Here is a 271,938-nt window from a genome sequence, read left to right on the forward strand (position 1 = left end):
AGACCACAAGAACATGAGTGATTTTTATGTGGACTGGTGCTAGATGCACACAATTACACAGTGAGAACCTTCACAGATCCCAACCGCCGTACCCCAAGCTTTTCCTCACAGCCCATCTTTATAGTGATTTCTCAGAAGGATCAAAACCACAGTGGATCAAAGCACAGGACTGTCACTGTCACTTTGGAAGGAAACAAGAGTTCACACACAGAAAGTAGGGGTTTAGGGTACAAACTCATCTTTGTAGTTAAAACTGTAAGAAGTCCAAGATGCATACTACAGCACTGGTTGGACTGGCGGATACTGGTATTCCCTCTTTATTGACTTGGAGATGATTTATGGACGTGCTTTTTTCAGTGCTACGAAACCAGTGTATTAAACAAACCAATTTGCTACATACCTTAGACTCAGATTATGTATAAAGATGAAAACATTTAACCAGCTGAATCCCTCTCATACGTGAGCCTCCATGGCATCCCAGGAACAAAAGACTTCAAAGAGAAGCGCCTTCATCCAGGAGCAACATGGGGTTTGCGATCCTGAGGGCAGTTGCCAATGGCAACTTTGTAAACATCACATTTTAAAACCGTTCATTAGCATGAATTCACATCACGCAAAGAGTCACCAAAACAATTTTATTTCCAGTGTTTAAGTGGGTATGCACACAGGCATGATACAGGTTTGGATTCATTAGGTCTTCATGCAGAATTATATTCTTGGTAAAAGAAACCAGTTCCATCCAGTATCCACTATCTACACGCCTATGTTACAACATTTATATCAAATCTGGTATCTGAAGAAAAGATACACATGTAATATATACATTTAAGTTACTTATTTTACAGAAAGATTAAAAATTCAAGTCACATAAAACTCAAAATCTGTATTAAAATTGGAAATATAAAACTCCAATATTTACTGGAATGCCTAAGGAATGGAAGCTCTGTAGCCACCTGTGTTAACATTTGTAAAATGTAATGAAACTCGTTAACAGTAAAATGCATTCATTTGTTTGTAATAAGTTTCTCTAATTTAACAATATGGCACCCTAACAAACCAAATGAATTTATGATGAGGCACTTGTTAGTGACTAAACCAAAAGAACAATTTTTCTGCATACTAATGCCAGGCCAACTCTCAGTCAGAAAACCATGTATACACTACACAGCATGTTGCATCAGATGCTTTGTTCAACATTTGTATGCAGCCATCAAATATACTTTTTCTTAAAATATATATATATATACTTTAACTTTAGTGTTCTTCTGGCTGTGGTAATGCACTGTGAAGACGTTCCACAGAGCATATTGATGAAACCAGCCCAAATGAAGGCTGCATAACAACAACAGTACAGGAAAATATATATATATATGTACACACACACACACACACACAGAGTTACTGGGAAGTGTAACAGTAAGTTAATGAATTGCTGTAGTGGACATATCTCCCCATTTCAAAGATACTGATAGAATCGAGATCTAACCACTTGGGTCCCAGACAGTTTATGAGGATGGGCATCAACTGCTGGGCTGAAGTTGTTTTTGTTCATATTCTGACAATTTTCACCATTTACCTGGTCTGGTGGCTGAAATGGTCCCAAAGGTGGTGTTCTATTAATTAAAGTCAAGCTGCTGGAAGAACTGCCTTCATCTGCCTGCATCTCTGCAGACAAAGGCAGATCTACCTTTGATACATCTGCTAAGCTAGTGTTCTCAAGTCTGGGCCTTCCAGTTTCACCCGTATTAAGGTCAGTTGTGCTAGTACGTAAACGTTCTCGTGCAAGCCAGTCTGAGATTGAGAGGTCCTGCGCCGGACACTTTGGCTTCAACCGATTCACAGCTGAAAGCTCAGATTCTCTCTCTCTACTTTGACTGGGCTCTTGAGCTTTCCAAGCATTCAGGACACTTATGTCAGCAAAATCCCTCTGTCCTCCAAGCGTATGCCTTCGTCTGATATTTTTTCTCTTTGTAGTCTCAGCAGAGTTCGCTTTTTGATTACCAACTCCAAACATGTCATCCGCAGATGATTTGAGACGCAGCTTTAACCTATCTGTAATTTTAAGTCTCCAGGTAGGTTCTTGCTTGTCAGCCTCACTTCTGGCTGATGTAGCTAAACTGCTTGTCGATCTTCCTTTTTTCATTATGTCAAACATTTTGGTCACAGTAGGCAAGTCCTTCTCACTCTTCGCATCCCCTGAACCCTCACTGTCCGTTTTGTGCCGCGCAGACTTTCTCCTAGACAGCGTATCACATTCAATGAGTTTGTGTGAGCTAAAAAGTCTGCGACTCTCTAACTTTGGTGTTGAACTTCCCTCAGTACAACTTACTTCGCTTTCTTCAGAGTTCCTCCGACTAGTCTTCACCACTTCTGAAACCTTCCCCTTGGACAGCCTTTCAGCAGCAGCACTGGTGGCAAAGACAGGGAAGTCACTTTCGCTGTCCGTCTCCATAGGACGCCCTTCGCTGATCAATTCACTTCTTTCATCGTCAGCATCTTCTCCCTTGCTTTCTGTCACTGACTGCACCTCAGGGCTCAGCATACTGGCATCTAAACCAGTTAGATATATAGTAGATGAAGTAGTGGAATAATCTGAGGTGATGGAACTGACATCAGCTGCTAAAAACTCATTGTGTTTAGTTTCAGGACTGGCTACTTTTTTGCATGAGTATCTGTGCTGGGAAGCCTGGGAGGAAGTGCTAAGCATAGTGCCGGAGTCAGACACTGTCTCCTCAACCTGGGAAGAAGATTGTGAAATAGGCATTTTTGGGTTATTCTTCTGCATGGTTTGCAGACAGCTGAGATTCGGTAATTTTGTACATTTTTCATGGTAAGGCAGTGAAGGTTCCTCTGACAGGATACTTTCTTTCTTTAATAACTTCTTTTCATCCTTTACAACATTCACATCTTTTTTACTGCTGTTCTCTTTTTCCTTCAGGACAAACATCCTCTGTTTTCTCCCTATGTCTCTCTCTCTCTCATATTCCCCTTTAGCTATGTCCTCTTTTGTTGTGTCACCACGAGATTGTTCTGCAAGCTCCTTCTTGAAAAACACATTATCCAACTCATCCTCTGAGCTGCTTGGTTGTGGTTTCTCTTTTGTTTTTTTCCGCTTGCGACTAGCTGCTGCAAAAATGGAGGACACAAGCAGTTCCTTGCTATACTGATCCTTTCCAGAACCCCAAGAACCCTGTTAAAAAAAGGAAAAGGGAGAGGGCACAATTAGAAAACGCAAAGAAACATTTGTTAGCCTAAGACTTTTTAAAAACACATCCTGAGCTTCACAGCACAAAGTCTGCCTTTACTCAGGAAATATTTCCGTGCTCTTTCTGTAGTCTACATGGCATTGCCAAGTAGTCAATTTTCATCCTGAGAATTCTACTTTGTCTGAATCCCTTCAACTTGAGAAAGACTAGTTTATATATACAGCTATTTAGTTTTTGATTGGCTAATAAAGGAAGCTCCATTACAGCCAGACGATCTTTTCAAGACTGCTTTGCAACAGAAACCGCTTCACAGATGAGGTCCCAAGGGTGTAGTTTCAATCTCTCCTTTCAATCTCTTACCTATGTGAAAAGGCTAATTTCTCAAACTATTTTGAGTTGATCTTTCACCTTTCAGGCTGAGTGTGTAAATTGTACCAATTCATTAGCTCCAATAAAATGAAAGCTATACAAAACCCTAGTTTAGGCACAAGTATAGAAAATTGACAGAAAAAGTTCTTCCTGATTTTTGAAGAATCTACCTTTAGAATTGCACAGATGTAATAAAGGGACAAGCCCAATTATTCCATTTTATAAAATTAATTAAAAGCTGTTTTCACTACACTGACAGCATTCCCACCTGGCTACTTCAAAGCTATGTACCTGTCCTACTTACTGCCCCACTACCACCTGTAAAAGAAGGGGGAGGTCTGCGGCAGGTACCACCCTGTCTTTAACTGCTGACCAGTGCAGTTTGCACACTGCGGACATTTGAGAAAATAATACAGCAATGGTATCTACCAAAAAGGGCAGTTGCTCACATCGGAGGCCTTTAACATAGTGGGACTGAAATTTGACATCTATCTAGGGCTCAACAGAAGCAGCTTAGGCGCCAGCTACCTAAGTCCATGTTCGGATATCTAGCCTCTCTGACCCAAGGGAAGGAAGACTCAGACCAGCAGTGATGGCCTATGCTCGAAAAGTCTTCAAAATCCCGATCATTTGTTACCAGGCAGCACTGCAGAGAGGGAGAAAAAAAGTGGGGGGAAGAGCTATCATCATGGTAACAGTTTTCACAAAAACACTTGGACCATCTAGCGATTGCAGATGCCTAGTTAAGAGAATAAGCTTAAAGACAAAGGGAAAGCTAATGCACACTGGTAATCATCTATCTGCTTGGCTGTTGTCCAACGTGGTACTTCCCTGCTCCACAAGCACAGAATCACAGCCCCAACGTGACAGTGAACTCTGTCACAGGATGCCTATTACTGTAGCATAAATGCACTGACCAAAGCAAAGCACTGAACAGACACAGGACATTTAATATTTTTGCTCAAACAACTTTTTCTTGGTGCAAATTTCATTGCTATTCACTATCTCCTCAGAAATTAAAGAGGTGCTGGCAATGGTGAAAACTGCCACTATACAACTTCACAAGCCAAGGTCAAACAACCATACAGTAATACAGTGGCTATATTGACCACGACAGCCTCAGTGAAAGTATACTGATTTGTTTACCTGAGCATGGACAGGAAGCAGTTGGGAGAAACTTCTACTCAACCAACAGCAACAAAAAATCATGGTTATCCAGAACCTCCTCCTGCATGACAGAGACTATCCCATGCTCCTGATGCAGAGCTCAGAGATCAGGGCAGAGTGAACAGAAGATACGCATTAAGTCTTGCTGACAGCCTGTGTTGGGTTTGCATGGCAAGGTTTTAGTAGCGGATAGGGCGGGGGGGGCAGGGGGAGGGCTACAGGGGTGACTTCTGTGAGAAGCTGCTAGAAGCTTCCCCGGTGTCTGATAGAGCCAATGCCAGCCGGCTCCAAGACAGACCCGCTGCTGGCCAAGGCCAAGCCAATCAGCGCCTCTGTGATAACATATTTAAGAAGGAAAAAAACTAGAGCTTTTGCAGCCGAAGAGAGGAGTGAGAAGATGTAAGAAACTCTGCAGACACCAAGGTCAGTGAAGAAGGAGGGGCAGGAGGTGCTCCAGGCGCCGGAGCAGAGATCCCCCTGCAGCCCGTGGTGAAGACCATGGTGAGGCAGGCTGTCCCCCTGCAGCCCATGGAGGGAGGATGAGGGGGTGTAGAGATTCCACCTGCAGCCCGTGGAGGACCCCACTCTGGAGCAGGTGGAGGCACCCAAAGGAGGCTGTGACTGCGTGGGAAGCCCGCGCTGGAGCAAGCTCCTGGCAGGACCTGTGGACCCCTGGAGAGAGGAGCCCAGGCCAGAGCAGGTTTGCTGGCAGGACTCGTGACCCTGTGGGGGAACCACGCTGGAGCAGTCTGGTCCTGAAGGTCTGCACCCCGTGGGAGAGACTCACATTAGAGAAGTTCATGAAGGACTGTCTCCTGTGGGAGGGACTCCATGTTGGAGCAGGGGAACGATGAGAGGAGTCCTACCCCTGAGGACAAAAAAGCAGCAGAAACACCGTGTGATGAACTGACTGTAACCCCCATTCCCCGTCCCCCTGTGCCACTGAGGGGAGAAGAGGTTGAAGCCAGGAGTGAAGTTGAGCCTGGAAAGATGGGAGGGGTGGGGAGAGGTGCTTTAAAATTTGATTTTATTTCTCATTCCTCTACTCTGTTTTGCTTAGTAATAAATTAGATGAATTTCCTCTTTAACTTCAGTCTGTTTTGCTCATGATGATAATTAGTGAGTGATCTCTCCCTGTCCTTATCTCAACGCATAAGCTTTTCGTTGTACTTTTTCTCTCCTGTGTAGTGAAGGAGGGGGAGTGATAAAACAGCTTTGGTGGGCACCTGGCCCCCAGCCAGGGTCAACCCACACAGAGCCCCTACAGAAACAAGCATCTGAGAAGCCTGCACAATGACTGCCTACAGGCAGTGTGGACAAAGAACCTTCCGGACAGCAGACATCATCTCTGAATCACTGTGCCGTCAGACAAGTGCCAAACCAAGTCTGACTGGCAATGGACCGCTGGGTGTTGGGGTCTACCATTTTCCAAGTGACCCCAGCAACTCTCACTACTCAGACAGCACTCTTGCATTAGCTACTGTCCCCATAAAGTATGGGTGAGCTCTGCACATTTTTTTCCACAGGTTGGGAACAGGTACGTGTCCTTCTCACCAAGAAGTGTACCAAGCAAGGCAGCCAGCTGGAGCTCCACTTGGGACGTGCCTTGCTGCCAGTAGGGCTGGCTGAGCAGTAAGCAGGCCGCTGGCCCGGGCAATATGCATGTGTCCGCACTGCTGCTCACCGGCCCGTGACCATGGCCTGACCAATGCTGTTGCTCTGTGCCGCTCACAGGCGGTGGTCAGCAAGAGGCCACCTCCAAACAGTGCAGCATCCTGGCACAGGCAGTTTGACACAGCGTCCTGGAAGTTGGGTGTTTTGGAGGCAGTGGCTGAGCCACCAACCATCCTCACAAAGCAGCTGGGCTGGCATCTCAACAATGAACTAGGAGGATGCATTAATTCCTGCTCTCAGCTCGGAGCGGGGCATCAGTGATACACCTAAAATACAGGCCAGCACAAAGCTGTATCACGTGCTCACAGCAGACTGAGGTCAGCTGCATACTGCCGTATCAGTCAGTGCTACAGACATCCAGCGTTAGCAACTACTGAACAGCCTAAGAGACTGAAAGATTTGCCCATGGGTCAAATGAGAACTCTGTCATTAAATTAGCCTGAACTATTGCCCATGTTCCAGTCTTATTCCCCCCCATCTACAAGGCTGTCCTCCCAAGCACAGCGATACTTCCTAGGGAGATTTTGCTTAGCAACCTTTAACCACAACCTTTGGCTTCCTAGAAGCAGAAGAGCTATTACCTTCTGAGGAAGAAAAGGCTAAATTCTACATATACTTTTCGCAGTGAAAAAGGTAAACACAAATACTCTCTGAGAGTAAGTAGTATGACAGAGAACATACTATATACATTTACTTCTACTAAATGAGAGGTAAGTGCTCACATTTACAAGACTTTGGAACAAAGCTGTTTATGTGTGCAGCTGACTGCATTGGCAGATGCAGCTAACTGCAAACAAGTGACACTGTCCCAATGTAACACTTCAAAATTATATGATGAGAAAACAGTATTACCACTTACTCAAAAAAATCTACATAAGCTCTGTAGTACATCTACATATAAGCATTTCAATAAAGCAAGCAAGTATCTAACATTTCAGAAGCTACACCATTTCACGAAATGATTTACCTTAGATTTTGCTGAGTCACTAGTAGCGGAATCTGTGGAAAAATTAAAAAAAATTCTGCTCAGTTCTGTGCAATTTTTTCATTGTTGCTACAGACAATGCTGGACTTATGGAAAAAGACAAGCACAGAACAAAATGTGAAGCAAATAAAAACCAGAACAGTGAATAGTCAGAGCTCACAAAGATGCAAGCTGCACCACAGAAAGCCACCGCCATGAAAGGATGCTGTGAATTGTAGGCAGAACCAGCTCAATGATAGGAATGGCAAAGGAGCCCTGTTCTTCTAAATAAAAAACAGAAATACTAATGTTTATTTGATGTTTTAAGTATACAGCCCCTGCAAAACCGCAGCTGAGAGACCTTTTCAGGATCATACTGTGTACTCTCCTGAGATTCAGGATGCACAAAGCAAAATTGAATGTCTTAGTACTGTTGGCTGCCCTATAGGTACAAATCATGGTTCATGTAGTCATATTCTTTTTGTGAGGTTACAAAGGAATTAAGTCGTATTTTGTGTGTAAAACCCCAATTATTCATCTCTCTCCACCTCCGACTACGTATAGGTAAAATTTTGTTTTTACATCGGCTAGATTTCAGCAGCTACCAGTTTTGTACTTTGCTATAACAAGCGCTATTATGAAATGAAAAATGGACACCATAGTTTTACTGTCTCGCAAAACCCAAGATTATACAATTATAAAGGGGGTAGGAAGGGGCTAGCACAACGACTGAAAAATATTAACTTGGATGTGTTCCAGCTTTAGGGACTTTCTCCCTAGGAAGAAAGAGCTGAGCCCCCTGCCACACCCCTTTTTGACACATGGCTAATGCTTTATGACTAGAAAGACTGGTAGACCATACCATGCTATTTCTCCTCAGGGTCTGCTTCAGAGATAACAAGAAACAGCAGAAAAACTTTTAAAAAGTAGCATTGATCTGTTTAAAATACTCTTAAAAGAAAATTTACAGCACAGATCAACTTTTTTTTTTTTTCTCCATTTACAAGAAACGGGGGTTTCTGCAGACAAGGCAGCTACAGTGTGGGCAACAGTCCTCCTTCTTCCTACAGTTCCAGCTGTCCATCAGTGACATCACAGAATCCACTAATGACATCACCGTGTGATAGACTCCTCCCACTTCGCCTGTTACAACATCAGTATAAAGTGACTGTTTCAGTAAGTGCTGAACAACCCTTTGAAAACTGAAACGAAAGCTGGAGACGAAGGGATAACATTTGTGGGATACAACATGCTGGGTTAGTGCAATAGTATAGTGAAGGAAGGGGGGGAAAAAGTCACCAAAAAAGAGCCTGCAATGCTTGTCCTTAGCCACAAAAGAGGATGGCATTTATAAACAGAAGGAAATCAGCTTTAGTATAGACATACTGCAACATACTTATTAGAATGCCCATCACTTGACAAGAAAACATAACTCAATTTTTTGCATTCCTAATGTTAGGAAGGAGCAATATTAGAACACCACTAAGAACAGTCTTTCTGCCATCACAACAAACCACTTTACAGCAGCGTATCTGCTTCACCTCACGATGATGATTGCATGGGTTACTGTGAATAAATAAAATAGTATGTGCAAGCCTCATCTTTTAATGATTATATTCCTGTTAGACAACAAAGTTTTCCAAATTATATCATGCATGATTATCAACAATTCAAATCTTTAAGAAGTGTAATGATCTTTTGGAAAAGAGAAAAAGAGTTTATTAGTAAAAGAAAATAGGAAGAGAGAGTTAGAGTGAGTTAACAGAGTAGGTTATTCTAGCCTACGGACTAACGCTGTCCGGGCAAGAGTTACCTGATACGTCTCCAGGAGATACTCCCGTTCTTCCAATGTTGGTGAGTAAATGATCTATGTTTGGCACTGGCTGAGATTCTACAGTGTTTTCCTCCTGAACTGTTGTCTATAGTTAATAAACAAAGATCTCTTCATCATCGTTTCATAAATAGTTCATTATGATTCAATAGCATTTAGAAAATTGCATTATTCACCTGAGGACACGCTTTCCTCACATGTTCTTATTTTCCCATTTTGCTTTATGCTTTTATAACAAATGCATGGCTTTTTTTAAAAAAAAAAATCATTACTGCAAGGCCAGAGAGCTAAAAAGGTGCTTCTGAAGAGCAAACCATACAGTGATGTAATAAGAAATATATAGACATTCTAGAGGCAGCAGAAGCAGATTCTAAACTAAGATAATTATAACACAAATATTCATGACACAATACTTACAAGAGGTTCGTCAGCATCATCTTCTGTGAAAAACCAGTCATGCTACAATTTAAAATAAAAAAGGTGAAAACCCCACAGGAAACACAAAACCCAAAAGGTGGAACAAAAAACATGGACATTACTAAAAATTATATCCTGGAGTTCAAAGGATAAATACCAGACCCAAACTGGCCTAATAAGAGAACAGCTGGTCGATCTGTGTACGATCTTATTTTTTAATAATGAAATGCATCCACTTACTTTTTGGATGAGTGTTTCTACAATTTTATATTGGTCTGGCATGTGCGTAACCATGTGTGTCATGTTATCATCAGATGTCCTCACGAGCGTTGGACCAAATACTATTGCCAGGTTTCTTGGTTCCATCTAAGAAATGAAGTATTTCCACATCATACATTTATAATGAGAAAATATGATAATATGGGCTAAGTACGTTAATCTAACACTGTTAATATCTGAGAACCATTTTAAATAACAACAAAGAAAAGGCTTTTAAAAAACACATTACTGACTCAGGAAGGATGTTACACTATACTAAAACTCTCCTATACACAGCTGCAATAAATGCATCCAACATTTCTGCCATTAAGAATTCAACCCTCCTTAACCCATTGCAAGTAAAAAGCTCCACAAGCACAGAAAACTCAAGAACTCAGATATATTCTTTACACTTTCAGTTTGGAGGTTTTTTACTTCCCATAAAGCCTTTTGTTTAGACACATTCATGTTTTAAGAATTTATTTTTTTTTTTATAAGGCGGCATTGGTAGTTCCCTGGGGTTTTTTTCCTGAAAATGTTTACATGACACATGAAAAAATTAAGCTGGTAATCAAATACTGTATTATGTCTGCTCACAAAGAGCTCATTCAATCTGCAACTACTTTGGAGGAGGCGGCAGCAACCAGCATCACAGACCCAACACATCTATTCATGAGACAGACTCAGAGTTATCTGATCATGTCACAACATGAGTTGTCCACTTACTTTACTTTGTTGTTACATCTCTGACTTGTAATTCCAAGAAAGCAGCAGCAGAATACTTACCTTCTATTTTTGCTTACTTCTCTGACTTAGACTGTTGTGACATAGAATAGACCAATAATATATAGGAGGCAAAGTCCTTGTGCTTACCAGAAGAAAGTTGCAAACATGACACAAGCCCCTAATGCTCACTTTGACTTCAATTGTGGCCTTTGACAAGTCATACAACTATAGTATCACCTCACTCATCTAGCCTTACGTATTCTATAACATTAACATCATTTAAACAACATTTATATGGCATGCCTAAACCATACAGTGATAAATAAAGGTTTACTTTGCACTTAAAAAATTACATTTACTATTATTTCCTTATAGTGTAGCTGTAATTCCACTAAAGGTTATAATTTGTTAAATATTTTTATATACACATGCACACGTATTTTTCTTTCATATTTAACTATAAAGTATTATTTGCAGAACTGATGTTGGAACCTACCATATTCATTTGAATTGAGTAATTTTCTGATCTTTTAGAGGATTTAAGATTGGCCATAGATTCCTCTATATAGCATCAATCACATCAATTTTTTTCCTGTACCCTGCACATTGGTAGCCAAGTAACAAGGCAGCATGTTACCTGCCCTGAGGCAAGCATCCATAAGCACACCTGTATTGTGCACAGCTTTGCATTCAGCTACCCCTCCCTGAGAGGTAAAAAGAGGGGACACTATTATTTGCATTTACTGTAGGATTATAGCATACACAGAAGCACTTAATGCAAACTAACTCTTCCCCACCCCATGGAAATGACAAAAAGATATTCTTAGTGGTGGACTAAGACCCTATAGTGGTGAACTACCACCCTTTACATCATCAATTTTCTTTCTTAAAACCAGCCAAACCAGCATCTCCGGGGTCAAACATTCAAGTAATTACATCAAGCCCTAGTCTTAAAAATTACTCAAGTGTCCAGGAAGCCAAGCTTCACACAAGGCTGGTGTGACAACCTCTGGCAACAGGTTCATTCAGGTCACAGACATTTACCTGTGTCCTGTCCAGGCACACTCTTACTTGTGTCTAGATGGGATTATATGAAATTTACAGACTTGTGATAGATTTAGTATGTAAGCAGTTATTCCCACAAGAATTAATACTACTTTGAATAAATTTATTTCACACTAAACAGGTGCATATTTTGCAGGAGTCCTTAGTGTAATCCAAAAATCTTTTGAGATAGCAAAGGTCTTAATTTTATCTACTATAATAAATTATCACCTTAATAGAAATAATCCTGTATTTAATGAATGAAACAAACCAAAATACATTATACTTTTGTTTCTGATACCTTGTTCTTTTCTGAGTTCTCTGCTACTGTCTTCAGGTGTGCAGAAAGAAACTTGAGAGTCTCATAATGATGTTCAGGTAAATCATGAATCTGAAACAAACAATCACTATTCAGAACATCAAACATTTAATGCTAATTTTGTAGTGCTCCTACAACACACCTGATTTCAGCTTACCAGTCTCTTCAGTGTTTTCAGACGTTCAACAGGATCTTCTTTTCTATTGGCATCTATAAAATCTGCATATTTGTCTGTTAAAAAAAGCAGAAATTAATCATACATTATATATAAGTTTTTATATATACATATATATATGTACGTATATACTATGTATATTTACACCCCAACCCCCCACTCCCTGTGAATACTGGTAACATACATATATGAATGACCTTTGGAAGTTAAATTAGCCCATTATATTGTATACAATTTAGTAAGATGGCAATGGGGGAAAAAAACAGCTGTCAGAATATTGAAAACAGAATTGCAAATTATACTCAGTTTTTTTGCACATTCATAATTCCTTCACCATCAGAGAAATTCTATTTACAGCTCTCATTTTTAAGCTCTATGATCACCATGACTCCCTGCTCTTTAAGGAACAAAGAGGGCATTTATTAGTTAGGATGATTCCACTGGATTTTCTCTCAAATCATCTGAAAGATGCAAGATAACTGTTCAACAATAATTCCTAAAGACAAAATCGTAACGTAAACAACTTACCATTGGTAAAAAGAGGTTCTGGGAGCTTTCTGAAGAAGGATTTCAACAAACTGCTTATCACATTCAAGTCTCGCCATTTCTACACATTTAGAAGAAAAGGACAGACATGCTTTATATTTCTATAATCACAACACAACCAGAAGTTTTTGGGAGTTCAACCTGGAAATAGTGTGATCAAAGACTTACATCATCATGGACATCAATGTCAGTCATTCCTTTGTTGAGCTCTTCTTGCATACTTGAGATGGCAGCATTATTTCCAGGAACTCTGTAAATACCTGTGTACTCGAGACCTCTTTCTTCAACCAGTTTGCAGCATATGTCAACAATCAGTGGAATATACTGAAGAAAAAGAAAAGTTATATATACATTTTAAAGTAATTCACACAAAAAGTATTTTAAAATCACAATGGAAAGAAAAATTGTCCTTCCATACTTTGTTGGTATGAGCTGGGGGGCAGTCATCTAGTCTAACACCAAATGTTCCTACAGCAGACGGCTTCTTTTCAAATGTCTTCCTCATAATGCTTGGAATGCCTTTTCTCCACGTCCCCTTGTCTTTTGGTGGGCTTGTCTCATCTTTTTGTGTTAGTATAATGCAAACAAGGAAATAAAGAAAAATAAGAGCATTTAAGTCACAAAAACTACTGTGAATACGGGTAACAGATCTGCAGAGCTCAAGTGACACCTACTGAATTTCTACCTCTTTTACTGGCCCAGGTTCCTACAATAACTCACTAAATATTAGTCTGTCTTAGACACACCTTCTTTACTCTTCTGTGATTCAAAAGATACATTTGAACATACTCACATCCCAAATTTGAAAAGCAAGTAGCTGGGTGATACTGTGGAATTTCATCATTCTAAGACTAAAGGTACATAAATTAATTTAAAAAAAAAGAAAATCTACATTTAGTAAAACAAGATTAAGTCTCTACTGAATCACAGTGCTGCACAAAATACCTATGAAACTGTACAGCCATGCTCACACTTGTGCAGGTCTACTCACTCTTTCAAAAATTACCAGGTTTTAGTCACTACTGAATCATTCCAAACAGGACTCAAGCACTTAAAAGTATTATCTATCAAAAAATCAGATAAAAAGTTCACTTGCTCTGTTTATATCTTCTATACAGTTCACGTAGCCAATTACAATTCCCATTTATCCGGTACTGCAAGATGCCTAATACAATAGTACTTCCTTCTTATTCAAGTATTTCTGGAAATATTCTTTCAGCAGATTTGACATTTACTTAACATCTGCTATTTAGTTGCATCATCTGTATCACAGCAGGAGCAAAAGGATATTTGTTAGTAAAATAAAACAGAATTCACTCACAGCTTAAATTCAAGACCGAATTGTTCAAAAGTGGTTGATCAAAAGTGATTGCTCAGCCAGTTGCCTGAATTTGTATGCAACAACCTTACACGCACAGTCTGATCAGAAATACCATACATTTACACATTCTTTGGGGAAAAAAAAAAAAGTAGCTTGTGACATTATTTGATGGAGATCAGTTGCTCATTTAAGTTTGCAGTGCCAGCTCATTGGATTCTTTTAAAACTCAGCAGGCAGTAATTTTGTTCTGGAAAAGATAGTGTAGTTCCTCTCCCATATTTTACAGATTAAGAAAAAAATAATGTTATTCTCTACTTCTAAAACACTTGAATGGAAAACTCTGGTTTCTTAACAGCATATTTAAAATATTAATTTACATTGTTATTTCCAAGTCAGCCGGAGACAAAAGTATGAATTACACACAAGATTATTTCCAAAGCTTACGAAATTTTGGTCACAAGTAAGCACAAGACCTGTATTTTAATACTGCTAACACTACATGGAGCTGTAGGAAAAACCAAAACCAAAACAAACCCTTTTGAGAGAGGATTGGAATAAAAAGCTTCATGGATCTGAGAAGACCTGAAGTGTATCTAAGATAACATCTAAACGAAGTAGTTAGGAGAAATGGGTGATTATAGCTGGAACTTAAAAAACCAAACCTGATTAATACTTGGTTTGCATGAGCTCGAAAAGCATGAGAAAGGAACCTTGGTCGCCCCACAGTGGAGCTATAAGGAACTAAAGAAATACACAACACATGCAGACCTTTAGTGAGAAGCTTTCTTTCAGACTCATCCTTAGGAGAATGTGGACTCTGGGTCCTTTGTTCTGCTTTAGTTCCAAGCAGAGTCTGTCTGATACTTAGACTCTGGCGAGGTGTTTTGGGAGATGGCTCTGTTTTGCTGCTTGAAGAACTGAAACAAGACATATTACTTCAGTAAAAAGTAGTTCTACAGGAAGTCTACAAGAACTACCGGCAGCATATAATTCACCTACCTCATCATTGTACTGTATTCTTTAATCCTTCGACTAATTAGATCTCTACTAGTGACACCAGTATCCTATAAAACAAAAGGAGATCTACTTTACAATCTTACAAAATGTAACAAGTGTTGTTTACTTTCAGAATACAACTAACTCTTCCTGTCAACAGACCACATATGAAAATTAACATTTCAGTACAGTCAAAAAAAATAAATCTAACAGCTAGTCCTTGAGAACAATAAGGACAGAACATTTAAAAAACATGAGAAAAACTAAAGAGTAATTACAAATTAAGTGCTGCTGTTTAGATTTTTTTCCAAAGCAATACAATCTGATTAAATCCTGTTCAATTGAAAGTAACTTTAAATAGGAAACATGCAAGTCAACACACCCTACTACTCTGAAAAATCCAATCCTATGTGCGCACAGTACTTATATAACTAATTACTACTATACATACAGCTGGAACAGCCATGAATTCAAACGTGCTTTTATCCATCTGTCTAATAATGTTTATTAATCCATTTTCTTTTGGATAATTATTTCAAATCTGAGCAGATGTGCATGACCACAGACATGAAAATTGCCTCTGTTGCTCATCACTGAAATGAAAATGCACTGAGGGCAATATGGGGACAGATACTGGTATGTTATGTACAACAGTATATGTTTGCCTTCCATAATTAGCACGAACATTTAATTCACAGAAACATCGCCATTTAATCAGAGAATCAGGCATCCCTCCAAGCTTCACTTTTTAACTACTGAGAAAGTCATCACTTTGTGCCATTGTACACACCACTTTGCAATGCAAGTCTGAAGACAGAACACACTGGTTCTAATACTGCAATTATCTTTTAAAAAAGATATTAAACATCTGTCAAAAATCTCTAAAGTGTATCTTTAGTCAAATCAGCAACAACATTAATTCATTTTTCAAAAGTCTACTCTCTCTCATTATTAGTATGTCAGGCTTTTTTAAACTCTATTTATTTACTCAGTTACCTTGTCTTTCACCTCGTTTTCTTGCATGTTCCTGTACACATTTTTGTCTATTGCTTAATAGCAAATGATTTCTTTTGTTGAAGTATTACTTACAAGAAAATACAATCAATTTTTAATTAAAAGACAAGAACTGTGGCTTCTGCATTATATATGATACGATTACCTCATCATTTAAGTTGCTGTTGTCTTGTATTGCTTTAATCCATGCTAACATATTATCTCTGTCCTCAGCTTGAAACAGATACTCGCAGTCTGATGTGGTGAGTCTAAATACATTTTTCCTCTTGGTTTCACAGTATGAGATGTCTATCAAACAAGCATTGATGCTTATAGGTTGTTCTTCTTCAGACGGGGTCACTAGTTCCTTTTTATCCTTGTATAAATAAAGTGAATGACCTCGAAGAACAACATACAATTGCTTCCATGGCCGAATGCTCCCACCAACTCGCTGAAAAACATCAACTGATATGTTAGTTTGCTTATTTGTTATAATTAATGTTTTGGGTTTAAAAAAAACTACCTCCAGAAGTTTTAAAAAGAAAGACTAACCACCTACCTATACCATTCTTAACAATGACCTATGAAAAACTACACCAAAGCACACAAATTTCTCTTCATTAGAGGAGTGAACTGCTCGATAGCCTGCCCTCCCAGATCATCCATTGGGTCTGTGTTCACACACGACAGTAGCAAGAAACAGAATGTGACTAGAATTTCACAGTGGCATTAATACAAATATAGTAAAAAATTTTTATAGTGGACTCTTGCACATGCCTTTTAAACTTCATTCAAGTCAGACTCACATTTATACACCACTGCAATTCCAGACTCCCAATTTTCCTTGTCTTAATCTATACTTGTGCAGAAGGTTAATTTGAACTCAACTCCACAACATTCACAAAAATCAGAGCTTTTTTCAAACTACAATCATCAAGGGACTGATTCTTACCACTTAATAAGTCATTGGAAATGAGTTTACTTCACAGATGCTTTGAAATGTAAAATTAGAATCACAGAATCATAGAATCATTTAGGTTGGAAAAGACTCTTAAAAAATCGAGTCCAACCATAAACCTAACACTGCCAACTCCATCATTAAACCATGTTCCAAAGTGCCACATCTACGCTTCTTTTCAATACCTCCAGAGATGGTGACTCAACCACTTCCCTGGGCAGTCTGTTCCAGTTCATCATAACCCTTTCAGTGAAGAAATTTTTCCTAATATCCCATCTAAACATCCCTTGGCACAACTTGAGGCCATTTCCTCTTGTCCTATCAGTTCAGAAGACAGTTCAGAAAGCACTCTGTCAAAGAAGCTGAGGAATTCACTGAAGTCAACATTCTAATAGGTCTAAAATTCTGTCAGTCTTATTGCTGCTTACATCCCAAAAATTTTAATAAAAAAACCAAAAAGGCTTTACGTTTCTTATCTTAGGTTTCCACCAGCTTAGTATTTGTGCCAGGTTAAAACAACAAACATGACAGGTACCTTTCCCTTGTCTGTAACAAGCTGACGAAAATGGAGCCATCCTTCCTTGGAGGCATCACCAAAGACCTCTGAAGAAGAATCTTTTCGGGAACCAGAGTCTTCTGAAGATTTCTGGCTGTCTGGGACCTAAAGAAAACATCACAGAAAGAACCCCACAGGGTACTAGGGTACTTCTAAAGACATTTCTCTACAATCCCTACATTCAAAATGTTTCTCTCTTTAAAAGCTGACACCTCATTCAGCAAAAAGCCCCTAAAAAATATCCCCCTGGGAAAATATAACTTCTGAAGTTTCCACACAACGATAGTACCTTATACATCCCAAGAATAATTTGAGAAACTGCAGGAGTCTTAGGCTTTCATTAGTAAATTTTTACAAAAGCATGCCATAGATATGCTTTGTTTACAGAGGCTGAGGAAAACAAAAAAAAAAATCAAGGACCATGTGGTGAGCCTAGAAAAAAGAGACCATGTTTACTTATGCAATGCATACCGTACCAATTGAGGAAAAACAATAGAATCAATTTAAATATCAAAATCAATCAAAATTAAGAACAATTTTATGAGTAGCAATTCCAATAAACTTCATGTCTGCGTTTAACACATCACTTTGTAAAATTCATACAACTTGGCACACTGGTATGTGTAATTCTTAGGAGTTGTTATACACATATATACCTACCTTAATCCCCTTTAAACTAGATACATGCTTAATGGATCTGTTGGGAGAAAAACAAATGTTAAAATGAGATTTTATACACTTTAAAAAACAAACCTCCAAATTAACTGATATTTTTCATGAACTTACGATTTTCCCTCTTCTCTGTAGTCATCCAGTCCTTCATCATATGACTTTGATCTCTCAGTTTTTGTGGCAGGCTGGCTATCCAGGACACTAGGCCGGATGGATTCTACAACCAAATAGAAATTTTCGAGTACGTAAGAACCTGAATCACATTTTTGCAATTTATTTCACGCACTAGTTTAAAATTTTCACTCCTGTTCTCCAGAGTTTAAAAGCAAAAGGTTGCATGAGAAAAAGAAAAAGAAATCAACACTCACCATGATCATGTGAAAGCTGTCGCCGAATTAAAGGGATTGGAGATGTAGGACTGGGAGGAACAGTTGTTATAGCAGGTGCTTGAGAAGCAGATGCAGAAATAACAGCAGAAGCAGGAATGTGTGCAATATCATGGTCAATACTAGGACTAGTCGGTTCATCTACAAAGGTAATATGTCATATATTAACATATTAAATGCATTAATCAAATGCTCAAACTAAATAGCTGTTTGAACTTCTCATTGTTGGGATATCAGGTTAAGTATCTTAAACACAAAGTCTTTCAAACATAGGGGTCCAACTAATTCACACTGCCAAATGTACTTTCTTGTTGTTTTAAGAACCTGTTTCATTTTGTAATAATGTTAATTGTACATTAGAGATAAGAGTAAAGAACATCACACTTGATTTTAGATTTTGCTGTGAGTGACTGAAACAGGAATTATTTGCTAAACTCTTGTAATATTATTTTCAAGCAGACTATTTTTGTTTATGTGCGCAAGTGAAAAACACACATTACATCAGTAAGTCTAAACTCAAGAGACAGATAAGTACAATTTCCTACAGTAAAATATGGGCATTAAGACTACCGAAAACCATTTGGTTTAAATGAGCGTTCAAATAATAAAGCCAAGTTACAAGCAAACAAAAAAAGCATTTTAAACAGATTTCCAGCATCCAAAGAACTAACCCCCTCCCATCCTCCATACATTCAAATAAAGAAGTATTGATATTTTTAAAAGATGGCACTACTACATACCAATTAGTTCTTCCACTAATTGTTCATACAAACGATTGCATGCCATACATGCCCAGCACCTCACAGTCTCAATAGCCACAAGGGTCATCATGAAAGATTCCAAAAAGCTTTAAGTATTTCTAGTATTTAACATGTTTCTTACAAGATGGAAGAAGCCAAAAGATGCATTTTCAATCATTCTGAGAAAAGAGCCGTAACATCATCTAGAACACGTTATCAGGACTAGAAAAATAATTCTACTTCCTGCTCCAGTAGAAGAGGGGATAGGGAAAAAAATAATTTAAAAAAAAATAAATCAAGTCACAAGCAGGGGCTGAACTGTACTGCTGTAATGAATATTAATGTATTCTAGGTGCTAAGAATTGTAATATGCAGAGCTACTGAAAAGCCTATTGAAATCAATGAACACTCACAGACAGAGGTTTATTCTTTGCTTTGTGCAAACACAACTGCGTGTGCTGCATTGTGCTTTTCCAACAGTCACTAACAGTTCTGTTAAGGCAGCACTTGTGCCATCAAAATTTGGCAATGTAAATTTAAAACAAGGCAACAAACAATTTAAGTACTGGAAGGTTTAGCAGTAACAGCCTGCTAAATTGTCTGGAGTGGAAAATACAATATAATTTGAAGTTATATGTTAAAAAATCATATCCCCCAAAAACCTAGCTGCAAACTAGAAACATGAATAAAAAGGGAAAGCAAAACAACTCACAGCAAACCTGTGATACTACAATTTAAAAAAAAATAAATCTCAGTTTTACTTGCATTCACAGTGGAAAATTAGTGCACCAGAGTGATAAATTAGAAGCATTTACAGCCCTGTTCTCTACAGCAACTAGGAGATAGGAAGAACCTCGGTCACAGTTCCATTTCAAAACTGTAACAGCTTACTGTTGCCTTTTCTCATTTGCTCAGCTTCCCCGCAGGAAATCCTGACAGAAGCAGCACTAATGTCCACTACGAAGTATAACCATCCACTGAACAATGAATTAGTTTATAGTATGTGAACTGGAAGTGCTCAGCTTTAAGTTACTTTGTTACAGACTTAACTCAAAATGTCACAGTCTCTACTCCCAAAAGTTACAAAAATGCTAGTGTTTGAAATAAATCTGCACAAGTTGTGAATACGGAAGTGTTGCGCATCACTACACAATTTCCCACAACACTTAAATCCAGGAATTCAGCTGAGGAGAAACAGTTTCTAAGTTCTTGAAAGCAACAATAATTATTCAAATTATTATTATTTCACAGTGGATCTAATCCCCAGATGAATCAAAATTAAAGTGGTTTTAGGAACAGGCAAGCTTTAAAGAAACTGCAAGTGACATTGGTGCAGGAGGGAAATAACTGTTCAATCCCCGAAGAGGTTGAAGGTCAGCTAATGGCAAGCTTTTACATAATGTAAAGTGATTACAGAGCAAACCCTGACATATGCCATATGAGTTACTGCCTACTAACTTAATGCACTGGTAAACTCCACTGCTGCTGTCCAATAAAAAACAAAACCTAAACAACTATTTATATCCCTTGTATTTTGACTTTTCTCTTCAGTGCTTGCAGTATTTGTCTCCCTTTTCAGCTTCCTTCATCAGTTGGTGTATCTGCACCCCAAAACTCCCCACAGAGCATGTGAAAGGATGTTTTCAGCTCACTTATCGATGAAAACTACTGTGTCCAAAACACAGTGAAGCGTACAGAACAAACAAGCCAGAGGAGAAGCCCTCTCAGTTTGTCATCTCACAGATTACCCATGTCCCTTTAAATACTTATAACAAAAAGGTCAAAAACTCCAGGACTACTTCAAGTTTTACTTTTCATTTGAGAAAAGGACACAAATACAATTTGTTCTGCACTACTGTCTATGAAGTTACCCAAGAGACCAATCATCGGAAAGAGAGCCAGCATGGTGACAGAGCATCTCTGGCAAAGGGGAAGATAGCACTTGTCACCTCTCTTTGAACATGAGCGTGCAAATTGGTCAACAGTTGCAACTAGTGATATTTCAGGAAAAGCCTTTCAGTGCAAAAACATTTATGGGGGTAAGACACTGAAAACTTGTAATAAACAGGTAACAGCCCCAACTACAGTTAACTTGCATTAACGGATTTGCTAGCTAAAGCAGAAAGAAATGAATGTACCAAAGTACATTTGTACTGCAGTGCAGCTGGAGATCAGGGACCTAAGAGAGAGGGAGCATGTGTGCACAATGTAAGCGATCTGGAAAACTATTAACTTTCTGACTCTGACAAGACACAAATTTACACTAAATAGGCTCAGAGGCAGAACTAGAGATTTCAATACTGAGGATTAAATGGGTGAGCAAGCGTGGCAAAGAGGATGGACTATCCCCACTCTGTGGATGGAAGAACTAAGGAACAATATTAACCAAGCCCAACAAGTGCCAGAGGGGAATGATCTCTTCCCTCAAAATCCTGGCTGTGCTCTTACTGACGCAGTCCAGTATGGTGTTAGTCTTCATCACCATCCAGGTGCCAGTACCACTGCAGGAGGTTAGCGTATTCCAGGAGCAAGACTTAACATTTGTGCTTGAATTTCAAGAGATTCCTATCAGAATCATCCCTCCAGACTAAGTCCTAAGTCCTACTGAATATGTCTTCACACATATTGACTGCACCCTCTAGTTTGGTGTTGTTGGCAAACTTGATGAGTGTATTCCATCTTCTCTCTAGGTCACCGATAGAGATATTACACGAGATGGACCTTGAAGAACGTCACTCTAGTCATCTCCATCATAAAAGGCAATCATGCTTGTCAAGCACTATTTACCCATGGTAAATCCACACTAGCTATTCCCAGTTACCTTCTCCTTCACATGCCCAGAAACAAGTTCAAGAGAACCAACTCCACGAGTTTCCTAACGACTGAGATAAGGCAAATTGACTGCCTTCCCAGCATTGTCTTTCTCATCCTTTTTCAAGATGGGTGCACAATTTGCTTTTTTCCAGTTAATGGAGACCTTCTCCCCAGTCCTCATGATCCTCCAAAGAGGATAGACAGTATCTCTGCAATGACATCAGCCAACTCTCTCAGAACCTTCAGATGCCTTTCATTGGGTCAGAGGGACATGTATGGGTTGAGCTGCACTGGAGCTGTCTTAAGAGTTCCCTGTTTATCCAAGCTGGTTATGATTGTGAGTTTTGTTTTTGTTGTTTGGGGTTTTTTGGGGGGAGGGTGGGGGGGTGTATTATTTTTTATTTGGAAATGGTTTAGCTAACTGAATCGTAACATACAAACATAGGGAGCAAATTCACAGCCTAACTTTAGTCCAGATAGGGTAACCATCAGGGATGCTTGGGCTACCATTAACAGAGAAAGGTGACTTCTCCCATCAACCCCCAGGGATTCAGATTTTTGAATCTTTCTTCACTGGTAATAGAAAGTGACAGAAAAAACCTCATTTCCCAAGGCTAAAGGCCATCTTTCATATTTATTCCCCTTCAGACATGACAGTCTTGCAAGCAGTATCTCAACACCTCAAAAGATTATAAGAAGGAATTGTATTATTTAGTAAGTGTACTGCAGATGACGTTACTGTTTAAAATGCTAATTAGGCATTTCAATTTAAACAGACAATGTACGTGGCTACAAACCTTAATTCAACAAGTATGTATTTTATCAAAGACTATCTGATTTAAAGATTTAAATCAAAAATGTAACAGGTGTGCCATTACATTCCTGACAGCCATTACAGTATTTTAACCACTGCCTCTCTATTTCTTCAATAATTCTCTCAAACAACAGGTTATGGATTTTTGAGGTGTAATTTAAGAATGAATCTTACATGGAAAGTTTGTTTACTTATAGCAGAAAAGAAGGCAGAAATCTATCAAGAACTCATTAGAAGAATTAAAAAAAAAATCAATCTTTTCTTTACTGAAGGACAGACAGGACATGCTGGTGACATGAACAGATTTTGCAGCAAGACTGGCTTTAGAGGCACTCCCTTCCTTCCAGCCCTTTGTCAACAACCATTTGACATCCAACAGCCTTGGCCTACACCCAAGCCCTCCACACCACACGATCTGATGACAGGCTCTGCACCATCACAACACACAACACTTGCTCCGAAGTATTCTTCTTAAATACAGTATGTGAAAGATTTAAAATCTTGTCCTATGCCCAATACCTCATCTGCGCCCCTCACGTTAGGTTTGCTCCAGCTCGCTACAAGCAACACTTCCCTTGTGGTACAGCCACGTGGACCAGATCTCCCTTCCTTTGCCTCGGTAGCAGGCAGGACACAAGGGGTCAAGTAGAGGATGCTGAGGCACAGACAAAGCAGAGCAGGGACAGCAGAGCAGGGGACGAAGCCCGCAAGGAAGAGGTCCCAGTGAGAAGAACACAGGACGAAAGGAGATAGGGTGGACAGGATACCAGAGGTAGGAAGAGGATCTTCATCCACATGCAGGCAAGGAAGTTAAAAAGAAGGTCTGTCTCAGAGGTTCCTCATCTTCAAGAAACCTCAAAGAAGCTGAATTTAAGGTAAACACATACATACTAATATAGACCATTTTTCTTAAAAACCTGACACAAAGACAATCAAATAAAAAGACCATGTATACAATTTCACCTACACAGTGAGATGGCCTGAAATAAAACAAAAATGAATTGTTCAATCGAAAATAAACTATATGGAACTAGCCCTGCTATCACACAAGACAGCACAAAGGACTAATTGACTTTTTGTTACAGATCTTGAAGTACAAGATGCAACATCTTATATGTCACTTTGCAAAGGTAAAAGCTCCAATAATTAAAGACTTCCGAGCCTAACACATATGATTTGGAAAGAAGATACACTATTGCCTGGATTCATCATGACTTGCTATCTCATTTTTCAAAAAAGAGCCTTTAAAAAGGTGGGGGTTTCTTGTTTGTTAGTTTTTAAGTAGTTCCAACACTGACAACACTGATTGTCTTTACAAAGAACTTCTTCACATGTATATTTATGTAATTATCCTCATGTAGCCAAAAGAATATAATGGAAACACATCTGCATGCTAGGCACATTCATTTCTGTAAGCCACAGAAACACAGGACTGGAACAAACCTCCTGAATCATCAAATCCAGTTCTCTGCTAACGCGTTCATGTAAATAATATGTTTATTATACCAAGTTTCACACAGACAGAAAAAAGCTTCCCAAGGTTATTCTTCATGTGAGACTATTCTGAAAACCTTATCTATGACAGTCTGTTGCTTATTTCAGTGTTAAACAAATGCAGAATTTTTATTTTTTTTTTTAACACAAAGCAATTTTAAAGGTTCCTGTTCACAGTATTACCCCACCCCTTTAAAAAAAGTGCAATTTTTTATATACTTTTTTTGGCCAAGAACCCTGATAGCATTCCTTTATTACCTGGAATTGTTATTTTAAAGTTATAATGAATAACTAAGGATGATTTATGCTTTGAAAATATTACCCATTACCAAACAAATCTGATCCTTCTACTCAGTTAGAACTCTTCTAGATGTTATGAATTATTGACTTCAAATTTTAAGTTTTAATTAAAAAAGGATTTTTGAGTTACAGAAGCATTAAACAGTATTTAAAACGCTAATTTGTAATTTTGTGTTTTGGCTGCTATACTTCAGAATACCACAATGATTTTAAAATTGTTCTTTGGACAAGAAACATTGAAATTTTCAGCCTGAAGCAATAGTGATTTGGCAGGCCACACTGTAAAACCCTGGAAAAAAAAAAAAAGACGACTGATGCTTATCTTAGAAACACTGATGACATGTTAAAAGCTGTGCCAATGCTATTGCTAAAATAATGGAAGCAATAGCCCCTCAAAAATGAACATCTGTCAGCTATAATTTCTATTGCAGTTACATTTATATTTTCATCATTTGGAAAAGCTAGGCAGTAACATAGAAAAAAAATTATCACAACCAGCGGCTGAAGATAGTCATATTCACCTTGACTGTTAACAGTTTTTGCTAAAAGTTAATATGGCATGTTTTAAAGAAACTTTAATATCTGTATTTCAGCCACCATTTGCCCTTAAGGTATCCATGTATTTTGGGCTGACAAGCCACAATTTCTGCTGAAGTTTGAGGTTTTGAATTTCTCTCTGCCTGATGCTTATCTCTTCTCACAAGGAGAAAAGAGAACAAGTACATTCTTTCAATTATTTCTTTATTCCACGTGAGAATATTTCTAGTTGTTTCCCCTAATCTTTCTCTATTCCTACCATCATATCATATATCCTTGTGCTGTTCTTACACCTTTCCTTAGGTATCAATTTCAGCCAGAGAGAGCACACTCACCTAATTTTTACAACAATTTGGTGTTATCAAAGTCTGGTCAAATATTTTTATATGGCTAATTTTCTCTCAGTTATTCACCAATTAATAGTGGAATGAAGTGACCTAAAATTTTTCTAGGGTAAGGATGTACTAGATAATTTAAAAAATGGGATCACACCTCTGAGGAAAAGTCTTTGTAGTTCTCTGATGTTGCTGCATGCCTAAAAGAAAAGCTCTATAACAGGATGACTATAAACTTGTTTGATGTTAAAAAAAAAATTAAACTTCAAGATGATATTTATTTAGGTTAAGCATTTTAAAACATATCCATTTAAAATTAATTTTCACCTGACACCCCACTGCTAAGTTGGAAAGAACATTTACCCAGTAGTAATGGCCAAAGCACTAAACTGCCCTGGCAGCCAGGCATACTGCAGTCAGGTAAAGTACTGAAGCAGTTTCTCCATTTCAGTCATATGGGTAGTTCATTCAATTCAATCTGTGAGTTGGATTATCCTTTTTAAAACTGCTTTCTACACTACATGAGAGCATCTTACACCAGAAATGGTGTAAGAAAGAAAAAAAAAATAGCTTCAAGATAGCTGCAGATCTCAGACATGCACCCTAGACATCTATGTCTAAAAAATTTATTAACACAACTATATGTATATTCTGAATCAATCTTTTCTCTTCAGCAGTTACAAAAATGTTAAGTAGCGTTCTAATTTACATCCAGGCGCAGGTTAACACATCCAAAATTACTAAGTAGGTCAGAAATTTATCATCTGCTGTTCTCTAACAGAGAAATTATGTACAAATTTTAAGTCTTAAAAAACATACATTACACCACAATTGCTAATATAGTCACCGATAGTGATGATGGTATTTTTACTAGTCTAAAGAACAGGTGAGATGGCTTCTGGGTAAAAGGGATAATCTTTCATTAGACTAACTGGCAGAGTTGGAAACAACAGCCAGCATTTCAAGAACAGAGCCTTTCTTTGGACCTGAAATAGAAACAGCAGCTTTTCAAGCTAACCACAATACCCTTCATTTAGTAGCAGGAAAGTACTGAAGCCTGTAGCACCACGATATTTTTTTCTGTAAAACTGGCAGCTTCCTCATCCCCCAAGAACATCTGCTTACCTGAAGAAGTGTTTGAGCACAATATCTTACCTAATTGTTTCAAATAAATCAGTTTTTCTTGTAAAAGATATTACATCTACCTACTAGCTTTGCTCTGAGCAGATGTCTCATTTCTATTAGCAAATACAACCCAAAATTTAACCTTCCTGCTTCAGAAGAGCATTTTGAGAAAGGACTAGTGTCAAAAGGCAGCAACCCACCATAATCTCTGCAAGAATCTGCCGTAAGCAAGCTTGATGGAAACCCTGCTTGGATTTCTGTTTGTGGTGCAAGGCACCGGTGCTACTTGCAGAGATACTCTAAAATCATCCTGATGTTGTGCTATTCTCAAGAGCACTTTTAGTCCCAAAATACTGCTGCAGAAGCCAACTGTTCCTGGCTGAATTTCTACCGAAATATGGTCTGGCCATATCTACTACTTTTAATGAGCAGAAAGTGATAACAAAAACAAACACACTACGAAGTATTTAAAATGGCAGTAATAAGTAACCTTGGAAGATATCTATTCCCCCCAAATTTACATTTTTACACTACTCCAAAGATCTACTGTACAAATAACTTTAGTAAGCGCATTTATGAAATTAACCATATCTAATAAACCTAATACTGCAAAAACCAATTATGTTGATGTAACTATAAGGGAAGCGGAGATGTTGCCAACACCAAGGCACATCTTTATTCAAAGTAACATCCTTCTCAATCATCAGACAGAAGGGGGAATACAAAAATTAAAAACCCAAAACAAAACACAAAACAGAAAAATCCAAGGGATTTTCCTTCAGAAGAGTTAAATAGCCTTTAACCGAGTTTCAAAGTAGATCTAGGGTTTTAGCTGCCTGATTAAGTATGGCTTTTAACAAGTGAAGCTGTAATTAGGCATAATGACAGTGGAACAAGCAAAGTTAGAATCATGCATATTAATTCTAACTTTGGAAGATGCCCACTCTTAATGGTATGTGATGTTTTTCCCATTCAGAGAGTGTTCTTTCATCTTCAGTGTGCTGGAGCTGTGGTGGAAATTTTCCACAGCACCTATACTGGCACAAGAATTTCTTGCTAGAAGAAAGCCACAAGTACTGCATTGGCTCAGACCATGCCCAGACTCTAGCAACACCACTTTTTAATATTTCTGAAGTATTCAGAAGGTTTCAGTCCAAGAGGTAAGGAGCTCATAAGAATTCACACAATCCCGTGTGGTGGTGTGCCAAGAGGCTGCAATGGAGTTACAACTCCGTTTCTTCTGAACTGCTCAGCAGCTACCAGAATGCAGAACAATTGCCACGTTGAAGGCCTCTCTGAACTTTAATCATGACATTTCTCTAAAATCTGGAAATAAACCGCATGAGTAAGAGTCTTGGTAAATCTTTGTCAAAATCAACATAGGAGATTGTGTAGAAAAGGTTGGGCTTGATTTTGACAATCTTGATCCAACTTTTACATGACATTTAAGTCATATAGGATTAGAAAACTCCCAGCAAGCACTCCTACGTGAAAACAAATACCGCATGTAACTTAAATCAAGTGCCTAACATTGATTTTTAGGCATAGAATTAAAAAGCCTTGCACACAGACTGGTTACATGCCTTACAAACTTGTACTAATCCTTAAAGGTTGACAGTCTAAAGAAGAATCCAAAATGACACTGGATACTGATGCATCCAGTAATAATTAAAAAAAAATTCTACACAAGTCCCATTATAAAAAGGAAAACCCAATATAAAACCCATCTGCTAGCTAAGAAAGCATTTTTATTACATCTTAACAAAATTCCATCAAAAGAACAGGATTATTATATCTTTAGTATGATTCCCATTCTTCAATGCACAAAAAGCTTCTTCACTATTTTTGGTTATTTACTTTAAACTAGTAGCAGGTATTACAGATAGTTCTAGGGAAAAAAGAAAAAGCAATCACTGCTGCAGATCCACAATAAAAGACAATTATGCTAAGACAACGTATCTGTAACTCTTAACCTAATCTGCAAAAAACCTGACGAGCATTAAGAAGAGTCGTTGTTCACATACCTGAGTTTGAGAATGAAAATTCAGTATTTTCTAAATACTTCTTATACTAAATTCAAGAACACGCAGTCAAATATAAATCAACCTGCATGGAAAATGGTCCACAGACACCTAGATTGAAAAGGATTAAACCAGCCACAACAAAAGAAAACCCAACTCAACAACAGCAAGGCAAAGACGACACAGGCACTGACTACTTGAGTAGAACAGAAATGCTCTGCCACTGAAACTGTCTCTTCAGCAGTTGACTCCAATTCCTCATGTATCCAAAACAGGATTTTAAATATTTTTTTCCTACTACTTACAATCCTTCCACAAGTTCTTCATTTCTGCCCAATTATCTCAAAAGTGCTCAGCCCCCTTCCTATAAGCTGTTGTTTCAACTCCATTTGTGTGTCAGCCCGCAGGCGAATCTTCGTGCCATCTGACATTCCGCTTCCACAAACCCTTGAATTTATATCCACATAAGCATCTTTGCCTACAAATTCACTTAATTTTATTGCTATCCCTTCACTGAAACAGCCTTCCTCTATCACATATCTGTCTCAAAGCTTTCACCTTACCTATCCAGCTGACATTTTTTCACAAATCACCCTTACATGGATTTAAATCCATATTCTCTCTTTACTGAATCTCAAACATATTTTATACTAGAGAAGTACAAGTATTTTGAAAAATGCTGCAAATGCTATTGCACATACGTAACATCAGAGCATTACATGGAGTGATAACCACACACAGTTATATAATGTAAGACTTCTCCAGAGGGTTAAGGAAAATTCTAGAAAAATATTAAATCACTGTAGACTTTTCCCCCCCCCACTAATCCTCCAGGACTCCAAACAAAACAGAACATTTTTCTCCTCCACTGAAGAATATTTTTATTTTTACCAACCTAATATTACTCTAGATGAGAAAAGAGCCCCCATGCCCCTCAACCTCGGGGTTTACAGGAACAGCAGTCAGTTACCTGGCATGGTGCTCTCCATCACCTTTAGCAGAGAAAAGCATTTGATGCACACTGGAATAGTTTAACTCACCAATAAACGGAATAGAAGCCAAGGAGTCACCAGGTGGGCTGGAACCGGATGCTTTCCTTTCTTCTATTCTTTTTATGTGGACTTCTCTCCGAGCATCATTAGGTAACCAACAGGTAGTGTCTGAGGCTGGCTCTTGGTCATTTACAGCAAGAATGTAGGACTGATGCCTCAAAGGCTGTGGAGTCTGGTGGCCAGAAGGTGATTTGTCCCGCATGACCACTGTGTCTTTGTCATTTTCCTGAACATCCGTTTGCAGAATTTCAGGCTCATGGATGTCTTCCCTTTCGAAACCATGAACCTTTTGTCTGATGGAACCATCTACGTTGTCAGAGGTAGTTGAACTCTCACTTGTTGGCTGAACAAGTTTGGTGGAAGCTGGAGACAGAGAGGAGGGTTGGATGGTTTTGCCAGTTTCTGTTTCGTGATCTGGAGCACCTTCTGCTCGGATCCTTGACTGTTGGTTTAACAGACCATTCTGATGCAAGTGATTTACTGTTCTTTGGTCTTTGCTGGCAATAGCATCCAGGCTCCGGTTAAGGGGAAACGATGGTTTTGCTGCATAGGGAGCAGAGTTCTTCAAAGAGCTACTTTTAGAACTTCTGGCTGGTGTGAGAGACAATCTCTCTTGTGAAACAGCTGTAGGTTTTGAAACTCCCCCAGGAGTTTGCAAATCGCGAGAAGGCTGCAACAGTTTTATATCTGGTGGAACTTTCTGAAAATGAGAACCAGGGAGAGAAGCTCTACTACCTGTTCTCCTGCTGTCTGAAATATAAGCACTCGGAGCCACAGAAAAATTTTGACTTCGAAGGGACATATGAAATGCATGCTGTCTAGATCTCTCATAAATACCTCGTCGATCGTCTTGTTCAGTAAACCCTGTCCACTTGTAAGTCTTTCTCCTATCTCCATTAGTATCTGTAATCAGATTCTCAGAATGAAAATTTTCTAGCACTTCACCCTGTTTGCTGAGATAATCCCATGACCGAGCCCTGTGATTCCTGGCGTTAACTGAAGGGGAAGTTAGAGTATCTTGAGAAGCACTTCGTGGCCACTCTTTCATCAACACGGGATCTTCAAGCCTTTCCTGGGATACACTTCTCTGCCGGATCTGAACAGACTGCGGCACCCTGTCGTGAGAGGTGCTCCTGCGCCGTACCTGTGAAGCAGTGCGATTTGGCACCACTTGATTATAATCAGTTGTATTCTGAGAAGCTGCTCTTAAACTATCTAACCTTTCCTGTATTGTTCGGGAGCCATACATGTGCATGCGCCTATTATCGATGTACTCTTTGTAAGTTTTATAGGTCTTCCAGTCTATATGCTGGTGGGATGTTGGAGAACTGTAATGATTAGTAGAGACTGAGGGTGAGTCCGTGGCTTGAGCAGGAGGTCTAGTGCTTGGGATTCCTTCTGGACATACTACGTAATTTGAAGCTTTACTTAGTGTTCCAGTTGGATCAACTGGCCTTGTTATTGGAGTCTGGGGAAGTACAATGGCAGTGGACACTGAAGAAGATGGTGACGTGGTCCGTGCTTTTAGACTGGTTTGATCTTTTAAGCTGTATCTTACTTCCTCTGTCCTGTGTGATGGACCAGCGTGATTATTTCTACAAGATGGCAAATCTACAGCCTTCTCAGAAGGCACAATAACAGTCCTTACAGTTTCATTGCAAACACACACAGCTGTATTTGATTTTGCAATGTCTGTTGGTGATGGAGGCACTTGTATTTCCATTCTGTAGGCTCTCTCTGGCTGTGTCAATGCCCGTACTGGTCTACTGACTTGCTGTTTCCCCAGTGGAAAGTCAGATGATAGCTTGTCACCAGCTTGTGCCATAACAGAAGCTGTGGATGTCAGGCGTGGGTAACATATTGGGGGTGGTTCAGGTATGTTGTGGGCATTACCGCTGTAGGCTTCGTTGCCTTTCAGGTAGGCATCTTGGGAATATGCCTGTGGAGAAAAGATTGAGTGTTCAGTAGTGAGGGAGATAGAAAAGTTCACCATCTAGCCTTTGCATAATCAAGCTTCAAGAAAGAGAACACAAGTACAAAATTCACACTATCTATAATTTTAGATAAAACATTAGTTGAAAAGATAATAGTCTCATCTCCTTATTGAGCAGAAACAGACTAAGCAAAATCATTACATACATGCCCTCCCTCAACAATTAAAAAAATGAACTGATGACCAATTCTAGGAAATACTGCAGGTAAGGCACTGAGGCAGGTTTCCCAAAATCCATGAGCACAAACCACAGTATTTTTCTCCCCCTTAATTTTGCTTTCTATCATGATGCTTCACACACACTTCCTGTTTAAGCTTCACGTTGCTGGAAACCACAATTTCACAGCAATCAACAGGTTAAAATGCTGCATAACACATTTAACTAGAACTAGAAAATTCTCTATTCACTTAGTGTATAAAAGAACTCTGTTTACTTAATGTAATACATATGAAAAGTACACACAAATATACATACACACACTCCTCTAAGATGTCTTCTACATAAAAGCTACTGTTCCTAAACGTAAAATGAATAAATTGCAGCAGTAACATTTTTGTTGTGAGCCAACACCCTGTAAGTCATTTTACATTTTACAGGAGACAGACACTACACAGCACACATCTTACTGCAAAAATATTAATAATATGTAAGGTATTTAACTTCAAGGTACAAACAGTATGAAAATTAATACATATCCACTACTGTCCACACACTATTAAAAACTCAAATTAATTTCCTTAGTGCATTCATTTGCCCCTTTATGTTTAAGAGCCTGACTCCTAACCAAAAAATGGTTATATTACACTCAGAATGTTTCTGTAGCCTTTTAGAAAAGCAGTATTTATCATTGTGAAATTAACAGAACATTCAAAATAATAAATCAATGAGAAGCATACAGCATACTTAAAGAATATCCTATTACTGAAAAACTTTAGCATGACTTCGTTCAGTTTAAACATAATGAAATAAAGAGCCAATGCAGAGCCTGCCAATGCAAGAAAAGATTAAAATGATTTCTTAGGGCTTTTACACATTAAAGGTGTGGTATCGTATCACAGCATTTCCTGTCCAAATCATAACATGCTCAATTCCAGAATATCAATGTGCCCTGTCTTAACACCAGACAGGTTATAAAAGCCCAAGTGCAGCCATAAAATTAACACAGAGCAAAGTACAGAGGAGGGCGAGGCATTTACAATACTGCTGCAATAAATGTTACACCAAGCATTAGTGAAATGCAAAATATTAAAGCACACCGAGAAAACCGACCAAATAACACAGGCACAAAACCACAAATTAAGAGATTAGCGTTATGAAGAAAATTCAGCTCAGACTATCTATGTCATTTCCAACAAACTTGCTGTTTCATATTCTTGCTTCTCACAAATCACTTAAGAAAAACATGCCTTACAAATGGCTACTGTATGTTTCTTACCAGTGCTGTGACATCCTTTGTAAACTGCAGCTGGCAGAAAACAGGAAAACATAGTAAAAGCTGCTTACAGATGTGAAGACAGAATTATGTTGTCATATTGATGTTGGATACAGCAAGCTAAAAATACAACTACACCGATTTCACTGGAAGGTACCAACAGAAGTAAAGGGCAGTAGAACATAAAAAAAAAAAAAAAAAACCACCTTCACCCTCCTTGTGAGCACATCCATCTCCAGCTTTTATCTGCTCCTTACATTTATCCTCTACCCTTACAGAAAGCAAAATACATTTGTGCCATTTTGCCTTGGTGCATCCCTACAGCTGCCTGCAGAGAGCTCTGGCTCTATGCAACACGACTTCCCTTCCACTACAGCAACATTACTGTCTCTCATTTCCCCTGGGCTGCTACCATCCCTGCTTCCTGGTGACGAAACAACGGTTTTATTATGCATTTAAAACTGCATGCCCCTTCCCCACATATATCTGAACATGACCACAATCTGTCAGCTGACTGCAGCTGCTTTCATGCCATACATCTGAAATTAGAGGAATGATGCTGCAAAAACACTCCACTCATGTGACTTCTATTTTTTTTTTCCTCCACTCATAGTAAAAAAAATCAAGCCAGGTTTCCACTGGCACATTTAATGGAGGAAAGAAACATACAAAGATAAAAATTCCTAAATCTTTAAATAAATGGCTATTCAAGACCTTGACAGGCTATAAGAATTAAGAAAAAAAAAAAACTGGAAAAGATGCTGAAGACCCAGAAAACAGATAGAGCAAGAGACTACTGGCATGCAAGACAAAAACAATCACCCACCCCAATCAGAAAACAATTATTAATTTATATAGCCAATAAAATAGTTCAAAACCTGGGATACACACACTCTACACCAATATAAAATATACTGTGTTTATGTTTTGTAAAACATGCCCAGGACAAACAATGCTTCATTGACTTTGACAGCAGAAAGGCTAAATTCTAAAACTGGTGTGATTTGATCATAGCTGAAGACTACAAATGAGTAGAAAAAAATCACTTCTCAGCTCTTGACAAAATTTATCACAGATATTAAAACATCTTCAGAAGACAGCATTCTCATCGGGTCCAAAATGAGATCAGCTAAGCTTTCTTCCCCCTTCCCCCAACAAAGAGTATGTTTCCATGATTGCAGGTATATCCGGACAGACAGACTGCCAGTTCTGAGTAAGGCAGAGTTACTGGAAAAAAAGGATTTGATGATGGAAAGTGTGGTTCTCCTTTCAATCTCACTTCCCAAGAAATCATGGAAAGAAAGTTGAATTTTCTTCCAAGAAAGAAAAAGTTTATAAATGGGGGCTGTGACATTTCCACAAAGAATATTAAGTATCTTTGTTTCATAATTCTGATTAAGGGCCCATAGAAAATTATTGCAACTTAAAGAAATGTACAGATCTGATGTGAATAATGTCACACAATGATGCATTATCAGCCTTTTTACTGTGAAATATTTTAATTGCTTTAACCAGAAGGTGATGGCTAAATCTTTAGAAGAGGTTTAGAGACTAAAGAACATGAAGTACACCAATATATTTATCAGCATTTGTACACTATTTTGACACTTAACATATTTTGCAACTACATATAAAATACAGCTTGAATATTACTCTTTTCCCTTTACGTCCCCAAATGATATAGTATGTGGAAATACTACCTTAACCTCTACGTGATTGCAACAGAGGATACACTTACAGCAGTTATTCAGAGGTTCCAACATGATCGAAAAAAAAAATCAGTCCTGATGTTTTATGAGTTTTTTCCCACCTCCTCAAAACGGCAGTTATGGAAAGCTTACCATACAAATACAACAATTTAGAGTGACATTAACAGCTTTGATGGATAACAGCTCTGCCACAATTACTAGAAGAAAACTGGTGTGCTTACAGTAAGAACTCTGTGTGTTTCCAGTTATTGGGTACAATTTCTTCCCCACCTCGCAACCTAGTTTTGTTTGCACCAAGTTTGCAAACTCCTAAGAATTAATTTCTTCCTGCGAATTTGTATAATCATTAGTACATGAAAGGTTTAACTGGTAAGGCAATACTTTCATGCCATATGATATGCAAAATAAATTTTAAGCAAATAAAGCATTCCACAAGATATTTTATTAACTCTCAAATTCAGCTGAAGGGTTTTGCTCGCGTTCTTTCCCAACTTGATTTTATGCCACTTGATGTTAGAATAATGACAGCCAATGTACAATGTTTCCTCTTACAAAGAATCACGGTGAAGCCCCATACTTTCACGAGCTTGGGCCAACCGTGTCCTACAGCCTATAGTCCAAATCCATAAAAGCATGTAGGCCTATGCTTCACTGAGGATTAGTATGCTTCACCGCACTTCACAAAAGGATGAACAACAACACTGATTTCAACCGAACTATTTGAAAATTGGAGATAAGCATTTTGATGAATCAGAAGCTAGTGTGCCCAGCACCTTGCAAGACTGAGCTTGAGGCATTCTTCCTTCCTTCTCCAACCAGTTTGGCTGCAGATTATGTTTCTTTACTACAAAATTCTTCTCTTCCCTGGTCCTAACTTATTCTCATATTTAGCATGAGTACAGGAACTGCACACCACAAAAGGTTTTCAGCTGCCTTAAAAGGAAACATTTTCCAGTTACAGTTTGCTCTGGCAAGAACGTTTGTAATACAGCTCAAGTGGTTTCATTTTACTCAGACACCCAGAAAACACTATGGTCACATTACACTACTTGAGAGGAAAAAACCCACAACAAACCCCAAAACACATACCCATTCTTCCCAAAGGCAGTGAAAATTTAGTGTATAAAATTTAATGCCTTAAGCCCAATAAAGTTAATTTCCACATACAAGCTAAGTAAGACACTTTCTTGTAAATATTAGCCTAAATCAAGGTGAGAAGAGTTGATGCAAATGGTATTTTCTAACATATGCAATGTTAGATAAAAAACAGTTTAAGTCTCCTCTCCTAGGTCACCATGTCTTTATACCACACCCCTCCTTCCATTGTACCTGCTGCCAGAGCTTTAATATTAACCTCTGCACACAGTAGTAACTGCGTCAGTACACAATCTGAAAGTAAAGAAATGCTCCAAGATGCTGGACTAAATACAGTTACTTACAAAAACATCTCTAGTTCATAAAAGTAAAGCAAATGAAAATATTTCAGTTTGCCAATGAAACGGCCATGTTGCTTCTTTAGGTCTGATGCAAGTGGATGGTCTCAGGAAAAAAAGAGAGAAAAGACAGTATTGTTAAAGTTGACTGTGGGCAGACCTGTAGACAGGGCCACGAGGTTACTGGGATATATAAATCTCTAGAATAAATTTCCTTATGTAAGTTATTTTTCTTTTTTCTTATTTTTAATACAGATGCATCACTGGCAATTTCAGGGCACTGCATGGCTTTGAGAGCTGCCAAATTCCAGAAAAATTTTAAGTATCTCAAATGGCAAAGCAGCAAACTCTTCTTTTCTGCCCAGATCTCCTGATATACTGAAAACTTACATACCACTTGACTAGAAAGAGAAAAAAAGAAAATATACGCTTCAGTTGACTTTCTCTTGCTTTCTTGGTCATGCCCATCTAGGATTTTTTTGTTCCCCTACTATGACAAGAGAAACATTTCTGTTCAAACATGGTCAGCTTTCAGTTATCAATATGCAGTTTCAATGGTCTGTAATTTTAAGGAATGATTAAGATGTAAATTAAAGAGATATGCTAGAGGAAACTAAACATGTCAAAACCACATAGTAGTAAGCTGCCCCTTTTTATTTCCACATTTACCATTATTCACAGAATGCCCAATAAAATCTTTCTGTAAATGAAACTACAGAGATTTTTCTGGAATGCTAAGGCAGGTTTCAACAGATTTGTAAGCTACTAAAATTTAATGGTGTCAACACCCAGGACTAGAAATAACCTGCTACCTTTTGAGGCAATTCCTATGAGGAAATGATTTTTTAAAACTTATTCAAAATGAAACTGTTGGAGGTACGATAAATGTTAGGAAAGATGAACTTTTGGTTGGGTAGTGATTGAAGTGCCAGAAAATGAAAGATGAAAAATCAGGATAACTTAACTATAGCATGTGTGTTTATACACACATACACAAAGTAGATATACATATTTACGAATTAATATTTGTATATATTGACATATAATAATCCCTATAAACATTAATATGCCACATTACAAATAACCTTCCAAATGAACAGCTCCAATATAGATCGTATGAAAGATGACATTTTAAAAGTGCTATTTTCAAGTGCCTGATACTTAAAAATGCAATGCTTTGTAAGCCATACTCTTCTTTACATACACAAGGAATTATTAGCAAACAAGCAAATTCCAACATGAACACACCTCAAAAAAAGGTCAAAAAATCCTGCATGCTAAGGACACCCCAACACATACACATTAGACACTACAAAGTCTACTGAGAAGAGTCATAATCAGGCTGACCTGTAAGCGGCCTTTGCAATTTCAATTTTCCCTCTCCCTTCTCTCTAGGGAGCACACCTTTACACTGAGTATTTTGTGTAGCACAAAAAGCTTTTGAACAACTGAAAAGTGCCACAATTTGAGCAACTTTTTAGCATTAAATTTATTCTCCAAAGGCTACAAAACAGCAACAATTCCATTAAATACACTTGAGAAAAGGAGCTATATGTAGTCGACCTAAATGTGTCTTCCCATTCATATTAAGTCAGCAGTACTAAAACCTAAAAGATGCCAAAATTCTATCCAAAAAGATTGAGAATGCTACAGAAATTGTATATAGATACATCAAATTTGAGACACTGAGGAGAGTATAATATAGTAATAATAATCATCCTCATGGTCTCAAGATTGTTACATACCTACAAACATTTCAAAATTATAAAAAGGTATTATTTTAAGTAAACTAATCTCAAATTTGAGGAGGAACAAAAAAAATATCCCAACAGATGCGTGGTTGTCAAGTTCAAGTTTTTGTCATGGATAGAGATGTTTTAAACATCCTTTCCCCCATCCCCAAAGAGACATTTCCAAGATCATGCTAGGGAATGAACACGACTGACACCGACGTCACTAATAGCATGTTTTCACATGTAATTCCCTTCTAAGGAAAGAGCATACACATGCCACAGACAGCAGTGACCTATGTTTTGGACCACTTCATTGTTACTATTGATGAATGCTATTTATAAATAGCCAACTAAGGATAGAAACAAGCAACTGTGCTCTTTATATAGTTACCCTAGCAATCAGTCATCACCACATGGAGTAGACTCCCAAGTACTATAAAACTTACCACCACCAGCATCATTCCTGAATATAATGAAACTAGTTCATCCTCATTGCATTAGATAAACCTTTCATTAGCTCCTACCACAATATCCAGTAGTGCTTTGAGCTCTTCTGGTTTTACTGGTATGTTACCAGTATTTAACATCAACACTTTACAATGAGTGATACCATCTGAAGATACTTTCAGTGAAATTTATGACATATGTCAAAGAAAACAACTAAATTCTTTAACAAAATGTAACAACTTAAATAACACAACTTCGGCAACAAAAGTGTAACTTTCTTCTCTATTCATAAGGGCACTGTACCTTACCATTTATTGTTCACTTTGCACTTATACTGACATTACGACTACAGAGATTATTGTTAAGTTTCCACTTACTTATGAGCTGTACTTCATTCAGGAATAAGCATTTGCTCTGAGGTTTATTTCATTTAAACGTAAGATTTCCACAAAAGCTAATACAGCATTAATCACAAAGATAAAAATAGAAAAACAAAACGAAAAAGTACAGTTTCTCAGCTGAAAAAAAAAAGTTACTGTCTTTTCACAGGGAGTGAAAGGAATAACATTCTATACTGTTACTCTGAAAATAGTTTAAACATGAGTGTTCAGCTTTGAGCAAAGTTCTTCACCCTATCTTGTCATGAGAACAGTAGATCCGAAGATTTAAAGACTGAAGATTAATAATCAATCTTCAGAGGAATTGCATAGATTTTTTTTCACCTGACTGAAGGTAGAGTGGTGCATTGTCTGTCAAAAACCTGCTAATTGTTATTTTAGAAGTTATAAGATTTTTTCTTCCTCTGCGGTGGCCTAAAACAGAGAAAACTATAGGCCACAACTGATGACTTCTGTTGTATGATGCATTTTTATGATTTGTGTCTTCACATGTTGCAACTCTGCCATCAAAGACTGACACCTGAAAACATACATACTAAAATACAGACCATAACAGAAGCGCGTGAACAAACTGCAGCTATCAGAAGTCTTTTCCAACAGGCCTGAGTACACTCAATGCTCAGTCTTGTAGACTACAGAAAACATCTGTCTCTTCATGGCTTTCCTCTGGCAGATGCTATGTAGAACTGAGTCCTCAAGACAAGCCTGCTTTTACCCAAACAAATGCATCATAGCATAAGGAGCATAAACTCCTCCATGTTGTATCATAATCGCATACCAACCCAACACAACAGCAAACAAACTGTCAGAACGAACTCATATAAGCTAGAGTAGCAATGCAAAGCATTTTTTGCAAAATGACTCCACCTCTTAAACCTAATCCTCTTTCTCTCTTCAAAAGAAGAGCCTGGAACACAAAATTCGCAACTCTACCACATCTTACAACTCAAAAGAAACTTTTTATTAATGATACCTGGAAATTATTCCCACACACATCTCCAGGTTTTTTTCTAGAACTCCCACAGGCAGATACTTTTTACTCTTTACTCCTCAATCTCCTCCAGGAAAATGACCTTATTTTCTTTTTACTTCTCTAGCCCAAAGGCAAGGTCTTTCTTCCTCATTATCCTGATGAGATGATGTTAATCACTAAGCAATTCCAGAAGGAGTGATCAGCTGTGAGCAGCTGCCCATGCAACTCACAACAAATACTTTTTTTTGCAGAATGTTACCTTTTTCTGTATATCAACTACTCAGAGATTTATTCCATATATAAATGGTAACTATGTCCTGGTTCCAGCTGAGATAGAGTTAATTTTCTTTCTAGTAGCTGGCATAGTGCTGTGTTCTGGATTTAATTTTCCAACTGTTAACCAGAAAATCTACCCTGTTTGTTGTCTTCTCCTTTCCTCTACTTCCAATTAAAACCAAACTAGAACACATCAATACATTAGGTGTTTCTCTAATTCTTCAAAATATGCACTTACAAATCATATTTTATTTACAGCTCTTTTGGACTTACAGACACTAAATGGCAGAGTAATTATCTCACTACGTATGCAGGACTTCAGTTCAAATTAAGAACATATAGGCACTAGTGTAACAAAATATTTACATCAATTACATTTTAAAAATTTGGTAATAACCTTCAGCACATTTATCACCTGGCTTCTTTCCTGGAAATCCACTGACGATTAGTGAGTTATTAACAAAAGCTAATTTTAAGTGCCATATGCTAGTTTTTTAATGATTCCTAACTTCTTTAGAATGAGATAACCTAGTTAAAGAAAGCAATCTAATTCATAAATTCTAACATGAGGAAACTAATCCAAAATATAATAAAACTATAAACACTGTTCTAAGATTATCTTTTTTAAAAAAATACGCTAGAAATGTCATGTGAAGAAGTTATTCTCACCTATATTTGGATTCCTCTGAAATTTCAAGCAAGTTGGAAAAATATCTAAAATTCATGGCAAACAAGTAGAAAATATCTAAGGAGTGACAGAGATATAAATGCTAACTAACTCTTTAATTATTTCCTGGTAGCACAGTTCAAAGCAAGAGCAAGACCTTTTTCTTTAATCAATGTACTGTCTGAATATAAGCTTCATAAACATACCAATTGAAGAATGTCCTCATCTTTTGGCATAACACTAAGCTCCAATATGCTGTCACTGAAAGAAATAGAAAAAAAACACCGCACATGAATTTTTGGAAAAGATTTTCAATTTTTGTTACAAAGATTAACTTCCATAGACCAACACCATTCAAAAACTCCCACACTCAGCTATTCTATCAGATTACTTTATACTACAGAAATAAATACTGATTTTCATTAGAGTCTTAGCAAATAAGAGTAGAACAGAAATCTGACTGAAGAGTACATCTGTGTTCTCAGCAAAACCAGTGTATTAAGCCAACACACTGTCTTTGCCAGTTTTGATTCTTTTTTTCCTTCTGGAGTCCTAAGGTACATTAGTTGTTAGGAGCTTCTCAGACAAAACAAGGTGGCAAAACCGTGAACAAAAGTTAAAATTTCTCTCTTTCTTCCATTTAAAACTAAAGTCTGTGGGAAAGTCATAACCATCATATCATGTGAAGAGTGGGGCAATAGCAAGGCAAGCACTGACTTACACCTTTCACTCCAATCATCTCCCAGCAAAATCAACTTAAACATATTTAATCAGCCAGACGACATCTGAAATATGGATGAAAAACACTTGCCATAAGAACTGAGTTTGTCAATCTGAATTGCTAAAACAAAAACCAGCAGCAGCATAAAGATCCATGAATCCAGATAGTTCAATCAATATAATTTAAATACAGGCAAAATCAGGACACTGAATGTATAATGTATCGGTTATCCAGAGTCAAATATTGTAAAACAGTGAAACCCACAGTTAATATCCACCACAAAAAAAAGTATTTTCACAAGAGAGAAGTATATGCTTGTAACACTGGATATAGAACATCTGAATTCATTATCTCATCTGAGAGAGAGGAATACTCTGTTCACATTCATTAAATGTAACCTGGAACAGGTACAGAGAAGGACTGTGAAAGAGACGGCTTGTGCAGACTATTTTAACTAGGCTCACAAAAAAGAAAATGAAGAGATTATGACTTACTTAGAAATCTCACGTTACATGTCACAAGGAGAAAAGGTATTTAAACAAACTGACCAATACCAGCACCAGAAAAAAAAAAGCATATAATCTAACTGGATGTATCAGACTGGAAATCTGTACTGGTCTGTATCTGTACTGGTCAGTACAACGCATTTGCTGAGAAAAGACAAAACCAGCGCAGAGATGGGCCACCAAATTCAGGGCACACAGAACAGCCCAGGACATCACCGAGAACCACCTCGGTTTCTTATTTCTGCAGAAAGGAGAGTCATCTTCTCAAACACGTAAGGTGTGATTTATTATGCTATCTTATATGAAAAATGTTTTTATTCTGTGGTTCCTTTTCCATTTGTTAGTGACCGCAGACATAAGGCTGCATTCCAAAATAGCAGGAGTAAGAGTATTTGGTTTCACAACCTTCTTAAACCATTATTCATTTTGGAAAAAAGTGTTCTCCAAGCAGCATAAATTAGTTTTAAAACCAAAGATCAGCAGTGATAGATTTAAGTTTTTCAAGTCTATGCACAGGTAGGAAAAAAATAAGTCTTCAGAAGACTTTTAAAGATTTTTCCGAATATTGAATTTTAAGAAACACAAAAGTATTGAATTATGTGCATTTACGATAGCATTTCCCATTTTGACTGAATGCATAAACAGCAAAACTATTTAAAATGATGTTTTAAAAGTGGTGTCATCAGAAATTGACGGTCACCTAAACTCCTTTGTATGGATATTAAACTATTTAGCAGTTGTAAAACAAAAAGAATATAAAAGGGATACCACGGCTTGAGGCATTTCCAATGAAGTGCTCAGATTTCATTTCTACGTGCAGGTAGCATGTATGTGTAAATTGTATTAGGCAACTTATGGTTTGAAAATAATTAATGCTTATTTGCAGGATGAAGATTTGGAAGTTAAAAATATGATAAATAGCATTGTTCCTCTTCAAGTACTTTTAATATAAAGTTTTCTACTGTTGGACAACCTGGTCTAGTGGAGGGTGCCCCTGCCCATGGCAGGACAGTTGGAACTAGAGGATCTTTGAGGTCCCTTCCAACCCAAACCATTTTATGATTCTATGACTTGTAATTAGATACAGAATAAACTATTCTCTTATACAAGTATTTTGTGTCCTTTTTTTTTAAAAAAAAAAAAAAAAAAAAAAAGAAAGGCATTAAATCCATTTACAGTTTAACACCTTTTTTAGTAGACATCCAAAAGAGGAAAGGGTTCACACATTTTGAGAGTCAAATTTAAATTTATTGACTCAAACTAAAGTACTATGATGCACTGTCATCATAAAGACTTTTGATGTATTATTTTGTATTAATGAAACAAATTCAGTAGCTAAACTCTGTACGTTTCTGAGTAATGCCAACACTTTCAAGAATTTGCAAAGAGAAACAAGTGTAATAGACTTAATCATTCACATTCCCCACAATTAAAAAGAAAAAGTTAGGAATAAGAATCTGTTTGTTGTTTTATTTAGAATCACAAATAATTTACGGAGTTTACATTAGTAATCAACACATCTCCAAGTTGGTCATGTAAACAGATGAGAATAAATTCTTAATTGACCAAACTAACAACTATTGGTAAAGCATAGGAAACCTAGACTTAAAAGTGATCTCATGACTAATCTTACAGGACCGTTATTTCTAGCAACTCTTTTGACGTGTGCCCTTCACCTTACAGAGGAAATAATCAGTGTAAGTTTACCTTTGTTATCTCCAACCAGAGTAAAATAGATAATGTTCTAGACACAGCCTGAAACTGTTCTGAGAAGAATACAAAACTTGGCTGAATTATATCCCATCCATAAGTCCCACTGGAATTTATGGAGATCATTTCATTTAAGACAGCTAAATTCTGATGTCTGCAGCATTACATAATGAGGACAAACAGCTACAATTGAACAACTTCCTAGAAAAATAATGAGCAGCTATGGGAATGGAGCTGCAGGAGTAATCTAATTCAAAAATCTGTAAATCCAAACTGAGTTTCACTGCAAAACAGCTGAATGGCGAGGGGGGGACTTTTTCTTTAGAGGTAAGAGTGGATAAAATGTGTTGTATCCTTAAAAACTGCTCTGAAGATGATCAGAAAAATAACAAAAGAATAAGCACTTACAGTCAGCAATATGTTTGAAAGGGTAATTAAAAACAGTAATTAAAAATACAGTGATTAAAATGTCTAGAAAACCATCAAACAACATACTGGGACTATAAATGAAACTGTCTTTAGTCATAAGTAAAGGAGATTTCAATTGACAAGTTACACTTTCAAAAGGCCTTTCAGCAAGCTGTGTGCACAAAGCCTACTAAAGAAACTAAGGTGTGCTGGATGACAGATTAGCTAAGACACAAAACAGAGCAAGAACTGTGTCACTGGGTATTTTTAATATGAAGAGTTTAAGTACATTCAAAAGCAAACTTGTGCAAGACCAACATATCAAGAACTATTAAATCAAGTGATGCAGATAAAACCTTTGGTTCAGCAAGTTCCTAAACCAGAGATTTCTGGAAAGTGGGCTAGTATTATCTGACCAAATCTATACTTTCAGTGTTTTCATAGTCTTCTAAGAATCTGTTACAGGATATTATCAGGCAGGATGCTGACATAAACAGACCACCCGTCTGACCCAGGATGGCTATGCTGATGCAAGAATGGCATGCCAAAGCAAGAAGCATACACCATAATGTAATTTTACTTGCCATGAAATGGCAACACAAACCGTCCTGAGCTCAAAAACACTGTTTTCAAGCAAAGAATGAGAGAAAGTTCATTCTTTAGTCCTATGAGAAGCATTGCCTGTAAGCTACAAGGAAGATACGTCTGGTCTGGAGTCCGAGTTCTCTTTATGGATCAGAATTAATATTAATCTGTTTATCTTAAGAGGTTCAGGTGAAGACTTCCTGATAGTTATACTTCCTATATAAAACACTTGAGGATACGTATGATCTTTTGTTACAATCTTCTGTAATGTACGCATTGAGGTCAAAGACAACAAATTGTTCACCTCTCCTAACTACAACCAGCATCCCTTCATCTGCACACTCATAGAAATTAGGGGGACAGATGCAGCAGAGTGCTATACCATTCCTGGTTGCACTAGATAATCACTGATAAGACCTTGTTCAGGTGTCCCTGCTTTATCCACCGTGGGCAGGGGTTGCATTCTGCTGGGACAGTTTGCTACTTACACTCACAGGGCTGAAAATAAAGCTTTATTCACAGGCAGACCTGGAGTTAAGAATCTCTGACCCCATAGGCCACTGGAAGATATGACTGGTGTCTCTCTTTTTTGGATTACGGTAAGAGATTTCATTGACTGATGTACCTGTTGGGCATGTAATGTCCTGTGTCTTTGGTATACACTATTGTATAGTATTTCTGCCTGCAAAAATACAAAATGAAAAAAAAAAAAAAGATAGATGGCTAGTGTTATCTCCAGTAAAGGTTACAAAAAAGTAAGATTCCACCTTTCCAGCTCTTGTACAGAAAATACTAATGACACAAAATGCATTTCAGTCTACCTTGCCCATCATACCTTTGAACAGAGTTTTGTTTCAGAGTTTCAAAAAAACCCCAAAAACCCTGTGATATATTTTGAATGAAATTTTGAATAAGGACTCCACTGAAATAGGAAGATCAGGATCTTATTTTTCCTACTTCTAACTGAAAGCATAACTAAGTTTTAACGCATGAAGAGTCACTAAAAATAGAATATGACATGTGAGTTGTATTTAGAAAACATGTTTCCATGCTGATCATAATATATCTTTTTTCCACATAACTCATTATTATGTTGGAAACTTGTTGCTATAGAACAGAAATTGACACTAAGAAAACTAAAAATGGAGGCAGATATGAGACATGAAAACTAGTATCTAGATTCACGTATGGACATGACTTAACAAGCCCTTGTGAATTGCAGGAGCAGCAAATACTACCATTTCCTCAACTCTGTGCAAGATTCATAACTTGCTGCAAAATAGAGGAAAGCCAAGATGTACTGCAGATGTTTTGTAGGTGGGCACTAACATAACATTATTCCTTTACCAGATATGCTGATTTCTAGTTCTCAGATCTCATAAGCAAAGCAGATTTAAAGATAATTTAAAGGTATGACAACTTCTTCAGAATGACTATAGGTGGTCATTTCCTGCTTAGTAAAAAAGTGTGGCACAATTAAATAAAATCTTACCTGTTCTGTATTAAAGCAATGACTTGAGAATATGTCTTCCCAATAACACTTTCTCCATTGACTTTTATAATTCTGTCACCTGTAAAGGGAAAAGTTATACTTTAATTTTTATAGACATTTTGAGATGATTTTTATTTTGTACTTCTGTATCTCACAATATGTTAAATTCCAGGTCAGCCGTCTTTAAAAATGAAAAAAGAAAATAAAAGATGCACAATACAGCTACATGTAACCATATACAGGATGCCAAGTTTCCACCCTCTTCTCAGCACATTTTCAGATGTGGTATCTTATTCTAAGCTTCCAAATGAATCACCTAGAAACTCACAAAAACCACAAGCAGGTGTAAGCTGTACCAGAGGCTTAACTAAGTATCCCATCTTCAAAATAAAGCTTTTTGATGCATGGTAGCACATTCTAACAACTCTACCCAATTCTTAAGTTAATGTGACATTTCATTCCAGCACTTAAAGTTTAGTTTTGTTTTGAGGTTAATTCAGAACACTGTAAGGTGTACCTGTGCAAATCTTTAACAGCAGCAAATACTGCACTTCTGTACTACTTCCTTCTGAGAAATAAAGAACAAACATTTTGAAAGGCTCCAGTTTCCTCCTTCCTCAGAATAATGTGGGTTGTTTCCAAGACATTACTGTCTCTTCAATGCATCTTGCACAGTGTAACGGGTTATTTCTTATCCACATAGATCCATCTTTAGACCTAACATCACTTTTATCAGATTTCTCCAAATAGTTTGTTGCACCTTCCTCATTAAGACCTTCATATACTCTCATAAATTAAGTGGCAAATATGTAATGTAGAGCTATTTTCAGCTTTTGATGAAAAACCCATCCCATTCCTTCACCAAAAATGGTATTTAAATCATCTCTGATCAGAAAAGCAAAAAGGTAGCTTGAATTTATTAATGAGGAGAAAATGGTCTAAAGCATTACAGGTAGGGAGCTTCGGAAAGCTGCTGGAGAAAGAACAACAGAAAGCTGGGACCTATGCAAAGTGAGCCAAAGGGAATGGCTTTTCCAACACCGCTTTAGAAAGTGAAAGCCCTTTTTATGTTTCTGGCATGAAATCAAAGCAAGGAAAAAGCTGTTCACTCTGAATACTCAGCCTGACTTGGTGGCAATAACCCTCTAAATGCTCGTGCTCTGTGGAGGTCCCCTACAGGCCACAGGGATTTCCAGACTTACCAAATCATATGGATCCGCTGACTTTTTTAATTTGGTCTGCACACACCATGTAAGATCATGCAAATAAATTGATGTGATATTTTCAAAAGTTTATATATGCCCTTTTATCAGCTGGTTATTGCCCTTTTCCTCACCTGAAAGAGTTTTGTCTCTTGCTTCCTAAGTGATGAAAGAAAGGTTGGTGGCAACATTTAATGGCTGCTAGCAACCCACATGACTGATAGGCATCTGTGATGGATAGCAAACCCTATACCACTGTTGCATACACATAGACACCTCACGCAATTAGGCTGAGAAACTGGACTTTCAAGAAAACAGAAGTTAATTGTGAAACGATTATCACACCAAAATAAATTCTTTCCAAAAGTTGCAGGAAAAACAGTATAGTTTGTGCCAAAAATATATTTACAAGCTCTGAACCCTGTCCTGCTAGGTCGCATGGCAAGACTTCCTCAGAACACACTAGATCCTTCTCTGGAACTTAAAACTGGCTTTTTTCCAGGCTGTTTCAGAACTTGCCCACAGATGTAGATCTTGACTCCGAATTCCCACTAAAATCTGTAATTAGGAGTATCTTTAAAGTCAGTCATATCATCTTATCTATTCTTGTGCAGTTTTTATTTTTCAAAGAAAAAGACTAGGTTACACATAGCAGTGAAGCAAGCCTATCTGAAGCATGCGTACAATGAACCTGCCACAAAAATCAGGCAGGACACACTGCAGAACTGGTTATATGAAGTGGGCACAGGCAACTCCACAAAATACAGCTTTGCTCAGTTTCAGGTACATATAAAGGGGAAGGCCAGTAACTGTAGTGCAAAAAAAGGGTACAGAAGCCTGAAGGCTTTATCTAATAGTGCTCTATCAATCCGGCGGCCTATTAAATACCTTTGATGAAACTAAAAATTAATCTGAATACATTTAAATTATGTCCCTTCCCACACACATTTTAGTTCTTTAAATTCTCACATATACTTAAGTGACAGCATGAAAATCAAGACATGGGAAACGTGTATCTGTTTTGGCTGCCTGTATTTCAGTATTTCTAAAATACTTATGTTTGGAACTCACAGATGCTCTTTTTTAATAAAATGCCTTTGAGTTTAAATATGGGAAGTATGATCTTTCTAACTCTAATAAAGATAATTTTACAGGAGTATTCAAAAATACTCAGAATAAATTGTCTTACATTTAAGATATTGTAACCTATTCCTCAAATTTCCAAAAGTATTCCAAGCTTTCTGGTGAGTAGCAGCCAGGTAGGCTCCTGAAACAGAGCTCATTGATTCTGGGTAACTAAGCTTTGGTTGAGACTGCCAGTATTAGAAAGGACTCTGCAGCAGTGAAATAAGAATTGACAAACATAACTACCTAAACTCATACTAGATTTTTGAGTATTTTCTTTTCATTAGTGTGACCATGAAACAAAGTCAAGTTAAATTACTAAAATAAATAAATAAAAAATACAGTTGATTCTACAAAGTAAGAAATGTATACAATGTCTGTATCAGAGGTTAAGAAATCTACCTTGCTGATCATTCCCTGAGTGTTTTATAATATAATTTCAAGATAGAGATACGGTAATATATTTCACCCTAAAGTTTTAAACAAGAAATAGTGGCATGACCTAATTAGATATCACTGCTATCAGCAGTGTGCTTAAGAAGAATATTCTGGTAATTTTAAAATGTATTTTCTCATTTATTTTCTGTTCTTTATTCTGGGCTCCTAAAAATCTCTTCTATGCCTAAAAATACAATATTCTCTACAGATTTCATCTCTTTCAATTTGGCAAACACTGAACAGAGTAGAAATTAACATGGACCTCTGTACAATTTCAACATATGCTGCTCTTTATCAAGCCAAAACATTTCTTTATATAATAGTATTAAAATAATGCCAAAGTATCCCTTCCCTGAATAACTACATAAGGAGGAGTTAAAGAAAAATGCCTTATTCTGTACAAGTAGGATCTAGTACTGTTTTTAAATTGCTGTCATCCCAGAATCTTTGCATTTCTTTAGGAAGAAACAAAAATTATTCTGTTCTAGTCAAATGCTTGTAAAAAACTGTTTTCAAAAGAAAATATCAACATCCCACTAGCAACACACAGTCCTTTCATAGAACATATGCTTTCCCACATTTGTAAGAACACAAACCTGTGTTTGTAGTGTGTCCTGGCTTCGGTGGTATCCAACTACGTAACTTACTGTTTTAACGTTTATAAGACTTCCCGTTCTAATATAGCTTTTGTTTTTTCCTTCGACACTTAAGTAAAGGTGTGACAAAGTTCCTGGCACTTCACAAAAAACATGCTTTCTCCTCTCCAGTTTGATTAAATCAAACAACTGAACAAAATTTGGTAAGAAGAGATAGATTTGGATTGTTTTCATTTAATTTAAAGGAGGTAGAATAATTTAAAGGACAAAAACCTGAATGTTTTGAGGTTTGCCACAAAGCACAAGAAACAGGAACTTACAGGTACAATTTTCCTCCCTTTTCTCTTTCTCCTCACGTATTTTATCATATACTTGTTCTTACTTTTTTGGATAATAATACAAACAGACTAAGACTTTAATGACTGAATATATTTTATATAGCACCTCCTGAGGGAAGACAGTGGTGCTTTTGAGATGAAAAACACCGGAGGACAATTTAAAAGAGAGGTTTCGAACTTCTGAAGGAAAGAACAATGTTTAAATGGAAGGTAGAACTACATGTAGAAGTTTAAATCATGTATTTTACATCATGTACACAAACATGCTATTGGTGTTATAAAAGAACAGTACCTGTGCATAGTCCAGCTTCAAAAGCAGGTCCACCCTCTTTAACTTGTTTAACGAATATCGTATCCATTGGCTCCAGTCTATTTCTTTGTTTTCCTGAGAAAGAAAGAATATTTCTTAAAAGCATCTAATTATACAGCATTACCATGCTTGTACTTTAAGAACTGTTTTGAAATGTAATCCTGCCATGTTCATCACTACATTAAATATTCAAGCTCAGTTTAGGATGAGGGAAGGGAGACTAGGAGTCCTAAAGGCAGCATTTTGTTTGGCTACGCTAAAGATCTTTTACATGTCTGAGGAATAAAAGAAAAGGGGAGGGGGGTGGAGAAAGAGATGCATCTCAAACAAACTTGCGAGTATGTCCCAGTCAGTGGTATTTTCAGGTTCATTTCATCATCTCATTGCTACTTCATCCTCATGCTGATGCCTGTACTATTCAGTAAGAATTACCCCTTCCTCTTCTAGATTGCTCTCTTGCATAAGATACAAAGCCAGACAGACAAAGTAAGAATTGGTAGTACAAACTGAAAAATAGAATTTTTAAATCTTTCCTTAGATGAAAAAAAAAGTTTATTTATAGTCCCCATGGAACGATAACTGATTTTCTAACAGTATTTTTCAGATGCTCCAAGATGAAGTCTAAAGTTTTCTTGAAAATTTATCAAAATTCAAAAAGCAATGTATAATTCAAAGTAAATTATAATGTCTGCACATACTGTATGTATCCATATATACATAACAAACACAGAAGTTAACCTATAGCAGTTAGAAACCATAACACTTGTTTCTTCTTACCTTCTCAGTACACACTTAATTTCTATGCTTCCAGAAATACAGGTACTTTGTGCTTTTACGTGCATGCCACCAAAGCTAAGTAATTCTTAGTTGAAGTAGCCACTTATTCCAAATACCAAGATGCGGGGTGGGGGAGAACGGCAGAACCTCAAAGGTTACATCCAGACAAGCTTCTGTGGTGCCCATGCTATCTTTAACAGCCTCCATCCCTCCCAACTCTATCACCAGTTACTACCCTCGTACCACACTCTCAGCTGGGGAAACACCACCCTTTGGAGGCTGTGTGATGAGCCAGCCTGGGGAACTGACGTGGATTGAAAATAAGGTGGATCAGGGTTCCAGTTTACCAGAAAACCCTGGCATATTGGAAAGGGTGGTATAAACTGCAGAAAAAGCAGGAGAGAATAAAGGGATTGCTTAAAACTGGCACTGCTGGTAAAAGAAATGCTCCTTGAAAATGGAGATTAGATTCTAATCACTTCTTTAGTGACTAATCGTTGACTTAGGCACAAATGGCACTGCTTTTGGAAGTACTTTTGCTACAGCTTTAAATATCCCACTGGGCCATGTTTACTAAGCCACAGCATTATTTATTGAATATAAAAAGGTGCCTCCCTTACCCTTTTTGGTTCAGTTTCCATATGGGAAAAGCTCATTATTTGAAGAATTTTAATAAATTACACAAAACCTGACTTCACTCTGACTCTGATTCACATTTTTCAAATAAAGTTTTAGCCCAATACCTTCACTCTGCAGACCCTCACAGTGTCCTGTCATTTTACCACAAAACACTTGAACCAAATGGTTTACTCATATGGCTCTAAATGGTTTCTCAAAATAACTCCAGATTGGTAGAATTAAAAAAAAAAGCTGATTTGATAGAATCGGATAACTACTATATACAAAGCAACTGAATTATAATTCAAGAAACTCCAGCTGGCAGCTCAGTCCCCAAGTACATTAAAATTTGATTAGCAGGACACAGCTACAAGACATACAAAATGCTCTTTGTGAACCAAAGCTATTATCTGTCATTTTTAATCTGCTGATTTAAATAGACACTGACCACATGACGGGTCTTGTCCTTTAAGAGGCAGTAATGTTTCAGCAAGTTTCTACAAGTTCCAAGAATAATTTACTCAGATGCCACGAACAAAAGGTTGCTTCAACCACTTATAAGAGCAAAGTTAAGAGTATGACCTTTGATAGGACCACCAAACATCCTTCCTAGTGTTGTCACTTCATCCTCTACTGAAGAGATTTACAATCCCAAAAGTGGAAATAAAAATAAAAATAATTGAGCTTCTATGACTCAATTTAATTTATAACGCTTAATAGCGGATACTTCCAACCCAACACCAAGGGTCTACCGCAGCTTCCTCTATAAAATGCTCATCAAAAAATGTTAGTGGCCTACTGCTAGTTCACTTAACACTCAAATGCTACCTTATGCCTTGTCCATACCTGAACACACAAAAGCAAGAGGTTAAGCAGATAAGGTTACTCCCATTCAATATCCAACACAGAATACCTTTAATAAACTTCTTCCTAAAAAAAAAAGTGAACCACCACCCTAAAGACAGAGATTGATTCAGGGACAAAAAATTATGACAAAAGGTTTGAAGTGTTGTTTACATTTGCAGGTTCATTTGACAGCTCAATAATATCCAAGTGAATCCAAAATACAAGTGAAGATGAGAAGGAAACCTAAGACTCCCAAGCTTTGGCAGATGAATACCTGCTCTTCATTGCTCCTTGGTCTTTTACATACTTGGATACAACTCAAAATTTCTTTCCATCAGTAACATATAAATGAACTTCCTTGAACAAGTAGTCTCAAAGAGTATGTTTGTATTTTGAGTTTGAAATTCAAGCAAAGCTAAACTATTTTCTGACAGTATGTGCTAATGATACTTTCTTAGACCAACAGAGGGGGAATAAATGTTGTAGATTACATCATTACAGAAATATATTCTGATTAAAATGGGTAATCTAATAACTTACCTCATGTCTCAAAATTTAACAATCACTACACTTCAATTTAATTGTGCCTAAATCTCCATTGGGTCCTGTCTGCACTCAATCATCAGGCAAAAGCAAGATGCTGTCCAAAATGTGAGCCTAAACTTCCCTCCTTTCAAAGTCCACCATCTAGAGCAGATTATCACAGTGGAACTTTTACACTAAGTTCTGCAGTCCTGCACTACATAGTGTCAGACCAAATTCACAATTTTCCTTTCTAATATTGAAATGTCTAATTTTTTTTGAGCACTCCAGCAATTCCTTACAAGGAGATACAGCAAAGAACAGTAAAGCTGCTCACGTTACTAGTCTGTCAGACATGAAGCCTTATTGCACCCTTCCCAGGCACAAGTAAAATTGGGAGAGGAGCGGCTGGAAAGCAGCCCTAAAGAAAGGGATCTGGGCATGCTGGCTCATACTGAGCCTGCAACATGCCCTGGCAGCCAAGAAGACAAATGTGTCCAGAGGAGGGCAAAGCTGATGAAAGGGCTAGAAGGAATGTCAGAAGCAGCTGAGGACTTTGAGCTTGTCTAGTTTGGTGAAGAGGAGGTTGAAGGGTGACCTCATCACGCTCTACAGCTTCCTGAGGAGGGGACGTGGAGAGGGAGGTGCTGAGCTCTTCTCCATGGGATCCAGTGATAGGACACATGGGAATGGTTCAAAGCTGTGTCAGGGGAAGTACAGACTAGACATTAGGAAGCATTTCTTTACCAAGAAGGTGGTCAGACACTGGAACAGGCTTCCTAGAGAGGTGGTCAATGCCCCAAGTCTGTCAGTGTTTAAGAGGCATCTGGGCAATGCCCTTAATGTTTTTTAACTTTTGCTCAGACCTGAATTGGTCGGCAGTTGGACTAAATGATCGTTGTACATCACCCCCAATTTCTATTCTATTTGCCAGTGCTTTTCCAGTGCTCATTACTGCATACTACTTTGCCTCCTCCCTCCACCTCTATACTTTTGTAAACAACCTTATAATTAAGCATAACATTGCAGGCTACCAGCAAATAAGACAATTTCTACCAAATCTTCCAACTGCAAGTGAAAAACAAGACATCACGTGCACACAAAGAACAGGCAACAGCGTGAGCTGCCAGGAACACACTCACACATGCAAGGAAGCAGTGCAGATGAAAAGCACAACTTCCGTGAAAAAGAATTTCATATTTACTTCATTTCTCCACAAGTGTAGCTATAAACAGAGATGCAGTCTTACATAAGGGCAATAAAAGAAACCGAAGCATATAAGGTTGCTAAGCACACAAGTTACCTGAGCAGAAACTGAAACACAGTCCCTAAGGATAACATTGTCCTTTCTTTATCAGTCTTGTAAGCACACAAAAATCTCCAGCAAGAGTAAATGGTCACCACTCAGGATAAATTAAAACTCGTACGTTATTGTCCAGGCAGTGATGTAGTTTTACTAACAGAGTGACTAAAATACTCCTTGCAGTGCAACCACTCCCCTAAGTGATGCTATTCAAATAAAAGTGTAACTTCAGAGAAGGCAAATTAGTGCCTGAACTTTCACTTCAGAGATTCGGTATCATTGGAAATAAGGAAATAAAAACGAATCACCCAGTATATAGAAGGCTCAATGCAAAAATTCACTGGCTTAAACAAGGATAGTAAGGAATCAGAGCAGTCTTTATAATGAAGTCCTTAGTCTAAACAACTGAAGTTAAGTAGTCTGAAGAACAAACACCTGTAATCAACTGCAAGACAAAACCAGAAAAGCAGTTTATTGGAAAAAGATTTTTCCTAACATACACATTTTTCATAACTGTATGCAAATCTCCTAATTAGTCAATTTTCAACCAAAAAATACTAATTGCTACCTTCAATAGCCAGTGAGATCAAAGTAGAATCTACAGAATTGTTTCAACTGTTGTTCAAATTAATGTCAAATAAAATTAAAACCTTTCTTCATAATACATATATTTATCATCATTTAGGATCTAACCTTTATACTGCTTGGATCTACGCTGAGACTACAAGCCATGATAGGGGAAAGTAAGTTTCCCACTGTAAAGTTACAAGGAAGCTTTCCTGATAGATGTTTGAGATGCCAGAAGTGGCAGAGGGGAGTATACTGCACTGGCACAGCCGCCTGATTTGCAAAATAATAAACTTCTTACGCTCTCTCTCCCTGATAAAAGGGAATATTAAAAAAAAAAAATACTGAATTAAGAGTTGCTAACATTTATAATTGACTTACATTTGGGGGGTGTACGTCTCTCAGAGCAAGCCTCCTAGCTCCCCTAAATTTGACATAGAAATTAATTTTATCCAGGTGCCAATTCTAGCTTAATCCCCTAAAATGCTGTTTTGGAATACAACTGCTACAAGGAACATAACTAGTATTATATCAAATCCAGTAAACCTGAGTTAGTTTTTAAGCTACTCTTTGCAGACCAGACAGTATTACTGTACTATTCTGCAATTCATCTAGAAAATGACATGGCAGAAATTATATTATCAGACCTACCAACACACTACAAGATAGCAACAAGCACATCACTTCTCTATAGTCATTAACCTTCTGATATAAAGCACAGTCAGATAGAAACATCTGAGTCATAAAGACTACATAAAGAACACCTCTCTGACAAAGAGCCTTTACATTTTCAAGAGGAAAAAAACCAACCCAGAAGAAACAAAACAAAAAACCCCACACCAAAGTGCTATTGCTGACATAGCTCTTCCTTTCTTTTTGACATGCAGAGCACAAACCTGCAAGTTTTTTGGGACACAGTATAATACATGCTTTCCTTACAAAGTCTCTCCTAAGAATCCACTGCTTAAAAACATGCCATTTCTCCTCTTCCTAGAGGAAAAAAAGGAAAAATGTATTTCACTCAGGGCAGCTGAACAGTGCTTCGAAATCCTCGTAACACAGGGACTGAATAAAGACTATGGAGTTTTGTTAACCTTACGCAGAATATTTTTACTCCTGGCCCTACGCTCAGCAGACAGCAAGAGTGACTCATTTTTATACTGAAGAATCACTAGCCCTGTGAAAAACCTCAAATTATTAAATTAAGACAGGCTCTTATCTACATCTTTCTCTGACTCAAAAGGAATGCTCCTCCCTCTTGAAGATCTCTACAAGTACGCTTTTGGATATCCAAGGCATTTGCACCCCGTTGGTTCAACAATACTGAGTGGCACTGATTCTAGGGACACCTTTCAGGCAAAGGGAGGAGAAATATGTACAGCTACAGTGGGACAAATGCTTCTACACGATTACTGAATCAAAAACCTGCTAATCATTTCCCAAGCTACTCAATATGAGATTGTTGAAAGTACAGCAGAACTTACATTTATTAACAGAGATTTCATTTAATTAAATATAAATCATAAAACTGTCAGGATTACATTTAACTGAGAGAGTCCAACTAAAGACAATTCTGGATTTTATAATCTGCAAACTGAATTTCATACATAGTAAGCATTTCTTCACTAGGAATGCATTGAAGAAAAGGAGCCCAAAGGTCCCAGCCCAGTCCTGCCCCAGAGCTTATTTCACCCACTATCAAACACAAATTAACTCAAATAAAAACCACTGAGCAAAACACAGTGCCAAGGAGAAGCCTCTAAAAGAGGATGATAACAAGTAAAATAGCTCTGTTGAGTCATTTAGCAGAGAAACACCTGGCATTCAACTCTGCAATACAAAAAAAATACATTCTGTTATTCTTCAAAGCATCTCTGGAATTTTGATTAGGCAACCTAAAAGATCAGAGTCATAGAATCACTTAGGCTGGAAAAGACCTTTAAGATCATCAAGTCCAACTGTTAACCTAGCACTGCCAAGTCCACCACTAAACCATGTCCCTCAGCACCACATCTACCCATCTTTTAAACACCTCCAGGGATGGTGACTCAACCACTTCCCTGGGCAGCCTGTTCCAGTGACTGACAACCCTTTCAGTGAAGAAATTTTCCCTAATATCCAGTCTAAACCTCCCCTGGTGCAACTTGAGGACATTTCCTCTTGTCATATCACTTCTTACTTGGGAGAAGAGACCAACCCCCACCTGGCTACAACCTCCTTTCAGGTAGGTGAAGAGAGCAATAAAGTCTCCCCTCAGCCTCCTTTTCTCCAGAGTAAACAACCCCAGTTCCCTCAGCCACTCCTCATAAGACTTGTGCTCTAGACCCTTCACCAGCTTCATTGCTCTTCTTTGGACACCTCAATGTCTTTCTTGTAGTGAGGGCCCCAAAACTGAACACAGTACTCGAGGTGCGGCCTCACCAGTGCCTGGTACAGGGCGACGATCACTTCCCTAATCCTGCTGGCCCTACTATTCCTGATACAAGCCAGGATGCTGCTGGCCTTCTTGGTCACCTGGGCACACTGCTGGTATTTTTTCTTCTACAAAACAGTGTTTTCCTATTGCATTATTTGCCAATATTATGACAAATTTGTTCAATTCACTCTAATATGAAAGCTTTTCAAGTTTAAAATTTAACCTATGTTTAAACAGTCTAGAGGATTTACATTAGTTCTTAGACTAGCACAGAGCTATTCAATTTGTATCGGTTGTAGTGAACCTACAAACTCTCTCATGGAAAAGAGAATTTCCATGGAAAGTACACAAGTCTTAGTGGTTTTATTAAAAGCCAAAGACGACTTGAACTCAATTGTCCTGGTTTCAGCTGACAGGGTTAATTTTCTTCATAGTAGCTAGTATGGGGATATGTTTTGGATTTGTGCTGGAAACAGCATTGATAACAGAGATGTTTTTGTTATATGGACCTATTGTTGAGCAGTGTTTACGTGGGGCCAAGGCCTTTTCTGCTTCTTGCGCTGCCCTGCCAGCGGGATGCCTGGGGGTGCACAAGAAGCTGGGAGGAAACACAGACAAGACAGGTGACCCAAACTGACCAAAGGGATATTCCATACCATATGACATCATGCTCAGTTTATAAAAGAGCTTGGGGGAAGAGGAAGAGGAGGGGAGATGGCAGCGTTCGAAGTGATGGTGTTTGTCTTCCCAAGTAACCGTTAAGCATGATGGAGCCCTGCTTTCCTGGAGATGGCTGAACACCTGCCTGCCCATGTGAAGCGGTAAATGAATTCCTGGCTTTGCTTGTGTGCACGGCTTTTGCTTTACCTATTAAACTCAACCCACGAGTTTTCTCACTTTAACTTTTCCAATTCTCTCCCCCATCCCGACAGGGGGGAGTGAGCGAGTGGATGTGTGGTGCTCAGCTGCCAGCTGGGGTAAAACCACGACATCAATAGTCACTGAGAAACATTACATTGGAAGGCCACTCCGCTGGACATTCTGGATGGTTTTAAGTGAACAAGGTAGCATCAGGCTCTGGTCTCAGTGGAAAACTAAACAGGCCCTCTTTTAGCATTCTCAGCATGCAGTGTGAAAAAACAGAGTTGGATTAAAAATCCACCAAAAAAGGACAATTTACTGTGGTGCTACTCTAAAGCAATAGTGTTATATACCTCTTGTCTCTTACTCCTATTCCACTATCACATACCTTAGACCATATCATCCCAGCAATCTATGACCTTTCCAAATACTTGCTTTCACATTTGTTCTCTTGTTCCTTATCTACCTTGTTCCCATCATCACAGGCACAATTAGTTTATTTCACAACAAACTGAGCTGATAGATGATGTTAGAAAATGTGGGATTGGATTAAATCAAATCCGGGGAGAACACAAACCACATTACAGAAATCAACAGTCTGTTTAAAGAAATAAACCATCAAAACCTCAAGGCATTATGTAAGCAGCAGTAAGGAATAAAAAGCTTTTCCTGCATTTTTTCCACCCTTCCCCTAAAGGCTTTACAACATCAAACCAGACTTGCAGAGCTGAAGGAGCTCAGGTAATAAATTGGAACTCTTTAGCTTAGACAACTGAAGGGTAGAAACTGCTAGTTGCTATAGATACTGCTACATAGAAATAGAAGATAAAGTAGGAAAAGCGAGAACATCGTATTAAAAAAATATGATACTGGATTATAATGATACTAGATTTCCAAGCAATGCATAAAACAAAGTAGCTTAGTTCTTATATGAAAGATGAAATTCCTTTCAGACTGTTTCTATATGCTTATCACTGTTCATTTTAATCATGATCCACAAGACAAACATTTTTGAAGAAAAACATGTTTTAGGACAAGATACAAAAACCAACCAACCCATTTAATATGTACTAAACTTGTACTTTGCCAATCTCAGCTTCAAGAAGTCTTTGAAGGACAACATATTCACCATATTAAGCGCACAATGAAATGGCATGGAGACAGCATGGGAATGGAGATATTATAGGTATTTTTCAGCTTGTCTCTAAATATTCCTACAATGCTCTCCTGGGAGACTTGTGCCCACGAGATATCTCTTAAATAAAATTTTGAAATAGGGCAACTCCACAAAACAGGAAGAATACTGATGGTATACCATCCTCAAAACACATGAAAGAAATACTCCAAGATAATACAGGCTAGTCAGTATAACACAAACTCTCAAGAAAACAGTACAAGCTGATACAAGTTTTCAGTCAGTGACCAAGGAATCCACTCAGAAAGATAGCATTTTCTGACAAAGTGCACCTGTTGAAAAGCATTTGAATAGCTTAGCTTAAGGTCAACAACCTGGAGCAGTAAAGTAGGAAAGAACAGAAATCTTTAAAATAATTACTACAAAATATTTAGGGTAAGTCTGCTGTGATGCCATTCCAGCAGATAACAGGGTGCTAAAGTCCCCCATAAGGACCAGGACCTGCGTATATGAGGCTTCCACCAGTTGTCTGAAGAAAGCCTCATCTATTTCCCCAATCAGGTGGTCTGTAGCAGACACCCACCAAAACATTGCCCACAGGGGTCTGTCTGCAAATCCCGACCATAAGCTCTAAGCCAGCTCCTCACCCATCCCAAGCCAGAGCTCCATGCACCCCTGCTGCTCTCTCCCAATTTGCCAACAAAGGCAACTCGACCTCCGTGCTCTCCCAACCTGTCCTTCCCAAAGTGCCTGTACTCATCCACTGCAGCTTGCAGAATTGGGCTAGAGTGCTATCTCACCACATCCCTGTGACCTAAATGAGACTGTAGCCCTGCAACTGCATGCAGACCTTCAATTCCTCCTGCTTGTTCCCTGTTGCGTGCGTGAGTGCACAAGGGCTTCAGACAGGCCCTCAAAAAGAGGCATGAGAGGTCTCCCCATCATATTGTCCTGCAGGCAATCCCTTATTTATGTGCATACACTTGAGGCGGTCCCCTTCCGTCTCAACTGTTGACCATGAGGTGTCTCTTGTCCACAGCACCCTAAACCCCTTCACTTGACAACCCGATCTGCTGCTTCCTCACTTGCTTCTTGGCCATCATCTCCCTCCTGTGTCATTCTTTATTTAGAGCTCTCCTGGACAAATATGCATCACCTTTTATTCTAAATGCTTTGAAATCTTACTGCTTACCAAAAGCAAGATTAATGCAAGCCTGGAGCACAATCTAAATAAATACCAAAAAAAGCCGCACTAAAATTCTATACCAGAACATAAAACTATATAAAAATATTTCTTTCACTGTTCAAATACATCAAACCTGGTATATGCTTTTATGTTCTGCCCTCTAGACTTAATTAGATACTCAGCTTCTTTGAAAAAAAAAAAATTAAAATGCTTTCAATAAAAGGCAATAGTAATAGAGATGCTTTGCTCCACACTCACCTACTCAAATCTGTTAATGCTGAACCTGATAAAAATCTCAAATTTTAAAGGTAAGATTAACCTGTGAAGAGGGCAAAGCAGAAAGTGCAGGTAGTTAGAAAGCTTCACTCAAAATAGATTAAAAAGAAAAAGAAAACAATTTTGCACTGGCACACACTGCTTCACAAGAAGTGAAAAGCTTGAATGCCCTTAGCTTAGTCTTTCCTTTTTAGAGAGAGGAAAGCTCAAGTGAATTATCATCTACAAACTTCAAAAGAAGGTATTTTCGTTGTTAGTTAAGACAGAGCTGAACAGCAGCAGGTTTTCCAGTGGAGTCTCACGGCGGACACACGAGATTTGCCACCAGGTGGCTCCTCCACACGAGATCCGCGCGCCGCGCCCTCGCCCAGCAGCACCGGGCTCTTCCTCAAGCTGCTGAGGCGACCAGCACTTGGCAGCAAGGGACACTTCCACACCCCACACCCCCCGCCTTTTGCCGCTCCAAAGCGGCTCGGTCTAATTTGCTGATGGTAATTACTTTAAGAATGCTCGTGATAATCCTTGGCAGAATTTCTGGCATATCTGCTTTTGCTAAATTAATGTGTTTGTGAACATGAAAAGTGAGATGCACTTTCCTTGATTTTCTCCTCACAAACTACCTATCCACCTCGTCTGGGAACAAGAACAACTTGTAGCAATGTAAATACAAACCGTTTCATCCCACCCACACCACAAGATCACACTAAATGCTGGAGAAAAATGTGTTACACACTAAGTCCCACTTTGTTATTTTTAAAGGTATAATACACAACACTGGCAGGTTACATTCCACGACACCTACATCCTCCACCTCCCAGTCATCTCTTCTCTTTCCAGAAGTACCTACAAGTCCAACCTTCTCTCTTACTGATGAGAATATTATCTTTCCAGAGCATTTTGTGCCCTTTGATCAGTATTTGAAGGCATACAATGTACTACGTTTCTATAAATAAGCAATAGTTGACCTATGATTCATCGTTTAAGCAGCTACACAAAAATTTCCAGAAAGTAATCTTGCTCCCACCTGCAAAGGTCTCATAGCAAACCAAACAGATGTTTGTTTACTGCTGTTCCTCTGCTGGAAAAAAAAAAGATCTCATAACATTTTAGATAAACAGACCCACATTTGCATCTTTAGCTGATCCAGTTCTCCCTGTGAGAACAACACTGCAGAACTTCTTTCTCTAGACTACAAGTGGGATCTTCCATGCTGGCTTGGCACAGAGGGTTGACTCCTTTTCCTTCCTAAAGGGACTTGCCTTTTCTTTTTGTACATCAAAATGGATAAAGGAGATCACAATTTTTTTTTGGGGGGTGGATGGGGCAGTGATGAGGAATAGGAAGAGATTGACTTTTCACTGTTTAACAAGCAGATGACAACAGCTGAGTAAGACTGGAAAGATGAAATGGATGAATTCATCTCCTTCCAAGAGAAAAGTGAGAAAAGTAAGCAAGTTCAAGTCACTGATATTTCCCAGAATGCTTCTCATCTATCCCAGTTACAAAAAAAAACCCTGAAACAAAAGTTCAGATGTGTTGTCTTCCAAATAAATGAGATTTTAAAAAGAACATTGAAGCCAGGTACGATTCTCTGCTACAGTGTAAAGCTCATTGTAACCCACCAGTAAAACAAGCATTCATCCCGTGCTGCCTCTGAGCAAAGGCACCCACGACCTTTGAACAGGCCTGTCCTGAAGCAGTTGCACTGTAGTACCAGATGGAGCATGGACTTACACCCTGCACGTTGCACTCGCAGCTCATCCCACCTGCTCTGGGTACCTCACCGTCATGACAGACTGGGAGAAACTGAAGGTGGGACCAGGCTCTCAACCTGAAAACTCAATTTCCTTACCTAAATCAAGACATTTTTCTCCCTTCCAAGGAAGCAAGAAAATATCAGCAAAAAGGGGAGCATGGATGAGAAAATAGCTAAATACCAAAGAGAAATTTAAATTAAGTGGGACTGAAATGTAGCACCAATTTATAAAATCTAAGTTAATTGGTGAATTAAGAAAGCAAGCAGACACAGGCAGTGTGAGAGGAAGCAAGCTATGAAAATGGAGGGGCACTGACAGGCATAACCTAGAAGTAAGTGATTTTACCATCCCTCCTGAATCAGGTGCAAGATAGTTTTATTCACACATTTTATCAGACACCACTGAAACAAGTTTCACAGATCTCTTAAAAAGTACATGAGAGTACCATAACTGATGAAATAAGTTAGATTAGTACGATTAAATACTGAAGAAAGTATCATGAAGCTAACAGGAATAACCTTTTTATCTTCTGGTTTTAGAAGAGTTGTATACCACTTCTATGGATAATTTTTTACCATCACTATCAACACTAGATTTATACACTTATGTGTTGCTTTTATTAAAGTTGCAATAAAAATCAAATTTTATACTGGCTGCTCTTAGACACACTGTACAGCATTTTTTTATATGCCTATATATAAATAATCCATGAGACCCAAACCCTTTGTAGTAGTACTTTGCACAGAAAACTGTGGGTCTTACACCAGATCAAATTAAAAGAGCGTGTTACCTTTCTAGCACCAAATTTCACAGCTGGTTTCTTGTCTTCTTGTCATTTACACGACAAGGTTATATAACACAGCATTGAAGCAATATTTTACATAGTGGCCACGCAAACACCTACACTAAATAAGCGAAGCTAAAAGACAGATACCTACTTTCTTTTGCTCCAGTGCCATGAAATTCAATGAGCTTGATGGTCACATTTAAGCGATTTTACATTTCAAACTCTTACATAGCTACTGAAGTGTCTTACACAGCTAAAGAGAAATGTTCAACATATTGGATCTGTGAAAGAATAAAAACAAGACATACCTTGTCTATTCCCATTCTCTTCATCCTAAAGAAAAAGAAAGAAAAACTCAATAAATGAAAAAATAACACAAGGCCATCTATAAGCTATGAGACTTGAACTTGTAAGATTAAGTCTGCATTCTGATATCTCGTACTTTTTCACAAATGTTCAAATTACTGAATCAAGGCTTTCATTCAGAGATTTTAGTGTAATCCTTGTTTTAAAAAAAACTAAACCAAAGCACAGTTCCGTAAAACATCCCCACAGAAACAACATTAACAGCATTATCTGAAAACAAACATAACAAAACCCTGAAATGCTGCCATGAAGTCTAATACTACACTGTGTTGTTGCAAGCATTGTTTCCACCCTGAAAGCCAGGCAGGAGAGGTTACACTTTTAATAATCTAAGGATTCAAAGCTAAATAATATGCAAGAGATACAAAATATTTTGTAAGTAAGCTCTGAATGTTCTTCCTGAAATTTGAAATACCAAGTTTGTTTTGCCTTCAGTACTACTGCCTAAAGTAAGATATCTACTCCAAACACTATTAAGTAACAACCTTGAAGATTCTCCTTCTGCTCATTGAACTATATAGACACAATCATAACTACTAGGTAGCACTGACAGTCCTTGAAGAAAAAAGAAAAAAGAAATCCCACAACTGGAATGTACTGAGGGAGAATGGCATGATTAAAATAGAAAATAATTACTTAAGTTACTACTTTGTCAATATTTTAATATGAATGAAAGGCTTTTGAAAGATCAGGGATAATCTCTCCTACAAACTTCTACCATTTGAAACGCACAATTGATTAAATACAGAAATACGTGCTTGCTTGCTGAACTGTGACTTTATGAAGTAATAAACTTTCAAGCTAAATACAGTTTTTTAGACTAGTACGTACTATTTGGGAAGAATTTCTAACAATTCACCTCAGTTGATTAAAACAGCTTCACCCTGAAGGAAAGGACCAAAGAGATGATCATAGAAATGATTTTCACCTGTATATTCATTCTTACTTTTAAACGTATTAATTCCAAATTTCTAGGTCTTTTGCATTTGAAGACAAATCACTATCTTTTTCATATTAAATATTTTCAAAGCTATTGCACACTCATCTGAGCAAACTATTCAAGAGAGGAAGACTTGAAGAAAGAGAGGGAAGAAGACCTGCATATGAACACTACATAACGATGAGGAGACAAGGGTCTCCTAGGTACAATACATTTCTTGTGAGACATACAAAAGTCCTGCTGGAGCTTTCTAAGATACTACAGAAAGATAACTTTAAGGAAGAAAAAACCAACAGAAGAAAACTCAGAAAACCAAAACACTGAGTTAACAGATCTGGTACTGATTCTACTTTTAAAAACATACATTAATTATCTTTACCACCTGAACTCTGAGAACAGCAAACAGTATATCCTTGAGCTGGACAGTCCTGTCTGCTCTATACTTTGGTAAAAAATATCACACTAGTAGAAAAGTACTGTTAAAATTTATCACTGTATGTCTTGAAGCCCTGTAACAGCCAGTTGGTTTTGAACTATGACACCCAACAGAACAGCAGCAAAGAATTAGACAAGGCTAATATATGCACGTGTCTAGTTTCCATCCAATCTGCCAAGTGAAAAAACATCTTTAGGACTTTGAATATTAGAGCTCGTACTCTGGAAAATGTGGGTCACATGTAGGCTACCTGGTTTGATGCTATTAAAAAAATAAATAAATTATGGAAAAGTTAGCTAATATAGGATTGCCGTATTTTATGAAATACTGCAGTGGCTTTATCAGTTTGTCACTGGGTATGCAAAGCTCTGATATAAAAGACAGCTGCAAAACATTAGTTTTTCATAGTATCAAGCCAATGAGCTCAGGCCTTTAAAAATGGAATGCTTTATAATGCAAATGTTTTGGAATTAGCTTTGCCTCTTACATTTACCTCTTACGCATTGCAAGACATTAGTGTATGCTGCTTCCGTATCTAAAAAGGTTTTCCTTTATCATTTACTTGCTTCTCAGACTGACTGAACTTGAAGAGTGACCTTTACATACAAATCCTAATAAACATGTAATTTAATGTCAGCTTTTTGAAATGGTAGCTTAAGAAACCTTCCCCACACTCCCTATCCTATTCACTTTCTTAAGGGAATGGAGGCATGGGAAGCAAGGAGGATACATAATGGGTTATTCCTGAATGTGCAGCTATTCCCAGTTTGGTGTGTGGCCTCGCACAAGCACAGCCAAGTACTTTTGCCAAAATGCAATGTGTTAACCGCAGTCTCAGTTTCCAAGATCATCTTTCACACCGTCTTTCACACAGGGCTGCCCCTCCCAACAGAACTACCAAACAGTACTTTCTTCCACAACCTTTCTCTATCATAACATTTATAAATTAGTTTATTAATAACAATTACAATGAGAAAGAGTCCCTTGATTTGTAGTTAATTAGCTGGTTTGTGCAGGAACCATGAAAAGATACTAGAACTTAGCACAATATCCTGACCTAGACCTGCAGTACTATGTACACACTGAATGTTAAATGAAAGAAATGAAATCCTATTAAAAATATATATTATAAAAGTAATGTAAATTAAATATACCAGTATTCAGTATTAAAATATGCAGACACTTCCCTGAATTGATTATAGCCAATCATGTTTGATCATTTCAACGAAAGCAAGTAAGGCCTATTTTCCAGTCTGATGTAAATGGAGAAAACAAAGCTTTATGGATGCCCCTCATACAGTCACCTTGTCACTAATGTATCAAGTTTTATTCTTGAAATTCACCCTGCTTGTCCAGGTGTTACACATCTAACTCAGGAGGTCCACAATGCCAGTCTCGCTATCTCACCAGGAATTGCAGTTTCACCTTGATAACTGTGGAAGTCTACAAAAGGCAGATGTCAGCTTTGTACACAGAAAGCTAGAAATACCTGCAAGTAGAGCTTACCAACACTTACAACTCTTGGTTAACATGACTCCATCTATTTTATTCAGGTTTTGAACAGATCTTTCTTTTTAGAAAAAATCAGTAGCATCATTAAAAATAAAATGAAAGTTCAGCACTGCTGGGTTTTTCTGATCAGCACTGAAACAAAAGAAACGATTGTTGAAGTTCTGCAACATTTAAGAGACATCCATGAGATGGACTAGATAGCTAAAATTTCATTCACTTGACAGTAAGCTGGACTTTGCTTCTGCATAAAAGTGACCCTCATTCTGTTAACCTGGTGCTCTGTGCTCCTGAATAACAAGAGGAAAAGCCCCACACCTCTCTCCTAACTGAACAGAAAGAATAAGGTGTGCCTCCAGTCTGAAATATTAAAGGAAGGTGCCACAAAAAAAAAAAAAAATCAGCAGAAGAACTGAAGATAACTCAAGGCAGGTACTATTAGGTGTTAATCTACTAAAAAACAAGTGTGTTTTGGGACTTCCAGTCAGCAGATCTGCCTAGACCTCTTCCTTGCAGTGAGCTCCCCAGGGCAACTGAAAAAAAGGCTTTCAACTGAACACAGGTTTTATTAGACTAACAAGTATAACACTGAACTTCTTAAAATTTAAATAAAAACCCAACATCTCAAATGCACCTAGGCAGAGAACAGATTATTAAAGATTTTTATAAAATAACACCCACTCTTCTCCACTCACACCCACTCTCCTTTGGAGTAGAGTTCTTTGCTTCTGAGAAAATTCACCTCAGTTGCAGCCTTCTCCACCCTGTAGGAAAGTTTTTCTCCCATTCCCGTGGAATATCTTTACCCACTCCCTGCAGTCTAGGAGCATTATGGTCTCTGTCCCAGACATTTCCACTGTTCCCCACATGCGAGGAGTCTTGTCCTTTTCTCCCCAGAGGATTCCACCTGACCTGGCAACAACTTTTCAAACACACGCAAACTGCAAGCAACAGGAGCAGAACTTTTAATGGAGAAATATTCACTAGGTATTTCTGAACTGGAACAAAGAGTAGGTATTAAAAAAAAACCCAGAAACTTATATATCCACAAAGAATGTGGAAAGACTGTTTGAAGGAAATCTCTTATAGATGCTTTTCTTTGTCTTTACTATCTCTACCAGTTTATGTTGACTTGCAGTAAGACTTAAGAGAAATTAGGGTAAGCCTACCTTGAAAGAAATTGAAGGAACTAGAACACAAAGCCTTCCCTGGGGTAAAGAGAGACCTCTGCACTGATCTAGAGGGAAAGTGCCAGCATCAGGCTGACACTTGAGATAACAAAAGGACTATGGCTCTGAGAAACCAGTAGGGGATTGAGTAACTCTGGCTGTTATGTTAACTTCCAGCTGCAGCCTCTATCATACAGATAGTCAGAGGTAACTGCATGCTTTCTCAGGTATGAAGGAAGGACAAGGCGAAAAATTCTGTACAGCAAAATATTTCCATATTCCGCAATAACTGCTAGTCTTACCCATGGTAAAATTCTGTACAGCGAAATATTTCCATATTCCACAATAACCGGTAGTCTTACCCATGGTAACAAATATTTTTAACTTGGATAAGCTCATACTCAGTCAATTCCATTTTCTTGGAACAGATCAGTGCATGGTTATCAAATGATGCAGTAAGTGAGCCTGCCCACCTTACACACAAGGGATCTTTCATCTGTGCAAGACACATCTATAGATACTTTCAAGCAAGCTGGATTTTTGACCCTAAAGAGTATAATAAAACTATACATAATTGTTTCATTATTAATTTCACTTACTTTAAAAGAAAACTGAACTGCAGATTCTGGAGGGTAAACTATGAAGTGTCTTAAGGTGAAGCCAAAACCCTGAGATGTCCTCCTTAGCACAACAGTTTTGGGACCAGGCCAAGAGAAAGTTTCTTCTTCCTCCAATGGTGATATAGCTTCACTCTGCTCTTTTCCATCTTTATTTTTTGATGCCTAAAATAAAAAAAGACACACAAAGAAGTCATAATTTGGATAATTTAAAAAACCGCAAACAAACATTCCGGTGCACTTGAAAATATAATTTCTCCCCCATAACCAAAATAACTTGATGATCACTAATATTTTCAAAAGAAACGTGTATTATAAAGCAGCAGCTCTTTACAGCATTACACCTCTGGTCATATCACATACAGAATTACTCTTAAATTTTAAATTAAGTTAGATATTAAGCAAGTCAACGTACAACAGTGAAAGGCTCAAATGAACCTCAAGCAATGCGTACAGCTTGCATGTTCTATTTAGTTTCTACCTTAGATACAAACATGGCTTCTGGGACCCCGTTTCTGGGTGCACATAGCTCATACATGCATGTACAAAACCAACTCCTCTTTTCCTCACTTATAATGCAGGCACTGTTTTCTCAACTAGTGTCTCCTCACTTAAAACAAGTAAAACAGAATCAAAGAACATATGGGATTGGTTAGGCTTTTCAGCAAGACACACTTTTCCTCTAGTCATATCTTTGACTTCACCTTTATTTTTTCCCCACCCTTAGCTACTTTCTCTGAACATTTCAGTATGCAGATTCTAAACATACAAGTAAAAAAGCCTTGTTTACTTTTACAGTCCTACTGCAATCCCTCCCCTCATGCAGAAAGAGGACATCTTGTGGTTTTTTTCTTAACGTAATTTTAATATACCTATGACTCGAGAAACTTCATTATAAAAGTATTTATATTCTCAGCCTTACATGAAATCTTCCATTTCAGTTTTCAGAGTGAGTGCCACACCATACATAACATTTCAAATCAAAGGCAAGAGACATACAAAGAAAGCATGCAAAACCCTATGACCCTCCTCTAAATATTCTAGTTCAACGATGCGTGAAACAAATTTAGATACCAGAGCCTATAGCCTATTCAAAGGGTATTCAAACAGAAATAATAGTCGTCTTGTCCTCCTGTAGCTCTGCTGCTGTGGCTCAGCAACTGGCTGATACGTGTCAGAATTTACTGCTTGGTTTTGTCCCTGGGCTACTCCAAAATAACCCGTTTTGCTTCAGTCTTATAGCTGGGATCTCAAACTGCAGTGCTTATCAGCAAGGTGGGCCCAGCCAACTCCAACACCTACAGAGACAACAACGCATTTCCACTCTAACCACGACAGCAACATGTATTACTGTAAGAAAAATGTTGCAGCTGCTTGGTGCGATATTTAAGCCACCAGAACAACATTCTGCATTCAGGTATGTAAAACATGATGCATTTCTACACAGATGCTATGGTTTGTCCTTGAAAACCCACGTCTTGGTACATCCAACAGGGAAGACAAGGAAATACCAAAGATCAGCCTCCCTACCTCCTACAACCCCGTTCTTCAGCAAGGAAAAACACATACAAATGGAAAAGGGTCTTGGTGCTACAGCCAAGACAAGAAATGGAACCATTTCTGAAACCAGAAAACACAGAGAATTCAGAGCAGCCCGACAGGACTCTGATCCTCTGAATAGCCTGGAAGGATTATGAGCAGATTTTGGAAAGAACAATAATAAATATCAAGGACTTGACCTCAGCATAGTCTGCCCTCAGCTATCATCTTCATTTATGTTTTAAAGTGTTAGTGTGAAACTGAAAAGACCGTGTAATTTGATGACAGAGGAATGACAAATTAGTAAGAACTGTGGAACTGTCAAGATGAGTGGCTTTAGTTCAAGCAATGCAAAGATTAAGGTAAAAGTTACATAATCCTTTAGCCTAAGGATGGGGTTTGTTATTGAGGTGTTCCCCACCAATCTGTTCAGCTTCTGAACATGACAGCATTTTTTCAGTTCTGCAAAATAAATGTCCCTTCTCAGTCTTTCAATCTCAGGACATGAGCAGAAAGTGGAGCCAGTAAGAACATTTTGATCCTAGAAAATTGGCAAAAGAAATAGCTCTTAATAAAAAAATATCACTGGCCTCTAAAAAATGACAGTGATTTCCTCCATTAAGTGATGGGCAGCAACCCATCTATTTAACATTCCCTTGCAATCTTTTTTTTCTCCTCTCAAATTTTTTATAGACAATGCTTGATGTGGAAGTTTTGAACAATCATGAACAACCACAGGACAAAAATGTAATAAACAAATACCTATGGTATAGACACGTAAATAGCAACCTTAAACATAGCACTGAAAAACAGAAATCTACAATGTACTTGCAGTTTTTTTTCTTCTAGAAAAAAAAAACCAACAAAAAACCCCAACACCCAATCCTCCCTAATAAGCCAAAAGGTAATTTTAGTATGTGTAACAACTGATCCCTGAAGTTTACATATAGAAATACTGCAACCTGAGTTCAAAATACAGTCATGCAGAGAACTTCACCAGATCTGAAAAATGTGAGATGCAGCATTTGATTGTGGTGAGAAGAGAACTTCTAATTTCCTTGTAATTTCATGTAAACTTTTAACATTCATACAAGTTGCTGAACTATCAACTATTCATAAGCAACTGTACTCCCCAGTCAAATCATTATTTCTTGAAAGAGCATGCCAGAAGTGAAAGGTTATCTTCATACCATCTGTGGACCCCCTGCAAGGTCTGCCAACAGGGCAACAGAAAAATCCAATATTAATAATAAATGTGAGACATGTTCAGCAGCAGCAACTTTCAGCCACCACTATGAACAAGAAAGAACCTGAATTGTAAAGCAGAGTCAACATCTGTTGAGTCACCCTGTGACACGTCCGATCGCAGCATATCCACCAGAATATCCCTTGCCAGAGGCGGCTTTAAAAAGGAACAAAAAAAGTTTTCGAAAAGACAACAAAATAAGGATGCAAGACAGCAAGCAAGAAACAGGTGATGTTTAGCATAGGCAAGAATATGAAGGCAGAGTTTCTACATGGTTTTCCTTCTAAACCAAAAGTGAGAGTAGTCAAGTTTCAAATACATAAGTATCTCATATCCTTGAGATGATTTGTCTTTAGGGTAGACTCAGTTGCATTTCAAGAGAATGAAAAATGAATGCTTTATTTTATTTTAATTTCATACAAAATCTAACAAACCAAAGATTATTTTGCCATATTCCTTACTGAAGGTCTGTATATTTCGTTCTCTATAGATTGCTCAAAATCAGAGTGCATACAATCAAGTTCAAGGACTGAAGAATCCCAGGCTACTAAAAATGATTCAAGCATCATTTCCCTCAGGATTTCTTCATACAAGGTTTCTGCACAGAGTATCTCACAGCATCATTTCCTGTTACATGCAATTACAAGGACATGCAACAGATGCTTAAATGCATTGTAAAATGCATACTTTGTTTTTAATAGTGTATTTAACCCTTTTTTCTGAGCAATGAAAAATCAGATGGCACCTTAAAGAACTACATGAATCACTAGAAGCTTAACACAGTAATATAATTATGTAAAATCAGTAAATAGCATTTATGTTTGTAAATTATACTATTTCAAATTAAAAGTCTCAAATCAATAATTTCCCATTATCTCAGTCTAAAAAAGAAGACACACCCAACTTGCACGCTCTCCAAGGCCTGCTTGATTTTTAATCTTATAAACAATTTACAGATAGACCTGTATTGAGCATGCTAAAAATCCTTCAGTGACAGTCATAGCTAATACAAACTATCAATAAAGAATTTTCTTGATTATCTAAACAGATAAATAGGTATACGCTGAGTTCTGAATATTATCTTAATATATAATAATTTAAATTTTATAAATATAAAATATTAAATTTATAAATTTTAAAATATAATTAAATAATTTATATACTGCACTACTGAACCTTGAAAAGTCATTTAAGCGATTTTAAAGTTGGTGCAAGTGATCAATTTTCATCTGTATTCCATCTTTGTGTTCAGTAAACAAGCGTCTTTAGAAGTAATTTTGATCTTAGGACCAAATCTTAGATTTGCTCCACACTGTTTTGGTTTTAACTGTTTGGTTTCACTTCACAAATAAATTGCGTAAATAAAGTCTAAGTGCGTTACCCAAACTACATTTTCTGGAGCCTAAATCTGTGTAAGACAGACAGAAAGAACTCACCAGACCAACTAGAGGGACCTACCTATCAATACCTCAGTAAGAGCATGGAGACAGCCTGCACTAAGCAGGGTCTGCTTCAGCTGCATTTAGTCACGTTCAACTTTTAGCTAGTCTACCAAGATATGTCATACCTGACATAGCAGTTCAGCTAGCTAGATACATGCTGAACAGAAAACGAGCTCATGTCACCTGATTTTACTATTGTAGTGATTCAACAGCCATTATATATATAAAAAATTTTTTTTTTTTTTTTTTTTTTTAGCAAAACAGAGCAAAAAGGATCTTTAATATAGTTACTAATCCCTAAAATCATCCCATGACACCAACAGGATATTCTAAACACTATACTAAATGCTGGGCTTGCTTGAAAACAGTGATATTTCTTGCATCAGGTCATTTATTTTCCCTAGTTTTTGTACCCAAGTAGCCATCACTTGGCTAACTGCCCTATTAAATCTGCAATTTCAGAGAAAAGAAGGCTCTTCTAGAACAGTTTGATCTTATTTTATGTGACAAAGTATAAGGTCCTTTAAAAAGGTAAAAGAAAAGAAAAAGGTCTTTTCTGGCTAAGACTACAGAATAGGAGAAAAAACCCTGCCCATATGGGCAAGAAAACATTACCCACAGAACAACGGCAGGTTTCACTGCAAGTCAGCCTTTGTTTCTTTAATAACCAGATTCTTCCACTGATGATTTTCAAATAAAGTTATAATAAGCCACCGACCCTTTTAGCCTTAACCACACAGAACACTCCACTTTGCTAGAAGCAATCTGATTAGAAATGATGAGGTAAAGAAATGTATTATGCCTAGAGGATAACATGTCCCCTCGATGCTTACAATTTTTTTCTCCAGTCACAGACCTGGACTCCTGCATGTAAGTGAACGTGGACAGAGTAAAAGTTCAATCCATTGAGGAGCACATGGTTCCCAGGTCCTCCAATATGACAGAAAATGAACACAAACCCTCCAAGACACAGAGCTCCTCCATGTTCTTAGAAGATGTAACACTTCCTCTAAGAAACGTCTGAGACAGTTAAGACAGCCAAAGAAAAGGTTACACAATTTTCTTCAAGATGTATGGACTCCATCCTCATCTGCAGTATAGGGAGGCAGGATATCCAGCACCCAGAGAAAGCCAGCCAGTGTTTTACCTCAGCAGCACCTCAACAGCAGGATCACTCACACAAGGTGCAAAATGAGTCTTGTCCTTTCAGTTCTCCTCAAGGTCATAAAGTAAAGATTTCAAGGGAGATAGGTCACATTTATAAAGACAAATACGACCATCACATACTGAAATGGTTTCAAGCCATAGTGAAATAAGACATTTCTAATGTCTTTAAACCAGACTGGAACATACAAATAGCATCTTAAACAGAAGTAATTTCCAGACAAAGAAAAGTAATTACTGATACAAAGGTGACACCTTGTAAATCCATCCTCCAGGTATCCAGACATAACTTTGTCTTCAAAACAAATAAATGAGTTCCATCACTTTCAGCCTCAGAAACATGTTCATCTCTTACTGAAAAGAATCCCTGCAAAGAGACCAGGAAAACGGGAGTGCAGAAAACCCAAAACCTACATAACAATCGTAGGCCTCCATGTCAAATATCCATTTGTCCAAGCTTCCGAGTCATTTTTATGCTTGACAACATCCTGTAGTCTTCCCCATAGCAGGTAGGAAGGATGTTGGGGAGCACAGAAAATCAAGTATAACCTGGCAGTATATGTACTGACAGTGTCCTTCCCTCAAAGAACTCTTCCTTCATTTTCTGTCCTTGCAAGGTAGCTAGAAGGTGTAACCATCATCTCCAAACCCACACTGACAGTCAGAAATCAGTCTGCCAAATTGGTGTGATAAAAGGAAACCTATAAAAATCCTAGATGTATGATGCTGGATGCTAGCCAACACCATAAAAAAGCCATCTAGAATTGGCAAAAAGGAAGAGAGCAAAAAAAATAATAATAATTAAAATGACAATTAAATATTTAACAGCTATACATACTAGACTTAAGAAACTTTAAGCTAAATTCCAAAGGTATCTGCAGCAGTGTGTGCATAATACCAGTCACTCAAAGAAGTTGCTAGTCCTTTACTAACACCAAAATTAGTCTGGATAGTTTATTAATAAATCATCCCAAACACCTCAGTATTTTGAGTGTCCAACTGGAGCACTCATATTTGCACACTACCCCAATGTCACCCTTCACAATAAACAAGCAACAAAGTTAAAAAAATATTATTTAGTACTGTTTAATTTAATGTCTAGATTTAAGCTTAGGGGAGAAATGTAATAAATATTAATTAGTTGCGTTGATCTGCAGGTAGTATCAACTCCACAGGACTTCTCTCTGTCCACTCCCCCGCTCCCAACAAGATGTTTGACACCTTAAGGCTGGAAAGAGTCTGTATGCAAAGCCTCTACCTTAAATATGGTTTTCTCAAAAAATAATTTTCCTTTGAGAGTCTAACTATGTAATCTCTGGTTCTCTTGTATACATACTGTCCTCTAAAACTAAATTTTAATCATGGCCAAATTTTGCCATTAAGTATTCCTGTGATTTCTAATTTAACCAGAAAAGTTCATCTTTTTCTTGTCTACCTTTCAGAAAAATGAACATTACTTGGGCATGGCTAAGTGTAATCACCTCCTGCCCATATGTCAAACAATTTTACTACATAGAAATAAGTCACTATAATGTTAAAAAGAAAAGCTTCCCTCTACCTAATAATGAGTTTGACTTAATATACAACTTACAGCAATACAGATTCACAGTACAATGTACACAACACACCAGTATATACAATATATTTATGTAATTGGTGACATTTACTATGTGCTGACATGTACTTTTTATTAACAGCACTTCACTAAAACTAGACGTCACTGTAACATAGCAGACTGGAGTGAAAGTAGTTCAGGATAAGTGAGCCTTTACCTACAGCAGTGACACCGCAAGAGCATGCCCTTAACAGAAAAATCAGGCAGCTTGAGACACAGAGACATACTGAAGCACAGAAGAGTCAAGTTTTTCCTAACTCTCAAAACATCTACTCCTCTGTTCTTTTGCAGAATTGGCCACAGGGAAATAGATCCAACCCAGACTGTGCTGGACCCAGTGACTGGTAGCAAGATCCTCAGAGCAAAAGACAGAAGATATTTGCCTCCAACCTGTCCACTTCAGTGCCATACATTTAAGAAAGCTGCACAAAGGACTCAGTTGCCCAATGCTGGCAACTGCTGAGCATGTTTTCATTAAGTAAAGAGGAGGCTCCCTTGCCACGAAGCACCTGCAACTGGAAATGAAGATGTAAACATGCCCTCAAAGCTCAAAGATCAAAGAGCTGCAGAACCACTCTCACCACAAGAGAAAGCTGAGATGTGGAGATAAACGGTGCGGGAGCCCCATACATACAACCATCAGTAGATGGCATTCACAGAGACAGATAAACTGGTCCAGTCAGGGCCTTCTCTCCGGGACCACTGCTAACAGCAGAGACAGTTTGCTTTTGGAATTGCGAAGCACAGCTCTTCTTCCATGCTGCAGCTCTTCATGAAGGCAGGAAAAAAGAAAAATCAGTCTCCAGAGGAAGACTTCAACTCCAAAACTCAGGGAAGGTGTCAGCTCTCAAAGTCACCAAAGGAGCCCATTCATCTCTTGTGGGGCAGCTGGTACACATACAGGAAGTGCAGGATATTTGCTGAGACTCCCCAGCACTAACATTTCTCTTGAGTTGCAGCTGAGGGGGATGCAGTAACTGGAAAGGATAAAGGCAAACAGAAGAACTCAACTAGCTCTCTAGAACAAGATCCAAATCCTTCGTGACTCCAGACGGAGAGAAAGTTACCACAATGAATGGTTTCAACATCAAACAACAGGAAAACAGAAACAAATTATTTGTGATTGCCATAAGACTAAGGATAGGCAATGCCACTTCTCATGTTTGCTGCTCACCTTGGCTGGCCAGACAGGCCCCAGCAGCCCCCAAGCAGCAGTGAGGCAGCCTTCGAACAGCACTCCCTCACCCAGCCCTCTAACGGGTCTTGCTGATAGCACTAACGAGTCAAGACATTTTGGGGAAGGCAGAGGCTAATGTCACTTTATGGAGTGACCACAGGTCTAGGTGTCTCCCTCACAGGAGCCTGCTTTTTATCATTTTAATGCACTGTTATGGCACTAAGCCTAGGCAGCCACAGCAACAGGTCCTTTTGGGGGGACAAACTGAACTTAAATGAGGTATTTGCTAGGAGGTGGTCCTAGCAGCAAACCTGCCACTTCAGGTGTGTGAATCCCACTCAGATGGAATACAAGCCTGGAATAGTCTTTGAACTCAATAACGAAGGCAGTGGCTGCCTGCCTGCAGCAGAGACCAGTGAGGACACCAACAGAGACTTTGAAATGCATCCCAGAACTGAATAACCCAATTCAATAAAATACATACATGATGTCCTCAAACCAAGCCCAGGTAAGGGAGAAGGCTCAAGAAAGCGATAAAGGACTACTCCAAATGTATGAAGTAAGTGGGAAATCTGCAGCCTTTCAAAAACGAAGTGTCTGTGCCAGCACGGCAGATGGCTGGGAGGCACAGGGAAGGAGACATGCATTACTGCCATGCACCATGCAGGCTACAGAGCTGGCTTGGGGGTGGAAGGAGAAGGATGGAGGGACACATATTTCTGTAAACTTTTTTAACTACTGTTGTAGTAAACACAATCATTCAAAGGAGAAACAGTATTTTCAAGATAAAGGATTTCAGTTCTCAAAGAGGTCAAGGTGCACACAGAAAATAAACAATAAAAACCTCCATACATGCAGCTTATTACACAGCTTAAACTTTCCTTACTGTTCTGTACTGTTCACGAAAGGCTGCTCTGTAAAGCATGGCAATTGGTGCTCATGTACGTCTCATCACTACTCCACAAGACCTGAAAAGCAAAGCTGAAGGCTATCTACAGCAACCTTTACTTTCCTCCCTCACCTTAAAATGCTCTCACATTATATCACATTTCCCCCCCCTGCACTCAAATATAGAAAAGCAGGAAAGGTTAGAGGAAGCCTATACCTGAAAAACTCCATCTTCCTGATTTGAAATCAAGTTCCTCCATCACAACACAAATAACTACCTTCACACTGGCAAACCACTCAAGGATTTAGTGACATGACAGTCTGAAAAAGGATGATTTTATATACATACATACAAAAAAGTATACTGTATTTTGCGTGTGTGCGCATTTATATACACATATATTTATAATAGCTTGTCCCCATCCAAAAACTGTACTACTTGACCAAGATTCTTTTCAAAGCTATTTAATTGCACTTCAGTTTAGATCATGCCTTATACTTCCCAGAGCAAGAGCAGCAAGAAACAGAGTTAGAAGTACAGGGACTTCATAGGACAGAGATGCAAACCATTTTCACCATGTGTTTTTGTTTATATCTTGCATTTAGTATTTACAATAAAAACATGCAGTTCATAGTATTAAATTTAGTCAGAAAAACATTAAAAACAAAAATAAATTGAGAGCTTCCTTGTTTTCTTATACACTCATTAGCAAAAGCCTCCCCTCTTAACAGCTACATCCTTAAACTGGAAAGAAAGGAAACATCTGCAGGGCTGGTAGCATAACAGCAAAATGTCATGTGATCTTAATTTAGCTAAATTGAAGCTTTTCCTTCTCTTCTTGTTCTGTCATTGCTTGTTAAGAATAGGAAATGCTTTGTCCTCACCTTACAGTCTAATCTGGAAATATCAGAGACAGGAGACGAAGAAAGCATGCTTCTACCGTGCAGCACTGAAGCAATGTTTGAGGTTACTCCATGCATGATAAAAGAACCTTCTCAGCAGTCTGACAGCAGTAATAGAGACTGGTTTGCACAGAGTGACCACCTGTCAAGGGCTGCCTTACACTGCTTATTTCAGCCTATGGGAACTTTTTGATAGGCCCAAGAATACAAGCCACCCCATGACCCACTCTGCTTCCTACAAACGGGGAGAGAACAATAAGAAACACCAATGTCACTAGCTAAGTACACTACTGCAAAAACAGGAATTAGTTTCAAAGTTTATACTTCTTGTTTTCTTTCTAGAATAGCATGGACTACATGAAACACACATACCACATAGCTTCCACTACACTTTCACCAGACTATTATAACTTACCTATTTACATGTGAAATAGTTTTGCAGAAGCCATTAAGAAAAACAAAATCATCACACAGCATAAAACCTGACCTGCAGAGACACCATTTCAATAACGAGATGCACCACGGCTTTAAACTAATGTCAGCTCTGAAACTGCCTGCACATTTCCTTCAGTTCAGACTGTTTTTTCTCCACTGTAGCCAGAGGCTATGTCTTGATTTAAAAAAAAATTATCAACTCTACAAGGGACAGAGCTAAAGCTGGCTAAACCACCCAGGAGAGCACCTGCTTTTCCACAGCCTCTTTATCCCTACGGCAAACCTCTGTGCTTGGACTAGGCTACTCCATGATGCAGCCACGATGCAGCTACAAAGTCAAGTAAGGGCTTTACTTTGTGGGCTCAGCAGTGGGACAGGAATACACCTTACATCTGCTCTCTATCACATTAATGTAGGTATGAGGGTGATCTTCTCTTACTGGAGCTACTGAACTTTCCAACATAAACAGAATATGCTCCATTCCTGTTATAAAAACAGGAAAATGAAATAATTTAGAGACCAGCCACACCACTTCATCTGCATAAATGCATCCTCCTACCTGCTGATAGTTCAAGCTGTTAAGACTTAAGATCATTCAATTCTGCAATACTGCAGCTTTACTTAAGATTTTATTTCATGTACAACAGAAATGTCTCTGACCTGCCCAAAGGCAAAAGGAAGCTTTTGGAAGATCAGGGAATTGACCCTCAATGTCAAAATCCAAATTGTCACAAGTTGTAACTCCGGAGTCTAACTCTGCTTGCAAAAGGGAGAGTTTTAAGAACAGCTGACTTGAGAGAAGAACTATTTGTATCAAGCCTAAACTTCTCGGAAGTTTAACACAGAGAACATGGCTTGAAACAGAAAACTTATAAGACAAATGTGTCAAGATTCTTTACTTCCTCATATACACAGCTTTCCTCCTCAAAAATAACCTCTAAATAGGCTACTTGAGCTACTCAATGTTAAAGCTTTCTAATACAGAGACTATTAATAAACCTCCTGCAGACAAACTCATCACTTAAATATAATCCTAGTCCCATGTTTCAAGACATTTAATTTGAACATACTATATAATGTGCAAATCAACACACTTTAAGTTTTAAAAGCCTTAAACTCAGAAGTGAGAAGGCTTGGATTTTGTAACAAAAAAAATATAAAGACATACTAGCATACACAGATGCAAAGCCACATATACAAACACCCAAGTTAAATTATTTCAAAACCCTAAACTTGTGATCTATTATGCATATACAACAGAGAAAGAAAAGCAGCTTTTTCTGTGAAGAAAAGTTATGTAAGTTATAATGCTTAAAAAAGGACTGTGAAGTCATTAACCCGAAAAAAAATATCTTAAATCTTTATGCCCAGAGACAAGATATCACTAAGAGGATAAGGAAGAGAAAGTTGTCCACAGGATTTTCAGTTTAGCTGCAAATCCAGAAGCTTTGGAACACTGACCTATGATGTGATCAGATGTGACCTGCGTATTTCCTCACAGTGTGCACTGAGTATGTCAGCAAGAATGGTTGATGTAGATGGCTAAATCTACATTTGTATCTCTGTCTGGAGACTGGGGTGGGGGCAGAGAAGAAATCTATTTTAACACAAATCTATTTACTTATTTAAGAACTGCTTGTCTTTGCATGTCTATTACTGTGGCTTGAGTTGCTTACGTTTGCCAAGTTATTTCCATGTACTTCTGAACATTACACAATGTTTCTCCAGCAATGTGAATTCCCACAATGAGTAAAGCCACCAGCTATTTCCGGCAATGATTTTACACCTTTTACTCAATAAAACTGAAAACATCACACCCTGCACTGCTATGAGACAAGATTTTTATCATATTCCCTCCCTCCCCGAGGCAACAGATAAACAGAAATAAGAGCACAATAAGATAACATATCACATTTCAAAACTGTTATCAGCTGGAAATATCTGAGAAAGAATGCAGCCACTTTTATTATTTCATCCTCCGAGTGACACATTTGGAAGACTGAAAAGCTATTTTAATGTTATCAGAGATTCTCTGAAGGAAGGGAAATAGCTGCAGTGCAGCAGCTGCTGCAGTACTGCTGCATTTTGGGGCTAGAAGGCAATGTGAAAGCTGGGCTTCCACTGCAACATCTCATTCTCACGTAAAATATAGCCTGCAATAACGAGCTCAAGTTAAAAAAAAAACAAAAACAACACAAAACCAGAAATAAGAGATCTTGGCTACTATAATGTCACAACATACTAACTTACTTTCATGTACATCAATACAGTCTTTGATGAGAAGGTTCCTCCAAGCCCAACAACTTCCATGGTCAGGCCCATCCTATGCAATGAAATTTGACCAACTGTATGTTTACTGAACTTTGCAGATACCTGTCTCTGGCTGAGAAACCCCAGATTTGAAGTATTTACCTGGCTGATAGAACAGTTTTATTACTTTTAGAGGTTAGGACGCAGCAATAAGATAAAAAAAATAGAGACCAGATGATGTTCAGCAAAGAACCGATGAGAAGAGCACATGAGAAGGTATGTTCTCCTCAAACTACCAAAAGCCTGGTTACACCACAGTGATGACCTACACTCTTTGCTGGTAAGCAGACAACCATTCAACTTGTGATCTACTGTTCCCTATCTTAACACTTGAAAGCAAGGTATTTTGCAATGTAAATTATCATGGTGGACAGAAGAAAATATTCCTGCCTCTCACACTTGTTTGCTTCCTGTTTTAAAAACCAAACTTTGGGAAACGTATGCCAGGTGAGGGGGCAGGCAGTAACAACAAAAGAAATCCTTAGAATGACTCTAGCCTGATTTGATAAATGATTAGTAACACAGACAATTAAGTAGGTTTGCATTTTCTTCTTGAATATGTATTTCTGATGACTCCTTAGAAGAAAAGTTGTTTTCCTATAAGGCAAGCCTTCAACTCAGAAGCAGTAGTTCATCCCCTGATGTTTTACTAGGGTCAGGATGGATAGAAATTGCCAAAAAAGCTGCATAACTTCTGCTAATTCAGGGATACCATGAGCCAAACCATAGTTGTACTTTGAGGTTACACTTTAGAAAGAGCTGTTAGTCTCAGACTTCACAGGTCATCCATCTGCTTTCTCACCAGCAGCCTGCTTGGACACTGCTAGGTGGAAAATGTGGAGAGCAACATTGCTATATGAAGCAGCGTGTATCTCTCACCAGGCCTGAACAGAATCCCCCTCTGCCACAGCATTTCAATGCAGTAGGAAGAGAGTAGCTGCACTCTAATATCCCATAAATGAACTTTCAGCTTCAATTCAAAAATATCAGCAGCAACTTATTAAAATGTATAGTGGACAGGGACTTTACTGAAGTAAAAGCCAAAAACCACAAAAAACCAAACACACACCAAAACCAAACACAGAAATTGCATATTCTACTTAAATAATAAAAACTAGCAAGATCAAACAGTTCAGCACATTTCTATCTCAAGCATGAAAGCAATCTGAAATATATTGATCTAAGGCTTGAGGGTTTTTCCAGCTTAGTAAGAGCTTTTAGGTTATGAGACCTCTGTCCTGGCTTTGGGGTTTGGTTTGTTTTGTTTGGGGTTGTTTGTTGTTTTTTCTTCTTAGTTTGGAGTTTTATTTTGTGGGTTTTTTTTTTTTTTAAACCTTTCACTTCAATCTGCTCAAAAACCAATCTCCCTTTCCCTTCCCTCTAGTTACATCAAACTCAATTTAAGACAAGACTGCCCACATCATGAGCCAAGCCTTTTCTTAATATTTCTTGATTTCTGAAGTATGGGAAGGAACTGTCATATGGAATTTGCCCATACAGGTGAATTCGTACATGTGTGTAAGCAAACAGTTAAGCATTTGCTAAAATTAAGACTCTAAAAGAATGCCTCATGTCTCCTGATTTTTCACATTCAACAGAAGAGACTTCTTTAACTTATAACATTAAGGAGATCACTCAAAACCCCCAGATATTGTGAATCAGCTTTTGCATCACTAAAAACCCCAAAACAACAAGCAAGCAAAAATACAACTCACAGCAACGTATTTTCCTGATTAAGAAGTTTCAGTACAGACATGACATACAGGGGTTGTATTTTAAATGGCATATTGTTTCAAAGGACTTCTATGTATGGTTGGAATATTTTTCAATCACCTGCCTCTAGCTACTGTACTGAAACTGCAACTTTATAAGAAGTGCTTACCTTCCCCTTATGCTACAGAAGAATACAACAAATTTTCTTCAGTGACTGACTGAATGTTGTATGAGAAATACAGGTAATACCTAGAGTACCTTGAAAGCAGTATTACAACTGCATAGTGCTATTTTAAATCCTTTAGAACGTGAATTCTATTTTAAAACATTTGCATTCAAAACCCAGGCAGGCTTGGTTTTGTTTTTTCCCCCCTAGTTCTGCAGTCAGTCAGTCAATTAGACTTAAACCTGTCCATCTTAAGAACTGAATAACATCCTGTGGAACTTTTTTTTAAACATACAGGATAGAATAAATTATGTAACAACCTCCCCTCACAGTATTTTTTTTTTTAAAATCATAGTCATGATCAAGTTATCTTGAAATAGCCAAGATGTTTGAGTCCTTTTAAAGCAGGAAACCAAATTGGTTTTGTATTTATTAAGAAAGCAGTTTATCCTGGCATATCTCCCCCTTCCTGTATGTGATATTTATCTTTTCATGCAATTCATGAACTAAAACCCATCAAAGCTTAAGAGTCTAAGAGAACAATCTAAAGCACTCAGTGTTAAAAAAACCCAACTATATAGTCAAAGGATGCCTTGTATGCTTAATAACTCTAGAAAACTGTTTAGTAAATGGCAACATTTTGAATATATCCTCAACAGGATTGGGGGTGAGGAGAAGAGATCAACCAGAGCCTTTTTTTTCCCCTTATACTAAATTAAAATATGTAAGGATAAGAAACAACAAACCTGACCACTCCATGCACAATACAGGTTACATATGAAACTCCAGTTGTGATTGATCATGCAGTCCAAAATCCTGAACTGGGCCATGTCTTGCTCTAGCGCAGACTGCTGCTGCTGTGCTCTGACTCAGCTTTTATCCAGGCGATCCTCGAGGATATGAGAGCTATGCAGTAACGACATTCAGGAACAAGGACCTTCCTTCCTGTTCAGTCTCCCTTCCCATGTGTCAACTCAACAAGATAAACTGACAGTACTGCGTAACATTCTTCAAAATAATACCTCTGAAGCTGCCAAATTATGCATTCTTGGGGAAGAAAAAAAAAAAGGAAATAACATCCTAAGAAATCTCACTAAAATAAACACAGAAAGGCACTTTCAAACTGTGCTTGTTCTGTAGTCCCATCCCCCCCCCCCATTTCTGCTGCTGCTGCAACCAGGCTGAATATCAACAATTTAGTGTAGTAATTCCTATCACACGAATCTTAAACTTGCTTAAGCACAGTTGTGATGATGGCTTCTGTGTTTTCATGAGATCCAAAAGCTAGGGCTCCTATTTTATAAACACAGCACAATATGAGCAACTTTTGAAAAGTCACAAAAACTTCACAGTTTTCTTAAAAATTACATGGGCTCATCTACTTCAGGTTCTTAAACAGCAGACTCCCCTTTAAACCTATCAGAGTACTGTTACCATTGCACAGAAACACTGTCTGCCTTTTGTAATGAAGGATGACAGCCCTATTGATAGGGAAATGGAAGATGCAATTCCAGAGGGATGCTGAGAAACTGCAGAAATACTGGAGAAGTTTCTTTCTTCCTTTATGTATTTCTTTTTTGCAATCTGCAAACAATCACCCTATTTCAGCACACACCTCATCTTCTGTGTCTTGACTGCCTACCTTGTAATCTCCCTTCCCTTTCAAAGGTAAGATGTGAAGTACAGGTAACATGTTTCCACAGAAACATACACATTTTTTCTGATTATTACATGAACTATTAGACTAGTCACAGAAACAGCTTACAATAATCTGCAGTTTAAACACCACAATTAGCTTACAAATTCTTCAGAAACAGACAGGCAAGGCTTTATCTGCCAGCTATAGCTCAAATAATTTAAAACTAGAATGTGTTATTTGTTGAAAGTGTGTTTGAGATCCCAAGCATCTCTCTACTGACAGAAAAAGAAACCCAAATCTTCTGACCTGAAGCAGAGGAACAAGCAGAGACAGCCCCACAGAAAATGGGCCTCAGGGTCCCCCCATTCCCAGGCTCAGCTGCTCCTTCACCGAGAGCAGGATAAGGATAACATGGGAGATGAGATGTGTATGAGAACGGCAGCCTTCTGTTTGCATCAGCACTCATGCTCTGCCTCAAGGAAGAACATCTGTGGGATGCAAAGAGTTTTCTATCTTGAGAAAGTATGGAGGAACGGCTACAGAACAGGCGGCCAGTCCACCCTTTGGTTCACTAACAGCCAAATGACTGAAAAGTACTTCAAATGTGAAGTAAAAGCAGCCTGGAAATAAACTAAACTTGTACATGAGGGTCAAACAAATGGTGCAGCCATATAGCAGCTTGTAACTTTGAAACAGTTATACAAATAGGACCTTGTTTGTTTTAACCAAACCAAACAGAAAAATCTTGGTTTAATTTCTCATCCCAAAGGCCCTGGAAATTAATGCCAGAGTCCAAGCCAACCCCTTCCCTTCTCAACAATGTTAGCAGTCTGCAAACTTCCAAGACACAGTTGTGTCCAACAAATCTATTCTGGTTCATTTTAAGATGTACGTAGAGATTCTCTATTATCCTTACACCACCTAATTACAAAAAAAGAACAGTAGTATCAGTGCAACATGGCACAAAATGAATGTGGCCTCAGAAAAAGCACCAAAAAGAAGAGAATGAAAGAGCTCGAGACATTAAAACATTAAAATCTCCTCGCACAAATTAAACGGTCTGCTCTGAAGCAGCCTGTGCTGACAAGGGGCTAGAAAAAATGTCCTGCTTAGCAACTATTACTAGGTGGAACAGATACACTTCCTCACAGACATCATAACTATCCAAGCTTGAGAAATCTTGGAGAGGGAGGATGTTTGGGAAGGTCTCACAGAGTGGGGGGTTACTGCAGAGATGCTGGAGCAGGATGAGGCAGCGAAGTCTCCAGGACAGCAATAGGGAAGGACCCAGGACCCCGCAGGATCGGGTGCAGGGATGCTGGCAGAATGCATGGGGCAGCCCTACACACGGCTGGAAAAGCGGTTGCTGCACACTAGTTGCACTGTGGAAAAACACTGTCATCAACTAAGTAAGGTGGAGGGAAGAAGGGAAAGGAGATTCGGAAAATTAAAAGATTGCTGTCCTGTACTAAAACCATCATCAATCAGGTTCTTCTTAAACAGTATTTTAGTACAACGCTGCAGTGACCTGTTTCATTATTAGCCACTTTAAGATCTATAAAGTATCAGTTAGTATTTATTCCTTATGAAGTATTCAAACTCCTAATAAAGTATCGCACACAGTATATTAAGTCTCCTAGTGTACAGCATGATAGATAAAAAAGTCGGTTACACCTCAGAATCAGATTTGTGCAACTCTCACTAACCTCTTACTTTCTGGAATTCATTTTCAAATCTGTTTTAAGGAAATTTTAAAACAAAATTCCCCTCCCCCCTCCGGCCAGTGCTTATGTACCACTGCAATTCATGCAAAGTGTCTAAATACTGCAGATAAAAACATAAATAACAATATAGAGCAGCAGGACAACATTTTCAGAAACAATCAGTATTGGCCTGACAGCTGCCACCAAAAATCAGTATCAAAATGCTTGTAAATTCCAATAGGCATAGAATGAGGTGAAGATAAAACTTTTTGTAAGCTTCAGTCTTTACTGAAGTCCCTTAGATAAAAGGAGCTCAGAAACTGCTGCAAGAGCAGCACCTTCAACAGCAAGTTGCAGTTATTGCTTAAACCTGACCCTCTCAAATTTTTCCTCGAAGTCAGTCTCTGTACATGTAAATTTGACTTGCCATTACAGAAAACTGTTCCTGATAATCTTCAGCCTGACAATTGCGCTCTCATTTATATAAGACAATCTCCTTCCTGGTACGAGATTAAATTCCTCTAGCTTAGCACTCCTCTGTTCTGATCTTACTTTCTTTACTGTTAATGTGTTTTTTTGAAAGACCTTATTTATTTCTCCTAAGCATGGTTAACTACACTTAGGAGATTCTGCTTAGAAGATTCTCATGCAAGTACACAAGAATCGATGGAACTTCCTTAAAGTAGACATACAATAAACAGAAGGCTTCCCTTTTTGTCTTCAACACTCAATTTACTAAAGCCTTCCTTAAAGTTTAACACAAAAACAAAATAATTTGTGTTGTAAATATTTTAAACTTTTTAAAAGTTTATAAAGTTTTGCCCAAAATTTATGCAAGGGCCCACAATGCATTTCCAATTTGAAGTATAAAAAGGCCAACCGAGCATTTAAAGATGCACTCATTGCATAACTGACAAATGACAGAGGACATACATCAGCATTAGCAGGCTCCAAAGGTCTCAATATCCAATTGCCCAAAGGGTTCCTTGTCATACACTGAGCTTTGATTGCAAATATAAAAAAAAAACAAAAAAAAACCCAACAAAGAAAAAACATGATGACATCCAGGTTTTGAAGTTCTACTGCTGGTCAGTTTTCCTTCCCCTAAAAAAAATTTTAAAGAAATGAAGAGGCCACTTGAAATTCCAAGAACACAATCAAGTTGAATCTCAGTTACACAATTTATTAACTAAAAAAAGTAAAAGGCTGTCCAAAGCACCAAGTCCTCTCAAAAGACTGTCTGTCACAAAGTCTAATGTTTTCTTCTGGTGTTAAAAACTGCAGGTTTAGGATCTCAGTATTTTGAGGTAACTAAGCTAAAAACAGGTCAGAAACATAACTTCCTCAACTTGTTGTTTCTCAGAATCTGTCAGTCTTGTATGCAAGCTCTGGAAGGTTAAAAAAAGAACAATAGAGAAGAGTCAAGATTTTCCTAAAAAATATGCCCCTCAAGTATCTAGACTTCTATCTAAAAACTGCAGTGACCTTTCTGAAACAGAAAACACAGCTCATGCTTACAGAGAGGAAGGGCTTCCATTTCCTAACACCTCTGTACCTGAGCAAATATGCAAGCCGTACACAGGGGTCAACCACATCATCAGCATGCTGAAGTGCGTCCCAAAAAGATGCCATTCAGAACTGAGAGCACCAAATTCTTTGAAAGTGTAGATCCTATACTAAAGAAAACCTTTCCCCTGCCTCCCCCTTCCATTAAGCTATTTCTAGTCAAATCATAATTAGAGAATATACCTGTGTAAGAAGGCATTGTGAATCTTTATATATGCTAATGCATAAAAAATGACTCTTTAAGGTCATCTTTTAAGAGTCAGGCATGGAAAACATACTTCAGAAAATGATGACTGGACTGAGAAATGAGTGAACTGAGAATGTCAATGAGTGAACTGAGAATGAAGTGAACTGAGAAAGTCCCATTACAAGCAAACTTAGTTATGACTTCATCTATCCAGTTAAGAAATCAGCACGCTTGGAGCCAGTAACAGGAATTTCAGTGGCACTACTGTCCAATGCAACAACAAAGGCTTTGCTGTACTCTACACCAAACAACTAATATTTTCTTCCTTGTACTGATATTTTAATGACTTCAATAATAAAACAAAGCATGCATGCACAAAAACAATAAATACCATCTTCATTGATTCCTACCATCTTCGCTGGTTCCTCCCTTCTTCCACATCAGACAAGATGTTTTTCAAATCTGGAAAGCAGTTATTTTCCACCAGAAGTTACAAGCTCCTAGGAAGGACGAGATTTTTTTTCATCCTTGTCATCTCAAATATAGAAGAGGTAGCAGCCTTTTACAGTACCTCTCAATCCCCTTTGCTACCATTAGCCACAGTTGTACACAGTGATTACTTAAAAAAAGAATTTCAAAAGCAACTGAAATATATTTCAGAGGTTACCAACAGGTGTAGACTGATAATGATGACAGTGAAGCTCCAGAGGAAATCTGATTTGTTTTAGTAAATGAAACTGAGAAGTGCACAAGAACAAAAAGGAAAAGCATGTCTGGAAAAACAGAGTATTTCCACTGCTCAGCTCACAAGATCGACAACGAGAAAAGTTCCTACAAACCAAGAGCAGGAAGAGGCTGAAATATGATTTCCATTCTGAATTCTTTCCTATTACTGGAATTGTTACAAAAAGCTATTAACATTAAAAAAGGAAAAAACAATAAATACAGAAACCATATCTCTCTCCATATTTAAAAAAAGCCACAAAAAAAGCCCTTGAAGTGTTTCCTGCCCCCTATATCAACTTCTTTTTAAGATGTGATACAGTTAATAGAACTAGAAACACAACAGATATCCTCAGGGAAAAAAAAAGTAACTCTAGAACAGCTGGCACAGTACCATTTCAGGCTCACACATTCGTATCCAGTCTTCTACAACTCTCCTAGAAGTCCAACTACCAAAAACCTAAGGATGTACACAAGACTTACCACTCTTTGATCAGAAACTAACGGCCAAAGAAAGTAACTGAGATTAGCGTAACTGCCATTTTTCTTCTGCACGAACGCAGAATATTTATATTTTTGGTCAACACATAAGCTCATTATATGAATTAAACAACATATTTTTGTGATTAATTTTGTGAATACACACACACCCCGCAAACAAATTCATAATACCTAAATCATATACAGCTGTTCTAGTAAAGTTTTTAAAGACTTAAGCAGAGTGAGTTATTCATCAGCTTGGCTTCCTAACTCTTCAAGGATCCTCTTGCATCCACACTCAGACGACTTCACCATCATCCTGTATGCCTCCAAGAAGGATAAAGGATAGCAAGACTGACCTGTCAAGAGTTAGTCTGAGTTGCGACAGAGAAAACTATTTCTCTTAAGCTACCAGTTCACCAGTCAAGCTGAAGTACTGTTCTCTTCCTTGGATTTCAGCCTCAGCCATTTTCAGTGGACTAGTCTGGTGTTTCCCTACTCTAACCAACTTCTGTTTAGGATATGATAGAAGATGCATTTTCTCTTCCCCTTTATCTGACCTATTCAGTTAAAGATTTCTTCCTTTGTTTCAGACAATGATCAGGTATCTGAATAAGAATTGACTTTTTACCAACTTCAGCTACAGGAAAGTATCATTTTGTATGCTGCTTCACAAAAATTAATATATTGGAGAAAAAACAGCATCTGAGTCCCCAAATTGAACTCTAGTAAGGCAGCAGGCAATCTTTAGAAACCAGAAGCAAGCTTCTACTTAAGAAAGGCACAGCCAAATTTGGTGAGGACTGAATAAGAAATACAAGCAATATGTACTCTTATGCAAAGTATACTTCTGTGATACCATTAAGAACTTCTGTAACATTTACGGTGTTAACGAGATCAACATCATGAGGATGCGGATGTTTTCTCAAGCCATCATCACTATTACCTACAGCTCAATGTCTCACAAGAGCAGATCACTTGCTTTCCACCAGCAAGATCCTAGATGACAAAAGAAAGATGGTATGGTCCTATGGAAATTCCTGTTTGTCCAACCCAGTGTCCACACAATTGTATCAGTTTTGTTTCAGTGTTCACTTATTCTCACTATCCTAAGAGGACAAAAAAGCAAACCCAAGAAAAACTAAAACACAAGTGTATTTGTTGACTGCATTTTAAATTACATTAGTACTATTCACCTGATTATTTTACATCCTTTCCACTTGAAGAAATACAACATGACTTAATTTTTACCTGCTCTGCATGGTAATTTTTTCATTTCCAACCAAAGCATGAAAAAAATACTGCAACACTTACTGCTACTATAATGTACCATCACCACTGAATTTGTCCTTGTGAAAACAACAAGCATAAGCTACATTACTAATTGTGTCAAATGGCATGTGCATCTCTAGAAGACATACTGTACACAGTAGTTAATAACGCAGCCATGATCAGGTTAGAGAGCAGGGAGGTTCTCCCCCCACCTCCGGTAAAAGCATCTAAATTAAATCACATCAACTTTAATGCCTTTGGTACCAACAGCACAAATATTTTCTTTCAAAAAAGGTTTTCTATTTACAGTACTAGTGATCCAATCTGAACACACACAGGTCCACAACTGGCTTGAGCCCCCACAGCAGGGGTAGTTCTGATAAGTACTTCCTGCTGTCTTCATATTCTTCACTACACTGCAGTGCCCTGTGATCAGCTCTGCTATTTTCTGATCCGAGCCCAAAGCCAGAACTAAGTGAATTACTTGCCTGCCCAAGATTGAGCTTCAGAATCATAAAACTTCCATTTTGAGATAGGAATATACATTAATGTATATAGAAATACATAGGAAAATGTAGTGCTAGCTCTGGTGATTTTAGAGCAAAATCCTTTCAAATGTACCAGGACATTTATTTACACAGCAAATCTGTTAAAATATAGTTAAGTCTTCTCAATAATCTAGAAGTCTCTAAATACAAGATTTAGATAAAGCTAATCACCAAGCGTGACCGCACTGAAGCACCTTAATTCACAGCCCAATATCCTCTTATTGAGACCAGGGGGTGCTCACAAGGCCAAACGGTTTGCGCACTGAGAACTGCCTGAGCTTCCTCCAAGATGATCCCACAAAGCAACACCTATGTCGTACTGCATAGGAAGACACTCTGCCAGCCTGATCAGGACAAAAGGTATATTCCTGCTTTCTCTGAACTAAGACTGTGAGAACCAAAATTAAAAATTACTGTTGGTAAATACAAGAACTATTCAACACTAAGACATTTTCAATGAAATATTCATATCTGAGTTAGTATAGTGGGTTCTCAAGACTTCGCTAGATGGTCTACTTCAAAATACAACTTTGACATTCCAGACGGGATAACAGCAGACTGTTCTTCAACACAAAGTACAGATTTTAAGTTAAGAAGGCCTCACTTAATAGGCGATTAGAGTAGCTGAGCTCCTCGTGAAGCCAGCTGAAATGAGGAAATAAAATCATCATTAACATAAAATTACTAGACCATGTGTGAAGCAACTCGAGTTTCTCGGCTAGCAAAGTATCATCTTCTTTGCTTCCCCTGCTTTCCTCCTCCCTCAGCTGGAAGGTAGTCTACTGGTGGAGCAAAAAAGGGACCATATAGAGCTGTCAGTCAGAAAGGTAAGCTCCAACAGAAAGCTGAAGTCTAATCTAAACTAAAATTAAGAATTTCCTAACATTTCTTTCACTTAACTAATATCCTTGCTGAACTAAAAAAAAACAACAAGAAAAACCAAACCCTGAAAATCAGTTTTGGCATGCTGGAAAACATACTACATAGTATTATTAATCTTATTTTTTCATATAACATCTTTATTTTGCTATTCTAAACATACAGGGTTTTTTTTCCATGAGTGTGCTGGAGTAACAAAAACATGTTTATGTGAAATGACAAGTTACCCTTACAGATGGTCAATCTCTATAATTTTAAACTCTGCCATCTGCACTACCAGAGCACTATTTCTAATGATCAGTTACCTATGTATTTTTGCACTATTTATCTACAGTCTTACCTTTCCCTGTATCTTTATAGTATCCTTTGTTGCTCCAAATGTAGCCACACAGAAAAAAAAAATTAATGAAAACGGCAGAAGAAGAGACTGGAATTTCAGTGCGATAATGATTAAGCATAAACCATTTTCATGTCAAGAAAGAAAAAACATTACAGGTCCACTTTGCTTCCGTTCCAACAAAGAGCAACACCTGGGTCAGAAAGACTCAAACACAAGTGCACAGCTACACACTGAGCACTAGTTCTTCAAGGTGTTAGACTTGTAAACCTAAGTTTGTTTTAGAGTAGCTCTCTTGAAAATCAAGATGATTTTCAAGATGATCGGAGTCATGGTACACACGTCCTAGATAAAAAGCTGTAAGCTAACATTACATGCAGTCGGTGGCTACCTTCCTTAACACCTCACTGGAGGTTTCCCATAGCAGCAAGAGCTCCGCACTCTTACAGCAAACTCCTTGAAGGCAGCTACCCTCAATGCGGTGAGGCCCAGGCACGCTGACCGCCCTCTGTGGCCGCTTCACCTCCCAACAAGTGAGATCTCAAAGTACTCTTCACAGGAGCCTTCCCAAATGCCCTTCTCCTGTTCCCACCTGTGGTCTCATACGTTTAAGGCTGGAGTAGAACTTGCACATTTTTAGTCTTCTGCAAATGCTACAGAAAAAGGTGCCACTTGGAAGCATTATTAGCACTGAATTAATTACTCACTGCTGTTTGAAGCCAAGCTCTTGTTAAATATTAATTACGGCAGCACCTCTTTCAAGAAAAATTTAAAAACATGACACTTAAAAATTACCACTCTCTATAGATAAGGAATACGTAAAAAAAGGGTCCTTAAGAACACCACTGACTAGAAACCTAGAGCTTGCCAAGGAGGAAACAAGAACTCTTCCTGAGCACGTTTTTTCCTGTAGATGTATGGACAGGGGACGAAGATTCTAAGACATTAGATTACCAATGAGCAGCGTTCTTCACATCTGCATTTCTACTTTTCTTTTGTAGGGGGATAAAGTGTAAATATTGTAGCTAACATATGCTACCAAATAAAGCTACTATGGTTAGATTTTCAAACCTGTCAGACAATTTGTTGTATTGATTACAGTCAACATAATGCAGCACCAAGAACTCCTATCACACTCCAGCTACAGAGCCCAGCAAAGAAACAAGTATCACCACTTGTCACTCCTAAGTGAAGAAGAGTTAAATAAAAACAGCTTGTTAACTAATACAGCCTGGTGACTGTTATGTCTAGCTTTCTCTTCTGACTACCCCCAAATTTTAGTAAGCTGCACAGTGCCAGGACTAGTCTAACAAATTCTGATGGAATTTTATCATCATAAACCCCTTCAGATGAAGCTGAGGTACCTCAAACAAACAAAAAAAATAATCAAACATTCCTGCCCCTGATAAAATTTTATTTTAGACTGTATAACCTTGCTTCCATATGCTATTTTCAGAGGTTTAAACTCTAGTCTTGACTTTTAAAAAAGAACTCAAAGATTAAGCTCTGTAACCTCTACCTATCTAGTAATCTCTTCAGGCAATTTAGACAATTGGAAGAAATTTAAAAAATCCAAATTTTGCTTCAGTTTCTCCATTTTTTCTGTGTAGGCCAAGCCCAGTTTTGCTGTAACACTGTTATGAGATCAGTCATCTGACATATTCTGAAACTAACTTTAATCACTTCCAGTATTTTTTGTTGTATAAAATACGTGCAGTTGATCAAAGCTCTTCCCCACTATTGTGCAAGTTTCTGCCCTTTCACTAAAACCTTCATTCATCCAAAGGTGGATTGACTAGGAATAAAGTACATTTTAAAAGAAGTTAACGTATTTTCCAGCAAGCTTTGGAATTCTAAGAAGGCTTTAAGTTTATTTTAGAAGCAAATTAAACATATCAAGTTGCTACACGAGTAGAACTGACTTTGGTCTCATACATCTTGTATCTCCTCCTCCTCTTCTTTCCTCCCATCGGATGCCCTAGAAAATAACGAATGGTGTTTTTGGCTAGACAGCACTCAAGCCACATGCTGACTGGCCACCAGAGCTCCCCCATCTCACCTTCAGCATGAAGCATCAACCTGGGCTCATCTTCCATCTAGCTACTGCGTTGGTCCAAAGTTCCAGGCACTTTATTATCTCCAAGACCTCTTCCTGCCTTGAAATTTGACCGAAATTGGCCAATGAGATCAAGAGCAACTGTAGAGGAACTAACACAGCTTGATGGCATGCATAAAAGAAATCCGATTCAAGAATTTTTACTTCTTCATTACATCACTTGTTTCCTGCCATGTCTTTTTATCCTTAAGAACATGGGCCCTGCATTCTCAACTGTACTGTCTTACACTCCTTCAGCATGCAGTTATTACTGCACAAGCTACATTCCATAGCGCTTTTTTTGTGGACAATAAATCAATTCTCTGCTCCATTCATACTTTTTCCATGATCCTATAGTATTACCATTCTCAAATTGTCCTACAGAAATACAGAGATGGTGATTTTTCTCATCAGAAGTAGAAAAGAAACTTGGAGAACCATAGGCTAGTGCTTTTAATACATTTCAATCCCACAGTGCTCATGTGAATTCTTTAGAAAAAAAATAGAAATTGAAGATCATGAAGTCAGAGAAGGCCTACAGCCGTATTCTCATCAAAAAATTATATGAGTACAGGTGGAACAATAAACTATTTTTTTCTGACCAACATTCATTTTCCAATAAGTTAAATTATACTTTCCCCATTTTCTATATGTCTGTAAGGAAGAACAACTAAAGAGCTGAAGAAAGCATGCTTTTCTAGAGAGCAAAAGCTCCAATTCACAAAACAGAGGCACGCCAAAGGTGGCACTGCACTTCACTATAGGGCATAGCTCCTGGAGTGGCATTGATGACGTGAGAAGCTTAGATGCCTACCTCAGCAATAGACAAATCTAAGCATTTAGTAAGGAAATTAAAAACAGCGAAGTATGGACCAGGCAGATGCTGCAAAAGCAGCAATATATTACGCTGAAGAAAGGAGTACATCCAAAATCCCACTTATTTCTAGAGTTCAGACAACTGAACATATTTTTAGAGAATGTGAAAAGCACTATGTAAAATTAAGCATTACTGTAATGTGTGTCTAAATGATCAAAAGCACCGAAGCCAGGTGTCTGAATTTGTCCGTGTGTAACAGGCAATTACTTGTGGCATGAAAGAGACTTGACATGATACTTAATTATTTCATACACTAGAATTTAAAACCTTTTTATTTCTTAACCACAGGATAAAAGAAACTTTTTATGGCAAAAACAGTATGCAAAATGCTACTGTAGCACTGGTAAAGACCTGTTTTTCCTCAACTAGAAGCATTGCCCCATTACATTTAGGGAGGAAGTCAATGGCTTCACCCTCCGGCCTCAAAATTTCAATACACTCTGAACTCAGGGTAGTTTTTAGTGGTTACCACTAAAGGGAAATACACTGATTGCAAAAAACCACAGACTCAACGCACATAGGTCCGCAGGGATGGTATCTAAGTAGATCTTAGTAATAATGTGTTGCTTAGACTTATACTTTCAAACCTCACTACGCTCGTGGCACAATTCACCCTTCCAAAATTCTTTAAAAAAACAAAAAGTGCATCCTCTGAAAGGTAAGACAAACAGAATGCTATGCTTTCCCTCAGTGCAGGAAATGTCAAAGTAGGCAGCATCTTAACAAACGGAAGTTTGCTCATATTAGCATGTTGGCATAAAAAAAAATAATCTTTTGATAAGTAAGTTTCACTTTCCAACTGATCTCTGAAGTCTACATGAAAAGCCTACATTTCTAGAAGTTAAGGGCTTGGCCAACCTAACAGCACAATAAAACACAGCCAGGCCTCAGAGGAGATGGAAGAAAAACTTCCTAGGGACTAGAGGAAACTGGTTTCTGAGTGGTAGTGATCTTTGTTTAATTCATAAAAAATGAGCAAATAAAGCACCTCACCTGAAACTAATTCTACAAACAAGGACATACTCTGTTCTCGTCAGTAAGGACTGGAGATCACTTCCTTAACTTCTAACTCAATCGAATAATTTTGTTTTCCTACCAACTTTCTCTATAGGAGGAAATTGTGCAAAAGCTCGCTTTTTTAGCTTAAAAATATTTTGGGGTGCTTACTACTATGAGAGGGTATAACCAGAGCCATACCAAAAACTCTGGCCAACAGGGTTCCACCCCACGAAGCTGAGCGCTATTCACAAGCCCATCTCCAATCCTGCACACAAATATGCATGTAGCTTTAACTTTATTTTGAAATCTCACTAATAAATGAAGGACAAGCATGGTATCTGTGGTAAGATGGCCTAAATCATAACTCCACCATTACCATCAAGATTTATCACTCTCAGAAGCACAATGATTTCAGATCCATCTTTCCTACTCCTTATTCCTGAGAACTTGACAAAAGAAAGTGATTTGCACTGAAAAGTTAAAGCATGATCAGAAAAACACAAAGGGCTTCCAAGAACTTACTTCAAAATACAATTTCTGGAACACCCCAACAAAAGGATAAGCTGAGAAAGAGACCTCTAGAAAGCAGACTTTTACCTTCACTTTACTTGAGCACCGATTCTGCAAAAAGATCACTAATACACGAACCACATGGATAAGATAGCTCCTAAGAAAGTCAACCTGATTCTACATTTCTTCTAATCTTCTTTACCAAAACTTCATCCTCTGAAGTTAGGCGATAAAGAGGAACTGTAAATTCGACCTAATCATCACCCTAGTCAAAACTCATGCTGCATGATGAAAAGCCATCTCCTCTTCAGTCATCACACTGAAGTTCTCAAGACAGACTTAAGACCAAGATGAATCATCTGTTATTTTTTCTTATTCCTGAAACACCTTCATCTCTAAAATAGACACCACCCCCACTAGTCCAAAATAGCACAGTTCTGCTGAGCTTTACATTACACTGAAAACTTAATCTTCGTGAAGTACTATAGAGGTGGGCCTCAAGAAAAAAAAAGTCAATCTGTGAGAGCGACAGAGAAGTCAGCATTTTGTAGTGAATCTAATTCCATTTTCCCAATTCTTTTTTTTAAAAGAACTCTACAGGCTCAGATACAGGTCCTTTTCCTGGCACAAATATGTTAATACCTCATTTTTATTAGAAAGCACATGCCAATAAGGTTTTTAGAATGTAACAAAACAGAAAGTTATTTAGAGGAAGAACACCACACAGCTCTAATCACTGTCACTGAAGACTACTGATAAAAAGGCTGTTGAGGTCTTTGCCCAGTAAAGTCCTGAAAGTCTCCAAAGAGGAAGGTTCCAGGACCTCCTACAACCCGTTCCAATAACCACGCTCAACGAGAATTTCTTCTCCTTGTATTCAGCTGCGGTTTCCCTTACTGCAACTGTTCCCTCTTGTCCCTTCACGTTCAGGTGGCTGAAGACCCCAGCCAGCTGCCGCCTCAGCCTTCCCTGCTTCAAGCTGAGCAAAGCAGGTGCCACTGGCCTCCTCTCCAGCCAGGCACTCCAGCCCCTGAACATCTTCCCTCTCTCCAGTTAGTTCTGTCCTGCAGGGAGGGCCAAAAACTGGGCACGGTCTTCTGGGAGGAACCTCAACAGCACCAAACAGATGGGGAATACCACAAACATGTTTTGAAGACAACAGAGTGCAAGTGTTGTGAACAGTACACACGACCAACTGTATTACTATGCTACACAGATATAGCAACAACAATTACACCATCAGCATTATTCATAGTAGTAATAAGTATTAATTTTTTTCTTAATTGAATCATTTGAACTATCCCCTCCAGAGCTGCAAAAACCATCATGTTATTCCATGGCCTTTCTCAAGTCTTTTACCCATGAAAAGAGATAGTCTTTACCATGCACTACACAATGGAAAGAAATCCCAACACCAGAGGAAGTAACTGTTCAATAGGAAGAGGACAGGACGAGTAGGGTGAGAGGGGGCATTAAGTGGTCCTCAGTTTTAGGCTGCACAGCAGAAGTGATTGACAATGTACAAAGGCACCCAAAAACTTAATAGAGCATGAATGATCAAATTTGTATTTGTCACATGTTAAAAACTCTCCCTCTGTACTGAATACAAAACACAAAGTAGGTTATGAATAACAGGTTCCCTTTCTGCAAAAGCTAGACAGAGTTAAGGGTCACCACCTGAAGCAGTATGCTACAACAAACTAAAAAGCTGTTCACTCACCAACATACTTTATGCATGTGAAGGAACACACTATGCAAAATGCTATCAAAAAGTTCTATACAGTCTACAAGAGCTATACTCAAAGCCTGAAATTAATGTGTCAGTGAAACCTAATGAAATTAGTTTCAAGAAAAACATACCATTTTAAGAAACAAGTACTAAATCAATCATGATGTATCAAGTATCAGACTTCTGTCAGTGCTCAAGGGAATACTAATATTGCAGCCAAAAAAAATCCCACAAAAACAGTTATTGAAAACTCCAACATTCAAAAAGAAATGAAAGAAAAACAAGCCTAGCTGACTGTGTGGAATGCAGGAAAAAGACGCACTAGCGGAAATCATGAAACAAGCAAGAGGTTTATTAGTAGAAGACTATGGGTTGACTATATAACAAATAGCAAGTCACATGAATTAAATTCAGGGTTGCTTATATTTCAGCAGAAAGTCTGCCTTGTATCACCACAACCTTCTTTCAGCCAACAGCAGGTCTTGATCCTTAACAAAAAATTTACTTAGTGTCATATTAAGTTCACAGTATATCTTAGACATGTCTTTTACTAGTCTTGTCCCAAGTGTGAGCACGCATACGGTGACCTATAAATCATGAAACTCTACTATGCACATACCAAGCTCTTCATTACATAAGTGACAGTAATAGGAGTGTGCAAAAACATCTGGCACTAGAGAAGTGGCTCTCTTCTGGAGGTTTTTGTATTCATTTTTTACTACATCTGTAAAAGGACAATGCATTTTCTAACCTTGTCTTTTTACAAAAATCACCGCACTGCAACTTCAGATCAAATGGCAGAAGTTCCAAGATCTAAAAAAACCATGAGGTATTAGCATAAAATATTGTATGTGCAACAATGATACGAGACATGCACACCCCTAACATGCAGCAAGCCATGAAGACAGCAAAATTTACCAAATATTTTCAATCAGATTTTGAATATGCAATGGACATAAAACAATAACTGAAAGCTACTTAATAGTAGGAATACAAGCTGTTGTTTAATAGTCTTCTACCAAGCCTTTTCACTGGTTTATCAATTTTATGCCCTAGCATTTAAATTTTGTTGTATGATGAAATAGATTAATCCTCTAATGGAAATTTCTCTTCTCTGCATTTAATTCCCCTGTAGCAGTTCCTGACCAACACCCTGTGAGAGCAATTCCTATTTTACCTTGTACAAAAACAATTCTGAAAGTATTCACAAAAAAATGTATCTAATTATGTAATAAAAATATTACTTTTAATAATTTTATTAACATCACAGCAGGACACAGGCAATCCAGTAGGTTTCTGGAACAGGCTGACAGTTAGTTCCTGACACATGTGACTAAGGATCCAAAAAGGAAGAGGCAATCTGCTGGACCTTATACTTACAGACAACAAAGAACTGTTAGGGGTGTGCAGCTCAGAGGCAACCTTGGCTATAGCGAACACGAATGGCAGAGCTTAGGAGCCTGAGAAAAGGGAACAAAGACAAATAGCAGCATTATAGCCCTGGACTTCAGGACAGAACTGTTCAGGGATCAGCTCGGAAGAATCCCACAGGAGACCGTCTTGGAAAGAGGGGTCCTAGGAGACCTGGTTGGTTTTCATGGATCTCCTCCTCCAAGCTCAAGAATGGTCCACACCAGTGTGCTGAAAATCAAGCAAAGGTGGCAGGAGGCCTGCACGGATGAACAAGAAACTTCTGACTAAACTCAAATGTAGAGAGTAAGTGTACAAGGATCAGAAGCAAGACCCAGGTGATCCAGGAGGAATACAGAGACTCTATCTGAGCGTGCAGCGATGGAGTTAGGAAAACAAAAGCCCACCTGGATTTCAGTCTGGGAAGGGACATGAACAGCAACAAGAAAGGCTTCCAAATACACAAAGAACAAGAAGGTGGATTTATGAAGAGGAAAATATGCTTAACCAACCTGATGGCCATTTGCAAGGAGTTGACTGGCTTAATGGATGAGAGAAGAGCAGCAGATGTTGTTTATCTTAGCTTCAGGAGAGCTTATGACACTGTTTCTCATCATTTCTCATCATGTCCTTATGGACAAGCCGATGAAGTATGGGCTAGATAAATGGACACTCATCTGGAAACTGTTGAATCACCAGGCTGAAAGGGTTATGACCAACAGCAAGAGGTCCAGCTGGAGGCCAGTCACTGGTGGTGTGCCCCACAGGCTAATACTGGGACCAAGACTAACCTCTTCACTGATCATCTGGACAATCAGGCAGAGTACACCCTCAGCAAGTTTGCAGATGATACAAAACTGGAAGGAATGTTTGATACACCTGACGGGCATGCTGCCATTGAGGCAGATGTTAACAGGTTGGAGAAATGGACAAACCAGAACCTCGTGAAATTCAAAGAGAAATGTCAAGTCCTGCACCTGAGGAGGAATAACCCCAAGCATCAGAACAGGCTTTGTGCCAACGGTCTGAAAAGCAGCTTTGCATAAAAGGCCCTAGGGTTCCTGTATGGACAACAGGTTGAACATGATCCACTAGCAAGGAAAGAAACATGATCTTTGCAGCGAGGAAAGCCAACAGTCTGCTGGACTCCATTAAGCAGAGTACAGCCAGCAGGTTGAGGGAGGGGACCCTTCTTTTCTACTCAGCACTGGTGAGATCACATCTGGACTGATGTCTCCAGTTCTTGGGTCCCCAGTATAGGACAGACATGGACATTTTGAAGTGAGTTCAGTAAGGGTCCACAAAGACGACTAAAGCACTGGAGCATGTCACAGGAGGAAAGGCTGAGAGAGCTGGGACTGGTTTAGCCTGGAGAGGCTGGGGCGTAGGGCAAAAACTTATCCACGTGTACAAATACGTGATGGGAGAAGCAGGAGGAGAAGCAAGGAATAAGGTGCCAGACTTTCAGCGGTGCCAAAAACGAGATGACAAGAGGCAATGGGCACAAATTGAAACAGAGGAAATCCCCTTGAAACATTAAAAAAAAAGTCCCTTCTACTATAAGTGTGATCAAACACTGGAAAAGGTTGCCCAGAGAAGCTGCTGAGTCTCCATCCTCGGAGTCAAGACCAGCCTGGACACAGTCCTAGGCAGCCTGCTCCAGCTGGTTGAACTAAATGATCTCCAGAAGCACCATCCAACCTCAATGATTCATTGACTCTGTGAAAACTGTTTTTAACTCCATGCCTTATTTTCAATGGTGAGAATGCATTATACAGCAGCTACATATATGGTAGCTGCAGACAAATCAGGTTCAGGCTGATTTTTGGCACAGTACTACACTCTAGCTCAAATCCCTAACATTCCCTAACTGTTCATGTCCATATAGTCTGGCAGTATTCTCTGCTAACATGCACATAAGCCTTTAAAGGTAACTGTAAAGGTGCATCCATTCCTTCTCTGCCATCCTTATCTAATTTTACTGAAATTGTTATTCATGCAACTGTCATCCTTTTCTCAAACTTCTGGCTTCAGCAACCACTTACTACAATTACAACATATAATCACATGTGTATAGGGAAGGGAGGAAGAAACAGAAGAACAAATTCACCTTGACATTGATCTGAGAGAGCAAGAAACTCGAGTCATAGAAAGAGCTAATATCAAAGACTAACTGCAGCAGGTATAGCAGTGGTTTCCAGGCTCCACGTGAAATCCTGTGAATACTACAGAAAAGTCTTTTATTTGTACCACAGCTAGTTACCATACATCAGCTGATCCCTGTATTCTGCTATTGTAGACAGTCTTCTTACTACCTCTTATTTCAGGTTCAGGCTATGGAAAGATCTACTTACCAAATTTATAACTATGTTCTTTAATAAGGTGTATTTTCACATTGATCTACTTCATTATCCAAAGCCCAACAGGAGGCAGGAAAAAATGCTTCAAATATTCATAGCTGACTACAAGGAGCTGCAAAAGGATCACATAGCACAAGGACAGAGAAAACTCAATTGCAATTAAAAAAACCAACGTAAGAGCAGTATTTCTTAACAGAGCATTAGTATGTTCTTACTAATTTCCCATCTCAATACTTAGGCAGTACATTTAACCATCCACTCTTATTTCCAGGTGAGATACCTATGCCCTTTGCACATAAGGCTTCTACAAGCTTTAAATCACCAAGATTAGAATCTTGGTTTCATAAAGCTGCAAAAAGAAAAAACAAAACCCACCAAAAAAAAAAACCAAACAAACAAACCAAAACACTACAGGAAGAGATAATTCTCTTAGAACAGGCAGACTTTGTTAATGCTGGAAGGAGACACTAGATGAAGTATAATTATACTTCAGTCCATGACTCGCTATGGAAAGATGCTCAAGAATATTTTTTCCACCAGATTAAATTTACAGCTTATAAATTCACAATTTGTACTATGTTTACAGCAAGCAGTCTTATTTGCCTGGTTTTGGAGAAGTATCTCATAAGTTGTAGACATTCAAAAAAGTAGTCCTTATTCTTCCCAGATTTCCTTTAAAGAGACAAGCTTTTCGCCCCGTCCTAAATTTGGCTAAGAATAGTTATAGAAAAGTATCAACTTTTCATTCCTGAAACAAATATATCTACTTCCACCGTGTGTTTAATTTCAAAATACTGGTTTTTTTACAATATTCTTCATATTTTCATGTTGTGGCTTCATATATAACAGCATGTCAGGTTATAGATACTATATATAGTTTTGCATTATAAAAATAAATAGAACTTGTATTTGTAGGCTTTTTACTCTAATACTTGAAGAAAATGTTAGTTGTTTGGGGTGTCTGTGCTTACACCTGGCATTGATTTCTCCAACAGAGAGTTTACAAAAAGTATACAATGCAAGTCATTTACTTATATCCTAGCACATAATACAAAAAGCAGTCAGCTTTAAAGAACAGTAATAGAACAGGCACAACTGGCTTTCACAAGAATTAAAGGCTTTTTTCAAAAGATCGTTTATTAGAACTGCTGATGCAAAGTCTGCTGAAGTCCATGAAAATCTCCAGCTGAAAAGACAGGTTATTTTATGAAGTAGGAACAATGTCAATTTTCTTCTCTTTCAGTATTTTAAGTTAGATTGTGAATATTTTTTTTTGCAATTATAAAAAAACTTTTATTAATGTAAGCCATCACAAAATGTCTTCCTACACATATTTTTTTTTTATAATTTCTGAAATCATCTATCCTAAATCTGCACTTCAGAATAAAAAAAAGTAGTCTGGACTGCAATAGTTTTAAGCAATAAATACGATGGAACTTCTGGGAACTGGATGGAACACAAAGTACAAAATAGCGTAATGGAACAGTAAAGCCTCTACTACCACTTTGTAATAGCAATATGTAAAATAAGGTAACAGTGAAAAAACAGGCTTGTGAAAGAAAGTGCAACTATCCCAGAAAGGCTTTATTAAGGGGTAAGAATTAATTGGAAGATCCTTCTGTAGTGAGTCATTCTAAAACACAAATAGCCCTATTCCTTTCCCAAATGAGAAGAGTCTCTAGACGGAAGAAACCAAGTTCGTCTGAAAACTGCACCATGGGATAAAGAATACAGAGAAAGAACCAGCACTGCTCCTGATGGGGTGAAAAGGCTAGTAATACTCAGTTGAGGGTATATTCTTGTAATCCCTGCTTTCTCACTTACAAAAGTAGGGAAGACTACAAGAGCCTTCCAAGGAATGAAAGCTCACGTTATCTTGGGTCCTAAGTAGCAAAGAGAAATCTGCCAGACCAGATTATCTAAGTGGGGGAAGTGACCACAGTATTAACTGAACTTAAGGTCAAGTCACTCCCACAAATCCTGTTCTTAATCTCACACATAATACCTTCCCCTCAACTCATCTGGTGGCATTAATGGCTTGAATTTAAAAAAAAAACCTAAAAAAAACCCCCAAACCCACACACAAAAAAACCACAACCAAAAGCCACCACCACACAAAAAAAACCAGCTACACACCACCACACCATAAAAAAAAAAAACCAACCCCAACCAAAAAACCCCAAACCACAAACAAAAAAACCCCCACACTGATGATTCATCCTCCTGGCACTATCCAAAATGAGACAGATTATTGTGGTGTTTGTGCCTCACCTCCATCACAGCAGACATAGAACATAATACACAGATAAAATTCTGTTTCCAAACTGCAGCTTCCCATTCTGAGACACAAGGAAGCCTACAGACAACCATTACATCACTGACTGATGTTGCATCATCCATAATTTAAGCCACTGACAACCGGCCATGAAATGGATAAGATTAACATGCTGAGGGAGTTGGGTGGGGGGGAATCTTTTCCCCAAGTAAGCTCACACCTAATAGTAGGAAAAACAGGCATCACTGAAATCTAAAATCTTAAACTGAACACAAGATTTTTTTTCCATAAGTTTAGACAACTACCCAGTTTAAATGAAATGAGGAAAAAATTATTCTCTACACACAAACTTACCAGTGAGAACTGTTTACCCTGAACACGCCTTACTGAGTAACTGTCTAATATTACCACTGTCTCACTCACCTTAAAGAATTTTGTTTCTCAGAGTCATGAATCACTGATTACAAGAGCAGAAACCATCTTAGCCACAGATGCCTTTTAACATTTTAGATCTAGCTTTAAAAATAGTTTTGGGGAGTGGGGGCTGTTAGTCTGCCCACCCACAAAAGACAAAAACCCCAACTCAACAAAACTATTTTGTGGCCACCTCATTCCACAGTTTTTTAGGTAAAAGTTTACCTTTTTTTTTTGTGGGGGGGTGGTGGTGGTATTGGGTTTTTTTAGCATTTTGATAACTGATTTTCAGGACTGGTGAAAGAGTGTTCCTTTTTTGCCAGGTAGACCTTCTCCCTCCAGTACTTTCCCTACCAGTACACCACTCAGTCCCATGCAACAGCCTTTGAAGCTACATAGCTCGTTGTGTAGCCCCTCAAAGTGTTATTTCCTTTCCCTAAGCTGGTACCACAGAACTGGAGTGGAAGACCAGTAACTATTCTACAGCAAACAAAAGACCTAGTAGCACTGTTTGCCACAGGAGGAGAAAGGAATTTTCCACTGGCTCTTAGGGATTTACTGGTTTTGCTGCTGCAGCATTTGCAAGGTTTGGAATCAAGAATGAAGTCTTGCAATGTATTGCCGTTCACTAAAAGAAGTAATGCAGAAAACAAGACAACAGACAAAAAAAAATGCTGGATTGCAAACAAGTAGAACAGAAGTGAGAACTACAACAGCATATTTAAGTTCTGCATACAAGCCACAATCACCTTGGCTTCTCCTTCAACTGGGAAGAGGGATGGAGGAAGAGACTGGGTGAACACAAAGGCAGGTAATTGTGCATTTCTTTCTAACTTACCAAAACTGGAGAACATAGATCCATGTGATGCAACATTAATAGCAACTTTTACAAAAACAAGCAAAAACAAAGACTAAGTTTGATATTTAGCCTGTGCCTTCAGGAAGAAAAAAAAAAAAAAAAAAAAGAGGTTCAAGTCCTGAACATTTGAAAAACTGCATTTCCTGCTGCTGATTGCAAACAGCTGCCTTGTTTCAACAGGCTTAGTACAGAACCTCCTGAGCACAGGAGGAATCCTAACAAGCTATCATGGAATCAGCATCATAACATATAAGAATGCCTGTAGATTAGATCAAAGGTACACCTAGCCCATCTCCAGCACTGACCAAATGCAGATAGTTGCAGATAATTAAGAAAGCACATAAGAGCAAGCATCACTAGAATGTCCTCCCAGCTTCAATTATTCACAAATCCGTAATTCACTCCACTACAAGTGCATTTGGTAACGCTAAAGTATTACTCTTCCAAAAATGCATCCGGGTTATCCTTCAGCTTACACACACATTTTAGGCTTCCAGAGTATTATGGTGCAGAGTAATAAGTTCAATTCACTTTTATGCAAAGGGCCATCTCCTTTTGCTTGATCTCATTCCACCATGCTCATTTGACACCCGCAAGTTCTTGGAGCAGATAGTACAAAGCTGATCCATAGAAATTCAAGAGAGATGGAGAAACCTACCACATCTCAAAATCACATCCCTCCATCTCTACAGTCTCCTCTCTCCCACACAGCCAAGTCCTTGCTTCCTTAGTTGTTTTTGGTACAGAAACAACTCCGTATAAGCAATTATCACAGCTGCCCTTCCTCCAAGACTTTTCTGGAGTTGTTTCTCAGATGGGGGAAAAATGAAGGGGGAAAGGACAGAACTAGACAGTTCCAAGTGCACTCCGGATTTATACACTGAGGCATGACAGAGAACATTAACTGTTCAAAATTATTAGGAAATGGATGACTGCTTTTTTGACCACCACTGAGCATTAAGCTACTGTTTAATCCTTAGAATTACCTATCACAAGTCTCACCCATGACTTCCAAGTTAATCATTACCTCTCAGTATTTTATATGCGACATATTACTTGCCATTTATGCACACTGAGTTTTCATTTTATTATCAACTAGTGCTGAACATCAAAAAGTCCTTCTGCATTTCTCCGCAGACAATTCATCTTCACTAACCTGGATAACAGCATCAGCAAGCAAAAATTCTGTACAAAGGAAGATTAAAAAAAAAGGCACTTTACCTCTCTGTTGCCATTTAACTCATGAAAACAGCAGAAAGCTATCAGACCTATTTATACAGGTGAATCACATTCTCAGTCACAGCGTAAACGGAGAGAAAATTACTCAAAACCATCTATAAAGAAGTCATGAAAAACAACACCTAAAGGGCACGGGCTATGAAATGCTACCAGTATTGGCCTACATCCATCATACAACGTCATGTTTCATAACACTTGCACACAGAAAAATCCTTTGTTCCACAAACTCAGCTACAAGGACCGTTTTGGTCAGGTATGCAGTATTTTTAAAAAACAGTAATACTACTTCTCATTTTTTAAAAAAATAAAATGCTAACAAAAGAAATGCAATTCACAAGCTTGAAAGATTACCTCCATGACATCAGGATCAGAACACCAGCTTGCCAAACTACTTACAGCTACTGAATTACTCCAGCATCTGATTCAGATGCACAGATTGCAAAAAACATTGAAGACTATTCATGCAAACTTGTTTCAGACTTTCCTATTAATGCTAATTTGGTGAGATGGGATACTTCAATAACCCAAGAGCAGGACACAAGCCATTCATTTGTCCTTCCTTAAGACAAGAAAGGACATCACGTTTAAATCCCACCTCATATGCAGCTCCAAACCAACTTCAACAATTTTTTAAAAAATAACTGAAGTGAATAGAAAATGCAAGACTGTATTCAGTCAGACCCATAAGAAAACAGCGTAAGTATACTGAATGGAGCAGAAGGCCTGTAAAATTGCCATGAAAATTGATTACTCCGGGCAGAGTTTACTTACTCACCTTTTACCATGGTGATTGAGGATAGTAAAATTTTAAAATGCATGCAAGAAGGAACAAGTAAGATTTTACAACCATTGATGAATAAGAAATGTTTGTGGCTACATATGGGAATACTTTTCACCAGAGTCACAGGCTCCCTATTAAAGTTGCATCAAAACCGAAGGGCTGAGAAAAGCACAGCAGCAACAACAAACTGTGTACTGCAATGGGACAGCTTGTTACACGAAAACTGCGGCATTCCTTTTGGAGATAACCCTAACCAGATCTTTATCTTACGAAAACAGGTCAGAACCTACAGGTAGTACGACCTACGTGCTTGAGGTGCACATTCTAGATCTGCTGCTTCTTTTGCTGGCCAAAACAAAATGTTTTGGTTCTTGATTCTTGCATCACAAGGAAATTTTGACAGCTTTGCATACCCCTGCAAGCATCGACTGAACTCTAGCCCTTTTATAGTGTTTAAAAGTGAGGACATATGAGTTTAAACACGTCTAAACTATAAAAGACTTTAAGTTTAATTAAAGAATTGTATTTAAGTATCAGTCAAGTTTCTTAGGAAATCAACCACTTCCACGTTCCATTATAACAGGGCAGTCCTTGGACAAGTTAAAATGTGTTTTCCTCAAGAATAACTGGAACTGTCTTATGGTTTTGAAATCCACATGACTTCAGCTCCATAGTTTTTTGGAAGTGTCTCTCCATGTAAAATTTTCAATACAAAAATGGAATTTAAATTGTAGATTTAGTTCTCAAAATTGAGACGTTTGCCCCAATGTCATGAACTGGGTAAAATGCATCTGTCACAAGCCAAATGATCTGGAAGCAGTTTCCGAGAACTTAAATATTTAGTAATACCCAAGACACCTATTCACTTCAAAGTGTTAAATCACATCACAAAAAAATATTTTTATTTTAGCCTTTTCTGCCCTCACACTTAGAATAAAAAAGCACACAGATATTTGAAATAGAGAACATCTATATATGCAGCACCAACATTAAAGCAGTTAAAGAAGCTTTGGGTTTTAGTGTATTTTTATTACAGAGGTGTTCATTTTCTTATGTTCTCATCAACTTCCTAACATGAAAAGGCCCACAAAACTTAGATGAAAAAGTAAAATATAAGAAATAAGAATGAAACAGTCTTAAAAAGTGATTTGTAATTAAATTTCAGTAAGAAATACTACTCCATTTGAAGCATACAAAGAAGTATACACAGATGTAAGTATACACTACCATTTCTATCAGTAAAAATACAAGATTGCCTCAGAAACAGGCTAAGGTTTCTCTTTTCAACTGATTTGTACCAACTGCAACTGTTACTCGGAAGTGTTTAAAATCTCTCTCCTCAGGAAGATTTAAAAGTTTCTATTTGATTTCTCCTCCCTGGCCTTCCAAACAAAACAAAAACCTCAAAATTAAATATAAGGAAGATTCTGTCACCCAGCCAGCCCAGTGATGCCAATGCAAGATTATTCCCTACAGTGTATTTGCTTGTGCTTAATGCAGTCCATACTGTGTGTCCTAACACATTATGCAAATGACACACACATAAAAGAAAACGTCTATCTCGAAGTGCACCCCGCCACCAACAGCCGATCTGTAATTAGCCATGTCCTCTAAGGAGGCACCTCATTGACTCTCAGCAAAGCAGCAGCTGCTGGCAAATGGAAATAAAGAAATTTAGAACAAAAATAAGCCTACTACCTACACTCCCAAAGGTATACACTCATGGTTGCAAGCCAGAGTCAGAATCTAAACAGCTGTTTGTATTTTTTTCAGAATGCCCACACAGAACCTCTGTGCTCAGTGCCAAATATTTACTAACATGATTTGTATCATGCTCTCTCAAACATCATGCTGTTTAGAGAGCTGCAACAACAGCTCCCAATGCTTCCCTCATAAATACTTTCTGAACTACATACAAGTTTTCAATGCAAAAACCAAGAACAGAAAATAGAAAGCAGCAACACTTCCTGCTGAATCCAATTCAGTGATGACATACAAAACAATAACAGGGTACACCAATCCAGAAAGATGCAGTAGTTGTTGCCCCCCCAGAATACAAATAAAGAGATTGAGAGAACAAAGCATATAGCTGTGTCTAGTTTTCACTTTCCTGTTACCGAGTGATCCAATATCTAAACTCTAGTATCATGTCCCCAGAAGAGTTGTTTTCAAACCTAACAGCAATGATAAAACAGTAAATTCAGAAAACTGTCACCATTCCGAACAAAAGACGGTAAACAACAATTCAGGGAGTAGCTAGAGTTCCCATGTAACTGGGGTAAAAGAAAAATGCATTTCACCCTGGTTTAAAAAAAGAAAAAAAAAATTCCACACAACAGAGGAAGCCTTCCCATTAAATAATCTTTACGTATTTAAGAACTGCATATATGAAACAGATTATCCCACCTTGTGACTGTAAGATTAGGCACTTTCAGGTTTACAAGATGTGTCAAGCCTCTGATATGAAAAGTCAAAGCCTGTTCGATGTCACTGTTCCCACCCATCAGCTGCAATTCTACTCTATGTACCTACTACTAGGTGATGGGGAAAAATTACCACTAAAGTGTCTTTGCAAAAATATTGACAACAACAAGACACAAGAAGGATTTGGACAGGAGAAATGCACAATATTTATATTAATCTACATTCTGTATAATAACAGGCAAAGTGTGATGTGATTATCCCCATTTATCCACCACTCTGACCAGACAGCATAACTCTCCTATCTACTATGCTTGGCACAACATATTATTTAGAATATATACATATATTATCTATTATGGTAGGCAGACAAACACTTCCTTCGTAGCAAGGCCCTTAATTCAAGGATTTGATGAGATCATAGGATCTGATGCCTTCTACAACCGTGGAGTTATACTTAACAGCTCATTAGATTGACTTCTGGAGTGCTGTCAATTCAGATTGTTTCAACACCAATTTAGAAGCTTCACCATTTATACTAGGGCCAACTCATGCTTTTTAAAAACAATGACCCCTGTTAACAACAGGAAATAAATCTGTTTTCATTTAACATCGTTTCCTAATTTTTTGTATCTGCTTCCTTTCCTATGGAATTTAATATACAAACAACTGCAAAGAAGAATAATGCACAACCTCTGAATGCTAGAAAACCTGATTTTTTTCTTCCAGTTGTTACAAGATAGACAAAACCCACCACCTACAAATCATCAGTATATATTGCTAACAGGTTAGTCTAACACTGCTACATAGACTTCCTTAGGAAGAGATACAGAAAGTTTTTCTTCTACTAAGGCTTATGGGTTGCACATGTTTATATTCTAATCATCTACACAGCAACATATGTATGTATTCACAAAATAATAATAAAAAAAAGATCAACCAGCTTTTACTCTTTTCAGAGCTCATATTGTTCTGCTGAGCTATGATTTGGTCATCCACCTACAGGAAGACGTTTTCATACATTCAAGAGGGACAAGATCACAAATGCATACAGTGCGTAAGATGAAATACCTTCTCTTCCCCAACTGTTCTCTCAATTGTTTTTTGCGTTTGCAAGTAAATACAATAGACCAGAAATAATACATCTGAAGTAGCAGGTGTTATTTTCACATTTTTGTAATAAAAATCATTAAAAATAGCTTAAACAAGGAAAAAAGTCAACTCTGTGCTTTGATGTTTGTTAAATCTGTTAAAGAAAAAATTTCACTCTTAGAGTGCACATACCACATGCAATAAATACAATTACTTTGTACTGACACAGTTTGAGATACTCGTCAGTCCGTCAGGTTTCTCTTGCAAAAATTGGGTTTTTTTCAGGCAATTATCAAAGTGGAACAATCCACAAAGGTGTATTTTTGGGAAGCAAAAAGTCACTTTAAAAACCATCAGATGCCGCTACATTTGAAGGCAGATCCATTCCTTTTTTTGAAGGAACTATATGCTGCTTTATACTGGTGCTTATGAAATACGTAACATTTTCTCATGGAAGAGGTCCATGTTCTGCCAAATTATGTTAGGCTTACTCCAACATAAATGAGAGCAGAAGTCTGTATTACACTTGCATGATTAAACGGGATTTGACTCAAGCTTTTTCAATAGTTGCAATCACAACTCCTGGTAATGCTGGTATTTAAATTGAATTTATTCTCCCTTGATGCAAGGTTTGTGCAGAATTCTCCATCGCCATAAGTAATATACACTTCTAATGACTAGTTTTAGTATTTGTGTACTATTTGACATATAAAATCTTACAAATGTATTTCTCTAACTTTGATTTTTAACATTATGGTTAAACCTTATGGCATCTAACCATCAGGCATAGAAAAAGCACTGATATCCAACAATATAGAGTTCCAGAACAGTTTACATGTTTACAGGTATAATTACATAAAGATTGAAATGCAGGATCAAAATACAGCTCTTCAGCGCTTGTGCCTCTATATTAGAGAGACATAACACCTGGGAGTCACCACTCAAACTTTACCAATGTCATCCCAACCGGGTTGTTAAAATAGTAAACAATCTATTAATTATTGTTAGTGAGAATGCCAATCATTTTCTATTTTTAGTGTCATCATTGCCCTTCTCTGGTTTCTGACCCTTCCAGCACAGGCTTCTCTGCCGTTTACACAGTTGTGCTTTGTCTGATAAGGTCTAGGAGTGAGAATATTGTAGGGTTTTTCTCTCCCTTTCTGAAGTTGAATATTTGTGGTTACAAAGCAAGTACTAAATAACCTCTGACTTTTCTTTTACAGAAATCTTTGGAAATGTATTTCCTATTCATTGCCAAATACAGAAACTCTCAGGAATCTCTCAAGACAGTCAGCTATTCCTAACAACTCAGCTGTTAAGGGGGAAAAAAAATAATTCCATAAAACTAAACACCCACACTCTTAATGCAAACTTACAGTAAAGTATTAGAAATTCGCAATAAACATCTAAATGTATGTGTGCTCTAGTGAGTTCCAACAGAAAAATATCAAACACTCAATAAAATGATTCTATAAAGTATTTTTAGTATTCATAAATTGAGGAAACAGTATTGTTTACAATAAAAATTTGGCTTTTAAAGCCACACATGCTGCCATTAATATTTGTCCATCCCACATTTAACATTTTGAATTTAATTTTAATATAGATTAAAAGTAAGCTATACCACAAACAGATTTAGCAATTCTTTTACAGTAAATGCAAAATAGTGGGAACAGAAAAGCAAAAAAGCACTTTTTGTTGTGCCTTTCTAGAGAGAGGAAGGGAGATTAAGTTTATACTTATGAAGAAGCCAGTTCCAGCCTCAAATCTGGACAAGCCTGTAGATGGGATGTTGTGACTGAAGTAGTACTGCCTGTACCTCAGCAGGGCTTAATCACTCCAGCAAAACACTGCTACAACCTGATGAAACAGAGATAGTATACGCCTATTAATCTAAAAGCCAGAAAGAACACGCTTTCACTTATCTGTCCTTATGAACATAAGCTCAGCAATTTTTGCACCCGTTTGCAAATGTGTGTCAGATTTCAAAGAGAATGGCAAACAGCCCTGAGAGTCCCTGGCCCTCTCTGCCAGCTCCCCCAAGAGCCCAGAATACGTGATCTGTCCCTTTGAACAGGCACTGTATGTTCAGAAGGCAGCCTGCAAGCCTGAATGTGCAATCTTTGTTCTCAGCAACCGTTTCAGTGAAGGGGCTCTGAAGTGAGAAAGACCACCAGGTACAGTGTCAAAAGGAAAAACAACAAAAAAAAGCAGAAATAAAAATAGAAATCATGCCAAGGCATGACCAAATGGAACATAATATCAGAGCAGACAGGCATCCAAAACAAAAAACAATTATCAACCAACAAAACAATTATCAACCAACACATGCATTACCTAAAGGAGTCAAATGGCATGTCCTCAATTCTGCCCCCTCTGTATGCAAAGATACACAGAAGCACTAGCTTCTCAGTCAGACATCCCCTTTCTTTGTCTGACCACTGATCTTGAAGACAGAGGACAAGTTTTTCAGTTCTTGCTCAAACCTTGTTAATTACAGCTGTACATTTCCGAAGCCTTTAACTGGCTGAAAATCCTGATTTCTGTTGCACCTCCCACGACCATGATGAACACAGGTTATGCTTGGAATCTTCCTTGTGACAACCTGCTGTGCATATAGATCTACAGCTAAACGTTAAATGTAGGTGAGTTAATACTGCATTACAATGCAAACACCATATCGGATAGTGTCCCAAACCCATAAATTATTTCCCAAAATTGCTAAAACCTTGCATGTCAGAATTAGCACATTATAAAACCCTGCAACTGCAGCAACTTTTTTGTAGACTTAAAATTCCTTTTTTTTATATCGTAATTGTGTTTCATTAATGTGTTTTCGGATTTTTTTCAACACAAAAACAGATCTTACTGTTCAATACAAGTAAGACTTCAGTTAAAGGAATTTGTTCACATATAGCACATCAAGTACTGTACACAACAACTGTTCCTTCAACTGAACTGAGACAGCAGATCCCAAACCACAGATCCTCACTCTCCCTTGGCATCTTACACCAATCTATGAAAACAGTTGTAAGAAAATAAGTTGAACTTTAAGCCATGCAGCAGTATGTATACTAAAGTAACTGAGAAAGCATTGCAACCTTGATTATGCATTCACAAGGGCTGTCTATGTTCAAGCAAAGATTATGCCAGGACTGCTGTAATTAAGACAATCATCAGTGTAAGTGTATGTTTTCTAGCAGTTACATTTTAACTGCAACACAGAAGCACCAGGCAAAACAACAGGCAGAGCAGTCCATTTTGCAATTCCATACCTATTAGTAGTCCCCAATTAGACAGCTTTAACGTGACGAGCTCCAAAAGTGCCACAGGCCTTGTTAGGGCTTACCACAGTAGGGATAGGTGGATTATGACAAGTGCCAGTGCCAAAAGACCAGCAGTCTCAATATGATAGAATTAGAAAGCAGATTTTCATTTTTACACTTGGACATGTGGTTCCCCCCCCCCTTCCCACACTATTTGAACAGAATTAAAGGACACATTCTCCAAAAACAGCCTTGTTTTCAGTTACATTTTTTTAAAAAGGACATCAACAAGAATAATGCATTATTAAATCTACATACAAATTAAGAATCATAATTTATCAGAGTCTTAAATCTTAACATCTTCTGTTTTCTTACTTAAGGATCCCATTTTGTCCTCACCTAACCCACCTGCTTTAAGAGACTGTGTGAATTTCTTAATTGAGGTGATAGCAGTAAAGAAAATCTTTCAATATGATATATGCCACTTTTAAATGAAGGCAAAAGGGTGAATTGAGGATAGCAGTAAATTAGAACCCAGTGTCTCAAAAAAAAAATCATCACCCAAACAAAAGAAAACCCCACCCACAATTCCTGTAAGTTTAAAATCACTCTACTGTATTTCAATTTCAGCAAACAAAAGGGGAACATCTATATAAAGGGCATCCATTTCACAGCTCTACACAGATTTAAGTCTTTGGCACAACACACCCTAACTCTGACAAATACAAAAGCAAGTTTGTAAATGAAGTTTCAGACAGATCTTAGAACAACTCCACTGAAGCTGTTATATATGTTTTGTTGGATTCGAAGTTACAGTTGTTTCACAGACGTTTATTACTATCAATAGGGAACACAGAAGGAAGCATCAGACACAGTTCTGCATCGAGAACTCCCGTGTTGCGAGTACAAACATGCAATGGTGCCACCATAGGGCATGCTATGAAGTTTTTGAACTAAACACACAGAAGACCGTTGCAGCAACAAATGCTATGGACAGAAATACGTTTAATATAAGCCACTGCATACAGCCAAGAGCATGGCAAGTACTGGCTACAAGGAGGCAGAGGCCAGGCCTGTATTTCTACTAAAAAGCACCAGAGGTTGAGGGGGACGGGAGGGGAGGACGAAGTCGTACCCCAGTACCGCCTAGTGAAGCGCTCCCGTCCCTCGGGGACCGGGTAGACAAGCGTCAGGACGACGCGGAGAGCTGAGCGTGGGGGCGACACGCCACGAACTGACGGCGGGGCTGGGGCGGGGGGGCGGGTACGTGGGGACTCCACGGAAACCAGTGCCCCCAGGGCGAGGACGGCAGCCGCTCCGCGGGGCGGGAAGCGGAGCCGCCGCCCGACCCGTGAGGCAGCGGAGGCGCCCCCGCCTCCTGGCCCAGGAGCGACGCCCCGACTGCGAGTCGAGCCCTGTGCCGGGACGGCAGTCTCTCCTCCCGCTGCCGGGGAGCCGCACGCCCGCACCGCTCCCAGCGTCCAACTCCCAACAACTCCGAGGCGGGCGGGCAGGAAGAGAGAGGGAGGGAGGGAGGAAGGGAGGGAGAGAGAGGGGGCGGCCATTAAGCCCGCTCTAGCCAAGCCGTTCCCCGCGGCGGGAGGCAGCCGCCCGGGCCGGCCCTGCCCGCCGCCGCGTACGCGCAGCCTGCGCCCCGCCCGACCCCGCCGTTCCTACCTGGCCGCCGGCGCCGTTGCCGCCGCCCGGAGGAGGCTCGTTGTCTCCATCCCCGCCGGGTGGCCCCGCTGCCCACCGGGTCGCCATTATTTCATTCCCGGTTACAAAGGAGGCGCAAATCCTCTGGAGCCCACATCGGGGAAGGGAGGGGAGGGGAGAACCAGCGCCAGAGCCACTCGCGCACACCCGACGCGACGAGGCCAGCCCCGCCGCCGGGAGAGGGGGGCTCGGCCCCTTCACGCAGCTGCCATAGAGAAGAGCGCCGGGACAGCTCTGGGCTTCAGCTGCGCTCCCCGGCTTCTGCCTTCATGGCTAGAGGAGAAGAGAGAAAGAGAGCAGATGTGTCAGTCCTGGGCGCGGGGCCGCTGCCGCCTCCTCCGCCACCCCGTCCCTTGTTAGGCTAATTGCACTCGCTCGTCATCTTCCTCTTCCTCCAGCTCCTCCTATCCAGAGCTCCAGCCGCGGGGAGGAGAGAGCAGGCGGAGGGAGGCGGGAGGCGCCCACTCCCTCCTACTTCGCTACACACAGACATTCGCGCCGTGGGAGGGAGTGGGACGGAGGAGCGCTGCCCGGGGCCGCGGAGGGAGGGGAGCCCTGGCCGGCGGCAGGCCGGTAGTTTCCCGCCTGGGCCCGACCGAACTTTGATCAACTGGGGGAGGATGGGGCAGGGAGCCGAGGGGCCGCCCGTTCACCGGGCCGGGAGGAAGCCGCCGCCTGTTCGCGGTCCTCGCCCCGGCCGATAACCAAGGGGGTGGCGGGAAACGCACAAACTCTGGTTAGGAAACGGCAACAAAAGAGCTCTCCCACCAGCAGCGAGGCCGAGCCCTTCGCTCAGCGGAGCCGGGCTTTTGTCTCTTACGCGAGCCTACCCCATGCACAGGCAGCTCCCTCCCCCCGTCTACGTAGCCGCAGCCGTTCGCGATCAGACCACCGCGCCCCACGCCCCGCCTGCCGCCCCTCCCTCGGGCCTCCCGCCTCCCTCCGCACAGACGTGCCGTTTCGCTGCGGCAGCCGGCGGCCGCTCCGGCCCGGCCCGGCCCGGCCCTGCCCCCTCCTCCCCCCGCTGCCAGCTCCACCGCCGCCGCCAATTAGGGCGTCTGGGGGCCATCGCGCCGCGCCAGCTGCGACCGCTGCGCTCCCCCGGCCACCTGGGCACCGGCCTCGCCCACCGCCGCGGGTGGGGGCCGCTCGCTGCGCTTCAGCCCGAGCCCGGCGTGAGGAGGAGCCGCGGGCGTGCCGAGGAGCTTCAGCCAGCGCCCTCCTGAAGGCGTAGGGTTTTGCGCGGCTTAACCGCCTCCCCCGCGCCGGTAACCGCGATCTCTCCCCGGGCCAGCGCGGCACCTCCTCGTTGTCCGCGGCGTCCGAGCACGGCCCCCCTTTTCCTCCCTCCCGTTACCCTCCCCTTGCCCCGGGAAGGCCCTGCGTCTGCCCCAGTGCCTCACGACGGCCCCCGCCCTGACAGGCACAGGGGCGGCAACCGCCCCCATGTCACCGAGCCCAGGCCTGCAGCGCGACCCCGCGACGGGTGGCACAGTCCCGCCGGCCCTAGCGCTTACTCGGCCTCTTAGCGGCCCGCGGGGCTCCGGCCCCTCAGCTCCGCGGCGGCGGCGACGCGTTCCCGGCGCTGGCGGCTCCCGCTGCCTCCGCCGTTGGGGCCGGCGAGGAGCCCGTCCCCGTTCCCTTCCCCCGCCTCCAGGCTGGCGGTTTCTGTTCCCTCCAAAAATCCACCCACCTCCTCCGACGACACCGCGAGGGCAGGAACTGGCTCCCGGCTGCCTTCCAGGGCACCCGCCCTGCGGCCGGGGAGCGCAGAGCCCCGCCGGGCCCGCACCCCGCCACCGGCCTCCGCCCCTCGCCTGCCAGCACGCCCTGAGGCGGCAGGCGTCGGCGTTTTCTTCTCCCCCCCGCCCCGCGAGCGGTTGTTTTTTTGGGGGGATTCACATAGGAATAATCTCAGTTTTTCCGCCCTAACTCAGGATTTAGAGCTTCTGTCACCAGCTCCGACCTGCACCTGGTTTCGTGAGGGCTCCCCCGGCGGGACGGCGGCAGTCACAGCCGCCCCACGGCGGGGCTCTGAGACGGCGCCAGGTTGAAGTCCTACGGCCGCCCTTCGGCGTGTGGGGAGCTTGGTTTTGTTGTCTCCGTGAAGGTGGTAAACGTAAACATTTTCTGTATTTCATCTATCGTTATCGGAATGTGTGATTTTTATTTTTTTTCCTATTCTTGAATGGTGATTTTCAGTATAGAGGCTGGAAGGTCTCTGTGAGAAGGAATGAAGGAAAACAAAGCATTTGTAAGAAATGGTAAAGGTCTTGTGTGAAATGAAAGGTCATGTATTGTTTGTGGTCTTAAAACAATAATAATGTTATGGGTTGTGGTGGTTTTTGGTTTTTTTACTATGCTCCTCTTAAGTGATCTCTGAAAAGAGGTGACCGGCCTGGTTATTCATCAGCAGCAACTCACATCGGCAGCAGGTATGAATACTGGTATCCAGAGAACCGAGGAAAGAGCTTGCATCCAGTAGCTGAAGGAAAAGTCTCAAGGTCCAAATGCTGATTATTGTCAAACAAGGTCACATCTGCCAAGTTTAAAAGGGTGTTACAATTCAAGGCCTGTTGCACTGATTTGGGTGCTTACCTACAATTGTGTGTGCTGCCATGGATTTCTTTAGGTGTATATAAAGTTAAAAACCTGTTGTAGTTTCTGAAGAATTTGAGTTCCTCAGAAATTTCTGATGTTAAAGACTACTTTGTGGCTGAACCTGACCTGGACCAGAGATTATATATACATATTTTAAATAAGTATACTGTTGTCCATCTGGCAATCCACAGGATAGTTCTGTCCAGCTCCCTAATTGTTTCTCGCTGTCATACAACATTTAAAGATTTTTTTGTCATCCAGACCCTGAGCAAACTGTTATAATATAGTCCAGTCCATGGTTGTCCTGAAGTTGAAAAGACCAGAATTAAAATCACTTTGAGATTTCTGAAGGGTGGAGAGGGGAAACAGTTGGGGCGCTTTTCCTGTTTAGAAGCTGTTATCAAATAGAACGAAGAAGTGTAGCCGTGTGCTCGGCTGCATATTGCTCTCTGCACTGTGGTCATCGTGTCAATCTGCAGAACATCGTCAAAAATCCGTGATGTATATAAAATCAGTTCCATATATTCATAATAATTACTTTTTCTATAGGAAACACAGTACTGACTCCGAATCTAAATTAGCATCATAACTAATATCCATGTAGAAAGTTGTCAGATTTACAAAATGTCTCAGAGAGATTAAACCACAAGTAGACTGAGTGATCATTTAGTACCTATGAAGTTTCTATGTATATCAGCACAGCTACATCAATACAGCAACAAATGTTCCATTTTTACTTTTCTTACATTGCCAATCAATTTCTCTAGCTTTAGCTTTCAAACTATAACAGAGAGATGAAAATCACAGAGGAAAATGTGATCCTAGAATCACAAATTACTTCATAGCTAGGCTAAGGAAAAAGATCTTATTATTAACTCTGAGCAGGTTCCATTTGTGTAATTATCGAAAGAATATTTACACTAGCAAATCTTTATTAAACTGTGTACTTCATTTTCTTCCTGTTAATCACAGTGTTCTATTTTTTGTGGCAGATGTTTTTGTTGGAGATGCTGGGGTGTTTTTAGGATTTTCATTTATAAGGCTGTGCTGCTGTAATTTTTCATTTTAAATATGGTGTCATAGTTACAATAGAAACAGGAGGAGGCAAGCTTTCAGAAACATGCTCGTTATCTCGGATTCATAACACGCAAGCAAAACCTCAGAGTCCCTTAACCACCCTTGAAAGTGATTTAATAAAAGAGGTTGGAAAAGCAGAATTAGGGTAACTGAAAGCTATAATTTTACTTTCTCACCTTCCAGTCTGAAGGTGTTGACATATATTCACTTAGCAGACAGCTGCAGCAGCTTAAAGTGTTAGCACCATCCTACTGTTTATTATTGCTCCTTGTTAAAGAGTATCGTCCCCACAGGAGAGCTAGTGCAGACATCTTTGAGCACATCTCAGCTGCTTCAGTGCAAAGTCTAGCAGCTGAATTTAAATTGCTGAGGTAGGCAGAGTTAAGCCTGCACTGCAGTCCAGGGGCTGAGGTGTGCCCAGTCATTCTGTTCTGCCTGTTCTGTTGGGTCAGTGGGGGCACAATTATGGGGCTCTATCTTCTTAAACTATCATTTGCTGAATGAATGAGTTGATACCTTGAGAATATAGAAATTCTAGAGGCTAAATTGTAGACATCAAAATTCACTTGGCCAGGTAGACTGGAGGACTGAAATTCATTACTTTAAATATGTTTTAGGTACCTGCGTCCTTCCCACATGGTCCTTAACATCTGCCTCTAGCAGGGCCCAGGGCATGCCTTTCTCTCACATGTACAACATATGTTTAGACATCTGACCTGCACCCAGCCCACTGTGAAGCAACTCACTCCCCATGCAGTTGTATTGTCCTTGCCATCTTGAAGGCCCTCTCTTTTCTCACGAGCATGAGCAGTGAGAGCAGCCATGAGCAGTGGGGAGGCTCAGCCATAGCCAGTCCCAAGTGTCTGGGGACCACCTTTGGGTTAGACACCAACACAAGTGGAGAGAAACAGAAGTTAAAGTGAGAGCAGGTTTCTTACAGGACTGATTAGATTAGTGTGGAGTACCTGGGTAGAGTAGATGAGATAGGCCATAGTGGGAGATAACAGTAAATTTTGAGTATTTTGTGCTGGAGTAAGGAAAAGACTAGAAAATCTGAAAAGTTAAGTAGGAAAAGGTCTGAGTTTAACAGGGCCTGAGTTTGGGGATGAAAGGAAGAGCGAGTGGGAGGAGATACGCCTCTAAGCCAGTAGGTGTTTGTACTGGTATTTGCTCTCAGAAATTGTCACTTGTAGCTGCTGAGGTAATGATCATTCTGATAACAGTTTCTACTATACATCCCAGCTGCTCAAATCTCAGGGTCAGAGCCTGCTTTGAGATGTTCAGGCTGAACATGGACACCTCTGCTATCTCTGTTTTGGAGGTAGTGAATGCTACTGCCTCCCTGAAAGTGTTTGCGAGCGCTCCTGTGAGCACCCTGGCTACAGACTTCTCAGGGCATGGCCAGAGCACTGATTGGCAGCACCTTCCCTGCTCCGGAGGATGTTGACAGGTGCCCTGCATGAGAACGATTCATTAGATTCTCCCCAGAATGAGAGATCAAGACGTGAATGACACATACATTTTTCATTAATTGATATTTCCAAGATAATGCAGCTAGTAGACAGTCCCTTCCTAGATATGTAAAAGCCATGAAATCATGACTAGAGCTACACAGTAATAGGACTATTGTCTGCAACTGTTTTTGCTTTACAGATTTCTGCACTGAGATTCCTGCAATTCAGTCATGATACAGGCATCTGTTTCCTGTCCAGCACTAGTACATTATTCATCCTAGACATCACTGGTGATGGCTGTTTTCTTGGTAACTGTACCAAATATTCCCGTCTTGCTCTACAGACATTCCTATCACTTACACTCTGGCAACAGAAATAAATGTCATCGCTGCCATGCCTACATCTTGGCTCCCGTGTATACACTGAACTCTGACCAAAGCGTCTCCTTTCTTTTATTTCGATCTTCTATTCAAAGGAGATCACACCTACCTCACTTGGGCCCGGATGCTGATGCTTTTCAAGTGCTCCAGAGCACTGCCAGAGAGAATTGCAGCTAGACAAGCTACTGGGTCTGTAGTAAGAGAGGTTTTTGGCATCCTGAAGCTTCAGTTGTGCTGTCTCCACCAGTCACAGGGTGCTAGGCAATATCCCCTAGAATTAGCACCATTTTAAGCACATATGATATTCTGCAGGGCTTAGTCCTCAGGGAAAATCTCTGCCTGTCTGAAGTTGTGGTGAAAAGGAGGCATTTGCCTACTGAAAGCCAAGGAGGATGCTTAAGATGTGTGGTGGGGTGTGCATCCTGAGAGTGTTAAGGTGTCATCTATGAGCTGAAACCACTTCAGCTTAGGACCGCTTATCAGAGATGTCCAAAGATCCTATGAACAGAAAGGTAGCAAAGGAAAGTAGCAGACCTTGCGAGAGGTGACCATCAAGGCAAAAGAAATGAGATAGGGCATGAGAGGACTAAACTTCAGACAACCAGGGAAGGATTAACCATTTGGAGCAAAATTCAGGTGGATAAAGTTAAAAGAAAATGTATATGCTACTAAAAGAAAGTATTGAAGGCATGGGAAAAACGTATAGAAGGGGCTCCAAGCTGAGATGCAAGGTTGATTGCCAGCAGTGGCCGTGAATAGTGAGGTGTGCAGAGCAGGTACAGGGCAAGCCTGCAGGCAGGCGTTGGGTTTGAACAAAGGGGAAACTTGGGCACTGAAGCAGACCAGGACCAGCATCACCAGGCTTGCTGAATACAGGTGAGGGGGAGAGAAGGGGATTCTCTGTAAGACCAGAAGTGTGTTGCTGGTGACTCGTATGTCCTCAAAATATCCTCCAGCGCCAAGCTAACCAGTCTGATGGGCAATGCAGCCTCTTGCCTTCCCCTGTCATCCTTCCTCTTGGCATAGCTGTAAATGACGTGAGGCAATGAGACAGCTCGAGTGTGACATTGCATAAATGCATGGCAGATCCAGGACTGTGAGGTGAAGATCACTACTGGGGGTGCTCAGTGAAACACTGAGTATTTCTGGCTATGCTCTCAGGACCTATGTCCTGAGACTGTGACCATTGAGTTGAGATGTGCGTGGGAAGATGACTGCCCCTGCCGTGCAGGAGCTACCAGGGCTTATTTCCTATCCTGTGCCAGGACAACTCCACTCACTGCTTTGGGGACAGCTCAGCATCTTTCCAGTAGCAGCATGAGACCGCAGAGGTTATCCCACAGGGTGAGTAATGGCCCTGGTGTCCTGACTTGAAATGTGTGTAGAAATGGTCAGGCTGTCTCCTCCCATACCAGCTATGGCAGGATGATGAGGGGTGTGTTTTGCCATGCATCGTGGTTTTGGGTCAGCTTTCTCTGAGGTAGAAAGCTGGGTCTTGCCTTTCACTGCTATCCAAAAGAGGTTTGGTTTGGTTTGTTTTTTAAAAATCTAGGCTGCGTGTTGCTGTTGTTTCCTGTGCCTTTTTGCTCTTCTTTTAGGCAGAGCAACTCTCTGTGTGTGCGTGTGCACTTGCGTACACATGCTTCTAACAGCTTTACAAAGAGGAGGTGTGACATGACCACAATGAGAGAGGAGTATGTCTGTGCACAGGCTAAAACCCAGGGTTTGGAAGAGAAGGCAATGTACTGCATACTCTCAAAATGCTTTGTGGGTTTGAGGGTACTAACAGAGAGTAACATTATAGCTTGGGTGGACATCTGGGTGTCTCGTCCTTATCCTGCTGGATTTTAGGGAGAAAGGAGCCAGTAGTTTACTTCTGGGAACCAGCTAGCTACTCTATGAAAACCAATGTCTCAGCTGATATGCCTTCCACTCTTCAGTGTAGTCTTCTCAGATAACAAAGCTGAGGTGTGGAAGGAGAGCTGTGTCTGTCGGGATGCTGCTCCTCATGCAGTCAGGGTGACAATGTCCAACGCACAAAGAGAAGCCAGGAGTTGACAGTGAGATGGCTGTTCCTCCTGGCCAGCATCACCGATCCATTGCCAAGCAGGGAGGAAGCTGTTTGGGTAACAGGCTCGTGGTATTTCATTTCCCCTCAGAGCAAGGATGACCAAGTAGTGAGGTAGGTTATTCTTCTGTAAGAAATGTGTCCGAAACAGAGATGATGAAAAGTTTCTGATGTCTTGTGAATTCACAATCTAACTTGGTACTTACTGATGCTCTCATGTGTGCCTGTGTGTGCTTTCACTGAACTGGACCCAGTGTTTGTGTGAGGCTGCCGATGTGCACCAGTGAAGGCCAATGCATGACTTTTACAGCAATAAGCATCAGTTGTTCCCACCAACCATCCCTGCTATTCTGCGTCTGGGGTTTGATGCATTTTGGTGGGTTTGGTGCATTAGTAGTTCAGCTCCGACAGCAAACTTGGTACTCTGTAAAGAAATACGAAATTGTTCAAGCCTGCAGGAATTTACCATCATCCAGCCAGAGACAAAAACAATTTCAAGTATAATTCAGTGAGCTCAGGGGAATGAGTTGCAGCGTAAAATTTGAGAAGCAAGATTATGGCTAGGAGGAGCCCAGCAGAACTCACTTTACTTTTAACTTGGGTTCCTAGCAATGAAAATCTACTGAAACGCTCTGAAACCATAAACAAAGCAAAACTTGTTTTTCATGTTTTGCTGTTGGAAACTGTCACTGTGGAATAACAACTTGTTTCTGAAAATGCCATGCCTGTTTACAGCAAGATTTCCTAATTTTGTAAAGGTCTAGGGAAAAAAATTATCACTCCCATCTCTTCTGCATTCACTTAAACTATCTTCATTCTTTCATTTGTTTTAAATTAGAGGAGCCAGAGTCTAAGAGATAAAGTCATCAGCCTCAGTTCTGCTGAGGGTTTATTCACTTTAGGTCAAACAATGTTAACTTGTTTTAGAAAGCCAGCAGGGACTATTAGATCTGCAGCATTTTCCCTCAGAAACCCTCCCCTCCCACACATGCACAGTTTAAAAGAGTTCAACACAATAAGTATCCAAACTATCTAAAATTGGCTGTGACAGAAAAGGTTTAAGTGCTTCAATGGCAGAGAAAAGTGAAATGACAATCTGGGTTACCTTAGCTCCTCTACTGAAATAACAGCTCTGTGTTTGGTTCTGTGCTGTCGACTGGGAGGTGATAAATCAGCCCTATTTTGTAAAATGTTTAGTTTAACTACTGAACTGACAATTTAGGTGGAAGTAGCTGGTGATGAATTGACAACAGTGTTATCACTCTCTCCTTGCTTTATCACATAATCAGCAGCCTGATCTGCTGGTTAGTGAAACCGTGGTTTAGTAGCACAGAGGTGCTAACAGCCATCTCCAAAATTCAGGCTACTCATCTTGTATTTCTTCTGACTATCTACAGCTTCCCTCTAGATGGACGAAGTGTGACAGCTTTCTCCTGGGCCCTGCCGTTTAACAGATCTTCCTCTGTAGCTGAGGCTGGATCAAGATAGCTTTCAGGCATTGAGAAAAAGCTCAGGAGTAAAAATGATACATTTATATCATATGAATATATTGATTTCATCAGAACCTTCCCTCCTTCCAACGATGTGCTCCACCCAAAGGCAATGTATCAGTTGCTGCTTTCTTATTTTGCCTACTCTGTCCAAAGAGCTTTTACTTCACTGTGAGCTCATCAGAACCTTACTACCAGGTTCCCCGTAGAAACCAGGTACTCTGCTCTTACTGGCTTCTAAACCTGACTCCATGTGCTGCTACTTAACGCTGACCAACCGTTGCTCAGCTCTCTTTTCACTCGAGAGAGACACCAGAGATGCTCCCAGGGACAGCAGAAGCCATCTAAGGGCCAGAATGTCTCTAAACCTGTAAGCTGATTACTATTTGTGGAGACTAGGCTCTGAAAGTGATATTACACTGTTCTTGTTCTCCCCTCCCCTACTTTCCCACCGTCCTGCTCTGGTTTTTAAAAAATGAGAGAAAAAATGGGGCAACAGTATCCAGGAAAGCATGATGCCCCCCCAACAAAAAAAATCTGTGAAGCAAGCTGGATTGTATGTATGTTTGTATGGTATTAATTTTCCAGAAGAGGCTGGATTAAGAATATGTTTGGTATTTTAACAGAGCTAAACTGTCACGAAAGTTTTCTGGAATTTTATTACAGTAGAAGTATTATAAATTCCCCAGCAAGCTGCATCCTACCTCCAGAGAAAGGATTATCTATGAATGCTGGTTTCAAGGAGAAAAAAATGGATTCATTCTCTTTCAGTGGTTTACAACCCTTTGAACAAATGCAAAATGCTACAGAAGGTGCTGGCTGATCAATGTTAGAGATATTACCCAACGAGTGATTCTGCTCCAGTTTTAGGGGCCGAGATGATTGTGGGGCTTAGGGACACCTGTGGCTGCGTTCAAGTTCCAAGCGGCTCATCTGCCTGTATGGAAAAAGAAACCATAGAAACTCATCCATGTAAATTATTGCAAGTAATGAACAGAAATGCTCATTAATTTTCTGTAAACAGGCTATGTTGACTGCCTATGCAAACTGTAGTATATAAAGAAGAAACAAACTGGCTGAAGAAAGCATGTTTCTAGTGTGACTAAATTAATTGTTAGCACCCTCCACCAGTTTGTCCCTGTTTAGCAATGGACTTAGAGTTGCAAATCTAGACAAAAAATCAATCCAGAAATCTGATCATAATGCTGGGAGAAGTTGAAATGAAAGTAATGAGCTAAGGAATAAAGCCACGTTTACAGAATATTTTCAGCCCAGTCTTCTGCTGAGACACCCTCAGATGTTCATTTCAGAACTGCTTTCCCAGAAGAAAGCAGCAGCCAAATATTTTAACTCATTAGATATACTTGAACTCTTTGCTGCAGTGTTGTTCATATGCTGTTTCATATGCACCAGACTCCAAATGGCTCCATGTGGATGCAAAGTATGTCCACACAAAGGTCATTTGCAGGATTAGACCAAAGTGTTACAAGGGAGGCATGGGGAAATAGTCCAAGTTAATTTAATTCTCAAGGCGGTCCTTAAGCCCTAAGCAAAATACAAAACAAACTCTGAGCACAGTAATGCAAAGCATTTTCTTCTGAAGTCTAAGGACAGGGCTTAATCTTTTTGATACAGGAAGAGTGGTCTTTGATTAGATGGGGATGGACTATTAGATTTCAGGACTAGACAACTACCTGAGGTGAGGGCCACAAGTATTATACAACTTCTATAAAGGTAATTAGCCTTAATAACTGGGTCTGATTAATATGAAAAAGAAACCTAAAGGGAAGCCCCTCCTCCTTGATATGCTGTATTCCTCTTTGCTCTTCTCATTCCCAGACCTGTAGGATCAGCTGCAGGAGCAAAAGGTTCTGTTCCGTTTGCGATGTGTTAAGCTCCTCTTTCGGAGACATCCCTAAGTTTTAGAGAAATCTTGATGAAAGCCAGAGAAAAAGCAAAGATTTGCACCAGTCATCATTTGTCAAATGTCTCTATTCACTAAGATTTTCTTTGCACTGTTGATAGCTTTTATGTTTATTTAATCTGCTTTCCCTTATTTATTGCTTTGCTTTTTCAAAGAAACAGTTGTTAAAGCACTACCAGTACAATAATTTTCTTAAAATTTAGTCAGATCGCCTTTTGAACTGTGTGATACTTCCAAAGCACAAAGGAGTTAAAGAAAAATAAACAGATTACTGCAACTTTCTGCATTTCAAAACAGAGGTAAATAACAGCTGTGCAGAGCTCATTCCCCTTCCAATAGTTAGCTGCTTTAGTGAAGGGGATAAACTGAGTGGAAACACTGCAGCAGTGATCTTTTGGCTTTTGCTCCTGCAAGATGTTTTCTGACTCTGGCTTGGAGGATCACACTCTTGATCATGACAGTATTGTTTTTGCAAGAACAAAGATGAGGGCAGAGAGCGAGGCACACTGCTTGGATCACTGGGAATGGATGGTCCACGTCAGTGTCTCCTGAAGACAACCACGTCAAACAGCTGCCTACTTTAGCTACACCTAGAGCCAAATGGTTATTTCACAGACTGCTAGACTAAAGAAGTTGTGCCCCACTCTGTGCTACTCTGCCTTGAAAGAGGGTATAGAAACAACTGACCCCACCAGAGGATATACCAGCTGTAGGGAGACTGGCACTTTTGGGCAAGGCAATTGTGCTGGTCCACGATACTGCTCCTTGCAGCGTCCTCTGTGGAAGTGTTGCTGGAACACCGTAGTACTGTCACATGCAGCAGTCGGCGCAGAGCAGACTGGCAGGCTGCTCTAAACCACGTCAGGGCTCCCTTGCAACTCTTCAACAGACAGCGAGTCCGCTTAGTAGCTAAATATTTTGGTTCTTCTCTGATAAATGCCAGAGCCTCATTCCTGTGATCTACGGTCTAAGACTATTGTAGTCTTTGCTCATTTTACATTAGCTTCCTTCAAGCCTTTTCAGCCTCTGCCCATGCAATTTCCATTGACTATGCATAAGATACGTGCAGAATCTAAATGTTCCTTAGTGTATTGGCTGGAAATGTTTTAATTAAATGGATTTCATACTCCCTCTCTCCTTCTGGCTTTTAATGAAAAGATTTGCTTTTGGTTCCAATTCAGAGCAGGAGCACTGATGAAATATTGAAAACATTAATGGATTAGCAAAGAGTATGCTGGGTACTCTCTTTCGAAAAGATGAATGTCTTATTCCCCTTTAGCTCACTGTGAAGACAAGAACGAGGGGCTCTTGTTGCGGACAAAGGTGTTCCAGCATGGCCACTGTTGCTAACTCCAGGTGCAAGCAAATCCTTACAAATCTGGCTGCAAGGACTCTCTGGGCAACCAGGGATCCTGATAACACAGCCCCCTAACATCCTGAGGCAAGGGAAATTTTCTGCTTGCCTTGTGCTCTCCAAGTGCATCCAACTGAAGATAGTATTCATGACACCTGATTTTACCCATCTATAAATCATTCATTTGATCTGAGGTAATCAGCTAGGCTCTTTCAGTAGTCAATGAAGAGACTCAGAAGCTGACGAGACGCGTTCATACCACTGTTTAAGATGGCGTCAGCTTCTTAGTGTTCTTATTTCTCTTCACTGACTTCTGGGAGAGCCAGACTCCTGTAACTGTAATGCCGTATTACTAGCCCATTTCCTTTTTGCCCACCCTCATATTGTGAGAATTACAATAAAAGTAATACTTTATTCCTGTATATAAAACAGCATCCCTTTGATGACAAGCAGGGGACAGCTGTGCAATTCTGCTCTATATAGCCACACATACACAAGTATTAATTATTTCTATATTAAGAAATAAGTATGACATGAGTTAACAGTAAGGCTTTCATCCAAGCATGTAGGGGGAATTTTCTCCTGGTAGCATTGCTGTTATATTAACTGAGACATTTCAATTATGTTAATTAGTTATTTCCTAATTCTTTGGCTTATCACTTTATAAATTGTCATGCTGTTTTGTGAGGTGAGAGCAACAGTGTGACTGTGCTGCCAGATCTGTGTTACTGGAGGTTTGCCTTTCATAAGGAAGGATTTTTTACTCTGAGCAAGGCACTGGGACTTGTATTTTGAAACCTTCTGTAGAAGAAAATAATGATTTTCAGTTTAGTTTCATTCATCATGTTACAGAACTTAGCAGTCTGTCTGTCGCAGACTGTACCAGGAATGGTTGTGACCCTGGAAACAATATGCCTAGTACATGTCATTTTTATTGACATAGAGATTGGGTCCATTTGATAGTAATAAAGAATTGAGCAGTGGTGTCCACTACCATAAGAAATTATTAGAAGATCTGTTTCACAACTGACTTGTGTGTAAGTCCAGAAAAAAGTAAAATATTGAGACATTATATAATTGACCTCTCTTTAGGTGAAGAGTTAAGCATCGTATGGTATGTGCCAAATGTGTAAAACTGAATTCAAATCTTGTCTTTTCATGGTACACACTCTCACAAGGGTTGTTCATTGGAGATCTGTATGTCAGCATCATAGAAAGATTTTCAGTACAGATATTCTCTAAACTATTCTGTAGCAAGGAGTGACTGAATCCTTATCATGTTCACTGCTGGACAAGATAGTAGTTGGGGATGTGTCCCCTTCATGGAACTAGGGCTGAGAACCAAATTCTCCCTACTGCAGTTATTTTTCAGTCCTTGTGGCTGTGAAGACAGCCTTCAGTGTGTCACTTGAACTGAGACCACTGTAATCATTTTCCTGATGTGGACAGCAAACAGCATGAAACAATAATTTTGTTATCCAAGAACTGCCACATTTATCACAGCTGGGATGTTAATTCAGAAAGCAAATACAACTCAGGGTTTTAACAGTATGTCTGTCTGAAGGTTGAGCGTATGGGAGGGCATGCCAGAGGTCAAAGGTGCTGTTGATTACAGTTGTGGATTAGAAAAGAAGTTTTGGAAAAGAGATGCCAGTGTGATCAAAAATAGACTTGGTTTTGTGAGCGCTAGCACTGCAGAAACTATGATTCAGGGACCCATCTAACACATGCGAAAACCATTTGGCAGTGAGAAGGACCTTCATGAGAAACCATAGTATTTCAAAAGGTGCCGGAACGTGTAAGTAGCTGGGTATGGCCTCTGTGGATCCTTGGTAGCAGCCCCTGTAAAGTGCTCCAAAGCCTGTGCATCTCTCACTGTATGTTCTCATTTATCTACTTGCCTTTGGTGTCAAGAAACAGACTCCCACGAGTTCCTGAGTACCAAAATTACAGCTACCCACTCGCTCGTTATAAAACCCTCTAGTTCTCCTGGGACAGCCATTGGAACGGAGCGGTGCTGGGCGAGAGTCCTGCAGCCCACCGACAGCTGAGAAGTACGAAGGCAGCACAAGGACTGAAAGATAATCTGTACTGGATATTGATCGTTACTTCAACATGTGCATATATGAAATAAATAATATAGTATTGAATATACTGAATATACTGTGTATTTTCCTTCTTAATTGTAAGAACCCCTCTTTCAGCTTTCTGTGAGGTTGACATCAAACTGCTCCTGTATCACAGGACCTGCAAAGCCCACTTTTTTTTTTTTGTTTTAAGACACTTAATCTTGATTAGCAGGATTTCCAGTAGTATAACTATGTCAATGAAGTCAAACAAACAAATGAGCTATCTATCTCACACACTCTTGTCTTAGCCTGCGGGCAGATCAGGCCTCATTACTCCTTTCACGAAGCTATGGTGGTATGATGACCATTATAAAGCCCTGAGGGCCTTGGAGATATTAGCAGCATGTTAGATATCCTACCCTGTGTTCATTGTGAACTTGAGAGTTTTTCATAATTTTCCTTTTCTGTGGAGAAATCCCTACAAATGTAGGAGCCAATTTCTAGGCATCTAACCGGTCATACATGTAACCTGTAATTACAGAATTTGTATTCAGTGAGCAAAGCTCACAATGTTTATTTTACCCACCATATAACGGGATGGAAGTACATGGCTCCATACTTATTTCAGGCTAAAAGCATGCAAGTGTTTAGCACTGAACCAGAAGAATATCTTTTCCTGTTTTACCTCCAAAGTAGTTCTGTTACGAAGATCTATTCCTAAACTAGCACAGAGATGTCACTTAGAGACAGGTTGTAATGGGAAACATTTGCTTTTTGGCTAGATTAGTGCATTTAAATGGATCAATGATGAGATGCAGCTGTAGGGTGGAGGCTTTCTAAAAGCTGCACTTCTCAGTGCCAAATATAATGAAATACGGATGACTTCCAGCTAACTTATTGTTGATCTTTATACGAGGGGAAATTTTGCAACATGAGTATTTGATACTGTGAAGCTGTACTGTGGAAAATTAAATAAGATATACAGTAATTATAAAGGTAAGACAGATAAAGGGAGGAAGCAAAAGCTGATAGAATAGGTAAGGTAAATGTGAAATAAGCTAGAGACAATCAAAGATGAGTAAGAAATTAGAAATGGTAAAACAACAAAAAAGATTAAAATGACGGAAAGTATAACAGAAGGAGTAATAAGGAAATGATCAGTAAAACACGGTGCAAGCAGAATAACCGTGATACAAGAAGAAAATTCTTCAGGAATAAACTGTAAAGCTATACAAATTCAGAGCTAAGAAGGTTAGCCTGATTCTGAACTGATGACTTACCAACACAGGTAAAATAATTGGGGTTTTTTGCTATGCTCTACTCACAAGTCTTGATCTGGATTGCATTACTTACCTAAACTTACATGCTCAGATATGTAAGAAAAGGAGTCTTTTGAAATAATTCAGATCAATCTTCTTGCTTCCCAAGTAATTTCCTTTTTCCCTCTATATATCTACCACAGCCGTTATCAGTTTATTTACCTTGTCTCTGACTGTAAGACGGGAAACTCTCAGGCATCTCGTGCTAATCCCACAATAGTTCAAAAAAAATAAAGTCTTTTGCCAGCTGAGAAATGAAACACACCACGTGGAGCTGCTCAGCTGAAAAAGAAATAACACAAAAAAAGCCCCCGACCTATTGTCCTCTTCTGCAAACTGTAGAAAATGAAGACAGTTGTGGAGATAACAGAAGTCAAATGATTTTTATCAGATCCTTAAAGAAAATTATGTGTGTAATTTCAAAAGAAATCCTCAAAATGTGACCCAGTTTGGGTTCAGCTTGCTTCAGCACTTCAACCCGAAAAAATGCATTGCAGTAGAATTCAATTAGTTGGAAAAACATCTGTGTGTGGATAGAACGAAAAACTGTGTGGACTAACGCTGCTAATGGGATAACCTGTAGTTTTACGTAACAGAAGGCTTGAAAAGTGTAAAGGGACAAAGAGACCACTTGTAGCTTCTCTGGACTTGCCTCATCACGTTCATTGCTTTTCCAAGCGTTTGCACAACTGTATCAAAGCTGATTTTGTTTGAAAAGTCAGTGTAGCTGGACCGTGGGGGTTTGCTAGAGACACAACTGTAAGTGCACCGTTTTCCTGGCCTGCTGTTTTTGACAACTGGAAACTTGAATCGTTGATGGGAAACAAAATCCTTTTGGGGCCAGATCCTAACTGCATTAACTGTACGTGGAGCTGGACCGTCTCTCACATGCAGCAGGGTGAACCATGGCAACAGAAGCTGTTTCTAGCAAGTAGCTCTCGAGAAATTAGTGGGCTGTCTGTGGCAGTCCCTGTCACAGCAAGGCTGCAGAAAGCATTTTGAATTTTAAATTGCTTCAGCTTTGCCATCTAGGGGAGCTCAGCCCAACAGGGTACGCGGTAGAGGAAATAATGAGGGATCGGTCCAAAACCAAGAAGCATTTTGGCGGAAACACCCCACAACAGTCCCCAACCAGGTCTGCAATACGGGGGAGGGGGCCCGCGGGGGAGCCCTCTGGTTACACTGGCAGGCTTGAGCTGTAACGTTACCACAACACAGAAAAATGATCAGTTAGAGCCACATTAGCATTTCAACCTGACCATAATGAGGAGAACACAGTGCAGCTGCAGGTTTGGCAGCCCTGCGTGAGCAGACCCTAGACAAGGCATGTTATTTAATTTCAGAATAAGAGAAACTGAGACTAAAGCCATCTTTCAAAACCATCTTGTTCATCCCCTTCCAACTCCAAATGGGTTGTTCCCAGCCCACTGTTTTTTAGTGATTTATCTGGTCTAATTTTAAATGACTCAAGAGATGGAGCTTCCACCACTTCCCGTGGGAAATTAGTCCATGGTCTGATAGACACGGCCAGGATATTTTCCTGATGTTCAACCTTCAGTGGTTTTCCTTTGTTCAGTTTAATCTCATTACTCCCAGTTATTCCCCATCGGTCAGTGCTAAGCACTCAGCCCCTCTCTTTTGTGTTTACACCTTCACAGTTGAATACAGTTGTCTTTAGAAAAATCTGGTAGGCTTGATTGATTATGTATTATTTACCTTCTCAAATGCAGAGATAAAAAAAATACAAGCAAAGGGTAGTACAAGTTAGTCTTAAAGGATGTTTCCAAGACTTAATGTACTTCCATTCAGCAAACCTAGCTGAGACCTGCTCACGTTTTTTAGGATACAGTGACTGGTGACCCCACACAAACCTACCACCTCTTTCCTACCTGTATCAGATCTGTGGGAACACAGGTTTTCCAAGGTGGGAGTAACAGATGTGGGAAACCAAAATCAGGTTTCTATAATAAGAGGACACAGAAGCTAAAGAGTTGCAGGAAAATGTGTTTAGTGGAGTGGCATTAAAAAAGATTACCAAAAATATCTCAATGTGGGTGGTGCAGTAGCTCAGCTTAGGAAATACCAGACAGTAGCGTGGCAATTAATGCCAGAGAGACAAGTCAAAATTTTCGCTTGGAAAGAATATGACAAATCTGAAGTAGAAAGGCTGGTGAATCATAAGCACGGAGAAAGCTGCTGAAATGGTATTTATGGCGAGATCCTTCAGAGGCAAAGTACAGAGAGGGAAGAAAAGGTGACTGAATACAGCTATTTCTTGAAGCTGCAGAAAATGCTGAAAAGAGAATGAGGATCCTTTAACACCTTGTAAGAAAGATTAAAGGTACGGAAGCATTAGAATTGTGGAAGCCAAATGAAAGCGTGAAGAGTAACCTGAGCAAATCTCTTGAAAGTAAGAGATCAGAGGAGGGAGCAGTAGTATTAGCTAGAAATAAATCAATAGAGTCTTTTATGGGACTCTTAAGAGATAACTGAGCTTTCCGGAAGCTTGGGCTGAAATGCGGCATCAATAGAACAGTGTGTTCCTTGTTAGCCTTCATCGCAAGGAAGCTGCTGAGAGAGATGCACTATTCCTTCTCCTTCCCTCATGAGCTCCTGTCTTTAAAATACCCGAGTTTTACGAGTTCAGTTTAAAATGTTTTTAAAGTGACAGTTTAAAGTGAGAATAAAAGGCTCATCTTACCTCCAGTTCTGAACTTTCTGGAAGTCCTGAGCTAAGCACCCTGATGCAGTGGAGCACAGGCAGCAGAAGCCACATCAGGCACCATGTAGTTCAGAACTGAAGACGACGACTATGAGCAATGATTGTAGAAGTGCTGCTCAAGGAGCAGACCCACAGCAAGGAGGAGAGAGCACTTGGATGGGCAACTGGAGTCAAGGATAGGTTTCTTAAGGTGGGAGAGACTAAACCATCCTTGGGAAGCGTTGCTCCTTGCGCCTGCAAACACGCTATTTCCTCTTGCCCAGTGAAACACTGAGGAGACAGCGAGAGAACATTACTTTTATCGGAGCTAAGGACTGTAACTCTGTGGCACTGATGTTATCAAGGGCAGCTCAGATAGCATGTCTCAGCTCTAGGCTCTTGTCCTTTGCACACAACTGAAAACATAAAGAACATTCAGACACTAAGTAGGACAGAACCCCCAGCTGTTCTGGGCTCAGGCACAGCTGCTTCTGGGACCCTGCGTTGCCTTCCAGCCTGTCGGGACTGCAGCGAGGTGGGGAAGAAGATTCTCTGGCATATCCTCATGAGCTAAGTGTGAAGTTATTCTTGTTATGTGATGGGCTAGTGATAGAAACTGGATGAACTCGTCTGGAGACAGCAGAATCTCATTTCAATTAGCTCAATTCAGGTAACGCCAAAAAGAGGGAGACACCCTAACCAGAGACGTCCAAGCCCAAAGATATATTTTAAAATGTGTAAGACATTCAGATTTTCAATTTTAGATGTTTAAACTCGATATCTTCTCTTGCCGTAGGTAACCTTCTGTAATGTACATTTTAAGAATAATTTTCTCTATGATCTCTTGCTTTTTTCCCTTATACATTTTTCCTTATGGGACAGATTGTAAGGTTTAGGATGGCACATTTTCAGTTTGACTTCCTACAGCGTGGAGCAAGCTGAAGCACCTGGTGGCTGGCCGGGATTGCCCACACTCCAGTTCTCAGGCAGGAGCGAAGGAAGGCTGCAAAATGGCAAATAGGATCTCAGGTTGAACTTTTTGAGAAAGAAAATAAATATGGGGTTATGCTGATAGATAAGACGTAGGGAGATCACTGACTTAGGAGTTGTCAGGCTGTGTCATTTTTATTTAATCTGGAAAGCAATAGTACAAATATAAAAATATTGTATAGGCCAAAAATCTGGTGATCTTTTTTTAATTCTGCATTTTGCAGTGACTCCGCCTAAGCCGTTTGTCGAGATATTATTTGGCTGGGTTGTAGTGGTGTGGTATGCAATTTCACGTCGTTATCCATTTTAAGGATCAGCCTTCAACTCAAAAAGATAAGAGAAATGTCAGGACGGAAAGCAAGAATCTGTGATTCACAAAATGTCACATGCTTCGGTTTCTTGACTGAAATTTCTGAAATGAGAACCACCTGCTCCTGGTAGTAATGCAGCATCTCTTACTGGAAAGTCAAACAGCTATTTCAGTGGAGTCGGGGGGGGGGGGGGGAAGCTACAAGAAAGAAATTCTGCCAGAAGCTTCAGCAGCGGTCCTGTGACACCAGAAAGGAAGTACAGCAGATCCTTCAGCGACTGAGTGCCCAGCAGAAGGCTGCTAGTTCCAGCAATGTGAAGACAAAGCAGAATTAAAAATACAACAAAAGATGAAGGCAAACAATAAAAGAAATGCAGCGAGGGAAAAGGGGGTGGTATTAGGAAGAGGCCAAGGTGCAGCAAGCAGAGTACGAGCTGGCAGTCGATCTACTGGGCAAAGGATCGAGTAGGTAAACCCCAGCGCACCCGGCTGGTGCTGTGACGGGGGCGTCCCCTCAAGATGCTGCAGTTAAAAAGGATGCTTTGCCACGTGCAGTGCCACTGCTGGACATGAGAAAGCAATAATACTCCAGCTCCTACAGCAGTCTGCTTTCACTTGGTGTGGCACTCTGCCTAATAGCTTGAAAGTGGAGCTGATTTGTATCTCTAAAGTCAGGGCTGTAACTTCTTGATTTTCGACACAGAGAATCTAAGACTGTATGCTTGCCCACATCACATATTTATGTTGTGAAAGCCAGCTTCAAAATGTCTGCAAAGGGCCAGCTCATAACACTCTTATCTAACGTAGCGCTTTGCTCTTGGATGTCACTACTCTTGGCTGTCCACTTGATTAGATGAACTTCCACATTTCTCAAGAGCGATTTGAAAATACGAATAATAGAAGGGAAGGTGATATCCAGAAAGAAGAGGGGTAGAATCTGGCCTCAAGCGATTCACAATATTTGGGTGAGAGGTGCTGAAAGCATAAAACTGTTGCTATCAATTTTGATTGCAACAGAATTTAAAGGAATTGTAATTAATATGATGTGAAAGCTCAGATGGAGTGGCCTGGCATAAACTGAGCCTGTGGTTAGTTTAAACATCTATCACGCCGACCTCTTGTAAATCAGGGTCAGGAAACAATGAGAGGGCAGGCGAGTGTTTGCACTGTTGTTTGCTGACTGGCTGTTCAAAGGAATGCTGGAAGAATGTGCCAAGAAACTGGCTTTGTCAGGAAAAAAAAGTTCTTGTTTTTTGAAAGACTGACAGATCTCTAGAGACAAAGAGGAGTGAGCTGGCGCACAGCTGAAGAACCCTAAAACCAGAAGCAGGACTTCTAGAAGTTTCTCCAGGTGTTGCAAATAATTAAAACTAGTAGGAGAGGCAGGAGGCATCAGACTGTAATCCTGCATCTGCGCGAAACAAGTACCGAGGGTGGGAGCGGGGTGGGGGTTCCGGCATCTTGGCACCACGCGAGGCTGCGCGGGAGCCTGCCCCGTTCAGAGAGTCAGGGAAAGCAACCCTGGGGCTGCTGAGGAAACTGTCGATTGAAACGCACTAGGAAAAGCAGATCGGCAAGCTCTGGCATTGCCACAAAAGCCCAGGCCAGGAACGAAGATGAGGCCCGGCATGTATTTTATGCTATTGTCACGGCCAGAAGGGCTCAAATGATGAAGGGTACTCCTCTACAGCCGGTTGTTCTCACTTTAAGGCTGCCTTATTTGCCATAAAATGTCACTGGAACAAGAGAAAACAATTCCCTGGTTGCTGAAATAATTCAGCGTTTAAATGGGAGCACTGCGATGCAGTATCAACACACACAACATGTATTGGAAGAAATAAAGGGAGTGGACCTGCTGCGAAAGCGCAAGGAAGGGCAAAAAGAAACTTAATTTGGATGAGCAATCTGGATGCCACCTTTGAAACATACTGGTTGGAAGGAGGGAAAGTGAGCATCCTTAGTTAAAACCAAAGTTGTGAGGGTCCCCTTAACTGTAATTTCTGAAGTCAGTAAGGTAGAGCTAATGAAGTACACTCAGTAGGCAATCAAGCAGGAATCCTGTGACTGACTGAAAAGTTCTGGTAGAGCTCTGGAAAATAACTGAGAACACTGGAAGCAGAAAAATACCTTTTATCTGAGACCTTATTAAAACCAGGGATAAAAATACTGATTTTTATTATGAGCTGGTTTTCTATGTCCACATTTCTCCTAACAATCATTATTATAGGAATATTATACATAAAAAAGAACTACATTTTGTCTTTCACAAAGTAATTAATGCAGACAGTGAAACATGAATGCCTAACCGCACATTTTAAAACCAACTTTTAGAGCAATTTTGGTATGATGACTTTGCATTGAATCAACTCGGAAGAGTGATGGCAACTTCCCAGGGTTTTTCACCTTGGATGAACCTATAGACAAAAGATGAAATCATAAATACTTGTTTTCCTGGAATGGCTAATTAGAAAACTTTGGAAAATATGCTGGCAAAGGGCTTTTGTGAAGTGTGTCAGGGCAGAGGAAAATTTAAAAAAAAACAAAACCCCTCCAAACCCTAAATTCTTAAATAATTGTTTATAAGTTTGCAGCTCTTTATCTGTTAGCTGTTAGTAATGTTATGGATAAATACAGGACTATCTACTGGGACCCTACATTTCCCCATATATCAACACCGTCTGAAGGACTGAAAGCAGCCTTTCCTTTCAACAGCAGCAGAGGACATTAGCCAGGCCTTGTTGCCTCAGAGCTCCAAGTATCTTGGTGCTGTAATTTTGATTAAACCTAGACATAGAAATCACCTACTTCCTTGATTTTCAAAAGACTTCCCACCCACCCGATTATTTCAGTTGGAGCCATGGGCTGGCAAGGGAATGGTAAGTCAGGAATGGTATTTTTGGACTGTAAAATACACATTTATAGAGCAGTCTGGGGGCAAGAGCGAGAGCAAACAGAGGATGAGAAAAACTGTTTCTGCAGCTGAATAAAGGTAGCACTGGCAGTCGGTGAGGGCAGCACAAACCCTCGGGAGAAGGGCAGGGGTATTTAAAGAAGTTAACTTGATGACATTTCTTATTTAGAGCTTGTTCTCAGCAAAAAGCTAACTCCTACGTCTTCACTGTGATCTCATCTGCTCTAACGTTGAGAGCTGAGCTCAGAAAATACTAGGAGACCTCAGCAGGATGCTGGAGTTGACACTGGAAGCTGCATTGCCATCTCTTCTCTGCCACGAGAGCCTCCCAGTCCTGGGGGAGCACTGTGCTTCTGGCGAGGCGCTCGGGCTGCTGCGCAATCCTGAGGCTATGACAGTTCCTCCTCATCCTCCCAACCCTTCCCAAAACAGCTGGGTGAAACGCCGCTAGCCCTGTCCCGGTTCAGCCCAAGTCTGTTACCCCAGAGCCTCAGCCGATACCCAGTACTCTGTGGCCGCTCCGGCAGTACGTGTAATAATTTTGCACGTGGCTTAGTGCTTTGGCTGTGGAAGGGTTTCTCTTCGCAAATTAAGGTGGAAGATGCGGAGGTTCTGCCTGCTCTGTCAGGGTAATGGCCATGTTGTGACGTGGATGAAACTATGGCTTCAGGCAGACCACGTTTGGCCTTGAGGAGCCTCAAGGAAGGTCGCTCTGGCGTTTATGAGCAGGTGAACTACAGAGCAGCAAAGAGCAGATGTGCTCCGTGTTGATTACTATGATTCAAAACAAGATTTTATATTTCACTCGTTTTTTTCTTACTAGAAATTGGACTTGTAAGTTTATATTCTGAACTTTGGAAAGTCCATCTAGTGATGGCTGAGAACAGCTATGACGTGCCCATCTCCCCTCAGGTAACGAGGATTTACCTCAACAGCCGTGACTCCACATTGGTGGATGAACATTTCGTGACCCTTACAATGAACTGCACAAATGCGTTTCCATGCTATTATTTATGTATTAAATTTGTACCAAAAATTTAAATTCTCAGAGTTAACAATATTACAAGCATTCCTATTTTTAGTCTTTAGGAGCCTAAAGGAGTGTTTGGAATAAGACATCCACATTGAAAATGATACTATTTTCGTGCGTATGCCTGTGCTAACTAGAAACTGGCTCTGATCTTGCTAAGACTTAGCAGAGGCTTAACTCAGGGCGCATGAGCAGTTGTGTTCTGTGTTTCTCTGAAGGAATAGGGCCCGTACACTGTGGTGGTAGTTGGCTATTCAGGTACAGAGAACACGCTACTCCTTCTCGAGTAGCTTTATATAGTTCTCACAACCTATTTTGACTTCACAAAATGCTGTTCTTCTGCATGAAATAATTTATATGTCTCAGCGACTGCTGAAGTTGAGACAGTCTAAACAGAGTTTAAGGGATGGAAAATAACCCCGGTAGCTCTGCACCCGACCAAAGACTTCACAACAGCCTGGGGCAGTGCCATGACGTGCCTTGACTTCCTTCTTCCCTTCTGCACAGGAAATGTGTTCTTATATTTGACTCTTTTTCTATAAATAAATGGAACATAATCAGGAAAACACCCGCTAGCTTTGGACTCCAGCTTGTGACACGTGAGAAAAATATCAAAATATTTTGAGGCATATTTTGACTGGGCTGCTGCAAGATATGGCTGAGGCCTGACCAAATCAACTGAGTGCCAGACCTGTCCTGGATAAACCCTCTTCTGTGCCTGTCTGAGTACTGGAGGTGGGAATACTGCAGCGGGATGTTTGTTGTGCTGATTTGCATCTCAATGGCCGGATTCCTCCTCCAGCCGCAGCTGCTGCAGAAGCCCCAGGAGCAAACAAACCACGTTGGGCGATGGTGGTAGCACACCGAGTCCTCTCTTCATGCCTTGCATGCCAGCCAGCTTCTCTGCTCTGATACTTTTGGACACAAACTAGAGATTTTTTTTCCCCTGAAATTAAATATTTGCTACTTTTCTTAAAAATTCTCATGAGAGACCAGTAATTGCCACCCAGTAGAGTGTATCAGCAGTCCGTGGGGTTTGTGTTCTCTAACGGTTGTGAACTCCAGTTGTCTCCAGATCACCCCTCACCTCGCTCCCAGCACCTGCTGAGCTTGTAATTGGTTTCTGCCCAACATGGACTGAGAGGAATTGGGAGAAATGGAAATAAAGATCTAAGGAGTAGGGTAAAGCCTGAGATGGGAAGACCTGAGAACCTCATAAAATAAGACAGAGAGACTGTTAGTGACCACACTGAGATCTGTTCAGGTGGAGTAGCATAGGTGTCTAATGTGGTTGATTAAATTTAAGGCACAGAGAGATTCAGACTTTATGGAGCTGAGAGTGCCTCGCACGCAGCTTAGGCAAAATCATACTGGAAGCTTAAACTGGGTGTTTGTTAAAAGCTTGAATGCAGTTAATAGGATCATGTTGTTGTGTGCAATGCCTTCTGAAGGAAGATAAACAATTTCAGTTTATTATGGTTTTCTTTCCCAGATGGCACGAACGGGCCCAGGACCAAACTGGCTCTCAGCAGAACGCCTCCGTCTCCGCACTCATTCAGCCGGGCAGATTTAACCAATTTTAATATCCTTCCTGTACGCTCACTGGTGAATGCATTCCAGTCAATACTCCACAGTTAAAGTTTTAGTGACACTTCATTTTTTTACCTTCCTTGACTCTTCTGCTCCTCATGCTACTGTTGAATGTTCCTTTGTATCTGGTCTGCTTTTCATCTCTCTGTGCTATTGTTTATGTTGAGCTATTATTTCCAAAAGCTAAATCTTGGGCACTCGCCTCATTCCAAATTTCCTAAGGAAAAGCAGAAACACTACTACAGTAATTCTCCTAAAAACCCAAACAAATAAATCAATTAAATAACACTTGCATGATTCAGAAAGACAAAGAGATATTCATGCCCACGTCAAAGAATAACACAATTGTATTTCCCTCTCTTTTTTATTCTAGTAGCTCCTGTTTTCATTCCAAGTTATATTATTGCCTGTTTTCCCAGTCTATCCATATTAGGCAAGAAACATATTTTCAAAGGTAGATAATCACTGAAGGATGCAGCTAGGCACCCACCCAAGCAGGTGAAATCCCATAAAATTTTCTCAGATTCTGAAGCACCTTGGAAAAATCTGCCCCTGTTATATATTTCAGAACAAGGGCTTATCTTTCCTGGAAAACAACAAATGTTTGTGAGTGTCATTAAAAACTACAGCAATAGCAAGAATTTGGTTAAAAGACACCAGGACAGAACACAACATAAAAATAGGGTGTAAGTGGAGAAAAGCAATCTGAAGAAAAGAGATTACTACTTCTAATAGTTTAGGAAAATGGAAAATTACTGAGAAAAGGTGCTTCAAGAGAACTCTGTTTTCTGGGATTGCTTCAAAAACACTCTTAGCTAAATTCCAATAGTTTTAATGCAAATTCAGTAGCTATGAAGGCATAACATATGTCTTCCAGCAATAGAGTTGTCCCTTGTACAACCTCATGACTTAACGGTGCTGACAAATGTACAAAGCTTTATTTCCAGTAGGATCAGTGGGGTTTGGAACATGTGTAGTAATGATTTAATGTAAGGAAATTTTGCATGATGATTAGACATGAGATTTTCTTACCATTATCAGAGGCCCAGTCATGCAGGTCTGAGAGAGACTGCTAGATCACAATACTACGAGTCATTTTTGTCTCTTTCTGCTATGGAAAAACAGGGAAAATCTTTCATGCCACTCCTGAAACAAACTAAAGGTCAGCCTTTGAATGCTATCCAAACCTTTTTCTCTCAGTATTACAAATAAATTGCCGCACAGCAAACCCCAGTAGTGTGTCAGTAGTTCACTGCTCCGTGCAGCAGCAGAAAGAACAAGGCATGACAGCCAAGTATTTAACTAATTGAGTTTAAGTTGCTGCAGATCTGGAACCCCCTTTGTGTTCCCAAACCACTGCCAACAGTGAAAAGTTCAGCTGCGGATACACGTGCGTTCCTGTGAAGGTGCAAAGAAACCAAGCACTAGTTATTGACAGGAAGGAAGGTGGTGTCAGTCCTTCATGACAGCACAAGTCGGTGTCTGGACTACAGCTGAGAACCTTCAAGGGGCTTACAGAGCCTCACCCGGAACTCATGTCTCCTTTGCTCCTCTTAGAAAATATCGGGTGTGCTCTGTGTTTTCTGCAAAATAAATTACAACCTTTCTGCAGTATGTTAGCACTCCCTTCTCTGTTTTGGTTATCTGTCCCCTCTTATAATTATGACAAGTACAGAAAATTGCTTTTTGTTAACAAAGAATTATCCTTTTGATACCAGAGAATAACCCCACAGTATAGTTTATGACTTGTGATCAATCTTTTCTAGCTGGCCACGTGTTGTTGCGGTGTTCTCGCTGCTCTGAATACCCCTGGGAAACATGGCAGTCATCCCCTAACGCTACAAACACGGTTGGTTTGGGTACTGGGATAGCTGTATCTGGCTGACTTCCCAGAGGAAGGCAGGTACCACTAAAGGTGGAATTGTGAAAGGTGTATGAAATTAGGGAGCAAGCTTTTATTTTCCCTCCACTTTATTCTCATTTTTTGGAAAGGATGGGTAAAGTACCTGGCACTGCTTCTCTCACCTATGAGTTTTCAAAAGGGGACCATTGCAATAAGCACAGAAAGAGGCTGACTCGTCCTCGCTGGTGAGCACGGCCAGAGCCGGCTTTTGGGGGGCTGAGCTGAGGTAACACACGCCTGCATTAACTTCTGTGTGGAAATTTCTTCCTCCAATCTAAGGAGGAAAAGAATTTAAGGTACCTTTCACAGTACGCTTAGATACTGCATTCGTCTTGGATCTTTATACGTAGACTATCAGAGGTTTTGGAAAACATTAAATAAGGTAAAAGAAGGGAGAAACATTCCCAAATGTGATGGGTTTACCAAAGGGAAAGGATCCCTCTGGCTCTTGCAGTGCTACCCCATGATTTTTTTCTTTTGAGGTTCTCATCTTATACTTAACCAAAACTGAAAATCAAAGTTTCACAAGTAGCTAGGGGCAGTTACCGTCTGCATGTGTACAAGTTTCATTACAACAGGGGTTTGCACTGCTATTGTATCCGGAGAAAATCAAAATGCAAACATATGCAGAGAAGCTGATTTTGGCCTTTATCTTCTTCAGTCTAAAGAAATATTAAAATTTAAACTCCAATATTTTTATTGAAATAAATGTTATTCTTACCACAGAGCAACAATGATGACTTGTGTCATAATTTCATCCCAAGTTAACCCTTTTGATGTGTCTAAACTGTGATGATTTGACTCTTTCACAGGTCAGAAACTGTTCTGCAGCTGAATATTGTATTTTGGAGGGAAATGCAGAAATTTAAGAATAAAACTTTGAGGATTATCATAATTTGGGCAGGAAATACAACACTTTCTACTTTGTTCAGCTATAAATACAAGAATGCAGCAGCTAATTGAATTGAGAAAAAAATTTTAATTACAGACCTTTTAGACTATTTAAATTCTGGGGTTTTTTTAAGCAGAAAGTACTAGTATTCAGGCCATATCTACAGTTTATAACATGAAATCCTAAATGACACTCAGTTAACTGAGTTGCAGGGATTATTCTTCTTAACTTTGGCTTTCTTTCCAGAAAAATCACTTTCAGGTATTTTGGAACTGGACCAGATGTAAGCATCAATTAACTGAATAAAGTCTAAAACCTGCTGGCTGCTGAACAGTTATGTAACTTTAAACAAATTACTGCCCATGTTAATTTGTATTCAATGGGTAGGGAAAGGATGTGAGTGTTAAAGAGCATGAGAAGAAAAAGTGAGATAAAAATGGATGCCCGCCAAATACATAAACACAATGTCCAGAAAAATAACTGATTGTAAAGAACATCCTCTCTTCTTCAGCAACAGATGTTGCTGAACTGATTTTTAAAAAAAGAGAAAGCATTGCTTTGTGGGTCATAAGGTGCAACTGCAACTGAAAAATTGTGTAATGGCCTTTTAGTTAAAGCACTTTGTGACCCAGGAAGTCAACGCTATTGTTTAACCAGGAGACAGCTGCAGAAAAAAATGTATGATTTTTTAAAAAAACTATCTGAACACATGGAAGAAACTAGACCCAATATTAATCAGACATATATGCATAATTATACTAATGATATTTTGGAATCAGATAATTCAAGTAACTGAAAACTAATTATTCACATGGAAGCAGAATAACGTGGAACGGCAACTGAGACATCCGGACACGCTCAGTGATATAAAGGTACAAAATTCAAATATGATGTTAGAAGAGAAAAAAGAGAAAGCCTCCTTTTATTCACAGAATAATTACACATGCAAATTCACTAGTGAAATCTGTATGGTGCTTTTTCACAATGTTAAAAATATGATGGCAGGAGGAAATAAAATTAATGTAAAGAAACATTCTGGTTGTTCTTCTTGTCTTTTCTATAACTGGTCTTTTCTGCTAAGTATGTCGATTTTAATAATCTGAATCTCCCAATGAAACATCTTTAACACAGTCTGATGTGTATATGCATCTACAGGACTTCATATTTTCACACTAATGTCACACTAATTCTCTTTTTGTTGTTGTTGCTGAAGGCTGATCACAGTAGCAAGGTGAACTGGAGTGTGCCTTTTTAGGAAGAGAAGAAAAAAAGGAAATAACCTAATGGATCTCCTGGACTAAGCCTATGCCTGAGCATGTCTGCCTGTGCAATGTGCCGATACTGCTCAATCCATAGAAATCAGAAGCGTTAAGAGAAACTTTAACACGCTCATAAAAGAAAAGAGAGATGAAACTCTTTTCACCAGCTTCTTCCAGGGGCTGTACAAGTGTGCTTTCTTCTCTACAACAGGAGAAAGTTGTTCTGTGAGGGAAAGCTTTTCAACAGAACTCTTTAAAAACATAGGTTAAATGAGTAAAGAGAGGGGCACAAGCATTTCTCTAGCAACCACAATAATTCTTTGATCTTACTTCTTCATGCCATTAACATCATGGATGTTATCCAAACAACAACAGCTTATGAGCCACAGGATACATACATAAGGTATGTTTAGATTCCCAGTTAAATGCATATTTTTCAAGAGCTTTTATGGGATGTGTGAAATGTGCTGAAGCAGGAAAATAAATAACTGTGCAATGTAACAAGTGTTCTGTTTCTTTATTAGTTTAAAGGAACCTGAAGCTAATAACAATCTGCCTCTTACAGCTCAGAGCAAAGCTATTGATATACAGCTACTTACTTTGTGTTGGCTTCCCTTGGGAAGTTGTTGAGAACAGTTACATACAGTACAGAAATAAATTTTTCACACTTAATACAGCATGTAAATTAACAAACTTCTTCAAACACGATGTATAAGGAAGGAAGGAATCTCTAGGGTCTACAATATTCATGGGTTAACTTGTTTTCTATGTTTTCCTACACAATTATTTCTTTTCTTACACAAGTCTTCTCCAACATTATCAGATCTGTATTCCTAAAGATGACAAATGGTTACAAAAAGTCTCAACTCAGATGTGCTACAAAAATCAAATCACAACTGAGTAACTGTCTGACCAGCATTAAACGTTTGTGCTTAATAAGGTTTAAGACTGTACGTGCAGGACAACGCTATGTTAATTTTTTTACTTGTTGGTGTCCTATAGAAGTAAAAGGATACCATGCAGAAATTGAAACCTGCCTGGCATTGTTTTGTCCTGATTCAAATTCACCACATTAAACATGTTAGATCTATGGCTACACAACATACCAAACCCATGACACCTTCCAATTTCTGATCACCAGTGTCTTGCAAAGGTTCATCTTGTAGCAGCACTCCAGTTCAGCGCATTCTGAGAGTTACAGCTTCTGTTGGGAAGAGGCAGTAATGGACTGTCATGCAACATACAGCTTCAGCTGAAACTTTTGAATTGTGGAATTAAATCAAAATAATGCTTTTGATTTGGCAGCAGCATATCTGACAGGGATGCTGAAGTCAATACAATTCTGTAAAATAATCTTCATGCACAGAATGGCACTTTTGAGTGATCTCATGCAACATGACGTACGTGAATTGCAATGGGTAGAACAATGGACTGAGCAAAGAAAAGATTCACTCACAAGGAGACTTGTATTAGTCACAAGGCATCTTATGTGGTAATTTTAACACTTAGAAATGTAATAACTTTAAAAGCCTTCTACTTCACATTTTAGATAAGAACTCTCACTTCTGTAAATGTTAATCAGTATCTCTAGAGTAAACACCTTCTTATAGCAAGTTGAAAGAAACACAAGCCAGTCAAACGGCTCTTCTGGAGATGCTTGAGGGAGTGTAGTCAAATTTCTGCTTCACTGAGCTTACAAATCTTCAGGTGAGGATGTCACTGCTTCAGACTCTGTATTTTGCTTTGCCATGATCATTGATGACACATATGTGCTGAAAAAAATATAACACTGATTGCAACAGTATAGTTGAATACATTAGTAATGAATTGTTCAGACATATTTTCATTTGACCAATCTAGTGATCTTGTAATTACTCCTTCCTTTCCAGAGACCTGGAACCAAATTCTGATTTCACTTTCTAGCTACAGCAAGTTTTTCCACTTGCAATTCTCAGCTTTGAGGTCCACCCCTGGGAGCACCACAGGAAGCAAAGGCGAGGCTTGCACCTTTTTTCCATCATTATCTCACTGAGAAAAGGGGTGGGCAGCACAGCAGTAAAAGTCCAAAGCTGTCTGAAGTGTAGGTGTGTTTCACTTTTTACTGCTGTCTCTGCACAAACTGGGAACGATCGACCTGTGAAGTCCCAGGCTCACAGAAGATGGAAGTGTAGCAGAGGTTATGACTTCTGCTCTGGGGGGAAGAGGTGGGAAGGAACTGTTCACAGTGCTGAGCAGTCACACCTCTGCATGACTCGAGGTTTTGCAGGGAGTTCTACATTCACTGAAATGATCCCAACCATGACATTAAGGAGAGAAAGCAACTTATGGGGTCTTTCAGACCCTGGAAAAGTAAAACAGCGATTTTAAAAATTGTTTTTAAAGAAACTTACATTTAGATCTCTGAAGTACTCATTGTAGTCTAAGGCATAACCTACCACAAATAAATCTGGAATTTCAAATCCGTAATCTGTATTGAGACAAATAAAGAACATCATCAATACAGGATAGATGGTTGTTATATAGCCCTCAAATTCATGTGTTGGTTCTCTGACAAGCAAACTATAGATATACGTAGTCAGTTCAGGTTACGTTACTTTTGACTCTGAGGCATCCAGGTCAGCTGCAGCCCTACAGATGGCTCCTGCTCATCGACCGTGACAGGCATGTGAATCGTCAGCAGAGAGTAGGAGAGGTGTGTACAATTATCACATTGTGGAAGGAAGCCAAAATCAGAGCTAAAAAATTCTGCCAAAATTTGGAAGTGCCATTGGTATGCGTGTGTGATGACAGCTGACCAGTATCACATTAATGATGAAAAAAGTGTAATTTTAATTCAGAAGTAACTTTCAGAGGTTTATATATTTTCTTCTGAGAGTAGCAAAAACTATTTTGCATGTTATACTACCAAAACATGTCAAATGCTTCTTAAATTAAAGCCCCAACCTTATGAAGACTCACAAACATGCTTAACAAAGTAAATGCATGCAGTGTAGCTTAATCACACAACTCGCACACTTCGGGCTAAGCATAGGCATGTATCTTTTTGATAAAAAACCTTATAAAACAAGCACCTTATAAAACAAGTTAGACTCTTTCCCTATTATTCACTAAGTAATGAGAGAAAAACACAACCTTATGGACACAAAAATAGGTCAGCATAAAAAAATTTTACAGGTATTCAGGTAGGGAATTTATTCAGTTGTTAAAAATTGTGAGTAATAGACACTTTGGAATTATAAATTTGAGTGCCGACACAGCACTGTCAGTAATTTACAGGAGTGACCTCTGATGTTTTATAAAATTCATCACAGTATGAATAAACAAGGATAAAGCCTGTTTCATTTTACAAGTTACTACATAAAAGTATTAAGCCACTCTTCATGAAGTAATTTTATTGTATTTTTTATATGCTTAACATTAGTGAATCCAGTTGAACATATACTTTAATTTACTGGATTAAATTCTAAAAGTTAAAAATACCACTGTATAAAAAATTTTATACCAAAATGCTTTAGTTGCAGTTCAGATTATCGGGCTAAAACCACAGGGTCATGCCCAACAGTGAATAACTTTTGCTTCATAAAGTTTCCCTCTCTCCCACATCCCAAATCAAGACCCCTCATGCTGCCTCCTGGTACTCACCTGCCTACTCTCCTTCTACCCTCCTCCCCAGTTCAGCTGACCACAGCCTTCTTCAGTAGTAAATACTGGCCGATCTCTTCTAGATGGATCTGTTCTTTTCAGTATTTAGCCACATATCTGTTATTACATCATTTATTCTAACAAGCCTAAAATGGCAATAGCTTGGTATAGCTCCATTTATGGCTTCATCATAGCACAGTACAAGTAGCAATTATTCAGAGAGAAATGGTGCTCGTGTGGCACAAACAGCAGCAGGAGGAAGTTTAAAAAGCTCAATTTATCTTTTGCTTTTTGGGGGGCTGGATTTAATTATAATATAAACATTATAATATGTTTACCCTTTAAGCAATAATAACTTTTCAAAAAATAATAAAAAATGTTATTCTGTTATAAAAATGTAAAACTTGTGAATAACTAGGTCACGATAAAACACCTTTCCTATTCAGATGGAATCCTGCAGCTCCTCCAGAGAGATGCAATGAGGAAGGAAAAGGAAGAAATGGACTTTCTCTTCCATATAGTTTGTCAGAGACAGAAGATAAACCACTCACCTTTCATGGGTAAAATTAAACTCTTTCATAACTTCCTGATAAAGTTAGTACTCTGCAGAAAACAGCTGACTATAAGGAGGCTAGGCTTTCCAAACCACAATTATGCACATCCTTCCATTGCATCCCATGGTCCCATGGACAACTGATGTTTTACAAAGCCTCTAGCAGTCCATAGACTGATATGGAAGGCAAGTGGTAGAATACAGGTAACTTCTTGTACTGCCAAGTACAGATTTTCACGACACCACTTACAATCTGGTCTGTACCCATCAGGCTGAGATGTTCTTTTCACCAACAAACTGCAATTAAAAACAAAATAAACCCCATGTAAATCTAGATATTTACCTGAATACATGCATAAAAACTATTCCTTTTATCAAAAAAACTTCTGAGCCATGTGAATCACTGTTCTCATTCTGCTTCTCCTCCCGACCACATCCTGATGGCCGGGAGGAGATGGATGTGTTCCCCTTCAAAGTCCATCAGTGCCAGTCCTGAAATGGCTGAAGGGTCACTGCCACTGCAGAACAGTACAAAACCATTTCCTCTCCTTTCCTCCACCCTCCTCTTAGTGACTCAGGCAGCTCCTCTGCAGAGCTTCCCGTGCGATACTGCAGCATCAAATGGAAGCAGTATGTTGAAATGGGAACCCCCACTGGAAAATATGTTGGGCTAGACTACTTAGTAACTAAGTTTTGTGATCGTTCTACTCACCTTGCCACTTTAATCATTTTTGGCTTGTATTTTTCTATATTATGAAGCAGAACCTTCATAGTCCTTCCCGTTCCAACAATATCCTTACAAAATATGAAAAATAGAATAAGTAAAAAACAAAGGAAAGCTGAAAAGAGGAAATCTGGACAATGACTGAGGAGTTCCACCTTCTTGTTTGGTGGAAATGATGTATTTTTGCCAGTGTATTGTGAGCCACATACAAAAAAGGTTATAACTGAGCTCACACTCTTTGAAGCAAGCACTTTCTACTCATAAAATAATCAGTTAAAGGACTGTCCACTTCCTCTTGAAAATAGCTATGTTTCTAGTACTTGAGATGTAACATGAGACTGGAGATGACTTTACTGAGCACTGCATGGACGCAGGGATCAGACTTTTCATATGATGCTCAAGATCCCAGTATGCCAACATCTCTCCATGTCAGGGCTAAATCTGTCCTATTTGTTGTTTAATTAGTTCCGTACCAATGAGTATTCTCCAAAGCTGCTGTACTCAACCTGATCTGAATGAGATCAGCACATACCTGGTTACAAAACTGACCACAACACGGAGAGCAGCTGTTGATCCTGAACTCTGTAGGTGTGGATTTTTGATTAGCAACCCCTTGACTCTGCTCCCCAGCTGACCAATAGCATTAACAAAATTTGCTGCGGACGTTTTTCATTTCTGTTAACAGCAGTTAGTATTAGCAAACACGGAGCTCCTGGCAGCTATTTAGGTAACCAGCAATCTCTGTAGCTGATGACTTTTTTTCCCTTCCTTTACTAAGGAAAGACATTCCAACATTTATACATTTCCTTCAGCTTGCTTTGACACAAGCAGACTGGGCCTGAAATACCAGTCAGATCCTGACACGCTCTCCAACTGTCCCAGTTGCTTTTCCAACATTTTAAAAGAGAATCATGTACATTAATTAAGAGAGAATTTACAGTACCAAGGAGGTGACACATTCTTTTCCTCTACAGTTGAACACTGTTGATTTATATCAGCAACATATCTGTGATGGGCCCTCCCTGGGGACACGGCAGGATGCAATGCTAATGAGCAGAAGTCACAGGGACTCGAGAGAATGACTGGCATTCTCAACCAGCACGTCAACAACCCTGAAGTTGTAAAGCATGTGCAGGGCTATGCTACTATTTCCAATTCATGCAACTGAGAAGTGTAGGGCATCACTGCAGTTGATTCATTGTTCTCCAAGGAACAGAACAACTTGTAGAACAGGAGTTGATGAAACCATAGAAAGAGCAAATCAAATGATGCGGAAACAGAGTCCTGGGTATCAGAAGGCACAGCACAAATTAGAGCGGCAGCAGCATAGTTTGATCCATCATGCAGTTGCAAAAAGACTGAGAGGTCATTAAGCAAATCAACCCCTCCTCCTCTTCACCACCTCCCAGCTATAAAAGTGTAAACACACACGGGTTTTAGAAACTGAACACACAATCACACCTTGACTATGTGACTTTACCTAAGGATAATACGACATAAGCACCCAACTTACCTCCACAATTAGAACATTCTGAAAGAAACAAACAAAAAGGAACACAATTACACAATATTCACAAACTAAAAGAAACAAATGTTTGAAAAAGTGAAATGAGATAGGTCCATGTGCATATGCACAAGATGGTAGGACACAAGGAGTTTCCTGTTTTGTTTTTGTGCCCTGAAAAAGAGCTAGCCATAAGAGCAAGTCCTCCAGTCAGGGGCTATGGCTTTGTTCATCTCTGTCTAGGTTATCCTCTTTGTGTATCCTCACCTCTCTGGGTGTAGCTTTGGAAAACAAAATTAGATGGAAGAAATCCAAATGGGATGAGGTTCACTTCATTCCGGTGTATCTAGCTGTGTACTACAGTGTACACTAAAGTACACTGTATAGTTCACTAAAATACTACTTCCAATGTTAATATGAGACGAGAGCAGTAATATTCTTTCTTTGAAATAAATGCTCTTCCTCCTTCCCCCCGCCCCCCTAGAAACCTCACAGTAAAGGATTACAGGCCAAGTTGTACGACCCGTTCTCATACTGTGAAGCAGCCTCTTTCTCTTCAAATACTGCTGCTGAAATCAGGCGTATTACTTGAAGAGAAGTGGAGTGGTCCAGTCAAGAGCAGTGATGTCAAGCCTTATGACAGCATGATCACACAGGCTGATCTTTTTGCTGAAATGGTTCGTCACTATTCCAGGAATCACAATATCTAAGGTGACTATTAAAAGCAATAATAAGAAATATTGTCCTTATTAGAAGAAAAAAAATCTATTTATTAGTGGGCATTATCATATGCATGTTCAAAAGGATGGACTCTTACAATCTTGCATTAAGATCTACTTTCTGAAGTGAAACCTGCAATAGCAAGAGTAAAATTATTTCACAAATACCTATATCTATCTATCTATCTATTTATCTATCTGTACATCTTACGTGCATGTGCACATTGTATGTCCTGCAAAACCTTGAGACAGACAGTTTCATATCCATGCAGACCAGCATTCCACTTACATTCCACTCCCTTTCTATCTATCAGGCTTGTTGGTTTTGCTACATACATAATGTGGAGACTAACTTCCTTTTCCATCACAGGATTCCAAGGCTGAGAGTTCTGAGAGACTCAAACACCACAGAGAAGGAGTGTGTGAAGGGAGTGTGCTCATGAACAGCTTACCTTTGACCGGTTTCATTAATTGGTAGGTAAATCTTTTTTGAATCTTCAAAACAGAAATTAGTAATATAGATTATCCGTATTTATATTCATACTGCAGTCCCTCCTAACAATCACTGTGCTCAGTAAGGAGACATAGCATGCTTCATGCATCAACCACTGCAGAAACATGTTACCACACACTGTGTTATACCTGGACGCTTCTGAAAACACAAAACACTTGGTAAAGGTGTGGAGGGAACTCCTGGTTCAGCAGATGTCAGCAATGGAGATAACACTCAGAAAGCCACTAATTTAGACTGAGCTCCGATGGAATATGTACTAATCTTGGAGGGTGGCTCCTTTTTGGTGTTTTCATAACAGGTTTCACTGGTGGTTATCCTGCTTGGCACTCCTGACTTTCAGCCTCTCAGCTGCTGACACAAACAACTCTGGATCTGAAACACCTAGTCCTGTGGAGGTAAAAAGTCAAAGGCCTCTTAACAACAAAAGTCCGAAGACGCCCTGTCTCTAGAAACTTCTTCCTTCAAGAAAGAATGGAAGTATGTCAGTCCTCTAGATAAGACAAAGAGACCAAAACCATGTTCAGGAGAAGCTTATGACAGGTGTGCAGTGACAAATTTTCTTGAAGGAAGTCATTTGGATCCAAAAAGGGTTCGGCTGTCATCTGGCTCCCTGGATGAAGTGGTAACTAGGAAAAACACTTCCAAAGACTAGTCCAGGACACCTAGGTCTGAGGCATAAGCAAATCACTTGATTCAGTCAGTGGACACTTGAAGATTACGTGTAGGAGTAATGGTTTAACCATCCCCCTGGGAACTTGCACAGCTGGTGATATATGTAAATATTTATGTGTGTATATATACATATACACATATATATATATATGTTAGACAGAGAAAGCAGAAGAGTTGACAAGGAAAGAACCTCACCAGAACTGGAAATGAACTCCTTTAGAACCAGCAAACAGTCCAGGATGACTGCAAGTGGCACCTGGTAGGAGCCAGCCTGGCAGATCTGACAACATCGGCCTCACAGCCTGACCTGCCACTTTGGTGCATCTCTTGCTGCTCTTTGTACTGTTGACAAGAACTTTGCTCCCAAAGGAAAAGCACAATTCTTCTAGTGAGAAGACCTATCCAGCAGCTGTGGCATGAGACGGGACATACCAGAACCGACATGGCAGAGGGCTGCAAGGTCCTGCATTACAGACTGTGTCAGGGTGCAGCAAAGGCTGGTTGCTCCCTGAGCGAAGGGCAGCCACGAGCTAAGTGCAATAACATCAGCCAGGGCCCAGCCCCACAGTGCCCCAGTGAGGGGAGCAGGCAGACCTGAGACTTGTTCAACCAAGAGCGCAGATCATCAGGTGACATCATGGTGATGAGGCAGATCCGAGGTCAAGCTAGGATGTCAATCTACAGGTTGGGATTAGGTTCAGTGAGAGTGACCACAATAAAACACAGCCCACTGATCTCCAGGCAGGTCCATAGTGATGAGACAGGCCCGAGGTTAGACTGGGAAGCCAGTCTGTGAGTTAGTGTCTGGATCAATGTCTGCAGTTAACATACAGGCATGGCTGTAGCTGAGCTGAAGATTGTACCCATACAGTGTAGTGCAAGCATGGACTAAGCACCCAGGGCTGAGCTGAACTGGGGCTCCTATGCCCACAGGTGTGGGTATGGCCCCAAGTGACACAGGTCACTTCAGTCTCCAGTTCAGAACTGCTGCTTAGTCAGTCCTTCCTCACTTGTGCTTAAGCAAAAGATTACTTCTATATAAACATGTAAGTTAGAATTCATCTTTATTGTCATTACATGTCATTCTTTGAACCAAATTCTTAAAATAATTTCTTAAGATCATAATTCTATCTTGTAGTATTTTTCCAGGTAGTATCACTAGTATTAAATGCTAATTCCATCTTTTAAATCATGAATTAAATATTGTATAGTCCCTGGAGAACATGGTTAAATGCATCCAGTCTGACAGTGAAGCATAATTAACTGTTTCTTGAGAACAGCTTTCCAACCAGTTATACATCTCTCTAATAGAAATTTAATCTTGTCTACATTTCCTTATCACAAATGATTCATATGAAGGAAAGAAGATTAACATGGATCCAGACATGCCTGAAGGGTTTGTCTGGCCACAAGAGTGACAGTCACCTATGCATGGCTTCAGCTGAAGAGTCAGATCTCATATATATTGACTAACTTTAGAAGGAAGGATACCTGAAATTGTCTGACCAGCATTCTGTTATCCATGCCTCTTCTCCTCAGAGTCAAGGAGTCCAACAGTTGCAAATGATACACATTGGGAGATTTGGTCCTTTGAAAGTCCCTTTAATCAGGCAGTTGTCTAGGTCAGGAAACACAGATTCTGTTTTCTATTGTGCACATTCTTATTATTTCCAAAACATTGATGAGGATTTTCTGTACTATGGAGAAATCCTGTATGTAAGGACTTTGTAGTGGAAAAGCCACTATAAAATATTTATCTATGAAAACATTTTGTATATATAAATAAGCAGGCATCTTAATCATTGAGAGCGATACATTAATCCCTGTTTTGATTAGGCAGCGTTACTGTGACTAAAGTTGTCATACTTAACTGTTGCTTATGACTGAAGGCATTCAGAATGGTTTGACATCCTCTGGTACCTACATCCTACAAAACTACCTGATGTGCTGGGGAACTGACTGTAACGCTGCCTATCCCCTACCTTTCTCCTGTCAAAGCAGGCTCCTGATAGAAGGGTTCCAGAAGAGGGATGGCATTGCAGGGTGCCAGAGAAACAACTGCCAAGAAATGTTTTCATACACAGTATCCAAACTAAGCAATGGTGACGTGTAACTAAAACTGGCTGAAATAGATTAGCTTGAGCAGATGGATAGAAGATGAAGAATGTAATGGATACAACGAATCGGTACATTATCAGTAATGTCACCATCATCCTAAATGCAAAGCTGGCTGCAACCAGCGTATCTTGTGAAAGGTCACAGTTACGTGAAAGACCATATCCAGCTTCACCATGAAATCCATCTGTGAGATGGTGGGCAGGAAACTGGTGAAACTCATCAGCTTATGTTGCTACAACAGTGACTGACAGCTGGACAAATGATGGGAGGCCAAAGGATGCTGGAGAAAAGATATTTTTTCAAGTATATGTGTTTGAAGCTCTGTATCACATAGAACAAGACTGTTTTGTCCTTTCAGATATATCTGAGGCAATTACAGAGAAGAAAACCACATGAAAAGTAATCTGGCCTTCTGGCATGCATTTGATATTTTCTGTCTGTTTTTGAAACTTGGAGAACAGGAAATATGAATATTGACTGACATGTTGACTAGACTGAAGATGGCTTAATTTCTGAGTAGAACCATCTCCGCCAAGACAATCTGTGAAGTACATCCAGAAATCTAATAATGTTGCTAATATATCTTACAGTGAGACACAGAGAACAGTCATTTTTTTTAAATATCTCCTGGAAAGATTTCTTATATAGTCCAAATAAAGAAAGGGCACTGGCTTCACTCTTAGAGAGTGCAATACATTTCTACTGTGTCCCTGCAACAGAATCAGCAGCTTTCGTTGCTGATGGATCAGAGGGATGGTTGGGAGCTGATAGATATGGATGACTGTGATTCATCCTGTGTTTACAGCTGTTTCTACCAGCTAGCTGTGAGGAAGTAGGCTGGTGCAATATAGAATCATAGAATATCTCAAGTTGGAAGGGACCCATAAGGATCATCGAGTCCAACTCCCTGCTCCTTGCAGGAATACCTAACACTGACCCATATGACTAAAAGCATCATCCAGATGACAATGCCCAGTTTGTGCATATAACCAGGATTACCCTGTCCCAGGTGGAGAATCCAGCGCTTGCTCTTGTTAAATTTCATATGGTTGGTGATTGCCCACCTCTCTAGCCTATCCAGATCCTTGAACTCTGACAGGCTTGGGGCCCTGACCACTTCCCTGGGGAGCCTGCTCCAGTGACCGACTACTCTCTCAGTGAAGATTTTCCTAATGTCCAGCCTGAACTTCATTCCTTGTGTCCTATCACTGGTCACCAGAGAGAGATCAGTACAATGAGGTCACCCCTCAGCCTTCTCTTCTCCAAGCTGAACAAACCAAGTGACCTCAGCCACTCCTCGTAAGCCTTGCCCTCAAGACCTTTCATCACCTGTGTTGCCCTCCTTGGGACACGCTCTAATAGTTTGATGTCTTTCTTATATTGAGGCACTCAAAACTGCACATAGTACGCACCAGTGCAGTTTAGAGTGGGACAATCACCTCCCTTGACCAGCTAGCTATGCTGTGCTTGATGCACCCCAGGGCATGGTTGGCCCTTTTGGCTGCCAGGGCACACTGTTGACTCATGTTCAACTTCCCTTCAACCCAGACCCCCAGATCTCTTTCTGCGGGGCTGTTCTCCAGCCTCTTATTCCCCGGTTTGTGCATATGACCAGGATTACCCTGTCCCAGGTGGAGAATCCACCACTTGCTCCTGTTAAATTTCATACGGTTGGTGATTGCCCAGCTCTCTAGCCTATCCAGATCCCTCTGTAAAGCCTCTCTAGGCTTAAGAGAGTTCACAGCTCCTCACAGTTTAGTGTCATTGGCAAACTTACTTAATGTACATTTGATTCCTGCGTCCAGATCATTTACAAAAACACTAAAGAGCACTGGACCTAAAACTGTACTCTGTTTTTAAATGAAAAGGGGTGCTGTGAAGTTTAAAATTGTCCAGTTTTGAGTGATCAGGGTGCAGACAACTTGTGACTCTGCACATGGACATTTGCACTGAGCAGAAATAACATTTGTGGTGTGAACTCGATCTACACAAAAATAAAATTTGTGCTTTCATATCCTTTTTTAGACAGTAGTATGAATGGTTTATAGCAGCATGTCTTGGGACATCTGGAAAAAGCAGGAGGGTTTTGACAATATTAGTTCTATGTAAAATGAAGAAAAAATAATTTCTAATCCCTGCATTCCATGTGAATTTGTCTCTCATGTTAAAGATACATTTTCACTTTTATAAAAAATGTCAATGTATCTGTGAATTTTAATTTTTTTAATAATGGACTAGAAACCTGCAAAATTTGAAAATCTGTAGTTTACTGCTTTTCATAGCCACATGAGCTTATACATGGCAAGAAAGTAGGTTGTTATTATAATACATGTAAGAAAAATCCTGACTTGTAATAAGCTGAAAAATACTCCAGCACTGAGTCAATACATTTCTATTGTTTACCTTCCCACAGGTCAGTAATAAATGGAACAATGTCAGCTAACACGACCAAGCAGAGTAATGAGATCATATATGCCTCCTGCCTGACAGTAGTAAATGCTATGGAAACTATTTTTCACCTTCCTGGAAAAGAATAACAATTTTTTCTAGATTTTGATTTTATGCTCCACTTAGAAGACTGATTTCAAAGGAAAAATTGCTATGAAATAGCAGTGCTTTGAAATTAGCACTGAACAAGAGTTTGAGGGAAATGCTGCCTTTGAATTCACATAAAATGTAAAATTTTAACAAGGTAAAATGCTAAGTTGCAAATTTAGAAAGGGGGACTATTTCCTGGAAACCAGAAGCTCTACTTAAGTAATGAAATAAACAACCATACTTAATGCAATACTACAGCTAAGAGGACAAACACAACCCTTGCATGTATAGCAAGAAAATCAGGTAAGAACACAAAGAGGGTATTTTCTCCTTAAATGTTTCAGCCTACAATCAGAATAACGTGCACACAGATTAAAACAAACCAAAACCTGTTAAAAAAAGAAAGAACTTAAGACTGAGGAAAGAAGAATGATTTGAGACCTGGAAAAAACACCTTATAGTGAAGTAAGGTTTGTAGCAGGAAGTAATAGCTTTTATTTAATTAACAGCCCATTTCCCAGTGGGAGAACATTTTTCACAAAAGAACTTTGACCTTTCAGCCCACAACCTCAAAGAGACCACAAAATACCTTCGACAGCTGAGCCTGGGAACAAAAATTCAGAACTGCTGTATGCACCAGAAATCATGGACTCAATAAACTGCTGCCTTTACAGCACATTATAATCTTCCACTGCAGCTGACCTCCAACTCATTTATCAGTGTTCCACAGCTGATAATTTGCTCTCTTATTTTAGCTCAGAGGAATTCTTAACATTTTTATCTGTCCCTTTGGTCATAGGGCAGGTGATCATGTAGGGCAATCACTTTTTTCTCCCAAATTGTCTGATTACCACATTAGGTTAAAATTAAGAATTTCTCCTAATCTACACTGAGCTTGAAGTTTGCTGATTCTGTTCAGACCAACAGAAGGATCTGTATGCTTGAAATTTTGTTTTTTCCAACTATATCAACTGCCTAGTGCTAATTTCCTGTTATTAATTCTACCTTCAAACCTTGTCTCATTTACATCCTACAGTATGCCAGTACTTTACAGCAGGTTCCCAATCTATTAGTTTATCTAGAAGAAGCTTAAGTAATGACTGGATGATAGGCACATATGCAACCATATGGCAATATAAATTTCATAATGGCAAGCTGCTCAATCTAGTAGGCAAAGCTATTAAAAAAGGCAACAGCAAAAGGTAAAAAGCTAACCAAATTCAGAAGAGAAATTAGGTTCACCATTTTAGCAATGATGACAGTTGACTGTTGGTAAACATGCCTGAAGTATGGAGGCTTCTCCATCAAGTCTTTAAATCAAAATAGTTGGTAACTCAAAAGAGAAACTGTAGGCACAGTGAAGAAATAATCATTTGGGACCCTTAAATCTAAATTATCTAGAAGTTCAGACAAGAATACTGGTGCTTTTGGATCTTAAAATACAGGAATCTCTAAACAAAGCTCTGTCATCAGGCCAACTGACTGTACTGAAAAGAAAATAAACAAAAAAAAAGCAAATTAAACTTAATGTGACAATATTTGCAGAAATTTTTAAGGAAGCAATTCAAAAAAGCAGATTTATGTAAGTCTTGTAAAGCTCATTGAAGATAAGCAGGTCACAAGCTTAAAAGAAAGAAGAACTTTTCCACATGCTACATAAATATGAAACTTCTTGCTTTAGGATCCTGTGGACCTAGAGGCGTAACTGGAGTTTCAAGACATAGACATGGATAACAGTTCTAGCACTGGATGTATTCTTGGATGTTGGAAGTCTCTGGTCTTGCTACATCCAAGATGTAACCTGCATTGTGAAAGTTTCTGGTCTTGCTGTGTTTCATATATCCTTTCCCTAACAAAATTCCAGTTGTCTGCTGCTGAAAACATGATACAAACCTAGACAGACCTTTCACCCTATTTAGTATGGTGGTAATGGTGGTCTTGTAAGTGGAGAAAATACAATGAAATTTGGAATAATGGAAATCCTTTTATCTTCCAGTCCTCATTGGTGTCCTGAGTTCCTTCTTCTCTCCTTCTTTGATAGAACTATTCTTAAACTATTTGGGGATATGTGTAACATAATGTAAGTTATACCAGCTTATACAGTATGCATGAATACACAGTTGTTGGAAAAGGTGAGTGTTTTATACATCCATTTCCACAGATGAAGGCATATGCGTAAAAAATAGAAAAGACTGGGAAAAAAATATACAGCCCCTTTTTACCTATTTCTATTTCTTTTTTTTTGGTGGAAGGCTACAAAATAGTGTATTTTCATTCCCTTTAGTTCAATTTCCCTTGAGAAGTCTGTATTTTCAGTTAGATTGTTTCTAAAGACATCTTTTCATATGTGCTCTGTATCATCAGAAATACATAAATTGATAATGTGATTCTTCAAACTGAATTGTTAACAGATTATCACACCTGCAGTACTAGCTTTCTTAGCATTGTATTTGTACTACTGGTTAAACAAGACATTCTATGACAACTTAAGTTAGGCTTGACGAAGCAGTGCCATAGGGCTGAAGAATCATCAGCAAACGAAGGTTAAACAATAATGCATTGAGTTTCAGTGGAGAGGTCCAAAGGAAGCTACAAGGACTGCTGTTAGAAGTGAAATCATTTTACCATATGCACAGGAATGAGACCCACATATACTAACATCTCATCAAGATGTTAGAAAATAATATGAAAGACTTTTGAGAAATTAGACATCTAAGTAGGAGCTTTCTACAGGGTTCCAGAAAAGGTCATGAATGTCTGATTTTAATCTTTTCTGCTGGGCTGATCCACATCTCATGGCATTCCTGAAAGGACAGATATCCTATCTCAAAACCATCATTTTTTTAGACGCTCAATTTGGTCAGTGTCAGCTGCTGCTGGGAGCAACTCGGTTAATGCGTTAAGAGTCTACAAATACAGACTCCAGCTACTTAAAGTCTGTAAAACTAGTTCAGTATCTCCAAGAGTTAACGGAGTGGGGGACACAATGGAGGGCATGATGATATGCTCTCACTGACGTTTTGTTCTCAGAGAGCACTGTGTTAAATGCTGTACACGCACATGTTCTTCTCACAGCCATCTTTACAGCACGCTTCTGTTGTGCATATGAAGTAAGGCAAATTACCATACTCAATCTAAAGGTAATGCAGGAATGGAACACTGTGTCCATTCTCTTACTTGAAGGAAAAAGTATAATTTTCTGATCATCTCAAATTGCAAGAGAATTTTCTGAACACAGGTGAAATCAACAGTATGATGAACACGTATGATGTAGAAGCAGGTAGACAGTGGGTGAGCAGAGCCCATGTGAAAAAAGGGATGGGAAGGCTGAGAAATTTTCTTTGTACTTTCCTTCCTTCAGAACAACAAAAAAGGAAAATAATGATGAATAGTAGAAAAAATTACTTAAGTAAGTGCAAAGAAAGGTGATTGACTTTGGGGAAGAAAAAAATAGTGTCTTTTGCTGTGGAAAAAGCAGTTAAGGATGGCAACTGTCAGAAGACTAGACAGTATAAAATCTAATTAAGAAAAAATGCAGAACAACAAAAGTGACTAAAGATGGCAGTTAGGTACCGAAGATGTGGAATGCTTCAAGACACATAAAATCAACCTCTAAAAAGATGAAAAAGGCCAGGTTGCACATCTGATAGGAATACAGTAAGATGTAGAGATGAGTGGAGGACATTTCTATTGCAGAAGTGTATAGTGTATTTTGTATACCTTTACTGTCATATAAATAGTCTTGCATGTCCATAATATTCTAAAGAGAATGCCTTTATTTTCTTCTGCAAATTTATAGACATTATTTCAGAAAGGACCACATACAGGAAGAGAAAGCACAATATTAGTCAAGGCAGTGAATACCGAAGGAGAAAAAATAATAAGTACAGAACCAACAAAATTCTGAGAAACAAACTTGGAGTGGTGGAGAGGATAATATGTATTTTAAATCTAGAGAATAACACTCTGTTACTCAGCTGCCACGTATCATTTATTAAATACTGAAAGGCTAACATATTTAGGAGAATGCTAGAGAAACAGCTCTCAGAACTGTTGTTAGAACCTATGACATGCAGAGAAAATGGTTCAGTAAAATAAGAGAAGAAATGAGAGGCATAAGGAAAGAAAGTGAGATTGAAGTACGTTCCTGGAACATCTTCCCATATGACAAGTGGGGCAAGAAAATGATAGACAGTGGATACATTGGTTTAGGTGAGACATATAAAGGAAGCTTGGAGATTTTATAGCACAAATCCTGCCAGAAGGAAGTGAGGAGTGCTGCATGGCGGATATCTTCCTCTGAGTGAAACTTCTTTTTGATATGAGCTGATCAGTTGCTTTAGGAGAGCATCAGAGTAGTGACGGAGCCCTCAAACTAACGCAATGAAGTGCAGAGAGAATACAAGACATTCACTTTCTTTTTTACTTGATCGCTATTTATGACCTTCTACACTTCTACGAAAACGCCAAAACCACTGGCTGTCAACAAGATGTACTTAATATGAACAAGGGGAATGGTCCTTCATAAAGAACATAAGCATTGATCTGTATTACATACAGACGGAATATCAGAAATTCACTGGCTCCATAACTGTATCATACTAACTACATATAACAACTTAGTTTTAATTATCAGTTCTTATCAACCTTACAAATAAGAATGATAAATTTTGTTCACATCCTATGTTATGTAGAAATAGTGATAATGATAAAAATATATGGATCTAATTTTGACATCAAATACATTATACAACTGTAATAATTGCAAAATTATATAAACTCTAAGTTTATGATTTTTTCTAAGTTGTCTCATTTGCAAGGAGACAAGTCAATGTGGTATAGCAGCTTTTGTGAAAGGTGGCAGGACATAATACATATGGAGTGACATACAGAACGATCCCTGTTGGTAGAAACTTTGGGCTACATAACCAGCTCCAAAGCTCTTGGGACAAAATATACACACATAGAAGTATAAGAGGTAAATGGCAGTGATAACTCATAACTCCAGTACAGCTGAATCCACTGAAGTTTCTAGATGTTTTAAAATTTACTTAGTTTAAATGCCACAAATATTTTAAAATATGTTACAAATTTTTACAGTATTATATAGTATGATTAGAGTACTAATACTAAATGGGGTTGTATTATTTGTTCTTTTACCTCATCTACATAAATTTTCATAGCCATCTTGCTTTGAAACAATGCCTCTAGTTTTCTGGGCAGTTATTAATTATCTCCCCATTTTCAAAATGTATTCCTCTTTACAAACATTAATGATAATTTTTACCCAAATGTGCATTTCAGATTTAAAGTAACTGAAAACTAAGCAGCTACTTAACTATGAAATCGGCTGTTGAGAAATTTTATGTTCACCACTTACATCATTAAAGGAGAGATTTTGAAATTATATTTTTTCTGCATAGAAGTGAATAGTTACAAAACATTAGAGTCATAAGCTATATCAGGACTCATTCTTCAAGTACCTTTATTAATGATTCATGCCATGGAAATCTTCATTCTTGCCTCTGTGACCTTCCTCACAGAAGAAGAATTTCAAATTGTGGATGATTTTCTTCAGGTAACAGTTTGGGTCTATATGCTAACTCTCCTCTCTCTCAGAATATTTATCTTTTTCATGGTTTGGGTCATTATACATTTTTCCCAGGCTTGTAATATTTTTATAAACAAAAGCATATTGTATAGAAGTACAGAGGAGATATTCTTCCTTCTGAAGAGCTATTATCCCTAACAGCCTCTTTTTAATTAGATTTTAAGATTTTTTGCTTTCTTTAAGCTTTCTCAGAAAAAAACCCCCGTTGTTATAGAACAGCATGTTCATGAATATACTCAGTAATCTTTTTTTCCAATAATATGGTTTGCATGGAAATGATTTAGCTGTTCACTAAGATTACAGGCTAGCCGAGGTTCCAGGTATTATTACATAATGAGGAGCACTTTAAGATCAGAATCTCAGAATCTTTTGTCTGCAGGTTTCAAAACTGTTTACATTATTGATACTTTTGAACTTTACAGAAACTTAATGGAACTTACATTCCAAACCCATGCTGGCACTTTTGGAAACACCTTCCATGATCATTAAGTTAATGGGACATAACCTGACATATTAATTTTTCAATATAATTGCAATCTTTTCTTAATAAGTACTCCAAGCAGGCAGAAGAAACATGCAGCTTGCTTAAAAGCAGGGAAGTTGAATTCTAGCAGTAAGTCTTCCACTAATTCACTCAGTGACTGAGAATGGTTACTAAAGCCAGCCAGCAGCTAAACTAAGGTACTAAAAAACACTTCAAGGAGAGATTTGCATGGACTGTAGGAGGCTCTGAATCAGACCACAAATGGCTGATTAGTAAAATGTGCTGAATACTTGCACTAATTGCTTATGTCAACAACAGATGGAGGAGTTGGCATCCGTGGACATAAGCCACTCCTTCATATATCCAACTTTAGACATGTAAGTATGAACATTTGAGCTCAAGCTTTGCATCCCAGCTTTTCAATCAGTAAAATAAGTCTTAAGGAAACCCCATTCTCACGTGTTACAGTGAAAATGCTATTTAATTATTCGTACATCAGCTGCGTCAGACTACCACACGTACAAACAAGTGCCGAACATGCCCTTTCAGCAGGTTTGCTCTCCTGACAGTCCCAGCACTCTCCTCCTGCTCCGCTTCAGCCTCTCTACACCCAGCTTCCAACACTGGGCTCCTTTTCTGATCAGCAACCGCCTTCGTTCCCAAACCAGCCACTTCACGCCTATCCAAGATCCCAGCTTCCTTACCCAACAATCCTAAACCATATTGCTGTTCAGTCTCCCCAAGTATCTCCTAGCCTCCCGAAAGGCAAATTTTAAGTCTTGTTCCATACCTGGGAACAGGAAGACCATGCCAACGCAAAAAAGGTCACTAAGATTTTCAATATAAGAAAACAATTTGCTTCATTTTTGGAAAGAGCAGAACTACTTGGGGTCAAATTTTCCTTATCGCTCATACACATGTGGACATACACAAATACACAAAGTCCTGCGAAAGAAAATAATGTTTTGCCCCCGTGAATTCGAATGATACTAGAAAGATTATATCTGGAAATGATACTAATAACTGAACCATTCATCAAGAAAATTTGAGATTGGAAGATGGAGAAGGGGAGCTGGGCCTGGAAGATTAGAAAGTATTTGGACTATTTGGGAAAGAGAAATGTTATGCAAGATGAATAGGTGCACTGCCAGTTCTGCCTGTGAGGCAGAGAAACATATTCAAAATCATCATAGAAAAACAGGTAGCTCCAGTGTTTGAATATTAGAAAGCAGCAAATGAACTCATATTTCCCAAGAACATGATTAATGATCTAGTGATAGTTTGGAAACAAACACCCAGCAGGAGTATTTAGAAGTGCAAATTGAGGACATACGTATCACTAAAATATTCAATATTTATATATATAAATGTATAACAACATTTTTTTCATTTAAGTTCTAGTTGCATCAAAACTTATTTAATATTAATGAAATATTTAAAGTTAGGTTTGTCTCTTCTTTTTCTGGTGTGCGATAGTACAACAAAACAAATGAGTTTGCTAGTGCTACATTTGAACGCTTTGATGAAACTGGTATTATTTAGTGCCAGCTAATAAAAGAGGAACTGCACGTACAGTGCAAATAACAAGGTAAGTATTATGTTGCCTTAATGCGTAAGTAAAGAATCCATTTCTGACCATTTTCCACATAGACCATTTGCCTAATGAAATCAGCCTTCCTTCCTCTTCAAAGTACTGCTTTGTATTACCATGGTTGGATGAAAATAGCCTTTTCACTGACTCAAACCACTCTCTTCCATTACCACAATGTTCAGGCACGGTGCAAAGCAAATTCAGTCATGCAGCCAGCCTGATGTTGAAATAATAAAAAATCCCATTTGATTATCTGAGTGAAAGCTTCCACAACTGAACTTTGTTCATTAGGCAAAATTGTATTAAACTCCTCATATGCTGAATTCAACAGGGATACTCAACGTGTGGTTTGCTTGCAGGCACCCACCGAAGGCAGAAAAAGCAAAGCTCCAAGACATAAACAAGCTCAAGGGAAGGATTCCAGCACAAATTTTGCCCACAATCTCACTGATGGTACATGTATAACTCTTGGGAAATCCCTACACTAGGCTGGAGGGGCTACATTCTGACCTTTTGGGGTGTCTGCAATCTGAAAGCAATGGCATTACAGCAATTTAATAGAGATTAATAAATTTCTTTGATTCCAGTATTAGTATCTGACAGTCCATGCACAATATTACACAGCTTTTCTCAAGTGTTTTCTTGTATTTTCTTTCTTAAATTTAAAATTAACAAACCTTCCCAGTCAGCTTTGAAAGATCGTCTCCTCCCATTATCTGCATATCTTGCATAGACTGATCATTCTGAAAGAAGAAAGACAAAACTTTGAAATTGGATATAACTATATAAAATAAAAGCATAAACATGTTAACTTTTTTTGGATCTTTCACAATCTTGATTACCAATATTTTCTAATGTTCGTTAGTATTGGTGTATGACAAAACCACACTCTCACTTGTTCCTGTGGCTTCTATCATCTCCTGGTTGTATTTAAGCTTTACTGAACTAGAAAAAGTTGCATCTTTCTTTTTAAAATACATAATGTTTCCTTGTTTGTTATTTCTTAATATGAGAAGTGTTGAGTAATGTTTTTGTCCCTTTCACAACGGGAAGACAGGAGCATCTCAACACTTGACCAAACACCTGGAAGCACTTTTTTTTTTTTTGAACAGTCTTCAGAAACACAGGCAAAATGTGTTTACATCTGTCACTCACACAGACAACTCAGCTATTTTTGAAGAAATTCACTCAGTATCTTTTTCGGGCTAAAAAAGTTTTGCAAAAATTATCACTTGTTATCAAGAATAGTTTCAGTGTTCCATACAGTTTCAAGAGTTTTGTTTTTGTATTTTCAACTAACTCAAAGATAAAATCCTTGAGGTCAATTCTGTAAAATAAAATACGGTCAATTAGGTTGAACTAAACACTAAACCCAACAAATGCTTTGATTTTCCTATTGGAAAAGTTAAAAAAAAAAAATAGTAAAACATTTTCTTTTGATAAATTGGTTTTACAGGCATTTCTAGGAGAAATTTGTTCTGATGGAAAATTCTCAGCCAGGTCTAGTTCAACTTCATTAACAGCAGCACATAAAGTTAAGATCACATAAGGGAGTCATATGGAAGCCCTACTTTTAAGACAAAAGAGGTCTTAAAGAAGGTAGCAAATTAAAAAATATATAGTCATGGCCAGGCTGTATGAACTTCCCAGAGCAAGCAAGAGCAAAATTAAGTATAGTTAATGTGGGTTTTTTGCCAAATTGGTGCATGTGCTAATCTAATCTCCCTACCCATAGGAAGACAGTGTTAATCCAATTTTAATAATAGCTGCAGTACCACAATGTGACACTGGAGTTTACTAGTAACATCAGGAAGCTTTATCATTACAAACAATTGCCAAAAATGCAATGCTTGAATACTTTGATTTTATTTCATAAATCCAGTGCTCTGAAGTCAAATGTTTTTCCACGAAACAATAATGGGCCAGCAGGACTTACAAGGTAGGTGAGGATTTACTGGGCTAAGGGGTTTATAGCTCTTCTTTTCCCCTCAGAAAGCAGCACCGGTGGAGATAGCATGCACACGCCTGCCACGAGGCACAGTTACAGCTGCACGCCTGTGCAGATGGAAACTGCATCTGCCCACGCTCACAGCACAGGTGGCAGAAGTCCAGGGACTTCCAAGGCACCTTTGCAGCCGCTTGATCACAAGCAAACTGACAACCCCAGGAACTATTCGTGGTCCCCACGGGAATGGGTTGTCTAAATTAATACAGCCTTCCTGAGAAACATAAGTAAAGGTTGCAGAATTGCCCAGATGACGTTTTCTCCAGGTTTGTGTACTGCAGACCCACCAAAAGACTCCCCTTTTACTCAGACTCCGCTCTCCAAAAAACTCTCCCACCACAGCTTTGTAGGAGGTCCTTAGCAGTCATTGCCTTAAAAACCAGTTTTTAGACCTGCATTCACTTTTTCTGCACTGGATCTAGGAGCTTTAGATCCTTTTCATGCTGCGCTGATTCGTTTCCTGGGAAACAGAGCTAGAGCAAGAATGAAGGTTACATCCCATACGTTTTCTAATATAAGTTCCAACATTTCTCTTACTTTTGTAACGAAAAACAGAAAGAAAAAAAAAAAGCAAGCAGAAGATTATTTTAAAACTAAATAAAAAGTGGAGATAGAGAAGATTTTAATTTCAGGCTTAAAAGCATAAACCTTTTGTTGTAGAGCAAGACAGGTCACTCTTCAAAAGTCAGGGATATATCCAGGTCAAGACTATTATAAGACTATAAAAAGCAGATAGTTTCTAATATCTACCACAGCATGTGTAACCAAGGCAGTGACAAAATATTTTTTCATTTCCAAATGAGAAAGACTGGAATTTCATTAACAACCAATACACATGAATTACTGAGGGGGCAGTTTGCCATTAGTTGCTAGCTGAAAAAGAGAGGGGAAAAACAGATAACAGTGAGGTGCAATGATTAATGAATTTATTTATTTTTAACTAAAACCCAATCTCTTTCAGCAGTCTTCACAGCAGCACTATTTCCTTTGCATTTGGTATTTCTGGCTCCAGCTGAAAGGAAGATGCTGAAATAGCATCTTCATTGCTGGCAAGCAGTTAAGCAAACACAAAAGCCATTGAGAGCTGGGGGATCAGAGCATCCCGTCAATCTGCGTATTCACTCATGGGCTGCTGTGACACAACTGCACACCATTATGAAAATCCTCATTTTCTGACTGGAGAACGATCACTGTCAGAGGACAGGACTAAGTATTCACTGTGCCTAAAAACCATATAGAAAAATGCAGCTCAGAACCCTCCAGCCAAGATGCTTTCAAGAAATTTAAATAAATTACTTGCATCATGCAGTAGAGCAATTCTCTTGCAAAAAAAAAAAAAAAAATCAGATCATTGATTTTAATGCCATTTATAAGTATCTCTACATTCATCAATTAACTCATATTGTAAAATACATACCTGCCAAACAGCAAGAGTCAATACCACGATGTCACATTACCGTAATCATAATGTTCACATAGTTAATGTGCACACTATGGTTGCCATGGGAACCTCTCAATGCTTTTTTCTGAGTTCTCAGTTTATAACCTCAAAATAAAACTGCACTAAATGTTAAGTATAAAGTATAATAACTTTCAGGAAAGAAAAAAAAAAATGGTACTGTTTCATTCAGTACCAATTACTGTCAATTCAGAATTGTCTGTTTAATTTTCACGGTCTCAAATCATTCAGAGCTTCTTTTTTCCTTTGGGAGTTGTTCTGTACCTTGACAAAACTGATATGATTGAGTCTCTAGGACTTCTTATAAACGCAGAGACATGAATTAAAGGTTCATTTTCCATCTCCCAAAGTTCCTCAATACTTGCTTTCTAACATCCCTAAACCTTATCGACACTAATTTTGCTGTTAAATGCTTGACATTATATTTAATGTCCCAGATAGAGACATATCAAAATCACACTATGTTTTGGTTAATGCAGCACAAAATTTGTTGCAGCGGTTTCTAACAAGACATGATGCATTTTGTCACATCCCAAGCTATATTTAATAGTGCATTTCTGATTTTTTTTTCTGTGTTTAATAAATCTGCTTTTTCTAGGATAAATCTCAATTTCTTTGGTTTTACTTGCTATGTTGTGCTTTTTCATCTGTTCATCTTTGGTTTATAATTTTGTTTCATTCAGACCTTGTCAATAGACATCTTCAGATGTCAACATACATCTTGATGAATGAAAGGAATAATGTTGCTATTTCATGCTGTTTTTCACAGCATGCAAGACAAAACTTTGACTTTCTATGTTGATTGGAAGTATAGATATTTAAATTCCATCTATACTAAGTTATGTCTTTTGAACTGGGTGGGGCACAAAATTATTACATCTCTTTTACATCTCCTGAGATCAACACTTGGACATAGTTCAAGTTACAAGTGAAATGAGTTGGGTGGTCTCAGGAAAATTTATTATAAACAACATTGCTCATCTGAAAATTGCATCAAACTGTGAACAGCTGTTACTCTGCTAAAGAAACAGGATCTGGAGTACATTAACACTGGGATCACTGAAACAAAGATTCTTTAATCATGGCAAAAAAAATAGCTCTAACATAACAGCTTAAATGCACAACTAAATTATGAAATATGGACACTGGGTCATTATCACACATTTAGTTACTATAGTCTGCACAGTTCATATGGAATTTCTTGGAAAAAATGTGGTTACCTTTTTTTCCCAAAATTCTTAACAAAGAAGGATGTGACCATCAGACCTGTTCTACTTTGATTTCTACCACTTGGGTGATAAAGCAGATCTGCCAACCTGAGGATTCCCATGAGGACAGCTCTCTCACTTTGCACCATCATCCCATCTCCTACAACTGGGTTTTCCAGGAAGGTTTTGACTAAAAAGAAGTGATCGACAGACCATCACTGTCAGTTGTCCCTTGGAACTTCAAGCCGTTGAATACAGAGCATCTCTAGGGCTTCTCTTATCCTTCCCTAATGGCTAAGTGAAATGATTAGGACAGAATTACTGCCTGTGAAGTTTCTGATTTATACCCACAATTAGCAGAGTTTGAAAAGCAAGAGCCAAGCACCACTTCACTGATAGGTTTGATGCAGAGTAGAGTTCAGTCTTCACATTTACTTTGGCCTCACCTTTATATTTTCTGTTAAGACTGTCATTAACTGTGTGATCTATGCTGCTTCTGTTCTCATAAGTCGACCCATGACCTTGAAATGTCTTCATTAAAGACAGGATTACTCTGTTCCTAATTTAGGTATCTGAAAGTTAAATCTATGCATCCTGGGCTCCCTTCATAATCCATGGAGAAAACAAGATAGATCACATAAATTATCTATTTCACCATATGGGAAATTTACAGCAGATAGCTTACACCTAGACATCCAACTGAGAAATCTGAAGCCAGGTGAGATGAATCCCAGCTTAAGAGATGAGATCAATATTTTGTTCCTAAAATCCTCACTGAGCATGCAGACAGAAATTATTTTCAATTGCATTGACCACAGGCACATAAGAAGCAATGATCTTGACTATTTTCCATTAGTAACATCCTGAACTACTCACTTAGGCTCTGTCTCACACAAACATTTAACACAATTCCCCTTGTACCACTCCAGGATCATTTGCTTGCATGTTTACTCAAAGGTTTCATTTTAATCTAGGTAAAATACATTTGAGGAGAGATTTCAAAAGATACAACCAATCTAATATTTCTTCCAACTTATGTCACGAAAATTAGCAAACAATCTGCAGATTTTTTACAAAAATTTTACACACATGATTAATAGGACTCTACACTCAAAACTTCTTGGAGCAGTAATATAATTTTACCTATAGCGTCTACCCACTGAATAATGAAATCAATTGGATCTCATGTGTGTGGCGTTCATGATCACCAAGAATGGAGTCTTAACGAGCCTCAATAAAACAATAACTTGCATTCGATACTGGAGGAAGCATAGCAACTGGATAGGGTAACAGTAACTTTGAAGGTGATCTGACAGCTGCATTTTGAATGGCACTGAGGGAACAAGGTGGATGGTGTTAAAGCCAAAAAGGAGATGACAATTACCAAGGTAATGAATAATTATGATTTGAACAAAATTCTTGGTAGTTCATACAATAAAGAAAAGCTGAGATTTTAGAACATCACATGGACACAATTGACTTATGAAATGGATACATGTTTTCAGATGCATGGCTACAATACACTGCTGCACAAAAATTGAAAATCACAGAAAACCTAAGAACTGTATACTCTGGCATACAAATCAACACATACTACAGATATGTTTTTCAGTTGAGAACAAAACATAGTGCTCAGATGAAAGAGAGCAGATATGACAAGAAATTACTTTCCAGTTAATATCTTTCAAGCGTGAAACCACAGAAGCAATGTCTGTCACACAACTTTTAAATAGAAAAATATTACTTCTATGTGAGTTAGCTGCAGCAAACTGATTCATAATATAACCAAGCTTTCTGCATTTAAAAAGACAGCATTGGAGAAATTAATTGCAGGTATTGGCAGAGTTTAGAAAGATGTATCTGCAGTTATAAAGACTTCTGCTTTGAAATTATATACTCTTCAATAATTATAATATCTTTTGCTACATGACCATGCTCTACCATCTCAGTCATCAACATAATAATTAAAATGAAAATTTTGATGTTCTAGTTTGGATGCTGACACCCTAGTATGGAGCTTACTTGCTTTGCAGCCTGCCTCCTGAGAAGTACTTCAATATATGAATATGTTGGTTGAGGGAGTGTCAGCATGGCATTTACATCATCTGTTAACCTGTTTTGACTACCAGGTAAAGTCAAAATGACGTATAAATTATAGGCTATGAAATTATCCTCTGTATATCAGCAGAAGTAAGAAAAACATCCGTGGAATGGTAATACATAGGATGCTGTACTTACAAGCAACATATGCTTGAACTACTACTATTTTAGGTTTCTTCTCTAAAGAACAGCTAAGAAGAAAGGATCTCAAGAGGGTAGGTCGGAAAAGGGACTGTCATGGTTCATAGCAGCCAACTAGAAGGAGTATCCAGGCTTAAGTAGCAACATTCACAGGACAACTAGTAAGTACTGTTAAGCTGGAGACTTAGCAAATGACTGGGAATGATATGGATCACTTCCTAGTAAAGACTGGAAAGTGTGCGTTCCCTTTCCCAGAATCAAATGTAAACCAAGGAGCAGACTGCAACCTCCGGCGCACGCCCACATTCAAAATCACCAATGCGAGGTCACTGATATATTTCTAGGAGGTGCTTTGAATACCTTGCAAACAAGCCAACAGTGCCGAACCAACTGGAAATCAAATACAGTCAACTGGCATACGCTCACTGTCAGAACATCACCTATCCCACAGGGACAGCAAGGGTACATTTGCACTGAAGCACTGATGGTTTCGTGTATCTCTGTTAAAGTTGAGGCTACGGTGCTTTGCTCAGCTGCTTAGTAACCACACCACTGACTGTGATGGGCTGAGATCTGTCTTATTGCTATTGTCAGCATTACCTTAGATAGTTAATTTTAAACTGGTATAGGTATATCTATCTGAGCTCCAGGTACTACAGTGTAAGACATATTTTACATCCCTATGGTTAGATCTACAGTACAACTAATTTGAAGATTTCACTTATTTTTTATTCTTTTTCTTCCTTGTCGTTATTCCATAACAAAACAACTCCATTGCACAGGTTTGGAAGTGCTTCAAATTCAGGCTAGTCTATCCAGTTCCAGGGAAGGCCAGAGTTCTGCAATGAGGAAGTTGGCTTTGGACAAAGAAACACAAACAACGAACTTACTGACAGCAAGGTACTCCTTATCGGCTGACCTGTGGTAACACATGGGTATGTTTCCTCCTTGCTGTAAAAGCAGGGCAGATCATTCAGCTTAAACAACTCTCAGGGCAACAGTAAGTTATTAAAAATTGGATTGTTTACAATCATCCGTTCACACATTCAGTAATTTCTTGTGTACCAGGACTCCTGCATGCCTTCTCTGTATTTAATCCAAAGAAGGTAAGGTACCTTGAAATAGATACTAGAAAATTCATCCCCTATAGGAGTTGCTTCCATGGAGATTCTCTGGTATCTAATGGAGCATAAACTGCCATTGAAGCTTCTTCCTTCCCAGTCAAGGGATTTGGAAGTGATCTCTCATGTGTGTACTCTCAGATATCAACAGGTGAACTCACATGAAATGTTAATGAAGTTAACACAGGTTAATACAGATTACACCTGTAATTCTGTAAATTCTTTACACTCTCTTATTTTGTTGAACACATGTGTTCAACACTATCTCCACCTATCAATAAGTTCTGCAGGTACACGGAATAAAGATATTTCAAATATTTTCAAATAAAGAAAATTTTCTAAAATCATGAGTGCATACATGATCTACCTCTGTAGTTTTATTGTGGGTAAAACCTTCCTTAAAATCTCTAAACAGAGATACAAATTCAGTTTTATTGGCATAAACATAAAGTAACTCTACAGGAAAAGGGCCAAACTGTTGTAAATTGCAGCACAATTTAGACCAGTTAACTTGGCTAAGAAGGATTATAGATGATTAATTATTTCCTATTTTCCTTTCTGGTTTAGCAATTAAATTTTATTTATTTGCTTGGTATTGCTTCAATGGGCAATTTTGTTTAAGGATGAGGCAGTAAGATTGCAGCACCACATATACCCATATGGCACAAACAGCACCTGGACACTTAAAAAGATCAGCAAGAACTGAAATCAAGAACATGTGATACCACATGTTTTGAATTGTTTGTAAATCAGAAACACAATATATCCTCAAAATTCAGGTTAGTTTCCACAGTGTATTCTGAGGTTTCCTTGTACTATAACTTCTTTTTATTCTGTAAGATAACATTTAAAACATAGGAACAAAATCTGCATATGTTGCAGGGTAAGAAAAGGTACTAACAATTTCATAGGGCTGTTCAGTCCTGTGAGATAAGGTTCATACTTTGTCTGCAGAGATGGAAGGCAAGTACAATTTAAAACTTACTGGCAAAAGAACAGTTTAGGAAATTACTGCCATAATCCTACTCAGGCACTCATTTTGGACTGCCAGGAGGTATTACTAAAGGTGTCCACCTTTTGTGATAAAGTAATAAAAGCTCACACTGTTGGAATAGGAGACTTGGGCTTCTTTTCCTCCTCAGCTCTCAGAAGACCACCATAAGCTAAAGATTGTAGGGAAAAGCTTCCTCCTGTTACTATGCTATGGTAATGAAGAAATCATAAAGGAGATCAAGGATGCTATGGCCAACCAAACCGGACTCAGCTAGGGAAAAGTCAGTTTGGGTTCAAGTCCATGTGAACTGGAGAACCTGTCTTTTACCCATTTATTGTTTAGCATGAAATGCATGAACATTACAGCAGCAGAACTGGAAGTCATGTCTCCCAGCATCAACAGAGGATCTCGGCATGCCAGTTGGGACACTACTAGATCCATATGTAGCATCTTACCCCATTTTTTTAATTGTGTGGTAAAGTAATGAAGAAAGTAAATGAATACTGTGAAAAATCTAGTACAGTGAATTTGTAGCTCTGTACTAAACCCCCTGTCCCTTTTTTTTTTGGGGGGGGGGGGGTTCTGAAAGCACAAGAGAAAACTGCTTTCTCTAGACTAAGCACAAAGTACTAACCTTCTGACCTGGACTATCAGCAGTTCCTAGGATTTGGTGATAAAAGAAAGGTAGGAGAAGAATCTTCAAATTTGTCAAATAGCCACAGGCTGAGAAAACAGACAGATAGGTGTAAGCAAATCCACAAAAGATGAGACTGATAAAAACCTAAAATGCTTAGTCACTTCGAGCAATCTGGCGTCTGGTGTATCATTGACTCTTACAACTCAGTAGCGCACTCTTTCATACCACTACGTTTAGTCCCTTGGCTAAAGTGACAACTTGGAAACTTTTGACAACACACATATCCTTTATGAGTTTTCTTGCAAGGTTATTTTATAGTATCTGTTTTCTTTTTAAATAACTTGTCTATCAAATGAGGAAGGAAAAGAATTTTGTATTCTTCACACAGATCAGCACTGCAACAATATAGTACTGCTTGTTGTTGCTATATTCCTTTAAAGTAACCTTTTTGGTTTATGCCTTACAGCACCCCTGGGGTGTGGCACTACATGAACATTGCACATCCTATGATCTGTTTTAAGAAACAGCATTTAAGAGATGCCAATAAAAGAGAGTCATAGAATTCCTTGGGAAAATTAGAACCCTCTGGCATTTTTAATTAATTTTGCCCCATTTCAGATCTTAATATAAAAAGCCACACACTAAATGATATTATTAGCATCCAAATAAGTAATCGAGGTGATATTTTTTCAATGCATAAAGATGTCACAATACTTTCAAACTCATCAGATCTTATTTGTACAACAGGATTAGCAACCATTATGTTCTGGACCTTTCTTATATGTAAGAGCATATCTCCCTGTCACTGTAAAAATCTGTAAAGCAGACTGAAAATATGGACTGCAGTCTCTCCTAATGATGACATACAGTATTGCTGCAAATGTCATAATTTAGTAGTCGCTTGCTGTATTTTTGGCGGAATATGAAACAAAATATTTTACTAAAACTAAAAATCAATTTTTAGTCTTTGTATCAAACCACTGCTTTACAACAAATATTGTATCCAGGGGAACTTTAGAATCAAACTCTTTGAAAAGATGACCTCTTGAATGCTTTTAATGAAATCCCTTGATGCTTTGAATCTGTTCTAAAACTGACCAATTCTAAAAACATCCATGGTATCAAATGTTAAGATATTCCAGAAATCTGGATTGCTCAAAATACCAAAGATTTAAGCTCATGTAAAAAAAAACCACGTATTAAAAAAACTTACGAGAAATTAACTTCACATCTAAACTTCCATTTATACATAGTAGCTGTACCCTCTGTAACATACTGTAATCAAAAACATTTATTTCAAATTGGAAAACATTTTTCAAAAGGAAACATTACAGCTTGTTAGAAAAATGTGACCCTTGGGGAGAAAAATTTCTCCAGAAAGATTAGAAAATACCTCTTGTGGAGTTTGCATTAGATCTGAAGTCCAGAAGAACAGAGTATCAACACACAATACAGGAAAACAGTACATTTTTTCAGTTAGAACAAAGAATTCCACGGCTAAAAATCACAGATCAGTATAAAGGAAGGTAATACCTAAACAGGGAACAATAGGTAAAAATGAAAAGTATCTTGACAAGGCAAGTAATGACTTGCTTTAATATGCCCCATAAATGCCTTAAAACAGTATTTTGATATTGCCGGAGAGCTGCAGCACAACTCGGTACCATTCTGTCTTCCCTGCCACATCTGTTCTTGTTCTGTCCCCATGGCAATCAGGCCGCTTCCTACTCAGTTCTCCCCCGGCTGAGCTGTTTGGTTCCCCAAATCTTTTATGTGTGAGTCACTGAAACACTTACTCATACTTAAAAAAAAAACCCACTAAGAATTCAGATGGTGCTAACATATTTAAGTGGTGTGTAGGTGTGTTATCTGATGCACACAGAGATCACCCCTCTATGAGTAAGTCTTACATTACAGATAAACCTGATAAACTGTCTGTACGATAGGCTTATTACGACCTTTCCTGAACTATCCCCACAAATTAACGCCTACTTATATTATTAGTAACAGTCCAAGCCCCTAAGCAGTGTCCAACAGGAAAATACTGTATTTTTTAATTAAAATAACTTGAATCAGAAACATTTTCTTCCTCCTTACACTCAAGACAGCCTTGAGCGAGTGATGAATTTAAGTTCTCATATCTCACAACTCTGCCATCATGTTAAATGGAAGCTGTAGGTGCCTAGAAAGGAGAGCATCTGCCTCCAGTCCTGAGAAGTTTCACGACACTAAATTTTAAGGTCACATTTTATTACATATAGTACCGCCTTCTTCAGTTTGCCTTAGAACACTATTAAAAGCAGGTTGGGTCACAAAAATAATTAGGGTTGAAATATCCATGCTCCCTCTGATACCTCTGAGGAGCACCTCTCAGATAAGGGGAGTCTGAGGCTTGCACACGTGATAATGAGGATCCCTTGACTATGGTCAGAGTCCTTTTTCCAGAAGAAGCTGTGCTGACTAAAGAAGTTACTGCCCACAAGCTGTCCCCAGCTGCTTGTAACTCTCCCTCTGGCAGGGGCTGCTGGCAGGCTGGGATGAATGTGTGCATCTGGGTCAGTAAAAATGAATCCAGGGAGATGAAGCAGTTCAAACAGAAAGTCTCTGGTAACCGACCTCATCTGGGCTGAGACAGGTTAGGAAGTGCTCAGAAGCAGCTGAGCTGGCAAGTGTGACTGGCAGGAGGGCACTGCAGTTGCCAGGAATGAACTGGCAGCTGTTGCTGTTCCAGCCAGTGAAGATGTAATCAGAAAAGAGACTCGTTTCCCATGTCTTTGTTTTCACACCAAACCACTATCTGTACCTGATGTACAGGTGAAGCTGGCAGGATAGTTAATTCCCAAAGTTCCCTGAATCATGCTGTTACTCTAATAACACCAGGCACAATTTAACCAAAGAGACTGACATTCTTCTCATTACATTTTTGTAAATTTCTTTTAAAATTCATGAGCTAATTGCAAGAATAAGCTTTTGGGACAACTTCCGCTACTAACACATTTTCAGCTATTTCTCTGGAAAGCTTGAGTGTCTCTGAGGCTGACATTTTGCAATAAGATGCCTCTGCATGTAGAAGTGTTTTTAGTTTCTTTCATGAAAAATATTCTATTTTTAAACAAGTCTTGACACTTGGAAAATGAACATTTGGAAACAGTTAGGAGGACTGTGAATTGTAGCATCTCTAAACATTCTATCCACACAAAATATGATCTGTTTCCACTGTTCCTCACCTTCTTAACCAGCTCTGGTCTTAATTTTAAGTTTCAGGAAATAACTGAAGCCTCAGAGATACAGAGAAAGCACCAGTGCCTGCTTAAGACTTGGGAGTATCTTTGGCTTGGAACTGTAAAGGACCTTTTACTCATTCATTTAGCAGGTTTGAGCTTTCACTCAAAAAGATACTACTACTTCAGGGTGCAAATGCCATTTTATCCATTCATAAACATGGAAAAGTACACAGAGATAAAATCCCTTTGGCAATTCTAGGAGTAGCTTTCTAGTCCCAAATCTCTCAGCTTTGGCTTGCCCATAAGACATCTATTTGGCAGCACAGTCTACAATCACTAGAACACATTTCTCAGAATAGCAACAACTTTAAGGTTATCCTTGACACTGGTAGCTTCTGTGGACTAAATTAATGTCATATTTTTGTTGCCCATTAGCTTATAAAGTATATCATGCTGAAAAATTCTCTGTACAGCTGTTCACTGTCTACAGTGCTGGCTGCAAGCCATATATCTGAAAAAGGTTAAAAAAGTATATTTTAGTTTTTTAATGTCTAGTACGTGCACAACCTGTCTCCAAATTAAATAAATAAACCTACACTGAAGATATTTATTTGCATGTCAAAATGAGAATTTAAAGATAAATTGGAGTTCGATTCTGTGACATTATTGCAGAATTTGGCCTTAAAGTTGATAGGAATTCATTCTACCAGGTAGCCTCCAGTTTGTAATTCTTCCATGGCTACTCAGCATCAAGAAGATGACAGGGTCATCAGCTAAACTGTGTGCATGAAGTAAAATAAAGGGAACTCAGAACCTGCACAAGAGAAAACCTGTAAGTACAAAAGCTAATGTGGATTCTCTTTCATCTCAGGATGCGCAGTTTTCTCAGGAGATCATAGCTGTGTTTTCATGACACACAGCCATGGAGATAAACAATCATTGTAACACTGGTGAAGAGTCTGGGTACAGATACGAATAATTAAATGCAAGGAATACACTTAGTTGTTTCTTTTGTTGTTGTTTATTGTTAAATGAATAAAACCATGTTGAAGTTACTTGCTTTTTAGGGTCAGGATTACAATATATTGTTTTCAGATGTTCATACTACTCTTAAAAAAACCAAGTTCCATACAGCAAAATTATACTTAATAAGAATAGGTTATTATGCAAAGCAGGAAAGTACATTTTACACCTTTCTCTACTCTGATCACAGTCTGATGCCTCATGCTGTTGTGTTTTTTACAATGTGAGCATTTAGTAATGATGCATGAGAAGTAAAGCTACACGGCAGAAAAATAAATTATTTTACTACATTTACCAACTGGCTTTCAAGTTACTCATAAAATCCCTCTGTTTCCTTACTCCTACAGCAGAGAGATTTAGCAAAACTATTTACTGAGATGGCTTCATACAGCAAAAACATTCAGATTTCTACTAAACAATGCTTGTTTTGTTGCTTGTTTTTGGAATTTTGCAGCACTAATGGTCCTGTTTATGCCAAGATTAATAACCAACAGTTGTAAATACATTTCAAACAACTGGAGGCTGAAGAGGAAACAGATCATATCAATGGATTTGTTTGTGAGCAGACTTCAATGCCACCATTATGCATGGATTATAATTCAGAGGTTCACGTTTTTTTATTAGTTATGTTCTGGAAACCATAAATAATGTATTCATTTTAAAAAATTACATGATTGACCAAATCCACATAATCCTCTAGAAGTTTCCTCCTAGTGACTAGCAAGCAACATTCCTTTGAAGTTCATTCATATTTTTCAGGCTGCACCTCCAGTTTCAGTTTCAGGAATTCTGTTTAATGTCTAAGAACTAATACTGATGTCTGTAGAGTATAAACAGTATAGCCACATTATTTTTAAGCTACAGTTTCCCAAGTTCGATTCCACTTTGTTTCCTCTGAAAATAATAAACAAAGGGTGTTTTCCCACTTAACCTGCATATATATTAAATTCAGTAAACTGACATGCCGATTTGAGGTAATGAAACTAAGACATCATTTGAAAAACACAGAAGGTTTTCTCATAAAAATGTCCAAGTTTAGGCACATATGTCAATACTTTGCAAACCAGATAAAACCATCCTGATTCTGGAAGTACAAACAGCCACTCATCTCATTAATATCTAGAGAATCTAAATGCACTATGCTTTTTTCAAAAATCAATTTATACGTATGAGTAACTCTAAAAAAGAATTTACATGTCCAACTTTCAGCTACATAATATGAAAGCAGATCTTAATATCTTAGTTAAGTGTCTGGAATATGATGAGAGGTTTGAAAAACAAAGAGCCATGCAAAGCTAGTCATATTTGCAATCTCCTTTTAGTTAAAGTTAATCATGTCTGTACACCAGACATCAAAATACATTTTCTGCTGATGCTTTGCAGTTAAGATGCACTTTCACTGATGCCAAGATCTGACTTTGGGTCACAATTACCAGCCCTTTTTGCCATGTTTAAACCAAGAAATCCCACTTTAAATTACAACCTCTAAAAATTGACTAACCTTTCAGTATTGAAGTTGGAATGAGACAATTCAAAAATCCCATGAGTCTGATCTGAAATTAGTTGTTGGATTTAAACAGCTGGAAGGGGGGAAGGGAGACATATCTGAAGGACTCCCTTTAGGAGAGAAATAGAGAACAGTTAGTAAAAGGAAGCAGGTTAAATAATGTGAGAAGAACAGTGTCTATAGAATGAAAAAGGAATAAAAAGAGAGAAAAATGGGTTCAGAGCAGTAATAAGTCTTAATAGAAAGTGGAACAGAAAAGGCAAAGGGAGGCAAAGGGGTGGAATCTGTGATGCTCCAAGACTTCATGTAGAGTCTCACCTCGAACACTGTAATTATTTGCCTCTGATTAAAGTGTAAAACACTGTGAGAGGTATGATACTACAGAATAAACTGACGTGGGGGATTTGGGAGTCTCACATAAGGCTGGGACAAAGAGTCACTCAAACTAGTAAACAGCTAGTTCCCCAAGTGTTCTGACCACGGCTATGTTGACAAGGGTACGTTCTCTAAAACCTGCAATTGGACAAGACACAACGATAACTAAAACGCAAGGGATGGCAGGTAGTGGTACTAGTGCTTTAGTCAGTACTACCTTTATGCATATCTCATGGAATGAATCCACCAACATTAGCATCATTCCAAACTTATACTGCAGTGTCATTCAGCTTCTCAAGACCAGGCAGATATCAAGCACTGTTCCAAGCACTAAATCCAGCATAGCTTCAGGCTCTAAATACATGACACTTGTTTGGAAGAATTTATAAGAAAAAAAGGATTTCTTTTCTAAAAAACTAGATGCAAGCACTAGTTGTAGGGAAGGTGCTACCTTCCTGCTAAAGCATGAGGAGGCTAAGATCCAAAATATGCACAGCCATGTGCATGCTAAGATGCATGCTAAGATCATCTAGGACTTAAGTCTTGATAATGGCATCCTGCATAACAAAATTTATATTGCAGTTTCAGCCTGATATAACATGCTTTTATTTTATTTCCTAAGCAATGATGTGAAGATATCCACACTTGAGGTATACATCTCCTGCCACTCATTGGTTATGGGTTAGTATGACTAATAAGAGTTGACTGGTCACCAAGGAAAGAAAATTTAACACCAGGGTATCTTCATACGGGATAAAAGATGACCCAATAGGAAAAGCACGTGCATTCCTTAAATGCCAGGTAAAAAATAAGAACCAATTTAAGCAATTCCACTGTTCGCCAAGCAGTATTACTGAAATGCTATAATTACTACACCAAAAAAATATGAGTATAATTTCCATGTGCCTTCATGTGAGACAAACATTATATTTTACTTTCTTAATTAGTTCTGTAATACTGCTAAATACCTAGAAATTGTACAATATTAGTATTGCACTAGACATGACTAATTCTTCAAAGAGAAGTCCCAGGACCAAATCCTAAACAAATGGCTACAAAAGGCTCTCATCCATTTCTCTTCCATGATGGAAAAAGTTCAGACTGGATTTGTGAAAGTTAGGAAAAGTTTATGGTCACTGGCGTTGGAGCAAAATGCCGACAAATTAATCTCTGTCTGTGGAAAGGACGTAGCATTATTGTGGGACCTACTGGACTCAGCAAGTTGCATTTGTGCTCAGAGAGCAACGGTATTATCACTCCATTTATTTAGTGTATTTACTCAGACATTTCTAGGACAACTTATTTCTAGAAATGCTCCCTCACTGTGGAGGTGGAATAGAAATGTATAGCTTATGCAAATAGAAATTGTAATCAGGCATTGTAAAAAAAAGGCCGGTCATCCCACTACCATTGCTTCACTAAAACAAATGAATCATTATTGCATAATTTCCTCTGAAGATAACAGGAAGTCTTGATCCTTACCTCAACACTGGATTTAGTTCAATGGCTTATTTCATTTTCTTATAAAACACTATCATCATCTAGTGGTATGTTTTGCTAATATGTAAACTGCATGTTATGAAGATGAAAGCATTTCATTTACTTAGCATTAAACATTTAGAATAAGACATAGATTTATCATCTTGCACTTATGCCAAACTATGTGGAAGTGGGGGTGGAAAATAAAGTTACATGAAATAAACTTGACAGACCTATTGAGGATTTTGAGAACAAACGACATGCTGACATTTTACATGACAGAAACTTGAATAATTTTCTGTCCAAAAGTGAGGACAGACTAAATAAAAAAAATACAGCTTGAGGATGCTTCATATCCTTATTCATACTATCCATAAAGTATAAAGGGACATGACCAAATATTTTGAACAAAACCTCATAGGTTTTTCAAACAAAAATATTTTTGACACTGTTTTTCTTATAATTGGGGGTGGTGAAATTTCCCATTTACCAAAGTCCACTATTTATTATGAACATACAACCAGAATCTACATAAATAAGTTGTTGACTTACGTGGTAACTTTTCAGTCTAACAAAATCGACTTTCATGGAGATGAACCTTTCTGAATTTCTGCTGAGATTTTTAATGTGCTCCACAAGGTCAGCACAGAACTTGTAGCCACCTTTGAGGACACAGAGAACCACAATATCATTGTCTCCAATGTCTTGCATAATATCTTTGGCCAATCGTTCTGTCCTGGGGCAAAAAAAATTAAGGATAAAATAACATTAGATGCAGATTCTCTAAGTTCATGGTATGCTTCCCATGTGGTTACAAAGAAACACTATGGTGACTATATAGCTTGACTGACAGTCTGTTTAAGTGTCTTGATTTGGCTGGCTTTTGATCAAGTTCACAGAAGGCGGATATAGAGTGATGGATGCAAGATGCAAAGCATGTGAATCAAACTGGTTAACCTTAAATGCATAAATTCCCCAGTTATAGAAAAGGGAGTAACACATCTCATCATATGTTGAATTCAGAAGCATTTCAGACACTTCGGAGTAAAAAATACAACTTAGCCTTCAGTTTTACCTCACAGGAAACATCAATATAAAATATTCCTGTGCAACCACCTAACTTGTTACATTAGTTACTACCCAAGAACAATAAATTAAGCGAAAGATAGGGAAGAAGATTATTAAAAAATACTTCTCACTGATAGGCTTTGGAAAACACTACCCCTACAATTGTTATAGAACTATACACAAATAGTATAAAGAAATATATCAATCAAAATTTTATAAAGAGTGTATGTTATCACTATTTCACACAGCAAAAAAGAAGAGTGCAAAGAACTTAAGTGACTTGCTCAAGGTCACACACGTGAGAATAATAAGCTCCAATTAACTCGGAATTGCAGGGTTCCCATATCTGTCTTCTCTTTGACAATTCTGCCTTGCAAACACAACATGGCGGATGATTGAAACCAAAAGATACACATTTCTGCCATACAATTGTACATAAATTTTCAAGATAAAAATAATAAACATGAATGCTTATCTTAAGTAGCTTTGATTTCTAAAGAGCAAGGTAGATGGCATTTCTAGACCTAAAACAGGGTACCAGGTCATTTTGAGATGTAAAGCAGGTATCACATAAAACTGAACAATGTTGTCTGGTGTTTTGAGGAAACACAGCTCACTGCATTATTTTCTGTAAACACTTTCGTTGGAAAGTTCTTTGATAGCTCTCTGAATTAGGTTAGTATTTTCGGTGAGTGGACTTCTTTACAGGATGCATTTTATTAAATAATCCTATAACTTATCCCATATCTTTCAGGATTACATTTTTCACCTATTCTTTTCCTCTACCCACTGTAATATGGGAATCCATTTGCCACTACATGAATACATTGAACTTTAGTGAAATCTACATGTATGCATGTACTGGAGAAGAATAAGCCCTATATTGAAGATAATATACTAGTTATGAGCAAAAGTTGTCATTTTATTTTCAGATCTTTGTATTTTTAATGCTCAGATAAATTCCATATAGCAGCAATTAGTATTTTTTAGATTTGAAAAATGGAAGATATCATTAGATCATCTTGTTTCACCTCAAATATATAATTCCTTTAACTGATGTAAGAATGAAGATTATTAAGAGAATTACACTTACTTTACTGAAGATTAGTAAAATAGTCTTTTATCATCTTTTGTCAAGTCTGAGAATAACGGGGAAAACCTTTCAGTAAGAAGAAATACTTCTCTGGTGATTTTAATTTTTTTATATTCTTCCTGAGATTGTCTGAGGAGCTGAAATTTCCAAAAAAACCAAGTACCATTTTGCATTTTAAGAGAGTATGAACTCCAGTACAGGCAAAAATGTATTCATTTCAATTTCTAAATAAAAACATACCAGGTTTTTAACCTATATTTAATTGCTACCAACTGACAAGAGAATTTTCTCAAGTGCTGATCTTTCTTCCTACATGAAAATTTTGCATGATCACAATATATTCAGTTCTGCATCCTTTTCCATTAGAATAAAATTATTTTTTTCTGCTCGAGTAAGAAAAAACAGTGAAGTTCATTCTGCTGGACTACAAAAATAAGACTGGAGTTCAACACTTACTTCAAACAAATTTATATTGAATTGTATGACAAGTGAAGTTGTAATGTATTTATTTTTTAAAAAAGAGCAATTACAAGTCAGTTGACCTTAACCAAAAGAGATTAAAAATTCAACACAATGGTAACTGAAAAGGCAATGAAAGAAAGCTTGTGTTTAAAAACAAATGCAGGAGTCATAACTCTTCCTTATGATGGATGTTTACAATTTTCTTTCAAGGAGTTCCAACAATTACAGCACTTGCAACCGGCTGTCAAAATGCGGTAGGTTGAAAGCTGCAGGCTGAAAATGTCCCACGGAATTCCATTGAGATATTCCTAATAAATATACTGTTGAAAATTACTGTTTCCATTTTGTAACTTTTTTTCGTAAGATTTTTAACAGCATGTCAAAATAGTAACTGAGCATGAACACTGAACTGGCCTACCACAAACACCGAAGCACCATCAAATGCCTACACTGAGAGCAGATGGGAAATATTCCAAGGTAAGGAATGAGGGATGATCAAGCTTTCCCACCACCACCCTTCAAACCTAGCATCTGGACCCAAACAGTCCACAACACACTTTTCGGTTGTGCTGAATGGCAGAAGTCAATGGTGCAGTTGGGAACCATTAGGTTAATCAGCATCAATGATTTGTACTAGGATTTGCCAAAGTTGTACATAACTGAATGTAGTTTTTTCTCCTTTTTGAATTAAAAACACAAGATGGTTAGAGTGCAAGTGGGACATTCATGTATAACTATATACAAAGCTTTGTACTTGCCCTTTCACCTTCAGTTCAGCTCTCTTGTAATCTACCTTCCAGCGCCAATTTCACTATACGATCACACTCCTCTTTTCGTGGGACCCCTGTCTCACTCAATGCCCAAATCAGAAATTAGGTGAGAGAAGTTAGACCAGGAGTTACAAAGGCAACTACAAGACTAGCATTTCCTAACCTTCATGCATTTATTTACTTTCCAAATTAAATAAATAAAATTATTTTTTGAATTGCTAATATAGTATTTTAGGACAAATGTTATATACGCATTGTCTGTGGATGACAGGCTTTATAAAAAAGAATACTACTGACCAAAGAATTTATTTAGTAACTTTCAAACTACACATACCTGTCAACAATAATGCCATGAGGTATGAGCACATATTCCAGATCTCCGTAGTAGTGCTGAGGATAAGTGAACAAATCCAGACTGTATCCGGGCCAGTTGTCTGAAATCTGAGTATCAAATAGTACTGTTAAGAATACTTCATGGCATTTGGCAATATGTAATTGATATAAAATCAGTGTTCTAGTACACTCTGTTGGCTAAATTAATTGTATGACATACTATCTTCCAGTTATAATTTACTATTTCACTTTTCCTATTAATTATGTTGCTTCAGAAATCAAATGCTACAGTTTTTTTTCCCCACAGAATGTGCGAAATTTCACCTGAAATTACAAACACCTAGATAGAAAGAGGAAATATTTAATACTAAACTAGAGGCAAATCTAAGTTTCTTATTGCTTTCAAATTCAAAATGCAAATGTAAGATTACCAGTAAGAAGGGATTCTCCAATGGGAGATTCAGACAGTGGGATTAAAAGTCATAAAATCATACATTAAAATTGTACATTTCTGGTTTAGAGGTATTTTAAAGTCACACATAAATAAATAAATATTCTACAGATGAAACAGCACATAGGGAAAATAAATTATGTGGTTCATGGACGGTATCTGTACCAATCAGTAGAAGACTGAGCTTCTTGCCAAAGGTGAGGTTCTTAGTTTAGGTACGTCATCAAAGATAAGTTATTACAAAACGTTTGCGTTTCACCTCACTGTCACCTAGTCTGTAAACCCATACACTTACAGAAAAAAATATTTTACAGATTTAATATATAATAGTTTCATAAGTTATCAGAATACAACAATTAGGAGATCCCACAGCATACAATGGCAGTAGAGATTAAGTAGGGCAAAAATCAGCCAACAGGTAAAGGCTTCAGAAAGCTATGAAGATACAAAGTCACCAGCACAAGAACTAAACAAACTCCAAACCAACAATTTCCACAATTCCTTATGAAAGACAAGACCTGCAGGTTCACGAGGTATCTTGAAATCATTACAAAGCTTTCCTTCAATATTGGTTCAGGATAAAAAGCGACATCTAATCAGTTTTCTTTACAATCATGTTTCTGAAGTCACATATTGTCTGTCTGATTTCTACAGTTTGGCCATGAACCTTGAGTAGAAGGATAAATGGTGAGAAACTTGCCTTTGTGAAGTGCACGTCTTAATGGCATTTCTGCTAAAGGACCATCACCGAAACTAACCTCTGCTTACGATTTCATGTAGTACAGCAATAAACCACATCTCAAAAATATCTAGGCTAACACAACATATCTGATGTTGAGCTGTTCCTCCACATCTAGTCTTCGTGAACTCAGGCATAGCCCTGCCTCATGCTGTACCGAAACTGTTCTGCCTGGTGGATTTTTGTTTGGTTGGGGTTTTTTTGCACATTCATTAACAGCTACAGACACCTCGAATGTTGCATTTTCTTAACTCTGCCCAACAGTTCCTGTATCAAAAGAAGTTATTTGTTGGTAACTACTACTGAACATTTGCCTCTCTTGACTCGAGATACTGGAACCAACGAAGGCCTTTCCCCTGACTTACACAAGCTTCGAAACTACACAAAAGAAAAAAGTTACTTAGTGATGTTCCTCATTTCCATAGAAACAAGAGATTATAAGTATCGTCCTTGGCGAGGCTTTTAATTAGAAGGAAATCTTGCTCCAAAAACACTGCTGCAGAAGGCCTGAGAAGCCTCTTTTCCCATCTTCATTTTCAGTACCTGGGGGTGGCTGACACTTTTTAAACATTTTGTAGCAATGCACTGTCTAGCATGGTTTGGTTCAAAAGCATTTTAGATAACATGAAACAATTTCAGATAGTGCTTTAAATTGCCTAAGTACTATAAACAGCCACTAAGAACCCTTGTCAGTATTGCTTACTTATGCATTCTTGTCAAATTGCATGTTTATAATGTGATGCAGAAGATCAAACTAAATGGATAGAAACTGATGAAATGAAACAGAATTCATACAAACCAATAGCTTTTACTTAGGTTACAGCAAGTCCTCTATGAAGCAGCATCAGGATGAAATTTTGATTCTCCTATCTATCCTTCTGGTTCTCTTGAATAAAAGAATATAAATTGCATTGCTTTGCAATAATATAGAAGTTCTCATTTACAAGTGCTCACTGACATTTGACAAATAAGATTAAATTCACCTGTACTTTCTAATTAATTATTTTTCTAATATAATAAGCCTGTTTTATATTCTTCCTTCTTTTAAATGGGCATTTCCCAAAAATAAGGCTTAGAAATTCTCATTTAGCCTAAAGCTATTCACAGTCTTATGCTATAGGGCAATTTTCAAGTAACTGTAAATTTTTATGAGTATTTTGCTTGTGAATTTAAAAAGAAGAAAAAAGTGCAATTATACTCAGTTTATAATTAAACATCAAAAAATATCCACCCCAAATTAAACTCAACTTCTATTTACTTCTGGCTTTGGCCCTTGAAAATATGCAGGAAATATTTGTGATTGTTTCAATAAAAAGACAGTATTCATCTGGATAAATAAATATATATATACTAAATATATTGGTATGCAAGTATGTAAAAAAAGTCCTACAGTGAAACAAACAGCTATTTTTAAAGTTCATGGCATGTTCAAGCAGCCCAGCTTGGCATGTTCAAGCAGCCCAGCAGAAATTCTTCAGTAGGTCTTTAAAAAATTGATGTGAATGTATACAAAAAGGAGTACAAATACACAGCAATACCCAAAAGCATTCCCTTCAGGCATATGAGAGAAGCTGGAAACATTCAATTACAACACCTGTGGAAGAACATTGCTAGTTTTGTTGTCTGGCAAAGTGGGTTCACATGAGGTTTGAGCACAGTACTCGCTTCAAAGCAACAATGATCTGGATTCTGCTTTGGTATAAAATAAGGGAGTGAGCATCGAGCAAAGTCCAGCTTTTGTAAACTTAAATCCTACTTCACTGGCTTTACTTTTGGTTGGTTTTTGGGGGAGGTTGGGGAGAGCACACACACATTTGTGCGTAGAAAGTAGAAGAAATTAAATCACTACAGCAGAACATGGTTATGAGCATTCATCTCCTCCTTTGCAACATCCTCACATTGCTTTGGCGCTAAACACAGTCACCCACTTTAAAAATGTCATTTATTACATAGGTGTCAGGAGAGGTGGCTGATGCACCGTGGTTTCAGGCAGCACCTGAGCATACAGCGACGGGTTTCTTTGGAAGGGGGGTGGAGGGGACACTGGCACGGACAGGGTGTACCTGCTGCGCACACAGAGCCCTCAGCTCCACACCACGATCTGGGTGGCTGTTCTGCAACTCAGTTAAAATCCCAGTGCCACAATAAAATAAGAACCTACCTAAGGTGGTGGCAGTGATGGTTTGAGGAGAATCTGGTTTGTCCCTCAGAATAACGAGCATATTCATTTATTTTTACATAACTTATTCAGCCCCACAGGTACTGAAAACCCCCTGCCAAAGTACAGTCTTTTTCCCACCACGGAAGAATAAGGCGCAGCCTCAGAGCATGCTTTTACAGCGCTCCCAGACCCTCAAAAGGCCTCCGAGCATTTCGGCGGGAGCCAGACACGTCGGGATCCCTGGGGGATCCTGATCTCAATTACTCAAACAACCTGGTGAAACGCACAGCTCGGGATAATTCAGGACCGTATTGTTGCGGTGGAAGCCAACAGCTCGGTGAAGCCTGGGGAGCCGGCCGGCCTGCCTGCCTGTAGCCCGGGGAGCCCAACACGCACCTTCCCGCCCCGGGCCGGGTCAGGCACCGACCCCCTCCGGCACCCCCCGCAGGGCTAGGGACGGCAGGCTGTGGCGTAAGGCAACGCAAGCGCAGGGACGAGAGCAGGGTGAGGGGACGCGGCCCAAATGCCGGCCGGGTGAGCCCGGTGCAAGCGACTCCGCGGGCGGGAGGGGACAGGCGGGGGCTGGCGGCGGCCTCGGGATGATGGCCGGGCACAGGGGCACGGCAGGGAGCAGAGCGGTGCCGGGTCCCGGCAAGCAAGGGCACGGCGGGCGCGGAGGGTCAAGCACAAAGCACCGGGGGAGCGGCGCTGAGGGGCGGGCGGCGCGGGGTCTTCGGCAGCGCTTGGTGGCGGAGGGCAGGAAGGGGGAGGGGGGTGACCGCGCACGGCCGGGGGTGGGGAGCGGCCGAGCTGGGCCGAGCCGGGCCGGGAGACGCTTGCATTTACCACAATGCCGCGGCCTCCACTGTTCTGCGCCGCCGCGCTGCTCCCGCCTTGCCCGGCCATCTTCCTCACGCCCGCCCGAGGGGCTGCGGCGGGGCGGGGCCGAGCCGGGCCGGCCGGGGAAGCGGGGCTGGAGCCGCGCCGGGGGCCGGGCTGCGCCGGCAGCTGCTCCCCGGCGGGCAGCGGCGGAGGGAGGTGGCGGGGCGCCTGGCGCCCGCCGGCCTGCGGGGTGCCCGAGGAACAGGCACCGGGGCGGGGGGCTCCACCCCTGTGTTTGGGGCCGGTCCCCCCGCCTCCCTGGGGAGCAGAGCCTGCGGTGTGCCCGCCGGCGGCCGGGGCTCACCAAACAGGCAGGCATTATCTTTTCTTACGCCGTGACGAGCCAGGCTTAATTGCTAAAGGTCTCTAAAGAGGAAAGGAAATACGGACTGTAACGCATAAGCTAAACTTCTGTATGAAAGTCATGGGACAGGTGTTCAGGAAGCGCTGCGTGGGGCACCGCGGTGTCTGCAGGCAGGTTCGCCTTGTCTGCCAAATGGGACGTGAGGTGGAAGCAGCTACAGGCCCAGGTAGGGCTTGAAGAAGCCAGCACTGGTGACAGACTGGCAGGTGGTGGAAGGGTTTGGACAGAGCTGGGTAAGAAGCCTGGGCTGAGTGAGTCAGTAGATAAGATTAAGCTGGTGTGGTTTAAACCGACATTTTAACAGTGTTTTGCTTATGCTCTAGGGACAAAAAAGGATACTGGAAAGCAAACTTCCAATAGTTCATTAATCTTGCTTTCCATCCTTGCTGACTTCTGAACTGGTGCTCCTTCTTACCCACCCCTGCGTACATGCTGGAGCAAGCTATGTCTTCCCAACGCCTTCAACCTACCACCATGGTGCTCGTGCTGTCTGTCCAGCAGAAGATCAGGAACCATCCTCCTTCCAATTCTGTTAAGATTATTATTAATATTTTGCTTTCACAGCCTCACAGATGAGAAGGAGCTTGTTTCTTCTCTTGGGTTACTCTGATCATTGTCTACCTTTACATTCCATTATAAGAAGTTCAAATTTGGACTTGCTCTATCCTTTTTGTATGCTATCTTTTGGGAAAAATGCTAACAGCTTCTCAGTCCACTGCAGGTAAAACTACAGCTTTTCACTTTCTTAAAAGTGAAAGTTTGTTATAATTCCTGGTATTTGTCTGTTAAATGTACAACTGGTAGACTTCTGCCATTCCTATACTAGAAATTATTAAAGAAAGAAAAAGGTGCTTTTAGGGGACGCCTGGGCATAATGAAGTATGCTTAGTGATACCTGACCAAGTAGGAAGACATTTCAATTCATTTTTCAATTACTTTTTGAGAATGTAGTCGTTGAGACTTGTCATAACAGTCACAAGTCATAACAGATGAATACAGAGAACACCATGGGTGTGTCTGCACTAGGAGCTTGGTGTCCAGCGTGGGCTAGTTTTAAGCTGCATCCTGTTAGTGCACTTACATTAGAACTGATAGGACAATTGATAGCTTAGGAATCTGGTGTTAAGAAGCTTCTATAAATGAATCATCAATTAAAGTTTGGGTAAATACTAGAGCAATTGAAAATTATCTTGTGTTAAATGCTTTGTTTCTTACATGAAGCCAGATCTGTTTGCTTCTTGGTGGGTTAAGGAACCACTCTTAGAAGAACTATTGCTACAATTGACAGCATGTCTGAAAGAACAGAAGACCAGGTTTACAAAGTGACAGAAGCCAACTCCAGAATATGTCTACCTCGGCAGTGATGCCTGTATATGAAGGCTGAGGTATGCTGTAAAAAAATAAATCCTGTTCACGGTGCTTTAAAATAAACTTAAGAAAAAATAGTGAATTTGATAAACAGTATATACAGATTTGTACAAACCTACATAAAGTAAATAAAAATATTTTTGTAAAATATATATGAGATTTTCATAATGGGCAAAATCCCTAAATACTTACACATTTCAATTGCATGTCAACATTTCATACAACTATTGAGAAAGAAAGTCTAATGTTTCATCTGAACTTTGGGATTAAATGCTACTGATTTGTACCCACAATCACTTTTCAAGATTTGAAGATTCTTCTTGCTCGGAGGTGGGCAAGAACCCCTTCTAAAGCCCACGTTCACTCTAAAGCTAGTGCAATCTGATTCAGTTACCACCACATAACAGATAAAGCTGCTGTTGCATAAACATCATAGAACTGGGCTCTATAGTTCTGAAGCTATTTGGATTACAACTAGAATCTCGGATAAATTTTGCTACAGATGCATGAGTACTGGTTTCTTCTACCTTTTGGACGAGTTGGGTTACCGTTACAGAGTTTTCTGCCTTTTTTAACCACATTCTTTATCAGGCCACTAGAATACAAGAGATTTTTCTAGCTACACCACAGACAGAACATCACAGACAGAAGCTTAATGATTTGGAAAAGATTAACATGAACAAGATCCTAAAAAGTAAATTCCTCTGGCATTGTGCTGAAAAACTTAAGCAGGAAATGTTTGGTCTTCCCGTCAAGGTTGGATGACTGTATTTTGTCAAGTTGTCTTTTTTTGTATTCTCTTCCAACAATTTTACAGGGCTCTCTTCACAAGTGTAATGAAGTGTCATGTCTTGCTAATCACAATAAATAAGAACATGGAAATGAAAAACTAGATAAATTTAGCTGAGGTACAGTTTGAATGGTAGTGCCGCTATCAACAGCCACCAGTCCAACCCACAAAGTTGCTCTTCTCCATGTAAAATATTTACATTGGCATAAAACGTAATACATTTTTTTTTGGTTTTGTTGCAAATGAGACAAATTAATGGTTCTAGAAACCCACAGAATTAATAGAAACCAGAGTTAATGAGGTTCTTTGTGCGTGATGGAGATGAAGCTGCTAAGGATTTTGCTATGGAGGTATGTGCACTTAGTGAATGTTTACAATGGGTTTTTCACAGTATGAACTGGTATAGAATGAATGAATTTACAGTAATTTTTAAAATCTTTTTTAATTGAGGCCAAAATATGATTATTTAAAACATTATATCAGGGCCTTAACTGTGAAGAAGACTGTACGCATTCTGAAGAACATTCCTGTTATCTTTGTTTAGCTGTTTGTATATAAACTAAAAATAGGAAGAAAAGAATAAACACTTTTAGATATACAACCATGGGAAATGATCAAAGGGGGAAAGAACAAAGAAAATAGGACAGATGATACTAACAAGTAGGTCTGGGTTGGTCTGGACACATAGCCAAAAGACATAAAGGAGCAGATGGAAGAAGCAACACACAGAGAAACAAAACCGAGTTAGGACTTACATGCAAATCCCTTGTGAATGTATTTATATCTTTACAGAACGAACTCTATAATTGCAGTTGCACATCTTTTCCTCTCTTACCCTGTTACTGATAAACACAGAACATGTAGTATCCACCCAATAAAGAAATATTGAAAACAGAAGGTTGAGGTTGGGGTATATCAAGAAAGCAGTATCACAGAGCTACCTGTTAGCCTTTGCAACTCCATTATGTATTCTCCTTGTGAGAAGTTCCAACAAACATTTAACAACTTTAATATGTAAACACCAAAAATAAACCAGAGAAGCATGAAAATCCAGAATATTTCAAGAGGTATGGCTTACCTAGGTAGAAGCTTGCCAATTAGGGGGTGAAGTAAGAGCTCTTATTCTGGTTCTGCCTGTTGCTGCAGCTGTTATGTGAACAGCAGAACTGTAAACAATCTTATCAAGCATAAACCTGCATTTCTTAGTGATTACAAGGTAAGCAAACCTCCCCAGTTGTTGCAAAGACATTTTTGGGTAAAATGGTCACTGAAGAGAATATTAAAAACAAAAGTCTAGCATATACAGTACTTTGGGGCATGTTGAAAGCAATTCTAAATTACTTTCATATCCAGCTTTAATATATTCCAGAATTTTGAGTTCTTTTGCATTACCTGAGGCAGTTACCCAGTCCATAGGGTGGCTGCTGAAGACCCTAAGTGCAGCAGAACATATTTGCCCGTGTTACAGACATCTGGGAGAACATGAAGCAGCTTTTCAAACTGTTCCCCTACTTTCAAGAACCTAGGGAGACCATAGGAAAAGCTGTCCAAATAGGCAGGGCTAGGTAGCATCCTATGATGTACAGTCATACAGATGCTATACTTCCCCTTTGTGACTACTGTGCTCTGGCAGGTGATGGAGTGGCACTGCAAGCTGGAATCTAGCTTCTGTCTGCTTTCAGTTTCAGCAGAATTAGGACCTTGGGGAATTGGAAAGTTCAGCTCTAAAGCAATTGCAGCGTCTAAGAGTCTAAGATCCGCAAGGGAAATGTGGAGCATTTCGCTATCATGGTTAACCTGTACCGAGTCTACGAGACTGACTTCGGCTTTGAAAATTAACTAAAATAATTTTGATGTCAAGAAAATGCCCAAAAGCTGCCATTCAAGACGTTAGCCTGGTTTTTAATCTTTTATGATCTTTAAATCAGTGTTAGGCACTGCTTGACAGAATTCTGGGCTTTGACTTATTTGGTCCCTGATAAACATCTTTAATACAAAACTACATTTTTGTTTATTATTAATCTCACTGTGCTAGACTAGAGCGGTGAGGGCTTCACTTTGCAATTTCCTGGCTCCTGAAGATACTCTTCCTGCTTTTCAGACTCATGTTATTAATATATAGTTCTTTATAGGTGAAATAAATGCAAACAAAAATTTCCTTTTGTCTCTTAATACTAGAATAAACTTTATTTCCCTTATAATATTATGCAAATATTTCCCCTAACCAACTATTGAGAAGTACTGAAGTTTGAATGATCGAGCATTATTTTCAAGAAATGCTGCTTACATCATATCCTAAGACATTCATCATGCACAGCCATGAAAACTAGTCAGGGAATTGTAAATATATAGTGGGTCACACCCAATGGAATGAATTTAACTGTTAGAGTTTGTTTTCTTTTTAAAGGAGGTTGTTCACTTGACTTCATCCTTCTTTTTTATCTTTTCTTTTTTTATTAAACTACTGCAAATCTGGGAAAATCTGCAAAACAAAAGAATTCTGAATGTTTAAACAAATCACAGTTTAAGGACTTTTTTTTTCCCCCCAAAATAGCTCAATTGTCTTTGATGTAATTTTGTATACTTCACAGCTTGCCTAGAATAAACAGTGCAGTAACAAAAGTGTATTGAAAAGCAGAATCTGGTCCAGCAAGTTCTGTAGCGTAGGCATGCTAAATATTCGTGGCCGGCCAACCCCAGAGCTGTGCTGCTGTGCAGAATGACCTGCTCCCTGAGGGTGCTGGAATGCTGGATTTAGACCATTTGCTATTTTTATCATTTGTGTAAAAGACAGACCGTTCTCTTGAGCACACAGCAAAACGTGGTTGTTTCCTCATCATGCAGTGCTTGGGGCCACATGTTGAACACTACTGAATTTTTTCCTCTGAAGAGAAAATCATTACATTGCTTCCTCAGCTTTAATACGCCCTCAAAGCTATACGGAAACAGTTCTAGAGGTAGTTGTCTCTCTTTACAGCAGCTCTGGGAATTAGAGGATTGAGTCACCTGGATTTTCCATATGGGGGTTCTCACCTAGCAAGAGCAAATTAAACATTAATTTCATTAATTTTGAGTGACGAGTTTGAGACAATAGCTTCAAACTATTATATAGCGCTGTCTAGGTTCAAAGCATAGCTTCTAACTTCAGGCACATATAACTTGTATTTAAAACATATGGGCTCAAAATGCAGAAGTCAGGAACCCCCAGAATGAGAAATGCAGTATTAATGGCTACCAGTGAAAAAGCCAGGTATAAATCATTTACGATTGCATTTCAAAAACATTCTATGACAAAGACATGAATAAATCATATTGCTCCAGGGAATAAGTTAAGTGCTTTAAATCTCATTTCTCTTCCTTCAACTCCTACTTTCCAGTTGCTGAAACAAATGAGATGAGGGTTCTTGGAAAACAGATGCTTTTAGTAAACAACTTGAATCCATTCCCTTTATTGCATGCTCTTAATTCATCCCTAGAGGATTATTATTATTATCACGTAGGACCTCTACTTAGAGACAAAAATTTTATTGTGTCAGACACTAAACAAAGAGCAAAAAAGATGATTGGCACGACAGATAACTTACAGTCCAAGCCTAAGACAAGAAACAACTGGCTACAGTGCCAGGGGAGTTCAAAGAAACTGCACAGGTCAGCGAGATAAGCCCTAATCTCAGCTCACCAGCGGCTCAGCTGTTGTTCAATTTTTGATGGGCACCACTGCAAAGAACATTTGAGGAAGGATTTGAAGACAAAGTTATTCCAGTGTTTGCATGTTTGTGTGAATTTCTCCATGCTGTGGAGTCAATGTGGAGGCAGGCATGGAATAATGAATTAACAACACAGGCTACTACTGTGACTGAGAAGTTCATCCTCATAGCACCGTCAACAAGACCAGCTGACATGAATGTAGTCTACTATTTGGCTATGCCTGCTTGTCTACAACCATTCGTTGGAGGTTCAGTCTAGAAAAAAAAAAGTAGCGTGTTTTTCATAACTTGAAGTGGCAGTCACATTTACCTCAGCACCCTTTAAACAGTAAAGAAAAAAACACAAGAAACTCATCTCACCTTGGATTCTTACCAGAATGCCGCTGCTTAGCCTAGAGGATGAAAACCCTGAATTTACTCACATTTTATTTACGTAACATTACATAACAAAAAGGAGCTGGAGCAAGATCAAGACAGAATGAAGAAGAAAAGAAAAAAAAATCTAGGCATTCAGCAGTCAAGTATACGTTACTGCCTCGGATGTCCGCTCTTGGGGAGAAATGGCCAGTCCTCCTCAGCTTGGTCAGGCCCAACACACCTCCAGTTACTGGGGTGGACGATCCCACGCAGCTGCAGGGCCCAGCAGCTGGCTTCCTTGGCTATGGGGAATGTCAGGCAACCTTAATAATAGGTTTAGCCACCTGTATCTCCTGTAATTATATCAGTAATATTATAAGCATCATAAAGCCGAGGATGAAAGTGTTGACTAGGACTAGCATTTATCTACGGCTCACATTAATCTGCATATACGTGAAGTTTTCTTATCTGAAAGATGTCTGCTTTTGTCAGGGCTGAAATTGTTGGATACATTGTTTTCCCTGAAATGTAAGCCAGTAGAAGGACTGGATTTTAGCTTTGTGGCAGCGTGTTCACAGCAGCAGTGTGTGATGCCAGTTTTTCACAAAAACCACACAAAGGGCCAGAACATCATGCCCTCCTACCAGAAAACACACCCACAGAGACTAAGGAAAATGAAATAAGTGAGGAATTTCTCCCATATTATTTCTTCCACAGAATTTTGCCATTATTGTTTTGTGAGGGGAATGAGGTTACCCCTCTGCAAGGAAGATTTTGGGGAACTGTCCCAGACTTAGTCCCCAGGGAGGCATGCAGAGCCCAAGAAACCACCGTGCTTTGAGACCAGCCATGTGGAGCTCCTGTCAGATCCGATGCCTGCTTGAGGCAGCTCTATCGGAGCCATACGATCAGGAACTCCCCGTGTTTATGATGATGCCATATCTGATCCCTGCCTTCCTGGATATAAATAGTTTCATTCTGAAGAACAGCCAGTGAGATATTTATCATAATTTCATGTTGCTATTTTTAAAAAATGGATACACAGTTTTGTCATGCACAACTTCCAACAGGAAATATTTTCAATTTGTGGCAACATAACTCTTGCTGACCAACTGAGCATTCATACCCCATTTAGCATGTGTTTTGTGATGGTTATCCAATTTAATATGGACCATTTAAAAATACCACTTTGATAATTATGAAGTACAAGAAACATTTTGATTATTTTCTTTCTCAGTATTTCATTGATTATCAGTAATTGACGAGTGAATTTAGAGAACGTTTCAACTGGTAATGCTACTTTTTAGCCTGTGGACAGACTTGTTTCTGTTAATATCTAATATCTTTTATAAAGGAACAATTCTATCAGAACAATTGAGTTTACTCACCTTTTTGCTTTAGTTATACCGACAGTACATATTAGTTGATTCATGAACATTACACCTTCAATTATTGGCATTTCCGGAACATATAAATACAGAGTTACATTCTCTGGATTCTGTAAATTTATTTTGTCAAACTTCCCAGAGAGAGTTAAAGGGTAAGAATGTTATCCTTCTGTGTGTATTTTCAATGGTTTTCATTAGAATATTTTTTCCGTAATCAGGAGTGTTGGTAGGTCGCATGGAATACACATCAAAATAGATGGAAGGATTTATAACCTCCCCATAGGGTGACAGAAGCTTTTCACACGTATCAAGAGGGGGACATCCCATGTGGCACCAGAGCTACCTGCAAATATGAGGTTTATGCAGAAAAATCCCAAGTGTGACCTAGTTGCTTGTCCCAAATTTTGGGATAGGCTGTCACCTACTTTGCGTTTCCATAAAGCTAACACTGATGATAAATGGAAGAACCAAATCCGGATCCTCAACCTAACTCAGCCAAATGGTCTACAAGTAACTAAAAACTGAGAGTGAGGCAGTAGGAATGCATGCTGCTTTGGAGTCAAATCTAGTTTTTTATTTTAAGCCACAAGAAACAGCCATGTTTGATTATACTGCATTTCTTAAGAAAGGCGTCTTGCATTTCACTAGGAGATAATGTGACATATTATTAAGTGCTTGTAATTGGCGTGGTTTTGTTAAAATATACAGTATAAGTCATTCTTTTGAGTAAACAGTAAGTGAAATTCATATTTTACAAAACCACAGCTTTCTTCCAGCTTATATCTTTCAAAAATAAACATGATTGCTTAACAATAAGTTACAAAGAACAAAGCACACATTCCTGCTCACCCACGTGTTCCTAGTGCATGTCATAGACAAGTTTAAGATGCACAAAAAATATAGCCTAGCATCACCATGAAGTCTTCAAAGCCATCCCCTAACAAATTTATGAAAGGAACTTGATATACATGAAAATTTGGCTGTTACTAGTTCATCTGAAATTTTTTACTTCATCCTCTGCTGATGTCAGACACTATGATGTCACAACAGCTGCTGGCGGTAATGATTGATACCATACAGAAAAAGCAGTATTCTGAAGCAAAGGTTAAGCAATAGGCAAGAAAAAGAATTTTTATTTTTATGCAAATAATTGCAGTATAGTGTACTGATATAATTTCTGCCTAGGTCTTGACTCACACGCTAGTAGTATATTGCTTTCATTCTAACATTACACATAATAGCAATCAAAATAAATTTTTCTACTTTAGTTATAGATTTACTATACTACTACAGAATTATTTATACATAAACACACAGAGCAAGCTACATGTGGTATCTGTATTGCGTGAAGTCTATATTATTATGGGCTTCCACTATAAAAATTGGTTTTGGTAACAAAAAATGAATGCACAAAATGTTATGCAGAAGCCAAGCTGTTTAGAAATACAAACACTCAAGCTTTTAAGTAAAGCGCAACAGCTCCTTAATAACTAGTCCAGAAGCCATCCCACCCTGAAGTTATATTTACCAAATTGTCTTCAGCAGCCAATTATTTCACTTTGTTTTGACTATGCAAGAAAAGAAGTGCTCCAAACATATGAAACTATTTTTTATGCTTTTTGTATGATGTTTATAGAAATCTTAGTAGTTAATAAAAATTACAAAGGATAATACATTAAATTCACATTTTTATAATCAAAGTTTAATCAAGAATTTTATTTTAAAAGGTTTGGGAATTACACAGTTGAGAACTATATGTAAAACTTCTAAGAAGCTACATACTTCTATTAGTTGAGTATTTCCTTCTGAATAGTTGGCGGTGTCAATTGCTTCTGAGAATTCAGGGGGGCGGTTCTTGGAGATGTAGGGATAGAGAAAGAGAAAAGGAGGAGAGGAAAGATCTGAAAAACAGTCCTTACTCATTTGCAATGTAGATAACTTTGTGCTTCTCAATTACTTCTATGTCATGCTCCAGTTGTTTCATCTGCAATTCCAGCTTTTCTTTATATATCTTCTTGGGTATGGTGTCTACTTCTACCGAAAGACCCTGAAATTCACGATACACTTCCTCCCAGTTCTTTTTCAGTCCCTAGTGCCATTACATGAAAAGGAAATATACAAGGAAAAACTTAAGAATAATATGCACATAAACTACTTCAGGTTTTTTGTTAATCTTGCATTTGGTAAGTATCACTGCAATGTTAAAATAATATATAAATACATGGATAATGTTTAATCATCTTAATTGGACCAAATTATTTAAACGCTTAAAAGTCAAAGTAGTTGCAACAGAATAATTTTGACTCATTCTGATGCAATATAAGGAATGGTCTTTAAAAACCTCTGTGCCTTGGAGAGAAAATAATTAGTCTTTAAGAGGCAACAAAACAATAACCAATCTAGCCAATGAAGGATGAGCTACAAAAATGCTAAACTGAAAAAAAATACGTCACTGTGACTAACAGTCAACTCCGTAGCCTACCAGGAACTCAGGGAAGCCTGTACGTACACTTCGTTTCCAGTCCTCAGTATCTTCAAGGAAAAATTGCACAAGGTAAATGAAGAGTAACTCTTCCTTATTCTATATAAGACTTTCTGTGCTTTCAATGACCTACAAGTAGACAGCTTTGCTCCAGTGTATCTAATTCTAGTATGCTCACTGCGGAACTACTAGGATTCATAAAAGCTGCCTCCAAATTCATATCACTCAAATACCTTCTTTTCTCCAAAATGCAACGAATTATCTTACAAACTGCATTACAGAAACCACTTCCCCTTGAACAGCAACCTGGCTACCACAGATATCACACATAACACACAGTGGTGTTACCTACCTTAAGTAATCACAAGCTGGAAGTCCAGCCAAAATTCAATGGCAGTTGCAGTTTCTCACCAGCAGCTTCTTTTTCAGTAATTGAGACTTTGCTCAGACCACACACACCAAACTGATCTCACAATATTTTAACTTCTATGAACTATTTTGAAGGAATTCTAAATAATTGCATTCCCTTCCTAATCTACATTTACAATAACATCTATAGACAACTTATTTATCATTTGGACTAAAAAAACCTAGCTGTCACTGACCCTATCAACAGTAATTTAATTAACTGCCACCTCTCTTGAATGCTGCTATGCAAATAATTACTTTACTAGATAAAGGGAACTGTATCTTCCCTATATAACAGCCCAAGACTCAAAAAAAATCATGCCATCATCTTAAACATACTCATAAACCTGTTAATTCAAAATCAGAGGCAAAATTTTATCCACCAATATATGCTGAATGGAACCAGATGGTGGTAGAAAAATAAAATTTAAAACTTGTCTTTACATCCTCACAATTACTGCAACAATTGCTCTTACTTTCTCTCCTCAAGAGGACGATAAAAATCTACACATCCTATACACGTATATATAAGGATTTAGTAGAGTTCAGTGCACCAAATGCCCTCATGAAAACTGTATGGGTGAACCTAATAATCACACCTACTACTAGGAACTCATACAGCAAACAGTAAATAACACAATATGGCTATCAGTGAGAAAACACTTCTCCAAAATGTTTCTGGCTCTCAGTTCTGTTTCCTTAGGGGAGATCAGAAATTATCTTTGAGAATGAAGAATTCAAGTTATTCTCCTGGGAACTAAAATTTTCAGCTCTCCTCCATAACTAAAACTGGATTCAACTGACACACTGATTTTATGGCATGTTGTGGTTTCCAACCTCGTGTCCTTCTCCACTGTTATTAAGCACCTTTTCTCCCAGATTGGCTAATTGATTAACATACTGAAGTTAAATTTAGATGAATTATTCTTACTACATATTTAGCTTTGAAGATTGTTGCTTCTATTTCAGAACTCAAGGACTATTGTGCCTAAAACTTGTCTGATTTTGTCCACTGTATGAATTGATTTAACAAAAAAAAATACCTCTCCCTGCCAATAATGACCAAGAAAAACATACTTTTTAATATGAACTAATATTTTACAGATTCAAAGCAGTGTAGTTACTGCATAGTAATTCATGCTTTTTTGCATATTCGTATTAAGCATCTAACTGTTGTCCATAAAGGTTATTCCAACAATCATCATATACAAATACCTACATAAATTTAAAAACCCTACCTCAACATGTGACACTAAGATCAAAAAGCCTATTTATTTACTGACTTGTAACGTTACTAGTCTTTGCAATCCACGGCTGTAAAGTACTTAAATAAAGCTCCTAGACTACTAGGTGTAAGGTATAGTTTACCAATATATAGTCATGAAAATAAACTCAGTACTCCCAAAACTGTCATGGAAGAGTCATTTGTAGCTTCTTTTAAATAAATCTTCTTCAAGTACATTAGTAAAAAATTGGTTTGGAAATCATTGAAAACAGTGAGTTTTAAAACACATTAGAGCATGCACTCATCACAATTTACTCTGTCCCTACAGAGTGGAGAGATCAAAAGCAGATCATGACTCCCTCTGTAAAAATCTGCCTCACAGCTCCTCCAACAGCAATGTAATATGCTGACTGCTATCATTATGGGCTAGATCACAGACTGAGTATCTAACTCTATATAAGGAATTCTAATACATGCTGGATCAGTGAGAAATATGTAGTGCATTTATCAACATTCTCTTTTATTCTCATAAAATCCCAACCAAAGTAAGCATAATGAAGAGAGTTCAAAAAATGTTGGCACAAATTATTTCCCTTTATTTTTCTAAGTTCATGAGGCTTGATTTTGTTCTCAGACATCTACTGCCACGTATTCTTGCAAATCAGTGCACATGTGTTCACTAGCAATGTCAATTATTTTAAAAGACAGGAATTCCCATATGTCTACAGCTGAGCACTGGGTAGAAGCCACATACCCTGGGGACACTAATTCCTCCTCACAATATAACTGCATAAGCAATCTGGCCCATGAAAGAGCAAACTTTTTTGAAAAATTTAAAAGAAAATATTGAGTTAATAAAAACAATCTAAAAACTTTTTAATTAAAAAATATTTCAGTGCACTCTTGTATGTTAAAAATATAGAGCATAACTTTAATCAAACTAAATGCAGAACTGTGAGCAGCTGAACTCACATGCCTTTTTGTGCATATATTTTTGCTGCATAGTTAAATTGCTGGACCATCAGCTTGTCCCATGCCTTTCCCACCATTAAAGTATCTTAATCTTCACCCTTACTGTTCTGCTCTTTATATTGCTGTCAGTGCAATACCCTCACTTCTCTCCCATACTCCTTCCTAGCTTCTTCTGCTTGCTGCATAAGCAAGAGACACCATTGTGCTATTTTGGATCTTGCCAATTAACTTTGCAAGTGAGTTGACATTGTGTTTTCTCTCTAGATATTCTGCTGGCTTTTCTGGTGGAAATTTAGCATCTTGGAGAGGTCCCTCCATCTACTAATTTGTTTCAGGTGACTGCTAAGATCAAGTTATTAAGGGACAGATCGATAAACGTATATCACAGTAATGTAAGCCTCATTTTCATAGGAAATTTGGCTAAAATGTGGTCGTGAGAAATTCTGGTTCAAAGACTGAATATAATTTTTAAATGAATCTTTTCTGCTCTACTTTTTTATGGTATTATTTCCCTTTAGAAAATCTTGTGCAATAAAAACTGTATGAAAGACAGTATCCAAAACATCTTCACGAAATACAATTTTTCCAGTTATAGTTGCATGAATATATTGGAATTTAATTCTGTTTTCTAGTGTTGCCACATTTTAAAGCATAACCTTATGCTTTAGTCAGTGAGGTCACAATGTGAAGATAGAAACTACCAATAAAAGTGACAATGTTACATACCAGATTAACGAAAAAAAAAAGGCAATTTGTATTTTTTCAGTACAGAGTCAGAACTGCCACTAAATCCATACAGGTGATTTTCTGCTTTCCTTTGAAGTTTCACTGAAATTCCAAGTCATTAAGGGGGACAGGAATCTAACAGAATTGAAGTACTTGTAAAACTGGACTAAAACTGTAGCTAGATCAGCTCCCTTCAGTTCAGTTTACTACTGTTCTACAGCTCCATCTAGTGAAAAAGTAACTAACTCATTTGCCTTGCTTAAAAAAACCTAGTATACTTTTATTATTTTTATGGACTTACATTACCTCATTAATCTTTTGTACATGTTACTAATTACACTAAATCAAAATATGCACCTGCAGAAGACTACTTCTTTCTTCATCAGATAGCCGTTTCATGGCTCTTTTCTTGAGATCCTCCAAGATACTGGCCTCATATTCTGTCTGAGCTCTCTTCATTTCTTCTTTTCTCCGTGTTACGTATTTTGGTGTAACACCATAATCCTACAAGGGTAAGGAAGAAATTTCTTCTATGTGCTTTTAAGAAGGAAACAAAGACATACATGTTGTCTGTAATATATTACATTTAAAAAGACAGCTTGAAATGGAATTTTGTGCCACTGAGCAATAAAATCTTAAATCACTGTGTTCTTAGAAGTATCAAATGTGATTGTTTTTGTAGCCTGAGCAAAACATATAAACAATTTCCTTCAATTTCTTTTTGCAACCTTGGAAGACAACAGAATCCAGAAACCAAAATGTCTATTTATAAGAACTGATGGTTGAGTGAGAAGTTTTAAATCTGCTAATGACAGCAAGCTATTTTACAGTTTTATATGGTGTCAGATTCTACATTCTGCAACACAATGCTTAAACACTTTCTTGGAAAGGTCTTCCTGTATCCTGATTTTTGCTGAACGTTGCATGCCACAGAAGAAATTGAATAGTGTTAAGACATACATGAAAATTGGACTAGTTAGGAATTATAAACTATCTCGTACTGGATGTGGCAGAATTGTGTTTCTAGGAGGAAATATAATTTCTGAATATCCCAGACGTACTTGGGGGAACACATCTATTGTGCCTTATCCTCTGTAATATGAAGCCTATCTAGCTCTGCCAGAAGGTACCAGAGTCTACCTTCTTTCTACCAAATGCTAAATGATTCACAAATCTTTTAGTACTGGGTAACACCATGACCAGCGTTGTTTATATCTATGTTCAGCCATGCAAAGGCACTGCAAGGGCTGCAGGTTCACTTTTTTGCATCTTCTCTGTCATGAGTTATGTCATATGCCATGTCTCTTTTTGCATAATACTCTGTCATGAATTACCTGTTTAGGTAAGCCAGTGTCCTGATACATCTTGTTTTCCTGAGTAGTGGAATGGACTGTTCTTGTGCTTGGAGGAGGTTGTCCTTAAAGGCATGCTAGCTCTCTCAAGCTCCTTTGCTTTTCAGAACTGTCTCCCACGAGGCCCTACCTACTAGTTTGCTCAATAAGCTGATGTTTGCTCTCCTGAAGAACAGGGTCTGTACACTACCACCTGCCACCCCAAGGAAGAGAGGATCTTGAACTATTTCATGGCCTGTGCAACCAAGCCTACTAATGATTATTACACCTCTGACTAGTTCTTTCTCATTTGTAAGTAGCAGAACCAGAAGAGCATGACCACTGTTTGGCTTATCCACCATCTGTGTTAGGAAGCTGTTGCTGACATGCTCCAGGAACCTTTTCAGGTTGCTTTCATCCCATTGTGTTGTCCTTTCAGCAGATATCAAGGAGGATGAAGTCCTCCATAAGAAGCTGCACTGTGATCTGAAGATCCTCAAGTTGCTTAAAGATTTCCTCAAGTTGCTTTTGACACTCACTGGGCTTTCCTCTGATCCTGACCCACAAGCTCAACCAGCGTGTTGCAAATTCCACAGAAGAGCTCCATATATTTGAACAGCTCCTTGACGGAAAGGGCAACTCCTCTTCTTCTTCCCTGCCTGTCTGTCCTAAAGAGCCAGCATTCATCCATCACAAAACTCCATTTGTCTCTCCATTAGATACTCCCAGGGTTCCCAATACAACACATATGCTGTTGCTTTAGCAGCATCATTCTGCCAATTTTCTGCTGACAGCATAAGCAAGTGAATACAGAGCAAAGGCAAGGCACAACTCTAGTGCCTGTGATTTCTCCTTGATGAATTTCAAACGTCTACCACAAACAGCACTAGTATCTAAACATCTCAAAAAGAATCATAAACATTTCACAAGAGAATGCAATAAAGAACCTAATACAGGCATTGCTACTAGTATTTCCACTACAATTTAATAAAACTTACCTTTTTTTTAATATATTTTGGAACAAGTCCTGAAGTTTCAAGGAGATATTTATCTCCCTGTCTTCTATCAACATAAATAGGTTGAGGCTTTTTAGGCAATCCCATGATAGCAGCAACTGCATTTGTATTTATAAAATTCTTTTTAGTCTGAATTCCCATAACTGGGTGATCTGTCCTCTGTGGCACTGATAATGCAGGCAATTTCTTACTATCCTGTTCTTTTTTTCCTGTGAATTAAGCATGCAAACGTTCTCAGCAATAACCATGAAGAGCTTTGCAATTTAATGTTATTACATTTTTCAAAAGGGAAAAATTAAGTACAAAATTACATAAAAATAGAAACCAACTGTATCTACGATGAAAGAATTGACTGAGGATGTACTATGATGAAAATGAGTATGCTTCTTTAGCATAACAGAAGTTTCATAACCTCGGAAATACTATGTTGTTTTGGGTGGGTTTTCCTTATAATTTGCTGCTCATTTCCTCTTAACTGTAGTAGTATGGGACTTTTAAAAAACTTAATTAAAGTTACTTTTACTAGAGCTGCTCATTGTCAGGGCCCTTGGGCATCAATGACCCTGGCCAGTCCCACCCGGGGCATCTACCCCACACCTTCAGGCTCAGGAACCCCATTTCAGCTCAGCCCTGTGCTGTCAAGTGCCTGGCTGAGCTGTCTCAGCCACGCCTGCCCTAGTCCTATTCCTGAAGAGCTATGTGGAATCAGTGGATGGACCTGGCCCATACCCCATCTTGCCTGATGGTAACTAGGTCACTGATAGGACACATTTTCATCACCACCTCATTCTGCTTGCCTGCCCCTGGTGTGGTGGGACTGCACCCTGCTGATGAGGTCATTGCCCAGCCTGCATTGTAGTTGCCCTCAATTTCCTTTTCCCTTAGGGAAAAGCCCTGCTCTTGCTGCTCCCTAACACTGCTCAACAACTTCTCACAGTCCTTTCTCCAGATAATATAGAAACTGTTCCTTTTTTAGTGTAATCTTTTCTCCAAGACACCAATAGAAAGTCAGTAGTCTCCTGAGTAGTCTCATTTCAGGTAAGTGATGAAAGACAATTAATTTCCCACCATATATAACTCTAACTCACAGTCATTATCACAGATTTGATTCAGGTTGTCTGAGTTCATGTTCTTCTTTGCCAGAAAGTAAGTATAATGTCACATGTGACAGAGCTCATTACTACAACAGCTGCTTTCCTGATACGGAGCCCACCAACCAGTGCTTTCCTGGGTTTTGTTTTTACAACCTGATAGCCTGCCATAACTTAGTACTGTAGGACACAAAGAGTTAAATCTCTATTTCTCTTAGGATTTTTTTTGAAACAAGATCTCTGAAGGTTCTCAGTGAGCACTGGCTCACCCTTATCTGCAGTACGCTGGTGCACACTTGCTGTTTTGGGAGCCCCCACTTACAGAGTCAGCAACGAAGCTTGGTTAAAATGAATGGCCAAGTCCAGTAACACGACAAGATTCAGCTGAAGATTAGGAAACACATCTTTTGTAAGGAAGTGGTGAGTAATCAAAAGAATTACACTATCCCAGACTTTAGGGGAAAAAAGTCAATCTTTCTCTTCTATCCTTGCAATCTATTTTTTAACTAGCTGGATCAAACCCAGTTTTGAAGGAGGCACAGATACCACGAACACACAATGCCATCATCCCATTTAGACAACTGATAACTGGTTAAATTCCAAGTGATGAAAGTGCCATGCTTTAAAAGAGGGGATTAAGCAGTCTAACTTCTGAGGTAGGTATGAAATTCCATCCAACAAAGGTACAAGAACTTTCTGAGTTAATGATACAGTTCCTTCTCAAGATCTGTTACGATCTAATCATGGCAATGAAATTACTAGTCTCGATCGAAACTATGATGTGCCATAGTCATCTTGAGGCTCTGGTACGTTGACTCCAAATGCAAACACCAAAGCACATATTGCTATTATGAAGCCCTGAATCAACAAGTTGAAATAGAAATATTGTGAGCTGCTTGTCTGAGAAAAATGGCTCAGAATACTGTATCTCAGTATATAGCAAATTTGAAGTGGATAACACTAATTTTATAATACAGGTACTTAAAAGGGATCTTATGGACTGCTCCAAGTTATTGGTAAATCAGCCTTCTTCCCTATGCCCATCTAAAACACTAGGGTGGTAATTTAACAAAGTCTTGAGCTGGGAAGCATTCACATTCAGATGTTATGAAGAGTTACATTCCAGTACACTGAACGCTATTCCGATTTCCTGAAAAAGTGAAGGCTTTATTCAAAAGCGACTCAGGGTGCCTACAGGGCCTCTGGGACCAAAGCTTACCTTAAGGTTCTAATAATCCATATTGCCTGAGGCATTAAGCCTCCAAAGTCTCCTGGGACAGCCTGTATTTTCAGTGCTAAAGCCATTTGCATGTGCCACACAAATTTGGGTGCTGTACTCCTACATTCTCTTAGACAGCTTTTTTTTTTTTTAATACTGTACATTAAGCTTTTCTATTTTTCCAGGCTAAAACCAATTTCAAGCTGAAACTTTATAAGTCAATTGCAAATTCTGACAGCAATGTGCTTAGAACTCCAGCCCTGCTAAGAAGGTCATTCCACCCTTGCAGAACTGGCCATGAGGCTGAACACTAGAACTGTCAACTCCTTATTCCCAGAATTATGGTTTGTGCCCAAAGATAGGATGCATTTTGCAACATAATATTCAAATTTTCTTATTTCTGTGACATGTAGCTCTCAAAAAAATTCTATGCTTTGAACACTGCAAACCAATTTAATGCTGTGGGATTAAGAGCTGACAATGAGTGCAAAAAGTAAAAGCTGTATATTGCTTATAACATCAAGAAAGGCACACATACTTTTCCCATATCTCTTCAAGCATTAAAACCAATTAGTTCACTTCTTATACCTCCATTCATATTATTTACTTTAATATTAATGATCAGATGCAGAAAAGAACTAAACTACATAATTACAAATTGAAATATCAGCAGGATAGAGCATACCATCAACACATCTTCAACATCTGCATAGCTGCAGCCAAAAGAGATATAAATTTTCTTTACGTTTCAGCTGTTTTTTTACCACGACAGTAAACGCTTACTGTATTTTCTAATCACGTATATAATCTCCTTGTTGCTTGTTTCAGTATTTTACACAATAAATAAGAAATATTTTTGTAAAATAGAGAAACAATTTTGGTATGATAGATACTATAAAAGGAACAATAGAAACTGGCTCAGGATTTAATTTTTTTTAAAAAAATTTATTCTCCATAACTAACTGTTACTTTCAACATTAATATCATCAATTTTAAAATACAAAAAATACATTACATATATTTCACGTCTACACTTACTTGCTGGTAGCTTGGGTTCCTTTGAATGTTTCTGCAGAAAGTTTTTTGGAGATGGCACTGCAACTTTTGCTGGTCCCATAGTTTTCCACTGAGCTTTATTTTTCTCTACTTCACGTTTCACGGATGGTCTAAATGTGGATATATACCTTAGACATTAAAAAATAGGCATAGGTCAGAAAATTATTAAAAATACTTCTTTGAAGAATATATATTTTTGCAGTAGTTCATGCCAAAAGCCTAAGCTGTTTTGTTTCGTACTCTCTCCCAAATAAAGGCCATCATTCATACAACCTCCATGCTAAGGCTAAGCCCAGCTCTGCACTGATAAGTTGTTTTTCTGATGCTGAAGTTAGCTTGCTGCTTCCTTCTTCTCTTGTGTCTCCAAGGTCAGTATTATCACACTTTGCGAAATGGTTCCAGTACGCACTGTTCATATAAATACTGAAAACAAGTATTTTGAAACTCAACAAAACCTCCATTTTGGAAATAAACTGCTTGCATGAATTCATTATTCTTATGAGGTTGTGCGTTACACATTTTGGTCTTTATTTTTTCATTAACTCCATTTCAAAAAGCTTTTTTTTTAAACGTGGTTGTTTGTTTTGTTCAAAAATGCATCCAAAATATGCAGCTGTTGTACATCTACAGGAAAATAGTAATCGTGAAAGCTAGATTTTCTATATTTGAAGTTTGTAGTATGGGAAAGATGCAAATGCCAATGCATCTCGGCCGTTTCAGAAGCTGCAGTTGCAGTACATTGTAGGGCCTTACACAGCAATCAAACATATTAAGGAAAAGCTCAGTTGCCTTCAAAAAACATGAGACCTGTATTGATAATGAGAACATTCACTGCTTCATTCTTTGAGATGGAACATATTTTAGAGGAATGTAAAACCTCATGCTTCAGAAAACACGTCAAATGTAGTCAAGAGTTGGACAGAATGTCCTTGATCATCAGTTACTTATTACTGTCCACTGTATCATTGTCTCAATGTTCCTGTTAAACCATCTGTTACAGACTATTATAAGAGATTAGATGAGATGGATGACTGCTCCAAAATAGCACAGCAAACTGTATATTTCTTATATTACACAGATCCGAACTATGATCCTGAACTATTGTAATCAGTGGTGGTTTTGACACTACCTGAAACAGCTAAGGTGAAAATCAGCAAGGGCTCAGACACGAAAAGCTATATGCACATGGTATGCACGCACTGCTGTTCCGGTGTAATGTTGCATATGGCACTGTAACTTCTGCTTTAATCAAAAGTATGCAAACATGTTCTCCAAAAGAAGCCAAATGCTGATCACTAGCTGATTAGCAGCATCTTGCCTCTCTCTGAAGGACTGAGCTGTCATAGACATTTTCCTGAAGAAGAACTCCCTGCTCCTGAGGCTAAGGTTACCTTATTGTACCTTTTAAAATCTGTCCATTTTTAGGAAACATAAACTGATGAACAGTTGTGCTCTTCTTTCACAGAGTATTAAGTGTTTATGAAAAAACTATGCCATGTTTTCAGGTAAGGAAAAAAAAAACCCAAAAAAGATTAGATATAATGCAAACTATTTTATGGAAATACTGAAATAGGATGAAAGAAAGGGCGTAATGCTGGGTCAGAGAATGGGAGTCATAGTAGCAACACTGATAAAAGCTTTTGTATATGAGCTGCAAATGTCTTATATGTGTATTTGTACTTGATCATAACATTAAAAAATGTAAGAGGATTTCATTAAAAATGGGGAGTTATTTTGCCTTCTGGAGATTTGGTCTCCAAAATCAGAAAGAGGATTATGTACATACGATTATATATAATTCCAGAAATACCTCTAATTATAAGGAATCAGGTTTTATTTATTTTTTCTGTTAAATTCAGAGCAAACAGCAATAGACATAGGCACAAACCCACCACGTTCATAAATTATTGCGTTCCTCACCATTTGCTAGGAGTGGCACTGTAGCCACACAGTAGAGAAAGGTAGTGACTTTTATGAGTAGTTTGACCTAGTAGGGTTCTCACAGTCTTGGAATGAGCAAGTGAAGGAGAAGGTACTGAGTCTATTACCTGCTGGCGGAAGGTTTAAAGTTGTCTTTTAAAAATGTTATAGGCATTCCTTTGGACAAAGAGATGTGGCAGTTGTATTTTTTCAGTGACTTTTCAGGCCAAGAAAGTGGTTAAATTGTCATACACCAATAACATAGGGTTAGAGCGGGGTGCAAGGAAGAAAACATGGTTATGGGGGATTTGAGAATCTTAATGCACTCATTATTTGGGGAGAAAAGACAATACATTTGTAAGAAGACAGTTACTATTCCGTAGCTGTCATCTTCGGACATCAAAGTTGGGGAAAATGAGGATGCTTGTCTTGGTTTCACGAGTAGTACCTACTCAGTTGAGAGCATATATATGATTTCATTAAAAAAAAAAAAAAAGAAAAAAAAAAGACCCCAGATTTTGTATGCATTAGTTAAAACTGGTCAGATCATGCTATTAACCAGGTTTGACAGGGTTGTTACCAGCTGGATATTTGGCACATTGTGAACCAAAGCAGGTAGTGGGGACAAAAGTCAAGACAGATAGTGACAACAGAAGTCAATGACATTGGAAGGGAATTTAGTCAGACTGCATCCAACCTAAGGAATCCCTTGCCTAAACTGAACCTGATGGTCATGCAGTATCCAAATCCCTGAATGGTATTATAACCTGAATAGGTTTAGTGCTGCGTGCCTTGCATACTGTCATTTCACTTTCCTCTGTCTGCCAAGAGTCTCTCTCATTTGCACTGGAAATTAAAAAAGATGTACGATCTATTTTAACATGGAAAAGGTTCAGAACTAGGAACCTCAAAAATCTGAACCTTTTTACCTGAAAGGTTGTTCTGAGGAGTGTCACTGATATTTCATTTTAAAGCTATGGAATAATGACCTATGTTAACTTTGCACTGAAAATGCTAACAGTAAGAGTTTTGTTTCATATAAAATAATAGGGACCTGGAAACCCCCCCATATGTTTGCATAACTAGCAAGTAAGAACTTTACAAAAACTCTCAAAGGAATTAATGCTAGGGGGGCAAAAGGCATTTTTAATGTTTTTAGGGTAAGGGGTGAGAAAGAGAAGCAAAAGAAACAGTGTCAGAAGACACACCTGACACATGAAAAGAATGGAAGTGTGGCACTGAGAAAAATTTGAAAACCCCAACTTTTCAGCTGCTCACTGAAAAATTGTTAGAAGTGTGAATAACAAAGATGTGTAATTCCTCTGTGTGGAACAAGAGCTTTGTAAATGCTTCGTAAATTAAAAAGGTGGCATTGAAGATACCAAACTGAATCATCAGCTCATGGAGCAGGCTGTAAACCCTCAGATGTTAGTGACTCATTAGGAGGAGCAATAGCTACACAAAAACTAGATTTTTTATTTTTTTTTAATATCTGTTACCTGTAAGATGCGTTGCCTTGCCAGAACCAGTCACCGCGTCAGCAAGTGGTGCTGACACACCCACGTACCTGGGAGGTTTGACAGGCTTCTCCTCCAGGCGGGGCAGGAGGTTATAGATGCTCTCCTGGGCACACCGCGCCGTCATCCTCCGGCCGAGGGGCCCTGGACACGGGGAAGCGCCCACCTCCTCGATGGGCCCTGGACACGGGGACGCGCCCACCTCGCTGAAGGAACCTCGCGTTTCCTCGCTCGTCGCAGCTCGCTCCCCCCGCCCCTCCTCGCCCCCGGCCCACTTCAGTGAACGGCTCCCTCCTGCCGCCGAGCCCCTCGTTCCGCCGCCCGGCCACCCCCCTCAGGCCGCCGCCGCCGCGGCAGGCGCGGGCCGGCACAGAGTTGTCTCCGCAGTTACCAGGAAACCTGTTGCTAGGTAACAGCGCCATGAGGGGGCGGAAACGATGGCGTATGTTCTGCCCCCCACCCCCCCCCCGGCGTTCGGGCAAGGAGCAGCAGCGCAGGCGCAATGGCTCCAAGCGACTCCCGGAGCCGCGCAGGCGTACTTCGCGACGGTGAAGCCGGCAAGGCCGAGTCGGGGGGGCGTCGGGCGGCTTGACTGCGCGTGCGTTGCGGCTGCAGGCGGAGTCGTGAAGGGGCGGGGCGGGCAGGTAGCTGCGCGTGCGCGGGATGGGCCGGAGGGAGGGCACGGGAGAGGCTGAGGGCGCGTGGGGTGCGCGGGGTACCTGTGGTAACTGTCCCCGCCCCCGCCGGTACGTGTGTGCGCGCGCCCCACCTTTGAGGCGCCTCAGGGCGAGGGGAGCTGAGCCTGAGCCTGAGCCTGAGCCTGAGCCTGAGCCTGAGCCGCGGGGGCGTGGCGGGGCAGGGCGGGGCCGCCACCGCCGCTCCCGGGGGGGAGGTGGGGGCCCGGGGCCGCGCTGGCTGGCTGGCGGGCGGGAGGAGGTGACTCTGTGGTGTCCCGTTTTCCTGGCGCGGCCAGACCCGGCCGTCTCCCTCCTCCCACCCGCGCTTTGACACCTTCAGGGCGTCGAAACGGTGAGGCGGGAACCTTTATAGGATCTTGGTCTGTGGGGTGGTCGTGGGGCAGTTGAAGTTGAATGATTTACTTTAGGATTATTTTTTTTTCTCTTGCTGCATAAAAGCTCTGAGTCAAATGGAAGTTGTCCTGTGTTAACACTTTTGAAGGATGGTAATTGTCAGCCTTGATCTGTTGTTGCAAACTTTGTGTCTATACCAGTAACAAAGCCCAGTTTTTGCTCCAACTCTTGTCATCGGCAATGGTTGGTAAAATTGTGGGTATTTGCTGATAAAATGTAGGTGCTTTCCAAATGAAGGGTCAAGGTGTTTCTCAAAACTTAAAATTGCATTGGAGGTATGAATGCAAGCTCTGCTTCAGAAAAAAACCCTACTCTTCTGGGAGAATTAGCTATAAAGCTGGATGGTTTGATGTTCTAACTAGACTGGTAAACTCTATGAGATTTAAAGTCTAATTTGAATTGGTTTTACAGTAAGGTTTTGCTAATTGAATGAACTGTTTCTTTGAAACTATTTTAAACTCAATGGTTGCAAGCTTCTCTGTACATGTACTTTATGTGGGTGCAAAATTGAATTACACTGGAATAGGTTAAACTAATTGAGCAGCTGAATAAAGAAATTCCCTGTAAGTTTTTGTACCAGGTTAACCAAGCTGATTTCAAACAATACCATGGACAGCTTATAGCTTCATGTAAACATGGACAGCTTATAGCTTCATGTAAACATGGACAGCTTATAGCTTGATGTAAACATGGACAGCTTATAACTAGAGAAATCTGGTCTAGTTCCTTCCTTGTCTACACCTGTAACTTGGGGGGATTTAAGTCCCTGTGACCTAGATGCTTAAAGCAATCCAGATGTTATGCCCAGCAGCTGTGTAGTATGTACTGAGTGACTGCACCTCAAAGTGAATCTGTAATGCAACTAAACATGGTAGGCAAGCCACTATGCTTGGCATTGTTCGTACTCCCTTAGTTCATACATAACGCTTGAAGTGATTCTTAGGTTCAGGAAATAAAATAGCTAAAATATTGTCTCTAAATTTTTTAAAATCCTGAACATAACTTATTTACATCTGGATGTTCAATATCTCTTTCTGTCCCTGTAGCTCTATATGTTTCTGCGTTCACCAGAGTGCATTACTAGTATGGTAGAGCTTTATGATACTGAATATTACAACTACTCTTCACAGATTGTTTTTTCTTTTCAGTAACTGTTACAAAAATCTTATATTGCATCTACATATGACCATTCCCTTCTACTCTACAAGGATTGGGAAAAAACTGTACAGTATGATATGCCCATCTTTGCTCTGATCTATATCTTGTAATTACAGCATATTCACTATGTCACAGTGTAAACACAGGGACTTCCTGTTTGCAAGCTCACCTCTCTACAGAAGTGAGCAAACACAAAGATTTAAATAATTCTAAGTTCTTTGACTTTGTAACGTTTGCTAATAGTTTGGTAAAAAAAATAGAGTGTAAAAGACAGACCGGGAAACGCAGAGCAGAATCTAGAGCCAGGAGCATCTGGAAGACGAGAGTTTGTTTCTGTGGTTTGCTCTTAAAAACTTGAGCTTCTGTGTCACTTTTGAAGTTTGTGACCTGTGTCTTTGGAGTCATTTGATATTATGCACACTGATGGGGAACAGCAAGCTCCTAAAGGACTGATGTGATAACTAAACATAAGTTAATCATGAGTAAGCGTTTGGAGATGATGCAGTTACCATTTGGTGCTCGACTGCCTTCTACTGAAATTGCAGGCCTCCTGCTCTCCACAGTGATAAAAGGCAGTTGGACTGGAGAGCATCTAGAGAAAAGGCACTGAACAATTGAAGGATTTGGAAACCTAGTCTTTAGTAAATTCCCTTAATTGCTTTGTTTAGTCTGTCTTGATTAATGTGGGAAAACACTTTCTTGCTATGGTTTTTTTTTCACTGGTAGAAGTAGTTGATATATAAACTAAAAAATATTAATAAACATTGCAAAGCAAATGCTGGGGTGCTAGCAGCTGGGTTGATTCTTTAAAATTTAGTTGTTGGAAGTTGTTGATTGCCATTTTGCTTACGTGTTACGGTGCTTGGAGAAAGGAAAAAAAATAGAACTTGCAGCTTAGTCAACTATCTCTTTGTACTGCATACTATAGCAACTAAAAGTAATAATTTCTAAAAAAGCTTATTTTATATATTGCATATATATATAAAAAACATATATATAGAATTTTTTTAGAATTTATGAGTAAGCACCACATTGGATTTTTACATCTAAAATGTCACTAATTTTCTAAAAGGAATTTCAGTGTTGCTTTTCTTTAAGCATTTTTAGTCATGAACAATGAATAAATAACAATAATAAAGTGATACTTCTTTGCCTATCTAAAGTGAAAAATTACTCTGTAGGGATTTTCTGTGCAAATCTTTACTGATTTCTGCCCCCCCCCCACCCCTTTATGGAGATTTTGAGAGTTCTTCCTCCTTTGCCCTAAACACATACAAATCATGTGCTGGAATTCATGCTGATACTGGTGTTGATTTCTTGGAGCAAACGAAATACCATGTTGAGAGCTTCTTGCTTAATCTTTGTTGCAGATCCAACTTTCCTAGTGATTTTTTGGGGTTTTCTTGGATTTTGGTTTTGGGGTTTTTTTTTAAGATAGAATATCTTCATGACATGTTTTTTCTCTCTTATTTACACAAACTACACTCAATACAATTCCATTATAGAAGGTCTTCACAAATCACTTGGTTTGCCATCCTTTCAGAAGGCAAGAATTTTCAGAAGAGAACTCTTCCAGCTTTGCTGTTGCACAAGTCTGTGAGTTTTCTGTGTATTTAAGTCGGTCTTGCATTTATTTTTTTAGAAAGACAATATAATAAATCAAAGGCATCTTGGGAGGTGGGGAAAATGCATGTTTTGTTAACATTTTGAGTAGAAGAAGGTAATTTAGTTAATCTTCATTATTTGTAAATGCATACTTAAAAGTAAGTGTACTAGAGGAAAAACTAATTGGTTTTGTATTCCTATAAACAGTATTATTTGCAAATAGTATCGTAGTGTTAGGCTTGGATGTCTTTGTTTACCTTGAGGACATGGACTGTTTGAAGTTGGATTTGTCAGTGGAGCTATGTAGGAGAGGGGAATGAGTCTTATTCTGAAAAATACTTCCCTGGCACTGATAAAGTCATAACTGGATTCATGTTTGAATTCTTGTTGTTCAGAATTTCATATTCTTTAGGGTTTTTCCTAGATGTTTGCTGAAGGACTAATTACTGCCTTTTTCTTTTTGAAGCAGTTAAGTGGTTCTTCAAGTTGGCTTGAAAAAACAACAACCCAGCAACCCAGCAGATGTTTCACGTTGTTCAGTATCGGCCTTTAAGACTAATAATGCAAACCAGTCTTTCCAGCATGTGTCTTAAACTGATGCTTTCAAGACCTGTTGCATTTGCACAGATATGGAAATCATGGTTCTCAAGCCATTCTCTCATTGGAAACAAAAATATTATCCTGATGGGACCTCCGGGTGCTGGGAAAACAACGGTTGGGAGAATAGTAGGTCAGAAACTAGATTGCCCTGTCATAGACATAGATGATGATGTCCTTGAAACAACTTGGAATATGAGTGTGTCGGAAAAACTGCAGGATGTTGGTAATGAGCAATTTTTAGAGGAGGAAGGAAAAGCCCTGTTGAAGTTTTCAGCATCTGGAAGCGTCATTTCCCTTACTGGGTCCAATCCAATGCATTCTGCTGGTATGCAGCATATGAAGAAAAATGGAATAGTTGTATATCTGGATGTGCCTACAACAGCCATTATGAACAGGCTGAAATCAATGAAAGTGGATCGCATTGTGGGCCAGTCTCCTGGTATTTCTCTCAAGGACATACTTCAGTTTAGGAAGCAGTTCTACAAAAGGTGGTACGACGTCCGTGTTCTTTGTGGAGGGGATATTGCAGCAGAGGTTGTAGCAGAAAAGGTACTTGATGCTGTGAAGAGATACCAAAACTCAGAACTGGAAACTTTCATTTCAACTAGGTCTAGCAGGTCTGGAAGGAGTATGGAAAAAGACTCTCGTAAATATTTCAGTGATGTTGTTACTGAGGGCTTGGCCCCTGATGGAGGACTCTTTGTTCCCGAGAGAGGACTTCCAAAATTCACTGCTGGAGAATGGCAAAGCCTAATTGAAGCAACTTACATTGAAAGAGCCCAGGTGATACTAGAAAGATGCATACATCCTGCTGATATTCCTGCTTCTAACCTGGCTGAAATTATTGGAACTGCTTATGGAGAAAACTTTAGTTGTTCTAAAATTGCCCCAGTTAGGCATCTGGCAGGCAATCAGTTTCTCCTTGAGTTATTTCATGGACCAACAGCATCATTTAAAGATTTTGCATTACAGATGGTGCCGCATATATTTGCATACTGCATTCCCAGAAGCTGCAATTACTTGGTTCTGGTAGCTACTTCTGGTGATACAGGAAGCGCTGTCCTAGATGGCTTTAGTCGCCTCCATGACACTGACAAACAGAGAATTGCTGTGATTAATTTTTTTCCTGAGGATGGAGTAAGCCCAATTCAAAAATCACAGATGATTGGCTGTCAGAAAGAAAATGCTTGGTCAGTAGGTGTCAAATCTGATTTTGATTTTTGCCAGACAGCTATAAAGCAAATCTTTACTAATTCTGATTATACTGGTTTTCTTACAGTAGAATATGGAACAGCTTTAGCTGCAGCAAACTCCATAAACTGGGCAAGACTGCTTCCTCAGATAGTTTATCATGCCTCTGCATACCTTGATCTTGTTCATCAAGGTGTTATTTCCTTTGGAAGCCCTGTAGATGTTTGCATTCCTACAGGAAACTTTGGCAACATACTAGCTGCTTTGTATGCTAAAATGATGGGAATTCCTATTAGAAAATGTATTTGTGCTTCCAACGAAAACAATGTTTTGACTGACTTCATAAGAACAGGTGTGTATGATTTGAGGGGAAGAAAATTAATTCCTACTTTTTCACCAGCAGTAGATATTTTGAAGTCCTCCAATCTTGAGCGATACTTGCACCTGATTGCTAATGAGGATGGACAACTGGTGACACAATTATATAATCAGCTGGAAAATCAGGGCCACTTCCAGCTACGGAAGGATCTACTTGACAAGCTTCAGCAGGACTTGGTGGCTGGATGGTGCTCTGAGGAGGACTGTCTAGCTGCTATTCACTCCATATACAGCACTACAGGATATATTTTGGATACACACACAGCTGTTGCTAAAGTAGTTGCAGATCGATTACAAGATAGAACTTGCCCAATTATTATTTCATCTACAGCTCATTATTCTAAGTTTGCACCTGCTATCTTGAGGGCCTTGAGGATTGCAGAAATAAACCAGAATCCATTAAGTCAGCTTCACTTGCTGAGTTCTTACAGCCCTCTGCCTCCAGTCCACTGGGGCTTGTTAGAGACCCTGAAAAAGAAGGGGAATGAGGATCATCAGGTCTGTGCTGCAGATATGAGTATGCTGATGTCTCATATAGAAACCTTAATTCAAAATCATTTTATGAAAGCTTACTGAGCAACTGATCAGATGTCCACTGTGTCAATTGTGATACCTTCTTATCAAGCTGCATGTTTTAATAAAGTCGTGATTCATCTGGTTTGTGTCCAGTCCACAGCGTAATGTCCGCAGTTTTAGACTCAGTTGTCAAGTTTTCAACAGTATTTATAAGTAATGCCTGTGAGATTTCTAGTAGTGGTGAAAGGTTGTGAATTGAGAGCATAAAAGACTGGAATACTTTTTTGCAGGTCATACATAGTAGAGACGGCAGTAGTGCCAGCTTTCCTTGGTGGTGCTGTCTCCTTCACAAGCGTGAAGTGTTCTCTGTGGAAGGAAGAAGATAATGAAGTCTGACCTTTCTGAAACTATTAGCTCTTGTTTTGTTGCGAGAATGATGTGATCATTTGGTCAGTGGGTGATTAGTTGAAGTTTAACTCACTTCACTTAGGGCACTGAAGCATAATAAGATATTGTAATGATGTTCGTATCTTACTAATGAGGGTTGATTTCACTACAAAGATTTGAGTATACTTGTATTGATAATCCTTGAACCATTTAATTTGGTCGTTTGTTATCTTCTTGTATGATGTTTTTTATGTATTGTGAGGTGAGCGTTTATATAAAAAAAAACTCGTTATTTTGTTTTTTCAGGCATTTTTTCCTCCCAGATATTTTCCTATGTAAAATAGAATCCTTAATTTAATATTTTTAATAACTTTTAAGATTTGACTCTTCCTCCAATGTGTTGTAGTCTCTTTCCTAGATATTTTCTATTTGAACTTTCAACTTTAGAATCCTTTTTTAATAATATAGAAGAATTTGTTAGTAGTAGCAGCAGTCTCCTTATTTAAGAACCACACTTCACCATTTATTTACGTTTATTTCTTGTATTCTAAGTTTTTAGAATATAAGTTTTATCTTAGAGGTCATATAATACTCTTGTTCTAATTATTTCTGTTTTCATGTTTTTCTTAAATTAATTTCCTTAACGTTCTATTCTATTCATACTTTGCATGAATTAGTATAAGAAAGAAGCTTCCCAAAGTGCTTGGCATCTCATCAAGGAAAGTGAAGGATGAATTCCAGTGTCTGGAAAGTGTGATAGCATCAGAGGTATTTATTATGTAACATACAATAGATCTATGTTAGCAATCTGGTTGTGCTAATGACAGGCTTGCTATTGCTTTTTTGCATCAGAAAAAAATAGAGCAGGTTGCCCTAGGAGATCATGTGGTTATGGACAAATTTACTCTGCTAACTGTAGATTGTATTTGGCAAGGGCGTGAAATATAACTACATTTCTCACTGCGAAATGATAAAATGATGTATTGGCAAGTTTTGAATGGCATGTAAAGAGCTAAGAGTCATCAGATGTGAGGATGTATAGCTATGGGAGGTTGTGGTTCCCACCAAGATTCAAATAGGGAAGGTACTGGCAAGAGAGGTGGTGATTAATAACAGTTTTTGCCTCTTCAGGAGGCAACATCTCCTAGATGTCAGGACTCATTTGGAGCTTTGAACTGTTGCCGTATTCCCCAGCTTCCTCTGTGTCTGCTTGTACTTTTTGCCACATTAGAGGTGAACAAGACACCATCTAGCAAACTATTTTTAAAAATTGTCATTTCTTGCAATGTAAGGTGAAAGACCCGTGCATGATGTGCATTTGCCACACTGAATACATTATATAATAAAATTAAATATACCTGATAACAAAGGCATGACACAATAGCTTTCTAGATTCTGCCATTCTTGGATGCCTTTTTAGGACCTTTCTAGTTCTTTTCTCTGCTCAATCCTCATTCACTATTCCTGCAACGCTTTTGGAAATATTTATTTTTATTTTCACTGCATCGTGGAACAGCCCAAGTTGGAAGGAACCTCGAAACATCATCTGGTCCAGCATTTTGTGGGAAAGGGAGCCTATCTAGCACCCTGTCCAGTCACGTCTTAAAAACCTCCAGCGACAGGGACTCTACCACATCCCTGGGGAGGTTCCGGTGATTGAGTGTTCTCACTGTGAAAAATTTCTTTCTTATATCAAGATGAAACTTTGCCTGGTGCAACTTGTACTGATTTCCCCTTGTTGTCTCCATGTGGCTCCTTGTGAAGACAGCCTCCGTCCTCCTCCTCACTGCAATTTACGTACTGGAAAACTGTGATGAGGTGCCCCCCCTTCCTGATCCTCCTCTTCTCCAGGGTAAGAAGACCTAACTCATTCAGTCTCTCCTCACAGGGCAGAGGAATTTTTATCTTTTTCCAGACACAACATGAGAAAGACCATAAATATGTAATGAAAAAAAATAATTAAAAAATCCAAGTTCTGTAAGAAAAAGTTGCATAAGCATGTTGCCAGAAAAGCAGCATTGCTTGTGTAGGTGATAAGTGCACATCCACCTTGTATTTCTGTGTTTTGGTTTGATAGTTGTTCCAAGTGGAGAAAAATGTAATGCTTTCACTAGTTGTGCTCACTACAAAACCAGAATTCTAAATCTTAAAAACCCAAAAAACCCCAATCAGCCCCAACTGCCTGTATTGAATTATTGGAACAGGAATTAGGTTCAGCATAAGGACTCTGGAAATCCTACAGTACCTGGTTTTATGGGGCTTAACGCCATTTGATGTCGTAGGGCAATTTGTCACACATTGTTTTAATACTTTATAGAAATCTCTACAAAAAAGCTTGTTTTCTTAGAAAGTACCTAAAAGAGAAAAGCTGAGATTCTAAAGATTAGGCTAGAAGCCTACATCCTATCTTGAGTTAGCTGCTTATTAGATAAAATAGAACTAAACTAAGAGAGGGTTTATTTTGGCATGACTCAAACAAAAATTCAAAGTTCATGGCAGAAACTCAAGCTTGGTTTGAAGGAGAAAGTAACTGATTCCTAGTTGCTACTTTCATATCATATGAGCCATTATAACTTGATACGAATTGAATAAGTAAAAAAATGAGCAGTTGTACTTAGTTACAGGCTTTCAATGTGAAGTTAAGGTGTATAAAGGCAGTGGTTGAAGAGCATGTATGGTATTAGTACATTTCTCAGAATTTCCAAAGGCTTTTACAATACAGTGTTCACTCATTTTTAAAAATAATGATTGCATTTTTGGATTTTGTTATAAACTTCAGTGAACTATTTTGTGTACCACATCTGCTTGTGGATTCTAGTAATGGGCCCTATAAAATGCTGCGGTAGTGTTGTGGTCCTAGATGTACACAGTATTTGTGACCAAGTGCTGATGCTGTATTGTGGTAGCTGTAATGTAGAGTCTTCTGACTTGCCTTGTCATGCTGGGCCTGAGGGAATGGAAGAAAAGACATTTCCGGCGTGCTCGTTGCTGGCTGCGGGGGGATAAGATAGTGAGTGTAGCAATCCTTCCACCTTTCCAGCCCAGCTTTTCTGAATGTCAGTCAGCAAAATACTGTGGTTCAACAAACATTGTGCTACTGTTACTGCACTTTTTTCCCCTGCTATCAGTATTATGAAAGATTCAAAGGGCATTGAAGAGTGGACACAAGTGCTGTTTTTGTCTTCTGCAGACATTGTGCACGTGAATGTTGTCATGCAATATTTTCTATTAACTTCTTAAGGTGAAAATGCTGTGCTAACGATGCACAAAAGCAAATCTACATTGTGATGGTTAGCAGGATTCTTTAAGCTGTTTAGGCCTGGTATGTACAGAGTGTGCTCCTATTTGTTTAAAGCTAGACTGTTGCAGTCTAAATCAATATAAACCAGGTTTACAGAGAGTGTGAGCATGTGTAGATACACATTTTCACTAGCTTTGTTGACCTGGAGTAATAGCCTAGCCTTAGTTAAGCTATTATTGTTTTGTATAGATAAATCTTTGCTGAACACTGATACTACATGAAAAACCTTAAGGACAAATGTAATATCTATATTTATGCTTTTTATTATAAGAATATTTATATGGAAAATACTTTGTTTTGCGTACAGACTTACCAGCTGCTCGTTACTTGCCTTTAGTCACAGTCCTGCTTCTCAGGGTGACAGAGTGACTTGAGGTAAAGAGTGAATAGAGCAGATAGGGATGACTTCAGAAGATAATTCTGTTTTCTTAGTGTCATGATTTAGAAAGAATCGCTCTTTATGTTTTTGAGGTGATGGAATATTTTAGCAGATGGAACTCTAAAGGGAAGATTCTTGTTTTTCAAGAGGTCAACTTTGCTCTTCAAGGATATCAAGAACACGCATTGTTATTAAGTGTATCATGTTTGGCATGTCTGAAATATGCATTAGTAATTTGTATCCACTATATTTTTTCTAAATAAATACTGCAGGATCCACTCTGTAGCATTTTCTCTGCAAATATGTTCTTAAATCCTTATCAGTGTGATGTAAAGAAAATCCACTAAAATAAGTGGTTTCAGAATTTGATATTCTTACATCTTGAAAGACGTATTCTGTCCTGTGTTTACTTGAAAGTTAGGTGTATAGTAAATGATCTAGTAATTCACTTTGCCGAGATTGATCGATGTTAGTGAAATAATTTGCATAATGCTGGAAGGAAAGTATGTATAAAAAATAAACCCACATCAAAAATAGCAAATGTCTGAATACTCTATTTACATTGCAAGTCTGAGGAATTGATGTGGAAAAGAAAATCTATGACAGTTTAATCTTTCTTACTCACACTTAGTTCAGTGGAGGGATGAACTGGTTGTCAACAGTTGCAGTGCAACTTTCTTTCACTTGGATTATGATTTCAGGATCATGGGTTTAAAAATTACTTGAATGGTTAAAACAGCAATAAGAAGTGAGTAGTTAATTTCAGTGAATTAACGTGAACAAGCAGTTAATTCTGAACATATATTAGCAGCTTGAGGAGGATTGCAATGTTACCCTGTGGTTTTTTATAGTATTGAGAAATGTGTTCAGTGCACTTATCAGAACTGGGAAGCTATTGCTTCAACAGTTTTTCAGAATGCAGCAGTCTAAAAGACATCAATCTTCATCTTGCTCTCCAACATAGGTATTTTGGAGGTTTCCTGGTATGGAGGTAGATCTAAGGTGTTTGTGCCTTTTACTCGAGAAGACTTTATTCCCTGGTAGTTGTTTAAGATGGTCTCTGGCTACTTTCTTGACAGCACAGGAAATAAAATGTTTAATAGGAAAATTGTTTAGCAGAATTAAGAAAACACCTGATTTACTTGCATATGTACAATGTCTTATAAAATTTAACAAAGTAGAGAAACCACAGCTTTCCCTGTGCAACATAGGAACACGTTTTTCATAAAAAGTGTACCTCAAACTTTACAAAATCAGTTATATAGCACAGGAAGTGTTGCTCTAGCATTTTATTTAGATATTTCATCACTGGTATTTGGAATACCCTTAGATTTTCAAATAGCTTCTTTTATTTTAAATAAGTTATTGCTATAGAAACATGCAAAGTATCAGCGTCAAATTTAAAATTCATCATAACACTAATTGACTCCAAACCTGAAAGATCTCAAAATGTAAATCTGAAAGGACAGCTGTGACTGAACAGATTTGTTACATGAGCAGGGTTTGGCTCTTAACCATGAGTTTGTTAAGAATGGAGAAGTAAATACAATAATGACTACTCAAATCTACAGATGCTACAAAACTTCTGTACTAAGGGGCCACTTAAACGGAGTACAGTGAATTACTTGGTTGGGAGCTCTTAAGCAATCTGCATTTCCCTGTGGCCTAAAGTAGTCCTGTGTCTCTAGGAGCAGAGGTTTGAGGACATACTTACCAAATACAACAATTTGCTGTAGGAAATGCTGACTTTGAACAGTTTCTGGAGATGATGTGCGTGCTCAACAAAACATGAATTTTCAGCCTTGTGGCCAAAAGGACCAGTGAAATCCTCAGGTTTAGAAATGGAAATACTGTCAGGGAAGTAATATTGCTGTCTGTATTTGGTGTAACCTTTTAGAAAAATGCTATGCCCAGCTCCAGTAGTCACAATTTCCAGTAGTGCTGGAAAATTGGACAGGAAAGAGTCATGAGAGCAAAAAAAGAAGCACTGGCATGAGAGTCTCAATAAGCAGAATCTACTTAGTTTAGTGAAAGGAGAGTTAGCCTAGCAGAACCATCTTTGGAGCAAAAATTTGATGATAGAATGAAAGTCTGTTCCATCTAGCAGAGAAAGAGTGATCCAGTGATTTTAAGTAGAAGTTGGACATGTTACAAGAGATAAAGGCATGTAACAGAATGGTAAAGGTTTCTCTAGTCTGGACGTGTTAGATGATTTCCTGATTAGAAGTGATTTGGTAGAAGACTAATTCAGGCAAGTCAGATCTATGTTATGCAAGAGGTCAAACTAAACAATCATGGCAGTCCTATTTGGCTGCCACAGGAGTAACTTGCTAACAAAAGTATGAGCAGTATTTCACAGAGGTTGGAGTGCTAGAGATTGTGAACTCATTTCTGTTCTGCTATAGCGCTATCAGTACACAGAACAAGTTATATGCTAGATAGGCTACTGGATATGTTTAGCCTTGTTCTTTCTGTCTCTAGAGAATTGCAAATGGACTACTAATGCACACCCTGACTTGACTCATGGCTATTAGGGTATGGCTCATTGGTTTTTAATTTCATTATACAATATGTGTTGTGATGGTTTGGGCAATATATACTTTCATTATGAAAATAAGGCAAACACACATAGTAAGGAAGTGCCTATGCAAATGTTAGCTGTATTGAATATAGCTAATTATTCATTTTTTTAAGCTTTTATAAATTAGGTATCTTTTAAAGTTTATTAGATGCTTTTGGACCCTTTCTTTCCATTCTTGTTTACCTGTCATTTCTCTCTGTTTTCATGAACAAATTGTGATCCAATCGCCACTTTCAATTCATTTTCAGCTCACAGTAAGATCTACATAAGAAAAATTGAAAAATCCAATGTTTCCGTTTTATCGCTAAACTTGACCTTTCATATACCAACCAAAGATGCTCCATAAGGTTTAGAGAGGTAAAGTGTGCTCACAGGGTTCTGCTCTAGAAACATATATTGAGAAAAATGTGTGTATTTTCTATACATTTTAGACTAATTCACTAAATTATATCTAAATAGCATAGGCATTTAGTGGACTTTTTTACTAAGTATATGTGGCAATCTGTTTCTGTTTAAAATGCTAATAAATGCATTCTATCTCCTTATGAAACTAGTGCTCCCTGCATAATTAATTAGCATTGTATACAGATGAGGATGAGAAAGCTGTATTCACAGTTGTTTTCGTCCTAAATGGTTAATAAAAGAATACTATACAGTTCTGACAAGTCATACATGAATAGCTCATTTCTGCAAAAAACGGTATTTTGCAAGTAAAAATTTAGTTAAAATTACCTCGAATCGTTGTTATATACAGTTTTTAACCACAAGATGGCATTCCTAACAGAAGTTTGCTTGACTTGATCATTGCCTGCAGTTTTTGAAGGGCTCTAAATGAAAGGCTATTGTAAGCATTTGTAATGTTCTATGACCTTTTTATATTTTCGTTTTTATGAAACATAATTAATGTAAATTTAAGTAAGAAACCTTAACGATAATTAGGTTAGTACTCATTTATACGTGGAGTACCCAGAAATATGTGATGCTTCCAGGTTAGAGAAACACTACAATAATTCATGGCCCTGTATGCTGCTAGAGACTTCTCAACTGCAAATCTTGAATCAATTTTGCTTTAAAATAAGAATCTAAAATAATTTAAAAAATAATCAATTCTTTAACATTTAAATCAAAACTACAAATACTACCATGGTCTTATATGCAAACCCCAAATGTCTGGGGTTTTGAATATGATGCAGCATATGGAGCTTGTAGTGAGTTTTGGGATAAAAAAGAGCAGATAACCTATTCACAGGAAAAAACAGTGTAAATAATATGTCTTGCTGCGCGGGGGAGGATTTTCATAGCTTAATGTTAAAATGATCAACCAAGATATTTTCAAATGCCCGTCATCCATGTTGATAACAGAGCCCACAGACAGCCCTGCTCGCTTTCAGGCTTTGTATCTTTTTCAGTTTCTTGTAATCTTTGCATGCTAAAATCAAATATCTTGTTATTCTTTTTCCTTAAATACAAGCATGAAGGGAACATAATACAACCTACTAAACCAGTACAAGTGTGCTAGATTTTATATAATGTAGACACATGCATATTATACTTGCTTCCCCCCACCATGGTTAAGGTCCTGATCTTACTTTGCTTCTTTTTGCTGACTCTGTAAAATTAGACCTGAGCTAAGTAATCATTTATGTTTCCATTCTAGCTAGTGCCCCACTTGCATTTTGGTTAGAAAAAAAGACATTACCTTAAGTTTGTGCTTAAACTGGAATCCAGTGTAAGTTGTGGAATTTTTTAAAAGCTATTTCAAGTCAACAGAAAGGATTGTGATAGACTAATTTTTTTTTTTAATTGTTTTGTGGTAGAGAAACTTCCATGGCATCTTTTCTAATGCATATATACATTTCCTGCTAATCCTTCTGCTCCATGTGCCACCCCCCCGCTGATGCCTCAGCCCTCTGATTTTGGTTCCTGTCATTTAACACAGCTGAGAGGACAGAGCAGCGGCTGCATCCACCACTGACACTAATGACAGCCTTTGCTGAGTGAGTGGATACTACTTTGACATTAAGAAGATGTTCTTTTTACTAGCATGCTGTTATACCTCAAAGGTGGCTATGCAAAACAGAATATGAATTTTTTTTTTTTTGCTGGAAATAATTGTCAGTCAAAAAAACACTTTCGGAATGATCAGGTTGGTAGAACCTACCTGCTGGTTGAATCTGACACAAGGACTGCAGAGGCAAACCTGAGTTAATACTGTCTCGTGTTGACTACCAGTAAAATTTGAGGGCCTGAACATCTCCCGCTTGCTGCAAGTTTTAAAGAAATGTGGTGAAGGGAAAATGACTGTTTCAAGGACGAATGTTTTAATAGTACAAAAAAAATTATACATAGTAATTATGAACTGTTGATGAGTAAATAAATGATTTGCTGCCTTTGCCTTTCAAGTTAAGTTATACACTGAATTTTCTTTGTAGTAATTAGGTATAGCACTAGGTGAGTAGATGGGGACAGGATTCCACTGAGAAGAGCAAGAAGCCTGTCCCACGGAGGAGGTTTCAAAAAAGAAAGAGCAAATGGACTGAGGAAAGAACCGTTCTCTGCTCTCAAGGGCTGATGGCTGGCATGTGGAGGGGTTTTATCCTGAAGGATAGTCTGTAAGTAGAAATACACACAGCTGAAAAAGTGAAACAGGCAGGTCAAGGCAATGGCAGGGTTCAGGGTTCCCCCAAATGCCATAATGAATAGGGCGCAATGGACACCACCAGTGGAAATCAGTGGTTCCAACCATTGCTGATGTTGCTTTTGGGACATCTCATGATGTCGAATCAGATGGGTATGTACTCCGACTCCCAGAAATGGGGGAAATAAATGACACTGAATTTGTCTTTTGCCTGAGGGTGTCTCAGTTATATACGGTCACATAACCAAGCCCTTGCAGGTAACACTGTCAGAAAGAATGGCCGTACTGACTGCTGACAAATAACAGTATTGATACTTCCTGATGGATCTGCAAATTGCTTTGCTAGTACAAAGCCCGTCAGGGGCTGATTTGATGTGGTTTATTGTTTGCAAGAGGTGGAATATAAATGTTTGGAATTGCATCTTATGTAACTACTGCTGGATAAGCATAGCTATGAGTAAGTGTAAAATGGGAAAGGAGAATGTGATACTGGGAACTGTAACCCCAATTATTATCACTTCCCATATGTAACAAACTTATGCCCAGGGCAAGAAAGCACAATTACTGACAGAAGCTGTTTGCTCATGCAAGTGATTTTATTGTTCTAAATGATTTATCATTCTGGATTACATTTTTTTGATGAAAGATTTTTCTGGAATAATTGTACTCCAAAGGAAATGAGTTGTTTACCTTCAACAGATGACCAGGTTTGCCTGTTGAAAAGAAGTTTTATAGAGCACTTCCATGAGGTTTTTAAATAAGTGAGGTACAAAGGGTCATTATGCAACATGGAGATTCGCTTCCCCAAGCTAGTAATGTAATTAATCTCCTTCACTCTCTTCCTTTCATTTCCTTAGTTTCAGAAAGCTAGAAATATGTATTTGATAAAATTATCAGATACTTAAATATTTAATATACTTCAGAACTGTATGATTGTACTTTATCTGTGATCAAAACAATATGTTGGATTCTCTGAATTTATATTGGATGCTGAAGATACACCAATGATTGCTGAAAACAGAAAAATGGCTCTCGCTTCCTTTGAAAAAAGATGTTGCATTTTCAAACTGTTAAAATGATCTTTTAAGTCCAGATTCCAGCATGTGTGCAGCACCTGAATTGCCAACAACTGTGTTCCTTGTGCTCCTAGGTCACTGATGGTAAAGCTCTTGCTTTCTTATTAATTATATTACTGTGAAAATAAATGATTGTAAGTGCAGGTCCCTTCCTTCTCAAAAGCATCTGAACATAAAGCAGACACAATTATCCACTTGTGTTACTTCTGCCTGACACTAGAATAACTTTACTAAAGGTGAATCAAACCTAATACACAGTCAACCCCTTTTCAGAATGCAGAGTGGTGAAGCTGAGCTGGAAGATCTTGACTGCAAAGTAACTGTTCCAATGCTGTATAGAGGTGGTACAAAAGCTAGATGGAAAACTACTTCACAAACTACTAAGATCTCTGTAGTGCCCAACATCACAGATTGTTACTCATTTCTGCAAAGCACAGCTGACAGCTGACTGAGGGAAATGAAGAAATATAAGTGATGTTTCTTTTTTTTTTTTCCTAAATCCATCCAAAATAAAATTTGCCTTCTGTGAGCACTTAGCTTGTCGTGCTAAGCCTACGGGGTGAAAAGTGGGTCTCCCACCTCCCACAGTGGTGGCTGTTCAGTCAGTTCAGGGGCAGCAGAAGCATCATCTTTAGTGATGAGTGTTTGTTCCTTGTATTAATTGCATGATCTGCTTCATAAATCAAATTACATCTAAATGGAACAGCTTAAAAGTAATTGTGCAGCTGAGAAGCTCACGAGTTATTGTGCCTTATGGCTACTGTGGCTGTGTGGGTAAGGACCAAAAAGACAAAAATTGGTCTCTTTAACTTACAATGTCCCTTAACTTCCCCCGATGAGTTTCCTGTCACTTTAAGATGTTTTTTGATCAACTTATGCAAGCAATTTTATTATGCGGTTGTCTCCAGTTCCCCAGAAACAATTGCCCAGTCACATGTTCCTAAATTCCCTTCTGTATGCACCGTGGTTCCTTTGCTTTTTTTTTTTTTTTTGAGAGCTGCAATAGACGTTGTTAGTGATGATGTGGTTTCTAGATCTGTTTTTACAGGGTAAACAGAAGAAACAAGCCACATAACAGTAGCATTTGGAGTGTCATTGAGACCACGGTAATTTTTTTTTGTTGTTTGCAAAGCAAATGTCTCTGTAATGCACTTAAATTCTTCATCATCACCCATTATCATAAAATCATTTTAGTATAACTGTTTCTAAATTTTCTAATCCTTTTCACAGCATTAAAAATCAGTCTTTGTAGAGTAAATTTAACTCTATATTACAACTCAAAATACTAGAATTGTAAAATTAAAAAATATTCTTGCAATAAGCATTTTGTTGTTGATGTATTTAAGTTCCTTTCAGGCTGATGCTTGGACGGCAAATCAAGAGTTTTATTTCCCTTCTGGAACCAGGTACCCTTTGAAACGTTCATGCTTAAGTTCTGTGAACTATGTTGTCATTAACTCTACTTCTGACAGCTGTAAGGCAGCAGGATTTTTCAAATGGCCATGAGTTCTGAACAGAAGGAAAAGTATAGGTATGCAACAATTTTCAGAGAGGAAAATCAGAAGACACTATTTTGTTACTGTAACTTGACCTAAGAGGCGAAGAGGCATATATGGATGAGTGTGCTGGCATTTGATAGGCTGATATCTTAGAAAGCTTGAAAGTGGTGATTTTTGCAACATTTCTTTTCATTCAAAGTTATTATGGGATGTTAGGGTTTTTTCCCTGCCTTCCTCCTCCCCAAATTCATAAATGAATGACACAAAAATGAAGAGCTATTTTTAAAATTAGACTTCAATATGTAGAAAGTAAAAAAAAAAAAAAAGGGGGGGGGGGGAAGCAGTGAAAAATCAGATATAGTAAATAGTCAGAAGCTGGACACAATTCTGCTGAGTGTCTGTGAATTAATGCCCAAGACTGAAATTCTGACCCCTTAGAAAATTGCTTTAAACATGGCCATGACTAAACCAGGCCACCTCTAGCCTTAAAATCTTTCTATAAAAGTGGAGCTGTGGTTTTCTTGGGAGATTTGTGTAAATTCCTGCTGCACTGAGGCTAGATACCAGGGAAACAGCTTTTTTGGGGTGGGGTGAGGGTGGTTCTACTTTTTGTCTGGCAATAATTCTGAGGTAAAGCAAGAAGAAAGCATTGATTTTTTTTTTTTTTTTTAATCTCAAAAGTTGTGTGTAAGATGGGATGAGCATTTACACTTTAGCAGCCTGTTTAACTGAAGCTCTGTGACTTCTTCCTGATATGAATATTCCCAGTGTATCTTGTTCAGTTTACTGTATGTTTTGAGACATAGAAAATGTGAGAGAATTTATGTATGTGCACATCTGTATGTAAAGTATATGCATATAGATTGTATCTGTATTTCAGTTTATTGTGTGCACAGAATATTGTGCTCATAGGATCATTGTGAAAGTCATCTTGACTGAAGTACCTCAGATGATGTGTAGGAAGAGATGTCCATCCTTGAGGGTGCCAGTCTACCAGGAGTTCCAGGTGAGATCTGACCCATGCAGTTGTCCTTCCTACACAACACGTGTGAGCTATCGCAGAGGGACCACACGACCTTCTGGAGCCGTGCAGTCAGGCTCAGGAACGCGGCACGGTCTGTGGCCCAGGGCTAGTTTTGTGCAGCACCATCACCTGACCTTGGTTCACCGTTGCTGAGCTGTGAGAGTTTGTAAACTGAAACCATGCAAGATAAGAAAAGTAAAATCAGGCAGAACTGAAAGTGCTGAGCTGGTAGGAGTGTCTCAGGGACAAAATACTGACACGGAATCTATAAAACCTGAAGGAGAAAGCAAAGACTTGGAAGATGGCATCTCTGCAACTTTAAGGACACGTACTGATTTACTGGGGTATTTTAACATGACTGAGATACTTTCCTTATGAAATACAAAGTCTGCAACATTAATAAAAAGCAACAGAAACCGCATCGTGCTTTTCTCTTCTTCCCCCTTCGCCCTTTTCCATTTTTTCAGCACTGTTCCTTATTTGCTCTTGTCTGCTCCCTGCTGACCCATCTGAGCAATGCTTCTCCAATCAACCTCGGGTCAAAAGTGCCTCTTGATACCCTTTACCACTTTGCTCTCATTTCACTCAGTGAAATCACTTGAATCACGTAACCACCAAGTCACGCTCGGCATGTGGCACTGTGCTTGCACTGCTCTGGACCGCAGTGTCCACACTGGCACAGCGTGGTGGCCCTGGCTGCTGGGCCCTGGCACAGGTCCCCCCTTGCCAAAGCCAGCAGCTGTCTCCAGAAACACCCTACTTTTCATGTATGGCACAAGTAGACTCTCAGCTGCCTTTGGATCCCTCTGATTAAAGAAATCCTGTTATTTGGGGAGTGTCTAGTAGCCTTCGCAAGCTCAACGTTTGGATGTGCAGTGCTTATAAATAGATGTCATTTGGGTGCAGCAAAGCCTGATTGAACATGGGTTGGTTTTCCCTTGGTTCAGACATGGAAGAAGTGTGTGCGTGCCGTCTGGCACGTGCTCTGCAGCTCCTCAAGCCTTAGCAGAGACCCTCTCTCCCCTTGTCTCTGCACATCTTTCATAACAGGCTCGTTCCTGTCAACGCCTCGTTTCTTGTTGCCAATCAATTCATCTCACTTCTCAAGTCAAGTGATCAAGCAGGAGGAAGGGCAGTGGACTAAAAGGGACTACCTGGGTAATTTAAGCTGGACTGCAAGTGTACGTTGGTTCTGTCCATTTTCATTTTGGGGTTGGTTGGTTGGTTTGTTTTAAATGAAGATGCAAACACAAAATGGTTTGCAATTTAGCCGCTCCTGAAACGTCAGTTCTGAGGACCAGGATGAAATCTCTGATTTTGCTTAGAGTGTCCATTTGGGCATGTAGTGAAAGTTACATTTGATTCACTAGTTTCAATCAGACCAATCAATACATTTTTATTATAGTATATAATGACATTGTGTGGATTGCAGCTGTAACTTCAAAAGCGTGAATGATGCTTGCTATTTACCAACTGATAAAGAAAAACCTTAAAGGTTGGAAAATAGAAACATTCAGGGAAATTAAAGATACGAATTTGTACTTGAAGTGGTTAAGAAATTCCTTCAGCGTATTCTTAACTAAAGAGGAATAAACAAGCGATGGAAAACCAACCCGGAGCTGGGGGCAGAAGATGAAAAAGTGAGCGTGGTGTTAGGAAGAAAGGTCATAACTCATTAATGTAGTGGCATTTTTTGAAGGTATTAGTGCTATGGTGTACAAGGGGAGTGCAATAGCCTTTTAGAGCACTTGGCCAAATTTCAGATCAGAGTATGATGTCTATGATGCAGAGTAATGGAATAAGTGGAAAGTTGGCTCATTGGGTTGATAATTGGGCAAAAGGCCAGAAACTAAAGGTAGCTGTAAAAAAGAGCTTTTTCTATCTGTGAATAAATTAGGTAGTCCTGGTGGAGGGCTGTTTATTCTAGAGCAAGATGTGATTTCAATTTGGCCTATAAACTTTGGTCTTGGATGATTTTCCCCCTGCAGCTGTACAACAAAACCCCCATAAATGTTAACAGCAAAGCAGCGGTGAGACTTGGTATTTGTGAGAGGTCTCCAAAGCTACGCAGTGTGAACTAGATTTAGGCAAAAGATGGGAAAATGCGTCCCCTGAATTAACCTGCTGACTTGATCAAATCACTTGGGGACCTGGAGAAGCGGGACTTCACACAGAAGGAAGAGATGAAGGTGCTCAGGAAGAAAGGCTTCCCAGTTGCACCATGAGCTCATGCTCTGCAGCGGCTGCCGCTGCCCAAACTCCTCTAAGCAAATCAGCCTGTGTTTGGGGTAAGCTGAAGCCAGAAAGGTTGTTGCACGATATACAATAGCAGTTACTTTGGGGCGATTGCTGAACAGGTAAAAGGCACATTCTGGAGAAAGACTTGCAGCAGTCTAGCAACCGGAAAATAAATAATCCTCTTCTGCAGCCCACTTAATTATACCCCACTGTCCTTAGTTGCCTCCTCTGAACTTGGATTCACTAAATTTCCAGCCGTGTCTGGGCTTGGAAAACATTTTATGTAGCACAAGGGAGAGCAGGTGGTCCTGCACAGCCCTGTTTGCGTTCAGCCTAGTCCGAGAGGTTGGCTTTTGGAGGAGGGGCAGAGATCTGGGGGCACACATGCAATTCATCATCAGTATTTTCAACTGCCGGGGAGAAACAGCTACACCTGCTGCTCTGCTTCAGATGGGCTTTGAAATACAGGCAGGCTGAAGGACATGGGAGTTTTTCTTTCATGATAACAAAAAATAAGCACTTTGTTCTGGTATCTGTAAAGTTAGGGCAATTTCCTACAAGCAATGATACTTAGCAGTTTCTGCCTGGTGGCTGATACATACATGAGAAGACTACTTCTGAAATGCTGAATGCTTTTATTATTAAAAAAAAAAAAAAAGAAAATCACTGCTAATTTTCAGTTTGCTGAGTCTTTTAATGCATAATTTCCAACAGAAACACTTTGAGTTATCAGACAGAGGGGAAAGAATTCATTGCTGTGAGACAAAATCAGCAGTCCCTACTATAGAGTAACTACCAGAAATCTGCGTCTTGCTCTCAGAAGGAGTCCAGGTGCTTTTATGCCACAAGAATTCCAAACAGTGTTCCGTTGGGAACAAGGACCCAGAACCAGGAGGCAAAGCAAATGCCCAGTGCTTTATACAGCCTGTGCCAGGGGAATGACAGTGCGTTACAGGGCTGGGAAGGTGCCTGAGCCCAAACTGCTGGTGTGGGTGCCCTGATGGGGAAAAAGCCCAACAAACAGTAGCTCAGTGTTGGAAGATGCGGCTGTGAATGCACTTTCTGGGTTTGCCAGGCGCTTTTAGAGAAAACTGGGAAGATTCGCTCCTGATCCGTCAAGGCTTTCACAAATCTGCTGACGCCAAGCCTGACTCTGAGGGCTGGGAGAGGCCACGCGCTGCCCGCCGACACTGTTGCAGCAGCAGCAGCACTAACGCAGCCTCCCCAGAGCATCGCCGGTGTGGGGACTGGGGACCTTCGCTGCCCTGCCGTGGGGAGCAGGTGGGTATCACGCCCGGGGCGAGCGCAGGGCTGGGTCCTGCCTCCCAGCGCTGCCAGTGCCGGCTGCCCCGTCCCGTCCCGACCCCTTGGCCCTCTCCCCTTGCTGCGGTGCCGCAGCTGCCCGCTGCCACTGCCCTTCCCCACGGCGAGTGGGTTTACCTGCGCTGCTGAGAGCCCTGGGGCTAATGGGGTATTTAGGGAAGGTGATAACAGATATCTTAACAGTTAATAGATAAGGTAATATTTTATTTTGGAATAAATGTTTGGAATACAGTTTCCAAACAGCATTTAAAAATGGATTGCAAGAAGAAGCTGAACTTCCCTTGTAAATAATAAAAATGATGTTATCCATTGAAAATACAATCTGTAGCTTCACTGAAGCTCATTTATTTAAGCAGGCTATGAATTATTCTTTTCTTGTCTGGGTGATTCTGTGTAACATCAGCATCTGCATCTGTATAATAGGAGTAACAGTACAATGCCTCTTTGAAGAAGACCCTGGAATTTCAGAATAAAGGGTTTATTTAAGTGCTGGATTTTACTTTATGATAGCTCTGCTACCTGATTCATTCCAATTGAATCGCAAAAGTACCATGGAGTTTGGCAGGAGCAAGATTGGATTATTGCAAAATGCAGACTGGCAATTAATTATATATTTATTAACTTTAAAATTATTATCCATGACATTCCCTCTTAACCCTTCCATCATTGTTTTGCACAGGCTAAAAGCCAACTACCCCAACAAGTGACTGCATAGAAAGTTGAACACGAACAGAACATCATTCTTTCCAAAGCAATTAAAATTCTCATTCACTCTTTTCACCTCCCTCACGCTTGCCATGTGTAACGAAGCTGAAAGACACCAAGGGACGTGGTCACTGGAGATACTTGTCAAGTCTGTGACTGAAGCTACTGAAGTTCCCTATTAATATGACATGTGAAAAGTTGGGTAAAGAAATGCTACAGTTCCAAGGTCAAACATTCAGCTGCTAGGAAATAACCAAGTCTTAACTTCACAGGCAGCCTTAGCTCAGTTTCCCTAGATATATCCTTTAAAATATAGTATTTAATTATATCATCACAGATAATTTCCTCCTGAAGTTTCCTCCTAATACCTACACTGAGCACATGTGTATTTATTTAACCCTATAAGCTGACTCTTCATGTCTCAGAGAGAGTATTGTATTAGAACCCAGCAGAGAAAGATCTGATCTAACCTCTTGATTTCCTAAAGTTTCAAAGGCGAAGTCAACTTGGCGTGGCAGTGCTGGGTGAGGATAGCTGTGGGGGACCCACAGAGGAGCGAGTGGAGCCACGTGTCTGTTTGTCCCATCCGCTTCTCCCTTATATTTCACTGGAAATATGGTGCCCAAAGCGATGGCCCCGTGCATCCCCAGCAATACTGCTCCGCTGCTCGCTGTTAACCAGAAAGCCCCTTGCCCGACTGGAAGAGCTCATCCTTGCTAGCTGAGGGGTGAGGACTTTATTTTGCTCCAGACACAGGAAAAATACAGTGTGGTTTTAAATCCTGTCACAGAGGAAGGGTACGGAGCAGGTGGCCAAATATGCTAAGGAGGGTTTTGGAGTCAGGCCATGGCTGGTCTGAGACCAGGCAGCGTAAGGAAACACCGTGCAAATCGCTAGGAACGAGAGCGGCCAAACAACTCTGCAAGTCTCCCTTTTCCTTTCGGCAGTAACTAATTAGTCTCTGCGTAGGGAATAGGTTCGTGGTGAAAAGCCAAGCCCCACACCGGCTGTTACCAAACAATTACTTATGTCTGCCTCTGGGACAGCAGCCACGTTCTTATTTGAGAAACACAGGAGATGACTTTCCATTAAGCAGTCGCTCTTGTTTACAGGTAAATTCACAAATAAATAATAGAAATAATCTAGCGAGGCAAAATTTTTTTATTTTTAAATGAAAAACCAGAGGGAATCCACTGATGTAGAAAATACTGAAGATTTTTGGCTTTACCTGGGGAAAAAGAAAAGGAAAAAACCCAATAGTTAAAAGCCTCATCTGTAAAAGATTTACCTTATGTTTTCAAAAGTAATGGTAACCTCTCCAAACAGGTAGGAAAATGTCACTACTCACACGTTTGTGGGGGAACAAAGACTTTGCATGACTTTCTTTTCAAACATTTAATTGCTTTCAAGTGTTCCAGTTCCCAATGATTTCAAAAGGAAAGTGTGAAAGGATGAATGTGCCTGCCTGACGTCCAGGTGACACTCCACCTGGTGGAGTGTCCTGGAGTGTCCTGGTGCCTGACCACCAGGGTGGTCCTGGCTGCCTGTGCTGGCTCAGGATTGCTGAAGACCTAGATTTGAAGCCATGTGAATAGCAGCGAGGTTGCGCATTCAGCATCACGCAGAGCTAGCCGCAGTTTAACCAGTATTTCTTTATCTGGATATAAGCACCATATGTGCCTATGTCTCCATTATGCTCAATTTTGGGGTTTCTTGCAGGACACTGATTTATAAAAAGCTGGTTAGAAATAATGAACAGGATCAAATGGAAATGAACGGCACGGCGGTGAGAGGATCCGTCCTTTTAACAAGCCGTGGCAGTAACAGATGAAGCAAACTGGTTTTCCCTGGCTCCGCAGCTCGGTTGGGAAATTGCTCTCAGGAGGGTGCCGAGCCCACAATAGCGTGGCAGCACAATTGCTCAAAAAACTAAAAATGCTGCTTTCCTGGAGGGCTCGCATGGCCCATCGTGGTGTGGAGCTGGGGAAATAACATGCACATCGCTCTTTCAGCCTAACAACTGTATTAGTAGGCTTTTTCATGAGTTTTGCCAACTGATCATATCACACTTTGGTAGCCCAGGATCAGGGCCGCGAAGACGCCGCGGCAGCCTGCGTTCTGCTCGGGAGAGCAAAGACACCCTGGTGCTGACAGCGCCCGGGGTGGGAGAGCTCCTGCGGCAGGGCGGGCTTGGGGACGGAGCACAAGGAGTCTGCCATTAAGAGATCAGCTGTGCGCAGGGACACGCTCCTTTCATTCCCGGTTTTCTGGAGAGAAAGGCATCGCCAGCAGCCATCTGCCGGTCCCCCGGCCCAGCCGGTGTGTAATGGCTCCTGGGGAAGCATCTGACTCATTTACCCTGGGCTAATAACATTGCAGATATTCTGCAGAAGGCAGCTGAGCTTTTTGATGCCCCGTGATGCCTGAAGAACGTTTTGTTCCTTTTGCCTTCACTGTACACGCTGGTTCCTCCATTGTGTTTTTGAGGGCAGAACCTGTCATCCCACAAGATATTGCTTGCTTTTGGACATCTGCCTCGTCTGAGAGAACTGGGATGTTGGTCCTTCTGAAGACATCAGAAAATAGTCTTTAAAAAGGGGCACTATTGGTTTAATAAGTTACTGTTTACCTAAGAGTGCATGACCTGCTATAGGTGTTCATAATACTTTGGATTAATGCCTTAAAATCAGTTAACATTATTTTATTGTGGTCCTATTGTTTTGTTTTGTTTTGTTTTATTTTATTTTATTTTAATTATTTTTTATTCTTCAGCTTGCTCTTTTTGCTGCAACCCAGCTGTTCTGCAGACGTTACTATTAGTATATCAGGATGAAAGAAAGAAACTCTGTTGCTGTCTCTTTTCATCCTACCTTGAGGATGCTGTGCCTCAGTCTCTAATCTGGAGGGCACTGTCATTGGGAATGATGCCAAGACCTTTTTTTCACAGCATGTATGAGATTGAAATTGCTCATTAAAATTCTTTCCCCACTTAGCGCACAGTGTTTGCTGTGGGCCGCACTATCATTTTACTGTCTGTGTCAATACCGTCTGGCCGCTCAGCATCTCCAGCCCGGCAGGGCCCCGTTACCCCTTCCTGACCCTGCCTTGCAGGGCTGTATTCAGGTGCACTCCAAGTTGCAGCATCTTCCCTTTACGGATTTAACGGCCTCACCAGTTTTATCTATCTGCTTCTTTTTTTTTTCCAGCTCATTTATCTTAGTTTTACATTTAGTTAATTGAGACTAATGTTTTGTTGAAAAATCTCTCTCTGGGTCCCCAAGCTGAGCTTTTGAAGTGAACAGATTTGAGTAAAAATTTGCAAATAAGCTATTAATATCACCACAGCAAAGATACTCTCTCTTCACCCATCATTTCCACATTGGCCTGGAGGGGATTCCCTTTCCTGAACTGATAGTCAAATAGTTGCCAGCATCACTTTCCCCTTTCGGTACAGCTGGGGCTTTACGTCTGTAAAGCTGATCTACTTCTGACCGCTACACTAGAGCAATCGTACTTCTGAAGATGAGACTGTCTTATATTAGATTTTACTCCAAAAGAAGGGAAAACATATCTTTTATCTCTGACTCCTTAATACTATTCTATAAATGAATCTAAATCCTTCTTTGGCTCTTAGGTTTAGGTATCACCGGATACAGTTTGGGAGCAGGAGGCAGAAGTAGTTTTACAAGTGAAACCAAACGCACCCACATTTGCATTACTTAGGAATGTGTGATTAGATACTTGGCAGATCCCCATCGCTGCAGCCAAAGATCGGCTCTGTGGTGGTGGGGCCGCCCAGTGCTGCCGGGGCAAGCGGGAGCGGAGACCTCGGGGAGGCACAAGTCTCTCCCCGGCCGGGAAGCTGGAGTGACGGCAGCATCCTGAGCAGGGACACAGACGGTTTTTTTTTTTTTGCAAAGTGGGGAGGGGAGTGTCCCACCTCTGAATTCCCGGGCTGCAGAGGTTAGTACCATGTCCAGGGAGCCCAATGATCACGAGACCTAACCGCACCTTCAGCCACCTCCTGTCAATGCAAGAAAGTTACGTGAGGGTGTCCACCCTGGAGGTGAGTTTTCTGCTCCTCGTGCTTATTCCCTCTGCAAAGACACATTAGCTGACAAACCGTGAGGCATTTCTAATACTTTTATCATGACTTATTATCACAGTTACTTTCCGCAGGATATTCCCAACATCACAGTCCACTTAACATTTATAGCAGCTATCACCACAATGAGTGCAATACGTCTTCAGTCTCTTAGTGTGCTCCAGGATGGATGGGATGCAGGGGTCTTCGGCAGCGGAGCAGGGGAGGGGAGGGTGTTTCTCCTGGTGACCCTCAGCTACCGCAGCAATTTAGCATGTGCTGAAATTAAGCACACAGGTTGTGTCATTTAAAAGGAATACTTCCAGGGGGAAAGGTAAACACATGCTTCAGAGTAAGGCTGGGTTACGGGCTAAATAAACATCCCTGATACTAAGGGCCGTTTAATGTGAAATGTTAATTGTGTTACAGAGGGGTCAGATTTGGCAGGATAAAAAAGACTAGCCAGCATTTCTAGATCCCAGAGGCAAGTTGGTAACAGAGATTTGACTGTGTTACAATCCATGCATTTTCATCTAATGACATCAAATTACTCCTAATAATGCTAACCAGTGGCACGGAGTTCAAGAACGCTGCATCGCACACGCGCGTACGGCAGAAGTGCACCCCAGCGATTACCACGGGACTTGTGCCGAATGGGGCGGTGAACACACCACACGTTGGCACGGGTCAAAAGTCTTCAGGAAGGCAAAATGTTTTTCTTTCCCTTTGGAAAGTGCTTTCTCCAAAAGCACTGCTTTGCCTTAAAGCCAAAAATTGACATCACGCTGCTGTGAAGAGGTGCTGAATGAACAGGATGGGATAACCAGGTTATTACTGGCATGCATTGGTACGATATTTATAAGGTAATATTATATGATATTAACACTACGAAAGCTCAGGTCGCTGCTCCCTGGTCTTGCCTTCACAGTCATGCAACAAAGTAATCCCATGAATGAAACATGAAAGAAAATAAATCTCAATATTTCCATAAGTAACTTGTGTTCTGAAATAGATTTGCTTTTTGGTACCCAAAATTAGACATCACAGAGAATTTTTTTTAGAAATTGTTGATCATGTTCCAGCTCTTAACGTAAAGGCTCCTGGCAATTCAGCCATGGTGAGTGTGCACAGCTCTATATTTAGGTATCTGAATGTGAAAACTCTGGCCATGATCTCCAAAGCCGACTTCATGAAAGCAGGCAGAGCTGTTGCAGCTCAGCCCATCCTTGCTATTTTCACAACCTTTTGTGCTCTGGAGGTATATTTGTGATGACTGAAGGAAAACAGCCCTGTTTTATAGGAATCTCAGGAATGAGATAGCATTTCTTGAATATGCTTTTTTTTGATTCTTACCTAAAGCTGAACAGAGCACTGAAGATTTTAGCCTCCCAAATACAATAAAGTGCTTAAATACTGAAACATTTTCACTCTTGGCTCATTACTTGGGGCTTTCAGCGTTGTGTTTGAAGAGGAGCTATTTATGGGCTATCAAACAATGGGCTGGGAGAAAGGAATTTAAAGAATGTCCTTGAGCCTTTGGGGAGCTTTGCAGAACAGGAACAACAAAAACTTGTGCCAAGCTCAGTGCCTCCCCAGCCAGCGAGGCTGCCCCATGGCACCTGCCCACTCCCACGGCGGGTCCTTCCCCTGGGCGCAACGACACGGGGACACGTTACAGGAATAGAGGCACTGCATCTCTTTAAAGATAGCTCAGGTGCTGTTCTTGAAGGGGAAGGGATAGTCACAAAGCTCTACAGTGTGGTTTTAATTGGGATGGATTCTACACAGGACCCAAATGAGCAGTAGAACGTCTCCCAAGGGAAAAGCCTGATCAAAACAGAGCCCTGACCTTATTTCGTCATACTGGGACAATATGCAGTGATGTTTAAAGCATGTTGACTAAGTATTTGTATGAACCTATTTTAAACACAGCACATTTTGTAGATGACAATGGCAACAAGAAGAAATTGTAATAGAAAACTCACTCATTTCTCACCATGAAGTTTAGTGATGGGCGGAAGGAAAGGCTGCCCCAGCCACCGTGCAGGCTCACGTGCCCCGTCGTGACCCTCTTCTGGCTCCTGCTCTCTTCCCTTTTACATCGGGGCAATTTCATCAGGGACACCCGGGAACCTTTGTCCCATCAGCATGGACTGGAGAGCAAGGATGCTCTGCTGTCTGAGGGATGACCGCGTGGGCTCCTTACAGAGCTCCATCAGTGATCTCAGGGACGTGTCCAGCCTGCCTGCGGGTTGTCAGCGTCCTGCCTGGCTGCAGGGCCAGTCCAGCAAACCGCTGTCCCTGCCTGCCGATACACCCGAGGGGGATCTTCGGGAAAGAAGAGAAGCATCTATTGAGAGGACTGTATCAGCCCACAAACCAGCAAGCAGAGAGGACATAGAGTACATTTAAGTCAGAAAGTTTCTACCCCCTCTAGCCATTGAGGTTTTGCAGTAAGCCCTGAAAGCTATTTACAGAGAAAATGCTTTGCCATTTTGCCAAAGAAAAGTGGCCGACATCTGGAGGGGATGACGCAATCTGGGCTGTGTGACAGCAGAGGATGGGACTTAGTGACCTGGCTGTCTGCTCTAGGTCTCTGTTCTCTGCCTTCAAGGAGAGCTTCCCTCTCTGCCCCTGCCGCCCCCCCCCCCCCCCCCCCCCCCCCCCCCCCCCCCCGTAACACATTTGCAAATACTCAGCATTTCTAAAGTTGCTTATCCTCAAGTGAGTGTAAATCATCTGTATAACAAGCAAAAGCATTATCCTCATCAAAACCAAGTAAACTAGATCTCACTGCAGCACAGCAGCCTAAACTCTGACTTACTTAGACACTTGGTATTTCTGTTATCTTCGTGTTTTGTAGCTCAGTGGGAAACAGCTATTGTATTAAGCTGCTTCTATCAAACCCAGGATCTCATGGTTTGAAGATGTTTGGTGGTGCCTCAGGGACACACTTCCCACCTCGAGCTCCTCCATGCCCTGGGTGATCACTTGTGGACAGCCAGGCAAAGCAGTAGCTGAGGGTAGAAATCAGCTCTACAAACCCCATAGTCCTCCTGTGTTGCTGAGGAAAGAAAAGAGGGCTACGTCAAGAGCACTGCTTATGGCGTAAGTCATCGACTAAGGAATAACAGCAGAAGACAGTTCCCTCCTCTCCTGCCTGGCCAAAGGCTGACCCCAAGGAAAGGCTGTAAATCCAACACCTGAATTTGGAGTTTGTTTTACCAGTGATGGCACTCTCTCTGAGTAAAAAGCAATGAACTAGGAAAAGGGTTTGAAGTCCAGCTGGCTTCCCATCAGCCAGGGAGTCGTACTGCAGAAATCCTGCCAGACTGAGGAGACAGACGGGCTGTTTCTTTAAGGGCATAAAAAGTTCAGTGGCTTAAAGAACAGATCTCCTGACACTATAGGGATGACATGTGCTGTATGACATTACGTGAACTTTAAGATAATTAAGTGTGAGGTCTCTGCTTGGCTTTTACACTTTTACGGCACGGTGATTGCTCAGGTCGCTCCTGTTGGACCGGAGGGGCATTGCCAGGGTCCCCGCCATGCACTCACAGCTGACAACATGCATAAGTGTTTTCCAGATTTCCTGCATTAAACTAACCTGAATTTATCACCTGACAACCTCAGCAGCGAAATCTAGTTTTCATCTGTCACAGAGCAGACGGCAGTGGAAACGAAGGTTCATTACTTTCTCCCCGGGACTGGGGTGCTCTCCGTTCCACCCGCCGATCGCTGACCGACCGACCGGTCGCTCTGTCTTCATAGCTGACAAGGGCTATTGCAGGCGCCATCTCATTGCTGATTCGATCATGTTGAGATGAAGGAGGATGTGGTTTTGAAACCTTGAACGCCCTTCACTCTCAGACTGCTCTGCCGTTCGGCGGCTGCTGTGCAGCGTGGGCTCTTCAGTTGTCTCCTGGATGAAACGATCTCATTAGGTGATTTCAAAGAGCTGGATGGAGCAGAGCCACTTGCATTCTCAGAAAGAGAGTCTCATCAGCTTTCCTGGAATTGATAAGGCACATGTGAAAGGGATGTCTGCATCCCCTGAAAACCTTACTTTAAAGATGTAGCTCCAAGATTTCTTAGTTTGGAGAGCAGTTTGCCCCCTCTCCTTCTCCCTCCTTCCCGTTCTCTCTCCTTTCCCCATTTTTTGTCTCCATTATAATTCCAAACAGCTTAGGAATATTTACTGGTTACCAATATGTTTATTCTAGTACATGTAAGCCAATATGGATGCACGGGTATAAATCCCCATGGCAAAACCCCACCTCTGGAATAACAGGGGATTTTTGATTTCTAGTTCACAGTGGTAAGGTTAAGATAAAAAAGACCTTGATCCTGGAATAAGACTACGTCCGGGGGAGTTTTGCCGACACGGCTGTAACAGCTTGCAGTGCCAGGTTAGCGTGTGCTGGTACAGCTCTTCCACCTACGAGAGCTGCTGCCCGGGTGGAAGTGCTGCCCAGAGACCCCGAGGAGGGCAGCCTGGGCACCCGCACCCCTGCCCGTCCATACGCTGCGCAGAAGGACCGTTTCTGGGAACGGACAGAGGCCCGGGACTAAATTGTCTGCCTCCGGTAAGAAAGATGATAGCTTCGACGATGATTTTTCTAATGGGAGTATCCACTGCCTGCAACAGTGGGGTGATATTACCAGCTCATTTCATACAGATCGTTATGTAGCTACCTAATCTGCCTTGAAACGGTAGCTCGGTTTTTTGTTTCAGGACCATTCTCCAATTCTCTTTCTGTCCTGTAAAACAAGCAGTATTACAGCCATAACCATAGCTATCAGTTGTGGGGGTGGCCTATTATATCTTTTTAATAAACACCATAGGCTATTTGCTTGGCTTGCAGTTGACATTTTTCACTCCCAGGCCTTTTAAACATAACCTGTACGCTGGCAAGCCAGGCTGGTTTTCTGCAGTGCGTGCACATCGGTAGCTGAAAGGTGGAAGGCAGCATTCGGTTTTCCCCAATGATGCAAAGGGCAGACAGACTGCTGCCCTCCTCTTGTGCTATTGCCTTCGTGGGGCTGGCAAATCGGAATTTTTTGGGTGAGAAATGTGGCTGGATAAAGTAAGAGAGAGCATGTACTTGCAGAATGAAAGTGCCATTTCATGAGGTTTTTTTATCTTAATTGAATTTTTAAGATTACAGTTGGTTTAATCCTTTCTATTGCTTTCACTCGAAAGCTTAAGAGTTGCTAGATAGATTTGGAAAACACGCAGTCTCACGAGATGGATTTTTTCAGACATTCTCAGAGTTTTTATAGGAAAATATCCTTTTCTCACAGCATCATAAGTTTAGTCTCTTGTGTCCTCCTGTGATCTTCAGAATGGTTACTATTTAATTATTGATATTTACAACATGGCAGTAGTTCAATGTGGCTGCAGTTCCGCAGGTAATCTTTATATGCCTACATTTGGTGAGGAATATATTTGTATTATGATGAGTCACAGGAACTGATTTAAAATGCCATATGTAAACATCTGCACGACCTCTATCTGCAGCCTGAAATTCTCGGTGTAAGCAGTGGTTGCTGACTGAAGTCTGCAGGGTTTAATTCGACTGTTGTTTCCCTTTGCTGACACGCGGGGACCGGTGTGCTGGCTCCTATCTCTTCTTGTCGGCAGTGACTGTGCCCGGATCATCCAGGGCAGAGCTGAGGCCCCTCGGTAGCACGCCTGCAGCTGTCCCGTCCCGCTTGCTTTATCAGACACATCCGACACTGCCTTACGGCTGCACAAACCCTCTTTGCTTTTGTGCCTTTAGATTCTGGCATCGCTTCCCTGAGAAATTTGCTTGCAGCAAGAGCTCTCTGCAGCGACGGGAACGGCACTGCTCTCCTCCTGACGGGCAACCCCAAGCCCTGCTTCTCTCCCGAGAGGCATCCCCAACCCCGGCCTGCACTGGGGACTCAAACAGAGATTTCTCTGGGAACTCAAACCTCCTCTATTAATGTGCATTAGCAGCAGCACTGGGGAACAGCAGCTGAAGGCACCAAGGGGTTAAAAAGTGCGGCTGTGTTGCTGTAAGGAGCACATATTCAGGGAAACATCAGTGACAGCAGCTGAGATGCTGCCTCTCTTTTTAAGTTCCAGGTTGCAGGCAGCGGGCACTGGGGTGAAGGTGCTTTTGCCCTCCCTTCTGCCAAGAGCACGCTGGCTCCAGCTGCCGACAGCCGGCGTTCCTCCGGCTGAGCCCTGTGAACGGCAGGTTTAGCTTCTAGTAAAAATGTGACTGAGGCGCCCATCAAAACAATCTCACATTAGGGCTCAGCAAGCTCGGTGGCCTCTCTTGCAGGCAGGTTAGTCCTGCCAGGATTTTACGCTGTGGATGGATGGAGATCCATCCTCTAAAAACACCCGGGGTACCAGTGCACAGCGGCTCATGCTTCGGTGGAAGTGGGCTTTCATGCAGAACCCGGGTGACCTCCACCAATCTACTGCTCAGGGGGCTGGCAATGAGGATTAATTGATTCATCTCGGGCCACCGACTTTCTCAGCTGGTTACCACTCCCTGGGAAATGTTATTTTCCTCAGTCAGACTTGACTAATTGTAAGCCTTTAAGAAAGGCACTTCCAAAAAAGAGGGGCCTGCTGAGTGAGTTATGAGTCATCCTTATCTGGGAGGGAAGCGACGGCTGCTCTAACAGCTTCTTTATCTCGGCAGCGCCACGTTCTCTGGAGAGGGGGCTGTGGGGACGCTGTGCAGCGGGGAGCTGCCATCCACCTTCCTTCAAGGAGAGCAAAGGGCAGAACAGTTTGCTTCTAAAGTGCTAGTTCTACGCTCCCCAAATCATGGCTTTGTTTTTAAAAGCTATTTATTTTTAACAAGTTGTGATTAATAACCCTCCCTGTATTTTTCTAATGATGTCTGACACAGATATTTTTGGTTTGTTTTTTTTTTTGCAAATAGATGGATCTCAGTGTTTCCCCTGACGGATGATCCGGCTATGTGTCTGAGAGAGCTTTGCAGCAGACTCCGAATGTCTGGCAGGAGATATCCTCGCTCTGCAGAAGCGTGGTCCTCTCTGTGGGTGTGACAGAGCCCAGAACACATTTTGAAGAATGTCATGGTCGAGTTCGCTTTGGTAGCTGCATTTCACCCTCTGAAGTACTTCCTCTCAGGTTTCTCACATTCTTTCCAAACTTGACTTTGTCACTCCTTTTCTGTGGTGATGAGGAAGTCTCCAGAGAGCATATTGAACATGTTATATGTTGCACAGATGAGCAATCCACTGTTGGGAAATGGCTTGGGCTGTACCAAACTGCTCTTGTCAGAAGAGGTGTCCTAATTGAGAATGTGAGAGCATCACTGTGTCTTCTCTCTTTAATCCTCATGTATCTCCAGAAAGAAAAAAAAACAGCCTTGCTCCAAACCTCTCAGCAAAAAGTATAGTGTCATCTTGTATTTCAGTGTAACTGGTAGAGCTCTTCAATTAAGCAAAGTTTTGAGTTTGGTCTGTGGTTCACAGGTTCCTTCACTGGCATTTCCTATCAATTAGCAAAATACTTGTCCTGAGAAAAACTGGCAGTAATCTGCCTGTCCAAAGTATCTGAATTGCTGCCAAACTGTCCATCTTGCGCCTCCTTTGCATAATGCACTCTGTTACAGCGCCTGTTTAGTACAGCAGCATTGTCTAGGAAATGACATTTGGCTTTTGCCTTGACAGGTGTTTGACAGTATCTCACCACCTTTCCCATTATTTCCCCGTCACAAGTTTTATCCGTAATGAGGCGGAGAATAGGGGCTGCTTTGCACTTATCACAGAGATTGTCACAAATATACTCATCCCCAGCTTCTTGGAAGGACCCATCAGCACCCAGTTTATGTGGCTGTCACTGATTAGTCTCTGTAGGACTGCAGGACTCTATAATCATCAGCAAAGTTCTCTGATGCAGCAGGAAGATGGGTCTCTGCAAAGCCCTGGCTTCTGCAGGCTGAAGAGCTGCTCTGTTATTTTCATTAGCTGCACAGACATTAATGGCTCGGGTTTTGCTCCGTATCTGTGATCTTCAGTCCTGTTTGTCCCTGTGATCTTCTTGTCCTGTTTGGTAGGACACTTGTGTAACAAAAGAGTGCACCTCCCAGGTTGATAATGTGGGTTTTTTTTCATGAGACATGTGTTCGCGTACCATATTACTTGCAAAAATAAAAATAATTTTAAATTTAATATCTGTCTTGTTTTAAAAACATTCCAGGCAAATTCTGTATCAAAAATTAAAATTTCAGAAATTCCATTTCAGAAATTCTCTGTTTCTTCTTCCATCAACATAATTGACCTCACATGAGCACACAGAGGGGATGATGTCATTGTCAGGGGCTTAACATCAGGTTCCTAAAAGTGTTGATTTTCCAGTGAAAGAAAACCAGAAAAAAGTGCATTAAAATCTTTTAGAAATCAGAGTATTTACTCCAGTCCCATCAAGCCCCTCACTACAAGACAGCACATTGAGGTGCTGGAGCATGTCCAGAGAAGGGCAACGAAGCTGGTGAAGGGTCTAGAGCACAAGTCTTATGAGGAGTGGCTGAGAGAACTTGGGGTTGTTTAGTCTGGAGAAAAGGAGGCTGAGGGGAGACCTTATCGCTCTCTGCAACTACCTGAAAGGAGGGTGTAGCCAGGTGGGGGTTGGTGTTTTCTCCTAGGTAACAAGCCATAGGACAAGAGGAAATGGCCTCAAGTTGTGTTAGGGGAAGTTTAGATTGGATATTAGGGAAAATTTCTTCACTGAAAGGATTGTCAATCACTGGAACAGGCTGCCCAGGGAAGTGGTTGAGTCACCATCCCTGGAGGTGTTTAAAAGATGGGTAGAGGTGGTGCTGAGGGACATGGTTTAGTGGTGGACTTGGCAGTGCTAGGTTAATGGTTGGACTTGATGATCTTAAAGGTCTTTTCCAACCTAAATGATTCTATGAAAAGTCTTCTAATTCAGAGTACACCAACTACTTACTGACTGTGCTACAGAGCTTATAATTTTCTATACATTACAAAAAGTTGTGAGTAAGAAATTTTGCTTCAGCATGTGCTTCTGGTTAAAGTCATATATGAAAGGGTTCACAGCGTCTGCTATGACTTATAAAACAGGACTAAAAGTCTAATGGAAAATTATATTCACTTTGCTCCGAATTTAGTTAGGTTAATAAGTTGCTGAAGCAATACCTTTTTTAATTTACACATATATAAATTTAGAGAGATTTCCCTTTTAATGACAGACCCGATATGTGTCATCACGGTGACAGATAGCTAGGTTTCCTGGCTGATACAATACTGTTTGTCAAACAAATGGCATGGGGAGCAGGTTGCAGTAGTCTTTCCGCCAACGAAATGCCTCCTGCCAGCACCGTAGGTGGCTGACGGCCCCTTCCAAATGGGGACAGTTACATAATAATAACTCCGCTCTGTGTCAGTGGTGATGCTAATGTATGCAAATGCTGCTATAATGAATCCAATTAAATTTCTCTGTGTACAGAAATATGCCAAACTACCTGTATCTAATCTCATGATAAGGGGAGAGAAGAGGACTTCAGCCTTGGAGATGTCGCCCCCGTCTCTGCTGCTGGAGCTGCTCCTCATGGGGCGGGGGTGCTGGAATGCTGAAAAACTCTCAGCTCTTGCAATGTCCTCCCTGCTGCTGCTGCCTAGGAAAGAGAGACGCTGCGGCTGATGCGACTCTGAGGTTGTCCTTGCCTGCTTTACTAGGCTGCAGTGGCTTCAGAGGTACAACTGGTCAAAGCCAACAGAGAAACAGAGACCTGCAGACCATGATCACCTGCTTTATATTTTCAGGAGCTCATATTCACTTTTATCACAGAATCATAGAACAGCTCAGGTTGGAAGGGACCTCAGAAAATCATCTAGTCCAACCTTTTGTGGTAAAGGGAGCCTATTATCTATCACCCTGACACTGGCCCATTGAAAACCTCCAGTGATGAGGAGTCTACCACATCCTTGGGAAGGATATTCCAGTGAGTGGTTGTTCCCACTGTAAAAAAAGTTCTTTCTTCTATCAAGGTTAGGTTATTGCTTTCTCTTGGGACAGGTAATCAGTGCATGACCAATCTCTGTCACTCTTTTTGAGTATTTTCAGTGTCCTGAGCACGATAGTGAACAGACTTTGCTGTGCAAGGAGGCTGGAGGGGAAGCTGCTAGCTCAGTAGTCATGAATGAGACACTTCCAGATGTCATGAAAGAGGGGGTGTCATTTGTTAAAGAAATTTTACTTTAGGGCCTCCTGAATATTCATGATGTGCTGGTTCCTGCTGATCAATGTTTCTGTTGTCTCGATTAATCAGCTGATCTTGTGAAGAGTTTTAATCAGCTCCAACGCTGCCAGAAACTAGCCCCACTTCAAGTGACGGAAACGTGACTGTCAGCAGCTGACGGGATGCCCAGCTGCACGTTGGGCCTGGAAGCTGGATGCTTGAGGTGGTATATCGGCAGATTCCAGGAGAAGGAAAGAAGATCTATCTGTCACAGCTCTACTTTGTGTAACACCCTTCATGTAACCTAACCAAACTGGTTTCTAATCGAGCAAGACGGTATGACAGATAATGCCAGTGTGACAGAGCTGCTGAGAAGGATGAGCAAGTGAGCAGTGACTATGGAGAAGACACCATGAGCATGGCAACATGCAGTTGGCCAGAGAGGTGGCCAGTGCTAACGGCTGGGGAAAATCTCCTGCTTGGACTTTTAGGTCATGCAGAGAAAAGTGGGTAGATGCTGCATAGACACAAATCAGGATAGGTAAACTTCATTTACCTGTATTTATACCACTGGCCCTGATCCCCAGGGAACAGATTGACTTAAAATCACAAAATTTTCTATGATGTAATATGTTTACGTTCATTTTTGTTTGTCTCACAAGCTGTAGATTCACTCAATTCATACGCTAAAGCTTTTCTCTGCAACGACAAGGATGACAGCTACAAGGACCATGGCTGTCTGAGTTTGTCCGACTGTTCAAAATTCAGTGAACCTGCGGGCACTGCTGCAGAGAGACAGGACACACAGCCGCAGCTGTCTCAGCAAGGCAGCCGGCTCAGACACGGCTGTTGGTGAGCTGTGGCCGTGCCGTGCCACACAACTGCAGACAGGCCAAAGCAGTAGTGGGGGAAGCAGCTTAATGCAGCACGTGCACCTTTAGATAGGCTCTACAGCAGTGTTTCATGACAAACTGCTCCCCGTCCTCCCAACACAGACATCAAGCTTCATCTGAGATAATAAATTCCACCAAGAGAGCTTCCTTGCTGAAATGGAGCACAGCATAAGTGGGAGGAAGGCACCCAGGCCCAAGCTGCACTGTGCAAGCTGCACCGAGCTGCTGGAAATGCTTGCTCAGATCTCCATAGGTGCAGGGGTTTCTGCAGTGCTTCCCCGAGCACGCTGGAGCAATGCCTCTGCACCCACCAGAGGCTTGCACACCATCAAGCGGTCTTCCCTAAGCGCCATGCACAGACGCTGACCTGATGGCTGCGTTTCATAATGAGATCTGCCTTCCTTGCTCCAGCAAGGCAGCTCCAGCCTGATGTCTACTTGGCCTGGCTGTAGGTTTGCAGGGGACAAACTCTCCACCTCACGCATCTCAAGGCATGTCTCTTCCTACAGCTCCAGCTTCTGGGTGGTTTAGTTTGTCTTCACAGTGTCCATGGAAACGCATACCTGGCTGCCAGGTACCAGCTGAGGAGGTGAAGGACCTTCCTTTCATCATCCTGAGTGTCGAACGCCCCTTCCAGGGCTGACTCCCCTACCAGCCCCTGGTGACAGCGAGCGCTGGTCACCATTAGCACTGCTCACCCACGGGCACGGGCAGCTGCACTGGGGCCCACTCTAAAGCCACCTCTTTGTAGACCAAACTCCCCCTGCCTTCCTCACTTTAGCCTAACACCAGATTTGTTTTGCAGATTTCTTTACCTGGTGTGAACAGAAAGCTGATCAGCCAGGAGGTGCAGCCAGTCACCCTTTATACAATTCAGTTGTTTCCCTATACATTGCAGCATACATTCTTTTATTAGTTTTGCTATTCCCACGATGGATTTCTCTAATGGCTTAATGACATTGTCCATATGCTAAGTGTGTGCTAAGTGGGACCCTGTCATTAGCAGCTGTTGATCTGTAAACCTGAGCTGAAAGGAAGAAAGTCCAAGGAATGCACTCCACAGAAACGATGCGCTCACTGTTGTGGATGGAAAAGAGTTTTACTTTTGAACACATGATAAAAAGAGTAGGAAAAGGACAAGGCAATATTGCTAAGGCAAAAGAGTTTCTATAAGGCTTCAGTTCTAAATTTCTGATAGCAGGTACAGGAGTGGGAATTACAGCTGAAAGCTCTGAGCCCTGCCTTAAAGATCACTCACGGATAAGGGGGCCAGTTCTCTGACAGGGGAGAAATCTTACCTAAACTTAGCTGAGCTCAAAGGAGGATCCCAAGCCATCTGCAGATAGGAATCTTTCCTGGAAGGTGAGCTCAGATAGGGGTTGAGTTCGTCTTTTGGTAGCTTATCTCTAATACAAAATTATCTGTCTTTTTAAGGCTGGCAGATATACTTCCCTTGCTGTTTGCAGTCCAGCTTCTTTCTGTTAATCCAGCGGATAGGATGTCATGGCTTATCGCTCACGTCTGACACTCTTTGCGTCTAATGCTTTCCTGTTACTTTATTTCCTATTAACCTAAATTAGCATGATTGAAGTCAGGCTGAGGCTTGTGGTAACATTCACTCACGTTCTTCTACCTCTCTTGCTTTAAACCACTTCTAGATTATTTTCAACTATTTGACATACTGAGGCCCACAATAATATTGAATATTGAAATATATTGAATAATTAAGATTATTCAGGCAGTTTATACAACAGTGGGTGCAGTTCATGCTACATGTCTTTTAACGCCACACGTAGCCATTTCCTGGTTCACGCATCCTGCCCAAGGCAGTACCACAGTTGTCTCACCTCAACCTTTGTCAGCTCTTTGAGGGGTCATGACAGGCACAACGTCTAATGTCTTACCTGTCACACACTCAAGCACACCACTCCTTCGTTTGTACAGAAACAATAATAAGGCTTCACAGTTTTAGGGCTTTGGGGTATCACTTTTGCCTATCATGTAACCTTGATCAACGTCACCAGATGTTTAAAGTCTTCACAACAACAGGGGATTTGTTGAGTAGACACTAGCCAGTTTTCTTCACCTGGCCACTTTCTCTGCTGAAGAAGGTTTCCGTTTGAGTAGGAGGTATGCAAGCTTTAGCAAATTTTGAAATTTGTCTTTTGACATCAGCGTTGGCATCTACTCTACAGAAGAATTGAAGACAGTGGCAAGAGAGGTAGATTAGCCTCACAAAATCAAGTTTGCAATTTAGTATGTAGTTGCTGTTGCATAATGAGAGTTTGCAATAGAAGTCTTTAATTGGAATTTATATATTGCTGATTTCCAAAACAATCGCTATTCCACTTACCATCAATCTGCCGCTATAAATGATTGACCAAGGTACTCAGACAGTTGGTATAAAAATCAATCTTATAACCCTTTTATCAGGCCTGGCTACACAGTTCTGTCAATTTTCCACAGAAAATCAATAGCAATAGTAGCTGTCTCGTTAGCGGTCATCACACTGTTGCTAATATGGCTTCTTTGTGGGGGCAAAACATTGGCTTGCCTATTTTTTTTTTCTTTCACAGGGACAGTCTAGGGACCTAGAAATACCAGAAATGAGCTAATTGTTCAAATTACATTTGGAAGATAACTTCAAAAGAAGTCCCAGCCTGCCTTACGAGAACCCGGGCTAATCTTGCAGCTCAGCATCTGTTTTCTTGCAGAAATAATTTTCTGTCTAGAGTCTGGCATTGCAATTCTCTTGAGCTTTTCCAAGGAAATTGATGATAAAATTAAGTAAATTATTTTTCCTATTTCATCTATTAAATATCCACTCAGGCCCACTAGCTAAGGCTTCTTATAAGCTGAAAAAAACAAAACCAAGGCTTTCTTCTCTCTGCCCAGGCGAGTCGGGCAGGGAAGCGTTCAGGTAGAAGTGTGCTCCCTGAACTTTTCAGTCATTCCTGTTCCTTGAAGGGGGTGAAGAACCTTGTTATGCAGAGGTAGTTCAACTACACGGCGATGGGGCCCGCTGTATGCGGCACGGATCTGCCACGGCTTTACTTGCCATCGCTTCACAGACCTGACCAGGACCTGAAAGCTGATCTGACTCAGAGAGCTGAGAGGTTTTGTTTGGAGAGAAATAGTTGAGAAGGAAACTATTCCCTGGGAGGAACTATTATAAATTAAATTCTAGTTTAAGAATAAAACCAAAAAGAAATTAAAATTGTTTTGAAAAGGCTCTTTTTTTTCACAATGATATTGCAGTTTTTAACTAGGGTGATTTAAAGGCTCTCCAGAAGGTTGCATGGGGCTACTGAAGGGTGCTGCAATGAGTGGCTCTTCTGGGAGGGTCAGGCACGTCCTCACAAAGATCAACTTTGCTTCTAAGTGTGACCAACGCCCCTGGGAACAGGGGGCTCAGTCCTCACCTGGTCCTGAACACCTGGTTAGAAAGGTCAGTGTTGAAAGAGCTACAACAAGAATCATGGATTATTGCCAGTTTTTTAAAAACGTTCCTGCCTTTCTTGAGAGCAGGCAGAGGACGCAGCATGCCCTTGGCCAAGGTCATCCAGCAAAGCATCCTGAAAAGGGACCAGAGCGGGGAAATCATGCCTCACCACCTTGGCCTGATCCCTAGAAGTGCCCTCTGCCTTCACAGGGCTGGAGACCTCAAACTACACCAACCGTTTGAATTTCACTGACCCAATGAACCTCCCACCACCAATGCATCTTAACTCCAAGTGCTCAAACCTTTTTCCTTTCCTCTTCCTTTATGTGTAGGCAGCACCGCACGAAAGGGTGGGTTTGATCATGTTTATCAAATGTGACACCTTTTGATCCTTGGAAGTCTACCTTGTAGCGCTCAGGTAAAATACTGCTCCGCTCCAAGGGAAGAGTAGCATTTTGCTGTTTATCACCTTGCACTTTTACAAACAGACTCTCTGTTAGTGCTAAATAGAATAGGATCAGCACAGAAGAAACATCTATTCTCGTGAGAGATAAGTCTGAGATCCCTCTATACGTGGTCATAGGAAGACCCAGCAGTCTGTGCCCCAATGCAGAGATGTGCTGCGCGCACATTTAATCTCCAAACATTTCCATCTTGTGCTGCCTCTCAGTGATACTGATGCTTCTGACCTCACCATGTGTGTGCCAACTGCCGGAGCTGTTAAATCACTGCCGCATTTTCACCCCATGTTGGTGCATCTCTGTGTGACCAAAATAATTCCTAGGGCCATAAGGCTATGTTATATTTTCCCAACTGTGATTCAAGGGCAGAGGTTTCAGGCTGACTCTGGCTTGATAAAGAAGGGCTCCCTGAGATGCTGCTTTCTCCTTTTCCCTGGCAGCTCATAAGCAGAGATGACCTAAGCTGAAGAGATTTCCTGGGAGAACGAACACAGGCACACCCAACTTTCCTGTTTGCCTCTCCAGCTCCTGCCCATAATTATATTTTTAAGGGATTTGGACTCTGCAGAAGAGTCTTGCTGTGCATGATTTCTGCAAGGGTAACAGAACTGGAGGAGACTGGAAGTCCCCAGAAAGGGGTGCGGAGAAGCAGGACCTCCGTGTGGCCGTCCCATGGTCTCCTTATTTCTGTGCAGATGCTGTGGAATACCAGTGGTGGCTGATTTTCCTGCTTTGCCCTTGGGAAGAATAGAGATAAGCCCAGTTTAACTGGAGCAGGAAGAAAGGATAGGGTGTTGTGGAGGGAAACTCACTGACTGCAATGTACTGACCAGGAGTAACCAGAGAAGGAAAGTCATTACGGTTTACAGTTTACAGACCAGGCAGTAATTTCTAAAGCATTTGTATATCCTTCAGCGCCAAGGTGCCAGGCAAATGTGCCACCCAGTCAAGAGTACAGATGGTGAAAATAATTAGGAAGGCAAGACACGTAGGTTTGGTAATCTTATTAAATAACAATAACAACCTCTGTTTCATCCTAACAGCTCTGAGGCTAATCCCACTATTTTATTTCTGAGCATTCTTGAGTGCGACTTTTAAAATCTCTTTGACTAATTCACTACCTTCTATTTTGGGAAAGCCTTGAGAGGTGCTGCTAATGAAGACAAATGAAGGAAAAGGAACTTGACCTCAGAGTATGAAATTTTGCTCATTAACTTGTGCTTCCAATTGGCTGATTGATATTATTTGGATGTAGATGGGGTAATTAATGACAGGAAGTAATGCAGCAGGATATGAGTTGTGCGGAATGCACTTCAGTAAATCTACCTTTTATTATGTCTCGGATTATTTATGTGCACTATAGTTGTTATGCCACTGCCTGATGTAGTTACCACCTTCATTCGGAATTTCCTTAACTTAATTGTTTTCTTCATTCTTCTATGCTATTTTGGGAATTTTTGTTTATGTTTCTGTATGTAATAATTTCCTTGTCTGTTTTTAGCAGCGTGAGGATGCATTTTCATGGCCATACGGAACATTTCAGCATGTGAACCATTTCTTACAATAGGAATTGCTGTTGAAATGAACTATACTTCCTTCCTACTTCATTGGACAGGCTATTGGTATTGCCAGTAAATTAATGGTCACAAATCTCCTATGTACTCTCACTTACATTATTTCTCTGTCCCAGAAGGAAATGAGCTAAATATGAAATTTTTTACATTCTTGGGGTGGGTGGAGGGTGAAAGGCTATGTCAGAACTTTTTTTTTTTTTTAAATGACACATCCTCCTGGGAAGGAAATTGTCCTAAGGTTTGAGCCAAAGGATTTTAAACCAGTAAAATATCACTGCGCTTTTGATTTAGCTTCTTGATGTGTGAACAATATATATCACCAAAGTAAAAGATGAGCTTAAAATACTGAGTGATGTGAAATGACCCCTGGAAAGATTCTGTAAATGTTTAAGCATGTGAATAATTTTACACAAACTTACTGAGGTGATAAAGAGAATATGCCCAAGAAAAGTTACTGGCCTGAATGTTTGTTTGAAGGATCAGGCTGTTGCTATGGATATTTTTACCCAGATCTCTCAAAGAACACTGTGTTTTGTATGTTTGTCTGTCCACCTGTCTTTTGCCACCCAAAAACCTTTGAATCCTGTGACATAAACCTGGCACTTATACTTGAGGTCGTACAATGAAGCCTCTTACATAGTGCATGGCTCATAAAATAAAAACCCTTCAATAACCAATTACGTTCTTTTATGCAAGATCCAAAGCAGCAGATGGAAGAAAGTGCCAGGATGGATTAAGGATCTGAAATTCAGAGTTAGTGCCTGTGTAAATGGAGCTGGTATGGTCGCAGGCAGAGATTCCTGGGAGGCAGACAGAAGGGGAGTTACAGCTTGGGGCTGCATGGCAATTGTCTGTGCAGACCTCTCCAGATCAAGGGCACTGAGACGCCTTATCTGTGAGTGAAACAGGGGAAAATGACCTCACACGTCCTGCAAGGAACAGCATTCGGGATGAGCAGTTATCAGACAATAGCCGATGCTCTGGAATTTCCTCTGTAACAATAACTTGAGTGCTTGCATATTCTCACAGGCATTGAAAAAGAGAGGTGGGAAGAATCAGGTACTTCAGCAACTTTGCTGCTCCTCATGATTTTATTTAGAAAATGCTGAGGTAAAAATTGGAAGTGGTGTTATAGTGTTGCGTTCCTTCTGAGGTTGATGGTCTGGTTCAGGTGTGTCTTGCTTTTAGATTACAAAAGTACCTTTCCCCATGCCAGACTGCTCCATCCTGTTCACTTCAAACATGAACACGTGGATGTCCATGGATGATTGGCATCCTTCGAGACATAAAACTGAGATCTTAACTGCTGGAGACACTCAGTGTTGGGTGGAGGGTCTTCGCTAAATACAGCGTGATTGAGTCATGATACTTATCAGTCTCCTGTACCTAGACATGGCATTCCTTGTTAGCTTGGATCACTAAGCAGTGGAAGTAGTGCAGTGTTTGTGTTTCACCCCAGAGCTGTCTGCATTCCTCACTTTTTATAAATGAAACGCATTAGGAAGAAAAATCTCTCTTTAAAATTACTTAATTTAGTGGAACATCCTTGGAATAGTCCAGGCATAGGTTCAGTAAGGGATCTTTAAGTGATCTTATTCTTTAGCTTGTTTCAAAGAGCTAATAACCCCTTTAAAGTTCATAATATAATACACTAATAATGAATATTACTCTGTGTGGGCTATTTTTATAAGATAGTAACAATCTGAAGTGAAAGTTCATCTTGCTGGAAATATATAATATAGCCAAGAGAAAAAAAAGCTCTCACCGTCTCCAGTATGAGCTACAGAAAGGAAAAAACAGACTTTTATCATTCAGAATTTACTGAAAACATGTCGAATGTTTATTTGAAACGAGAGGAATGGCCAGCCAGCTGGCAGCCTTCTGAAAGTCTGTGTGTCTGTGTGTCTCCTCTCAGCAGATGGTGCACACAGAACCCGAACACAAAGCCTCCTCCTTTTGTCTTAGGTGCTTAGAAATGTGCTCCAAGGCATAACTGTGGGCTGCTGTGAGACCACTGCCACTGCTTCTGCGGACTGGTTAGGGTAGGAAGCATTTTAAGATGGCTAAGAGACCATTTAGTACAAAGCATTTTATTTTCCCTGTTGAAATAAGCCTAGAGTTGATCTTTGCATCCCAGCACTAAAAAAATAAAGAGAATAATAATCCCTCTGGTAATATTACTGAGACTTTGTTGTCTCTTCCAGTCTCTCCTGCTGTGCTCCGCTCTCCTAGATTACCCATCTTTGCCCTTCCCCACCACTGCTCTGCTATGATCTGCCCACGTTTATCCTCTGTAACTGAAATCCATCCCATCTCCTTTGAATCAGAACTTTTATTTTACTTTTTCTCCATTTCTTCTCTAACAATTATTTATGAATTAAACTATGCACATTACAGCTTATATGGAAATAATAGATGTTCTGGGATAATTACTACAGTAAACTGTTCAAGTCATAAGCCCTAAAAATTGCAGGGAAACTGCCAAAACATTTCATTGTATAGGCACCACAACCTGGGAGCATGAAGTTCCCATGACTAACTATTGATCTCATTAGCTAATCAGTCTGTGGATGTAAAGACTATAGTTAAAAGTAACTCTGGCATTTCTGACTTTTTGTCAGGAACGATAAAATTGTTGTCAATAATTGGCCACGTTTAAGGGTGGGATTAGCTGGCTGCCAGTTTTTCTAATAAGAATCTACCTGTAATCAACCTGACCTTATTACTCCCCGGCACTCGTTATCCTCGCACAGCAGCCTGAGACTGAAGAGGACAGACAGTGATTTCCCGAGAACTGAAGCCACTGTTCTGCCGCTCACTCTTTTCAAAAACTGGACTAGGTAATGGAGCTCCCCCTAATGTTGTTTCTATATTATACATCTCCCGGGCAGCCGGCTCCTGCAGCCCCTGGCCAGGGTGGGTGGCTGGGTGGGTGCTGCTATGGGTGCCCACGTACTTGCCCACACGCAGGTGGGCGCTGCCCACAGAGCCCCCACATCTCCAGGGACGGATGCTCAGGGTACCATACCTGAATAAGGAGCCTTTGTTAGCCCACCCCAAAGGTGTTAGCTGGCTCCACTCTTAAGTCTGGACCATATAAGAGTTTAATGACTATTCCTGCTGTTAAGCCTCCTAGGAAAAGCTCTTCATAGCTATTCAGGTTGCTAACTCTAAAGTAGGAGCAAAGTAAAAACTAATTTTCTAGCCTACATTTAAGGATTAAAGACAAATTCCACTCACTGACATGTCAGAGGATTGCCTTTTACCACTGCAGGTCCCAGGGTATTGGCTCAGGTAGAATTATTCAGCTGCTCTGTTAGTCATTGAATACAGCTTTATGTAATGTTTCTTTAATCAGCCTTGAGGATCTCAGGCATAATGGTTGCTTTTATTATAGCCACAGATGCCTGTGGCAGATTCTGGGAATTATGTGGCAAAGAGAATCTGCTTTTTTTTTTTTTTTCCTTTCTTTTTAAACCTTCTTCCACAAGAAGAAATGAAAAGGCTGTTTATGGAGAGTAAAATCCACCCTATTTTACACATACTGAAGCATCTCGTCTCTAAAGCCCAATGAAGAGCTCTGAAGTGCACAAGCTTTTCACAGATAAAGATTATCTTATGAAACATCAACAGGTAAGGGTTATCATACAGAATATTCCTGTTTCCATTCAGAGGTCCAGAAGCCTGCAAAAGTCTGTAAGCTATACATGGCACAGATGCATTTAAGAAATTATTGTGATGTGGAGGGGGTGGCATTCTGGGTGAGGCTTGTGGCTGGGTTAGGTAAATGATCTGAGTTATGCTGCCTGCTGGCAGAGCTTGATCTGAAATGTTGTCATGTGCTGAGAAATATTGCAGAAACTTTAAGGAAAGCCCCATAGAACTGGCTCAGGACAGGAGCACCATACACCAGACTAACATCACCACTGCATCAAAGCCCCGTGTAGGTAAAGGCAGCTGGAATGGACACAAGGCTAAAAAAAATCCACCCCCACCACCCCCCTTGAGTTCTGACCTCGACAACACACCCGAATACCCTCAAAAAAGAGGTACATGGGGCAGGTACAGCATGTAAACATGGGAGTATTATCTAGCACCCTTCACTCAGGCACAGTGCACTGACAGAAACCAAGAGGTGAAATAAAGCTGCTGGGAGGAACTGCAGGTTAACATGCCAGCTTTGGCTGGCCATTGGTAGGACGATACACATTTGAGAAGAGATGCTGTCAGGATCATTTACTGCAATTCACCTACCAGGACAAAGCATTTGCAGCTGTAGAAAGAGCACAACAAATTCTGGATGCTAATATTAGCAGTAATGGCTTGAGTAAATACAGAATCATAGAATTGTTTAGGTTGGAAAAGACCTTTAAGATCATCAAGTCCAACTGTTAACCTAGCATTGCCAAGTCCACCACTAAACCATGTCCCTCAGCACCACCTCTACCCATCTTTTAAACACCTCCAGGGATGGTGACTCAACCACTTCCCTGGGCAGCCTGTTCCAGTGACTGACAACCCTTTCAGTGAAGAAATTTTTCCTAATATCCAATCTAAATCTCCCCTGGTGCAACTTGAGGACATTTCTTCTTGTCCTATCACTTCTTACTTGGGAGAAGAGACCAACCCCCACCTGGCTACACCCTCCTTTCAGGTACTTGCAGAGAGCGATAAGGTCTCCCCTCAGCCTCCTTTTCTCCAGAGTAAACAACCCCAGTTCCCTCAGCCACTCCTCGTAAGACTTGTGCTCTAGACCCTTCACCAGCTTCGTTGCCCTTCTCTGGACACGCTCCAGCACCTCAATGTCTTTCTTGTAGTGAGGGGCCCAAAACTGAACACAGTACTTCAGGTGCGGCCTCACCAGTGCTGAGTACAGGAGGATAATCCCTTCCCTACTCCTGCTGGCCACACCGTTTCTGATACAAGCCAGGATGCTGGTGATCTTCTTGGCCACCTGAGCACACTGCTGGCTCATATTCAGCCAGCTGTCAACCAACACCTCCAGGTCCTTTTCCACCAGGCAGCTTTCCAGCCACCCTTCCCCAAGGCTGTAGCGTTGCCTGAGGTTGTTGTGACCCAAGTGCAGGACCCGGCACTGAGCCTTGTTGAACCTCATACAATTGGCCTTGGCCCATTGATACAGCCTGTCCAGATCCCTCTGTAGAGCCTTCCTACTCTCAAGCAGATCAACACTCCCACCCACCTTGGTGTTGTCTGCAAACTTACTGAGGGTGCACTTGATCCCCTTGTCCAGACCACTGGTAAAGATATTAAACACAACTGGCCCCAGTACTGAGCCCTGGGGAACACCACTTGTGATCGTCCAGGTCATGAGTAGCCAGTTTCTCCAGGAGAATGCTGTGGGAAACGGCATCAAAGGCTTTACTAAAGTCCAGGTAGACAACATTCAGATCCTATATAAGGCTATTTGAACTACTGAAAGGAGGGGACCAAGAGAAGTTTTAGAAGACTTATTTGTGTGACTTGAGAGCAAAACTTGAACCAAAGCTGGAGATGAAGGAATCTTGGGTGAAAAAAATGGTGTTGCTTATTCTCTTGGATTTACCTATCATAAAAAGTGGTATTTCAGCATTTATAGTTCTTTCAAATTAATGCCTAAACTAGTTCTAAAAAGTAGAAAAGACTCTCTGGTGAGATTTGTAATAAACATCAGTGCAACAGTTCACATTGTGACCTTAACACGCTGTGTGTGTGTCTGTGCATGTCTATGGAGGGACACTCACCTCCGATAGGTCTTACCTATCACTCAGAGCAAATTCTCACCATTTATTTTACTGCGTTGCCCTTTGGGGCATCCTTATTTCCTACAGCATTGTCAGGAGCCATGAAGTTATTGTAAGGAAATTACATGCTTAACATTAACTGCAACCTTTGTCACAGGAAAAACTTAGACAGGACTCTCAGAAAAAGCTACCACAGCCAGCCAGCATCTCATTAGAGGAAAAATCTGGCCAAATCTGATTTTTTTATGGAGAAGTTGGAGCACTTTGGCCTGAGGATAGATGCAAAATGTGTGAATAAATCAAGGGGTAAAATAACTGCTATAAAATCTTTCCTTGCAAACATTACACCAGGGATCCCAGATATTACTTTCCCCTAACGCTTATATTTTTCATCCGTCAGAGTTTTTTCAATGTGAGCTAATGATGCAAATCCTGAAAGGTCACTGGTTGTAGGTGGATTTATATCCTTCTGTTATTTCAAACAGAAATACAGCACTGAACTTTGTCTGTTTGGCCCTTTATATGTCTTCAGGAAATTCTAGAAATGAAATACTGATGGATAACATAAATCCTGTAATTAACCCTTGCTACTGTAGGGAGGAAGAAAACTGCTAGTGAAAATGAAATGAGCTACTTAGAAGTAAAATCTTGTAGACTAGAGGAATTGACAGTGAAACCAAGGATACCCTCAGCCCAAAGACACTGCTAAGGGAATTAAGAGAAGAATTATTAGGAAAAAGTGACATACCCTGTGGTGCAAGGATGACAGAGGAGAGATGCAAGCGTGTGCTACATGATATCAGAATTATTTCAAATGCTTCTATATGTGTTAACAAGCAATCACACTTATGTTTAGATCACGTATAGACCACAGACCTGCGCACTGAGACTTCCTCTCCTCTACACTATTACAGAGTGTAAATATAAACTTCATCGGGTAATGAGCAGACTAACGGAGAGGCAAATGCTTCTCTTCAGTAAAGCAGGGTTAGTGTGTTAGTATGAGCAGTCTGGCAGGGGCGAGATCCTGAGGGACCTGAGGAGTGAACACAAGAATGGTCAGAGCTCTAGAAAAAATGACCCAAGACAAAAAGATCGAAATCCCTGTGGCAGCTCAATCCAGAGAAGGGAAGGCTGAAAGTGGATATGTGGAAAATCTAAATGGTACCTGCAAGAGTAGAGGATGGAGTGAATAGTTCACCACGTCCACTGTGTTGGCACAAGAAAAATAGGCTGCCATTGCAACAGGGATAAGCAAGGACAGGGAGCAAGGCTAGTGTGGCAGGGGTCAGGTTGCTTGGGAAGGCTGTGGGAGCTCCAACACTAAGGAATTCTGAGAAATCATTTAATCCTAGAACAAGAAGTATACTTTCAGTGTGCATTTTAGAGGCAAAAGTGAGTGACTGAGAACAGCAGGGCAGGGTTTAAGGGAAATGATGATTTTCAAAACTGACATAGAGGTACAGACATGGAAAAAGAGATAAACTGAGTGCCAGAACCTCTGGGCTAGACAAAATTGATTGGTACTAAAAACAAGGATGAATAAGAAATCTTGGGGAATAAATCTTTTCCAATGCTATAACTCACCAGGATCTAGAGAGCTGTGCACTAATTTTAACAGTGTTTGCAATCTGGTATTCTTTGATGTTGAAAGAAAATTTCCTATGAAACAGAACTAGCTAACAGGGCCCTTCTGCCTCTGATAAAAAAGAAGGGAGAAGCAGTACAGAAAAGATTAAAAATTATGTGGGGAAAGCTATGAAAGGCACCAGGAAACCCAGCTGAAGACTAGACTATGCAAATGCAGACCAGATGTAAAATGAGAAGCTGGGGCACGAAAGATGACAGGTGTTGCACAGAGATGAATAGTTCCTGCGAAGATTAAGAGTGGCCGCTGCCTATAAAAAAGAAAACGGGAAAAAAGAGAGAGATAAAAAAAAAAAGCTTGCAAAGCTGCAGAGTGAATAGCAGGGTGCTGGTGAATTCTAAAGATGTGGGAAATGAATATGAAATGACATGGAAAGAAAGTCAATGGAGAAGATAACCAAGAGGAAAAAGGAATGAGAAGGAAAAAGAAGAGCTATATGAGATTTAAAACCTTTACTACCATATGCTAGTGCTTCCCAATAAAAAATGCTATTACTAGGATGCTGCCACCAGAATCAACAGAAGAAAGGAGAAGAAGGGAGAGAGCAAAGAGGGAAGCGCAGCAGGAATTTATAGAAAATTTGAAGGAGAGAGTGTTCAGATGACAAGAAATGGAAGATGGTAAGAGGTGGTGGACTCGCAAAACTGAATGTGGGAAAAGCAATAAAGAGGAAACATCCAAGAGTTGGCTGCAAATGAGAACGCAGAGAGGGAGAGCATGTCTGTTTAGAGAGGTGTGGCTGAGCTTGGAATGACTGAATCTATGTGGTGAAAATAGGAATGACAGGAGCAAAGTCAGACAAGAGTTGTAGGCTATGCCTGCAAAATGGCCCAGGGACCACTCAGAGGCTGACTGGCCCCAGTGCATCTTCCATCTCCAGGGCTAAATGCTTTCAGAGCACTGCACAGGGTGGCTGTGTCCAGAAAGCCTGTTGGGAATGGTCCCAAGGGCCAAACCTCCAAGGGATGGGAAAGACTAAAGGACTATGGAGGGTGGTCTACCACTACTGATAGGACCATACCAACTTCTGCGTCCTCATTCAAAATAAGGCGGCTCAAAGCAGAATACGTTAAGCTGCTAAGTGGGGTCATGAGTTGGAATCCTGTTCAGGTAAATACAGTATCATCACGCCACTGCCAAACCCAAAGGTAATCATTTCAGCTAACAGGAAGATGCAGAATTGAGTTCAACTGCCATAAATGTAAAATACATGCATAATGCATATTCCTGGGATAGCAGAAATGAAAATAGACTTGGTATCATTCCACTTTGCTAAACATGGAGCTTATCTTCTGTTTGCAATAGGAATTTATCAAGTCTGATGGCCCAGAGCAACGTGACAGGTGAACATCTGCAGCATAGTGAACAGTGGTGCAAAGCACAGCAGAGCTGGCTACTAGCTGCACACCTTTGTGGAGCACACAGGGCGCAGAAAAAATAAAAGTACTGCAGGGTTCAGTCAGAATATGTGCCCTGGACCTCAGCTGACTTAACCCTTACCTCTCAGCACTGCAGTACTTGGTATAGCCAGCAGGCACTAGTCCTAGGCATAACGGGAATGCTGGAAGAGCTCTTCCACCTGTCTTGTCCCCCGCTCCCTCCCAGCTGCGGGAGCTGCACCTTCCTCTTCTCCTCCTCGCAAAAGGTTGTGTGACATTGCCACAACTGAGCAACGGCATCTTCTGGGGTTAAAAATGTAGATGGGATAAGGGGATTGGCGTAGAAAAGGAACACAGACAGGACAGTGTCATAGGGTTCAGAGCGTGTCGGTGTATGTGTGTGTGTACACACATAGACGAATACACAGGAGTGCAATGGAAGAGACAAAGCAGAGAACTTAACAGGTGTCAGAGGATCAGAGCTATTAAACAGAATATGAAGATAAGAGAAGGAAAGGGATTTTTTTTTTCAGTGTTGGATTATTTTTGCAGCATTTGATAGTTTAATGGAGGTACCTGGCATGTTTGGTATGTGGCACTTCATTAGTACAAAAGCATTGTCATTCATAGCAAAGAAAAAAGCGGTAGGAGACACGTGCAGCACTGCTCCCAGAGGTAAGTCGTGTGGTGTTCCCTCCTCTAACAGTGCCTGGGTCTCAAGCAGCCCTTGGTGAACCCCAGTCAACAGTGGGCAGTCCTGTGCTTGGGTCAAGGGGGGCTGCTGGGACATATAGTCCTAAAAGAGAGGTAAGCCTAACACAGGGACACTGAGAGCCTGCAGAGAGCAGCTACGATGGGTTTTAAGCAGATGATGTGAAAGTTACCCAACAGGTACATCAAAATGACAAGCGAAAATTTTTCATTTGGGCAGCAGTAGAGAAAGGAGACTCCCACTGCTTTAAGTCACAGAGACGGTGGGATGCGAGCCAGCTGCAGGCAGTGGAGTTTTTCATTTTTGTGTAGTGTAAGCTACAGTACTTTGCAGGCTCTGAAGACATACTTCCTTTCTCTTGCCATTTTAGTGTAATGGAGCCCTAAAGCCAGCTTGCCTTCATCCTTCAATCTTCATTTGTTGTGATTGTTTCTATATGGCCTTTGCGGAGATTAAAGTGCCAAAGTTACAGAATGTTTTTTTTTCTAGAGTTAGGAGGAAAGCTATTACAGCTGATTTTAGCTTTAGGGAAAAAATGAACTCACCAAGTATCGCAGCTGATTTTTACAGAGAAATGTTTCTTCACAAACTAATTGAGCATATTTAATTAAAAAAAGCATTAAACCCCCTTAAGTACAATATTTATGCCTTAAATAAAATTTCAGAAATTCAGATGGAATGGCTGGAAGAGGGAAAAATTATCAAGTCTTATATTCGATTTCCCTTACTGCTTCTTGTTGGCTCACTGAGCACATTCACTTTTTCATCAAAATGGTCACCAGAATTTTGTTCTGCTCTGTTTGTTACAGAGCATCACAGACACTGCAGATCTTAGGAAAAAAAATCTATTCTCCCTCCTTCTCCCGATGTGTTAAGCTGCCATCTTGTAAAATGAACTAACCTTGCAATTTGGTATTAAAATAAACCGCTATACGAGTCATTTTTACAGCAGGAACAAAATTTAAGAAATGAATGCTGATACGCCCACACAAATACACATACATGCACACACTCCCACACACAGCCATCCAAAGTGAAGACTGAGTTCCAGCTTCTGTATAAATTTGATCTGGGTTGTGCTCATTTCGGATGTGGAAATCTGTAGGTTTTGTGGAAAATGCCTTAGAACAGTGTGCAGGGCAGTGCTAACACATTTGCAGAAGGGCAGTATAAATAGCAGATCTGAGATAAGATGGCTGATAAGTTCTGGCTTATCAAACAGAAGATGCCTCTTCTGTTTGTGGAAGAGAACGGATGCTTTACATATCTTTTAACATAACTCTTTGAGATATGTGAGGGAAAAAAAGTAAAATGTTGTGAATTGCCCAAGTCGAAAGAGTCCAAGTCTCACTTTCCAAAATGATTTTTAACTAAAACATCATGAGTCAAAAGAATCAGCGGTGCACAGGCTGCTTACACTTGCTGAAAATATTAGCTGCAAATGATTGATGCTGAGAGCAAAGCTGAAGGTTATGTATCTTCTAATCACAGCAGGGTAAAACCAGAAGACATTCTCTTGCAAGGAAGTAAAAAAAGACATTGACCTGAATTGTCCTTAACACAGTTATATGTGAAGGGTGCCTATTTTCCACAAATCCTGTCCGGCAGCATGGGATGGAGGTACTTGACCTGTCTTTACAGAATTATCCAGCTGCTGTTTCAATCTACGTAACATGCACCGAGGGCAGACAGAGTGAGGGAATTAGGACTTACAGTGTCAAGAGCTATATTATCCGTATCTTCCACTCTCATTAAATGTTTGGAAGGGACAACATCAGTCTAGTGCAGGACTTGATGGTGTATCTCTTTTGCCAATGTATGCTAAAATACCAACTCTGCCAAAATCTGTGGGTGGTTTACTATTGATTGCAATGTAGACAGATTTTAGCCTTTGCATCTACTTGAAAATGAAGATGGAGTTTAGACAGATCAACTAAAAGTAAGTTTTTGACTAGGGAAGCAGAACTAACAACAGAGCACTTGCAAAAATAGGTCCCTGGATTATCTTACCACCACCAGTCATTGTACTTTTACCTTTCTCAAAGCTGTCACTGGTGTTTGAATGAATTTTCTGGAGCTGGCTGGTTTCTCTTGTAGCTACTGAAAATCTCTTTTATATGAAGAGCTGTATGTCCTTATGTAGGTTACCCAGAATCAGTAAATTTACTGTATGTCAGTAAAGGAAAAGGAAACATGTTTGGCAAAAATACCGTAAGTCTCTGAAAGCCGGCGGACTGCCTTTCACACTGCATAGGTTGAGGTAGAGCTGCACAGGGGACATGAGCATTTTGCAAGTCCTCTTGCAAGTCCTGTTACCTACGTTTTGCTACAGTCAGTGGCCCGTTACTTACGCTCTTGGAAAAGGACACACTGATACGGCTTCCGTGCATTTAGTCATTCGGTGCAGCTGAGTCAGGAAAGACACCAGTTTAACAAGTCACCTAGCTCATAATTCTCTTTCTGAAGCACAGAGAGGATCAAGAAGCATATATTCTTGGGGGGTTCTGTCTTTCTGTCTTGGCTATGTGAGCTCCTTCTGCTCAGTGTTTTAGTGAGTTTGCAGAAGACAGTCTGTGAACATTGTACACACAGTACCCGGATTCATGGGCTTTCACCTAAACTAATGATTTGTATATAGCAAATATCAACAGCCTGTTAGCTGACAACCATATATAAGCAAAATGTCCTTGAAGCTATAACTTCACATGTCACTCTCATACCTTTGTTTTAACTTTATTATTTGAATTACCTTAGAAAAGGAATTGAGATAATCAATGCAAAAACTGAACCACTGACAGTAATATGTCTTAGGGAGAGGACTGCAGAATGAGGTGAGGTGATAGAAACCCAGTTATCCTTCTCTTCTATTTCTGTGAAGTCATTTTTTTTTTTTTTTTTTTTTTCCTCACAGGAACTCATCACTCTTTCTAGAGAAGGTAAATTGAAATGGTCTTCTGAAATAGCTTTCTTCTTTACAATAATGTTTGAATCTTCCCTCTACCTCATCCGCATTAGCTTCCAATCTTTTTTGGAAGCCACCAATTCATAGAATCAGTGGACAACAAGCACTTTCTCCTGAATGTCATCCTTGCTCAGTTGAACAACAGATTCAAGTGTCTCCAATTTTGCAGAAATGTACAGAAATTCTCTTCTGCTCTTGTGCTGACGCTCATTTTGAAGAGGATTCTAGGGGAATGCTGGATTGGCTGAAGAGATTTCTTCATCTATAGGGATTTTTTTCTGAGTTCAAAACCCAAAAGCTCTTATCCCCACAAGACCTCTTTACCATCTGTGTGAAGGATGTGGCTCTGTGCATCATTATTCACTACAGGCCCTAGTGACCAGTGATCCACATCAGGAAATATGAACGCCACAGCTGTAAATTCAGCAGAGACCTGAAAGTGTATTTGCCAGCCTGCTCCTGTCCCTCGTCTGCCGTAGTTCTTCATGTCATGCCTCCCTCTTCAGTGCCAGAGGACTCCTGAGTCTAGATCAACCCTACAGAGCTCCCACCCCAACACTGCTGTGGCAAACAGCTGTGTAATCCTGCTTATCTGCTGTTCT

At 39.7% G+C, this 271,938-nt stretch overlaps 4 protein-coding genes and 1 long non-coding RNA gene across 19 annotated transcripts; 2 read left to right on the top strand and 3 right to left on the bottom strand.

Moving 5' to 3' along the window:
- Positions 1-621: 621 nt before the first annotated feature.
- On the bottom strand, positions 622-118,184 carry ARHGAP21 (Rho GTPase activating protein 21). Of its 8 annotated transcripts, XM_075746360.1 has the most exons (26): positions 117,884-118,023; positions 116,328-116,639; positions 68,374-68,556; positions 63,663-63,687; positions 50,286-50,378; positions 46,295-46,373; positions 41,079-41,133; positions 33,240-33,269; positions 29,799-31,749; positions 18,561-18,719; positions 18,307-18,409; positions 18,181-18,217; positions 17,500-17,625; positions 16,173-16,457; positions 15,017-15,081; positions 14,786-14,934; positions 13,115-13,257; positions 12,865-13,020; positions 12,679-12,757; positions 12,133-12,206; positions 11,958-12,047; positions 9,869-9,994; positions 9,629-9,670; positions 9,194-9,299; positions 7,384-7,415; positions 622-3,190 (listed from the first exon to the last, which is right to left on the bottom strand). In XM_075746360.1, the coding sequence occupies exons 2-26, from the start codon at positions 116,412-116,414 to the stop codon at positions 1,457-1,459; spliced, it is 6,009 nt and encodes a 2,002-aa protein (XP_075602475.1). In that variant the 5' UTR covers positions 116,415-116,639; positions 117,884-118,023; the 3' UTR covers positions 622-1,456. The 8 variants fall into 8 exon arrangements, with proteins under 8 accessions (XP_075602475.1, XP_075602479.1, XP_075602478.1 ...); XM_075746364.1 differs by lacking the exons at positions 33,240-33,269; positions 117,884-118,023 and adding an exon at positions 118,060-118,184; XM_075746363.1 differs by lacking the exon at positions 33,240-33,269.
- A 28,019-nt stretch (positions 118,185-146,203) lies between these two features.
- PRTFDC1 (phosphoribosyl transferase domain containing 1) lies at positions 146,204-191,702 on the bottom strand. 4 transcript variants are annotated; one of them, XM_075746370.1, is made up of 9 exons: positions 191,555-191,669; positions 187,359-187,465; positions 184,184-184,367; positions 167,036-167,101; positions 152,121-152,138; positions 150,596-150,678; positions 150,134-150,180; positions 148,079-148,155; positions 146,204-147,460 (listed from the first exon to the last, which is right to left on the bottom strand). In XM_075746370.1, the coding sequence occupies exons 1-9, from the start codon at positions 191,612-191,614 to the stop codon at positions 147,413-147,415; spliced, it is 690 nt and encodes a 229-aa protein (XP_075602485.1). In that variant the 5' UTR covers positions 191,615-191,669; the 3' UTR covers positions 146,204-147,412. The 4 variants fall into 4 exon arrangements, with proteins under 4 accessions (XP_075602485.1, XP_075602483.1, XP_075602484.1 ...); XM_075746368.1 differs by having other exon boundaries at positions 146,204-147,477; XM_075746369.1 differs by lacking the exon at positions 152,121-152,138 and having other exon boundaries at positions 146,204-147,477; positions 191,555-191,702.
- Positions 190,986-194,211, top strand: LOC142600598 (uncharacterized). Its single transcript, XR_012834174.1, has 2 exons — positions 190,986-191,212; positions 192,278-194,211. It is a non-coding gene; the product is annotated as an uncharacterized LOC142600598 (long non-coding RNA).
- Positions 194,212-198,305: 4,094 nt separating this feature from the next.
- On the bottom strand, positions 198,306-215,058 carry ENKUR (enkurin, TRPC channel interacting protein). Its single transcript, XM_010304024.2, has 6 exons — positions 214,578-215,058; positions 211,073-211,218; positions 207,707-207,933; positions 205,735-205,881; positions 201,484-201,653; positions 198,306-198,529 (listed from the first exon to the last, which is right to left on the bottom strand). The coding sequence occupies exons 1-6, from the start codon at positions 214,652-214,654 to the stop codon at positions 198,424-198,426; spliced, it is 873 nt and encodes a 290-aa protein (XP_010302326.2). The 5' UTR covers positions 214,655-215,058; the 3' UTR covers positions 198,306-198,423.
- Positions 215,059-215,077: 19 nt separating this feature from the next.
- Positions 215,078-241,143, top strand: THNSL1 (threonine synthase like 1). 5 transcript variants are annotated; one of them, XR_012834175.1, is made up of 3 exons: positions 215,415-215,556; positions 218,848-238,944; positions 240,300-241,143. XR_012834175.1 is itself a non-coding variant. In XM_075746374.1 (2 exons), the coding sequence occupies exon 2, from the start codon at positions 218,904-218,906 to the stop codon at positions 221,124-221,126; it is 2,223 nt and encodes a 740-aa protein (XP_075602489.1). In that variant the 5' UTR covers positions 215,078-215,171; positions 218,848-218,903; the 3' UTR covers positions 221,127-239,672. The 5 variants fall into 5 exon arrangements, 4 of the variants coding, with proteins under 4 accessions (XP_075602489.1, XP_075602491.1, XP_075602490.1 ...); XM_075746374.1 differs by lacking the exons at positions 215,415-215,556; positions 240,300-241,143 and adding an exon at positions 215,078-215,171 and having other exon boundaries at positions 218,848-239,672; XM_075746376.1 differs by lacking the exon at positions 240,300-241,143 and having other exon boundaries at positions 215,201-215,556; positions 218,851-239,672.
- Positions 241,144-271,938: the final 30,795 nt, after the last annotated feature.

This window comes from Balearica regulorum, chromosome 2 (assembly GCF_011004875.1).
Source record: "Balearica regulorum gibbericeps isolate bBalReg1 chromosome 2, bBalReg1.pri, whole genome shotgun sequence".
Classification (NCBI taxonomy): domain Eukaryota; kingdom Metazoa; phylum Chordata; class Aves; order Gruiformes; family Gruidae; genus Balearica; species Balearica regulorum.

Coding starts and splice junctions, on each gene's coding strand:
- ENKUR (XM_010304024.2), bottom strand. CDS start 214,654: ATGACGGCGCGGTGTGCCCAGGAGAGCATCTATAACCTCCTGCCCCGC. Junction 207,934..211,072: donor GGAACCCAAGCTACCAGCAA/GTAAGTGTAGAC, acceptor CTTAATTCACAG/GAAAAAAAGAACAGGATAGT. Junction 198,530..201,483: donor GTTATCTACATTGCAAATGA/GTAAGGACTGTT, acceptor ATATAATTACAG/GAGATACAGGTGGCTAAACC.
- THNSL1 (XM_075746374.1), top strand. CDS start 218,904: ATGTTTCACGTTGTTCAGTATCGGCCTTTAAGACTAATAATGCAAACC.
- ARHGAP21 (XM_075746360.1), bottom strand. CDS start 116,414: ATGGCGACCCGGTGGGCAGCGGGGCCACCCGGCGGGGATGGAGACAAC. Junction 68,557..116,327: donor GCAACGGCGCCGGCGGCCAG/GTAGGAACGGCG, acceptor TTTTTATTTTAG/GCATCAAAAAATAAAGATGG. Junction 3,191..7,383: donor GTGACTCAGCAAAATCTAAG/GTAAATCATTTC, acceptor TTTTTTTAACAG/GGTTCTTGGGGTTCTGGAAA.
- PRTFDC1 (XM_075746368.1), bottom strand. CDS start 191,614: ATGGCCGGGCAAGGCGGGAGCAGCGCGGCGGCGCAGAACAGTGGAGGC. Junction 167,102..184,183: donor TTAGACTGAAAAGTTACCAC/GTAAGTCAACAA, acceptor TTCTTCTTTCAG/AATGATCAGTCTATGCAAGA. Junction 150,181..150,595: donor AAAATGATTAAAGTGGCAAG/GTGAGTAGAACG, acceptor TTTTAATTGCAG/TTTGTTGGTGAAAAGAACAT.